General features: G+C 36.2%; 2 protein-coding genes and 1 non-coding gene across 6 annotated transcripts; 2 read left to right on the top strand and 1 right to left on the bottom strand.

Moving 5' to 3' along the window:
• The first annotated feature begins 44,043 nt into the window (after positions 1-44,043).
• LOC114088680 (U6 spliceosomal RNA) lies at positions 44,044-44,150 on the top strand. The gene has a single exon (XR_003582025.2). It is a non-coding gene; the product is annotated as a U6 spliceosomal RNA (small nuclear RNA).
• Positions 44,151-94,907: 50,757 nt separating this feature from the next.
• Zdhhc17 (zinc finger DHHC-type palmitoyltransferase 17) lies at positions 94,908-191,112 on the top strand. Of its 2 annotated transcripts, XM_071609668.1 has the most exons (17): positions 94,908-95,061; positions 133,044-133,147; positions 142,398-142,520; positions 147,125-147,202; positions 147,801-147,945; positions 152,730-152,794; positions 153,444-153,606; positions 160,144-160,269; positions 169,392-169,534; positions 171,339-171,441; positions 182,654-182,776; positions 183,584-183,646; positions 186,203-186,296; positions 187,133-187,216; positions 188,448-188,605; positions 189,536-189,630; positions 190,753-191,112. In XM_071609668.1, exons 1-17 carry the CDS (start codon positions 94,969-94,971, stop codon positions 190,889-190,891), a joined length of 1,899 nt encoding a protein of 632 aa, XP_071465769.1. In that variant the 5' UTR covers positions 94,908-94,968; the 3' UTR covers positions 190,892-191,112. The 2 variants fall into 2 exon arrangements, with proteins under 2 accessions (XP_071465769.1, XP_071465770.1); XM_071609669.1 differs by lacking the exon at positions 133,044-133,147 and having other exon boundaries at positions 94,933-95,061.
• Positions 191,113-197,691: 6,579 nt separating this feature from the next.
• Positions 197,692-216,666, bottom strand: Csrp2 (cysteine and glycine rich protein 2). 3 transcript variants are annotated; one of them, XM_027929081.2, is made up of 6 exons: positions 216,441-216,666; positions 204,569-204,681; positions 202,596-202,764; positions 199,984-200,113; positions 198,464-198,557; positions 197,692-198,001 (listed from the first exon to the last, which is right to left on the bottom strand). In XM_027929081.2, exons 2-6 carry the CDS (start codon positions 204,678-204,680, stop codon positions 197,925-197,927), a joined length of 582 nt encoding a protein of 193 aa, XP_027784882.1. In that variant the 5' UTR covers position 204,681; positions 216,441-216,666; the 3' UTR covers positions 197,692-197,924. The 3 variants fall into 3 exon arrangements, with proteins under 3 accessions (XP_027784882.1, XP_071465767.1, XP_071465768.1); XM_071609666.1 differs by lacking the exon at positions 216,441-216,666 and adding an exon at positions 216,192-216,354; XM_071609667.1 differs by lacking the exon at positions 216,441-216,666 and adding an exon at positions 212,352-212,370.
• Positions 216,667-288,358: the final 71,692 nt, after the last annotated feature.

The following is a 288,358-nucleotide window of genomic DNA, read 5'->3' as shown; positions in this document are numbered from 1 at the left end:
CTCATCATGTCTAGCAGACTATCTCCATTTATGAAGATTGGCAGATGATAATTCAGAAATGCAGTTTTGTAAATACCGAGAGAGAGGGTGGGGAATGTGAAGGATCCAGGTGACTTTTCAAAAGGAATTCCAGAAATAGACATTTTGTTTGTTTCTTTGAGCATAGCAAGTCATAAATCTCAGCTTGTGAATCACCACCTCGGAGTACCCAGTGGGATAGAGAAACCGGCTTAGCAGTCGTCAAAGTGGCAGTTTAAAAAGCCTCCTCGGGAGTGGGTGGTTCTCGTTTTTTTCCTTGGAGTACATTGTCATGACCAGCCATGAAGGAAAATTCTCAGATAAAAAAATAATAATTTAGTGGTATTTTTTAAAGGCAGCAAAAGCAGAATGAGTTGGTTCTGAACCAAACTGACAAGGATGGATGCTGAAAAATCTCATTTTATTTTGAAAATTTCGTAGTTCCTTTTAAAGAGCCTTCCTTGTTGTACCCCTCAGACGTGAGGAGACAAGGAAGAGATGGCAGCAGAAAAATAGGGGAGAAACCTCCAAGTGAAATTGTCAGCTTGTTTTAAATGACAACAGTTTTGTGGTGAGGCTTACATAAAGCAGACATATTTGTTGCTGATCTCCCTCATAGAGAGTCAGACAGGAGCAGGAGCCCTGTCTAGATCTTTTTGCTTTGGCTCAGGGTTATTTGTTTTTGACTCATCCAACAGCCGTGACAGAACCGAGATGAAGGCGTAAAAATCAAGAAGTGAGAAAATCTTTCTTGCTTAGCTACTAACCTAAATGTGGATTAGGATGACTGTCAGAGATCTTTAATACAGAACATTCATGGGCTACACAGTGATGAACAAAACAACAGGTCTAATCTGAATTTATATGGCCATCCAAACTCTGGTTTTACTACAGCAGTTCCATTTTATCTTCAAATAATGACCATCTTTTTGGAGAGAGCAACTTTTCATACACCAAAAACAAATTACTAGTACCATGCCAGAGTGCAGCATATCATGGTGCTCACTATGGTGAACTCTGGGGTCAGATCACCTGGGTTCAAGTTCAGTTTGTAGTTGTATAACCTTGGGAATGCTATATAATATCTTAGTGCCTCTGTTTTCTCATCTGTAAAATAGGAATGATAATAATAAAATAATAAAGTTTTCATGATGATGAAAATTAGGTAATACATGTAAAACACTTCGAATCATTTTTTTTATCATCTTACATATGCACTTATACACATTATCTTTAAGTTCTAATAGCAACCAGTATATATTATTAACTCAGTGTTACAGATAGGAACTTTGAGGCCAGGCAGACTTTGATTTGAATTCAACCTCTTAGATATTTGTCTCTGTCAAGATTCTATAGTATGATCCTGAACTGATAATCAGGAGAAGATGGCTGCCTCATAAGCTTAGTGTGTCCGAGTCCACGAGTGTACATCACCTTGCACTGTGGCTGGCAGGTATTACCAGGACTGATGGCTGCTTTGTCCACCTTGAGGAAGCATTGCTCCCATTGTAATTTATGTAAATGAAAATCCAATTTTCTCTCTAATACAAAGTCTCCTAATTCGGTAATATTTAGCTTCTTTTGAATACTTTCAGTGATTAAAAAAACATGACTTCACTAAGTGGGCAATTATTTTTGAGAATATTTAATTGTCAGAGAGTTCTTCATTGTGATGAGCTAAGATCTGCCTTCTTATAACCTGGACCCACTGAGATTAATTCTGTTCTTTTGAATGGCAGAGAATGAGCCTAATTTAAAGTCCTTGTACTTCTTATGAGGGTGAGGTGAGTTGGGAGTTGGTGAGGGAGAGGCATGGGCCAAGAATATCAATGGATACACTTCAAGGGTCGGTGAACTTAGATGGAAAGAAATAACATCTTTATTTTTACTTACCTCTAACTAAATTTTGTTTTCCTTCAATTATTAAATGGAGACCCAAACCACAACAGTATTAACCATTCCCATGACTTTATCAATAACGGAAATCATAGACTTTTTTGTATAGCATTGCAGTTGTCTCAGAAATCTTGAAATATCATTTATACTCAGTACAACCTTTTAATTTCAGAGGTTATTATTACACATTGTTTGCATGAATAAAAGCCACACATGTTGCTGTATCACAAACTTATTTTAAAAACATTTCAATAATTGCATTTTAATGTAATTGGTTTCTTTGTAAGCCTCTGTGTTTGTACACTATTTCAAGAAAGGGTCCATTAGCTTCACTGGACCATCAAAGCAATCCATGACATAAAAGCTTTTAGAAACCTTGGTCTAATTCCTTGTTTATGGGCCAGGACTTTGAATATTTGGAAACAGCTCTAAGTGTTCCTAAATTTTCTCTTTTCTAGACTAGAAGTTCCTGGTGTCTTATTTCAGCACATAACTTGTCATCAAGAAGCTGTGGCCTGGGAGGGTCCAGAACAAGCTATAAGATCCTCTGGCTGGAGAGATGGAGCAGGCATCACAGGCCTAGGGCCAGCCGCTCAGGAAGGTGGCAATACCACTCTGCAGTGAGGCTGCTGGAGAGAAGACCAACAAAAATGGATGGTATTTCAAAAGAGTAGTCCCTGTGTCTGGGTGAATACGGGGGTGGAGTTGACAGTAACACCAATTAGCAAAGGAGTACCAGCTCATGGACAGAGCTTCGAAGGGGAGCAGAAATCACGTGTGTCAGGCATTGTGATAGGAAATTTACAGACATCATTGATTTTACCCTCACAGCAAACCAGCGTGGTGGATTTTATTTTTCCTAGTCTCTAAGTGCCAAAGTTCAGAAAAGATTAAATTTGCTTATGCTTGTTCACCCAGATTCCCAGAAAATCAGGCTGAGAGGTGAAAGCATTTGGAAAATGCAGTAAGCCAGTGAGCAAGCTCTAGGGCATGGTGAGAGGACTCCAGCCATTTGGGCTGACTAGAGTCAAGCAAGACCTTGTTCCAAAGTGACTTAGAGAATTAGGGAAGGTACCAAAAGCACTCTGCGACAGCAAGTAAGGCAGAAACTACATATCAGAACTGATACCCAAATGGCGAATGAGTCTCTACTGAGGCAACTTTGCTCATGTGGTTCCTTCTGGCTGATTCCAAAGAGTCTTCCCCTATGATACCCAGCCCTACCTCTCCCTCCTTTTTTTCAGTATATTTATTTTGTTTATTTACTTTTTATATGTAAATTTTTAATTTATATATGACAGCAGAATGCATTACAATTCTTATTACATACATAAAGCAAAATTTTTCATATCTCTGGTTGTATACATAGTATATTGACACCAATTAGTGTATTCATACATGTACTTTGGATAGTAATGATCATCACATTCCACCATCATTAATTACCCCATGCCCCCTCCCTTCCCCTCCAACCCCTCTGCCCTATCTAGAGTTCGTCTATTCCTCTTCCTCCTTTAAACAGACCAAATACCTGTCAACTGATCACCAGTCTCTAGGAACCTCATCTGATTTGTAACATCCCTTCTTGCCTTTCAGTTACACAATTTCCGTTCTCAACCTGGTATAATTAAACAAAGGCATACCTAATCAAAGCATTCATCTTCAACTGAGATTTGGCAGCTTAACTGCAGATTCACAATTAAATGGCTTTAGCAAGAGTGTTCAATGAGTATATATCCAAAATATGTCTTTACCCATTTCAAGAAAAATACTGACTTGTAATCTAAAGTAGTTAATAAATTTTTCATCTTGTACTTTTCTTTCACATATTAGGAAGCCCATTTATGCATGTTATTGTTCTTAAAACATTTTTACTTTTATGAAAAAGATTTATTGGATGTGCATTAAAACAACTGAAATGGTAAGTAAAAGATGATGGTATATAAAGGAAGCATTTACACAACAATGCAATTAACAGAAGGTACTCCAGGAGATAAATCAGTGAACAAGATATGCTCCCTGCCTTCAAAGAACTTTTCACCTAATATAGAGACACATAATGTAGAAATGCTTGTGGAGATTTAAACAGTGTTACAATAGCAAGATTGTCTATCCAGTTAGAAGTTTTTGGAAGACAGGAATTGTCTTTTTCTTTCCTCTCCCTCTCCCTTTCCCTTCTTTCCTCCTTCCTTTTAATAGGTCTTTAAATTATTCATAGCATCTAGCATACATGCTTCCCATAAGAATTTCTTTTCTTTTTTCTTTTGGCATTGGGGGTTGAATCCAGGGACACTTTACCATTGAGCGACATCTCCAGCCCTTTTTATTTTTTATTTATGAGACAGAGTCTGACAAAATTGCCAGGCTGGTCTCAAATTTTCGGATCTCTGCCTCTGTCTCCTGAGTCATAGGGATCAGAGATGTGAGCCATGATGCCCAGCCTCATAAGAGAGATCAAAAAAATTTCAAGTGAATGTGTTGCATTCAAGTATTCGTATTAAACATTTAAAGATTGTAGCCTTTAATGAGGCAGTCTTTGGTGTCTAGGTGAACACTGTATGAGTAATTCTCTTTGCAAACCACAAATTGAGTATTTGTTTATTCAAATTAAAAGATTATCCTTTTAATAATCTCTTGGATTTACAGACAGTCTGGGTATTTTAAGTCAGGTTGGTTTCTCTGAACTTAGTGTCTTTGTTTGTAAATGGCATTGCTGGGACGGGACGGATGCTTTCCAAGGTCTCCAACACTTCTGGCATTTCTATACTTCCCAGACACCCATCAGGAGAGGCCTGCTTTGCTTATGATACATATATTCTGTCATAGTCACAAGACCTGTGGAAGGGGAATTTCAAGATATTTTCAGAAACCTATTTTAAACGGTTTAGCATTAAGAAAATTGTAGGTGTAGGGGCTGGGATTTGTGGCTCAGTGGTAGAGCGCTCGCCTACCATGCATGAAGCACTGGGTTTGATCCTCAGCACGACATAAATATAAAATAAAGATATTGTGTTCACCTAAAACTAAAAGATAAATATTTTAAAAAAGAAAATTGTAGGTATATGTATGTATCATTGGTCAGACCAAAGTCTCTGAAAAGGCCCACATGAAATAAAAGCCTTCTATATCTTTATTAGCTAATTATACTGGTAAAAATCTTTTTATATAATTATCTTGCCTTTTATTGAATCAAAATGATTCTCCTGTCTTTATTAGCATATAAACTTTCAACCCCATAAATGAAAATTGCTTCTATGTGTATTTGGAGACGGAAAGAGATCCTTAGTATTGAAACAGCCATGGCTTTTATTTTTGGAATATTTAAATAAACGTTGTTAAAATCTAAATTATGAATATTTTGAAAACGGAAGTTTCTTTCTTAAAAATTCATTTCATTGGTATCAAATGCTAAGAATAACAGAATATGCACTGCACAATTAAAGAAATTTCTTCTTGAGGTTCACAGAGCTTTGTAAGTATGAAATAATACGTCAAAAGCGTTAACTGTGGTTATTTATGATAATTCTCTAAGGGAAGGTAAAAGAATGAACTCTAAAACATTTTTTTTAATTAAAGTTCTTCAATTATTGATATTAAGAAGTTTGATTAAGTGCCATGTGTTTAAGTCTTAACCTTTCTCGTAATGCAGTTAAATCCAAGAGAAAGATATAGATAGGCAAAAGCAAGGTAGCCCAGCTGCGATGTGTAATAGTCAAAAGGGATTTATAAGAGCAAGGCCAGCTAGAGAGGAAATGCCCAAGCAGCCCAAGCCTTCCTCATCCCCACTCCCAAGCTCCTTCTGAACTTCCTCCCCAGGAGTCAGGACTATGTTGATCCATGAAAATTACTTTATATGTATTTGCAATGGAAAGAGATCCTTAGCTGTGGCTTTCATCTTCAGAATACCAGTTGCTTACCTGTGCCTGTTCAAGGAGTATTTGAAGCTGTAAAATAAATCAATCTAATGATAATAAGGAAATGAAAGTTACTGAATTGTGACTGTGTCTTAGACATTATAAAATATAATGAGCTACAACTCTGCAGTAGAACAATTTTTTAAGATGTGCCCACAAGAAAAAGAACCATAAAAAGAAACATTACTCAAATAATATTAATATTCAATCATCATAAGAAGAAATAATAACTCTAAAATATTGGTGTGACATTAGATATTCAAAAAGATGCTTGCAAAATCAATGTATCAAACTTTCTCAAAATTTGGAGTACTTGAAACAACTACATGTATCATCAATTAAAGTAGATTAAAAATAACACCAGAAACACCCCCCACCCCCCATAGGTCAGTGCTCACTGCTGAGCGTGCTATAATTATGTAACCTAAATGAGCTACAGCTTGAGCTAATAATACCATACTGAGTACTAGAAAGCTGTAATTATGCAACAACATAATGTGCACTTGGCAAGATTTTCAGTATTGGGGAATCTACTGTCAAATAGCATCTGGCAGAGTTAAAAGTCGAAGTTGGGGGTTAGAATAATTGGTCTAGACTGAACTAATTCAGAACATTGTGGTTCCTGCAAACAAATCATATGTCTGTTAGATAACCAAAACCAGTGATAATGAATATATCTAGAAATAGCTTAAAGCCTTAAATCTCTTATCACCTTACTTTAAAACACCAAGATGGAACACCTGCAACATACCTATGCACCGCACTGTGCAAAAAGATTTTTAAAAAATGAAAAATCAAAAAAGGAAAGGAAGAGAGAATACCTCACTGCCATTGTTCATAGTGGCACATGTAATTGTTACATAGAATTTTTGATATCATAGTGATACATATATTCTCTAATGAATTAACTCCATTGACAACCCTGCTGTCTTTAATGATGACCTTATGTTAAATAACTACTCTGATGTTTTGTTTAAAAATATTTTCATTGTATTTTATGTTTTCCCCATAGATTAACAGGATCACTTTCATAAAGCTATTTTTGTTTTAAATTCCTGTCTCTTTGCTAAACCATTGCATTTAAATTGTGTCCTGTCTACCCTGAGGGCAGCTAAAATTATTCCAGTGTCATGTGATAAATACAGAGAGTTCTGTTCCTTTCAATAAGGTTTAATCTTGGTGTCTTGGTTGTATAACGTGGCTCTGAATTCCATTTAGCTTATGAAAAACTTTAGGTGAAATCTGTTAGTTGTGGTTTAAATGATGCTCAAATTTTACCAAGTACCTTGCAATAATTCTGGTAGAAATTATTTTTTAACTAAGCCATTTCTTGTGCTTTTTAGGTATAAAAAAATTTCCATTCCAATTGAGTTGATCGTTTTCAGGAACTTGTTTCTAGAGGCATCTAGATTTCTTGTGAATATTTTGGGAAATTCCCAGTTTCTAAAATTATGTGTTTGCATGAAATCTTTTCCAAGTTTATTTAGATAGAATAAATTTGATTTTGTACATGTTCAATTCGGGAAGTGATGTGTATATTTGGATGCAATTAATCTCTTGAAACTCCTATTAAGCAATGAATTTGGATCATCAAGCAACAACAATTACTGTGACTTGGGCATTTTTTATACATCACCATTTAGGAAACTACTCAAGAGGGTTTTTTTTTTTTCCCTCTAAAACGTGGGCTTAAATTTTCTTCCCATTGAGAGTACTGGTGAGAATGTTGGGAAATTAAGTGTGGCTATTCAAAAAGAAGCTAAAGAATACTGGTTACTACTCTGCCTGCTGAAATAAAGCTGTACACTCTTTTGTAACATTATACATTAACAAAGCATTTATAATTATATAGCCAAAAAAGGAATAAGCATATGAATAAGGAAGCAAAAGGTAAGTGTAGGCATTTATTTGGCAGAATTGAGCAAGCTGGTCATTGAAATGCAAAGCAGAAACTACCTGTGCCATTAAATTAGACCAAATGATTTTGATCATATGCTCCATAAGGGTTCAATTCACTATAACTCTTGCTGTATGTTGGTCACTAGATTATTGGGTTTTTTCCTAATGTTTTGGAGAAAAAGAACAATTTCTTTTTCTTTTTTACTCTCTTTCCTGCCTCCCTCTCAATTACTTCCCCCTTTCTATCTTCCTTCCTCCCTTTCTCCTTCATTCTTTCTCTTATTTATTTTTTCTTTTGCAATTGAGATAATCTCGGTTAAATCAACAGAAAGATTACAGAACTGCTATGAGAATTTAGCAAGAATGTCAGATACAAGGTCCATTCACAAAAATCAATAATGTTTCTCTGCATCAGCAATAATCAACTAAAAATATAACAGATTCCATGATGTTATTTGCCATAACAATCAACTTCACAAGTAATCAGAAAATGGAATCAAGTTTAAGCTCACTGGGGAAGAAGAGACCATGGAACCAAAAGCCCGGGATATTAAGAGAATAATGTATACATTGATTTATTTAGAAATCTTCAGAAAATGAGTGAGAATAATCTAGGGTTTGTAGATGATTGCAGTGAGAAAGTGTTATCCAGTGGTCCAAGTTTCATAGACAGGGTGTTTCGGGAGGAAAGAGAAAATTATTTAGAGGTTTAAGCAACAATCCTCCAAGGGTGTCTTAGAGTTTTATACGTCTTGCAAGCAGGCTGCATTTGTTCTGGACTACCTTTTCAAGGATATCGTTTGTATGGCAAACATTTTTGGAAAATAGAAATAACAAAGGGCAAATTGTCTTGCTGTCCTATGATAAAAAATAATGTCTCCCTTTAGGGCAAAGGTCAGGCAGGCTTACTAACCATTTAAAAAGATTTGTGTTCCTTAAGTTCAGGGTTTCTCTCCTGTGATGCATCCCCATGTGTGCAAGTGTCACCTGATCTTCTTTGTGTCACACTGGAAATTAGATTTTATGGAACTAGCCCAAGAAAACTAATGATACAATGTCCACTGTTATTTCTATGAATAATGAACTGTCTCTTGTCTCTGACGTAGGAGTCTCATGTCTTATGCCAGCTTTCATGAAACTGTGGCAAATAGGGTAAAATCTCAGTCCCTTTACAATTGTTGACATGAAAATTTGTAAGCATCTCCAAGCCCAGTGGTACAAAATGGGTGGATTCAAAAAACAAAACAAAACAAAAAACACCTATAAGATGTGTGGGATTAGCTCTATTGGCCTCTATTCAGGCAAATTGTGGTGAGTGTGGTGGGAGAAAAAGGAGTGGGCATGTTTCCAGAAGCCCACAGAACTCCCTTTCATCCCAGAAGCACAGGATGCTTTCTTCATTTTGACATATTTACTATTAACAATGAAGCTACAGAATCCAGGAGGTGTGGGTCCTGCCTAAATCAGATGGAACTCGATTTAGTCTTTCCCCATAATTAAATCTCATAAATTTTGAATTTACAAATTACAAATACAGACAGTATGATACCACATATTTTACATGGATATAGACATATACAAGCACATATATGGGTTATATACTGGGATACGTCCTTGTGACAGAGGAAGGAGTAAGGGAGGGAATCAAGAATAAAGGAACAAAACAAAGCCAAGTAAGAGAGAGTCCTTGCAAAGACTTGATGGTAGCATGCCATGAGTAATTCAACTTTTTCCACCTTAGCTATGGAACAAACAAACACCACAATACAATATAGATTTATATTTCACCACATTCCAGCAAACAACCTGAAGTGGTGTGAGACATATGGACACTAATTCCAACCTAGTCCAGTGAAAGGCCTTGTTTGAGCCTGACTAACTCCAAATTGAATTCTAAATTCTGTACCATTTTCCATAGACATATCCAAGGACATATGTTGTTTGCAAATTAGAATAAATCCCTATACTGGAAAGGAGAATAGGAGTGAGGATCAAGAATGATGAAGTAAAAGAACAAAACTAGGTAAGAGGAGGTCATTGCCCAGCTTGCTGATGGAAGCATACCAGGAGTAAATCAATTCTCTCTACCTTAGGAAAAAAAATCACAAGCAACAAATAGAGATTTCATTACATTCCATCAAACAACTTGTAATGGTATGAGATGTGAATCCTGATCCAATTCCAATTTGAATAGTTTGCTTTTTCTTTTTCTTTTGTGGTGTGGGAGTTGAACCCAGGGCCTTATGCATGCAAGGCAAGCACTCTTCCAATTGAGCTACTCCCCAACCTACATTCTTTTTCTTATTCTTGAACTTTGTCACTTATTCAGTATGTCCCTTCTGCCTTTAGAACTAGGCATTTGATGTTCGCAAGGATGTGGGGGAAAAGGTTCGTTCATATATTGTTGGTAGGACTGCAAATTAGTGCAAATACTCTGGAAAGCCATATGGAGATTCTTGAGGAAACTTGGAATGGAACCACCATTTGACTGTTATCCCACTCCTTGGTTTAAATCTGAAGGACTTAAAATCAGCATACTACAGTGACATAGCCATGTCAATGTTTATAACAGCTAAATTCACAATAGCTAAACTATGAAACCAACCTAGGTGCCCTTCGACAGATGAATAGATAAAGAATATGTGGAACATATACACAATGGAATATTACTCAGCCATAAAGAAGAATAAAATTATGGCATTTACCATTAAATGGATGGAACTGGAGACTATCATGCTAAGTGAAATAAGCCAGTCCCAAAAAACCAAAAGCCAAATGTTCTTTCTGATATGTAGATGCTGACTCATAATGGCGCGGCGTAGGGAGTGGGGGGTGGGGGGGAAGCATAGAAGTTCATTGGATTAGACAAAGGGAAATGAAGGGAAGTGGGGGATGGGAATAGGAAAGACAGTAGAATGAATTGAACATAACTTTCCTGAATTCATATATGAATATACCACCAGTGAAACTCTGCATCATGTATAGCCACAGAATGGGATCCTAACTGGAATAAGTTATACTCCATGTATGTATAATATGTCAAAATACACTCTACTGTCATGTATATCTAAAAATAACAACAACAACCAAAAGAACTAGGCATTTGATTTTCTGCTTTCTCTAAAGACTTTCTACCAATTTGTCTCTCATCTTTACAAATTTCTTATTACTTCAGGATAGGATCATCTGGCTCTTTAGCACCTAACAACTTCTCTGCCTCAGGCCCTGGGTAGCCACCCTGGCTAGGCTGTACAGGACCTCTATGTGCAATGGTACAGCACGTGGAAGGAGACTTGGTGGGTGAGCATGAGTCTCAGAATTCATTAGGGATACAAAAGCCACTCAAGATACAGTGGCAGAGTGCTGGCATGAGGCACTGGGTTCGATCCTCAGCACTACATAAAAATAAACAAATAGAATAAAGGCATTTTGTCCATCTACAAGTACAAAAAAGATTAAAAAGAAAAGATATGAACTCAACACACCAGGTCACTTTGGGTAACTTAAAAAAAAAAGAATATGGTTAACGACTCTTTCTGGCACAAGACAATGAAAGCAGTAGACAGTAGGAAGTCATTGCTTTGGGGATAGAGAATTAGAAGATGAAGGGGTAGGTGGGAGAGGATAAAATAAAGTGAAAGCAGAGAGCAGAAGGTGACTATGAATGAAACTAAAATTTGTTTCTCATTATGATGTCCATGTTCAGCATATGATCTGTGAGTTTCAGAGCAAGTGTGTTGGGGTAGGGAGGTAACCACACCTGAGTGACCTAAGAGGGACAGCAGATAGAAACTATAAATTCAGCCCTCTTGGAGTTCAACCAATGGACAGCTAAATGGTGGACAAATGGACAATGTAAGTAGTGAATGCTGGAAGGGAAGGTCCTTCCCTTATTTTGCAATTATGAATAAATGAACACAACATAGTAGAAATTTGGTAGTTTATCCAAGGGAGCCTGCCAATTTCATATCAGCTACTGATTTAATGTAGTTATTTATTGTTTTGATATTAAACTTATTATTCTTTGCCAAGAGGATTTTCAAGGTGTGATAAATAAGGACAGAACACTGGTTGGTTCTGTGGAATATTTTTTGGTATATCATACACCAGTGTTTATCTTCATATATTTAGTGATCTGAATGGGATAGAAATTCATTTCTCCCTCACATGCTCAGGGATGTGTATAGAGGATGTGCATGATGCGTCTGTGGTATAAGGTCTCAGCTTCCTTTTATCTGTTTTTCCCCCTGCCAAATACAGGGAGTGGCGCTTGTCTTAAAAGGCAGAGATAGTTCGTCACTATATCCCTGATTCAAGTAGCAAGATGTAGGGTTTGGAGGAAGGAAAGTGATCTCCTTCCCTTCCTTGGCACAGACTAGAAGTTTCACTCAATATTTTGTTGGTATCCTAATGTCCAAAACTTCATTACATGACTACAGGTAAGGGAGAATGGGAAATGCGGTATTGTGAACTGAATGTTTGTGCTGCTCCGCCCCCACTGGTAATCCATATGTTAAAATCCTAACTCCAGTGTGATAGTATCAGGAAGCAAGCCTCTGTAGGTAATCAGGTCGTGAGAATGGAGCCCCCATGAATGGGATTAGTTCCTTTAGATAAAGAAACATGAGAGAACTCTCATCCTCTTCTTTCCATGTAAGGATACATGGCTGTCTTCAACCTGGAAGAGGGCCTTAACTGAAATTTGACCATACTGGCACCTTGACCTCAGATTGTTACATCCAGAATGGTGAGAAGTAAATTTCTGTTGTTTATAAGCCATCCAGTCCAAGGTATTTTGTTAGAGCAGCCTGAACTGACTCAAGATGCATAGCATCTCTATGTTGCCAAATTCCCACCTAAGATTTTTATTACTCTTGAAAAAGAAGAATATAGACATTCAGTGAGAACTTCCAATCTTAGCCATGGTTAAGACTGTCATAAATACTTGAGCTAAGATTTTTTTTTGGGGGGTGGGTGGGTAGGGCCAGTGTTAAGATGAGAGCTTATTCTTAAAATGATGAAGGCTATGAAGAATTCAGTTTAAATAATTTAAACATGTAATATTGCCATGTTCTTGAGGAACTCATAGCCTCATGGAAGGAGACAGGAATATAAACAATTATTTCAACATAAAATAAGATTCAAGATGGACACAGAATGGTATGAGAAGACAAGCATGGGAAAATGGATACAGACACGAGCTCTTTGAAGAATCCCTCACCAAACACCAATGATGAATTAAATCTCAAAAGAATAAACATATATGGGAATAAATATAAAGAGCTCCAAAATTAAGCATTAAATCCATTTTCCTATGATACCCCATAATTAATAATTGTCATTATTTCTGCCAGTATAGTGGTAAAGTTATAAGTAGTCCTGCCAATATTCTCAGTGCCATCTTCATTGGACTAGAATTACCCCCTCAAACAAAACAAAACAAAAAACTGTAACACATTCCAGTTTTGCTTACTCTTGTGCCAAAGCATTCCAGGGACTGGCATATTTCTCTCCTTTCAAAGAGAAACAGTTGAGAGTTTGTTTGCTTGCTTAGACCCTCCATGCGTAAAACCACACTTAGGGAAATAATCAATGAAATCACCTCGACTCACTGGCTCTTGAGCCCATCTAATACAGGTCTCATTTTTCTGCAGTGGCCTCCCCCAAACCCAAGTACTTATAAAGGTCCCCAGGGTGTCTCTCCCAAACAAGAGTCAGTTAACTTACACGAACAGTCATTTTGTTTCCATGCCTCTTCCTCTAAACCTTGTCCACACTGCATGTCCCCTTCCCTCTCCAGACAGATGTAGTCAGTGAGACACTAAGGCCACTTCCACTGGTGTAGCTGTCAGGCTCGCCTACTGCTCACACTTGATGTGTCCAATGCAGGGGAGCCCTCAGTGTGCCAATTGTGTGCCAACTGTCCTTTTACAAGCTTACCAATTCATTACTGCTGTCTTAAGCAAGTTTTTATGATCTTTCATAAAAGGTTTAGATTTTACTTCATGTTGGTCTTCACTAACCAACTCTGTCCCCTGTATTGAAATGTGAGTCTGTGGGGCCTGATCTAACGGCAAATCTGAGTTGAGGACCTCACGTGGCACACAGAATCACCCCTCCGCTCCTATAGATTTGACCCCTATTCCCTTTTTCTGGGGCATGTTTCTCTCCAGAGAAAAAGAAAGTTTTTTTTTTTTCCCCAAGATTTCTCCTTCACTATCCCAGTAAACTTCTTAAAGACCTACCCTTGTAGCACACAGAAGAGCACTGAAATGTCTTGGTTTCACTTGAGTTCCAAGTGGGACACCTTCCAACACCAAGTTAAGGAAGGAGAAGGTGCATATTAAACTATACTGTTTTTGGTGAAAAAAAAATTAAACTATACTTCCTGTATTTTGATATTTCCTCTGAGTCATAGCCACCCCCATTTCCAACCTGGTCATAGATGGAAAGTTTCATTTGAAATTCTGATGCTCATCTTTGTGTTATTTTGCCATGGAATAGTCATCCCAAGAAGGAACTTAGTCAATAGAACTATCTCCTTTGTCCATAATCTGGTTGCCTTTCCTGTAACTGCTTTCTATTTTAACCCCAGGAAATTGTGTGTGTGTGTGTGTGTGTGTGTGTGTATGCAGGCATTTGCACACAATTCCTGTTGGACAGGAAGAGGAAACAGAAAGCCTCTTTTGTATTGGGTGAGAAGGAGAAGAAAGGAAGCGAAGGTTACACCATCAGATGAGAGTATTCAGGCACAAGAAGAGAAAATACAATTTATTTAGGTGAGCCAGCAAAGGCAAGGGGAGGCATGAAAGAAGTGAATTTCAAAAAGCCTTTTTTTCAATTAAATTTTTTTCCTATTGATGGACCCTTTGGCGGCTGGTACTGACTTAAGTAGCTCTCCTGAGATGATCGAAGATTGGCTTTGATTTCAGCTAAAGCTGTTGCTATCCGACTTTTGACTGGAGCCTGCCCTAGTATCCCTGATGCTAATTTGAGTGGTGAGGAGTTTAGAATAAATCCACATTAGTTTAACAACATGGATTCATGACTTTTACTAGTGGCATAATTCATGCTGACAAATAAAAATGACTTCATTTGCTTAGATGATTTTAGAAGTGACTTATCAGGAGAGAGGCAACCCTGACTCCCAAGGGTAGCCATTATCATTGCGCCTGAATGGCAACAGATGCAGACAGTAAATTGCAAACAGTGACTTTGCAATTAACTGTGAGCTTTTAGAGCCTAGCATCTGCAGACACACTTGCACTTCTGCCTCACATTCTTCCCAAGGAGATATTCCATGGTTCAATTAGCTGATCAGAACAACAGAAGCCTTAGCTGAAAGGAAGTAAATAATGATTTAAATCGCCTTACTCCTGGTGAGGAAGAAAAGCACTGTTATTAATGAATTCAGCATTTAGAGCTGAATATATAATGTCCTTTCATGGCAACAAAGAACAATAAAAGCAGTTTTACCTGTTCCTGAAAGCTTTGCTTTTTTTCCTCCTCTGAGGATTATAACGGATTGTACAGGATGTTTTACCAGATGGGGGAATCTGAATCCTTCAAACAGGGAGGAGAGATAATGGTCTCTGAATTTCACCAATGATCTATATTCCCCAAATAGAATTAGAACTGCTTCCTATGTCGAAAAATGTTTACTGAACAGAAATTTTATTACCTGAGTATTGAATTCAGTGGTACCAAGGGCATTCCTTTGGAGACAAAGGTCTTCCTGCCCACCAGGTTTGGTTTCTGTTCTTTGACTAACTTAAAGTGAATTAAACTATACTTTGGAAATTCTGTTCGATTTTTTTTTATAGGTTTGATATGTTAGTCTTTTTTCTTTTTTAGTTCCAGTTGAGCCATTTCTTTTGGGGTATCAGTGCTTCAGTATGTATTTTCCCTTTTTTACCCGTTTCTAAGCAGACTTACTAAAGGTTCATCATGAGAAGGAACATGGGGTCGGGGAGCAGCATAAACACAATAAAGAAGGTTCATCCCTTAGACTCTTATTTTCACCCTGACTTTGGCAGTACTTCCTACACCACCTTTTCATTATAGTCTCAAGGTATTTTGGCACCTTAAAAAGTAAATAAAAACAAGCAACGTTTGGAGAATGAGCTCAGGAGGCACAAGTTCAGTGCTTGTTCCACCTTCTGGGGACTTCTGCCCTTTTCCTGACCCTGCTGGGCAAGCAAAACCACTGTCCATCCATCTTTTCCTTAGCATAAGTTTAGTGACTAGATAACTGGTATGATTTATGCTAATTCTGATTTTGTTTTCATAAGTAATTTCTCTCTAGAGATATCGATTTCAAACTGCTAAGGGGAAGGGAACAATTACTCAAGAAGGAATTAACATTAGATATGCATGCTGTGGATAAAATACTAACTGAATTCATACGAAACATACTGAAACATAACTGAAACTAACTGAAACATACGAAATCTGTGTTCAACCAATGACAGATTTCTGCTATTCCTTTAACTGCCTGTGACTTCTGTCCTTTGAGTCTCCATATTTGCATCCCACTCCTCGCCTTTTTTAAAAAATATTTTTTGTAGTTGTAGATGGACAGAATGTCTTTATTTTATTTGTTTATTTTTATGTGGTGCTGAGGATCGAACCCAGTGCCTCACACATGCTAGGCAAGCACTCTGCTACTGAGCTATATATAGCCCCAGCCTTACTTTGTTGTTCATCTAAGTGAACAGGATATTTTTTCTTATCGAGTTCTTACTTATGAAAACATGCTTGTTTCCAGAGTTTTTCAAAATTCCCTCCAGAGAGCAAAAGCCAGTCATCTGCACCACCCTGTGAATTTTACTGTCGCCTTTCTCTCTCTTCTGTGTTTTCCTGTTTCTTTTACTGTGCTTTGGTCCCCTTTTCTCCTGTACACTCTGTTCTCTTGTAGACTGCTGCTCCTTCCACGGCTGTCTTGCCTGCATCCTCAGCAGCTCTCCACCTAGGTGCTGTACTGCTTAGGTAATATTCTTACAATGGGGTGAGTCTTCTCAGCCATTTCAGCAGGTGGAGCTACACATTGCTTCAACATAAAACCTAACCCCAGCAATGTAGGGGGGGTGGGGGTGGGGGCCTCTGTAGTTTGGTTGGGTAAAGTATATTTTTCAAAAATTTTAAAACAAGTCTCATTCATAGAATGGGCTGCATCAAACAATTTCTGAGCTGGGGCTCACATAGATCTTTCTTTGACAACTTCTCATGTATGAAAGCCCATGCTGGGTACAAGGTCCCAAGGGAAGCTTGCATATTGGCCCCTTAAAAAAAAGAAAGAAAGAAAAAACAACAGAGACCTCTGAAGGTGACAGATGGAAGGAAAGCCTTATTTTTATAGGATCTGCAAAATCCTTCTGGTCTGAAAGCCTGAGCGTGCTATACCTAGCAGAGCCAGACTCACAGCAGGAACTCAACAAATATTGATTTCCATGCACCAAATGAGCCCAAGGGCACTTAGCTGTGACTTCCAGACACATTACACTGCTTTCCCTCTGGCAACAGAAGAGGCTGAACACAGGAACGAAGGAAATTTTGCATCCCTGTTTTCTGAGGTGAATTCTACTGTGAGCACTTTGGGAAGGAGGGAGGAGGGGTATAAAGTAGGCTCCCTTCTGGGATTTGGTGCTGAAATATATAAGCCAAAAGATAGCTACAAAATATAAAACTCTATAAGAAGAAGATAAAAAATAAACTTCAAACAAAACAAAATACGTACGACAACAGAGGTGAGGTCTGGTCCCAGAACTGGTAATGTCTGTGAGTTTCCTGGTACTGCAATATGGTTCCAGAATGGAATTTTGCCAAATCTATGCTGGAAGAGGACTCTGTAGCACCCCAGAAGCCAGGAGCGGCCTGGTGCAAATAAAACAATAAAGCAAATTGCTGTGATACTTTGGTCTTTGCAGCACAGCATACAGATTAAGAATATGGTCTTTGGAACGAGACAGCCCAAGTTCAAATTCCAGTGCTTTCATTAAGATCTGGAACCAGAATGCCCAGTTTAGAATTCTGGCTCTGCTACTTATTAACCCCGTGATCTTGGGCAAGTTCCTTCACACTTATGTGCCTCTGATTGCTCATCTGTAAAATGGGGATAATCCATGACATTTCTTTGGCTTGTTAGTGAGAATAACATGAGTTAATGCATGTGAGGCACTTAGAGGCTGCAAGATTGAGGCCACTGATAGAGAGACAGGGACTGAGATGCCCTTGGAATGCTTTTCCGTTTCCAGGTGCCATAAGTTTTTTAAAATTCTGCTCTTCACCCTTAACATTTTTAATTTGTAACTGACTTACGTGTGCAGTGTGAGCCAACATTTTTCTCCACTTGGATTATTAATTGTGTGAGCACTGCTTATTGAATATTGGATCCTTTTCCAACTGAATTACAGTATGTCTTCTATAATAGGTCTGCACATGTCCACATGTATGTCTCTGCCCAAGATTTTTTGTTTTTTCATTATTTGTTTCATTGATTATCTCTATTCCTTTACCAACATCAAATTGTCCTAATGATATGGATTTACAATAATTTTGATATCGGGAAGTACAGATTGTATAAGTTTTTTTTTTGTTCTTTTTTTCTAGAAGTGTCTTAACTATGCTTGGCTCCTTGTTCTTTGGGGTAGCTGAAAATAAGGCTGCCAACCCTTTGACATTTCTCATGTAGGGAGAGGGCCAATGTCTCTTCCCCTTGTCATGAACCATTAGTTTTGATGTATTGATTTAAATGTTCACAAACCCAATTGTTATAGACTGAATTAATCTGAAATTCATAGGTTGAATCCTTAGTCCCCACTGTGAACTACATTTGAAGATAGGGCCTTTAAGGAGATACCCAAGGCTGGTTGTTAGTGTGGGTCCTTAAACTGATAGGACTAGTGTCCTTTTAAGAAGAGAAACATCAGTGGTAACCTTGTGCATATTCTCTACCCCCACCCCCACCCCCCCACAGTCACAGAGGAAAGCCATGTGAAGACAGCCACCTGCTAGGCAGAAAGAGAAACCACACCAGAAACCAATACTGCCAGAAACTTGATCTTGGAATTCCAATTCCAAAACTGCAAAAAAAAAATTCTGTTGTTTAAGCTACCTTGTGTGTCCAATTCTGTAATGGTGGCCCATACAGATTCATAAACCACACATGCAAAGTATGATCCTGGACTACAAAAAAAGATACTTCTGGGACTACTGGTAAAATTTGGATAAGGTAAGTAAATTAATTATTAGTACTGTATTTGTTAGAGTCTGTAAACAAGACAGGATGGCGCCTGGCAAAATGCCAGAGGGAGTGGTTTGTGAAGTAATGCCAGTGAGCCATTAAGTGTGGAGATTCCTTATTGGTTGACTGATGTATCTAGTTTATGTTAATTAGATAAGCTGTGTGGAATGTATAAATACTGCTCCTGTCCTACAATAAACGGCTCCCATTCCTGCTGTATCAACGTACACAAGTTGTTTGTCACCCCCTGGTTATTTTGCTGCAGCCGGACTGCAGCATGTATTGATATTCATTTCCTGGTTTGATGATTGTACAATTATGACTATATAAAATGTTAATATTTAGGGGAGCTTAAGAACTTTCAACTCTGATCGTTTTCCTCTTGATGTTCATGGTTTTTGTCCATTATTTTGTCTTTTTCAAAATACCTTACAAATTAGATAATGTTATTATTGTCATTTGTAGACAATATTTATTTAGATTTATCTAGATAATTACCAGTTTCTTTGTTTACTATTCCTTCTTTCATCTTAAAGTTTCCTTCCAGAATCATTTTCTTCTTCCTAAAGAACATCTGATAAAAATTCATTAAGTGTAGATCACTCTTGCCCAGTTTTGATCATTGTTGTTATTATTTCATCCTCATTCTTGAAAGATAGTTTTCCTGGATCTACATTTGCACATTAGTAATTACTTTCTCTTGACACTAAAAAAATCTTCTACCATCTCCTGGTTTTGGTTTTATCGTTGAGATGTCTGCTGTCAGGTTATTTGTCTTTTTTTTTTTTTTTTTTTTGCAGATTATCTATCTTTTCTCTCAGAGTGTTTTATGATCTTTTTGTCCCTGTTGCTCTGCAGTTTCATTTCATGTGAACTTTAAGTTTATCCTGTTTAATTTAAACTGCACCTTCTGTATCTACATGCTATAGTTTGGATCTAGAATGTGCTCCAAAGGTCCATGTTTATAAAGGCTTGACCCCCAGGGTGGTGCTACTAGAAGACGGTGAAACCTTAAAAGGTAGGGCCTTAGTGGAAAGAATGTAGTTCATTGGGGGTGTGCTCTTGAAGGGGACTGTTGACCCTGGCCCTCTCCTCATTTTTTCTTTTGCTTCCTTTGCCATGAGGTGAGGGGTTTTTCTCCACCACATGTGCTGGCCATCATGTGCTGCGCCACCATAGGCAATAGGCCAACTGATCCTGGTGAACTGGAACTCCCAAAACTGTAAGCCAAAATAAATCTTTTCTTTTTATGAGTTGATTATCTCATTGTTTTATCATATTGATGAAAAAGCTGTTTAGCACACTATGCAGCCTATCATTTTCTGAAAAATTTTTCAGCCATTGTTTCTTCAAAAATCACCTTTCATTCTTTATTTTCATCTTCCGGAATTTCAAGTGGATCTCCTTCTATGTTGCATGTATCTTACCTTCTCTTTCATTTTTTCTTCTATCTCTTGTGTTGCATCTTTTCTATTTCTGATCTGTTTCAGTTTATTAATTTTTTTCTGCTGTGTGTAGTCTTCTCTTTAGCCTGTTTGTTTTGAATTTTTTAATTGCAACAATTATGGGTTTCATGTTATTTGGTTCTTCTTCAAATCACTTTTGTAGATTTAGTTCTTGTTCACATTCATTACTACTTTATTATGTCTTCAGATATTTTAATTTATGGCACTTATATTACATGTCTGATATTATTCAATATACATAGTCCTTAGGTCTAATGTGTCTGTTGCTACTGCTGACTCTGACTTTGGTTGTTTCAGGGTTTGATGAACTTTATTGTGAGATAATACATGAGAGCATGTTTGATGACGATTTCCTTCATAGAGGATTTGTGATGTTTTGCTGTGACATGGGAGATACTTGATCTGACATCATCCATATTCCCTCTAGGGGTCTTAGTTTGTTCTAAAGATCTCAGCTCACTCTCCTTAGTTATAAGCCAAGACAGCTCTGCTGCAGTACTGATAGTGGCATTTACTTCAGGGTATCTATCTTCTCTTCCTATATTAGAGCTTCATAATCCTGTTTTTGCCCCTGGTATTTCCCCCACCTCATCATCTACAAACCCTACAAGATCCATTTTTTTAATGTAGGATCTATTTGTTTCATAGAGGGAAGTTCCCTTAGAAAACAGAGTTCCTTCATTTTATTCAAAGCACTTATTACTGTTCAACCGTATATGATTAGTTGTTGTTTTATCATTATTCTCTCTTAGCAGAATGTAAACTTCCTGAGAAAAAGGACTTTGGTTTGCTCCTATATCTTCAGTGACTAGAATATAGGGCTTTGTACACAGTGGAACCTGGAATAACATTAATAAACATTTCACAAACATTAAAATGAATGAATTCATGCATAATGCATTCGTATCAACTATTACATTTGCTTCTCTAGATACAAAGATGACTCTGACATAGTTTTTTCCCTTGAAGTATTTACTAGAATTAGTGGAATAAGAAGGATACAAAATAAATAAATAAACTACTTACTATAATTTGAATGTTTGTGCCCCACCTCTCAAATTCACATGCTGAAATTGATGTATAGTATTATAGCCTTTTGGTAGATGATTATATCAGGAGGGAATAGAATTAATACTTTTATAACAGAAGCCCAAGAGAGCTTATTTACCTCTTCTATGATGTAAAGACACATAGAAGACACCACCTATGAGGAATAACCCTACCTGACACCAAATTTGAGAGCACCTTGATCTGGGGCATCCCAGACTCCAGAACTACAAGAAATATAATTCTGTCGTTTGTAAACTACACTGTCTAAGATATTTGGTTATAGAATCCCAAACAGAGGTGGGCCTGCGACCCACCTGCAGAACAGGAGCAGCGGCCTGCTGAGGGGCAGAGCCCCCCCCCCCCCCCCCGCGCCTGCAAGGTAGGCAGAACTGTGACCACCAACAGAACAGGCCAGACCTGCAACCGACAGACAGAACAGGCCCAGTGGCCTGCGGAAGGGTAGAGCCGCCCTCCCCCCCACGCCTCCAAGGTAGGCGGACCTGCGACCCACCGGCAGAACAGCCCCAGAGGCCTGCAGAGGGGCAGTGCCGCTGCCTGCGCCTGCAAAGTAGGCAGAACTGCAACCACCGACAGAACAAGCCTAGCGGCCCGCAGAGGGACAGAGCCACCGCCCGCGCCTGCAAGATAGGCGGACCTGCTACCGACCGGCAGAGCAGGCCCAGCGGCCTGCCGGCGTGGTAGGCACATTGCCCCAATTGGAGGAGGGGCAGAGCCGCCGCCCTCGCCTGCGAGGGAGACTTTGCAACTATACAAGACCAATATAAATATATAGGGGGAAAATTCAATAGCACAACAGTTTCACCAAGCAGAAAGAAACGCGAACAGTATGAAGAGACAAGGAAAGAAAGGAACACAAGCAATGCAGGTCAACTCAACGTTAGAAGAGGTAATATCTGCAGCAGATGGAATGTCAGATAAAGAATTCAGGATATACATGCTTCAGATGATCTAGAGTCTCAAGGAAGACATCAGACAGCAAAATCAGACAATGAAAGATCACTTCAACAAAGAATTACATAAACAAATCCAAGAAGCAAAAGATCAACTATACAGGGAGATAGAGGTTATAAAAAACAAACAAACAGAACTCCTTGAAATGCAGGAAGCAATAAACCAACTTACAAACTCAATTGAGAATACTACCAGCAGAGTAGAACACTTAGAAGATAGAACATCAGACAATGAAGATAAAGTATTTCAACTTGAAAAGAACATAGACAGCTCAGCAAGACTGTTAAGAAACCATGAGCAGAACATCCAAGAAATATGGGATAACATCAAGAGAACAAATGTAAGAGTCATTGGCATACAGGAAGGGACAGAGTTTCAAACCAAAGGAATGAGCAATCTATTCAATGAAATAATACGAGAAAACTTCCCAGACTTGAAGAATGAGACAGAATCCCAAATCCTAGAAGCCTACAGGACGCCGAATGTGCAAAATCATAAGAGATCCACACCTAGACACATTATAATGAAGATGCCCAACATACAGAATAAGGAGAGAATTTTAAAAGTTACAAGAGAAATTACATTTAGTGGTAAGCCAATCAGGATAACAGCTGATCTTTCAACACAGACTCTGAAAGCTAGAAGATCCTGGAATAACATATTTCAAACACTGAAAGAAAATGGGTTCCAACCAAGAATTGTGTATCAATTAAGCTTCAGGATGGAAGATGAAATTAAAACCTTCCACGATAAACAAAAGTTAAAAGAATTTGCAGCTAGAAAACCATCTCTTCAAAACATCCTCGGCAAAACATTACAGGAAGAGGAAATGGAAAATAACAATGAAAACCAACAGTGGGAGGTAGGACAGTAAAGGGGGGAAAATAATCAAAGAGGAAAACAAACCATGTTTAGTAACATAAATAAACAAATATGGCTGGAAGAACAACCCATATCTCAATAATAACCCTAAATGTTAATGGCTTAAACTCACCAATTAAGAGACACAGGCTAGTAGAATGGATCACAAAACAAGACCCAACAATATGCTGCCTACAGGAGACGCATTTGATAGGAAAAGACATACATAGGCTGAAGGTGAAAGGTTGGGAAAAATCATATCACTCATATGGACTTCGGAAACAAGCAGGAGTATCCATACTCATATCAAATAAAATAGATTTCAAGCCCAAGTTAATCAAAAGGTATAAAGAGGGACACTACATACTGCTCAAGGGAACCATACACCAACAAGACATAACAATCATAAATATATATGCCCCTAACAATGGTACAGCTATGTTCATCAAACAAACTCTTCTCAAGTTCAAGAGTCTAATAGACCACCATACAATAATCATGGGAGACTTCAACACACCTCTCTCACCAATGGACAGATCTTCCAAACAAAAGTTGAATAAGGAAACTATAGAACTCAATAACACAATTAATAACCTAGACTTAATTGACATATATAGAATATACTACCCAACATCAAGCAGTTACACTTTTTTCTCAGCAGCACATGGATCCTTCTCAAAAATAGATCATATATTATGTCACAGGGCAACTCTTAGACAATATAAAGGAGTAGAGATAATACCATGCATCTTATCTGATCATAATGGAATGAAACTGAAAATCAACGATAAAAGAAGAAAGGAAAAAGCATACATCACTTGGAGAATGAACAATAGGTTACTGAATGATCAATGGGTTATAGAAGACATCAAGGAGGAAATTAAAAAATTCTTAGAGATAAATGAAAACACAGACACAACATATTGGAATCTATGGGACACATTGAAAGCAGTTCTAAGAGGAAAATTCATTGCGTGGAGTTCATTCCTTAAAAAAAGAAAAAACCAACAAATAAATGATCTCATACTTCATCTCAAAATCCTAGAAAAAGAAGAGCAAAACAACAGCAAAAGAAGTAGAAGGCAAGAAATAATGAAAATCAGAGCTGAAATTAATGAAATCGAAACAAAAGAAACAATTGAAAAAATTGACAAAACTAAAAGTTGGTTCTTTGAAAAAATAAACAAAATCGACAGACCCTTAGCCATGCTAGCAAAGAGAAGAAGAGAGAGAACTCAAATTACTAGCATACGGGATGAAAAAGGCAATATCACAACAGACACTTCAGAAATACAGAAGATAATCAAAAATTATTTTGAATCCTTATACTCCAATAAATTAGAAGATAGTGAAGGCATCGATAAATTTCTTAAGTCATATGATCTGCCCAGATTGAGTCAGGAAGATATAGACAACCTAAACAGACCAATATCAATTGAGGAAATAGAAGAAACCATCAAAAGACTACCAACTAAGAAAAGCCCAGGACCGGATGGGTATACAGCAGAGTTTTACAAAACCTTTAAAGAGGAACTAATACCAATACTTTTCAAGCTACTTCAGGAAATAGAAAAAGAGGGAGAACTTCCAAATTCATTCTACGAGGCCAACATCACCCTGATACCTAAACTAGACAAAGACACTTCAAAGAAAGAAAACTACAGACCAATATCTCTAATGAACCTAGATGCAAAAATCCTCAATAAAATTCTGGCGAATCGGATACAAAAACATATCAAAAAAATTGTGCACCATGATCAAGTAGGATTCATCCCTGGGATGCAAGGCTGGTTCAATATACAGAAATCAATAAATGTTATTCACCACATCAATAGACTTAAAAATAAGAACCATATGATCATCTCGATAGATGCGGAAAAAGCATTCGACAAAGTACAGCATCCCTTTATGTTCAAAACTCTAGAAAAACTAGGGATAACAGGAACATACCTCAATATTGTAAAAGCAATCTGTGCTAAGCCTCAGGCTAGCATCATTCTGAATGGAGAAAAATTGAAGGCATTCCCTCTAAAATCTGGAACAAGACAGGGATGCCCTCTCTCACCATTTCTGTTCAACATAGTTCTCGAAACACTGGCCAGAGCAATTAGACAGACGAAAGAAATTAAAGGCATAAAAATAGGAAAAGAAGAACTTAAATTATCACTATTTGCTGATGACATGATTCTATACCTAGCAGACCCAAAAGGGTCTACAAAGAAACTATTAGAGCTAATAAATGAATTCAGCAAAGTAGCAGGATATAAAATCAACACGCATAAATCAAAGGCATTCCTGTATATCAGCGACAAATCCTCTGAAATGGAAATGAGGACAACCACTCCATTCACAATATCTTCAAAAAAAATAAAATACTTGGGAATCAACCTAACAAAAGAGGTGAAAGACTTATACAATGAAAACTACAGAACCCTAAAGAGAGAAATAGAAGAAGATCTTAGAAGATGGAAAAATATACCCTGTTCATGGATAGGCAGAACTAACATCATCAAAATGGCGATATTACCAAAAGTTCTCTATAGGTTTAATGCAATGCCAATCAAAATCCCAATGGCATTTCTTGTAGAAATAGAGAAAGCAATCATGAAATTCATATGGAAAAATAAAAGACCCAGAATAGCAAAAACAATGCTAAGCAGGAAGTGTGAATCAGGCGGTATAGCGATACCAGACTTCTTACTGTACTACAGAGCAATAGTAACAAAAACAGCATGGTACTGGTACCAAAACAGGCGGGTGGACCAATGGTGCAGAATAGAGGACACAGAAACCAATCCACAAAACTACAACTATCTTATATTTGATAAAGGGGCTAAAAGCATGCAATGGAGGAAGGATAGCATCTTCAACAAATGGTGCTGGGAAAACTGGAAATCCATATGCAACAAAATGAAACTGAATCCCTTTCTCTCGCCATGCACAAAAGTTAATTCAAAATGGATCAAGGAGCTTGATATCAAATCAGAGACACGGCGTCTGATAGAAGAAAAAGTTGGCTACGATCTACATACTGTGGGGTCGGGCTCCAAATTCCTCAACAGGACACCCATAGCACAAAAGTTAATAACTAGAATCAACAAATGGGACTTACTCAAACTAAAAAGTTTTTTCTCAGCAAAAGAAACAATAAGAGAGGTAAATAGGGAGCCTACATCCTAGGAACAAATCTTTACTCCTCACACTTCAGATAGAGCCCTAATATCTAGAGTATACAAAGAACTCAAAAAATTAGACAATAAAATAACAAACAACCCAATCAACAAATGGGCCAAGGACCTGAACAGACACTTCTCAGAGGAGGACATACAATCAATCAACAAGTACATGAAAAAATGCTCACCATCTCTAGCAGTCAGAGAAATGCAAATCAAAACCACCCTAAGATACCATCTCACTCCAGTAAGATTGGCAGCCATTATGAAGTCAAACAACAAGTGCTGGCGAGGATGTGGGGAAAACGGTACATTTGTATGTTGCTGGTGGGACTGCAAATCGGTGCAGCCAATTTGGAAAGCAGTATGGAGATTTCTTGGAAAGCTGGGAATGGAGCCACCATTTGACCCAGCTATTCCCCTTCTTGGTCTATTCCCTAAAGACCTAAAAAGAGCATGCTACAGGGACACTGCTACATCGATGTTCATAGCAGCACAATTCACAATAGCAAGACTGTGGAACCAACCTAGATGCCCTTCAATAGACGAATGGATAAAAAAAAATGTGGCATTTATACACAATGGAGTATTACTCTGCATTAAAAAATGACAAAATCATAGAATTTGCAGGGAAATGGATGGCATTAGAGCAGATTATGCTAAGTGAAGCTAGCCAATCCCTAAAAAACAAATGCCAAATGTCTTCTTTGATATAAGGAGAGTAACTAAGAACAGAGTAGGGTCGAAGAGCATGAGAAGAAGATTAACATTAAACAGGGATGAGAGGTGGGAGGGAAAGGGAGAGAGAAGGGAAATTGCATGGAAATGGAAGGAGACCCTCAGGGTTATACAAAAGTACATACAAGAGGAAGTGAGGGGAAAGGGAAAAATAATACAAGGGGGACAAATGAATGACAGTAGAGGGGGCAGAGAGAGAAGAGGGGAGGGGAGGGGGTATAGTAGAGGATAGGAAAGGCAGCAGAACACAACAGACACTAGTATGGCAATATGTAAATCAATGGATGTGTAACTGATGTGATTCTGCAATCTGTATATGGGGTAAAAATGGGAGTTCATAACCCGCTTGAATCAAAGTGTGAAATATGATATATCAAGAACTATGTAATGTTTTGAACAACCAACAATAAAAAATTAAAAATAAAATAAAATAAAATTGCTGAAATCATAAAAAAAAAGAATCCCAAACAGATTTAAGATAGTATACTAGAGCACACACATACAAACACACAAGAAAAATATAATATCAAGGTATATATAGTGATCTGTATCTAAAGCCTATGTGGCACACCCATTCATTTTTATCTCATCACATAAGTTATTATGAGTCATTTATAGGGGAAACAATGTGAACAATTTTATGCTTTAGATAAACCAGTGGAGTACGGTGGGTAGATAAGGGCAAATGAGACTGAAGGCAGTGAAAGAAGGTAGGAGACTACTACAGTTGATGCTTCAACTGTTCAAAAATATTTTATAAGTGCCTACAATAAACCATACATCTTTCTAGACCATAAGGAAATACCTGTGAGTACAACAATAAGGTCCTGCTATCAAGGAGCTTGTATTCTGATTGACCAAAACCAGTAAATAAGTAAACAAATTAATGTGTAAGATATTTTCAGGTAGTGGTAGATGCTAAAAAGAAAATAGAACAAGGCTGTTGGAAACAGGCCAGTGGTGTTGCATATCCAAAGAAGGCCTGTCCAAAGAGATGGTCTATGGACGGAGGAGACCTGAGTAACAAGAAGGAAACAAGTCAGAGGGAAAGAACATTGGGTAGAGAGAACAGTAAGTGCAACCTTACTGTGTATAAAGTAGAACTGTGCCCAGCACCAAATTTGTGAAAGGAGAGTATTTGTTGTGTTTGGAGAAGTAAACAGGGGCGAGACTACCTAGGCCCTTATAGACCACAGTAAGGATTTTGGATGTCTTTCAAAGTGCAATTAGAAGCTGCTGGCATTGGGATGGGAGTAAAGGGGCAATATGATGTAAGTTTTAAAAACCTCATTCGCCTGGCTGCTCTTTAAAACATGGTCAGCTGTAGTCCACAAAATGGTGGTATAAACTACTGGTTTGGGCAAGAGATCAAAACGGCTCAAGCCCAGGCAGAGGGGACTATCAATGCTGACTTATCTCCCCTTTCTAGTCTGTAAACTCTTCAACAGCTCCTCTACCTCCAAATCACAGTACAGTCTCGTGCCTGGAATGCAGAGGAGATGAAGTGCAGGTAGAGTTAATGAATGTCCACCAGTGTTCTGTTCTTAGACGGCGTGAACTGGAAAAACTCACTTAAAGGACAGTGTTAAGCTTTGGGCTCAGACACAATGTAGGTCAGTTAAACTACGCGTTATTTCATGGTCAAAAATCATGGTTATGGGCTGGGGATGTGGCTGAAGCGGTAGCGCGCTCGCCTGGCATGCGTGCGGCCCGGGTTCAATCCTCAGCACCACATACAAACAAAGATGTTGTGTCCGCCAAAAACTAAAAAATAAATTTTAAAAAAATCATGGTTACATTGTAATCATGGCAACTATGGTAATGTCATCTATTTACAGATGCCTTTTGCTATAGCCCTGTCTGAGTAATTCTTTGTATATAATCCAGTATAAATCTGTCATCACTACTAGAAATTAATTGCAAAGAAATATTTATTGTTTCTTTTAATATTTTTTAGTTGTAGTTGGACTTTATTTTATTTATTTATTTATTTTTATGTGGTGCTGAGGATCGAACACAGGGCCTCACACATGCTAAGAGAGCACTCTACCTCTGGGCCACAACCCCAGCCCTGTACTGTTTCTTTTCAGTAACATTATCCTCATATACAAAAAGATGACATGTTTAGGGAATTTCTACTAGTAGTAAGTATCAGGCTTTGGAGATGATCATATTGAGAATTATCAATGTAATATACTATTTATATTTAAAAACTAGTCTCATTATACACACACACACACACACACACACACCCAAGAAACAATCATTCCTCCAGAGAAGTGGGAATACAGAATTGTAGTTAAGAATATGGTTTTGGACAGGCTGGGGATATAGCTCAGCTGGTATAGTGCTTGCCTAGCATGCACAAGGCCCTGGGTTCAATCCCCAGCACCATAAAATAAATAAATAAAATAATATGGCTTTGGAGTCAAGCATCCCAGTGTATGAGTCCCAACATAGTCACATTAATGAATGATCTTGGGTAAGGAATAGTCTCAACTCTGGTTTTTGGAAAATATTACCCATGCCCAGACTTCTTTTGAGGATTGAATGAGATACTATAATTCCTTTAGGCTCTCAGTAGCTACATTTTTTCTATGCTATAGAATTCTCCATTTGTGAGCATTGGGTGGGAGAAAGATCGTCTTCCCCTACAAGTGTTGAAAATGCTTACTACTTCTTTTCCTGGATTTACTTGTAGCAAGAGCATAAGCATGTAACCTAGATCTTCATCAATCGGTGGTACTGAGCCCAATTTTGATACAGGATTTAATGGCACAGGAGAGAAGGGAGGGTCTGGGAGAGGCATCTGTGTAAGAAATGATGTTTGCAATGGTGCTTATCAGTCAGGTTCCTGAAGCAGGAGTGACATCAGCATGCACAGTACTGCATATAAACTGGTTCTTGGTGCCAAAGTGGCATCAGTGCAAAATGTACCACCTAGTTTTTGGTGACAGTGACAACAGTTTACTCATCACCCAGTTCTGCAGTGTTACTCCTGGAAATTCAGTTGAAAGCCTATTGCTCCAGGCTTCTCTGACAATTCTATGAGCAGCCAATAGCTTTTGGCAAAACTCTTATAGTCAGTTGAAGTTGGCTTTAATAAATGGATTCCAGTTGATTTAGATTGTACACCTATGCTCTCAGCACAGTGACTAGCAAAGGGTACTCAATTAATGTGGCTTTTAGTAGCAGTTATAACAACATGTCTTAATTTTATCAGTTAAAATAGCATCCCTTGGTATCCTAGGGAGCTGGGGTCTAGAACCCTCATAAACACCAAAATCCATGGATGCTCAGGTCCCTTATACAAAATCGAGTGGTATTTACATATAATCCACATACATCTCTCATATACTTTAAATCATCTCTAGATAACTTATAATACCTAATACAGTATAAATGCTATGTAAATAGTTGTTATAGTGTAGTGTTTAGGAAACAATAACAAGGAAAATGTCTGTACATGTTCAGTATAGATGCTATCATCGTGGATCTTACTATATACTACATATCAACAACAAAACAACATTTTTTTAAAATAAACTTTTCCACACCACAGCTGATTGACTCAGAGGATATGGAATTCATGGATACAGAGGATCATCTGGGTTCCATTTATAATGAATTTTGATGATCACACTCCATATTTAAGAGCGGTATTTAATATATATTGAGTATACCTTATCTGTATTGGGCTAGAAGTGTTTTACTATTTTTAGATTTTAGAATATTTGCATATGTGTGTGATATCTTGAAAATGGAACCAAGTATAAACTAAAATTAATTTTGTGTTCCATGTATACCTTATACATATGGTCTGAAGATAATTTTGCACATTATTTTAGTGTACCTGTGTTTTATTTTTATTTTTGGTACCAGGGATTGAACCCAGGGGTGCTTAGCCACTGAGCAACATTCCTATATTCCCAGCCCTATTTTGTATTTTATTTAGAGACAGGGTCTCACTGAGTTGCTTAGGGCCTCCTTAAATTGCTGAGGCTGGCTTTGAACATGCAATCCTCCTGCCTCAGCCTCCTTAGCCACTGCGCCCGGCTGTACCTGTGTTTTGACTGTAATCCATCACATGAGATTAGATGTGACATTTTTTAACTTGTGGCATCATGTTGGCCCTCAAATAGTTCTGAATTTTGAAATCTTTCAGATTTTGATTTTTGGATTTGGAATGCTAAACCTCTATCACGTTTATTGTCTTAACTCTTCAAAATGCTTCCATTTATTTTGAATTACAACCTGGTGAATCTAGGATTCCATCCTAGACTGTCAGCTCCTTGAAGGTAGAAGGTGTTCATGATTGAATTATTTTATCATAAAATGTCACCAGTGGACCCTTAGTAAATACTTGTGGAGACACTAGATGAAGACTGATTGATGAAATAGATGTGCCATCTCAGGAGCATGGCTGAGGGCTTGGGCAGACTTCTAGGCTCGCATTATCTCAGCAAGGTAATTTGGTCTAGGATTGATCCTTAGCTTTACACACTTAGGAAATAGATATAAGGTAGCCATTCTCTTGGAATTAGACTCAGACTAAACAAACTCATAAGAGACTGTTATATAAATTTTATTTTCACTAAGAAATATAACTTGTGGGTGGTTTAGAATGCTATCATTCACCCAATGAATATTGATTAAATGTTTACTATATATTAGCTACTCCTATATCTCTCTCTGTATACACAGTGAACAAAACACAAAATTGCTGCTCATGCAATTTGCACAATTGTGTCAACAAATATTTAATTGCAGACAGTGATAACTGCTATAAAGAAAAATACAGCAGAAGAAGGGGATGAAATTTGGTGGGCAGGGGGTGTGTGCTACTTTCAACTGAATGGTCAGAAAAGTGTCCCCCATGAGGTGAATGAAGTAAGGGAAGAATATACCGGGCAAGGGAAACAGCATGCAAAGGCTTTGAGGCAGAAACAATTTTGGCAGGTGTTTGAGGAATAAGAAGCAGACTAGTGTGGTAGACAGCCTCTAAGATCAGCTCCCATTGATCTTTGGCTACTGGTAGTCATACTCTTATGAAATTCCCTCTGCATGGCTGGGCACAGTGGCACATCCCTGTAATTCTAGTGGCTCGGGAGGCGGAGGCAGGAGGATTGCAAGTTCAAAGCCAACCTCAGCAATTTAGCGAGACACTAAGCAACTCAGTGAGACCCTCTCTCTAAATAAAATACAAAATAGGGCTGGGAATGTGGCTCAGACCTCGAGTGTCCCTGAGTTCAATCCCTGGTACCCGCCCCCCCCCAAAAAAAAAAAAAAGAAAAAGAAAGAAAGAAATTCAGTTTGCTTGAGCATAGACAGAACTTGATAATTAGCTTTGATTTCCATAGTTTTTAAAAATTTATTCTAATTTGTTATATATGACTGCAGAATGCAATTCAATTCATTTTACACATATAGAGCACAATTTTTCATGTCTCTGGTTGTACATAAAGTAGAGTCACACCATTTGTGTCTTCATACATGTACTTAGGGTAATGATGACCACCTCATTCCACTGTCTTTCCTATCCCTGTTCCCCCTTTCTTCCTCTGCCTCCACTTTGCCCTATCTAGAGTTGCCTATTCCTCTCATGCTACCCCTATCCCCATTATATATCAGTATCCTTATATCAGAGAAAACATTCGGCATTTGGGTTTTGGGGATTGGCTTACTTAGCATTATATTCTCCAGCTCCATCCATTTATCTGCAAATGCCAAGATTCTTTTCTCTTTTAATTCCCATTGGGAATATATACCACATTTTCTTTATCTATTCATCTACAGAAGGGCATCTAGATTGGTGCCACAATTTAGCTATTGTGTTGATAACTAGCTTCTAACTAATAAAATATGATAGAGATGATGGGACATTGCTGCCAATAATAGGTTGCAAAAAAGACTATGACTTTTGTCTTGGGCACTTTTTTCCCTCACACTCTTGTTTTTTGGCTGTGCACAAAGAATGAAGAGATTCTCAGAAGATTGAAGCAGGAGGCATCACTATATCATACCTTAAACTATACTACAGAAGAATAGTAACAAAAATGGCATTGTATTGGTACCAAAACAGACATGTAGACCAATGGTACAGAATAGAAGACACACAGACAAACCTACATAAATACGGTTATATTATACTAGACAAAGGAGCCTATTCAACAAATGGTGCTGGGAAAACTGGAAATCCATATGTAGCAAAATGAAATTAAACCTCTGTCACCTTGCACAAAAATCAACTGAAAGCGTATCAAAGATTTAGAACTAGAACAGAGACCCTACACCTAACAGAAGAAAAAGTAGGCCCAAATCTTCATCATGTTGTCTTAGGACCTGACTTCCTTAACAACACTCCTAAAGCGCAAGAAATAAAATAAAGAATCAGTAAATGGGATGGATTCAAACTAAAAAGCCTCTTCTTAGCAACGGAAGCAATCAATAATGTGCTGAGAGAGCCTATAGAATGGGAGAAAATATTTACCACATATACCTCAGATAGAACACTAATCTCCAGGATATATAAAGAACTCACAAAACTTAACACTATAAAAACAAATAACCCAATCAATAAATGGGCTAAGTACTGAACAGACACTTCACAGAAGAAGAAATATAATTGATCAACAAATATATGAAAAAAAGTTCATCATCTCTAGCAATTAGAAAAATGCAAATCAAAACTAAGATTTCATCTCACTCCAGTTAGAATGGCAATTATCAAGAATGCAAGCAATAATAAGTGTTGGTAAAGAGGTCAGAAAAAAGATGCACTCATACATTGCTGGTGGGACTGTAAATTGGTGCAACCACTATGGAAAGCAGTATGGAGATATCTCAGAAAACTTGGAATAGAACCATCATTTGACCCAGCTATCCCACTCCTCAGTTTATATCCAAAGGACTTAAAATCAGTATACTACAATGACATAGCCATATCCATTCATAATAGCTGAACTATAGAACCAACCTAGATGTCCTTCAATAGATGAATGGATAAAGAAATTGTGGCATATATACACAATGGAATATTACTCAGCCTTAAAGAAAAATGAAATTATGGCATTTGCAGGTAAATGGATAGAATTAGAAAATATCATGCTAAGTGAAATAAGCCAATCCCCCAAAACTGAAAATCCAATGTTTTCTTTGATAAGCAGATGTTGATCCATAGTGGGACAGGGGCGGGGGAGGGTAGGGAAAAATGAAGAAACTTTGGATTGTGTGGAGGGGAGTGAGGGAAAGGATGGGGCTCTGGGGATGGGAAGGACAGTAGAATGAGACAGACATTATTACTCTATGTACATGTATGATTACAGTACTGGAGTGACTATGCACCACGTATAGCCAGAGGAATGAGAAGTTGTACTCCATTTGTGTACAATATGTCCAAATGCATTCTACTGTCATGTATAACTAATTAGAACAAATTTTAAAAAAAGTTAAGAGGGCAGACCTGAGGCTGCTATCTCTAAAAAGGCCAGCTAGTAAGATTAGCTCTTGGCTGGCATCTGCAACTTACCTGGTAAATAGTTCCCTACACTAATACCAAACTTCCCTAAACAATAAGGGAGACTCTGTTTGTGCAAACGATAGGGCTTACGCTGAATATCTACTTTCATCCTGGAGTCTGGAATTTTGGTATGTGCTTGGCAGAGGGTTCTGTTGTAACCAGCGGGGGTGTGGATGTGGGGATCTTTTTTTTTTTTTTTGAAGAGAGAATTTTTTAATATTTATTTTTCAGTTTTCGGTGGACACAACATCTTTATTTTATTTTTATGTGGTGCTGAGGATTGAACCCAGCGCCCCGCGCATGCCAGGCGAGCGTGGTACTGCTTGAGCCACATCCCCAGCCCCAGATGTGGGAATCTTGAATGCACTTGTTCTGATGAAGCAAGCTGCCATGGGCTGTTCTATGCAGCAGTTCATGTGGCGAGGAACCAAGGGGTGCCTCTGGCCTCAGGGAGAAACTGAAGCCCATATGGAAACAAGGTCCATGCGATTGAGCTCAGGAGTGAATGTTGCCCTGCTGAGACTTTGTCTGGGATGCCAGTCAAACCAAATGTCTTGACTGCAGTCTAGTGAAAGGCCCCAAGCCCGAGTCCCCACCTAAATGGGGCTCCTGGCCTACAAAAAACTGTGAGATAATAAATGTCTGTTGTTTTTAGCCTCTAAATTTTGAGATACATTGTTATACCTCAATGGACAAAACATGGCTAGAATATAGGAAGCAAAGAGAATGTGATGGGTGATGAGTTTAAAATGGTTGGACAGGACCCAAATCATATCCAGCCTTAAAGCTTATGATAAGGATTTGGGATTCTATTTCAGTGGAAAACTTGGAGCAAGAAAATCAAATCAACACATTTTCTCCTTTAGGACAGAGGTTTTCAACATTGGCTGCATTTTAGAATCACCAAGGGAGCTTTTTAAAAATACCTATGCCAGGCCCCACATTCAGAGACTCTGGTTCAGTTGGCCCTGGGAGAGTCTCCAGTATTGTTATTTTTTAAAAGCTCCTCAGGTAATTCTGATGGGCAGCTTAGGCAGAGAACCAGATGTGCCTTGGGGCAGCAAACCTGTATGGGAAGCCAGTGGATTGCTTGCTGAATATGGAGGCAGAGCAAAGGGAGTGAGAGCTGAATATTTTTTGTCATGAATTGTTATATTGAATTAGGCAGGCCTGATATATCCAGGATGGCATCCTCTCTTCTGATCAGTGTGGAGAAATAGCTGAAATTGCTAACCTCTGGGTTTTCCCTGTCCATGACGATTCTCATTCATTTGTTCTTTTCACACATACACATCACTATGGAATAGGTGTCAATCATTGCAAATGTAAATCTTTGGCCTTAAAAATTCTTTTGATAAATTCCAATTAGTAACAAGAAGTCTTTCATCCTGCATTTCCAAAAAGGAGGACAAAATTAATTCTTTTTTTTTTAAGTGAGGAGTGAACCCAAGGGCAATTAACCATTAAGCCACGTCCCCAGCCCCCCACCCTTTTTTTTAAGGTACTAGGGATTGAACTCAGGGACACTCAACCACTGAGCCACATCCCCTGCCCTATTTTATATTTTTTATTTAGAGACAGGGTCTCATTGAGTCGCTTAGTGCATCGTCGTTGCTGAGGCTGGCTTTGAACTCATGATCCTTCTGTTTCAGCTTCCCGAGCCAGTGGGATTACAGGTGAGTGCCACTGAGTCTGGCCTTTTTAAATTTTTTTTTTTTCTATTTTGAGTCAGGGTCTCACTGAGTTGCTTAGGGCCTCACTAAGTTGTTGAGCCTGGCTTTGAACTCTCGATCCCCCTGCTTCAGCCTCCTGAGCTGCTGGGATTATAGGCCTGCACCACCACACCTGACCTTCAAAATTAATTCTTCAAGCTATTTAGCTCTGTTCTAAAAAGAGTGAATCTAATAATCTATATTACATGAATATATAATCAATACGTGAACATAGAGAGCAAATTAGAAGACGTGTCAAATGCTTCAACAAATCTCAGTTCCCCAAAACTTCATCCCTCATAATGAAAAGCACAGACATTAGAAAGCACAAAACAAAACAAAACAAAAACTTTCATGGGACTACAAAAATTTTGGATATTTATGTTTATTTTATTTCCCATTCATTATACTTTATAGTTTTAGCTAATGAATTTTTTCTGAATCTTAGATATTTTTATTATTTTTTAGTTTTTGGAGGACACAATATCTTTATTTGTTTATATGTGGTGCTGAGGATCGAACCCAGTGCCTCATTCATGCCAGGCGAGCGCTATACCACTGATCCACAACCCCAGCCCCTGAATCTTAGATTTTGTATAGCAAACTAAAAGTTTTCAGTGAAATGTAATTAAAAATTTTAATGAAATTCATTTCAGTTGAAATGTGAATTTAAGCATCTTGATTTATGATGCTTTATATTAAAAATAAAACATTTAGAGGTAAACACTAAAATGAATCTTCATTCATCCAATAAAATATTAAGTGATTCATGCCAGGTGCTGGTCTAGGTGTTAGGAATATAGCAGCAAATAATTTATACAAGATCTCTATTTATGGAGCTTTCATTGTAGTGGGGAGCAGGAGTGTCAGATAAGAAATAAATGTCAGGTAGTAATAAGTGCTATTATTATAAAGCAAGATGATGGGTTTTGAATAGATGGGGTAAAGGATGGTCACTTTCATTTGGTTAAATAGTCTGTCAGATACCAGATTTATGTCAGAAGACTGACTCACAGGATTGTAACTATTTATTAATTGCCTATTTTTAATATTTAAGAGATTTGTATAAATGTCCAGATTTTTATCTTCTCTTAAAAAATCTAATCATTACATAGGATAGATATTTCTATATGATAACAGTCGTCCTTTCAAAGGGGAAAGCCCTTCCCTTTTCTTCATAATCCCTCTTTTCCTCTCAGAGCATCTTCTGTCATTTACAATACCTTTTTGGCTTCTGAATTTAGAAGACTTCTTGATCCCTGGGCTACTAAAAATGTGGACCAAAATACAGTATGGAGTGGGATCTAAGGCATCTAGGAAGCCGTGAGCTGAGGAGCAGTGGGAACGCCTGAGTAGACATTGTGATCACTTTTGTTTTGTCCCAATATGGGCCTGAAATGGCTAACAGAGGGCCTTGTTTAAAAAGTGTGCAGAATGAACCAGAGATGTTTTTTGTTGCTGTGTTTCTTTTTGTTTGCTTGCTTACCAGAGAGTTAAGTATGACAGAGAAAAAAACTGACCTGTGGTCAGGTTCTGCGGCTACGTAGCTATATCGTTTTACATGGGCACATGTTTTTACATGATTGCATGTTTTTCTAAAATTTGCCAATGTAAGATATTTTAACCACCATTTCTTTCCACCCAGATTTCCCATCATTAGATTTGTTCACAAAGTCAGGTGACATTGGAATGGCCATGGGCATTTTTAGAATTTACCTAAGGAAAGTTGAGCTGAGAATGTCAATTTCACTGCAAATTGGAAAGTCTTTTTAATTATTTCAATAAATTATAGACTGCTAATTTGGTTACATAGAAGTTCCCTTGCTTACCTGTAAGAGATACATCCTAAGACCTCCATCCAGTGGGTGCCTGAAACTTTGGATAGTACCAAACACTGTATATAACATGGCCCTACAGTGTTGCAACATAGTACTGGAGGTGATGTGTTCTACCATCTGTTATACCTTATAGCCTCCTTTGTTGTTAGAGTCTGTAAACAAGTCTGAATGGCGCCTGGCATTTTGCCAGAGGGAGTGGTTTATGAAGTAATGCCAGCGAGCCATTAAGTGTGGAGATTCCTTATTGGTTGACTGCTGTATCTAGTTTATGTTAATTAGATAAGCTGTGTGAAATGTATAAATACCTCTGTTGTCCTACAATAAACAGCTCCCACTCCTGCTGTATCAATGTATACAAGTTGCTCGTCACCCCCCGGTTATTTTGCTGCAGCCGGACTGTGGCACTTTGTGTCACTAATTTTGTGTTTTGTGCCATTAATAAGTAAAATAAGAGTTATTTAGACACAAGCACTGCAATACCATGATAGTGGTCTGATAACTGAGAGGTCAGCTAAGTTACTTGTGGGTGGGTAGCACACACAGCATAGACAAAGGGAGAAAGGGATGACTCACATCCAGGAACGATGGAGCAGGATGGTACTACTCAGAATGGCACACAGTCTAAAGCTTATGAATTGTTTATTTCTGGAACTTTCCATTTAATATTATTTTGGACCACAATTGACTGCAGATGACTGAAACCATATGAAGCAAAACTGTGGGTAAGAGAGTACTATGAAGGGACCATGACTAGGAGAGGAATATGAAGGGCATATTCTTTGGTCAGCTTTAAATTTATTTACTAAAGAACTGAGACCACTCTGATAAAAATCAGTGGGCTTGTATACCTGATCATTTCCATTTTGACTGGAGGGAGATGAAATCTCAGTGTAGTTTTTAATTTGCATTTCTCTAACTGCTATAAGTGTTGAATATTTTTTCATTTATTTTTGTTGAAGAATTGTATTTCTTCTTCTGTGAAGTGCCTGCTCATTTCCTTTGTCCATTTATTATTTGGGCTATTTGTTTTTTTTTTTTTTTTTCATGTTACATTTTTTGAGTTCTTTATATATCCTAGAGATTGATGCTCTGTCTGAGGTGCAGGTGGCAAAGATTTTCTCCCATTCTGCAGGCTCTCTCTTCACATTCTTGATTGTTTCCTTTGCTCTAAGAAGATTTTTAATTTGATTCCATCTTATTTATTTATTTTTTATTTTACTTCTTGTGCTTTAGGAGTCTTGTTAAGGAAGTCAGTTCATAAGCCAACATGATAAAGATTTGGGCCTACTTTTTCTTCTCATAAGCACAAAGGTCCCTGGTCTAATACCTAAGTCCTTAATCTATTCTGAGTTGAGTTTTGTGCAGGGTGAGAGATAGGGGTTTAGTTTCATTTTGCTATATATGAATTTTCAGTTTTCCCAGCACCATTTGTTGAAAAGGCTATCTTTTCTCCAATATATGTTTATGGCATCTTTGTCTTGTATGAGATAACTGTATTTATGTAGGTCTACCTCTGGGTCTTATATTCTGTTCCATTGGTATTTATGTCTGTTTTGGTGCCAGATACCATTTTTGTACTATAGGTCTGTCGTATAATTTTAAGAATGGTATTGTGATGCCTCCTACTTCTCTTTCTTTACTAAGGATTGCTTTAGCTATTCTGGGTCTCTTATTTTTCCAAATGAATTTCATTACTGCTTTCCTATTTCTATGAAGAATGTCATTGGGGAAAAAGATGCACTCATACATAGCTGGTGGGACTGAAATTGGTGTAAATGCTCTCTCTGGAAAGCAATATGGAGATTCCTCAGAAAACTTGGAATAGAACCACCATTTAACCCAGTTATTCCACTCCTAGGTTTATACCCAGGGAATTTAAAATCAGCATACTACAGTGACACAGCCACATCAATGTTTATAGCAACTCAATTCACAATAGCTAATCTATAGAACCAACCTAGGGGTCCTTCAACAGATGAATGGATAAAGAAATTGTGATATATATATATATTATATATATATATATATATATATATATATATATATATATATAAAATATATATACACACACACACACACACACACACACACAATGGAATATTAATCAGTCATAAAAAAGAATGAAACTATGGCATTTGTCAGTGAGTGGATGGAACTGGACAATATCATGCTTAGTGAAGTAAGCCAATGTCAAAACACCAAAGGCTGAATGTTTTCTCTGATATATGGATGCTAACTCAGGGAGGAATAGGGAAAAATAGAAGTACTTTGGATTAGATAAAGGAGAATGAAGGGAAGAGAGGGAGAATGGGAATAGGAAAAATAGTAGAATGAATTGGACATTACTATCCTATGCGCATATATGATTACACAACCAATGTAATTCTACACTATGTACAACCAGAAGAGTGAGAACTTATACTCCATATATGTATAATATGTCAAAATACATTCTACTATCATGTATAACTAATAAGAACAAATAAAAAATATTAAAAATCAATGGACTATGAATCAAAAGGGATAAAGAACAACAATATAATTGATGGAAATAATTCTCACATCCAGAGGCAAATGGTATCAAAATGTTTTCAAAAGTATAACAAAAGGAGTAACTCAAAAAGAGGAAGAAACAAGGCTCTTGGATTGTTTGACAGTTCATCTAGTAAAGATGAGTAGATCACATGATAAAATATTTGAATTTCTCACCAATTTGACATATGTGTGGTTGATAATGTACTGCCTTTTCTATAACTGCATTTTGAAAAATGGATCAGAGCCCTGCAAATGATTTTCCTTTGCCAGTTGGTACTGAAACCTCATGATGAGAAGGTGCTGGGAAGGCACTGCAGGGGGAAAAGATGAGCTCACTGGCTCTGATGTGCTGAGACAGTTGCTGTAGCACAGAGGACTTCCACATGCAGCATCTCCAGATCAGATTCCTGCAGATATAAGGTTTCCTGGGCGTGGTCCCTGCAGTGCCAGCAGCTTCTCCAGTGCCTGGCATTTGCAATGCACAACAGCCTGCAGCTCCCTCTGGTAGGCTCCTAGGACCACTCTGCAAAGGAGTGTCTTGAATGAGACACCTCCCCAGACCAGCTTTCACCAACACTGAACAGGGCAAAGTTCCAGCAAGTTCTACCAGTGAGCAGCCCAGCAACTTCCCTGCCATTCAGCACTCACAGTCACACCCTCCAACAATGTCTGTATCTCAGTCTTGGTTGTGCAAATCTCAGCTCCGAGATAATGTAGTTTTTTTGTTTTGTTTTGTTTGTTTTGATTAAGCTTTGCCTATTGAATTACTGTGTGGTTTTATCTCCTCATTGTACCCAGGCTGATACAATATGAAATACCAATACCTATAAAAATAACACAAAAATTATTATTCAAAAGTTGTTCTACACAACTACAACGAGAACATCAATTACTATCTGGTTACTTTAAGTTAGTCTCTGTTCTAGAAAACTTAAATGCCCTGAGAAGCTTATAGCACAGATGTGAAAGAAACTCAAGAGGTTTTTCCAAATTTGACAATGATCTTAAAAATTAACATGACTTTACTAATAATAATTATAAAACTGAAAGAAGCTTTTCTAAGCCAATAAAACACTTAGCTCAACTATGCTGGAGGAAAGATCAAATTATTTTTTGATTATCTTCAATTAGAAAATAATTACAAAATTATAGTGAAGAGGTAATTAAAGAGTACAGCCAAAAAAGGTAGGAAAAATGAACAGAGGTGTGTCAAGCAATTGATTCATAATAATATTCTGATAATTTTTGAACTTTATAACATTTGTGGTATTCATGAGCTTTTAAAAATTTTGTGATTTCCTTTCTCATCTAATGTTTTATTCATCATTATGTATTCTCTTTTTAAAAGAGATCCATCAATTGTATAAGTTCCTACACAATCCTGGATCTGGCCCAAGTAGCTCTTTTGACCTGTGTTTGTACTCAGGAAGTTTGTTTGGATCACAGTTTCCACCAGGAGATGCTTGTCCCCCTCCCTTGAGAGAGAAAGAGATTTTTCTGAAAAGGCAATTTGTGCCTGTGAATGGTATAGACCAGGAGAAAAAATGTTAACCACGAGTTTTGATGAATTTCAGTCTCCAAATACTAAGATTCCAATAACTTATTCTCTGCAAATATATCCTCACAAATATGCAGGAGAGGGGAAAAGTAACCCCCCAACCCCAAGATGTTGGGGCAATTCAGCTACTGCCACAGTGTTCAGTATACAGAAAGCAGGGCTGTGGGCTGGGGTTGTGGCTCAGTGGTAGAGCATTCGCTTAGCATATGCGAGGCCCTGGGTTCGATCCTCAGCACCACATAAAACATAAATAAGATAAAGGTACTGTGTCCAACTACAACTAAAAAATAAATATTAAAAAATAAAAAAAAGAAAGAAAGCAGGGCTGTGCTGGGCTATGTGTGCCATGTGACATCATGTTGAGATAGCCTACCTCCACCCAGAGATCAGAGCCACATTAATAGTTCTCACTACACACAAAGCCTTTTCTGGTACCTCATTATCAGAGAGACAAAGCCTTTATTTTCTCAATGAATAATAAAGCTGAAGATACAGATATACCCAGAAAGTATAATTTATTAATTGAAGTTCACTCCAAAATGATTGCAATTACATCCTTTCCAGGTCAGTTTCAACTGAGGAAAGGAAAAGGAGACAAAGACTGGAGAGCAACTTTAGAGAGAGAAGACTCACTTTCCATGAAAGGAGAAATTGGAAAGGAATCATTTCTACATCCAAATGCTGCCTGAAGCCTGGTTGGAGAAGAAGACAGGAGAAAATTTTTAATAAGAAAAATATACATGAATGTATTCATAGTGGATAGAAATAGCCTTAAAATATGCAAAGAAAGAAGGAAACCCATCAGGAAACACTTACTGCCAGCCCTCCCAGAAACATGAGATGGAAAATTACAACAAGCTGACCACAAAGCTTCCCAGACTCCAAGACGTGACTTTTTTGAGTTCTTTCATATTTAACAGTACATCTGCTAATGTTCCAGGAGATCTCAATATAATCTTTAGTCCTATTTTTACTCATTGGGAGGTACGTTTGGATGCAATTTCTTTTGGGGAATGCACTTTTTTTTCATTTTTGAGAAAAGACATATTTTAACACTGCTTACATATATGACAAATATTTTTATATAGTTGATAGATCTCTCTGGGAAAATATCTCATGCTGAAATAGCAAATAAATATCTTTCATTTCTGTAATTATAGAAAGATTCTAGGTCATGTGTTTCTTCTAGCAATACTATTTTTTGAGAGAAAGTTGTATATGTGTGATAAAGACAGAAGGGCCATTACATTTATAATAAATTTTGTCTACTTGTGAATATCATTTAACAGGGAGAAAGCATTGTAGTAATCATTCAGTTGAAGCTTAAAGAAATTAAGGCCCACAAAAGTTAAAATATTTAGCAGTTGGTAACAAGGATGAAACCAGAATGTAAATTAATTGATTCCTAGTCCAAGGATTTTTTTCAGCACACCAAGTTGCATCTTATAACATAACTCTATGAGAACACTCAGCAAATACTTCTTGAATGAATGGCCAATGAGTAAACATTAAAAGTGGGTAGCTAGGCAGTTTTTATCAGCTTGGCAATGCTCATCACCCTATTTTATAATCACCAGGGAACAGCTTAAAAATACAGATTCCTGTGCCTGGAGGAGAGGATCTAAGAACCTGTATTTTAAAAAAAGATTCTCGTGATTGCTTTGGCAGCACATATACTAAAATTGGAACGATACAGAGAAGATTAGCATGGCCCCTGCACAAGGATGACATGCAAATTCGTGAAGCGTTCCATATTTTTTAAAAAGGAAAAACAAAACAAGCTTCTCAGGGGATTCTAGTACACAGCTGTGTATAAAATGCTGAGTTCCAAGAGGTTATCTTACAGAGGAAGCTGACATGGGCAGCATTTTTCACATCAAAGGGCATCTCTTAACTCAAGGTGCTCTTCCTGGCAGGGCTGGCAAAGTTGGTTCCTTGCAACTTCTTACTTCATTCCTTACTCCTTTCAAGACGTTCAGATTCCCTCTAAAATTTTTCTAGATAGCAGTGAGGTGGCAGGCTGTCATCATTTTAGGTCTCTAATAACATAAGTGGGATAAACTCCTTACTGGGGCTGGAAAGCAGGAGAGTTGGAGGGTATTCAAGGGATGTTATTTATGCTTACAGAGAGTAGTCATAGGAATTGAAGGATAGCAACAGTTTAAATTTAAAAAAAAAGAATTTCAACAATTCAGCTACAACTTCTAAAATTTTTTGGAAAGACTGTTGGGCTAGAAGGAGCATCTGTGTTTAGGATGAGTCATTATATGGAACACACTACTATTGACCATGAACATGGAAATAGCTTTGTTATTTATCAGAATGTTTTGCTAGAGTCACATTTTATTAGTTCTGAAAATACGTTGTAGAAACTGACATAATTTTCTCTGTAGGTTTTCTATTAAATTAATTGCAAAAAAAACCAGTTTGGAAGGATAAACTAACATATTTTATAATATATAAGGATGAATATTCAGAAATGTATTGAAAAATACAAACCTTTAACAAGCAGTTCATAAAAGATAACTATAAAAATAACAGTATTTCTGCTAATGCATAGACTGTTTCTTAACTGACATTGGACATATTAATAGATTATGAGAAAGGCCAAGTCCATTCCAGTTGACCATGGCCCATATAGATTAGCATATATCCCCCTGCCTGGGGATACGGTGATCCACTTGTCTTGCTGCCACCAAAGACATGCTGCTGTTCATAAGTCCCTGAAAAATTGCATTTTGTACAATCCTCGATCTGTCTCTTTCTTTGGTCCCACAGCACTTTCCATCTTTGATGACTTGTACTCAGACACTAAGACTGGGTTTTTCTGGAACCGTCGGTATTATATCCATAATAGTCAACTTTTGATTAACTTGGAAAGGGTTGAGTTTTGTGGAGTTCTTCCTCTTGAGTATGTTCAGTAATGATTTGACTGGCTACAGTAAATGGTTATGGATGAAGTTCAAGGGCTTTATTCCCCATATGCTTTCAAGCCCTGGTGGGTGAATGTACAGGTTGTGCCTTGCATAAGTGCATTGGGTCTAACATGATGCACATGAAGGCTGGCATTGAGCGTGTGCTCTGGTCATCAAGCTCTATGCCCTGAAAAGGGTTGAAATGGTTGAGAGAAAGGGAGGCAATGCCTCTTTGTAGTCCTGTATTTGTTTTCAGTTTAGTGCAGCAAGATTCTTTTAGTCTCTTGTGTAGAATTAACTAGTTTAAGGACCAGATCACCACAGTGAAAAAACAAGACATTGAAGGAACTGAGAAACATAATACCCACCCCAAAAATACCTCTTGTCATTTTTATTCTTTACTGATTCAAATTAGACATCAAAGCATTCATATTGGGTAAAACCTAAATTCACATAATGAGGTGGAAAAATAATCAAAATCCAGGTTTTAATTATGGAAATCATACAGGAGTAAAATGTTATGAAGGTGATGAGTATGGAAAAACCTTCTCTTCTATTTTTATGTGACACCAGAGTGTTCATGCTGGAAAGAAGAGAGGAGCCTGCCCTAGATGTGGTTAAGTCCTTCAGTTGCTAGCCAAATATCTTTGATCACCAGAGAATTCATGCTCAGTTAAACATGCAGCCCTGCAATAAATATGAAATATGATAATTCAGTGGAATAGAAGATTTTCATATGGGTTCAAGATTCTTTGGTAAATTTTCAATTAAGAGCAAAACTCATCTTTTTCTAATTATATTTTGATTTTACTCAGCAAAATGCCACTCAATAATGGTTTTTGCTCTAAGTGTTGAAGACAGATGGAAACCACTTGCCAACTCAAAGATTTTTGTTTTTTTGGAAATATCTGCTCCCCAAAGAAAATCCTTTACCTTTCCTTATGCTGTTTTCTATGCCTAGAAATCTTTCTTCATCTCAAGTTAACATATTTTTTTTTAAAGAGAGAGTGAGAGAGAGAGAGGGAGATAATTTTTTAATATTTATTTTTTTTAGTTTTCGGCGGACACAACATCTTTGTTTGCATTTGGTGTTGAGGATCGAACCCGGGCCGCATGCATGCCAAGCGAGCGCGCTATCGCTTGAGCCACATCCCCAGCCCTCAAGTTAACATCTTAAATGTCAATTCCATTGTCCATCTGTCTTTGACTTTTCTAAGAAAAGTTAGTCACTCTCTCTGGTTCCACCTTTATGCTTTATTCATAAATGTACTCCAAGTCTTGGCACGATAAAGGTTTGTTTATGACTTGTGAGGCCACTGGATTATGAATTTTTGTTGTTTTAGTGTTGTTGTATGAATGGATTTTTTGGCAATGCTAAAAGCAAATGAAGTTTTCATGTGGTTTGATATTTTCAGAAATATTTGTGGCTAAAATTTAAAAAAAAGGAATGTAAAGTAGTATTTTTTTATTGTGCTCATGCAATATATAAAACACCACCATGAAAGAATGAGATGTGGTTTCTTTCCCTAAAAATAGTAAGGGAGATAAAGTATATAAATAAGTAACCACAAGGTAAGGCAGGAAGTGTTTTAAGTCCACCAAGAGAAATGCAGATAAAGTGCTAGGGAAGGACAAAAGGGAAGATACTGCTTCCTGCTTTGGGGTGTAGTCAGGGCATCCAAGAGAGGATCTTGGCTTATTGTTAAGTGTGTCCATTTTTCAGCTTTTTATTATAATTAGGGGAATATAAAGTTAAATGTATGTTGCAACAGGAAAGTATTTTGGAGAAGATAAAGAGATATTCCTGAAAATTGAAGTTAAAAAAAAATCTAATGAGTTTTCTAGAAAGATATCATCATTCTTAACATTTAGCAGGGATGAGAGGTGGGAGGGAAAGGGAGAGAGAAGGGAAATTGCATGGTAATGGAAGGAGACCCTCAGGGTTATACAGTGGAGGGGGTAGAGAGAGAGGAGGGGTGGGGAGGGGGAGGGTGGAGGATGGGAAAGGCAGCGGAGCACAACAGACACTAGTATGGCAATATGTAAATCAATGGATGTGTAACTGATGTGATTCTGCAATCTGTGTATGGGGTGAAGGTGGGAGTTCATAACCCACTTGAATCAAAGTGTGGAATATGATATGTCAAGAAATTTGTAATGTTTTGAACAACCCACAATAAAAAATTAAAAATAATAAAAAAAAGATATCATCATTCCTACCTTGTTAGCACCTAATCATCTTCATTAATTTGTATATCACTGCAAGTGAAATGGCATTTTGTGTGTGTGTGTGTGTGTGTGTGTATCAGGCCAAATTGGGGTATAAACTTTCTTTTTTTCTTAGAGTGACCTCAGACTTAAGTTGAAGGGCCAGATTTACTTATGGTTAAATCCAGCAGAAGAATATGGTTCTTTCTCCGCCCCCCCAGCTGGAATTATATTTTCCCACTTTTTTATTAGCACATTATAGTTGTACATACTGATGGGATTTGTTGTTACATATTTGTACATGCACAATATACAATATAACAATATAATTTGTCCAATATCACTCCCCAACACTTTTTCCTCTCTCTCTACACCTCTCACCCTTTGATTTTTTTTTTTTTCCTCTACTGCTTTCCCTTTGATTTTTCATGAGATCTGCCATTTTTCTTTCACTTTTCCTCTCTAGCTTCTACATATGGGAGAAAGCTGTCCCTTCACCTTCTGAGTTTGACTTATTCCACATAACATAATGGTCTCTTGTTCAATTTACCTTCCTGCAAATGCCATAATCACGGTTTTCTTTATGGATGAATAAAACTACATTTGTACATATATATTTTCTTTATCCATTTATCCATGGATACCTAGGCTGGACATCTAGGCTGGTTCCATAGTTTGGCTGTTGTGCTAATATAAATATGGGTATGCATGTAACATTGTAGTGTGATGACTTTAATTCTCCAGGATAAATACTGAGGAGTGGCATAGCTGGGTTATATGGTGGCTCCTTGCCCAGCCATCCTGATTCCCACAGTGGTTGTACTAATTTACGATCCCACCAATAGTGTAAACGTGTTCCTTGTTCTCCACATCATCTCCAGCATTTATTATTAGAACAATGGCAATACTTGGAAATAGGGCATAAGATTTTAGGCATCAGTAAACTAGATAAGCGTAACAAGATGGTAAACGTTTTGTCAGCTAAGGTTTAAGTGAGGTTTAAAAAAACATAAAAGCTTTACAAATTTCTGTAAGTTATCATTCCCTATTAGAGTTAAAAATAAAAGTGATGGAAAAAAATTATGGACAATATTGTCAAAGAATACCTACTTACTTTAATTTTCAAAAGATGAACATAAAATATCTTCTTTATCAGCAAACTAAATGTGAAAGTCTATTTGACCTAAATATAAATTTTACATAGGAAAGAAAGTAATGTCAATTTCAAATTAAAGTTCCAGTTTCCTTTTGAGAATGACATTGTGGGAAATGTCATGGATGAGATCAATCGTGGCAGAGACAAAATGACTGGGCATTTAGATGGACATTTTCAAGCCTCCCTTGCAATTAAATATGCTGGGTGACTGAATTCTAGTCAAATGAGGTGATGTATGCCACTTCTAGAACTGATCCATAAAAATTTTCCTATGCACTTACCCTTTCTCTGGTTGAATGTAAGTAAACACAACAACATTCAAAATCATGTGTTAAAGATGGAAGAACCACAAGATAGGCTAGGTCCATCTTAAAGGAGAGCCAGTTGCCATTAGGAACACTCATTGTGAACTTCATGTGTGCAAGAAATAAAATTTTCTGTTATTGTACATTTGAGTGTTAGTTATAGCAGCTTATGTTGCCTTAACTAATATAACAAGGATATGCAAATCTTCTCTTGGTAATAGTTACACACTTCAAATGAAGTTAACTTCAATGCTTCTCCCCAAAACCACTGCTATGTCCCACATTTATCCAAATGTACAATATAACCCATTCCCAAGAATAATATAAGTTTTGGCTAAGAATCATATTTTATAGCGTAAAGTCTTGAATCTGTTTAGCCTGGGGTTAAATCTCAGCTCTTCAATAACCAATTGTATGGTCTTGGGCACTCTATTTAATTTCTTTATGTCTAAGCTTTCTTATCCATTAAATTAGGAAAATAACTTTAATTCACAATTTGTTGTAAAGATTAAAAGAGGAGATCTATGAAAAATTTCCTGAACAATATCCCCACAGAATATTTAATAATTCAGTATTTAATAACTTATTAAGATTTTTGTGAAAAAAAAGCAAAAGTGTCCTAGCATTTATGCATTTTTCCCTCTGGGTACTCTTTTTCTCTGTATTTCTCTTTTAGAATTCTGCCCTGTTTAGATTGCATTGTACAGTCCAATAATTGCCTTAGAACTCCATGTGGCTAGTGCCATATATTAGGCTCAAAGGAGTCCACCCTTTCCTAGTGGTCTATGGGAAACAAGACATCCCTCCAGCTTCCTCCAATCCAGGCAAAGGGAAGAATCTTGATTCCTCCCAAGTGCCAAGAACCAGTGGAGCTTAGATACACATTCTAGAGAGGAATAATGAATTGCTGTCGTATCTTTGGGTAAGCACCTTTCTGGTTCAGGATTCTAAACTTTAGGTATCTTGCTGTTGTTTTCTACTTAAGAGACATGACTACTGTTCAAAAATAAGTCAGTTTAGCATGCCTATAATCCCAGTGGTTCTGGAGGCTGAGACAGTAGGATCGCAAGTTCAAAGCCAGTCTCCACAAAGTTGAGGCACTAAGCAACTCAGTGAGACCCTGTCTTTAAATAAAATACAAAAAGGGCTAAGGATGTGCCTCAGTAGTTGAGTGCCCTGAGTTTAATCCCTAGTACCAAAAATAAATAAATAAATAAGCCAGTTTCAGTCTTGATGATCTCAAGGGAGTTAGGCAAAATATACTACTTTAATTTAAAAAACAGTATACCAATTGAATACTGTGTGTCAGATACTGCTCAAAGAACTTTGATTATTGTTTATTGGTTGAGATAAATGCAAATATTTTCTCGCATTAATCCATAGCTTTTCTACTATTCTTTGTATATGTCACTACTATTGATCCAGGTATTCAAAATCCTGGAGCTATCCTAGATTCTTTATGTTTATCCAATTCATCAGCAAATCCTTTAGGTTCTAGTACAAAACATAATTCCATATTTTCTTTCTATTGTTATGGTCACCACTTTCATTTAAGGTTCCATGGTTCTTGCATAAGCCTTGAACCTTCTCTGCTTTTCTGTTAGCCCACTAGAACATTTTTTTTTTTTTTTTACCTAGCAGGAAGAATGATCATGCTAAAATGTAAAACAAATCATATGCTATCACTCCCTTCCTCCTTTCCCTTTCAGTGACTTGCTGTGGGAGACATGGTGAATTGACATCAGGCATCCATTCTACTCTTCTAATGGGCTTTCTAATCTCGCAGGGAATAGAAAAATTTAAATTGGGAATTTAAAAGAGTCTGAAAATTTAACCAATACCACTTGGCATGGGTCTTATGTTTTACCAATTTGATGTTCATAAGACAGATTAGAAAGGTGGAAGTAGGTTGGAGACTGTATTCTGGCTGCCTTGGCTATCACTGCAGGTAAGTGTGGTTGCAGAGACATTGAGTTGGTGCAGATGTTGAGACAGTTGTGGTACCAATGAGGGCTTCCTCTTCCCTGGGTCATGGCCATGGCATCTGTTCTTTAAATCACCAGTTTATTTGTAACCTCTTTATTGCCCATCTTCCTGATTGTGGCAGAGATAGAGCATTTTTGGTAGCCTACTTGGATGGTAGTGTTCTGGTCTCATTCCTGGAGGCCTGGTTTAAAGCTTGCTCTTACAGCACTTTCAATGATTTTATAAGCACCCAAATTGTGTGTATCAAATCTCTTTCTCATTAAATAACAAGAGGATTTTTTCTGCTTTCTGTGATAGAACGTTATCTGATATACTCCAAATAACACTTAGAATTAATCTAAAGTCCTTACTAAGGTCTATAAGCCCAGTATATTCTTACCATTGGCCACTCTATTAATTCTCTCTGACTCTGCTTAAGTCAAACTATGCTTTTGCATTTTTCTTCTCTCTTGAACACACTAAACTTGACTCTATTAGGGCTTTGGTACCAGTTATTCTTATTCCCCTGGATCTATGTTATGACTCATTTACTTTTTTTCATATCTTTGCTCCAATATCACTTCTTCAAGCGGTTCTTCTCTGACCACCTATCTAGCTTATGACTCTCTGCACTCTTGTCCTTTTGCCTTCCTTTATCCTTCTTCATCACACTTTATCATAGTAGATACCATGTTTGAAATGCAAGCTCTGTTTTGTTAATTGTTTTATCCCTGGAGGGTCAAACAATTTTGTGGCACACATATGTGCTCTTTAAAAATTTGTTGTTTTTATATATATACGTGACAGTAGAGAGTATTTTGACATATTATATATACATGGAGTATAACTTATTCTAATTAGGATCCTATTCTACAGCAAGTGCTTTATAATTTTTTAAATGAATTTCTATTTTAGAGATGGGAAGCCTGAGGCAAAAAATAATTAAATGCCTCTTTTAGTTCATACAGTGGTGGTAGAGCTGGACTAGGAACCCAAGCAGTCTGATCTGGGGCCATTTGCTCTTACATAGGACACAATTCTGCCTCCCCAGCCTAGCCAATATCCAATCAAGTGCTCATGATTTCTGTCAGCAGGAATCATGGAGGTGGGTGAACAGTTGATACAGCATGAAGATTGAAAAAGAAAAGAAATAAAAATGCTTCAGCCTTTGCCTGTCCAAGAGAGGGATGTCCTGACCCATAAACACAACTGTCTGCCTGTGAAGCAGGCACATCCCTGTGGTGGAGACAGGTGGCAGAACGGAAAGAGAGATGGCTCAGTGCCCCCATCTGTGACAACATCCAAGTGGCTCCCCTGTTCTGACTGATTTTACAACCATCCATCCCTCTGCTTTCCAATCTCCAAATATGCATACTGCAATCCCTTCAAAATCACCCTCTCCCTGCCCAGAACCCTTCTCTATGTTGTTGTGGGTTTTCTTTTAATTTCATGGAGCTGGTTTTTACTATTCCCCCATTATCCTTATTTGTTTTTCCTTTTTCTTCCTTCTTTCTCTTTTTCCTTTCCATTCTCTTCTAATAGTTTAATAAGACCATTCCAGTGCTAATTTTCCACATTTAAACATATTAATTTAAATTCAGAAATAACAAAAAGTGTTGATTCATTAATATTTCCACTTTAGGTCACCAGAGAGGGAGGTTGATGAATTTGTATCATTGGCCTCTTTTGTCACCAGCTTAGGGTGGTCATCATTTTCTCTTAAGCCTTTAGTTCCCTGGGAGTCCCTATAGCCTAGGGGAATGAGCAGACCTGTGGAGTTAACCAAATCTTGGCTCAAACACTGCTCTACCTCTTCTTATTAGGGTATCTTTTGCCAAGTTTTTTTTCCCCCTATCTCTGTTTCCTTATTTGTAAAATAGGAACAATTAAAATCTTCCCTGCAGAGTTTTGTGAGGGTTAGGGATAATGTAATAGAGAATCTGGCACAAGTAATAGAACATTATAGAACTATGAAAGGAAAGCAGCATTTTCCCCTACATTAAAGCATAATAACATTAAGTGATTAGTCTCTGATTACACATGGAGTTAATTTGTACAATTCATTTTCTAAACATACTTGCTTTCTACTGGAGGTTGTATATACTATTAAGAAAAAATTTGTTCCAGTGCCTATGGCAAGATATTTTCCTTAAAATATAATGTAAATTATATTTCTATTTTAAAATTCTATTTTATCCAATTTTTGAATTTTTTAAAAAGCTAAGACATTCATAAAGATAAAATAAACTGTCTGAATTTAAATTTAATCATAGAATACTGTGCTAGTATAGTTCATTTATGTGTAGACTGATGACTTCACTGTTGTCTTCTCCCATGATGCACACAGATTTGTCAAAATACATTATATCAGGATCTATTCTGTTCTGATTTCAAAGACTTCAGTGTCTTCTATAAATAATTTATAATTGATAATATTCAATACTTATTAGGGTGCAAGGAAATAGACACTATTAGATATTTTGCTTGAAGTATCACCAATTGTCCTGAGAGCTTCTTGTCTTAAGGAAGTTCCATAGAAGTTCATACCCTTATTTTCAATAATTCCACTTATAGGAACCTCTTATAAGAAAATATTTAACGTGTGATCAAGTACTTTTGAACAAGGGCATTTATTAAGCATCATTTTAAATTAGAAAAAAATTAAAACATCCTGAATGTTTAAAAAAATTAAATAAAATAAATATTAAAAATCCATTACAATAGTTTTGCAAAAAATCATTTGATGGCATTGGAACATGTGATAAAATTATAACTTAAAAAAAGCAGAACAATATAAACTAATATATATAACACAACATTATAAAATTTTGCATGAAATATGTACTAAAATATCATATTTATTTATTTATTTAAATATTTAGGTACTAAGCATTGAACCCAGGGGTGCTTTACCACTGAGCTACATTCCCAACCCTTTTTATTTTTTGAGACAGGGTCTCCCTTAAGTTGCTTGGAGCCTTACTAAATTGTTGAAGCTGGCCTCAAACTGGTGATCCTCTGGCCTCAGTCTCCTGAGTCACTAGGATTACAGGTGTGTACACTACACCCAGAACAATCCTAATTTTATAAATAAAACACCACATAAACAAAGAATGGGAGGAAATATAGGAAAATGTTAATGGTACTTATATCTGAATGGGAAGAGTTTTATTTTCTTCTCTGTAGTTTCATGTATTTTGTAACTTCCCTATAACAAAGATGTGTGTGTGTGTATGTGTGTGTGTGTGTGTGTGTGTGTGTGTGTGTGTGTGTTTTAACCAGGGATTCAACCCAGGGGCACTTAACCATGGAACCACATACTCAGTCTTTTTTTATATTTTATTAGAGACAAGGTCTTGCCGAGTTAGTTAGGGCCTCAGTAAGTTGCTGAGGCTGGGTTTGAATTTGTGAATCCTCCTGTCTCAGCCTTCTGAGTCTCTGGGATTACAGGTGTGAGCCACTGTACCCAGCAAATATGTTATTCTGACAATAGGAAAACCTTTTTAAAACAGAATAAAATAAATTGAAGAAATTTAATTTCACTCTGAATTATAGACTTTAAAGCCTCTAGAAGAAGGTTAGCACAGCCTACAAGCAATTGGTAAGCTATGTATAATTCCTGTGCTCACTGTAGTTGCTTCTCATCGATCTTTCTGTGGCTGTGGGGAAGTAGTTGGGTCTTACTTAATGTTATCAAGTCCGAGGCCAGGTGAGCCGGGTATGGCAGAGCACACCATAATGAATCACAGCGACTTTGGAGGCTGAGGCAGCAGGATCATAAGTTCCAGGTCAGTCTTAGTAACTGAGTGAGACTCTGTTTGAAAATAAAAAGTAAAAAGGGCCAGGCACAGGAGGATTGCAAGGTCAAAGCCAACCTCAGCAAAGAGGAGGCACTAAGCAACTCAGTTGAGACTCTGTCTCTAAATAAAATACAAAATAAGGCTGGGGATATGGCTCAGCGGTTTAGTGCCTCTGAGTTCAATCCCTGTTACCCCGCCCCCCCCCAAAAAAAGTGAAAAGGGCTGGGAATGAAGCTCACTGTTGGAGCAGCTCCTGGGTTCAATACCCAGTACTAAAAAAAAAAAAAAAAAAAAAAAAAAAAAAAAATGTCTGAGGCCAGGTGAAAAAGTCAAGAGTTCCTGTGGAGTGAGTCCCAAGAGAACCTCTCCTGACCCTGCACACCCAATTGAACCATCTGCATTCATATCTTCCCCACTCCTCCCTTATGTTCTCAATTTCCCTGAAATCCACTGTTGTAAGGTGACTGTACCAGGCACTGAAAACAGGAAGACATGGTTATTGCCCTTCTAGGGCTCTGGTGGGAGAAATTTTGAGATGAACTCAAAGTTAAAAGTAGAGCTCAGTTGCTAGTTTTTCCCAGATTTTCTGACTCTTAAATGATTTATGGTTTTTAATAATGATAACACTATTATTAAGCCTGAGGCCATCATATGTCAACTATATCAACTTTTCCCCAAACTCACTACTTTTCTATATCTATGCCTGCCTTCCTTCTTCCTTCCTATACTCCAATCTCAGAGGAGTTCACTCACATTTATATGTACTGTACGTGAGCTCTGGAGGAACTTCTTGGCTTGGCCTCCTAGCCTTTCTGTAGACTTGCTTTTTTTTTTAAATAATTCTGATCTGTAGATACTGTTTCAGGCTGCCATTCTCTCTTACCTGGACATGGCCTGCTAACTGCTCTCATCACTTTTGCCCTTGCCCCCTACCATCTATTCTCAACACGGGAGCCAGAATAATTTTTATAAAACATAAGTCAAATCCTGCAACTCCTTTACTTGAAATCCTTCTCTTTCAGAATCCTTTTGTGATCTGCCCCTGACCTCCCACCAGAACCTGGACCTCAGCTTCCACTTTCTGTTCCCTTTTTACTTCAGATGAGGAGTTCAATTTTGGGCATGCTGAATTTGTTATGCCATTTGGATTTCCAACTGTCTCCTTGTTCTTTGTTGAACAGATGCATGCTCTTACCTAGAGGTTTTGTACTCCTGATCTCAACCAGGAAACTCATCACCCAGATATCAGCAAGGCTTGCTCTCTGACTTCTTTGGGGCTTTTGTTCAAATGACACCTCAGTGAAGCCTTCCTTGACTACCTTATGAAAAATTACAGCTGCACCTCCCTACAGGATTCTTGACTTTTAATTTCTCTATAGTACTTGCCATCACCTGACATTCTCTGTATTTACTTTTATTGTGTGCTTCCCCATGAAAGCCTATCTAAGCCACGGGTTAGATACCACATTCTTCTTCTTCTTCTTCTTCTTCTTCTTCTTCTTCTTTTTTAAAGAGAGAGAGAGAGAATTTTTTAATATTTATTTTTCAGTCTTCGGTGGACACAACATCTTTATTTTATTTTTATGTGGTGCTAAGGATCGAACCCTGTGCCCCACGCATGCCAGGTGAGCACGTTACCGCTTGAGCCACATCCCCAGCCCAACACATTCTTCTTGTTTAAAGAAAGCATAATGACATGTGTAGTCAGCTTTGTGCTCCTATAGTGAAATACCAGCTAACTTTATAAAGAGAAAAGGTTTATTTAGCTCATGGTTTTGGAGGTTAAAAGTCATGGTGCCTGTTTTAGTCAGCTTTTCACTGCTGTGACTATAAGATCTGACCAGAACAATATCAGAGGAGGAAAAGTTTATTTGAGGGCTTATGGTTTCAGAGGTCTTAGTCCATAGAAGCCAGCTTCATTCCTCCCAGCTCAATGTTAGGCAGCATCATGGCAGCAGAGTGTGTCATAAGGAACCAGCTAACATAATGATCAGAATGCAGAGAGAGAGAGAGATCTCCACTTGCCAGTTACAAATATATACCCCAAAGCCACGCCCCTAATTCCCACCTCCTCCAGCATAAAGGTGGGAATTATGCTAACACTTCAATTACCACTCAGTTAATCCCTATCAGGGGATTAATTCACTGATTGGGTTAAGACTCACAACCCAATCATTTCTCCTCTGAACTTCCTTTCATTGTCTCACATGTGAGATACCTCACATTCAACTATAACAGTTCCCAAGAGCACTTCATGGTGAATAGTGGCTTGTAATGATGCAAGCTCATGTTAGAGCAAGTGGTCCCACTGAAGTAGGATAGAAGAAATAAGAGTAGGTAGAACAAAGACAAACAAGGAAGGAAAGAGGGACTGGAACTTTAAATCTAAAAACTCCATGAACACTCTCACTTTTACTCCCTGGGCCTATTTTTTCTCCAGGCCTAAATTCTTAGGATGACCAATAAATCTTAGAGTACTGTTAAGTTCAGTTAATTAGTGGCTTACATGGCTATCTTACAGAATGTATTTTTAGGCTAATTAAAAGCACAAAGGAAGATATTGTTTAAAACTCATGCTACATGTATAGTCCAAGTGCTGTTAACTAGATAATGTCAACCTGAAGATTCTGAGAACCCAACCACTGTGATCCACTTGTGCTCCATGATCAAAAGAATCAAGCTCAATAAGCTCACACCACCCTACACACCTCTCACATTCACCATTTACAAATTTTCCTTTAAAAACTGATGCCTGAGATTCCCAAAATGCCTTTCATTCTCAAACACCAGCAGTTCCTCTCCCTGTGAGTGTGTATCTTGCTCTATTGCTTGTTTTCCTGAATAAATATCTACTGTGTCTCTTTTGGTGCATCTGAAATTTCTTCTTCTTCTTCCTCCTCTTCCTCTTCCTCCTCCTCCTCTTCCCTTTCCTCCTCTTCCCCCTTCCTCCCCTTCCACCCTTCCCCCCTTCTCTTCCTCCTCCTCCTCCTTTTTTTTTTTGGTGGTACTGGGGATCCCTAGCCCTTTTTGTTTTATTTTGAGATAGGGTTGACCAGGCTGACCTTGAACTTGTGATCCTCCTGCCTCAGCCCCCAAGTTGATTACAGTTGTGAGCCACTGCCCCAGTATAGTGTTAGCTATTCTTGTATGTTGTGTGTCCTGTGGTCTCCTTTCAAGATATCCTAATCAAGCATATGCACTCATCTCCCAATGCTGAGAATATCAGCTGCTATTTGCATCTCACACTGGGGATGACCAGAGAACTGCTTGCCTAAGCTCCAAGCCCTCTCAGGTAGAGGCCAATGTAAATGACTGGCTGACACAAAGGTCCTGTCCACTGCCTCAGTGTAGGTCAACTCTGAAGGGTCAAAGCTCCACAGCCCTTTTTAGAATCAGCCAAGTTTTTAGGGGTGACTGCATTAAAGTTGAGTTTCTCCCTTCGCCCAGTTCTGCCTTCCTTACAGATGAATCCTGTAAGACCAAACAACTTCCTGCATGCAATTCTCTGTCTCAGTCTGTTTCCAGGCATTCCAATTCAAAGCATTGCATAAATCGCTCAACAATCTTTATAGGGGAAACATCTAAATCTTTAGGATATTTTATGAGGCTCTTTGGGATTGAAGCCATTCTCCTCTCCACCCTCACCTCTCATGATGCTGTCTTGCATGTTTTCTTCTAAGACACCCTCAATGGCATTCCCCACCTTGCTCAAGTTTTCTGTATGTTCTACTTATAATGCAATTGTAGTTTATTCCTGGAGAATTCTTCCTCATTTCTGAAGAGTTAGTCTTGTCTTCCAGAAAGCCTAAATCCATGCTTAATCTAGTACTAAGTCCCTCCTCTATGCTTGTATAGCATTTTGTATAATAGAGATACCCCTTGACTAAGGATAGGATGGCGTTCCAAGAAATTTATCATTAAAGTTGAAAATATCATAAGCCAAAAATGAATTTAATATACCTAACCTAGAACACATCCTAGCTTAACCAAATAGTATACTGTGGTGTATCGGTTGTTTATCCTTATGACTGGCAGTTTGGTGCTGCTGCCCAGCATTGAGATTTGTACTGCATATCATTAGCCCAGGAAAAAAATAAAGATCCAAAATTTAAAGTATGGTTCCTACTAAATGTTCATCACTTTTGCGTCACCATGAAGTTGAAAAATTTGTAGTCCAACCATCATAAGTCTGGGAACATCTGTACTTTCACCAAATCACTTATTATATTAAAATTATACAGAATATTAATAGAATGACAATTATTTAGTTATTATAAAGAGGATTACTAATTCAGCACATAGAGAATTTATAGATGGACACGATATCTTTATTTTGTTTATTTAGCTTTTTTATGTTTATTTAGTTTTTTATGTGGTCCTGGTGATTGAACCCAGTGCCTCATGCATGCTAGACAAGTGCTCTACCACTGAGCCACAACCCCAGCACTGGAGAATTTATTTTTAATTTAGTTTTATAGGGAGGAAGAAAGAAGAAGAAATCGTGAATTTGTTTATGATCTACAAGTCTTTCTGCTTTTTAGTGAAAAATAAGTCTCATACTATTCTAAAGCACAGGAATGCTTTGGTTCTTAGTATTACCAAATACTGTTTCCAAAACAAAAGGAAACACGTTCCAGTAAGCAGATCTTAGAAGTAAATCTGGTCTTTGCTTCTGGTGGTGGTTAGTTGGGTGGGGAGAGTGTTGGATGATCAGGAGCAGAGAGAGCCCTGCTTTCCATGACAGGAATAAGGTGAGTAAATGAGTATAGAGTCCTGATCACTGGAGGAAATGGGGGAACTTGTGGTGGATGTGCCACATTCTTTCTTTTCTGCTGATGTCCTAAAAGAGTCCCACCTCTGTGTCCTGTACCCCATACCCTGCTTTGGTGTAGTTCAAGGAAGAGGATCCTGATATTACTTCCAATACCAGATCATTCATCATGACAAAATATGGACAAGTGATACTTTACTGCATTGGTTCCAGGGGACAGGGTCTAGGACAGGTTCCAAAGTGGCAATTCTTTTCCTTTTCCTTACTCCTTCCCCCATTCTTCTATTTTATTTTTTTAAATGTTTGGTATTAATTTGGTAATTATGGTAGAAAAGGGAGGATTGGCTTAAATAGCCTCACTCACACTTGATCCTCCTGCTTGGAGGTACTATAGAATATTAAGCAAAATTTGGCTTTCTTTGATTCTTACTGTCATTGGCAGACCTATCTAACAGCCACTCCTACATTGTATATATTTATAATCCGGCCACAAACTAACTCTTTGTCCCCAGTGCATTGGCCCATTGGCCCAACATGAGCCAGACCCCCACCTGTGGTCCAGGCAACTATAGCAGGGCACTGACTCATGGCATGTTTAAGGAGTACCTCCCACAATCATAATATGGATAAAGTTGGCTTAGCTGATTCCTGAAATAAAGGGAGAATGACAGGTGTCTACTGCCTCATTACTAGAGTTCTTGCAAAAAATGTTTAAGATTATTTCCCAATACTTACTAAATCTGAGTTAAAATTAGAAGCTGTATCCCTAACAGATGTAGACATGGCATTGCTCAGTTTCCTTGAAGAGGCTCTGTATCTGGAATATTCAAAATCTTGCCCAATCCCAATCTCTTCCCCACCTTAAAACACCCGCCTTTCCTTATACCTCTTAAAGTAAATTCTAACTTCTTGAATATTTTGCATGGTACATCTTACTTCCTGAGAAACAGTACACAAGTTGGTGAGTTGGTGGGGATTTTTTGTTTTTGTTCCTTTATTCTATAATTAGAATAGGAGAAAACTAGAACTACATCAGGAATTGTGCAGTTTGGCAGCTGGCATTTCTTTTTCTATCTGCTGATTAATAAAATTTCAATGATTGGATTTTTGGTAAATGTAAATTAAAATTTACTAATATCTTCATGAACACATATGCTTAGTGCTTAAATCAGCCTGGCAAGTAGTATAAGAGAATCATAACCACAAACAAAAACAGCCAGATTGTTCTCTCCCCTGCTAAGAATCTTATAGTTAAAAGAACAAAAATAATTTATTTCATCTTGCTCAACATGAGTTTGTACATTCTACCATAGAGAGAGCCAAACTAAGAGTTGTTTTGTGATCTACTAGCTATTAGCTATGACCCTAGATGAGTCACAATTGCTTTGAATTCAGTTTTCATATTTGTAAAATAAACTGGTTAGAATAGATAGCTTAAGATCCTATAACTTCAAAAATCTCATTTTGTGGGCTGGGGCTATAGTTCAGTGGCAGAGTGCTTGCCTAGCATTTATGAGGCACTGGGTTCAATCCTTAGTACCACATATAAATGAACAAATAAATGAACAAAAAGGCATTTTGTCCATCTACAACTAAAAAACATTTTTTTTTTTAAATCTCATTTTTCTAATTATGAGTTTAAGAGCTGGAGGCTAAATAGTTATTTATGGGACAAATGCTCATTATAAGAGCAGGTAAGAAAAATATAGTAAAGAATATTTAACTCCCCAAAATATAGGCAAACGTAGAGCAAAACTTAGCTTATTAGAAGTCACTGCAGTCAGGATGAACAGAACCTTGACAGAATAAAGAGGGAGGGGCCAGGTAATTTTTGTATGGGATTTGGGAGCTTTGTGTGCAAGGGGTTTAAAGCAGGTGTTTTAAGGTGGGGAAGAGATTGGGATTGGGCAAGATTTTGAATTAATTATTTAAGGTTGATTGGCATACTGAGGAAAGAGTCTTAAAGTAAGTCCTGATAAGTAAACCATGGTTTGATAAGGAAACTTTATACAAGTAAGAAGACTGTTGTCTCAGATAATCTGATTTGCAGGGATTTCCTGAAGCAAATAGAGAAGTTATTTATGGCTTATGGTCTTATCTTTCTGGGCAAATTTTCCTGGAACAGATAACTAAGTCATATTGACACAGGTGGTCTCGGTTCTTATTTGACTACATGCAGGTGGCCGTGGTTCATTCTCATCAGCTCTGAGTTAATGCAGAACAAAGTAGACTGCAGCAGAGAAAGCTCCTTTCCTGGCTTGCCTTGAGTTTCATACTCAAAATACTCTTCTTCCTACTTGACTTCTCCTCTTGAATATATTATATACTTTCCAGATTCCAAGTAGAACAAATAGATTCCAAAGAGAACTTCCCTTTATATTCTCCATTCCAGTAAATGGTAGTACCACCCATATGCCCAGTTATTTAAGTAAAAAAAACTTACGAGTCTCTCTTTCCTTATACCTCTACGTGCGCTGATAAGTTCAGCTGGTTGGACCTCCAAAATATATACTAAATTCAACTACTTAACATCTTCATTGGTAAAACTCTAGCTCAAGTCATTCTTTTATCTTGCCTTGGGCACAAAATCACTATGTGATAAGATGCCACACTGGACTTTTACCTTTTTCTAGAATATGAATGTTTATTTCCATATCATATTTCTTCTACTTATCTGCCTTGCTAAACCAGCTTTCCCTGTGGCTCCTTCTCATTGTTGAAACCTCATCACGGATATCCTTTATTTCCTCAGAGAGGACTTTCCTGAATCACCCTAAATTGGCCTCTCTCCCCCATCACTGTATACCATTGCTATATTTATCAGAGTTAGCAATTTCTGAAGCTATACTATTCTATACTTTGTTTCATGTCTATCTGTGCCAAGTGAATAAAAACCCTATCAAAATAGAAATCTCATCTACTACATAGCAGGCCCTATATTACCACTGCCTTGACCAGAACTTGGCATATAGCAGATTCTCAAGAAATAATTGTGAAATGTTTCATAAAGAAATTGGGCAAAGAATAACTGGATGAATGGAAGTATGGATTAATATATGAATTATTTAGTAATCATTCAATTGTAATATAGTTAAAGATGCTAAATATATAATCTCTGTATCCTCATTCATGGCTTAACATTCGTCTCATCATTTAGACTATGTTAAATGTCACCTTTCACACAAGTCCCAATGTTAAGAAATAAGATTCTTTTTACAATAAATCGAGTACTATCAAATTTGTAGTAGGTATTTTTATTGAGCCACTTAAAGAGGCATGAACAGAAGGATAGTTAGTCACATCCCCAGCCCCAGCCAGGCAATGAGAATAGAAAAGATTAAAAGTAAAAGACATAGCCTTTGCCCTCCTGGTTGATATTTAGTGACCATACCATCTGAGCCCTAAACAGGGTCCAAATATTTCAGGATCTCACATCCTAACATTTGGGGGTTGAACTTTATTCTGAAAGCCATGAGAAGCTGATGAAGGATTGAAACAGCAAGCAGACTGGCATGATTTCATTTTCATTTTACAAAGAACAGTTGGTCTGTTGGAATTTTACAGCATGACAGAGATGGGAGGTTGGTAATGGAGGTTAGAGGCAAAGAAACTGAGAAGTCATTTATGAGATGCTGGCCATAAACCTAAGCCAGAGATGATGGTGACTAAAGAGAGCTTCAAGAGATAGAGCGTGCTGATGGAACTACTAAGGACACACAATTGGCAGGACCCAGTGAATGAATGACTTTAAAAAAACAAAAAATAATGTATGACTTTATCTTTCTTACTGATAGGTATAGAAAATGCTATTCTTGTGTCAAATACTTTCACATCAGGACATACTTAACACAAAATAAACCAATGGTTACATCTCTTACGTTTTGAGCAGAGTTTTACAATGGTTTGAAAGCAGGAATCCATAATCAGGGAATAGGTGGAGTGAGATTGAAAACTGATTTGGCAGAGAGAAAATGAAAGTTCAACAAAAGAATTTTGGCTTTTATTTATTTATTTATTATTCTGTAGTTTTTGGATGTCCAAACAAGCATTTAAAAGAAATCTTTATTTTCTTCAAAAAAATTTTGCTGCTGTAAATTACAATTTTGTGTGTAGATGACTTTTAATTAATTTATTTCATCATTTCATTGGTGATTTATAATTATACATAATAATGGGGTTCATGGTTTCATATATAAATTACATTTGTGATTAGAAATCAGCAAATTATAAGAGGGGAAATGTTGATTACAAATTTCCTTGTTGTTCTTAGGATCTTGAAGTAAGTTAATATATCTAACAAAAAAGACTGGTAAAAATACCTGCTCTGTTCTTTATATGTATAAACAAAGGCAACTCCACGGGGATGGCAATGGTACTGCTCTCACATTAAAAGAATGCCTTGAGTATGCATTCATGATTGATGATAAGAACACTCACATTTTTTTGTTGTTGTTGTTGTTCCAGGGATTGAACCCAGGAGTTTTCTAACCCTCTGAGCCACATCCCCAGCCCTTTTTATTTTTTATTTAGAGACAGGGTCTCACTAAGTTGCTTAGGGCCTTGCTAAATTGCTGAGGTTGGCTTTGAACTCCTGATCCTCCTGCCTAAGTCTCCCTAGCCACTGGGATTACAGGCATGTTGCCATCACACCTGGCCCACATCAGTTTTATACAAACTCTAAAATATCCATATCAGAAATGTTCTAGCCACAATTCTTTCTCATATTCTATTAAAAAGTACCCCTCAAGGGGCTGGGATTTGGCTCAAGTGGTAACGCGCTTGTCTGACATGCGTGGGGCGCTGGGTTCTCCTTAGTACCACATAAAATAAAATAAAGATGTTGTGTCCGCTGAAAACTGAAAAATAAATATTAAAAAATTCTCTCTCCTCTCTCTCTCTCTCTCTCTCTCTTTTAAAAAAAAGTACCCCTCCATTAGACAAATAATTACATTCAGCTAATTCTTTCAAATGTCAGCCATGCAGAAGTTTAAATAGTCTCTAAAATTAAAAAAAAGTCTTTAAACAAGCAAACAAAAAATGTATGACTTTAAAGAAAAAGCAAAGAAAGGAACTTTATCTTTCTGTCTTACTGATAGAAAATATATTTTTTATACATAAAAATATTATATATAATATTTTTATATATATATAGTATAGAAAATATTATTCTTGTGTTAAATACTTTCACACCAGGACATATTTAACACAAAATAAACCAATTGTTCCATCTCTTATGTTTTGAGCAGAGTTTTACTATTTATGGATTATTTCAATGGATATTTTATGATGTAATTACTTTATAAATAGCTGCTCATTAAAAAGATTTTTCTAAGTAAATGTTCACATGTTTTATGTAATCAGTGTGCAGGCAATACATTAGAGCAGTAACAAAGTGAAGCTCATAAATTTGGGAATAAGGTTGTCAGTTAATTATAAATTTATAAAATCTGTAAGAAATGGATGCACTTATGATTATGCAGAATCATCTTTAAAAGACTGGCTATATCCTGAGAAAACTAAAATTAGTTAGGGTCTAATTTATAACACTAATATTTTCAAAACATAGGAATTAATAAACATATAAAAACAAGACAATAAAGGCTAGCCCAATTCCCAGTACTTAGTTTGTCTCAGACCATGGAAAATGAGAGCTCATGCCTAAGAGCTCAATCTGTGGGATCCCATTGAGAAGCTCTAGAATTCAGTATGGAAGGGATTTATGGTAAGCAAGCCCCACATCAACAGAAGCTAGGAGCCTATCTTGAAACGGCATTCGAAAATAAGCACACTGTCTTTACTGTTTTCTAGATTATTTTGCAGAGAAGCTGATGAAGGATTGAAACAGCAAGCAGACTGGCAGGTTGGAAGAGGCTACAATGTTCTCAAGCCATGTTTTGGTACCATTGGCTATTCCTCTATTATAAAGCTGTGTGTCTTAGAATATTTGGGGGACATCAGTATTTAGAAGAATGTACCTTCTAAAAGCTATAGCATTTCTTGATGTGATACTTTCATAAATTACGTAATCTTTTTTAATTTGCTCATCTGTAATGGGTATAATAATAACTTGATTGAAAGTTTTGGTTGTAATAGCTTAATTTATTAAATTCTCTTCGTTAACCAATAAATATTCCTCAAATACTGTGGTAGTTTCCTATTGCTCCTTTAACAAATTACCACAAATTTACTAGTTTAAAGCAACATATATTTACCATCTAATAGGTCTAAAAATCAGAAGTCCAAAATGAGTCTTACTGAAGTACAATCTAGATGTTAACAGGGCTACATTTTTTTCTGGCGGCTCTGTTCTCTTGCATTTTCCAGCTTCAAAATACTACCCTTGTTTGGTAGCCCACAACCAGCAATCACTTGGACCTCTGCTTCATCTTCTTTGACTCTGAAACTTCTGCTTCCCTTTTATAAAGATCCTTATAATTTACACTGAATCTACTGGATCATCCCTGGTAATCCTCCCATCTCAATATCCTTAATTTAACCATAATTGCAAATTCAGTTTAGTCACCTATTATATTTGCAGGTTTATTAGGCTTTTCCAGAGAAACAGAGCCAATAAGACATATAAATTCAGATACAAGATTAAGGTGTGTGTGTGGGGGGGGGCGTATTATGAATAAGGAATTGGCTAATGCGATTATGGTGGCAAGCAAGTCCGAAATCTACCACATGGCAGGCAGGTTTAGTCCCAGGAAATTGATGGTGCAGTTCCAGCCCAGAGGCCAGTAGGAGGAGAGTCAGAAAAGCCAATAGTACAGATGAAGTCCAAAGGCAGCCTGCTGAAGAATTTTTTTTCCTGGGGAAGCCAAACTTCTTGTTCTATTTTAGTCTTCAACTGATTGGACGAGGTCCACTCACATTACGGAGGGCAGTCTGCTTTACTCAGTGTTCAGGGGTTTAAGTGTTAATTTCATTCAAAGTCATCCTCCAATTTGACACATAATCTCACCACAAGTTTCAAAATCTATACCCTCTTCCCCACCACTTCCCCCTCCCCAGTACTGGGAAATGAACTCAAGGGTGCTCTACCACTGAACTATATCTCCTGGTCTTTTTTATTTTTTGAGATGGAGGTCTCACTAAATTGCTCACTCTAGTCTCATACTTTCAATCCTCCTGCCTCAGGCTTCTGGAGAGCTGGGATTATAGGCGTGCACCAGTGCTGCAAATATCTATCCCTTGATATCCATACTTGGAGTCTCATGCTCACCACTTAACATGGTATCTCAGTTTCTGCAAGCAAAGCATCCACATTTAGTGGAGAGGACGCCTAACTGATAATGGCAACACAATAGAAGAGGTGTAATGATACATTTTGCACAGTAGCCACGGAATACAGAGGAAAAGCAAGTAATTCTATGTGGAGGTGGGAGATTCAGACGGGGAAGGAGGGAATGACAAAGCTTTCTGTAATGGATAATGCTTAAGCTAAATTTTCAAGGATATGTGGGAGTTAAGAAAGGGAAAGTCACTGCAGGCAAAGGAGACAACCTAAGTACATAGAAATAATTACTCCTCTAGTTCTGATTCTGCATGCTCCTACCAGCTTTCTCATTATAATTTAACTTCCCTTTTATTTTCTGTAAGGAAAAATAATGTTGACCAGAGAACTCAAGTGTCCGTTCTTTTGCAAGTAATATTTCTTAATGTAAATGAATAAACGGACATTGATACACGTGTGCACATGCACACGCGTGTGCGCACACACACACATCTTTGTGGTATAGTAGGCATTATTGGTTACCGACCAAACATATATCCTGCTAACAAAAATCCAATTTCATTCAAAGATTTAGTAACAATTTATCAGAAAAAGTGGGTTCTTTCTTTAGTACAAGGAGATAAGATACAATATTCTAATTCAATGAAAATATCTATCCTCTTTTGTTGTGATTGGCTCAGGAGAGTTGGGTGACTTAGTTGTGACCATTGAGGCAAAAGAGAAAAGAAAAGTCAGTTGGGGAACTTCTGGAAAATATTTTGCTTCCTGATAAAAAAAGAGATAACATGAGGAGAAGTCTCCATTCTTCTTTCTTGCTTGCTTTTTTACTTTGTTCATGAGGGTGTGATATTTGGAGGTGAGACAACTATTGTTTATCTATTTTATGTGATGCTGAGGATAGAACCCAGTGCCTCACACATGAGGGGCAAGCGCTCTACCGCTGAGCCCCAAGGTAGCTATTTGTTATCATGAGGGGAAATATCATGACCCAATAATATGAGAATAGAAAAGAGATAGAAACTGACATCATTGAGAAGCTGGGCCAGAGACGCCCAGTGGAAGGCCACTGAAGATTCCATTTTGGGTCCCTTCAGAGATTATCTACAAAATAATTAAGACTTTTTGTTATATATATATTAAACACACACACACACACACACACACACACACACACACTTTACATTATTTATGCTACAAAAAAATCTCTATCTGACCACAGTCTGTTATACAGGACTCCAGCAGGATGACAGATGAAAGAAAAGTCCATCCTAAGAAAACATGTATTTATTTAAAACTTTTTTCTAAACTTTGTAAACTACGACTAATATTTGGACCTAGAAATTAAGGAAAAATCACCTCATCTATCACTTTATTCTGTTTGTCCCACCAATTTTTGGAACATTCTTTTTCTAATCCGTTCTCAGGTACAAAGAAAATACTTTTACTTGTAGTATTTTAGCATTTGCCCATTACATTTGAAAGAATTCAGCTGTGCACAAAATTGTTGTTTTTAAAGACAGGCAGAGATTCTTAAATTTAGAAACCATATGGTTTAGTTTTCCTTTAAATTCTGGTTCATACTTATACAAATGAAATTATGTCTTCCCTGAGATTCTCTAAAAGTAAGTTTGAGGTTTATACAGATATATCTTTAAAATTATGAATTTTATTAAAAATATGGATTTTATTCACATTAATGAATATATAACCAGAGAATATATCTAAAATAAATATTCCATTCAGCAACTTTTTGTTTTAAAATGATTTTTAATAACTATTAAGGTACAGTAATTGCTCTGGGCCATTGTTATGCATTCTTGCATTATATATTGACTTATAGCACATTTAAGTAGCAATTATTTTCACTGTTGTGAAGTGCTTGTGCTCTGCTCACTCAACATGCAAAAATTTCAAATTACAGTACATTAAGATGTCAACTACAAAAGGGAACATTCTAAAAATAAAGTGATTTTTAAAAACACTTTATAAAATGACTAATTCCTCCTCCTTTACCAATGAGCACATACTCTAAATTCCCTCAAATTCTTCTTAGAAACCCTTAGGAAAGGAAAAGGAATACTCTCCCACCCACTACCAGTACTGTGATTTAACCCTGGGCCTCACACATGCTAGGCAAGTACTCTACCAACAAGTTATAACCCCAGCCTTATTTATTCTATTTTTTAATTTTGAGACAAGGTGTTCCTAAGTTGCCCAGGCTGACCTTGAACTTGGGATCCTTTTATCTTAGTCTCCTGAGTCACTGGGATAACAGTGTGCACCACTGTACCTGGATGAAAAGATGTGCTTCTAATTGTTTTATATTGGTGGGATCAAGAATAGTGTCTCCTGATTCTTTAGCATTTGCTATCATAGAAATAGACTTTTCAGACAAGATGAACCTTGCTATATCCAAAATTAAACTAATGTACACTTTTTTGGACCTCTCTGATAACCTTATGTTCATTTAATAGCTAAAACAGTACATCAATATGACACCTTCTGGCAAGGCTCACAGTGATTCTCAGTGCTCACTCATAATGAAGGAAATGTCCAAAAAGTACTGCTACTATGTGTTCATTACCATTTTAGAGACTTCTGAAGGTAATGGGATTGATAAAACTCTCGCTTTTCTGGACAGCTTATGAAAATGTTAAGGGAAGATTGATCCTTGGAGAGCCAACCTTTTGGATTACTTTACTCAGAGAAAAGCTTTATTTATTCTTTTACCAAAGTGTTTATTGAGTGCTTGTGATGGGACAGGTGCTAGAGCTCTATCAAGGTCCAAGACAGCACTGGCTCTCTGTTGGTCTGAGTTTCAGTCTGGAGGGAAGAGGATGGGGTGAAGGAGAGTACAATGGGAAGAAAATGGCAATAACTGAGTGGCCACTCAGTGCCAGGTACTATATTGAGGATTTTCTGTGAGCGATCACATTTAAACCTCACAGAAATCCCATGGAGGAGGCATTTTTATAATTATCTACATTTTACAGAGAAGAAGCTGAAACTCAGAAGAACATATAACTTGCTTAATACTGCAGAGTTTCTAAGTGGCAGAGCCAGGAATTCAGATTCTACCCAGGTAAATACTATGTCAAAATGCCTACTATCTCATGGTGAAAACTACCAATATTTATTTATTTTTGTTACTTGAAAACAAAATGTTTTCCTCTACAGTTGAGTCTAAGCACTTTCTCCATGCATATGGCAATCCAACTGTCTTTGGGCCAGTGCTGCCCTTTCTCACAGGCAGTCATCTTCCTGGCCTGGCACATGGCCCTTGCCTGTAATCTCAGCAATTCAAGAGCCCAGGCTAGATCACAAGTTTGAGGCCAGCCTTGGCAAGTTAGTGAGACTCTGTTTTAGTCATCTTTTTTTGCTGCTGCGACCAAAAGTTCTGAAAAGAACAATTAGAGGAGGGAAAGTTTATTTGGGGGCTCACAGTTTCAGAGTTCTCAGTCTAAAGACAGTGGATTCCATTGCTCTGAACCCAAGGTGAGGGAGAATATCATGGCGGAGGAAAGCAGCTGGGGACATGGCACCAGGAAGGAGATAGAGGAAGAGAGATAGACGTAGAGAGGTACAGAGAGAGGGAAAGAGGGAGAGAAGAAGAGAGGGTAAGAGGGAGAGAGGGAGAGAGGGAGAGAGTGCACTCTGCTTGCCATAGACAAAATATATATCCCAAAGACATGTCCCTAGTGACCCTCCTCCTCCAGCACAATCTACCTACCTACAGTCACCATCCAGTTAATCACTATCAGATGATTAATGCACTGATTAGGTTAAGGATTTCATAACCCAATCATTTCATCTCTAAGCTTTCTTGCAGTGTTTCACATATGAGCTTTTGAGGGACACCTCATATCAAAACTGTAACAGAAACTGTCTAAAAATTAAAAAATTTAAAAATACTAGAGATGCAGTTCAGTGGCAGAGCACTCCTATGTTCAATCCCCAGTACTAAACACAAAACAAAACAAATGTCAAACAATAAAACCCCCAAATATCATGGGCAGCCATCTTCAAATAAGCCAACAGAGAGGTCTCTTCTGCCCAGATTAGATACACACATGCATACATACATACGAGACATGTGTATGTTCACATGTGCAAATTTCTATTATTATATGGAAAGTGGAGAAATTTGACATGTGTGAAGTAGAGAATTTCAGTGTGAGAAAAAACTAAATAAATAAAGTGCTAGAAATGAAAAAATATATCAAAGAAAAAATTCATTTCTCAGGCTTAACAGCAGTCTTGCACTGTAGTGTTAAGGGATCACAGAAAAGGACCAAGGGAAGGCTCATTCAATTTGAAGACATTTGGGTCAGTAAGATATTAGATATTACCAAACTAAAATGCAAAGAGAAAAGAGAGATTAAAAACACTACACCATCCATTGTCCTTAGGAACAATACCAGTATTCCATATACCAGTATATAACTGAAGCCTAAGAAGGAGAGGTGATAAAAGGAGGAGAGTTTTCAATAATTTTTCCAAAAATTGTATAAGACATCAACTCACAGAGCCAAGAAGTTCAGCCAACTGCAAGTAAGATAAATATGAAGAAAGCACACATACGAATTTTATAATCAAACAACAACATCTTTAAAGTGCAGAAAGAAAAAAAATGTCAACTTAGAATACACCAAAAGGATTCTTTAGAAAGAAATATAAAATGAAGACCTTTACAAGTAGATAAAAGGTGAGAAAATATGTTTATAGCTGACTTAAACTACAAGGAATGGTCAAAGAAATTCTTTAGTCTAAAGGGAAATGATACCAGATAAAAGCCATATCATTAGGAAGGATTAGAAAGAATAAAAAGGCAGGAGCTGGGTGTAATGCATACACCTATAATCCCAGTGACTTGGGAGGCTGAGGCCAGCCTCAGCAATTTAGTGAGGCCCTCAGCAACTTAGTGGGACTCTTTCTCAAATAAAAAAAATAAAATAAAAGGCTAGGGATGTGGTTCAGTAGTGAAGTTCCTCTGGGTTCAATCCCCAGTAACTCCCCCACAAAAGATAAAGAACCCAAAGGCCTAAGATATCCATTTCATAGTCATTTCATGTAAACATACATATATATTTCATATGCTTATATCATATAATATAAATATGATATATAATATAGACATATGTACATACATATCTCATATATGTGTATGGGTCTAGATGGGTATGCATGTGTGTGTGTGACATGAGAGATCTGTAATTTGCAAAAACTAGTAGGAAAATATTATTGAAAATAGAGTGCCATTTATGAGGGCAAGAAAAATCTACCATGTAATTTACAGACTGCTCCCAAGGCTGTATGTAGTTTATAAATTCAGTTTATGTGCCTGCAGGAGTCTCTTCTTTCTAGAATTCTGAGTTCCAGATATGATTGGCTCAAACCACTTCCACATCCGGAATTTTCTCCTCATGTTTGTGTCTATTCATTTTTGCTGCAACTTTGACACAAGCTGGGTCATAGCCCATGCTTTCTATTCCCTTTCTCAACCCAAATTAACCTTGAATAAAAAGAACTTTTAGTAGCAGAAATTTTACTGAAGATAGGAGACTGCATATCTGGTTCCAAATAACTGAAAATTGTTTGTAGAACATTCCTGTTCTAAAAAGTCCCTGGTCCATTCCAGCAAGGTTTTCTCACTGGCCATTTCCCCCATGTACCCATTTATCCTTACACCACCACACAAGATTTTCTCTTTGCCCTGCTATCAATCTAATACCTTTTTTCTTCTGCTCTGTTCTTCTGCAGAGCAACTTAGTCACCTGCTTTCATTGCTTTGGCTCCTGTGAACAGTCTCACTTTCTTCTCCAAATAACTTCATTACCTATCTCCAGGGGATTTACTTATATTATAATCCCTGTAAATGATGCTCCTTGGAGTCGTGCAGTGCACAGACTGAACAGCACTATGTGGAGGTTCTTCCTCTATTTATTAAGTTATTTTCCTAATCAAAGACTGTTTGGGTGCTAGCTATTATGTTAAAAATTTCTCATCTATATTACATAAAAGACCTACAAAAACTTTTTCACAAGATTTAACAATTGAGTAAGTGGAAAAGCTATGCTATGTACTTGGATGGGAAGTCTAATATTGTAAAAATGTCTAGTTTTGTAAATTACTTTGGGGTATTAAAAGTTCTAATTAAGATGCCAATAGGTTTTTCTATTCCTTTGGTATATGACAACAATTTTATATTTGAACTAATGAACAGGAGAGAAAAGCAAAAATAAATCTTTAGGAAAAATAAGAATGAGAACAAATATAACAACACATCTCTCTATCCCATTTGTAGTTATCTAACTGGCCATTTATCTATGTATCTTACCTATTTATCTATCATCTTCAACCTCTCTTTTGTGAACATCAGAGCATTCTCCCTGCCCCAATAATATCTCTTCCTTCCTCCAGGAAAAGGGCATCACTCCCACTTCTGCATCCCACATGGGTTTTGTGGAGCTGCCAATCCCAGGACCCCAATGATCCAAGGATGGACATGCAACACAGGCGGGGTGAAACAAAGTAAAACCATCCTCTTGGCCATATTCATTGGTTGAGGGATAAGTAAGTAACAAGTGACTCAAAATTCTCTGGAAATTTTTGAAATGAAGTTGAGAAATACCTCCTCTTCTAGAAAAGGTAATTGGGATGACATAAACCTAAGCCTGCTGGCCTATAGGTTTTTTTTGTCAGTGGGAAAAGCCCATCTCATCTGTTTTTGGAGAAAGTGAAACCTAGCAGAAGAATTCATAAGAGGTGAAATGAGTGAGAGCTAAAACCCTGGTGGTGTTTAGTCCAAGACTGAATTTCTAAAAACCAAGAATCTTTCTGGTTCCCCAAATCTTCTCTCAATTCTGTACATTTTTCTAATAATATAGAAATAATAGAAACAAATGGATATAATTAAAGGGATAATTCTGTTTCCCTTTTGCCCATCTTCTCCTAATAATTCAAAGCGGGAAGGAAAGAGGTCAACTTGATCAGCCAGAATCCAAGACATGTTTTAGGGTAAAGATGATCACGGTTGTGGTGGTGATACTAATGGTGACAAGCTCTCTGCTCCTGGGTGTGCCAGATGGTGCTTAGAGGAAAGTTTTTTGTTTTGTTTTGTTTTTTTGTTTGAAGTGCTGGGGATTGAACTCAGAGCCTTGTGCATGCTAGACAAGCACTCTGCCATTGAGCTACATCCCTAGCCTTATTAGATGAAAGCCTCTTGGGGTATTACATGCTCTGGAATTGAAGTGGGACTCAGTGGCTCAGGAAAATGATAATGTGGAAGTCATAACTGGTATGCAATAATAGATTCTCAGAAGATAAATTCACTGGTTATTTTATGCAAACTCAAGAGACCCTCCACAGTTCTCCATTACTAGAAATAATTGGATTCCTTCTTGTTTAGGGAAAATCAAACCATACCCATTGTGTATTTCTCTGGATTATCCTAGGTTACCCAATGATAAAATAAGACCTCCTAAATGTACTGTGTCATTGAGAAAACTCTAGTACTTCAGGCACATTTTTCTGTAATTCCCATTCATTCATGTTATCTGGATATGGTTGCCCCCGCATTTAGGGAGCTTGTGCAAATCTCTAATCTTCTCTCATTATTTGTCCACCCATTCATCCAAATCTATATTTAATGAATGCCTACTTCCATGATTTAGATACGAAGTGTATTCCAAAAGCTCATGTGATACAATGCAGAAATGAAATAATTAGAGGGAACTTTAACCTAATAAGTGGATGAATCCACTGATGTGGGTTAACTGGGTGATAACTGAAGGAAGGTAGGGTGTGGCTGAAGGAAGTAGGTTACTGGGGGTGTGCCTTTGGGGTTTATATTTTGTCCCTGGTGAATGTTGCTCTCTGTTTCCTGGCTGTCACATGATAAATGTCTGTCTTCTGTCATGCCCTTCTGCCCTGATTTTCTGCCTCATTGGAGTGGAGAACAATGGAGTCAGCTGACCATGGATGGGACCTCTGAAACCATGAGCCAAAATAAACTTTTCCTCCATATTGTTCTTGTCAGGTCATTTGCCCACAGCAGTGAAAAATCTAACTAATACACCTACTATATAGTAGTTATGCCCCAAGCCCAGTAGGAAGATAGACATGGAAAAAAAAAATTTGCAAAACCCAGCCCCATTTAGCAGAGCCATGGTACATTTGGCTTATTGATCTTTTCCCCATTTCCCAGTATTTTCTGCCCCCAATTTCCTATATTACATATGTAATCCCCTTCTATAGGTATAGCAGGGGACACTTAGCTCAACTTTCCAATCATAAGGAAAATCTAGCATCTCATATCCTCCTTATTTTCCTATTTACCAAGAGGGGAAATTCATTTGCCCACCACTTTAACATATGATGTTTTCCTCTGAAGGTTCAGCACACATATTATCAAGGTCTCTGTCCATTACCCCAATGACCCTATAAGCTTCCTATAGAAAAGGGATAGGAAGTGGAGAAAATTCTATATTAAATTCTATATTCCTGATCCTGCAAAATAGCTCCTACTGCCTTACCAAGATGGCAAAGAAAGGACTATAAGAGGAAAAAGATGGACAAGATACAGAAGGAGCTTCACTAAAATATAAAAAGTATAATTCCATACAATAAACTCGATCTTTTTTTTTTTTTTCTGGTGCTGGGGATTGAACCCAGGGCCTTGTGCATGCAAGGCAAGCACTATACCTACTGAGCTATATCCCCAGCCCTAAATTGATCTCATAATATAAAATAAAATATAGCAGTTCATTTACACTAGCACTCATAGTATCTACATAGATAAAAAATGACTAACCTCTAAATTTCACTTTTACATACTTTGTGTTGATCTTATACTTCAATTTATTAACATCTTAAAATACCACCCACTATGAGAGTAGCTTATAAGTTTTAATTACTAATTTTATAGCAAAGTTTTATTGCATTTTGTTGTCTTATAGGTTGTATAGCAATGCAAAAGTGTGACTGAAATAAAAATATACTTTATCATAAAAGTAGTATATGTTTAAGTATAAATAGTTGAGAAATAAGACATTATCTTCATCTTCCTTCTCATTTAAATTCTACTTCCCAGATATTACCATTTCATATGTGCCATTCCAGATGTTTAAGTATATACAGTGCATTTTCCCCATAAACGCACTTATGCTACACATACACATATACATAACTTTGTAACCAGCTTTCTCCATTTAGCAATCTGTCCATGCCACACAGATATGTCATAGTATGCTTTTACTATAACATATTTGTTTCTCTATTTAAACACAATTAGAATGATTTTAGATTTTTCACTATGACAAACATTGCTATAATACATAACTCTGTAATATATGTTCTTGCATGCTTATATGATAAATCTGTTGGGTGAATTTCTAGAAATGGAATGCTGGGTCAAAGAGTAGGTGTACTTGAAATCTAGATAAATACCATGTGAACAGCTTGTGCCAAGCTGTGCTCCTACCAGCAGCATGTGTTTGAGAGGATCTGTTTTTAATCCCCAGCCTGGTAGTAAAAAATGGTACAGCATTGTTATTTTAATATGCATTTCTTTTATCATGAATGAGATCTAGCACTTTATCATAAATTTATTAATCACTTATATTTCTTGTTCTCTGAACTGTATTCTGTGGGGGGGATGGAATCTTTTTTATAGTACAGATAATTTCTAAGAAATACATGTTTTTGAATTTCACATTAAACTCCTGAAATTTTAAAAGTATACAATTGAACTTAGAATTAGATTGGCACTATGGTTATATATAATGGATTTTTGATATAAGATAACAGTTTGCATGGGTCCCAGTGGAGACTCCCTTTTCCCATAATGCAAAGCTGCAGTCTACTTGCATCTGCACTGTCATTCTTAATACACGGGAACTACAGTCTCAGAGATTCTCATCTTTTTAAAATTCACATCCTCTCAAAACTGCACAACAGTATAGTTTATTGTAGTTTAAAGGCTCAAAAATATAAAAATCATAGAGGATGTGCTGGCTCGACGCCAACAATACAGAAAGCAGCTTATGAGAGGTTATATAAGAAAGAGTAAGACAAAAATGATTATGCCACATGTAAAACTGAAAAGCTGGGATTGGCCCAGATGGAAAGTGCAGCTGTGAAAGGAACAAAAGGCAATAGTCAAATGCAAAGAGAAAATCGCTAGTAGTAGGAAGAGTATAAATACTAGAATGCCACACAAAGATTAAGCAAAGGTCCTATTTAACTTCTGATGATATCCAAAATAAATACTTCAACATACAGAAGCTACTGAGCATGACAAACCAACTGTTACAGTTTTTGTTTGTGTTGTTGGTGATGTTTTTTGTTGCAAGTACAGGAGCCTGACTCAAACTAGTTCAGGCTAAGAAAGAATTCACTGGTTTATATAAAAGGAAGTATAGGGATCAACAATTTTCAAGTATCAATGAGTATAAGGCTGACTCTTCAGAGTTCTGTCTTATACACCAGTTCTCACCTGCTTTTCCCTGAGCGTGAGCTTCCTCCTCAATGGGTTTTTCCTATATGGCAGAAGAGATGGCCACTTGCAGCATTTAGGTTTTACTACAGAGCAACTAACAGATGCCAGGTAACCTCTCATGTGCTGGGAATACATACATAAATAATACTTCATTTGTATTCTTTTCTTTATTTAATAAAAATTTATTTTCAAGTCCATTTCCAGAGAATTCTGTATTACCTTTACCTAAACAACTTTATCTTTTCTTGGCCTATTTTCATTCTTTTTTCACATGTGAATATTGTAGTAAATTCCAAAAGTATACAGCTTTGTGCCTTTTACTTGCCATTTGCACTCACCCAAGAATGTAATCTTTATATTTTTATTAATGGTTGCCTAATTGTCTATTGATCAATGTACATTTTCAAAGCATAGTTAAATTTTTTTTTTTAGTTGTAGATGGACAAATGCCTTTATTTGTTTTTTTTAAAGAGAGAGAGAGAGAGAGAGAGAGAGAGAGAGAGAGAGAGAATTTTTTTTTTTTTTTTAGTTTTCAGCGGACACAACATCTTTGTTTGTATGTGGTGCTGAGGATCGAACCTGGGCTGCACGCATGCCAGGCGAGCGCTACCACTTAAGCCACATCTCCAGCCCCACCTTTATTTGTTTCTATGTGGTGCTGAGGATGGAACCCAGTGTCTCACATGTGCTAGGCAAGTCCTCTACCACTGAGCCACAACCCCACCCGCTAAAGCACAGTTTTCATTTGGAAAATTTATAATGGATCAGGGTGAATTCAAATTATAAGCAGGGTGTCCTGGATTATCATCAAAGGAAAAGAAAGTGCTAGATTTCCTAGAAACCTGCCCTTCGTTTGTTTTAGAGCTCTTCTCTCCTGTCTTCTTGGAATATTTACTGGAAATATACTATATGACAACAGGCATTGTGCTAAGTGCTTGAGATAGATAAATCCATACATGCATATATCTATGTATATGAATAAATATATATATTCCTTTCATTTAAAATTAAAAATGTTCATTTTGACAGTTTCAGATCTCTGTTGCAATAACTTAAGAACTGCTATATATCCTTCACATCTTCATATTTCTTCAGTTTTCCTCAAATATTCAAATTTTATTATTATTTTCTCTTTCAGAATTTCAGACATGATGTTCCATTATCCTTAATATATTCCAGCATGTATTTTCTACCTGAAACACAGCAAATGATCAAAACCAGGCAATTAATATCAATGCAAACAATATTGTTTAACTAACAATCATATTTAGACTTTATCAATTGTCCCAATAATATCTATTTCAACAAAACAAAATTCTGGCTCAAATGCTGTTGGAACAATTACTTGGTCTTTGTCTTTCATGACTTTTTTTTTTTCAGATTATAGGCTATACATTTTATAGAATACCCCTTAATTTGGGTTTGTCAGATGTTTTCTCACAACTACATTCAGGATAAGGCTTTTGGCAGGAATATCTTATTCCCAGTTCGTCACTTCAGTAAGTCAAGCATTTTCTTGGAATAGGGATGACCTGTGAACAGTTAAAGGACAATGATAATTATAAGACCTGTGGACGGTTCACTTTTGTTAAGGGTGCGTCAGACTTAAAAAAAAAAAAAAGGCTCAAGTAATCAACTTGCAATTCAAGGCAGCCTATGAAAAACCGAAAATTTATTTTATGGTTTGATATGAAGTGTCCCCCTAAAACCTGTGTAAGATAATGCAAGAATTTTCTTTTTTTTTTTTAAAGAGAGAGAGGGAGGGAGAGAGAAAGAGAGAGAGAGAGAGAATTTTTTTAATATTTATTTTTCAGTTTTCGGTGGACACAACATCTTTTGTTTTATCGTGGTGCTGAGGATCGAACCCGGGCCGCACGCATGCCAGGCGAGCGCGCTACCGCTTGAGCCACATCCCCAGCCCTAAATGCAAGAATTTTCAGAGGTAAAATAGATTATGGTAGGTATAACATAGTCAGTGAATTAATCTACGGATATAAATTAACTGGGAGATAACCACAGGCAGTTAGGGTGTAGCTGAAGGAAGTAGGTCACTGGGGATGTACCTTTGGGGTTTATATTTTGTCCTTGATGTGCCAAGCTCTCTTGCACTCTGCTTCCTGGCTTAATAACCTGAGCTGCTTTCTTCTTCCATGCCCATGATGTTTTGCCTTATCTTGGGCCCAGAGCTATGGAGTCGGCCAACCATGGACTGAATCTCTGAAACTGTGAGTCAAAATAAACTTCCTCCTCTCTGTGGTTATTGTCAGGTATTTTGGCCACAGTGATGAAAAGCTGACTAAAACAGTCTCCAAGGCAGTAATTAAAGAGGTATTTGTCTTCTATATACATACAGCAAACCACTAGTAATCAGACTCAAGGTTGAACTGTGAGGTAACAGAGATACAAAGGAGACTGAATGCAGTGCCTTGACAAGTCTTCTGTTGGGAGGGAATGAATGGAATCCTGAGACCTGTCATGGTATCATTTAGGTGGACAAGACTAAGAGATTTCCACTCCAATATCCTAAACTTTGATGGCAAGGACAGCTCCCTCTGCTTTGTCTGAGGAAAATAGCCTCCTCTTGCCTGTAGACTTCAGGAGGTGATAGCATATATATAAACAAAGAATGTTAAGACCAGAACTGGTTAATATTCACCTGAAGGAACAGAGAATACAGTGGATCTTGAAAACATTATAACAGAAAAGGCAGAATATAAAGGTGGACAAGAATCTACATTGGAAAACACTTGTAGTTTCATGATATGGCAAGGAGCCATAAAACTCTAGAAGGGATACAGGCATACAGCAGACTAGAGAGATTCTAGAAGTACCTTGATATAAGGAAGGTGTCAGAAGGCTAAGGGAGGTTAGAATGTCAGAAAATTTATAATAGGAGACCTGAGAATCTACTATCTATGTTCCTTGTATGAGCCCAAAACACATACTCATCTCTAATGAGTATGCAGAATTCCACTGGTGGGGGCACCATTGGCATACCTGGGAAACTCAATGATGGCTATCTACTGTAGTTGACAATAAGAAGTGCTGCTATGGAACTGAACTTCTTGATGCAACTGAACTGATAAAAATTCAAAGTAGCAGAGACTATATGGTAGCACCTGATGGACAGGAGAATGTATCTAATTATAGTAATGGGCTGCAAGGCCAGAGTGGCAATCAGAATGCCTTTACCCACAGGGCTCTATGATAATGGCCCATAGTGTTCCTTGGAGCAAGTTAAATGAGCCCTCATTAGGGTGTTACTTGACTTATATGTATGTATACTAGAAAGAATGTACTACTGGTGAGCAAAAGGCTGATGCCAGCTGTCTCAATGGACAATTATAACCTGTCACCCAGTTTACAGATCTAAGCAGGTTCTCAGACCTAAAGCTCATTATCTGAAGGGGAAACTGAATAATAAGCACTAGCCTACTACTATATATTCCCTTAATAATTCCCCAAAGGATATATACCTATTATTGGGAAACTGTAAACTGAGGAAAGAGGAACATCAGTCATTTAAAGGCCTGGTGGATATGGGGTCGAGATGACACTAATACCAGGAGGCTGGAAGCATTATCACAGCCTCCAGAAAGAGTGGGAGTTCATATATGGGTTTGTCTCATGGTGATCCAATGGAGTCACAGACTCACTCTCTGCTTATATGTCTAGTTGTCAAGTCAACAATTGAAATGTGTATATATAATAACTGGCAGAACCCTCACAAAGGATTCCTGAATTGTGTAGTAATGGAAGAACCAGATAGGAAGAACCAGTGGAAACTACTGAAACTACACATCTTCACTGGCTAAGAGAGTAGAGCAAGAGGAATTTACAACATAATAAGAGGAAATACAAATATCAGTGTCACCATCAAAGACTCACAGAATGTAGATATGTTGGTACCCATCATATGCTTGTTTAAGTCACTTATTCAGCCGGTTTGGCCACTGCAAAAACCAGACTCATCATAGCAAGTGATGGGGAACTATTGTAAACTTAATGTAAGCAATCTCAGCTGCTATACCAGTGAGGCACGTCTACTATAAAATAACAACATAGCTTTTGGTGCTTGGTATACTGCTCAAGTGAATAGGTTCTTCTCGATCCCCACTAATAAAGAGGAGCAAAAGCAGTTACCTTTTATGTGGGAGGGACAACAGTACATATCATTCTCTTGCCATAGGTAGAACTATGTTAACTTTTCTGCTCTCTGTCACAATATAAATAGTCCACAGGACATTGGTCAACTTGATATTCTGTAGATTATCATTTGACACAAATGACATCATGCCAATTGGACTTTTTCAGTGCAATCACTACCAAGGATAACCACACATGGGCAAATGAAACAATCATTACAAATAAGGATAAAGCAATATAATTCTCCATTCCCTCCAGGATGAAGACTTGGATGACCAACCAAGCAAACAACCTAGATGGGATAGTAATAGAAGAGATAGGGGATGAATATCAATTTTGGCCTTGAGTCCCGTTACAATATCAAAGACTATTTGCTCCTCTAACACTCCTGTATTGATTCTTTTGTAGGCACTGGGGGAAACTACCATCTTGAAGGCCCTGTGATAGACTACATATAATGGAAACTATTAGCAGATCTGAGTAATATACACTGTAAATAAATCAGACATCTCTGGGGTAGTGCACACCTATAATCCCTGTGGCTCCGGAGGCTGAGGCAGGAGGATTAAAAGTTCAAAACCAGCCTCAGCAACTTAGTGAGGCCCTAAGCAACTCAGTGAGACCCTGTTTCTAAATAAAATACAAAGACAGGCTGGGGATGTGGCTCAGTGGTTAAGTACCCTTGGGTTTAATCTCCGGTACAAAAAAAAAAAAAGAATACATATAATTTTTATCTACGAACATCAAACTTTGAATTTTATGGAAAAATTCTGTCACAAAATATTACAAGGGTACCTCAGTACCAGAACTCCCACAGATACAAAAATCCATGGAAAAAATCCCTTATAAAATGGCATAGCAACTAACTTGCATATATCATCCCATATACTTTACATCATCTCTAGGTTACTTAAAATACCCAAAACTGTATAAATGCTTTGTAAATAGTTATTATGCTGTATCATTTAGGGGAAAATGACAAGAAAAAAGCCTGTATGTGCTCAGTACAGAACCAATTGTTCTTTTTCAAATCTTTTCAATCTGAGGTTAAGTGAACCCACAGATCCAGGACCTGTAGATACAGAGGGTTGACTACACTCAGGATTTTTTTCAAACACTTAAGAATGTAAAACACATAGCTATGGACCATGAAAAAGCAGACAATTGGTCAGATTTAATCCATAAGGCATAGTTTGGCAATCTATATTGTATGCTATTTAGGGTGATCTTATTTCCTTGGTCAAAGATTGGTTTAGTATGCACAGGTATTTAAATCCTGATCAATGAGACCTGCAAGTTTTCCTTGAATCAAACAAGAACACGAGGAGGAATATCCTTTAACTGCCTGTGGAGGCTGCTTGTGTGATGAATAATGCCTATAGCTGCTGAAGTCACATGGAGAACATGAAGTTTCTCATCTTTATCTGAGAATAACAAAGCCGAGAAAGGAATCTGAGAGAATCTTCATGACATTAACTGAGTGGTTCAATTAACTTACATAATACTTGGATCTTCATATTACTGAACTGTTGAATTAAAGTGACTCCAGACTTCTTGTTGCAAGAAATAATAAAGGTTCTTATATGTAAGTCACTTTAGTCAAATTTTTCTGTTAAACTGAAAGCCAAAAATATTCTAAATAAAATAAAGGACTCAGAAGAATAATATATGTTATTATAAATGCTGCCTTAGAAAGATATCTAAGTTATTCTAAGATAAAGTGAAAAAAGCAAGATGTGTAGCATTTTGTAAAGTTAAGATGGCATGTTTTAAGGATATATGTACAAATAGATACATATTTCTCAGACGGAGAAATGTGTTGTAGAGCAGTTTTGTCATTGTGTGAACATCATAGACTTAGACAAACCTAAATGGTTTGGCCTATTAAAAATCTAAGCTATATGGTATAGTTTATTGTTCCGAAGAGTACAATGAACAAAACAACATGAAATTAAAAATGCACAAGAAAAAATTATGCAATCAAGAAATGCAGTAAACACGAGATGCATGAGGCTGCTGCTGGTGAAACTTGACATACTGTTTCACAGTGACATTTGTTTTTTCTTCAGTACTGGGGATTGAACCCAGGGATACATCCCCAGACCTTTTTTTTTTATTATTATTTTTGAGGAGTCTTGCTAAATTGTTGAGGCTGGTGTATCATCTTCCCTGGTAGATGGGATTACAGGTATGTGCTACTTCACTCATATTCACAGTAACCCTTTTTTCAATAAGTACTAGAACACTCTAAAATAACAATAAAAAGAGTGTGGCAAATTCTAAACACTGTGTCACAGTTATTATCATAATTGTGTATTAAATACTATACAAAATTATATATGCTATACTTCTAAAAATATTTTTAGTAGCTGAGTGTAGTGGTGCACACATATAATACCAACAACTAGGGAGGCTGAGGCAGGGGGATTATAAGTTCAAAGCCAGCCTCAGTAACTTAGTAAGGCCCTCAGCAAAACCCTTCCTCAAAATAAAAAAATAAAAAAGGTTGGGGCTATGGTTCAATAATTAAGTGTTCCTGGGTTCAATCCGTGGTACAAAACAAACTAACAAACAAACAAAAACCCCTGCCTTTTTTTTAGATAAATTATTTCACTTTTATTTTATTATTTTAATGCAGTACCTCTGGCCATGTCACCTTCTTCCTGAGTGAAGTTTAGAAGGGTATTATAATCTAGAAGAGTAGGGAATACCATATACTGTAGCTACAACCATTTGGCTCCTCTTACTTCCCAGAAATATCCAATGGACTGCCTTTGGGTGTTGGTACTGTCTCTTGTCTCATTTACCATGTATAGTAATGATTTAGAAGTGGGAAGACGTGCTTTTACTGTTGGCAGTTCTTCTTAGTTTTTACTAATAAGACTTAACCAGTCTGGGAATTATTTAGGTAAGAAAGATAAAGAAAATATTAAGAGGATTGGAAAAAAGTAGACCTAAAAATGAAGGATTTAGGACAGAAATCAGGAAAATTTTCTGATAGTAAAAACTTCATAGACAAAACAGAGCAGAGGTTGACTGCAGAGACTGTGGACTTTCAATTATGATAGTTTAAAAGAAAATTATTATATAAAATGGTATTATTATTATTAGAATTAAAGAGATGAAAGACATTTTGAAGAGCACCTATTCCAAACTCTTTATTTTACAGAAGACAAAACTAAGGCTGAGAAATTAGATGAAATGACAAAAATTATACCATTAATTAGCTGTAAATCCAGAAAAAATATTTAGTTTCTTTTAATATTTTTTCTTTGACATCACATTTGTTAAGAATTATTTTGTCTAAAGACAACAGTATAAACTACATGGCTTCTTAAAGTCCTAAACAAATTAAGAACATTAGTCAAGAACTAAAGCTATAATTTATCATGATCAGAGATTGTTTTCATTGGGGCCCATGGATAATGCTCAGTTGCTGAACCTCTTTGATATTTATGCAAATTTGTGTGTATATATATTTGGAAATCTGTAAGTTCCCAGTACGTTCCCACTAACAGCAAATATCCCCAAAGTGAAATTTATTACCACCCTCGGGAAATAAAATTAGGTAAGAGCATTCAAATCCAAAGCTGATTTGGTGTGGAGGAAAATGCATGTTTGGGAGATTCACAAGATGTTCATCTACAGCACAGACTTTCTCTACTTAATATCTGTTTTAAAAAAAAGGCCTAGAAAATTTACCAATTCATCAACCAAGAAATGAAGGTATTGTATCCTAAAATTAAAAAGAAGAATAAAAAAATTGGCATATATACAAAGATGTAACTTGAAATAGCAGAGAAGAATGAATGGGCATACTCCCTAATTTTGCCATCTTATTCACCCAACCTATCTCAAGCTACATGGATAAATATTCTAAATTCTGAAAGTCATATGAATATTCCCAAATTTGTGGAGAAGTCAACCTCATTCTACTTACATTTTTTATTTTCTCACTATACATTACTAGAAATAACTACAAGAAAAGCTGGTGAAATGGGGACTATAAACTATGGGTTTGACTTTCTGGTAAAAGCAAAGGCTTTTAAGGATACAACTGAGACAGGAAAACTACTTAATGCCTGAGGATGTCTCCCTATGGGATGCGATATAATTCCCACCTAAATGGATGGACAAAACTTAGGATTCAGGTTTTCTAATATAGCCTGTATCTTGGTGTCCTCGACCAAGCTTCTCTCTCCCACATAGTTTCCCAGAGGTACAGAAAAGTAAACAGAAGATTAAATATTTAGTCCTCAAGCAGAAACTCAGAGTAGAAACCAAATAGGTCTCAGATATGCAGGATAGAACATAAAAAGATCACCCATGCTGTATCACAGAATGTCCATCAGGACTGTCAAATCTGAGCAAAATGGAAAGAAACAGCATGGAAACTATGCAAACATATTACAGCCAGAAAACTTTTTTTTTTTTTTTTAATATGATAAAGTACAAAAATCACCCAGTTTGTTTCTAGCCTTGGTTTGGGTCAGTAAAGATGTATGCAAGTTAGTCCTACAGTCATGCTGAAAAACATAAATGATTTTAACTGCTTAATAAACATAAATGGCAGTATACAAGGGACAACCAGGACTGGGCAGAGGTGTGGAAAGGATGTGGGAAGTCACTGGGAACACGTCTTGACTTTTCCACATTTTACACTAATTCATACAAAGGGCTATGTCATACAGTTTCTCTCAACTGCTTTCATTGCCTAATGGTAACAGTTTAAAAGGTTTATTTTTAATAAGAATTAATTTTATTTCCTCTTAAAGTTGTACATTAATTATAAGTACTATATAGGTAGCCAACAATTTTCTGGGATTAAATTGTCACAAAAAAGCTATTAAGTACTATATTCGACATTGGATCAGAAAATCTAATCTTGGTTTGTGTGTGTGTGTGTGGTGTTGGGTGTCAGACCTAGGGCTGTGTGTGCTATGCAAGCCCTCTACACTGAGCTACATCCCTAGCCCCAGAAATGTAATCTTAGCTCAACAACAGTACTTTCTGTCTACTCATGATACATAATTGTTTTAGTTAGTTTTTTTTTTCTGCTGTAACCAAAATACCTGACAAGAACAATTTTTGAGGAAAAAAAATGTATTTAGCAATCAGTTTCTGAGGTCTCAGTCCACAGACAGCCAAGTCCACTACACTACTCTGGGGTAATCTGAGGTAGAACATCATGGCAGAGGAAAGCAGTTTAGGACATGGCAATCAGGAAGCAGAGAGGGCTTTGCTAACTAGGAACAAAATGTTCCCCAAAGGCACACCCTTATGACCTACTTCCTTCAGCCACACCCTACCTGCCTATAGTTACCACCCAATTAATCCATGCAAGGGGATTGATGCACTGATTAGGTTAAGGCTGTCATAACCCAATAATTTCACCTCTAAACCTTTTTGCATTATTTTGCACATGGGCTTTTGGGGGACCCTTTATGTCAAAACCATATAGCATGTACCAAATTCATGGCCTATTAGCTGTTGTCTACATGTATGATTTCAGTAATTGTTAATGCATTATTAGTCAGTTGCAAACCACCTAATGTGCAGATGTCTAAAGACTCCCTGGTGCAATTCTATATAGCCATCATGTTAATTCTTAGGTTTCATATGAAGATTAAATAATGCACATGAAGAACTTGACTAGCACACAAAATATGTATGAGTCAGGACCCCTACAGGAAACAGAATTCCTTCCACTTGGTCCAGATGAAGAAGAGTTAGTGAAAGTACTACTTAGAGTGATATGGGAGGACTAATGGGATAAATGAGGGGTGGTAGTCATCCATAACTAGAAGTACCCTTCAGGCTGAAGGGGCATAGCATGGGAAAGAAAGTCTTACAGAAGTTGAATGAGAGCTGGAAGCTTAAAAAAAGCACCATCAGGTAAGCACTGTAGACTAAGGGATGAGGCTGTCAACAAAGATGCTTTGTTGGGAGCTGGGGTTGTGGCTCATTGGTAGAGTGCCTGCCTGGCATGTGTGAGGCACCAGGTTTGATCCTCGGCACCACATAAAAATAAATAAATACAATAAAGATATTGTGTTAAAAAAAAGAATACTTTGTTAAAGCAGGGTGTGACTGGGAGGAAGTATTCTGACCTTCCTCCTGCCTTCCTGCCTCCTTCTAGAGCTAGAGACTCCCATTGGCTAAACCCAAACAATGGCCAACTGCTAGACTCCAGTTTTGTTAGAATCAGAGGCAGACAAGAGAAAAGAATAGATTTGAGATGGAGAAAGGAAGGAAGAATGCTGGTTAACCAATATACTTTGATTCATTTTATTTATTGATTGGTACCAGGGATTGAGCCCAGGGGTGCTTAATCACCAAGTCACATCCCCAGCCCTTTTAAAAAATATATTTAATTAGAGACAAGGTCTCACTGAGTTGCTCAGGGCCTTGCTAAGTTGCTCAGGCTGGGTTTGAACTTTTGATCCTCCTGCCTCAGCCTCCCGAGTGCCTAGGATTACAGGCTGGGATTATAGGTATGTACCACCACATCAGCCTGTGACTCATTTTAAACCAAAATATACTATCTCAATCTTAACAAAGTGGATAGAATATTGTTTTTCCTCCTGCCATGGAAATAAATTATATGGAATTTTGTTCATATATAGACTCACACATGCCTTCCTTTTTTTCTTAACTTTTTCATTTATAATTCATTCATTTAATAAATGATTATGGAATAGCTACTTTATCCTGCTTCCCTTTTAGAATAGCTACTTTGAGAAATATGTTGGTATCAAGTATAGTATTGTTATTCTTTCCTAACGAAGACTATCATTTATAAACCACTCATATCAATTAATATGCATTAAAATAATATCATATTATAAAAATTCTCAGTATGAAATTTTCATTTATAAAAGGAAACAGTACTTGTTAAAATGTGTATTTCACATTTTAAATATTCCTATATTTGAGCAATCTTTTTGGGATTGTATGCCCATTTTAAAATCTGATGAAAGCTATTGATCTCTAGAAAAAATGTGCAGAAGGGCTTTCATTGGTACTATCTCTGGAGGGAGCAGGGCAGGGTCTTAAGCTTACTCAGTGAACTTTCTTAGATACTCCTCCTCTCTCTTCATGTGCGGGTCCTCAGGGGTTTTGTTTAGATTTACTGGTGCCCTGGAACATTGCACAGAAATGGTCAAAAGGCAAAGAATAAAACTTAGTGGCACTTCCTACCATGGCCACAACTTGAGTTATTCCTAAAGAGTAGTAAAATGATGGATCATTGGCGCATAACAAGAGAAATCTGCCCTGACATATAGAATGAGGAAGGTGTTAAGAGGTTTGAAAAGTCTGTAAGGAATCTTGCCCTTTCTAGGGATCCCTTCTTTCCTGAGTGAAATCAACCTATAGGTCTGGAAGCAGGATATTTGTAGACAAGTTCAGATTTAACAATTCATCTTCTCTCTCTATGCCTTCAATACATACATTGCTTCAAATCCTCATTTTTTGGGCTGGGGATGTGGCTCAAGCGGTAGTGCGCTTGCCTGGCATGCGTGCGGCCCGAGTTCGATCCTCACCACAACATACAAAGATGTTGTGTCTGCCGAAAACTAAATAATAAATATTTAAAAAAATTCAAATCCTCATTTTTCTCAACACAAATTTTCTATCCTCTTTTTTGCAAAAGATATTGATAACCCTTGAAGGCTGACTCCCAGTTATTAGCACTAATTCCACTCTCTTAAGGACAAAATAAAAAGTTTTGTCTTTAAACATTCTCTGGAAAGGAGAGATGTGCATATCACACTGTTTTGCTTTGTTTCCCAAAGTTTCATGTGCTAGAAGCTTGGTCCCCAATGTACAGGTATTAAAAAGTGGTGGGCCTTTAAGAAGTGGGGCCTAAGGGAGGTGATTAGGTCAGAACTGCACTCATGAAGGAATTAACATTGATCTCAAGGGGTGTTTTAGGTCTTGCAAGAATGGGTTAGTTTGAGAATGAGGCCTTCATCAGATGCTAATGCTAGTGTCATGCTCTTGCAACTTCAAAACTGTGACCTAAATAAATCTCTTTTTATATAAAGTACCTAGCCCACATATAAAAAATGTTCATCATCTATAAAGTACCCAGCCTCAGGTATTTTGTTATAGCAACACAAAACAAATTAAGATACACACCTACCCCTCCCCTAATAAAAGCAATGAGTAATAATAAAACATGTATATATTCCTTCTAAGGAAGCAAGTTTAGGGGAAAAATAACCTGTTCTGATAAGTGATTAAATGTTTTCATCCTGCTGGATTCTTATAACTACACAATTTGTAGACGATTTTGGGAGTTTCGGGCTTTACACACTGAATTATCTACTGTTACATAATAAATTATGCCCAAATTTAGCAGCTTAAGAAAATAAATAATTGCATTTTACACAAATTTGTGGATCAGAAATCCAGGGGAAACTTAAGTAGGGGGCTCTGGCTCAGGGTCTCTAAAGAGCTTGTGGTTGGGGTATCAGCAGGGCTAGAAACCATCTGAAGGCTTGATTGGAACTGGCGGATCCACTTTTAAGATTACTTACTCACAGGCCTGGTAAGTCAGCAGGGGTTGTTAGCAGTAGGCAATAGCTTTGTGCCAGATGGACAGCACCACAGGACTCCTTGGGTGTCTTCATGATATGGCTACTGGCTCCCCCAAGTTAGGGATATAACAATGAACAAGGCAGAAGCCATGATGCATTGTATTACCTGGCCTCCAAAGTCATACCCCTTTTTCGTACAATATCTTATTGGTTATACAGGTCAACCCTACTCGGTGTTAGTGAGGGCAAAGGTGAGAATGCCAGGAAGCAAGAATCAATGGTAGCCTCCTTGGGAGCTGGCCATTACCAATGCCAAATTTCACACATTTCCTTTAATGTTCCAGTTTGATTTCTTCTACATCAATGATTCACATTGAATATGACTGTAAAAAAAAAATTGTCTCTACTTTGCTTAAAATAGGAGTACTGTTATATGTACTTGCTTTCTTTTCAACTCCTGTTTCATCCCAGTTCTAAGTAGTCAGTATTCTATTTAGTTCTAGAGTCCACAATTCCAATGAGACATAGAAATCTGTGAAATGGCTTATAAGAACATTTTATCATTAATATACTTAATGAATTCATATGATTACATAATAGTATTTAGCTGGGCTAAATAATCTGACTGGCATCTTAAAAATATCTCTGACTACATTATGGTTATTGTTTCCAATATTCATGCAGAACAAATGTTTAATAAGTAGTTGCCAAATGTTAGAATGAACGAATATAGTAAAGTTGCAGTCAGCAAAATCATCATATAAAAATCAATTGTTTTTCTATACACTAACAATGAACTACTTAAAAAGAAAACAATACCATTACAACAGCATCAAAAAGAACAAAATAAAAATAAACTTAACCAAAGAAGTAAGATACTTGTACAATGGAAACCACAATTTATTGATGAGAGAAATTAAAATAATACAAATAAATGTAAAGACTTCTCATGTTAATAGATTTGATTAACATTCAGAAATTAAATTAATATTGTTTATAATGTTCATAGTACTGAAAATGATCTATAGATTCTAAGCAATCCCTTTCAAAATCCCCATGGCATTTTTTTATAGAAGTTGAAAAAAATCCTAAAATTCATACAGAACCACAGAAAATTGAATAGCCAAAAATGATCTGGAGAAAGAATAAAGAGGCATGACATATCCTGATTTTTAAATATATTAGAGTGCTACAGTAATTTAAAAAGTATGGGACTAGCATAAAAATAGATAAAGAGAGAGCTCACTAATAAACTACACATACGTGGTCAACTGATCTTTGACAATGGTACTTAGAATACACAATGTGGAAAGGACATTCTCTTCGACATATGGTGCTGGAGAAAGTGGATATCCATACGCAAAAAGGGAAATTGGACCCTTATCTTGTAGCACACATAAAAATCAAATTAAATGGGTTAAAGAATGAAATGTAAGACCTGGAACTGTAAAAATTCCTAGAAAGAAAACATATGCGAAAAGCTTTACGACATTGGGCTTGGCAAAGATTTCTTGAATATGACATAAAAAGCACAAGCTATAAAGGCAAAATTAGAGAAGCAGGATTACATTGAGCTAAAATGTTTTTGTAGCACAAAGGAACCAACCAACAAAGTAAACTCAACCTATGGAATGGGAGAAAATATTTGCACATCACATATCCAATAAGGGATTAATATCCAAAATATGCAACAAACTCTTACAACTTAATAGTAAAAACAAAACAAAAAAAACCCACCCAGATAACCCAATTAAAAGTGGGTAAAGGATTTAAGGACAAATGGACAAAAGGTATGTGAAAAGATGCTCAACATTACTAATTATTAGGGAAATTCTAATCTATACCACAATGAGATATCACACCTGTTAGTATGGCTACTAGAAAAACAAACAAAAAACCAAAAGATAACAAATTTTGGCAAGGATATGGTGAAACTGGAACCATTGCACAATGTTGATAGGAATGCAATGTGGTTTATCATGCTATAGAAAATAGCATGATAGTGTCTCAAAAAAATAAATAAATAAAAATGTTGAACTACCATAGCTTTCAGCAATCCCACTTCTGAGTATATAAAATTGAAACCAGGATTTCAAAAGGGATTCATATGAACTCCTGTGTTCCTTGCAGCATTATTCACAATAGCTAAGATACGGAGCCAACCTGAATGCCCATTGGTGGGTGAATGGATAAAGCAAATGTGTTGTATAAATGTAATGCAATATTATTCAACCTTTAAAAAGAAGGAAATCCTGTTATATGCAACAACATGGATAAACCTGGGGGCATTATGATAAGTGAAATAAGCCAGTCAGAGAAGGATGAATTCTGCATGATTCCATTTATGTAAGGTATCTAAAATAGTCAAGCTGATAGAAACAAAGACTAGAATGGTGGTTTGCAGGGTTGAAGTGGGGGAAAAACAGGGAGTTTCTGTTCAATGGATATGAAGTTTTAGTTATGTAAGATGGGCATGTTCAAAATATGTGTACAACATTGTGCCTATGGTTAACAATGCTTACCACGCACTTAAAGATTTGAGAGGGTAGTTCTTACCACAATTTAAAAAAAAGTATTAAATGAAGCAAGTAAATCATTGGAGATAATTGAGAAGAAATACGTGGTAGTGGCAAGAGTAGTAGATGGGGGGGGGGGGGATTCAAAAGGCTTCTAGATGTGATCCTGCTACTAGAACCAGGGATTCTGTAACTTTAAGAGGGTTTCTACATTTCTCAACCATCATTTATTCATTTGTGAAATGATAGAATTGTACTAGACCTGAATGATTGCTAATGCCATCTTCAACTCCAGTAGTCTCCTGATGTTACATATGAAACCTTATTTCTATAATACCCCATTCCCTGTCTTTAAATCCATTTCACAATTCTTCTCTAACAAGGTCTAGTCTTTTCTTGGAATTTTTATATATTTTTAGCTACTATTCTGTATTCCTCCATAATTTTATGCCATTCTTTTGTCAGCCTATCCAAGCAGTATACTTTTTGGCTGTGCTTACACTCCAGTGAATATATTGTCTCAAATTTGGGGTATGCTGTTAAGAGCTCTATAATTACCAAATGGACTCCAATTATATCTAATGAATTCATTTGATCCATACTGAACACAGCCCAATTCAACATGTTTCTGAAGAATATCTGCTTTTTTTTTTTAGTTCAGTTGTTCATTTAAAAACTATTTGTCTTCTTACAGTGAGCAAGGCAGTCACAGACCTAAGCTAAATTGTTTCAACTTTTCAGTTTTTAGTATTTTCTCTATGTTAAAGTTATATAATTCTCAGAAGTCACAAATAAAAACGTCTACAGTAGCATTAGTGAAATATTCTCTAGTGTTCTCCATGCCTAGTTTCTTCACTCCTTCAATTCATTCAATACTTTATTAATGACACCTCTCAATCTCTTCAATTTCTTTTCCTTACTCCCATCTTCTATTCCAAGTAAATGCATGGCATAAGGAAGGGTATGGAAGAGCAAGAAGAAAACTGAAATGTTGAAGTAAAAATGATTTCTGAACACATAAATAGGTTCTTAAAGCAATTTGATGCTGGAAAGACAGACCCCTCATTCCATCTAGCTTTGCATGAAGATTCTTGATTTGGGGCAGGACTAAAAGAATGAAAATCAGCTGTGCTGGGAGGGCACACATGTATAAAGCCAGCTGCAAAGTTAAGAGAATGTTCTTTTTCTCATAGCCAACAAGCAGCTATAGAATGCCACATCCTCTTTACCAAGGAGCTATTTTCATTTACTACTGCGGGTACCCAGTTACTAAGTTGCCCTAGCTCAAGACAACATCCAATCGCTTGTTATTTCCTGCTTTTCTACACCCCGCCTTAGAAACAATGTCCAATCCTGAACTGATCCCCAGTCTCCCCAGACCCTCCTCAGGATCCTTTGGCGGGAACCTAAATCCTGTCATATTCTTCAGTTCCTCTGGCGTGCCTTTTCTCCTGATTTACAAATAAACCTAATTTTGTAGGACCGCAGGCTTCTTTCTGGTGGTCTTTGGCTGATTTGACTTTAATATTAGACAGGCTGGTAGCACGAACATTTCCCGATCTCAGCTAAATCTTCCTCTGAGCTATTTTGATGTACAATCTTTAATAGCTAAAAACAAAGACAAATGTTTTCTAAAACTGCCACCAGCCCATTTCTAGGAAGCAATCTCCCCTTCACGTTCCAATATCCTTTATAGTCCTAATATCCTTTTAAGAATGGCTTTAGTCATTTTATCGGGGTCGCGCTTCAGTGAATTCAGTTTAACAAGACTTCGATTCGGAATTCCTGGGTTTTACTAAAATGCAGGCTTTAAGCTCCTAAGTATTTTTTAATGTGGTACTAACGCAAGGCCAAGGAGGGCAAGCCGGGGTCATTTAAAAAAGGTTTATCCAGAAGGAAGTCCCACGAGTTCTTCCACACCCCCCGCCCCACTCCCGCAGGATAGGTTGGGAGGTGACCTTTTTTGACTGTGGAGGAAAGGGATGCTTCTTTCATCTTCAGGAACGATGCGCGCCTGGACTCGAGCCTCAGCGCCCCAGAGCCTCTCCCTGGGTCCGGGTGCTGGCTCCGCCCGGGTCTGAGGAGGGCGCCCGGGATGGGAGAGCGGGGCGCAGGGCGTGGGCCGCCTGGAGCTCGGGAGCTCCGTTTTGGCTCCCCTGTCGCCGCTAGTTCCCGCAAGCGAACCTATCCGTGGCCGCGCCGCCCCCGCGGGGTGGCCGGAGGCACACTTCTGCCTGCGGCCGGGGACCCGCCTCCCGGCCGCTGCGCCCACGCCCCGAGCGGTCCTCTGGCCCCAGCGCAGTGCAGCAGAGCGCGTTCCCGCCCGGGCCGGCCGTGCTTGCGCGCACGCGCGCAGGGACCCGCACCCTCCGCGCGGGGAGGGGGCAGAGGGGGCGTCACGGGGGCTGGGGAGGGAGGAGGCGGCGGCCGCGTCGCCTCCGGCGGGGCTCGCGCTTGCCTTGGCGCTCGCCCTCCGCTTTGCCCGAGCCCCGCGAGGGTGAAACGCTTTCTCCCGGCATGCAGCGGGAGGAGGGATTTAACACCAAGATGGCGGACGGCCCGGATGAGTACGATACCGAAGCGGGCTGCGTGCCCCTTCTCCATCCAGAGGTGAGGGACCGCGTCGAGAATATTCCTCCCCTGCCTCCCCGACCTTTCTTCCCAAGACTCGCCGAGGGCGGTGGCCGACGTGTGTAGGGTAGTGGGACATGCCGAACTTGGAGAGGGTGGGGAGGCAAATCCAGGCCCGAGCGCGGCTGCGAGCGGATAACGGGGGAGGAGATAGCGGGGCGGGCCCGACCGGGGCGGGCTCTGGGACGCAGTCCCTGGCTGTGTCTAGAGGACCGAGGTGGGGCTGTGCATGGTTCTGCTCTGCCATCGCACTCCTTGCGGGTGCACAGGTGACCCGGGCCCAGAACCGCGGTTTGAGCCCCGGGTGTTCCTCCAAGCCTAGGAGGGCGAGGGGGCGAGGAGGAAGCGCGTCTGTTTTGGATACGTTCTTGTCCTTCGCGGGCCGGCCGAGTGGCACTGTTCCTTCCGTTTAGCTCACTGTTTCTTGGCCATAATGATGTCCTTCCACGTTATGCCATAATAGTACCTCGGGCACCTTGTGCCAGGTGCCCTTATTTGAGCATTTGTCCTTAAGTGATGAAAAAGAGCGGCCAGAACTTTGGGGAATAGACCCACGCTCACATTAGCTTGTCAAAGTACCGCTTTTTTTTTAGGAGCTAGGGGAGAAGAGTGCAACACGTTTCCCATCACAATCTGAGTATCTTCCCGTGTAAGTAAACAGTTCTCTGCTCTAGGATCAGTCACATTCTGTACTTGTTTACTTCTTAGTTTGTAGCTGAGCTAGGGCTAGTTAAGGCCTGGAAGCAATTCTTGATGCATTCTGGGTTTTAATGATCTACATTGACCTGGGGCTGGTGGAGGGCCGTGGCTTCCTGAAGAAGTCAGGTATTTTTTTTGAGGTTCAAGAATGAAAACAAATCAGTGTTATGGGGTGAACAAACATGGAAATCTTCTAATCTGGTTACTTTGCATTAGAATGATTCTATTTCTGGGTTTGTAGCCAGCTCCTCTTTTTAAAATAAAATGTAAATAACAATCACCTTCTCTTATATTAATATTCAGCCACCCGCACATTCATCCTTTTGGCTTACCAGAAATAGTTGGGTCACTTCCTTAGGAATATATCCCTGGGTTATATTTTTTAATGTGGTACTAACGCAATAGAAAAGGCTACTTTGGATTTCTGACAGAACTAAACATTTTTTTTTTTTTTTTTAACTATAGTGGAAATATTTCAGAACTGGCATTGGAGATATTTCTTTTGGTTTATATACTTAGGCCCTAAAAATATGTCAAGAAACGAAGTAGTTTTCAGATGATGCCTTGAAAATGTTGCTAAACACTTATCTGTTTCTGTGGATGTATTTCATATACTTAAATGTTTGTTTATTTTCATGTACATTCTTCATAAACCTTTGTGTTGTATGTTGTCACTTTAAGAATAATGTTAACTGGTAACAAATTCAGAGATTGCTCTGAATTGGGAGGCTTAAAGTTTAGAGAAAGTGTTCAGGTTGCCATTTAATAGGATAATCATATTGGAAGTGAGAATTGGTGTAAATGATATGTGTGTGTTTGTGTGTGTACATATATTGTTCCCTCTTACCTAACAAGCACAAGATATAATTCGTTTAATTCATTTGGACTTTAAGCTCATAATGGTGCACTGGGGTCTTTCTGTATTTTTTTTCTGTGGTTAGTGTCTTATATCTGGTACAGACCTGGTATTCTACTGCTTCCTAGTAGTGTGTTCTTGGTCATACTATTACATTTCTAATTTTATCATTTATAATAATGGGGTGATAGTAATATTTAACTAATGGGCCACTGAGAAGATTAAATGAGATAATGTATTTTTGTTAAAAAATGTTTTCCGTCTCCCTTGGAAAGAAAGCCATTCTTTGTCTTGGTGATCAGTGATAGTTCTTTTAACTACGTTTTAGAGAACACAGCATTGGGTCAGACAGACTTGGATTCTAATTATGAATCTTCCCTAGGGTAGCTAAGTGGTCTGAATCAAGCACATAATTTCTTTAAACATCACTTTGTTTATTAGAAAATAGAGATGTTTCCTAATTTGCTTGCTGTTAAGGGATTAGGTGAGACTATGTTGAGATTTAAGAACTGTCACATTGTAGGTACTCAGTTAATGTTACTTCTTTTTCCTCTCTTCAGAAGGAGGGAAGTGTTACCATATTTATTTTGGTTTTGGTGAGTGATTTTGAAGCTTATGTGGGTTTTAATTTAGTGGAATAGGATCTTGCAGTAATGTTTTTATTTTACTTTTTATCTTCAGATTTAGTGTTATCACAAAAAGTTTTTCACTAAATATGTTGAACAAGTGAATTTTTGTGGAATAAAGAAATCAGCCATTTCTTAAATCTCCAGTTAATATGCAAACTGTCCACTGTTGAAACCTTCCGTAGAGGATTATGCAATTAGATGAGCAATGAAAGTCTCTTTTTTGAGGCATTTGGGGGTATGAGAACCTTACTTTTTTAATGAATTAAATCATCCATTTAGTTTATCCTGTTTGAGTCGGGCATTGTTCTGGACTGCGTAAGACTTCAACATTTTTGTGGTAAATTCAGTGAGAGGCAATGTAGAATATTGGTAAAGAGCTGAGTTTTTCTGTTGTCAAATTGAAAATCTGGGTTTTGCCACTTATTACCATGATGGTAAGTTGCATTTTCCTCATTTATAAAATTGACTTTAATGTTACCTTTCTTTTAGAGTTATCATATTAGGTAGGGTAATGTTTGTAAAACAGCCTTCAAAGACCTAGGCTGCCAAGCCAATGGAACCTTCTAAAAGCCATGGCATATAGTAAATCCTGAAAGGGAAGTTGCTATTACTTTGTTTTCTGTTGAAATAGATGATTATTCGTTTATCATAATAGAAGAATTAAAGGCTTTTTGCAAAAGATGAACTGATTATCAGGGGATTAGGGTGAAAGTCCTAGCTCTGTGACCTTGAGCTATTGAGCTAGTAAGCTTTTAACTGCAAATAGTTTCTTTGCTTTTAAGGTAAAGGGGCCAGACTAGATGATCCCTAAGATTTGTTTGAACTCCGATGTTCTGATTATAAATTGTGATTTTCTAAGAGAATCAACTTGGAACATCTAACTATTAGGTACATAGCACTGTATTTGGTTTTATAGGTTACCATTATGGTTTGGATGTGATATATACCCCAGAAGCTCATGTGTGAAATGGTGGAAGAAGGGTTAGAGGAGAAATAATTGGGTTTTGAAAGCCTTAACCCAATCAGTGAATTATCCCCTAATAGTGATCAACTGAGTGGTAACTGATGGCAGGTAGGGAATGGCTGGAGGAAGTGGGCATTGAGGGTAAGGGTTGGCAGGTAGGGAATGGCTGGAGGAAGTGGGCATTGAGGGTAAGGGTTTGAGTATATATTTTGTATCTGGTGAGTGAAGTCTCTTTCTGCTTCCTGATCATCATGTGAGCCACTTCCCTCTGCCATATTTTTCCACCCTAATGTTCAGCCTCACCTTGAGCCTTGAGGAATGGAACTGGCTGTTAGTAGACTGAGCCCTCTGAAACTATAAGCCCCCCAAAAAACTTTTCCTCCTCTGCAGTTGTTCTGGTCAGATCTTTTAGTTATAACAGTGAAAAGGCTGATTAAGATAGTTATAATAAAAAGAATAGTGTATATTTTTCCGGAAGGTGTTGCTCTAGTTAGGAACATATATGCACTTAAAACACTTGACAGAATCCAAGTAAGTCTGGAATTGAGTACTGTAGCCTAAGTAGTGTCAGGTTTCTGTCTCTAGAATGGTTAGAAGAAAGACTTTGAGGGACAGATAACCATATGCTGGCCTGCAGACTAGCAGACTTGCTATCACTCGTCTTCTGTTTTACCTACTAATACATCTTCTGTAAATTACCTCATCTCTTCATACACCAAAATACCCTCTCCTGCCAGAGTGTCTTAAGAGCTCTCTATTTCAGAAAGCTCTGACTTGTATGTGAAACAGTGGAAGAAGGTTTAGAGGAGAAATAATTGGGTTATGAGAGCCTTAACCCAATCAGTGAATTATCCCCTAATAGTGATCCACTTGAGTGGTAACTGAAGGCAGATAGGGAATGGCTGGAGGAGATGGGCATTGGGGGAGAGGGTTGAGTATATATTTTGTATACAACTGGATTGCCTAGATCACCTGTGACTTCCATTCTTGCTTTCTTTCTTTTTTTCTCTCAATTTCAAAACTTGCTACTATCATTTTTCCTAGTTCTCCTGTTTTAAGTGGTAACACTTTTTATTTTACATTCATTTATCCCCTTTCTTGTCTCATCATTTTTATTGTTTGAATATTAAACTGAAGTATCACAACATCTACTCTTCATAGATTTAATAAAATTTACTTTTTGAGGCTTATCTTCAGTGATACTGATTTTTGTTTCTATTTCTAGTCTTACTATGTATTTAGAGAAATATATTTGCATACGTATGTAAGTTAACTCATTTGCTTTCAGAAAGCAGAAAATGTATTTGGAAGTTGATTTTCTTCTGGTAGGTTATGGCATCTGTTCTTGTTCAAACAAATCTTCCTGCAATCTTTAGGATCTGATGCTTCTTTTTTTCCAGCAAAAAATGCTATAAGTCATATAGTTGTAATTTAGATTTAAAAATACTCAGTAACTACTGAGTCAATACATGTAAAATTAAAATGTACTAACTAGTGACCTCAAGGATTGTGGCAAATCCTCTTAAAGCGTCATCTCATTGTAGTATTTTACTGTTCAATTTTATTACAGACGGACAATTCTTGAATAAAAGCAAAATGTCATATATTTTAACTTTAGAGTTTGAAAAATAATGATTCAGGACAATATTTTATTTATAAAATACACAAATAAAAAATTAATCCCATGGAATATTTATTCAATCCTAGAATAATAACTTCATTTAGTTTTTTTTTAAAGAATTGTAAGCCACTAATTCAAGAATTGTATAAAACTTCAACTTTCTGTGTAGTAGATACTCTGAAGAACGTATATTCTGTTGTAAAGGCTTAAACAATATTTTTTTTTTCATGTTGAAAATGTACCAGACAAATCACTGTTGTTGTTTTTTTTTTGGTAGTAGTGATTGAACTCAGGGGCACTGGGCCACCACTGAGCCACATCCCCAGCCCTATTTTGTATTTTATTTAGAAACAGGGTCTCACTAAGTTGCTTAGTGCCTTGCTGTTGCTCAGGCTGGCTTTGAAGTCGGGATCCTCATGTCTCAGCCTTCCTAGCCGCTGGGATTATAGGTGTGTAACCACAGGGCTCGGCTCAACTCACTATTTTTGAGAATTAATATATACTAAATATAATAGAATCTTTCTTTGATAAATCAAAATATGACAGTGTCTAAGTGTTGTCTTTTTTGATTTTCAGTGCTATTGTTGAGGATATGGAGATGATAGGGCCAAATGTACCTGAAACAATTTTTGTATATGTCAGATGGCTTGTAATTTTTATCATGTGTTTTTTTCAGCCAGGTATGGTAGTGCTTGCCTGTGCAGCTAGGAAGGCTGAGGCAGGAGGATTGTGAGTTCAAAGCCAGCCCTTAGTAACTTAGTGAGGCCTAAGCAACTGAGCCAGACCCTGTCTCTATATAAAATATAAAAAGGGCTGGGGATGTGGCTCAGTGGTTAAGCACCCTAGGTTTAATCCCTGATACCAAAAAAAAAAAAAAAAAAAAAAAAAAGAAGAAGAAGAAGAAAGAAATTCTTATTGAGATGTTACTATTCTATACCCTTGTTTAGCTTTGAAGAATAATTTTCTATTATGAACACTTACTTTATTAAGAATTTAATGAATGATGAATAAAACTAGTGACTACCCCTATTTTCATGAGGGGAAAAAATGTCCTTTGAGCTGAATACAGAAGTTCCTCATTTTGTTAATGAGAATCCTCTGGTTGCAAATGTCAGCAACCCTGTTGAAACTTAACATGGGTTAAAAAAAAAAAAAAAGAATTTACTGTCTCAACTCCAAAACTCAGGTGGCAAGAGTGCAGTTGGACTCAAAGAACTTTGGAACCTGAGATGAGAATTCCCTAAAACTCTGTGTCTTATCTCTGTCTTCCTTTCAGCTTTATTTTCTTCAAATGGAAAGCAGCTTCTTTCCTACATGTAGTGTGGACATGGATTCCAGCTTTATTTATTTTTATTTTTTGACCATGTATCTCAAATATAGCTGCATATTCTCCCTTTTTCCACACTGAAAAGTGCCATTTTTGGTTCTGATATGGTTTATATGTATACTCTATGACTGTGGCACTGTAATTGGCCAAGATCACTTGGTTGGAGTTGGGGGAAAAACAGCTGGGTAGTCAAAACTATTTCTGTCTTTTATACTCTTATGAGAACTCTATATTTGGTTTGTTTCCAGCCTTCTAGTTTTTAACATACTTTAAGAGATGTTGTAATTACATTGAACTTATTCATCACAGTAAATGTTCTAGATGAGCTACTGAATAGCATTCTTTATGAATTAAATCTAGACTAGGAATTGCTAAATGTTTTTTGTACAAGGCCATATAGTAAATATTTTCAAGTTTGTGGGCCACATGAGTTCTGTAGCAATCACTCAACAGTGTGGATGTATGAAAGCAGCAATGAGCAAAGTGGAAATGAATAAGCATGCTGTGGTCCAATAAAACCATATAAAATTAGGTGATTGGCCAGATTTGGGCCATGGGCCACTGTTTACTAACTTTGGTGTACACAATGCATAGACACTCTTAAGATATTTATGTTAAAATATATCTTAACACAGAATTCTATTGATCTCTGATATGTAATAACTTCATTATAAATGGATATATATGGGGGAGATGGTTGGATGAAGTAAGAGTATGTGTGTGTACATTAGAATCTCATGGGGAGCTTTGTCAGAATATACGTTTCTATATATAACCCCTCAAAATTTCTAATTCATTATGTGGGTTTGTGATGTGTATTTTGAAAAAAGTTCCCAGATGATTTTGATAAACATTTTATTTTTATCTCCAATATCACTTTGATATGTGGGAAACATTTATTATAGGAGGGGGAAGGAAGCTCTTTCGACATTTAATATATGAGACTTTGTATTGAGAACTTCTAATGTTATCTCCTTACTCTTCTAGACAAAAATAATGGTAATAATTGGTAACACCAAATTATAGCTATGAACTAGGCATTATCCTAAACATATTTGTATATATATTCATTTAATTCTCCCACCTTTGTGTATCTGTTTTACCACTGAGGAAATTCGGGCAGAGGAAAGTCAATTATCTTGCTGATCAGTGGCAGAATTGCATTTAAATTCAGGTTGCTTTTGTTTTTATAGCACAGTACAATGTGATAGAGATGATACAGTTGTAGAATTGATTATTGTTTGATAGGATTAGTTATCTATGATAGCAAAAGTATTCATTTATGTTTTGTTTTAGAATATTTTATACTTAATTTTATAGACTTAATTTTTTAGAGCCATGTTAAATTCATAGCAAAAATTAGTAGAAAGTACAGGAAGTTCCCATAAGTTTCCTGCCTGTAAAACTACATAATCTTACCCACTACCGACATACACCAACAGAGTGGTGCATTTATTGTAATAGGTCAGTCTACATTGACGCATCATTATCATTCAAGGTCCATCCTTTACATTAGAGCTCACTCCTGGTGTTTTACATTTTATGGATTCTAACAAATATATGTGTGTGTATCATTACAGAAGGTCCTCTACTTAAAATTTTTAACATGGCGTCAGAGCCATATGCATTCAGTAGAAACCATACTTCAGATACCGAGTTTTGATCTTTTTCTTGGACAACAGTATAGGAATACTCTCATGATACTGTAGGTTAGGTTTATTTAAAGCTTTTTTAGCTTATGGTGAATTCATTGGGGCCTAATCCCTTTGTAAATTGAGGAACAAATGTACACTGTCATACAAAATAATTTCATTGGCCTAAAAATCCTGTGCTCTGCCTATTCACTTGTCTCTCTTCTTTGAGGTAACCATTGATATTTTTAATGTCTTCATAGTTTTCTCTTTTCCAAAATGTCATATAGTTGGAATCATAGAGTATGTTGCTTTTCAGATTTCCTTCTTTGACTTAATAATATTTATTTCAGGTTTTTCCATGTCCTTATCAGACTTGAGAGCTTATTTCTTTTTTAGCACTGAGTAGTATTTCATTGTTTGGGTCTATACAAGGATATCTTGGGTTCTTCCAAGCTTTGCTCAAATACTTTTTGCTGTAGTTCTGCAAAGTACATGATGAACTGTTCAAAACCCTATTTTTGTTATTAATAATAATACAGTATAAAAACAGTTTTTTTTTTTTTGTGGTGCTGGGGATCGAACCCAAGGGTCTTGTGTTTGCAAGGCAAGCATTCTACCAACTGAGCTATATCCCCAGTCAGTTCTTCCTTGATGTTGAAGGTTAGGGAAGATTCATTTTTTTGGCACTTGTTCTAAGGCACATTCAGCAACCCTTTGACCCTTTCTTTAAACATCATTCCCCGTTAAAATTCCCTTCTTTAAATTGGGGCATTATAGTTACATCTCTAATAATGGGATTCATTGCAATATGTTTGTACATGCATATAACATAATTAAATCAATTTCATTTCCCATTACCTCTCCTTTTCCTCCCCTGATCTCCTTCTACTCTACTGATTTCCTTCTATTTTCGTGTGATTCTCTCCCCGCCCCCCATTTTTCTCTAGCTTCCATATGCGAGAGAAAAGATAGAACCCTTGACTTTCTGAGTATGGCTTATTTCACTTAACATGTTGTTCTTCAATTCTGCCCATTTTCCTGCAAATGACATAATTTCATCCTTCTTTATGGCTGAATAAAACTGTTGTGTAAATATACTATGTGACTATATTTTCTTCATTCATTCATCTGTTGACAGACATGTAGGCTGGTTCCATTTTGTGGCTATGTGAATTGCACTGCTATAAACATGGGTGTGCATGTATCACTATAGTATGCTGACTTTAATTCTTTCGGATAAATACTAAGAGTAGTGTTATGGCTCCATTCATAGTCTTTTGAGGAACTTTTATACTGATTTTCGTAGTGGTTATACTAATTTAGAATCCCACCAACAGTGTATAAGTATTCCTTTCTCAACATCAAAATTTCTCAACATCACTAACATCAAAATTTTCTTTTTTCAGCCTATTATTTCTCCTGCTTAGTGGAAATTAATAATAAGGTAAAATATATTTCATTAACTTCGAAAGAAGGTGATTTTCTTTGGAATAACCCTAAATGTTAATGGGATTGGAAATAGATATTCTCAGTGTTAAATCTGTGACAAAAGTTGATGAGAGAACAGGTGGTACTGATTTATTTATAGGTGTCTCAGGTTTAATCCTTTTTGAAGAGTCCTGGGATCATTTGTATTATTTGTAAATCAGTCTAAAGATTTGTTGGTGGTCTGCATTCTTGTGTTTTGGATATATTCCTGGGAGAATGATGTATAACATCCGGCAGTTAGTAACTGCATCATCTTGGGTAAATTAATTCACCGTTGGTACCTTAGTCTTCTTGCCTGAAAAATAGAGATAGCAGCATCTACCTTAGAGTTCTTGTGAGATTGAGTTAATGTACTGTGTGTTATAGATTTTAACATGTATATATTTTCTCAATCTCTGAAAAATATTTGTGTTTTACAGTTAATACTCTTCTTACTTCGGTTAAGAAGCACTAGTGATTAGTTATCATTGCCTGTGAAGGGAATTGTGGTTATTCCTGATGGCATAATTGCATACCTGCAGCTTCCATTTCAGTCAGCAGTCTGTTTGAGAAACATTTGACAAAATATGATTTCCTGATGATATGAAATGCTATCATCAAAACTTGTAGAATGTATATTAGCTTAGAAAAAAAATCCCAGAGATAATAGCAATATTATTTTAGGAAATACTGTATTCTAGTGTTCCTGGTAGCTCATAATCAGTATTGTAATGAATAACTTGGGGATTGGTAACTCTAGCATGAACAGTGATTCAAAAAAGGTCAATCTTGAAGTTTTACCAATATAGTAATTTTATTTTTCTCCTTTTGATAGGTCCCAAACAGTGATAAATGCTTAAAATCGTTCTAAACAAGTTTATAAAAGATCTGTTAATTAGTGTAAAAAATCTTCCAGTTAGTAAATAAAAATTCTAAGTGATACAGCATAGTATTGTAGTCCAGTTGGCAGTGTTTTTTTTTTTTTTTTTTCTTTGTAATACCTACAGTAATGGTACATCTTAGTCAACAGCATCTTTAGTTCTATGAAATTCTTGGCCTAAATATTTGAAGTTTAGAACAGTACCTGGGAAATAGAATTATGTATTATTGATCTTAAAATCACTACTTTTTCCTGTAGTTCAAGATTCTGAGAGAAGATGAACGCTATTGTTAATCTTATTTGTATCTTGAAGATTTTATTTGTCCTGTACCTTCACTGAAATTGTAATTTATTCATTAGTCTTTGTTCATATTTGATAAGTCTAATCATTAATAAATTGTAGACATTGATTTCAAAGGAAATTTTGTTTTCTTTTTGAGCACTCATAAATATTAAGGATTTTCCAGTTATTTATGTAAGAAGTTAATTAATTTGATTCCAAAAGCTCCTATTATTTAAACTTATTTTTTATTTGTGTCCATTTTCTTGTAATTGAATGTAATCACATCCAAAAAATGGACATTCTTAGAAAAAAATTTTGATACACTAGAATCTAGCATTATTACATACAGATCCATGTAAACTTACTTTCTGTACTGCTAAACTTAATACTTAATTTATTTCATATCATTGAATAATGTTTTGAATTTTCAAGGTACCAAAAGTTTAAGCCCTCACACTATTTTTTTTGTCTTAAGAATCAATGACACGTGATTATTTTTATACATTTAAATAGTCCCAGAGGTCCTTGCCTCCAGTAAATACATACTTCTCTTATTCCTTAGAGGTAACAACTAATTTTTGTTGCAAGTGTAAATATTTTATATAATTTGTTTTGTTTCTATTATATAAATAGTACATTATAAAATTTTTCTAAATATGTTTGGACACATTCTGTGTAGCACATAATAGTCTTTTCTATTCTTTTTTACTGTTAAGACTTTCATTATCCAGTATGATAACAAACAACATATGGCTGTTTAAATTCAAATCAAAATGAGTAACATAAAAATTTAGTTTTCGGTCATGGTACATTTGGCTGTGTGTGGCTACTAACTAATGTTATTGACCACACAGGGTTATAAAACATGTCTCCATAATTGCAGAAAGTTCTGTTTGACAACATATGTCTGCACAGTGTTTTAAAAAATTGTATATCTTTTAAAAATGTTTTTTTTACTGCACAATTATTTTTATTGAAGTGTATTTTAAGTTATAAATGGAACAAGTTTTAAATGTTTAGGTTGATAACTTTAAACATTTTAAGATAATTACAGATTCATGTGTGTTTGTGTAAAAAAACAAAACAAAAAAACAACAAACCAGGACCCCTGGACCTGTTACTCAGGTTCCCTGAGTTGTAACAGTATGCAAAATTATAGTATATTACAACCAGGAGGCTGATGCTGATATGGTTAAGGTCCAGAACATTTCTGTAACTATAAGGATGCTTTCTATTGTCCTTTTATGATCATATAGTCTTTCCCTCCAGCTCTCAACCTCTCATTAACCCTTGGCAACCACTAATCTACTCTCATTTCTATAGTTTTGTAATTTTATGAATGTTACATAATTGGAATTGTATAATATGTAACCATATGGGATTGGCTCCCCCCCATCGCCATTCAGCCTAGTTCTCTCAAGATTTATCAGGTTGTATGTGTATCAGTAGATCATTCCTTTTCATTACTGAATGATAGCATGATATGCGTGTACAACAGTTTTAACTACTTACCCAAGGTAAGTTATCTGAGTTGTTTACAGGTTGGTTATTAAACATTTGTGTACAGATGTTGATGTAGATATAAGTTTTTATTTCTGTGGGATTAAACACCCAGGAGTACGAATCATACGGTGGTTGTTTCCTTTATTTCTCCCTCCCTCTCTTCCTTTTTTGGTGCTGAGGATGGAACTCAGGGCCTAGAATGTGCTAAACAAGTACTCTGTGGCAGAGCTATATCCCAATCTCTCCCATGATAGTTGTATATTAATGTTTTTAAGAAATTGAAAAGCTGTTTTCCAGAGTGGCTATACATTTATGTTGCAACCAGTAGTGTGTAGTGATTGATCCTATTTCTCTGCATCCTCACTGGCATTTGGTGTTGTCACTTTATTATTTCTGTCATTATGGCTTCTTTCTAATTTGGTTTTCCTTGTAACTAATCTCTGGGAGAGTCCTGGTAGGGGGCGGTGATAGGGAGGGGGATTAAGGTCAGGTATGTGTGACAGGTTAGACATGAGGTAGTGAAACCAGAATTCATGCAACAAATTTATTACATATCCCAGAGGTAAAGGGTGCCAATAGAAAGTGGGAAGAGGGTGAAGGATGGAGAGGGGATATCTTTGGGTCAATGGCAGTATACTGTTTGTTGACTTTCCTGTGGGGTGTTTTGGATTAGCTAGTGTAAACCATATTGGCTAATTAAACGGAGGAAATCAGGGAGCTTACTTACAGTATAATGGTGTTGCCCATTAGGTTTTTTTATCATGGTCAGATGCTGTGTGGTGTGATTGGTTTTGGGTCAGTGAGGTAAAGAACAAACGGACTTTGTTGCAAACAATCACATAAGAAGGAGAGTTTTAACTAGGCCAGTGGTGACAGGGTTCTACCATATTTCAGATAAAGTTGGGCCTAAAAATGGATGGCAAAGTAACAACTATATTAAGCAAATTTGTACTTTTTAATTTTAGCCCATTTCAATAGGTATGTGATGATAAGCCATTGCCATATTTGAATTTCTTTAGTGGCTAATGAAGTTAATTTTCTTTTAGTGTACTTATTTGCATTTGTGTATCCTCTTTGGTGAAGTCTATTCTTGTATTATTAGTTTACTAGGGCCACTATTACAAAATACCATAGACTGAATAGCCAAAACTATAGGAATAGGGAATAGTTTTTTCCCTACACTTTTGGAAACTAGACACCCATGGTGTTGTCAGGTTTTCTTAAGTCTTGCTGCTTGGCTTGCAGGTGGCTACCTTCTCAAAATATCCTCACATAGTCACTTTTGTGTATACATGTTTCTTCTTAAAAGGACAATAGGTTGGATTAGGGCTACTCTAATGACCTCATTTTAATTTATTTGCCTCTTTTAAGGCTTTACCTCAAAATGTAGTCATCTTTGAGGTTTTGGGGGGTTAGCGTTGGTAAATATATGAATGTTGGAGTATACAGTTCAACCCATAAGAGGCTCTTTTGCTTATTTGCTAGTTGATTATTTTACTGTTGAGTCTTGACGAGTTTTTTTTTTTTTTTAAATGCATGTTCTTTAGGTACTATTCTTTTGTTGTGGTTTGCAATTATTTCTGTGTAATTTGCATTATTTTAATTTTTTTGGTCTTTATAACTAACAGTGTCTTAGAGCAAAAGAAAAATTGTTTTTTTGGTACTAAAGATTGAATTGAGGGACTCTTAAACACTGAGCCCTATTCCCAGCCTTTTTTTTAAATTGAGAGGCAGGGGCTCGCTGAGTTGCTTAGGGTCTCGCGAAGTTGCTGAGGCTGGCTTTGAACTTGTGATCCTCCTGCCTCAGCCTCCTGCACCACTGGAATTATAGGTGTCTGCTACCATGCCTGGAATCAGAGCAAAATTGTTGATGTAGCTTATACATTTTTTTCTGTTTATGGATTGTACTTTTTTTTTTTTTTTGTCAAATCTGAGATCTCCTGGGCTGGCCTTAGAGAGGTTTTCTTCTGTTTTTTTTTTTTTTTTCTTTAAGTTTATAATTTTATTTTTCGGTATTAGGGATTGAACCCAGGGACACTTAATCACTGAGCCACATCCCCCTTTTTATATTTTATTTTGAGCAAGGTCTCACTAAGTTGCTTAAGGCCTTGCTAAATCGCTGAGGCTGTGAACTCCTGATACTTCTTCCTCAGCCTCCTGAGCTGCTGGGGTTACAGACATGTACCACCATATTCAGCCTTATAATTTTATTTATTTAGTTTTGGGGGGGCTGGGGATTGAACTCAGGGGCACTTGACCACTGAGCCACATCCACAGCCCTATTTTGTATTTTATTTAGAGACAGGGTCTCACTGAGTTGCTTAGCACCTCACTATTGCTGAGGATGGCTTTGAACTCCTGATTCTCCTGCCTCAGCCTCCCAAGCCACTGGGATTACAGGCATGAGCCACCACTCCTGGGATAATTTTATCTTTATTTTATTATTATTTTTTTTTGGTGGTGGTGCTGGGGATTGAACCCAGGGCCTTGTGCTTGCGAGGCAAGCACTCCAGCTCCTGGGAGGATTTTATTTTTAACATTTAAGTTTATAATTAATTTTGAGTTAACTTGTATGAAGTATAAAAATTAGAGTGGGGTTAAATTTCTTTCTTTTTTTTTTTTTTTGTTTTTGTCCAATGCTTCAGCACCATTTCCTCCATTGAATTGCTTTTACAGTGTGGTAAAAACTCAGTTGAGCATATTTGTGTGTTTTTATTTCTGGGTTTTGTGTTCTGTTTCATTGATATATGTCTGCCCTTCAGTCAGTACTACACAGTATTGATTACTGTAGCTACATAGTAGGTGTTAAAATTGAGTAGACTATTTCTTCCTCCTTTATTCATCTTTTTCAAGATTATTTTAGCTGTTTATTTTTTTGTATTCCTATATAAATTTTAGAATGTCCTTGTCTGTATCTACCAAAAAAAAAAAAAAAAAAGTCTTGTTAGAATTTTGAAAGAAATTACATTATCCTTGTTTGGGTGAGAATTGACATCTTTGCCATGTTTAGTCTTCCAGTTCATAAATATGATATATCTGTTTATTTAGATCTTGAAATCCTTTCCTCAGTATTTTTGTAGTTTTTAAGCACAAAGGCACTGTAGATATTTGGTTGCACTAATTTCTGTCCCTTCATGTTCCCTCTGGCATTTCTCTTCTCTTATATCTGTTTTTGTTCAGCATTTCTCCTGTCCTTCAAACAAAACTAATACCATATTTTCTCTTTGATCCCATTTCCCTTCTAGCTGCTGCCTCATATGTCTGCTCTTATTTGTAACAGAATTCCCTCAATGAGTTGTCAGAATTGTCTTTACTTCTTTCCACCCACCCTTTCCTAAATGATCTCCAATCTGACATATACCCCTGCCTTCTCAAAGTATTGTGACTTCTTTATTGCTTAATCTAGTGGTCATCTTGCAGTCCTCATTCTTTTCTGACTTTCAGCAGCATTGATACAGTTGGTCTCTCCTTGGTCAACTTTCTTCACTTTGCTGCAGAGGAATACAGATCAAAACAAGATAAATATGATATCTCCCCAAGTTAAGAAGTCAGATAAATCTAAATATAGTGAAAGAAAAACTCATATTTAAAAAAATATTTTTTTTAGTTGTAGATGGACACAATATATTTATTTATTTATTTGTTTTTATGTGGTGCTGAGTGATAGACCCAACCTGATCTTTTCTTAAAATTGGGAGCAATCTCGCCACAAAGCCATGAAAAAGATAATTTCGGCTTTACTATAAATTACTGCAAATTCTGAACCTGCTTGGAATGCCTGCCCGTGCCTTGAACTCACCCATGCCTGGCTCTCTGACCAGATAGCAGCCCTCTCTGAAACTTAGTGACACCTCATAAATATTGGCCTTCCCTGGCCAGACAACGACCCTCTCTGAGACTCTAATGGTCCTCATAAATTCTGATGTTGGGACCAGCAAAAAATGTAAACTACCATTAGTGTGATGCTTGTCAGAGTTCTGTTATCTGTAACCCCCCTTTGTGTAACTTTTTGGGCTATAAAGCTGGGCTGAAGGAAAGCTGGGGGGCTGTCTTGTTCCCGCCGTTTTGGGAGGGAAAGGCAGCCTGGCCGGTCGAAATAATAAACTTGCTTTAATTTGATTTTAATTGGAGTCAGTGGTCTTTTCTTGCGTCCTGGTCTAACATTGAGGACGAAACCCAGTGCCTCACCCGTGTGAGCAAGCGCTGTACCACTGAGCCCCAGCCCCAGCCCAAGGAAAACTTGTATTGCTGGTAAAGAGTCTAAATTAATTCTACTATATTGGAAAGCAGTTTAATGATAGTAAAGCTGGAGATACTCAGTCTTTTTAGTCATAAAATTTATTCATAAATTCTAATAGGTGCCCTCTTAAAGAAACCTTTTTTTCTTTTTTACACTGGGGATTTAATCCAGGGGTGCTTTCCAGGTAGCTACATCTTCAGCCCTTTTTATTTAAAGACCTTGCTAAGTTGCTTAGGGCCTCCCTAAGTTGCTGAGGCTGGCCTCAAACTTGGAGTCCTTCTGCCTCAGCCTCCCAAGTTGCCAGGATTACAGGTGTGTGCCAGCACACCCAGCTTAGAGAAACTGTTAATAGATGAAATTTGTGTAAGATTGTACATTGTATTATGACTTAACAGTAGTATAAAGTATAAGCTATCTAATTGTCTCGGTAAGGGAATGTATGTGGTTTATTCATGCAGTGAAATACTATTTAGTCAATGCATTGAATAAATTAGAGCAATGTGTATCAGCATAGATAAATCTGAAAAACAATGTTAAAAGAAAAATACTAGATGAGAAAGCATTAGCCACCACATTTGTGTATATGAGGTTATTAAATGAATACCCTGTCATCTCAACTTTTTTCCTGGAGCCCAAAGCTAGGAACACTAGTTGACAAAGGTTCCTTGCATTGTAAACAGAGGTCTCAAACTTTCTGGAAAGTGGTCATGATTGGCCTAGAACTCCATCGCCTCTGGCCTGTCCAAGAGAAAGAGAATTTAATGTGAGGGCAATTCTTTGAAGAGTTAACCAGGGTAGGGGATTCTTCCTAAACAGGATGCTTAGCATGATTCTTGCTAAAATTGAGCTGTGAAGGCCTAACAAAGGTTGAGGTGGAGTTCTAGTTAAGATGAGGGCACACAGGAACTTGGTTAAGGAGAGGGTCTTTTGTTAGTACCCATAGGGTGAATTTCAGAACTCTCAAAATGTCCCACTAAACAGCCAGTAGTTGTACTTGTCCCATGATATTCTGAAGGTTGTAACTTGGACTTTGTTTCTTGTCACTTCTCTATACATATTCTTATCCTTTGGTAGGCAGAATAATTCCATCCATCCACTGTGCCCCCCCCCCCCCACCATGGTAGGTTCTTGTACCTGGAACATATAAATGTTACCTTGTAAGGAAAAAGAATACAGAGAAGTTAAGGAATCTCAAGAAATAGATGGTTAAGGATCTCAAGATGGGAAGATTATCCTGACTTTAGCTCAGTGATAATGATTTTGGATTTCTGACGTTCAGAACAATAAGATAATAAATTGTGTTGCTTTAAGCCACTAAGTTTGTGACAGTTTATTTCATGGCAGTGATAAATTAATTATAATGATTTGTTTGCATAGCAGAGGGAGAACAGATAATAGGGCAGTTAACTGCTTAAGGTAAACAAGGAAGGCTATGGTGAAGTTTGAATTGTAAATTGAAGGGTTTGTAAAAGTTTGCCCAAGGGGCTGGGTTTGTGGCTCAGCTGTAGAGCATTCACCTAACATGTTTGAGGACCTGGCATGTTTGAGGCCCTGGGTTCGATCCTTAGCACCACATTAAAATACATACATACATACATACATACAAAGGTATTGTTGTAACTAACTCCATTTAATTAGCCCCATCTTTCCAACCCAATAATTTATTATCTATGCTGACAATCTGTCCTTTGCTCCTGTCTCATTCCCCCTCTCTAATTAAGGGAACCCTTACTGCTGTAAGGGGAAATGGGCCTTAACTCTGGCTGCTTCAGGCTGAGAGGGGGCGATGTAAGGCAAGCAGTTTGGGTTTCCCTTTTAGGGATGTTTTTGGTTGGTTGAGGGGTCTGTGGTAAAAGTTTGGTTTGGAAAAAACAGCTTGTAAAATTATCTGGGAGATGAGTGCTTCTCTGAGAGAAACAAGTCATGAGTACTAGAATGATATTAATACAAAATAAATGCTGTAGCATCTGGAAATTGTCAGTGAGTATCATGATGATAGAGACCAGACCTCGTCATAAGGTGCAAGAGCTAAGAAGTTGTTCCCATGACATGGCCTCTATTTGGGAATGTAAATTTTTAAGGATATTAGTTACATTGCCAGATTTATCAGGAATGTAAACACAACACTTAGTTTTTATAATATCACAGCCATCCCTTTATTTCAGTCTCTTAGGGCTAGATAATTATACTAGCAAATACAAATCAAGTCTGCCTATGTAGGAGGTTAGGAAGATTTGTAGGTATTAAATTGATTTTAAAAGCTTTTTGGGGCTGGGGATGTGGCCCAAGTGGTAGCGTGCTCGTCTGGCATGCGCAGAGTGCTGGGTTTGATCCTTAGCACTACATAAAAATAAAATAAAGATGTTGTGTCAACTGAAAACTAAAAAAGAAATATTAAAAAAATTCTCTCTCTCTCTAAAAAAAAAAAAAAAGCTTTTAACTCTTGACAGTCTCTTCTGATAGTTATTAGGCACTCCTGTCTAAGAATCCTTTCATAGCCTCCAGTCTTACTTTTGGTAGGGCTGACACAGTGTACATCTTAAGTTACATTAAAAGAATTATTGTTTTTCCTTTTAAATGCCCAGGTATGGCTCTGCTTTGGTTATAACTTTCTTGCCAGGTATTTAAGACCATGGTAGTCAAATTGACCTTGTTTCTATTATTAGGAGACAGCTGAGTTTCCTTAGGGGATCACTTTTAGGAACTTAGCTTCTCTAGTGCCATCTTCCAGTATAGGTCAGGGTCTTACTGACCACTTGGGGCTTTCTTTGAAAGCATCAGGGATGTTTCCTCTCTAGTAACCCTCCTCTGTAACATGTACACTGGTTGATGTTTTGCTCTCCAGTATCTCATTGATTCCCCCTTATCTGGAGGTCATGTGGCCCAGAGTTGCAAAGCTGTTAGAGAAGTCCCCTCATTTCCTGATTTGAGCTGATCTCAGAGGACAATAACCAAATATTGGCTATTTTCTTCTTGTCCCTTTTACTTACTTTAGTCTCCAAGTTTTAATTTTCAACATTTAGCAAGTCAGTTTCACCAGTCTTAAAAATTGGAGTATTGGGTTTTAACTTAATGTCTATCTATAACAGTTATTTATCTCTTCCATTTAATTGGGGTCAGTATTACTACTGGAAGTTAGTGTTATGTTCTGTACTATGGGTGATGGCCTATTATCTCAAATTAATTCAGGTTGTTATAGTGGATGTTGTACTTCTGTAAGGCACTAACAGAACAGTTATAAAGTTTACAAGGAAAGTACAAGAATGGAATTAAGGAGCAATCAGTAACCAGTGAATCAGTGAAAACCCACATCCAAGTCTTGTAGAATGGCAGCTTGCACTAACTGCATTTAATTAGCCGACAGGTGCCGGTTATTGTCCTCCAGAAAGAAAGAAAGTCAGAAAGATGTGAGGTACAGAGGAGCTTAACCTTGGTGATGACACCCATCCCCACGGAGTTCTTATCTAATACCAGGCTTGAAAATCAGGATTGGGTCCTCCTCCCCATCCTTGTGTACCCCCCCCCCCCCACACACACACACTGTGTTGAAGGTTAAACACCCAAGAAGTGCTAAGGCAAGCGTGGAAAGTAAGTTTTCTTTAAGGGATAGAACAGAAATAGTAGACTCCTGGAGAGGAGGGGACCTAGAACTGGGATCCATGGGAGTGGGGGTTTCTTGCCCCTTGATAGATCTTAGGTTTCCTTTCCTCTCACTGTGTCCCCCCTCCTTGTCTGTGTGACCAATAGGCAGGAAAAGAGCTGCATGGGACACTTATTTACTGCTCCTTGTGTTGGGAGGAGCTATTCCCTGAAGGTGTCAATAACCTTGAGATAGGGGAAGTGCTCTGGAGGTGTTAGCATTTTATTTCCTTTCTTTAAACTAGAATGGCTCCCTTCACACAATCATTTACTATCTAGGCTTGTTATGGAAAACCACTCCTCCAGTTGGGTGTGCTCAGGTTTGTTTAGGCCATTGGACCCAGATGACCTAGTGCTCTAAAAGTTCTGGGCTCCAAGCTGAGGTTGCATGAGCTTTTAAGGAAATTTGACATCATTTCTTAACCATTACAACATTGATGGGTTTGAATTCTTGGCCCTTCACAGAGAATTTACGATAAGTAATTCACAGGTGTAGAACAAAGTCAGTAAAACACTTGCTAGTGTTATCACTAAGTGGCCTTCACCACAGGCAACAGAGACTCTAAATGACTTGAGTTTATTTCCCTAAGAACTATATTTTTAAGAACTAAGCCTAGGAGGTTATAGTTTAGATAGCATTTAATTAACATAGCAATTAAGTGATGTAGCTACATTCCTACAGAATTCAGAAAATTTCAGAGTATAAGTAAAATTTCTTCAGCCATACCTGTTGAATTTCTGGCCTTGCATGTTTACATTTTAAGAGAGGGAGACTCCTAGAGAAAGCCATTTACAATCCAGTAGATAGGTACCCATGGTTAATTAGGTTCCCTGAAGAGAAGCCTGAGGGTGGTGGTTTAACCCCTTCCCTAGGCATTGATTCTTCATCATAGTGTTCTTATAATTTCATTTCATAATCAGGTCTGGTTCCTCCATCACACACTGACTATCTCTCCTTTACCCCATCTCACATAGACATGCCTTTTAATAAATGGTTACAAGGACCAGGCCCAGTGGTACATGCCTCATCAGTCTGGATTGAGGCAGAAGATTCATGAGTTCAAAGCCAGCCATAGCAAGTTAGTGGGGCCACAAGCAATTTAGAGTCTGTCTCTAAATAACATTTTTTTAAAAAAAGTTCTGGTGATGTGTGTGGCTAAATTGTTGAGCTCCCTGGGTTCAATCCCAGGTACCAAAAAAGAAACAAATAAAACGGACAATGGTTTCTGGATTTAGCTTAGTGGTAGAGTTCTTGTGTAGCTTGCTGGAGGTCCTGGTTTTGAATGTCAATGATCAGTTTTATTCAGACACAGAAACCATACCTGGAGGCTAACCTGTAGACATATTAATGAGCACCATCAAGGCCTATTTCAAGTGTAAAAGGCCTTGAGGCTCACCTGTGGGAACACCTCCAGTCAACTCCTTTGACCCAGAGGTGGAAAAAGGAAGGGGGGGTGGGATGAACCCAGATGGAAGTTTTAAGAAGAAAGGTGAATCCAGAGGTAAAGGAAGACAGTAGCCTTGATACTTTTTAATGCCTTTTTAACATATATTTTGCTCCTTGATCTACCTAGAACCATACTTAAACTCCTAAGCTGGCACACCAAAATGGGTTTTTCTGCTATCAGGCCCCCTCCCACATGGCGGGAGTTCTGTCTCTTCTTGCTTAAGTAAATCCTGCTGTGTTTACTCTTCCCTTCTGTGATTTCCTGGACTTCAAAACTCCTTTATTGATCTCTATTGCTTACTCAACTGGATACCTAAACGCCTTTGTTTATTCTCATTGAAGATGAAATTTTTGCATTTTATCTAAGAAATTGTTCAAAACAGACTTCAGGATTTTCAGTTTCCTTACCATTCAAATTACATTTTGGTAATTAAATAATTTACATGTGTAGGTGACTCATAAACTTAAACAAAAATATTTTATAGTGCTTAAAAGATGTTTCCTCCAAATTTTTGAGAATCTGTGTCTTGCCAGATTTTTAGAGTCTAATTGGAAATGAGTTCAGGTCTTAAGTTTGGGCTGCTGGTAAGAGCAGTTGGCCTGTGGTAGAAGAAGCGAACAAGAGGGAGAGAAGGTGATTTCCACAAGATTATCAGTCTAACTAGATTATGCATTAGAAAGATTCTATTCAGAATCCTAGAATTGGAGGATAAAATTGAGAATAACTGTCAACTGAAGTAAAAAATTGAATATATTCCAAAATGCAAGGGTGTGGTGCTCCAAAGGACATTTCTGTCCAAATACAATGTTATTTATTCTCTGAAATATGTTTGGATAAGGATTGTTTAACAGCTTTGTACATGAAAGCACATGGAAGGTAATAAAAAAATAAAAATAAAAATGGAGGCAGACCTATGGACCAGCAATGTTTTATTCAGTCCAGAGGGGCACATCTTCAGGGGCAAAATGGCATTGGCAGGGGGCAGGGCCAGGTCATGGGAAAAGTTTTGGTGGTGGGATCATTTAGGGCAGGGTGGGAAGGCAGGTAGGGAAACAGGAATATAAATTCCTTTTGGGTTTATTGTTCATATCCTTCATTCCAGACTGTGAAAGGGGAATATTGAATTGGGGCATCAATATCTTTTCTGGATGCTTCCTGCTGTAAAGGAGCAAAGTAGGGGAACCCCCTTTCAGAATACTGGGAGAGGACAAAGGGATTCTGGTGGTTGGAGCAGAAGAGGGGTATATGTGGAAGGAGCTTCAGGGTAACCACAGGCAGTTGTGGTGTGCATGTGTGTGTGGTGTGTTACATGTGTAGGTGACTCATAAATTAAAAAAAAAAAAAATTGTAATGCTTATTGTGGTTTCAGGAACTCAGATTGTGATGGAGGAGGAGAATGGCTTTGAGATGTTCCTGGGAGCTGGTTTGGGCTAACTGGGTCACCTTACTAAGAAGCTATTTCTGCATAAAGTTAAGAATACAAGGAAGAAAAGCTATTATGAAAAGGCTAAATATTAAGGTGAATAAAAGGGAGAATAACCAGGAGGATCACCAGGAATCAGCCAGTTCTTGCTTCTGTTGTTTCAGGTCTGGTGTGGCTGTTAAATATGATATGTAGAAAACATGGAGAAGAAAGAAATTTGGGTGGGGGTCAGGTCAGTGAATGTCTCTTGAAGCCAGAGATCCCAGATGAGATGTAGTGTTTGAGGAGGAGAAAGGTGAAGGGAGAGTAAATATGATAATTAATTTGTCTCTGAGTATTGTTAAGAAAAGATAGATGATCATCTGAGAAAGTGACATTAGGAATTTTGGGCAAGAGAGTCAGCAGCTTCAATTATATGTGAAAAGAGGTTCATTAAGAAATCAAGGGTGTCAGGACAAGAATGAGAAATCACAGGGGCAGAGGGGTTTTTTGTTGGGAGAAGAGTGGCAGGGTTTAATGGGAGGGGGATTGTCTTGCTGGAAGATAGTTACGGGATCCATGAGTAGTGCAAGCAGTAATTGGACTCTGGTTGGGGGAAAGGAGAAAAATGAATGAGGACTGAGAAGATCTGGGAGAGAATGTATGTATGGTAAGAACAGTGATGGGCTGATATAATGTAAATTTTCTGGCCTCAGGGATTGGGAGGGCTGCTGTTGTTGAAACCTTGAGGCATTGGGGCCAGCCTTGATAACCTAAGTCTAATTATTTCCCCCTGACTTCTGGTAAAGAACTCCCAAGGCTTGTCTGAGTTCTGAGTGAAATGATAGGAAAAAAAAAAGTTTATTAGGCTTTAGTAAATAAAGAGTTGAGGATATGAGAAGAGAATTCTGTAGAGTAGAAATGGTAGATGAAAACGAGGAGATGGAAAATTCCCCTTGGAGACCTTGTAGAAAGGTTTGGCTATGAGGGAGAATTTTGGTATTCAGATGTGAAAATAGTTTAAAAAGACCTAGGAGGGAAAGTATGTCACTTTTTGTGGAGGGCAGGGGAATATCATTTAAGGCTTGGAGTCTCTCTTGGTATGGTGTGGGATGTGGGGATTAGTAGGATGCCTAATTATTGTACCTGAGGTGAGCAGAGCTGGGCCTTAAATTGAGAAACCTGATACCTGCAGGAGGCTAAGGAGTTGAGGGTGGTAGTGTGATGTGTGGAATGTTCTAGGAGATCATCTATTAACTGTATGAGATGGCTAGGGGATAGATTTAGTGTGACCAGGTCATGTTGGAGAGCCTGACCAAAATAGTGGGGGCTATCTTGGAAATCTTATGGGAAAACGGTCCAGGTGAGTAATTAGTATCTGGGTCAGTCCAGTAAAGGCAAAAAAGTGGGTGTGAGGCAGGATGAAGGGGAACAGTAAAAAAACTATCTTTCAGGTCTAACACTGAGAAATGTGTGGTGGAGGCTGGGATATAACAGTGTAGGGATTTCCCACAAGACTTCCAAGATAGCCCCTACTATAGGATATGTGGGAACAACTGCCTCATTGATTTTCCTGAGGTCTTGTACTAGCCAGAATTAGCCATTGGATTTCTTTACACTGAGGATGGGGGACTTGTAAGAAGAGTGGGTTGATACGAGGAGATGGACTTGTAACACATGGGAGATGATAGGCTTTAAACCTTTGAGGATTAAGGGAGTTAAAGGATATTGGGGAAGGATAACATAGCGAGTGGGATCTTTTAGTTGGTATGAACAAGGGAATGGTGTTTAACTATTTTAGATTGAGAAGTATCCCAGACTGTGGATTAACCCCACCAAACAAAGGACAATCAGGAGGCTTAGGGGAAGCAGGGACCAGGTCTGGGCCAGAAAGTATTAAAAATATGGTAATGGACTTTGAAGGGGGTAATGATAGTGGAGGCCTTTAATTTGTGGAGGAGAGTCTGACCCAGTAGGGGGATGTGGCAGCTTGGCACAACTATTAAAGAATGGGATAATGAGAGGGATCCAAATGTGCAAAAAAGGGGACGTGTCTCTAGTGTATATATAGGAGTCCCTGAGACTCCCATAATTGTGGTATCTGCCATAAGAGTGGGTCCATGCCACTGAGAAGGCTCGCCCCAGTGTCAACCACAAACGAAATAGCCTCAGGGGGCTACAGGTTAGGGCAGACTTTTGCCCAATGTCCAGTCTGCACACATCAGAAGCAGAGATCGGGAGGTGTATTAGAGGGTCCATTGGGGCTAAGAGTAGGGAATTTTTTAGGGCTCTTGCTGAGGCCAGGTGGTATTTAGTTTAAGCTGTTTGTATATCTCCTTTTTGGTCTCATCTTCCCTATTATTAAAAACTTTGAAAGCAGTGTCTAGAAGCTGCTACTGGGGAGTCTTGGGGCCCTTTTCTAACTGTCTAGTTTTTTACAGATATCAGGTGCTGACCCATTGATAAAGTTAAAATGGAGAGAGAATGCCACCAGTACGATTAAGGCCTAGGTTGGTATATTTGGTAACAGCCTCAGTAAGTCAGGCCAATAAGAAGGTGGGGTTTTCATCAGGTCCCTGGGTAATTTCCTTTTACCTTATCCCAGTTAACCTGGGTATGAGAATTTTTTGCCATGCCTTCAAGGAGACAAGTAATCCTGTGCTGGAGTCTGGTAACTCCAGCATCTTGAGGCTTATATGTCCGATCAGGTTCAGCTGTAGGAATGGCAGGAGTCTCTGCTGCAGGATAGATAAGAGGTTTTTGACCATTAGGAGGTCAGCATGTTCTCTAGGTACTTGCTGAATACAGAAATGTTCATCAGGAGTCACGGATGGAAGTTAATATTGTAGTACACATCTGCCCAAGTAAGGTGGTAAGCCTGAGTCAGATGGGTGAACTCCTTCCTTTACTTAGGTTTTTCAGAAAATGAGCCTGATCTGACATCTATTTGGGACATATCTCCCATGGAGAAAGGGACATGTACCCACACTGTCCCTTCAGTCCCTGCTACCTCCCAAAGGGGGACGGGTGTTTTGCTGGGAGAGTTTTAAAGTCATGTTTGGGGAGGGGATAGCAAAGGAGATGGGAAATGGGAGTTTGGGGTTTGAGAAGGAGTATCAATGGGGCTTTGATGGGGAGGCTGTGGGACTCTGGGGATGGGGCCCAACAAGGAAGCTGTGGGACCCCCTGGATCTGTAAGGAGGGGGTTTATTCGCTATTTCTATAGCTGTGAATGAGGAAAAGAGCTGTGAATCTATGAGGATTAATTGTAAAAAAGGGCAGGGCTAACATAATGAGGGCTTGAGCTGTGGATAAAGAAGGTCTGGAGATAAGTTATCTCAGATCACTTGCCATTCTGTAATAGATAATTTTTAAAAATTTGGAGAATTTCTTGATCAGAGGTCCTGTACCTGGGTCATTGGTGCAAATAGTTTAATTTATATTGTGGCCAAATCTGAGTGCTGAGCCTAAGAGGCATTTGACTTTGAGGTCAGTTTGGGAGTAAAGGGCCTTAAAATTGCTAATGAGACAACCCAAAGGGAAGTCCCTTGGAATGGACTGAGAAATTCTCATATTGGAGAGGTTTGACTAGAATGTCAAATAGTTTGAGATTAGAGCGTCCTTCAAAATCTTCCCAACACTAGACTGAATGGTTCTACCAGAGAATGAGAGAATGTCTTCACTCTATTCTCAATGGTGGGGGGACCCCTGGGGTCCCAGTGTGTCAAAGGGTGAGGTTTCAGGGCAGGGTACCTATCTACTGGAGACTGAATAGAAGTCTTACCTCTCTGGATAATGGGAAGGGCTGTGTTGGATGTAGGAACAATATGACAAAGAGGTCTCTGAACCAGAGGTCTGCAGGGTGTTATGGAGGGAGGGATTGGGAAGAGGGTGGCAAGAGTGAGGGGAGGGGGTTTGAAAGAGGATGCCTTCAGCACCAGTAAAGGGTTAGATATAAACCCTTGTACTGTCTACATAGCATAAAGCTGTGAAAACCTAGCCCAGAGTTGGGGTCAGTTATGGGTCGTGTACTGGCAGCTGGGAGCCAAAGTGGACTTAGAGGGTGTGAAGGGTCTCTCACTGTAGGGAGGGTGAACACTGTCAATTTGGGGATTCAGCCTTAGCTGCATGGGTGATCTCTGGATGTGCCCCCACCCAGAGATAACCATGGCGGTGGTGGACACTCAATGGTCACTTCCCAGGTCTCATGAGCAATTTATTGTGATTGTTGGGGAAGGGTAACTTTGTAAATTAATCAGATATCTCTAACAAATACATTTATGATTAATCCTTTTCTCAGATGAGTGTATTGAACAGCATTAACCATCTCTTCCTTGTTGAAGAAAAATCCTAGAAACAATGGGTATGTACTTAGATATTTTATAGACATCAACATTTTATTAGTAGTTTGACCACCTTGAAAAACTTGTAATTTTAAAGACATCTTTACTCTCATTTGTTTACCTAATTTAAATGGAACTTTTTAAATCACAGAAATTAAAGGTATTTGGATCCATTTATGAGCACTCATTTATCTCTGTCAATTTTGATACCATGTACATTATGTATGAACACAAGCACATATGTAAACAAAACAGTACACAAATGTGCATATACAAGACAGGAAATGGAGATCCTGCAGTTGTTTGTAGGCACATCTCCACTGTAATGCTACAGATGTTCATACATTAAAGCCTCTATTGGATTGAGAGCTAACCCTTGAAAAATTTGGCCTCTGAACAAAAAGTGTGAAAACCTCTATAATAAAGGACTGATCAGAAAAATGTATTAATTTAGGCATGCAGGATCAAATGTGAATTCACTATAAAGTGAGGTAAAAAATATAGAATTAAAAAAAATAAAAAACGAGTCCTAGAAGAAAGAAAAAATAACATGGCCGTAATTAAAATAACCTTCTATTTATTACTTTTGAGGATGAGGTTTTCCTCTGAACAACAACAACAAAAAGAGCAGAAATATGGGGGCCTGTGCTGAGAAAACTGTTTCTTTGGCTAGGGGACAGCTCCCCGATCCTGGATCCTCTAGGGGTCAGCAGTTTCTGTCTTTCCTTCCATGACCTCTGGCTGAGGGTGGGGGGCTTCACTCAAAATAGAGGTTACTAACTAACTTCTTGATAACTATTTTAATTTAAAGGAGGATGTATGCCAGCTAGTTGTACCCTTAAAATTTTTTTTTTTCATATTATTCACAAATCATGATTTTGTATTATGCTCCTCAATTTGAAATAGGAGGCAAGACTCCTAGTACTCTGGATGATATCTCCACTAGAGAAAATAAATAATATGGATTCCTGAACTAGGACAGATGAGGGGTAGTTTTGGTCTTTTTCCTGCCAGATGAGGATCTGGTCATAAAAGATTCCTCCTTCGTGGGCTGGGGCTGTAGCTCAGCAGCATAGTGCTTGCCTAGCATGCATAAGGCACTGGATTCGATCCTCAGCACCACATAAAAATAAACAAATAAAATAAAAGCATTCTGTCCATCTACAACTACAAAAAAAAAATCTAAAAAAAAGATTCCTCCTTTAGGGAAACCGAGTTCTTCTTATCAACATTATAATGTTTTGGGACCTGTATTTTTCCTTCAGTGAACAGGTAATTTGCTAAGAAAGGGACATATGTTGTCCTTAGAAGCCAGGCAGGGCTGCAGGTAAATTGCTTCTTGGAAGAGAAAACATGTGAGTTCAGCATTCAGCATGTTCTGTCGTCCCCCATCCTTATATAACTAGTGATAAAAGATGGGCTAAAGGTGGAATGAACCAAGGGCAGTAACCATTCCGCCCAAGGGCCATTCATTCATTAAGGGCTCCTTCTAGGGAGGCAGGTTCTCTTAATAACAGGTGGAGGAGGGGGAAGTGTCCGAAGATATTAACATGTTCTCCTGAATTAGCCCCTAATCATTTATTACCTGCCGATGGGGAAGCAGTTTTCCCTTTAAGAACCCCAGGTCAGTCAGGAGTCTGTGGCAAAAGCCTGGGGGGGACACTGTAAAATTGTGAAGTCATCTGGAATGAGATTAATACAAAATAAATTGCCAGAGTTGTCAGGAATGTGGATCAGATTCAGGACATGAGAGCTTCAAGCAGTATTGGGGGGTGACTCTGGCCAGATGGCTTCCGTTATTTCAAGCCTTCCTCTGTCCTACCCACCAATTTTCTCCCACAGAAAAGAAACTGAATCAAGTCAGGGCAGACATTCCCAACACTTGGGTTAAGGGGAATCTAATCCACCTTTTTTGATGCAAGATGGTGGAGAACTTGTGGCTCCCCATAGGTAGCCTCTGGGCACACATCCCTAGGGTGTGGCCCCTGTGCTTCCTCCTTGAAGCTGACCTTGGCGCCAGTGGTGACTATGGGAGCACCCCCTCCCATGCTATAGCGACAACTGGGCTTCCTGGAAGGTGGGGTGAGGGTCTAGGGAAGTGGGACCATCCTGCGCAGACCTCCATTAGAGACAGTGACCTGAATGCAGACAAGCGCTCTACCCAACACAAACCTCACCTCGCCAGGTGCACTGGTGACCTTTCCAGGGAATGAGAAGGCCCCTGGGGTATGCGGGAACAAAATGGCAGAAAGTGGCATCTGATCCTGAGGTCTCATGGAGAGAGAGAAAACTTGAGGTTCCTTTGAAAGCGGAGGGGTAAAAAGAACCCCAAAGCATTTAGTTTGCTGTTCAGGGAACCAAATGAAAGCACATGGAAGGGAAAACAAAGAGAAAAATAAAAATGGAGGCCAACCTCCTGGATCAGTGATATTTTATTTAGCACAGGAGGGACACATCTGGGGGGTGTGGCGTGCCACCACTAGGATCTGGGTTTTATAGCCTAGTCAGGTCATTGGAGGAGTTAGTCAGTTTGGCAGGCCCTTTTGAAGGTATGGGGTAGGGCCAGGTCCTGGGAGGAGTTTTGGTGGCGGGTAGGGGTGGGAGGACAGGTAGGGGAATAGGAGTGTAAGTTTCTTTTGGTTTATTGTCTATATCCTTCAGTATATAACAGAGAAATGCTAAAGACATTACCTATTAAAATTGGGAGGAAATATATTCTCATTTTCCCCCCAACATTTAATTTGATCTTTTTTTGCCAGTGCCATAGACCATGGAAATGGAAAACAACAACACTTATGGACAGGAGATTTGATTTTTCTTTTTTTTTTATTGGTTGTTCAAAACATTACAAAGCTCTTGACATATCATATTTTATACATTAGATTCAAGTGGGTTATGAACTCCCATTTTTACCCCAAATACAGATTGCAGAATCACATTGGTTACACATCCACATTTTTACATAATGCCATATTAGTAACTGTTGTATTCTGCTACCTTTCCTATCCTCTACTATCCCCCCTCCCCTCCCCTCCCCTCCCATCTTCTCTCTCTACCCTACTACTGTAATTCATTTCTCTCCTTGTTTTTTTCCCCTTTCCCCTCACAACCTCTTATATGTAATTTTGTATAACAATGAGGGTCTCCTTCCATTTCCATGCAATCAGAGGTTGTGTTTTAATATTGTGACCAGATATAAGAAATCTGTTAACAGTAGTAGTCAAACCTTATACAAGTTGTAACCAGCTCCAAAATTCAATGAAAATGATATATGGAGATATGTTTGCATTCTACTTAACAAAATAAGTAACTCTTAAAATTATGTTAGGGGCTGGAGATGTGGCTTGGTGGTAGAGTGCTTGCCTAACACATATGGGTTCAATTCTCAGCACCACATAAAAATGGGTAAATAAAATAAAGGTATTGTGTCCATCTACAACTAAAAAAAAATTAAAAAAAATATGTTAGGATAAGCTAGCTAGTTTTTGCTTCAGTAGCAACCCTAAAATTTTAATGGCTTAAATGTTGGTGGTTCATGCTACATATACATTGTGCGTTATATAGTGGCTACTCTGGGACCTGGAATGATCATACTTGTCAAAGATTGTCAGTCTCCATGACAGAAAGAGAGAGGGAGAAACATGTTGCTTTTACTTTTATGTCATTGGTTAAAAATAAAGCTAATCTCACATACACTCCATTTTTCAAGGGGCAAAAGATTTACAGTCCTATTGTGTGCTTAGGAGGAAACTGGAAATATTTGATGACAAACGCCGATGATTACAGTAGTTTTCAGTATAAAAATCAAGACAAAAAAAAAACCTGAAGAAAAATTTATTTATGTGACTATAAAGGAATATAATCTGCTGGGAGCAGTGGCGCACGCCTGTAATCCCAGAGGCTAGGGGAGGCTGAGGCAGGAGGATACCAAGTTCAAAGCCAGCCTCAGTAACTTAGTGAGACCCTATCTCAATAAAATAAAAGGGCCAGGGATATGGCTCAGTAGTTAAGCATCCCTGGGATTATTCCCTGGTTGGGACACACACACATACATACACTCATTCATAATCTCTGAAATACATTGAAGTCATAAGTCAGCTACTCTGAAAATGGGATAGAAGTCTATATCAGTATGGAAATGGTTAATATCTAATCTTGTTTATAAATAAGGGTATAATTCAAATTGTTAAACAAATTTTAGAACTCAAGTAGAATAAAATGGCCTAAGGATAACAACAGAAAATTCTTAATAGATGAAATAGAATAGGAAAGTATTTAAGTTTGAAATTTCAAATATTACTCTAAATGGGAGAGAATATAAGAATAACACTCAGTGCAAGTGAGTTAAATATTGTTAAATATTACTGTTGGGATTACAAATATTCTTTTCAAAACAATTTATGGTTTGTCTAAGCCCTGAAAATATTCATACCTTCTCCAGGAAGTTTATACGAGTTGGAAAGAAGAAATGTTAATGAGTTAAAGGAAGTATTTATTTCATAACGGTGCCAATACTATGCCAGCCTCTGCCCTAAGCACGGGAGTATACAAGAGATTATGATAGTTTCTGTCCTGTTACAGCTTTAGATTAAGGTGAATAGAATGTTAGAAGACGTAGAAGAGGAATGATTAAGAATTTTAACATTTGAGTTTATTTAGGACATGTAAGAATGACCTAAATGTTCAGTGATTATAAGTAGTTAATAATATCACTGCATTTCAGTGTATCAATATAAGCATTGGCTAAATACTGTACTTAAAAAAACTATATATAATAGTATGAGGACATATAAAGCAGAAAAACATAAAATGTGAGTACTATGATTACAGACTACATGAACCATTTGGGTAAATAAAGATTGTATAGCAATGTTGAAAGAAATCTGCAAGTTTAAGATGAAAATTTTTTTCCGCAGACATTTGATGAACATTCAAGCTTGCCAAATTTACATGTATTGTTACAAGAACATGCATACATATGGACTAATACTAGAAGGAAATGAAGCGGAAAACCAGTTTTTTTTTTTTGTGACAGGCGTTGAACTCAGGGACTTGCACATGGTAGGCTGAAACCAGTTTTTAAAGAAGTTAGAGGTTGATGAACATTTTTCTAGTTAAAAAATTCCTTTATTGTCATATCATGTCAAACTTTCTTGTTGGAAGCAAGAAGGTTAATTTGATATTTTGGATTGAGACAGTGGTGGTACATGAAGAAGATCGTTGCTGCAAGTTGGAGTCATTTTACTTATTAGAACCAACAGTGGAAACACAGTCGAATACATATTATATAAAGAACTTGTTATTGACTGAAAAAATTGGTTTGAAATCTTTCCATTAAAATATTCTCAACCAAATTATTTTTGTCCAGTCTTCCCTTAAGATGGTGCATTAAGTTCTTTAATAAAGGGTTCTGCCTTGAGAGTAGTGCCATCTGCTGGCACTGTTAATTAATTACATTTTAAAAGAAAGTTTCTTTATAATGTAGCGGCAAATGGTTTCTTTGCCATTCACCTTTCTCTTGGTTTTATGTTTTGTTTATGCTGTCTTCTCATTGTAAACAATATTTCCCTTTAAAAATTCATATGGCATATTGAGAATTCAGTATACTACCTCAAGTTTTCCTTCTTTGCCAAAATTTTTTTTTGTGTGTGTGTTTCTTTGTGACAGTATGCCTTTATTTCACAATAAAAGAATAAAGAATCAAAGTTCTGGTCCCCTCCCCCCAGTGAACTCCATCTGTGTGCTATTTGTTTCATTCTGTCCTAAGGACACATCATTTGGTTCATCAATATTAAATAGGACTTAGAAGTGAATCAAGTACCCATAGAATTCTTTTTTCTTCTCTGTCTTCTTGTCAGACATGTTTTATAATAATTAAACTAATTTAGTTTCTTGATGACACCTGGCATCAGTCATTTGTACAGTGACAGTACTTCACAAACCTTTGGTTAAGCCCTTTTGATATGCTAATACATTTGTGAACTGTGCACCAAAGCAGGCAGATTACATATGTCTTGTGGTTAACTATGTGCCTAGAGTTGTGTTGGATTAGTTTCTTTTCCTTTGGTTTGAGAATGCATTTATTTAATTATTTGATAATTTCAGCATCTATTCATGAATCTATGTGCCATCATATTTTGCCCTGTTTGAATTACCTTTTCTCTTCCAGAAGTAAACAATTCATATATTTAAATTGTGTGCAATTCTGAGTAGCATGATGAAATCACAACATTCAGTGTCATCCTGCCTGGGACTGAATCATCTTTTTTGTCTACTGTACTCACACTATATATACTACCTGACCTTTGGTTACTTAGTTGCTATCTCCTATACCAGATCAACTGTCTCAGGTTTCAAAGTGTTTGTGTTCAAATCAACCCTATTTTACTTAATAATGGCCTCAAAACAAAAGAGTAGTACTGTTGGCAATTTGGATATGCCAAAGAGAAGTAAAAATGTGCTTCCTTTAAGTGAAAAGATAAAATTTTTTGACTTAATATGGACAGAAAAAAGATGCTGAGGTTGCTAAGACCTACAATAAGAACAAATCTCCTGTGTGAAGTTGTGAAGAAGGAAAAAGAAATTGGTGCTAGTTTTGCTGTTGCACCTCAGTCTGCAATAGCCACAGTGTGATAAGTGCTTAGTTATGATGGAAAAGACATTAAATTTGTATGTATAGGAAATATTATATTAAATATATATCACTATATCATATATATATATATGTATATATATAATTTATATGTATAGGAAAAGACTTAGTATATATAGGGTTCAGTACTGTTCTGATTTTATGTATCCACTTCTTGGATTGTATCCCTATGGAATAAGGGAGACTATATCCCAAGAGGGAATATGAATAATTACGAATTCTGATATCTATTGTCTTTATACATGAGCCAGCATTTACCTGTACTTGCTGTATAAGTTTGAGTTACGTTATATTATGTTGATTTCTCTTGTAGTAGTATATATAGCAGTTATACCTATCTCAAATCTTCTCCTTCCTCTCTGCTTGTTTAGTGGCAGATCTGAAGGTAATCTCTCTTCTTCTGAATTGTCTCAAATAGCTGCCAATGCCAGGGCTGCGAAAACCTTTGACAACTAGATACATTTAGAATTTTTCAATTAGTTATTATTTATATCAATATATTAAGTTGTTATATGTTAGTTTTAGAAAGGACTTGGAGGACTTCCAATCCAGAAATGTCTGAATAGTTTTGAAAAGCAGCTGAACCTTTTTTTAATTGAAAAAAATATTTTCTAAAGCCTAAAACTAAAAAAGATTTAATTGTGAGGTCATTAGGCTCCTGCAGATAGCTCCTGCAGCACCTTAGGTTCCTACATAAGCAAACCAAAACCTAATTTAACAAAACAAAAAAAGAAAAGAAAAGAAAAATTTCAACTCTTTCTAATGTAAAATTGCTTGTCAGCATCTAACAGACTTTACCAATCAGAAACCACCAACTAACTTCTAACTTGGAACTTTTTCACCACATTTATACCCAAATAGGACCAATGATTAATTGTAGCCAACCAAGTAATATATTTTGCTTCAGAGTTGAACTTTTAAAAGCCCTCAGCTCATGATGTAAAGCTTAGCTCTCAGAACCTCTTATGATTGTTAGTACTGCCCAATTTTTCAATTGTGCTTTGTGCAAATAAACTGCTAAGTTTAATTCAAAAAAAAATTTTTTTTTTTTAAAAAACAGACTCTCAAAGCACATAAATAACAAAGTACTTTGTTTAGGAAGGGAATAAATGAGTGCAACTTTCTATCTGTGTATACTTGTTGGTCAGCGAACAATGTGAGCACATTAAAAAACAATTTTAAGAGCTAGGGATTTTGGTGAAAACCTATAATTCCAGCTGCTGGGTGGGGCAGTGACAGTGATAGCTAAGGCAGGAGGATCACTTGAACCTAGGAGTTCAAGGCCATCCTAGGCAATATAGCAAAATCCTCTCTTCTGAAAAAAAATTAATTTTAAAGTTTTAAAATTACAGTTAAGTCTAGTAATAATTACATTTATCTTCATGGAGTGTGTTGTCCTTTGTCACATTTGAGGTATTAGAGATAAACCAATATTGAGTCTGTAGGAAATGAGAAAAATAAGTTCCATATTGCAAAATTTGGTAAAAAAGAAGGTTGAGATTTACTTAGACACCTACCTTTCTTCTACTGCTTAAGGGTTAGGTTGAAAGACATCCTTAAAAAAAAATCAGTTATCTTTTACTGGAAAGTAAAAACAACCTAATAGATAGGGCAAAACAGATTTTGGTATTGGTTAATTTTAAAGTATTACTGAGGAAAAAGACTGATTTCCAGTAACATTTGCAAGATCGCATTTGGTAATATTGATTATGACAAAATGGCTGGTAGAGAAACTGAGAATACAGTTTAATCATCTTGAGTAAGTGAGGTCTCTAGGAATGAAAATGAAAGCCTTTAAATAGTAATCCTCAAAAATAAATTTATTTTTATGGTTGTTCATTATTTACATGTACAAGCAATATATTTATTCCTAGTAACAAAGAATAGCAGCTGGTCTTAGCGGATTTTCAAGTTAGAATGCTTTCAGAAGTTATATTTTTTTGACATTGTGTTGTCTATTTCTGTGTTTTAACTTATTGGGAGACTCTTGCTCATAATCCTTGCATTCTGCATTGCAAAGTTCTTGAGGGCTAGATACAATGTTTTGTATATTTGTAGTACTGATTTGAGAGATAATAGAGTCTGATGTGAAAGAAAAAAATCTGTGATTCTGAAGGTCTATATTTAAAAGGTTGATGTTTGAGTTCATCGTGGATTCTTTTTTCTTGGCATTGGTTTTCATTTTTAGAACATTCAGTTTTTTATCTTGATTACCTACTTTTTATGTACTCTGAAACTTTGCATTTGCTTTACCCTGTCATAGTTCTGGGTTCAAGTATTTTGTTGAGCTTTATGTATAGCAGTTTCTTATATTTTGTTGGATACATTATTCTGTTCTGCTTGAAAGCTATCACCAGTTTATTACTGTCTCAGGGGATTTACAGTCCTATAAAAGTCAGAATTGGAGATTTAAAAATTATTTTTCCTGTAGAGGAGAATAGAATCAGAAAAGAGAACCCAGAAATAAGGAAGTGTTACTTGCCTGAGAAGTATCTTTTCCCTGATTATATAGAACACAGAGACGTTGAAAAGTGGAATTCAGTGGAGAAAGTAAATGCAGAAATTTAAAAAAAGATGATGGATAAATCTTAAATATTTTATCACTTATTTAGAATGTTGAATATACCCATAATACTTAACCTGTTCATGTTCTAATTTTCATGGAATTTGAAATAGTTTCTTTAAAAATTATTTAGTAAACGTGCATATATTGTGAAATTTGGTTTAATTATGAGATCTGTTTCCATTCTTATGCTATATGGATATATAATTATTAGTGGTATTTTAATATTGGCTAAAACATTTTCATAAAGAACTGGGTAAGCATTAACTTGTTGGAAGATTGTAAATAAGCTAAATTTGCTTTTGTGAAACTTTTGGAATCCCTATTCTTAGAAAATACTTGTATTTATAATTCTATATCAATTTTTAGAAATTTCAGATTAGTAGTCTAATTTATGGCTTACTTAGACTTTATCCAGTAAAATTCTCTTAATTTTGTATTGTTACATATCAGTGGTACGTGGTATATGATCAGAGGCAAGAGAATATAATTTGTTACAAGAAGTTATTTCCAGGGGCTGAGGATGTGGCTCAAGCGGTAGCGCGCTTGCCTGGCATGCAGTGGGCGCTGGGTTCGATCCTCAGCACCACATAAACGGTGTTTTGTCCACCAAAAACTAAAAAAAAAAAAAAAATAAAATAAAAATAAAAAAAATTTTCTCTCTTAAAAAAAAAAAAAGAAGTTCTTTCCAGATGTTTTGTTAGGATTTATCCTGTTATTTATTTTTAAACATGTCAAATGTTGCAATTTGAACAAACTATATTAGAGCTGGACATTCTCAATTTTTCTGTTTTCATAGAAAAACAATTGTGTCTTAGTGCTGTATTATCTTGAGGAAGCTGATTAGAGCAAATTTTGTATTTTAAATAAAAATTGCGTGCAACATATGAGATTTGAATACTGTCATACCCTGGTGTTGTTATTTAATTAAATTTTTATACAAAAAGTTATTTAAAGGATATGGATATGCTTAGAAATACTGTCATGCTTTTCTTAACGAATAGGACACATTCTGAGAAATGTGTTGTTAGGTAATTTCATCATCCTGTGGACTTCAAAGAGTGTACTTACACAGTCCTGAATGGATAGGTTACTACATACCTGGGCTGCAAGAGGTAGCCTATTGCTCCTAGTCTACAAATCTGAATAGCTTGTTACTGAGTTGAATATAGTAGGTAGTTGTAATATAATCACAAGTATTTGTATAGAAAAGGTACAGTAAAAATACTAGGTGATGGGAAATTTTCAGTTACATTATATTCTTATGGGATCACCATCATATGTGGTCTGTCGACTGAAATGTTATATGGCATATGACTGTATTTAAGCAGATGTACATTCTATTGGAGCTGTACCATTGTTCTTTATTTACCTAGTGGTAGAATAGTAAGTCTTCAGCATGAAGGTGTTTGAGAAAAGTAGTAGCTGGGAATAACAGAATAAAATATTTTTTATATTCTTCTATGAGAATACAGAAGTTCTTTCCTTTGGGGACCTTAGAGTTTATTTGGGAAATAGGTAACTGTGTTGGAGCTAGGGATTATGTTAGAGTAATAGAAAAGCTCCCAAGAATGAGGGTTGACTTCATGAAGAGGTCAGAGTGTTCCATGGAACTAAAAATGGATTTCAGTTACTGATTGATCACTGGTCTTACAGTTTTTAAATTTTGAGGATGTGAACAGTGAACAAAGTAAAACTTAATCATTTCAACAATGAAGATTCTTCAAACATCACAAAGCAAAAATTTTCGATTATTTTTTTACACCCTTTTTTTCCCTCATCTTTTGCTTCTATGATTTTGTCTTTAACAGGAAATCAAACCCCAAAGCCATTATAACCATGGATATGGTGAACCTCTTGGACGGAAAACTCATATTGATGATTATAGCACATGGGACATAGTCAAGGCTACTCAGTAAGTTTGTTGTTGTAGTTTTTTTCTTCTTTGACATATTTTGAGTGAAATATGAATCTGAATAACTCTTATGCTGGAAAAATTCCAGTATCTTAATTAGTTTATTTCCCGTCAATTTATTGAATTTGTCTATTTGCTTTCGGATTTGATAATCTTCAGAGAAGTTTATTATTATGCCATAAAGAATATTAAGATTGATTATGGAGAATTGGAAAAAGTTGGTTAAAAGCATTATAAATGAAAAACATTAGTGCATATCCCATATTGCCCTCCTCCTTAGCCAGGTACACAAATTAGAAATAAAACATAGTAAAAATCATGTTTGTTTATTTATTTAACTTATATTGAGAGAGATACTATAGTTACCTAAAATATTTTCAAAATACCAAATTAGATCAAACTTTGAGAATAGGACAAGGAAAATGACAAATCTAAGACTATTATAATGCAAATCGTGTGGAGGTTGAAATATAGCACGTATTTTCACCTGATGATAGAAGAGAACATATGTATTTTTTCATAGGTGCTTCAGCATTTTAGAGTTGTCTGAAGTTTGTTGCATCTATAAGAGTTAATACTTACTGGATAATTACCTCGGGTATATATGATTTTTCTAGTCTTTCTGATCATTTGCATATCTTCTTCAGTTACAAAGGATTTAGTGATGTCTGTGATCAGTAAGTAGATCAAGTAAAGCTTAAATATTTGAAAATTTCTTTAGACATGCTTTCCTGTACTTTTAAATATTTTTCTTCATTTCCAGGTTGCTGAAAGCCTTTGGTTAATTTCCAGAGTACTGAAAGAGTTGATTTTGACCATATTTGCCAAGTTTTTATTGCTTTTATGAACAACTTTTCTAGGGCTTTAGTCTGCTGATGTTGCCTTTCATTCTTGAATGTTATTTATAGTCAAAGATCAAAGCACCTTTGTGCCAGCTGTGTTTAATTTATGAAACAAATTACATTCTTTTCAGTGAATATTAGAAATGAAAGTTTGTGGTTATTCTTTATTAATTATATATATGTAACATTAAAAATTTAAAATCTTTTTCTTTCATTCATATCGTTTGTAATTTAATAGGTAGAGGTCACTAGTTTTATGTTAGTTAGGAGATATTTAGACATTAAGTAACTTTATATTTTCACTAACTTCTCATGCTAGTTATAAATATGTTTTTTCTTTGTTGGTAGATAAGGACTGGCTTTGTTCTGTTTAACTGCTTTAACCTAATTTATTTTGTTGTTCGTTGTTTTCTGTCATTGAGTAGTTTTATGGGACTTCACATGTAGTTCATCCTGTTTAATTGTGTTTTGTTTTTGCTTTTTGAAAGCTTAGCCCATTTTTTTCCTTCAGTTTTATTACATATTTGCTTACGTGGACATTTAGTGCTTCATATCACAGATTCTAAAGACCTTACCTTTTCATCCCCCATTCTGCGCACGTACCTACCATGTATGTTTTTAATTCTTCTCAGTCTAATTTCTCTTTTTGGAACTTTGCTCCTTTTGGTATCTTTCTCTTCTTTGACATTGATATGTCCCACCCTAATGTATCATTCCTCTTCAACAAATGAGTATACAACTTTAGGAAATAAAATACCTCTCTTTATCCCACATATACCATTCTAACTATCTTGTTTCTTAAAAAGTATCTATGGGTCGGTTAGCAATTTTTTAAAAAACATTTATGTAAATTATGAAGCATTTCAGTCCTATAGAAAAATATTAGAAGTATAACTGTCAGATTAAGCAGACGCTAACATTTTGCTGTCATTGCTACAGGTTCCTCACTGGTGTACCCTTTCTCTAATCTCCTGGACAGAAACCTTCCTTGAAATTGCTAGGAATCATTGTCATTCACATCCATTATGTAAACAAAATATGCTACTGTAATATATGTTTAAAATTTAAATAAATCATATTATGTAATACCCTTGCAGGTTACTTTTTACATTTTTTGAGAACTGTAAGGCTATTGTGATTTTTTTTCCTTTGCTGAAAGATAAGGACCTCCTTTGTTCTGTTTAACTACTTTAACCTGATTTATTCTCTTTACTTGTTTGTTGTTTTCTGTCACTGAGTGGTTTTTATTTAATGTGAGTTCTTTTAAAATTTAGTCTTTTTGGAAGTATCTTAAATTCTTCTCTACTCAGGATCATAAAGATAATTATATGGAAGGGCAAGTGACAGTGACAGTTTTAGAGTGTTTCAGTTGTTTTATTACTTGGTTTGACTGGCGATTATGTAGATATTTATTTTAGTTGTTTAAAATTCTATGTTTTTAAGTGCTTCATGTTTTAAAATGGAAACATCTATTTCTTCAAATAATTTTATGATTTTTGTCTTTTTACATTTGCATGCTTACATGGAATTTTAATTAGGTATATTTTAGTATGATAACATGATTCTAGCTTCATCTTTTCAATATAGATAACCAATTATATCTCAGACATTTTTTTTAAAGAGAGAGAGAGAGAGAGAATTTTAATATTTATTTATTTTTTTTAGTTTTCGACGGACACAACATCTTTGTTTGTATGTGGTGCTGAGGATCGAACCCGGGCGGTACTCATGCCAGGCGAGCGCGCTACTGCTTGAGCCACATCCCCAGCCCTCTTAGACACTTTTTTTTTATTGAACAGTTAATTCTTTCTCCACAGATTTTTTTTTTTAATACATCTCTTTTATGCCACCTCTTATATCATTCATTTCTAGATACTTTTTTTTTGTTCCATTTGTTGAGATTTTTGTTAACACCACATGGTTTTACTAAAGCTTTCTTCTTACTCTTCAAAATGAGTTTGGGTATTATTGACCTTTCACTTTTCCAAAGTAAATGTTAGTGTTTTACTTGGAAATTTATGAAATACACATTTGAGATTTTAATTAGAAATGCATTTAATTTGTAGATCAGTTTGGGAAAAATGTTTCTGTAGGTCTTATTCTTAATGTTTTTCATCAGTCTCATTTACAGTAAGTAGCATAATTAAATATGCTTTATCATTTGATGTTTTGCTACAGTAATAAGGACATCTGATCCTGTTTTATTTGGATTTTTCATTTTAGTGATTATCTTGCTTGAAAAAAGATACCTCACAAAGATATGTAATACCCAGATGGAAGAATTAGAATGTGGGTTATATTTTCTAAGTCACAGTAATTACTTTCAGTATTATTCACTAGTCAAGCAAGAATTTACTGAACTTTACCTAGTAAATGTATATTTTCTGATGATAATCACTCTTGAGCACTAATCAGGTTTTGGTATTTTCATAACAAGAACAAGTGGTTTCAAATGTTAGAAAATTGTTTCAGGTTTTTTAGTGTGTGCACATAAGGTTTTTATTGGTGACATTTTTAGATCTTTTCGAAAATGTGAATAATGATAGAAATATTTCCAAACATGAATTTGAGAAGTATAATTTTATAGCAGTAGTTTTTCTTAAATAAAAATAGTTACTTTCTCACTTGTCTTTACCTCCAAGGGGAACAGGTTAAAATCATTACCCTTTTTAAGAAAATATGACTGGTAGCATACTACATAGGCTCATCACTGCCCTTCTTACCAAAAAGAAAAGTCAGTAAATTTTGAAACACTTTTATAGCTTTTTTTGTTTTTGTTTTTGTAATAGGGATTGAACCCATGGGTGCTTACCACTGAGCGACATCCCTAGCCCTTTTAATATTTTATTTTGAGATAGGGTCTGGCTAAGTTGCTTAGGGCCTCATTAAGTTGCTGAGGCTGGCTTTGAACTCACGATCTTTCTGCCTCAGCCTCCCCAGCCACTGTGATTACAGGCAAGCGCCACCATGCCAGCTTCATTTGTCTGTTTTGTTAAAGGAAAAATACATATTCTCAGAGCTGGGGCTGTAGCTCGGTGGCAGAGTGTGTGCCTCGCACATGTGAGGCACTGAGTTTGATCCTCAGCACCACATCAAAATAAATAAATAAATATATTGTGTCCATCTACAACTAAAAAATTATTTTAAAAAATACATATCCTTTTTAAAATTTTTTTTAATTTTTTTTTCCATTTCTTATTGTGGTAAGATACAAATATTAAATTTACCATATAAACCATTCTTAAGTGTACAGTTCAGTTATATTCTTTCATAATATTGTGCACCTCCGTAACTCTTCTTCATCTGATAAAACTGAAACTATATACTCATTAAACAATAGCATTTCTCTCTCAGCCTCCCTGTTTCTATGATTTTGACTTCTTTAAAAACCACATATTAATGAAATCATACAAGTATTTCTCTTTTTTTTGGGTTTATTTCACTTAGCATAATATTGTCAAGATTTATTCATTTAGCACACATTAAGTTTCCTTTTTAAGGCTGAATAACATTCCATTACATGTCTGTAACAAATTTTTATAGCAGTAGTTTTTTATAGCAGTAGTCCATCTGTTGATGGACGTGGATTGCTTCCACTCTTTATTGTGAAAAATGGTGTCATAAGCAGAGGTGTCCAAATATCTCTTTGAGGCTATGCTTTCAGTTCTTTTCAGTATATACCAAAGAATTGCAGAATCATATAATTCCATTTTCAGTGTTTTGAGGGACCATCATATTGTTTTCCACAGTGGCTGTCTGTTGTTGAGTGTTGTGAATTTGTTTGATCTAGTGATTTATTGGGTTGAGCCCTGTATTTCCTTCCTTATGTCTGGTGGTTGTAGCTATTTTTGAGAGTTGAATGATGAAGTCTTCAGCTATTATGGTAGGGCTGTCTCAATTTTGTTTTTGCTTGAGATATTGTGGTGGTCTGTTATTAGGTGCATTAGTAACATAGTTTTATCTTCTTGTTGTGTTGAATCTTTTATTAGTATATAATGTCTTTCTTTGTCTCTTGTCATCTTTCTTGATGTAAAGTTTATTGAGCTGGGAGCTCAGTGGTACACATCTGTAATCACAGCTACTGAGGAGGCCGAGGCAGGAGGATCATGAATTTGAGGCCAGCCTTAGTACCTTAGTAAGACCTCTTCTCAAAATAAAAAGGGTTAGGGATGTAGCTCAGTGGAAGAGTGCCCCTGGGTTTAATCCCCAGTACCAGGAAGAACAAAATGGTTTTTTGGTCTGATTAGTATAGTCACCACTGCTGTCTTCTGGTTACTATTTATTTACATGGAATGTTTTTTTTTCATACTCTTCACTTTTCTGCCTTTCACTTTCCTTTTCTTTGGATCTGAAGTGTGCCTTGTAGACAGCACACAGTTGCATAATTTGTGTTTTGTTGTTGTTGTTTGTTTCATCCATTATGAATCTTTGTATTGGAGAGTTTAATCCATCTATATTGAAAGCAATTACTAATAAAGAGGAACAGCCATTTTACCATTTGTTTTCTGTATGCTTTATAGCTTTTTAGTCCCTTATTTAGTGCGTTATGTCTTTATTGTGTTCTATCAATTTTTTTAAATAGGGAAATGTTTAAATTCTTATTCCTGTAGCTATTTTTCTTTGATTGCTGTAGGTGTTACTTTTAACATCCTAAAATTATAGCTCTAAATTAGAATTTGGTTTTGAATGTATATATACTACTTTTTTTTTTTTTTTTGGTACTGGGGATTGAGCTCAGGGCACTTGACCCCTGAGCCACATCCCCAGCTTTATTTATTTATTTATTTGTATTTTATTTAGAGGCAGGGTCTCACTGAATTGCTTAGCGACTTGCTTTTGCCGAGGCTGGCTTTGAGCTCGCAATCCTCCTGCCTGAGCCTCAGGAGCCCCTGGGGTCACAGGCTTGTGCCACCGTGCCCGGCTTATATACTACTTTAAATTTTTTTTTTTTTTTTTAGTTGTAGATGGATACAATGCCTTTATTTTATTTTTATGTAGTGCTGAGGTTTGAACCCAGTGCCTTCCTCATGAGAAGGTACAACCCAGCCCCAAATACTACTTTTAATAATACACAAACTGTGTTTATTTATATTTTTTTCATATCCCTTTCAATTGTTAATTTCACAGATTTACCTATTTATACATTGTGTTCTCCAAAACCTAAACAAATAATTATTTTAAATGCATTAGTCCCTTAAATGATGATAAAAACAATATGTGGATTTAAAAGTCAAAATTGCATTAACATTAGCTTTTTAACTAGTAGTTTCTTTAAAGATATATTAATCTCCTAAATCATGTAGAAAGTAGAGTTACAAATCATTGTTAAATACTAACTTTTGTAATCAGTTATGTACTGACTTTTATTGAAATCTTTATATGGCTTTAAGCTACAATCTAGTGTCCTTCCATTTTACCCTACAGGATGTCCTTGAGTGTTTCTTGCATGGCAGGTTTAGTGGTAATGAACTTCCTCTCATTCAGAGATTTCACTCTTTTTAAAGGGAGAGGAATGTCTTAATTTCTCTCTTTTGAAAGGCAGTTTTGCTGGATACAGAATTTGTGGTTGACATTGATTTCTTTTTAATACTTTAAATACATTGGCCTGCTGACCTCTGACTACCAAAGTTTCTGATGAGAAATATGTTAAAAAGATTTCCTTCACTTTATTTAAAAAATTTTTTTGTACACAATACCTTTATTTATTGTTTTATGTGCTGCTGAGGATTGAACCCAGTGCCTCATACACACTAGACAAGTTCTCTATCACTGAGCTACCACCCCAGCCCCTCCCTTCACTTTAATTCAGTCTTTTTTTTTCTCTTTCTACTTCTTACATTTGATAACTTCTCCTGTTCTAGGTTCATTTGCCTACTCTTTTTTTGCCTCCTCAAATCCATCTGGTGAATTTTTCATTGTCTTTTCAGTTCCAGACTTTCTTTTTAGGTATTCCTTTTATTTATATTTTCATTTTGTTCACACATCATTATCTTTGTCCACATCTTCCTCTGGTTCTTAGAGTATCTTTAATTCAGTTGTTTTAAAGTAGTTCTCTAATACATAAGCCATCATGTCTTTTACAGGGACAGTTTGTATGGATTTTTTTCCCCTTGAAAGGTTTATACTTTATGTTTTTTTTTTTAATATGCCATCTAGTTGTTCTGTTGAAAACTGGACATTTGAATGTAATGATGTGGTGACTAGTAAATCAGGTACTACTACTTCCCCAGGGTTTATTTATTTATTTATTTTCCTTTTTGATTATTAAAGATAGTCTCTGTGCCAAGACAGCTTGAGGGTATAAACTTCAGGCTCTCGCAGGACTTTCTGAATCTGCGCCCTTCTCTGGGCATGCATAGTTATTCTGATTTTCCCTATGTATGAGTTACCATTGAATAACCTACTCTTTATTGTTTATTCTCAAAGGAGGAAAAAGAAAAACGAAAGAGAGGAAGAAAAGGGATAAATAAGTAATTTCACCCAGAAGGGGAGAGGTTTGCAACAGTTGAGGGTATGTGCTACAATAATGGCCACCTCTTTTTGTCTGTACCTATGTGATCTGAAGAAGCAATTAGAGCATGGGTCTCTAATATGTGGATGACAGGGTCCACCCTGATTAGCTGTATGCTAATTACTCTAGGAACAGGTGAAACAGGTGCATTCCTGCCTGCCAGGGAATGGAGGGTAGGGATTGGTAGTTGTGAGTGGGCCAAGCACTGAAATTAACTGCAATTTACCATCCAGGCATTCACCTGGAAACTGCAAGCCTTCAAAAGACTCCAGAGTTCCAAAATAGATACATCACACATACTCTGCCAGTGCACTTTTTGTCTAGGTAGAGAAACAGATTTGTAATGCTTCCTATTCTGCCAAACTCCAAGAATCCTCCTCAGGAACTTTTAAATGTGAGAAAATAACCAGTGTTTCTGTGTAAGGTTCAGAAGATTTCCTTGCTCACTTAACATCTCATTCATAGATTTCACTCTTTAATATGCCGAGTTTAATTATCAGTTAGGTGTTTCTGAAAGAAAACAAACAACTGAAGGTATCATTGTCATCCTCTCCTGCTATTTCTTACCTTAGGTTGATGCCTCTGGGTCTGTCTGTCTGTTTCTCTATGTTGCATACATGCAAATCAGAACCAGGGACAGCAGCAGTTTGAGGGCTGTGCTAAATATTGGTAGATCTAATTTATTAAATAAGAGATGAATATAGGTAGAAGTTCCATTGTTTGTTTCTAGCAGCTCCTTATTGTGCTTCCTCTCTCCTACCCTCACCTTGAGGTGCACCTTTTTGGATATCACTGTGCTTAAGAAATTAGAAATATTGTAGATGTACTTAAATTTGTTTTTGTGTTACTTATTTCCAGGGATCCAGTGAAGATAATTGTTGTGGCTTGATGATGGAATCTTAGTGGTTTATTGTATTGTTCTTTTTACTTTTGTGTATATTTAAAAATTTCCATACTTAAGCTCTTCGTTTGCCACAGAGTGATGGGAAATAGCAAGTGCAAATTAGATTGTCTGTGTGTGCCTCTCTTTTATTAGATATGAATGTCTTTCATAGAGCTCTTCCAGTGGACTTTCTCTTAAGTCTCATTTGGATCGACTTGAATTACAGGACTGTTCTTCACCTACTTCCCACCCTTGCACACCCATTTTTATTTGCTTTCAGGAATATCAACGGTAGATTTATAAATAGAGAATGCTGGGGCTTTTAAACATTCTTTCCTTTTGATGTTCTGCTAATTATTACATGTTCATTGCTATTTATTTTTATGTATTTTATATTTTTTAAGCTTGATTGTATATATTTTTACAATCTGCCTCAGTGTTTCATGAATAAGTAGTGCTGTAAAGAAAAATGAGAAACTGATTTTCTCTTCCAGCGAATGAGATTCTGTGGTTTCATAAATGAGATATTTTAGAACTGTGAAATGGATTAAAGCTGTTGAAATATTGGTATTTTAAAATCTGGGGGGCTCAGGATGTGACTCTGCAGTTGAACACTTGCCTATATGAATGAGGCCCAGGGTTCAATCCCTGGCAACATGTGTGCAGGCGCGCGCACACACACACACACACACACACAATGAGTTTAGAAAGTCAGATGGGGAGAAGGAAAAGAAATGTGATATTTTGTGTTTAAATACATTTTAATTTCTTTTTAAAATACACACTCACATTTTAGTTGTTGCTGGACTTTTATTTATTTATATGCAGTTCTGAGAACCAAACCCAGTGCCTCACACAGACTGTACAAGCATTCTACCACTGAGCTATAACCCCAGCCCATATTTTAATTTCTGAGTCTGAAAATGGAGCAATATTGTCTTCTTAAAATGTTATTTTCATCTTTGAATTTGTTGTTAAATAGTAGTAACAATCCATATTTTCTTTTTTTTCAAGATATGGAATATATGAACGCTGCCGAGAATTGGTGGAAGCTGGTTATGATGTACGGCAACCAGACAAGGAAAACGTTACCCTCCTCCACTGGGCTGCCATCAATAACAGAATAGATTTAGTCAAGTATGTATTTTATGCTTTGATTAATTATTAGTTGGCTTTATTTTTAAATCATTGGGGGTAATGATCATAAAATGAATAATTTCCAAAATTCATGACTTAAGTGTGTATCTGTATATCTTTTTTCTTGAAAAAAATTACTTTTAACATACATCAACAATATGAGCCAAGCACTTTTCTGAGTGCTTTTCCATGTGTGTTTTCTTTCATTTTAATTCTTGAAATAACCCTAAATGAAATGTAACAGTTACTACCATCTCAGTGATGAGAAACAGAAGCACAACTTTTAAATATACTACACACAGCTATTAATGGCATGCAAATAATAAGTTGGAATTGGGATCTGAATTTAAGCAGTCTCCCATAGCAGTCACATTCTTACTACGGATTCTATGGGGAAAAGCAGCAAAAAGAAAGAGGGTTTGAAACAGTAATAGGCAATAGTCTTATTTAACTGTTCATATCAGCTTAACTGATAAGTGTTTCATGTATGAAGTATAAAATGATTTTTATTCTTCACTATTAATCTGTTGTTTTAATATTAGAAAGAAATAGTCACAGAGGCAGAGGATACAACTCAGAGAAAGAGCCCTACCCTAGCATGAGTAAGGCCCTGTATTTGCTCCTGAGCACTGGAAAAAGAAAAAGAAAAAGAAAAAAGTTAGTGCAGCAAGAATTGAACTGATAGGAAGTCTTTCTTAGTAATCTTATTTGGTAGTCTTTGATACTTTGAACATTTTAGAAAAGACAATCTAAAATGAGCTGGTTGGAGATATATAGTTAAGTGTAGCATACAGAGTCTAGAGGCAAATAGAATATTAATGCCAGATAAAAGAATTTGTCCTTAAAAGTCTTAAGCAAAGATTAAACAAACAATAACTCATTGAACACCATGAGTCACTTTCTTCTAGAGAGTGTATTTCCATTTTCTTTGTTCCTTTTTTCTCTTGTTACATCTCTTTAATTTTCCCTGTGTCTTCAGTATGGATCGCCTTATATCTAGTTGTTTTTGTCAAAAAATGTATTTGTTTCATCTTTGTGAAAGAAATTTTCACATTGGATGAAAAATTTTGCCTTTTATACACTGAGAAGATCATTTCAGTTTCTTGGCTTTTGTTACTGTTAAGCAATTATACTAAGCATTTAAGATTTTCTCTGTTTTTTGGTTTTCCTGAGTTTTACAATGATATATCTAGGTGTCAATTTCTTTTTATTTTGAATGAGATGACAAGGAATTTTGATTCTGTGAATTGATGTTTTCCTCAGTTTTGAAGAGTTCAGCCATTGTTGCTTCAAATAGTGCTCCTACTCCATTCTCTTTTAACTTCCCTGCTGGAACTCCAGTTGAATATATGTTAGTTGTGTTTTTTTTTTTTTCTTACTGTACCCTCTTTCTTTTCATTCTGTATGTTCTCTTCTTTTGTCTCTGCTTCACTTGGGAAACTTTTTCCAACCTGTAGTTCATTACTCTCTGTGTTATCTCCAGTGTTCCTAATTTTGGGGTTCCTAATTTTTAAAATCTTATCATTCTGTTTTTGAATTTTTGTTGTTGTTACTGTTTTAAATCTGTATTACTCAAATCATTAGTTGTTGAAATTTTTAATCTTGTCTCATATACTCAAACATAGCAAATACCATTATTTTATAATCTATCTATAAAATTAGAGCTTCTGTAGCTCTCTGTGGGTCTGTTTCTATTCTGTTTTTCTTTGACATGCCTGATTGTCCTTGGAGATATATATACACACACACACACACACACACACACACACACACACACACACACACATATATACATACTAGACATTGTGTTGGAAAAATTATATGTTGATTAATTTGAGACTTACGTTGCAAAGATTTGTTTTTTGCCTGGCCCAACCTAATTTCAAAACTTTAGATTTCCCAGATTTTGGTAGCTGAAGACTATGCTGTATTAGGTTTACTTCTATTTCTTCCTTACTTTAAGTCAAAATGCTGGGTATTCTTGTAACTTCTTCAGGTTTTAACTCTTTCCTGAATCTTGACTAAGTAAATGCTGTTAATTTTATTAGGCTTTGCTTTTTAGGAAATGTTTCTTATATTTCATTGAGCTTTCTTTGTTCTTCTTAAATGAGAGGGTTAGGGTTAGTTCAAGTCACATAGGCTTCCCTGATCTCTATTTTCTCATTAAAAAATTATTTTAATCAAAATAATACATAAACAATTTTAAAAATCAGGTATTGTTCAAAGACTTACAATGAGAAACATCAGCCTTTCTCTACCCTTTAGTTCCATATTTAAGAAGTAACATTTTCAATACTTAAGTTGTTCCATCCAGTATTTACTCCCCACCCCCCCACACCCCCAGTAGGGGTGGGTAATGGGTATTGAACTCAGGGGCGTTCAACAACTGAGCCACATCCCCAGCCCTTTTTTGTATTTTATTTAGAGGCAGGGTCTCACTGAATTACTTGGCACCTCCCTTTTGCTTAGCCCTGGCTTTGAACTCAAGATCCTCCTGCCTCAGCCTCCAGAGCCTCTGGTGTTACAGGTGTGTGCCACAGCACCTGGCCAGTATTTACTCTTAAACTTGATATGTTTATGTTGCTACTTTTATATGTTTTTTTTTTAATGCAAATGATAGCAAACAATTTTGTTTTTTCATTTAATCCATGTCTTCCAGGTTTTTTATTATCACTACAAATAGAGCTGCATTATTCTTAAAATCTGTATAACTGGTGATATGAAGTATTTATTTACTGATTTCCTTATTGATGGACAGATAAATGGATTGATTCTAGTGTCTTTGCTGTCACAAACAACACTTCAGTTGATATCTTATACACATATCATTTTGAATATGTTTATATCTGGAATTCATTGGAGTAAGAAAAATGCCAGTTTTTAATTTGAATAAATATTGATAACTTTATATTATTTCTTGATTTATTAATTTTTAACATTATATTTTGTCTTTTTTAATATTTAAAAAAATTTTTTTAGATGTGTAGACCTTTATTTTATTCATTTACTTATATGTGGTGCTGAGAATCGAACCCAGTACTTCACACATGCTAGGCAAGCGCTCTATCACTGGGCCATAGCCTCAGCCTATATTTTGTCTTTTTAAATAGATGTTCTAGACTGCCTTTCCACTAATTCTTTTTCTGTTACTCTTTCATGGTTTAGTTACATCATTATGCAATGTTTAAATTGTTAGGTGTATGTAACTATGCACTGCTAAGCACAAAAGCTATTCTGTGATTAACTGTTCTTGTAGAACTTTGGATTTTGTCTGAGTTGTCAAGTTGCTTCATGTGTTTTTCATTTTTTTTTAACTGTCACTAATTCTTCCCATACACTTAGAACTGGAAAAATCCCCCTTATGCCAACAGTATTAGTTAATTTATCAGTTTTGTTTTGGTGGAGGAGGGAAGATGATATAATTCTTAGACTTCTCCACTTTGCTATGTCAGCCCAGACTTTTTGCTGTGTAGGACTACCATACAACCATTCCTTGAGATTTTTGTTTGCCATAATTTCGGTAAGTCCCTTTGCTTCAATGTTTGTATCTGTTTTCTAGATATTAGGGGGTTTTTTGGAGGTAGTTTTTCGCCCCCTCTAAAGAAGGGAATGGAATTGCTTTAAAAAAATTCCAATTGGTATTTTAAAGAAAATATTTCCTATGAAAATAGTTTTTTGAGCTATAATTCTTTGAGTTCTAGTCTAACCACTCTCAAGAAACATCTTCAACATTGTATAATGTCTAACAGGTACCTTAAGAACCAATTCAAAGATACCTAAATGTTCGTGTTCTTTATTAATTAATTCTGGAAATACTTTGTTAAGTTACTTTGAAATATATTTTACATGACAGTGGAGTTGGTCCCTTAATTACATAATGTTTTAAAATCACAAATTTAACAGAAATTTAAATGAAGCAGAAAATGTGTGAATTATATATGTAAGTAAGAATGATTATACTGTGTACTTTAAAAGTAAGTGCATTAGTGATCTAAAACAGTAATCACTTAGAACAGTTTGAGAGCCTCAGTGAAATATATGGATTTCACAGGATGTCAAGATGGTATGACATTAATACATTAAACATTGAGGTTGCTTTTTCTTTTAAAGCAACATGGCTTTAAATTAGGCATAACAAACAACAAGGCATAATAAAAGACCTTCTGTTACAGTTTATAGTTCATAAAATTCTTGCATGTTTATTGTTTGATTTAATCTTACAATAATCTTATAAGGAAAGTAAGGTTAAAAATTTGAGCTATCCAAGGTAGAACACATCTTGCCTGTGGTACCACTATTCTGATTTTAATATTTTACATGCTGCTACTCAAATCTTTGTGATTCTCTAACTACCTTCTTTTTTCATATGATTAATTTGGCATTTCTATTCTTTTTTGTAATTAAATTTTTTTTCCTATAACAAAAAAGTGATGTGTTTGTATAATAAACTTCTAATTATGTTTCTTAAACTATCAAAAAAGATTGCTTATTTTCAGAGGCACAAAGCAGCATAAGATACAAAATGAGAACTTTCCTTATTTTTCGCATAATTTCTTAACATTGAAGATGCACGTTTCTAAATGACTACAAATTTTGTCTTATAGATACTATATTTCGAAAGGTGCTATTGTGGATCAACTTGGAGGAGACCTGAATTCAACTCCATTGCACTGGGCCACAAGGTGTCAATTTGCTTCTATATTATTTTTCCTTTGGATCCTTCATTAATATAAAACAATACAACTTCTTTTTTAAATGATATTCCAAAATTAGTGGGAGAGTTTATTATGCTAATAGTTAATATCACTAATATGCCAATGTATTCTTGTCCAGTTTTACCTGCATTAGAAGCTGAGTTTGTTGTTCAAGGTGTCTTAAGGGAGTTAGCCATGCTGATGATAATGTAGTTAGTTATAAGATTGCATTAAAGTTTGGATTTGTAAGTTTATCATTTTGCATCCTGTATATATATTCAGTTAATGAACTAGCTCAGTTCATGGAATGAATGAGATATTGGAATAAAAACAATACACTTATAGTAATTATATATTATATTTAAAGAAGTTATGACTATTTCCATAAATTATCAAGTACTATTACTCTAGTTAAGATTTTAAAGAACCAAAAAATCCTAAATGTATTTTGACATATATCTATTTTAAAATAACTTCATAAAATGTGTAATCTTTCTACCATTGCCTTGTTTTAAAACATTCTTTCAAGAAGATACTGTTTGAAATAACTTTGTATATATTAAGTGTTTATTCTTTTGTGTTTTAGACAAGGCCATTTATCCATGGTTGTGCAACTAATGAAATATGGTGCAGATCCTTCATTAATTGATGGGGAAGGATGTAGCTGTATTCATCTGGCTGCTCAGTTTGGACATACCTCAATTGTTGCTTATCTCATAGCAAAAGGACAGGTAAAAAAAAAAAATTGCAGTGGTGTAGATTTTAATCTGATGTTCTTCATGGCTTAAATGCCTAACATGTATAACAACCTGGTGATATTTAAGTAGTAGTTCCTAAAGAATAAAGAAAATAAATAAGTATGTAGTTAATTTGATATTGAATTTTTAATGCTCTTAACATAAAAATAAGAAATATAATCATGAGCCAAATAATGTTTACTAAGTTGGGTCTTTTATTTCTGAGATAGATGGATATAAGTACTGGAAAGTAAAGGAGAAAATTTGGATATTAATTCTCCCCCCCCCCCCCCCCCCAATTATGGTGTTTGAATATATCCTCTGAATTAATCCAAACATTTTGAAGTTATTTATTGGTTATCTTCTATTTTAATTCCTCCTCAGGGCGATAATTTCTTCAAGATTGGTTTCTCATTTTCTGCTCTATAAAATGCTGCTGCTTGTCAGAAAGTTCCTCATGATTTAAGTGGTTCCTGATTTTTCCTGAATGTGCAGCAGTGACCATAATCATATTAAATATCACTGGTTCATGCTACTATGTTTTTATAGTAAATGTATTTTGTTAAAAGTAATGTAACCTGTTTTTTGTCCATGCATTTTTTTCTGGTTGTATTAAAACATTAGTTTTAAAATAAGGATCTCATCACACAAGAGTAAGAAAAATTAATTTAATCCATTTCTGTCAACACATATTTATTGTCATTTAATTTAAAAATTTACACTGATTTAGAATTTAAATACTATATTTTTTAATAAATTCTTTGATTTTTTTTTGTTGTTGACAGTATTAAGCAGTAGCATTTGTATATTGTACATTGAAGCTTACGAAAAGAGGCATAGGCTGATTAAGTTAATTGTTAGAAGAGGAAGTTTATTCTATTATTGTTAACAAACCACCCTCAAATTTGATAGCTAAGATCAACAACTATTTATTGTGTCTCACAGTTCTCTGAGGTGACAGTTTTGTTTTCCTTGTGAAAATGGCTGGGTGCTGTAGTCATCTGGGGACTTGACTGGGCTGGAGAGTTAGCTCACTTATACACATCTTGTGTCTATTTGGATAGAAATGGCTAGAAAACTGTTCTTGGCTGGGATAGCAAGGTCTCTGTCTTTGTCCATGTCAGAACTTCTCCACACCACTACTTTATGTGGTTTCTCCAGCAGGCAACTGGAGTTACTACATGATGGCTTAGAGCTCCTAAAAGAAAGACAAAAGCTATTTTATCTTTTGTTTTAAGTCTTAGGTCTCATGGCACAGCAGCATTTCTGCTCCTTTCTATCAGTTAAGGTGAGGTTAGGTCTAGCCCCTTTTCAGTGCAGGGAAGGGTCAATGTGGATGTGAATTCCAGGGGGCAAGGTCTATTAGGATCTTCTTTGAAGACCAACCACTGAAGGGGATAATTCTTTTTCTCTCAGCTTCTCCTGGGAATTGAAGAATTAACAATACAAATTCACCTTTTTTTCCTTGCAGTTTTTAACTGGGAAAAAAAAAGAGGTGTAAATTTTTGAGCCATCTTTTTTTTGTTGTTGTTGTTGTTAATTGATTGTGGAGTTTGGATGATTTTGTATTTTTAAATCCATCAAAATTATGTAAGCTATAAAATTCTCAAAGGGTAGATTTTCTACCTATCATAGTATCTTTTTTTTTTTTCATTTAGTTGTAGATGGACACATACCTTTATTTTGTTCATCTTTATGTAGTGCTGAGGATTGAACCCAGGGCTTTACACATGTGAGACGAGTGCTCTACCGCTGAAACACAGCCCCAGTCCTCATAGTATTTTTTGTATGAAAAATGCATGATGGTTGTGATAAGTGTCTGACAAATGATTAGTTTTTTCCTATGAGCAGTATTTTCTGTGTACAAAAATTACACATGCTTATTATAAAATAGTTAAATAAAATACAAGAGTCTGGCTTAGAAAATGAAATCCCATTTCTTCCTTTGCCTACCCTAGACTGAGGTTACTTCAACAGTTTAGAATGTAAAAGATTTTTTTCCGTGTATGTGCTAAATAATTACAGAAAACACCCTTCAATGTATGTTTGCATTATACTTTGAATATAGTCCAAAGTTCTCTGCCTTACAGAACCATCTTTTGAGTTTTCTTCTGTCACCTCTTATTTCTTGTTCTGCTTCAGCTATACCATTCTTGGTATTCCTTGAGCAACTCAGACTTCTGTTGTCTCAGGATCTTTGTGCTTGCTGTTCCTACTGCTGCTGTGTGGTGGCCTTTCCTTACTTAGTCATTCCCCCCACCACCTCTGTTTAGTCAGGTAGTTGCCCAAATTTTATCAGTTCCCATTTATGAGCAACAAAATTAATGTATTTTTATTTCTTCTTTCACTGCTCTAGGTCAATAATATTATTTTTCTTAGTGTTAACTTTGTTGTGAAAAATATAAAACTGTATTTATATTACTTTGATTTAGATAATACTCTTTAAGTCTTAGCTATTACAGACGAGGCTTTCAGCATACTCTCTCTTCAGTTTTGTTTTTTTTTTCATTTTTTTCTCCATTTTTTGTAACCAACTTTACATTGTTAAGATAAATAACATTTCCATTCAGTTTGCCATTCTATTCTTTATAATTGTTTTAGTAATCTGTTAAATATATTCAGTGCTTACTGTCAATTCTTTTGGATGATTTTTAAGAGAAAGAGGGGAAAAATACTAGTTTTTGGAGCCCTTTTGATCATGGGATTCCTGTAAGCTTTTGTTCAGAGATTGTTATTTCTTCCTTCTTCCTAATAGAGAATACACATGTGTCCAGACTAAACTTGAAAAAGAAGTACCAAATTAAAAATTCCAACCCAAAGAGAGAAAAGATTGAATTTCATTTTTTCTTTTTCTTTTTTTTGGAGCTGTGACATAGTTACATTCTCTAAAAAAATTTTTTTCTGTATTTTTGATACTATCACTTTTTAAAAAGGATATGAAAAGACTTGTTACTACTAAGAAATTTAAGCATAAGAAGTCACATGTTTAAAGGCTGGGAATATAGTTCAGTGTTTAGATAGATTGTCTGGCATATATGAGGCCCTGGGTTTGATTCTTGGCATATGATGGATAAGGCAAAACACTGTATTATAGTATTTGTGGTGAGGGACTAACTATTGCCAACAAGGATGTATTCTAGTTCTCTAATATAGTAATTCTTACCTATTTTGTCTTCCTCAGTTCACTTGGATAATATTAACATTTGAGACATGGTCCCATCAGTAACAGTGGCTCACAGAGAATTGCTACATGGAGATATGCAGTGTTTTATAGGATACTTTTCTAACTGTTCTCTTCTCACTGATTGGTAAATTAAGGAAGACAACTTGGATTAGAAGTGCTTATTTGATATAACCTGGAAATGGGAGATGAGGAAAGGAAGCAGAAAAACTTAATATTTACTGAATATGTTACATTCCAGACTATGGGACTTAGTATTCACATTACTCTATTTAATAATCATTAAATTCTACTTAAGGGTCTTATGAAATTGTTTTTTGAGGTCACTTTTTTTTTTGTTAAATGAAGAAGCTGAAGTTTAGAGGCTTGATCCCCACCCCACTCTTTAGTATAAAAGTGATTAAATAATGGTACAGCTAGGAATTCTAAACCATGTTTATCTTATTCTAAAGCCTATCCCTTTCTCAATCCCAGAAGAGTCAATGAATATGTCTTTTCACTTAACATTTTGATCATTTACTCTGTTATGTACTGAGAACACAAAGATAGATTAAATATTGATTCTTAGAGATTCCTATTCTGATTGAGAGACAGATTCCTCAGGTATATAGAGGATAATCAGACCAGATTGGGGTGGATCAGAGAGGGTTATTTCAGAGCAGTGAAACTGATACACTTCCTGATACATCAGAATATCTTCAAAGGAGATTTAGAGTTAGGGTAGAATTTTTATTTAGGAGGTGGTAGTTTTATTTCAGATTTGCCAAAAACTAAGCAAAAGGGAGAAGAAGACAGTTCCAGAAAAAGTAAAAGTTAAGTAGAAGAGGGAAAATAATTATAGTTTACTACATTGTTTGGCCAGGGAGAGAATACATATTTATGATAAAAGTAGTGAAAACATGAATAACATAAGTCACAGTAGATATCTTGATAAAAAACAATAGAAAAGATGTGTTTTTGTGATGAAGCAGAAGGAGGAAAGTTCTCATTTTTCATACTGAAGAGTCCCAGAAGATAATGCCTGAAGCTGAAAAATCAAGATATAGTAATTAGAGAGTCTATTTTGAAGATATGAAGTTAAAAAAGTTGAAAGTGGTGGAAAGTAAGGTAGAGGATTGCTTTATCACTTTTTCCTCACAAGCTTTGCAGATTTATTTAACTCTAAAAATGTACATCTATAACATAATAAAAAATAAACGTTTGAGTTTATTAAAAAAATTACATCTTTTATTCTGTTTTGAAATACTTAGGGCTAAATAGGGTTGTTTTTCCTTCCTATCAGACATTAGCATAAACAAGTTTTTCAGAGATTTGAATCACTTTATCTGTCCTTTGTGGCTGAAAGGCAGAATAGGTAAAGATTCTTAAATACATGGCATCTTAAAAGGGAAAACTGAAAGGATAACATGCTGATCAATTAAAGTATTAGTGGCAATACTTATTTTTATTTTAAAGATAATAAAGATTTTGAAAGTTTTATAAGCTATCCTTGATTGAGTAGTAATGTATTGGCTTCCACAATGTGTCAGTTAGCTTTTTCCAAGTAATTTTGGTTAGAAACTTATAAAATTTTTACTGTTTTATTTTACTCTTTCAGGATGTAGATATGATGGATCAGAATGGAATGACACCTTTAATGTGGGCAGCTTATAGAACACATAGGTATGTAACCATTATAACATACATATTCAGATCATTTTTAGGATAATACATTGTGAAGCAAGTAATGAGAAAAAGCAATAAATGTTATATTACTAATGTTTACAAGTTTTATGTGACATAGTATATAACATAAATTACCTCTTTGGATATTTTGATGTCTATGTTTACCTCTACCTCAGTAATTGTATTTTCTTAATCTATTCCTCCTTTTAACAATTTCTAAGAATTGACAGAGAGATTATCTTCTTTGAAAAGTAATTAATTTTTCATATGATTTACATTGGCAAGTTTATGTATTAATTTGTAAGATGTTTTAAATCATTTTTGGAAAAGTCCAGATTGAACTTTTAAAAAATTAAATTTTTTAATTACATAGGAGTTAATGATATCAGTTCCTACATTAAAATAGAAGATGTTAGGACCAAGTATGCTGTGCTATCTCTTGGAACTATATTACTTTATATGGGTTGCACATGCGTCATACATCATACTAGAATATTGTCTCATTATTGATATAAAGTTGTTGAGTAGATTAGAAGTGTTCCAAGATGGAATGCCAATGCAACCACAGTCAGTTTAGTATCTGTAATGATTTCGATAATTGAAATTAGGGTTGTTGTTGTTGTTTTTTTTTTTTTTTCCTTTTCAGTGTGGATCCAACTAGATTGCTTTTAACATTCAATGTTTCAGTTAACCTTGGTGACAAGTATCACAAAAACACTGCCCTGCACTGGGCAGTACTAGCAGGGAATACCACAGTCATTAGTCTTCTTCTGGAAGCTGGAGCTAATGTTGATGCCCAGAACATCAAGGTAAAATTATCTTGTGTTTATTATGCTGTATAAAATGTGGCTCTTAATATATGAATTCCTCAATAAAAAAAATTTTCATAGACTGTGAAAATTGGAAGAAACTTCTTATTTAGTTGAACCCATTGCTTCCATGCAATAATTTGTTTTGAAAACTTGGATCATTTACTGTCATCTTTTGGTATTGAAATAATTTTTATAGTTTATTGGTCTTTTCATTAGTGAGTGAATTTATGTTGGTTTTTGGAAATTACATTGTTTGTATTTTTGTAGATGAAAGGGAATAGTTTTCTAGATTCTTTTAGATCATTACAGAGAAGATAAATTTGTATGTAGTTAGACCATATTATTCATAATAAATTTTAGTAATTCTTTGAATTGTTCATTTAATTGTCTTATTTTTTTTAAAGGTCAAGACTGCTAAACTTGATAAATATCTTTATGATATTTATAGGAGAACCTCCTCCCCACCCTAAATGGTGAACTAACCCAGGAAAAGTATAATAAAATTAGCTAAGCGCCACGCACTGTTAACATTTACATTTAGAGATTTGTATACATTTTATGAATATATTCAAGAGAATTCTATTGGTAGTCTCAAATTTTGGTTGATGCTTCTCATTTCTAAAACTTCAGGATCCACTATGTCTTTAAGGAACAGGGTCTTCTTGTGAAATGACTGTCAGAAATAACTGTGCCCTTTGACAAATGTTCTTTAATTTTGGCTATAAGTCATAGTATTTTCTGAGTCATGTTTCATAAATGTCTAAAGGATATGTGCTAATTAAGTATGAAGGTAGTTCAGGCCACATACTAACCTGAAATGGCCAATCAAAAAGTAGGTATCTCTTGCTGGATCAGGGCATTTCTTTATGTTCCAATGTGTAATTTTTTTCTAGATTTGGTTACTTTAAGAAGAGAAGGTTAAACTATTATGATAAAATAGCTTAGACTGGTTTTTCATTATGATTTATTTAAGATTATAACCAATTTTCAGAAATGAGTCTAGTTACAAATATTAATTTTAGTTAAAAGTAAATAATGAAAAATAAGAAATGATAGAATCACATATTTTCTTTATTTTTTAAAACTTTCAAATTTTCTTGTCCTTACCCAAAGTTATCAGAAAAGTTCATTATCTGCCACTAAACAGGGCAAGAGGAAAATTAGCATACCATAGTGCCTGAGACATGATGTGCACTTTTAGTATTGGCTGAACAAATGAAGATATGCGTAGTCTTGAATTTTACCTAAGCTGGCATTCAAAATGATTCTTCCAGGATCCTTTCTGTCACTTCAGAAATTATAGAGAGATTTTTGCTTTTCCAAAAAGTTTTAAATAGTATCCTTTAAAAAGTTCACGGCACTGGGACTAGTAAATTAGGCTGACCCCAGGCCAAAAGGATAAGGAAGAAGTTTGACTAAGTCTTATTAATATTCCTATAAGAAAAATTTAGTGAGGTTTTCTCATATTTTACTATCTGAATTGCTTTCTAATATTACTTGTCTTTGCTACTAGACAGACATTACTAAAATGATCGTGCACTAGAAAAAACATTTCAGTGTATTTAGTATTATCTTCTTGAAGAAACTGAACTGTTTCAGAATGGCAGATAGTAAGAGTCTGCATACCTTCTGCCAATAACCATAGTATGTTGAATACATAACAGTATATTGAAATTATGGTGATACTAAAGAATTATAATTGTAAAATGACACAGTTGTAGAATTTGAAACCAGTAGTTTATTTTTGAGCTTTATTTTTTTTCTATTTATATAAAATTTTAGGAAACCTCTTCAATCGTGATCTTTAAGTATTTGAGGAATTGTTTATAATTTAACATATCTTCAAATAAATAATGGAAAGTTGTTATTCCCATTAACCATTGCATAAATCTTTAATCTTAATAAAAGAAATATTATATAATGAATTTCAACAGAGAAGTAATGGTAACAGTAGAGAAATTATTTAAGTACTTTTGTACCTTTTCTTTTTATTGTCCTTTAAGTTCAGGCACATTAGCTATTTGATACCAGGATCAGATAAAATGAAATGTAGTTTCCTTGGCTGGTAGTGCAATTTCATGTGAATACTTTGTAGAGTCTAGTGACAAATAGTGGAGCTAATTATTATGCCTGTGGGCATTTTATTCATGTAATTTTTTCCTGCACAATTTTATTAGTGTTTTAGTTTTTTTGACATACGTTCAAAGTTGGCTATTTTACAAGGTTATTTTAAATGTAATTGTCTAGTGGCTTCTAGGTGACATTATTTCTAAAAAGAATAAAAAATAAAGTTTAGGGAGGAATTCCATTTGCTCAAAGCAACATATATACTTTTAGCAAAAAAAAATTGTCTTTTTATCCACTTTGCTTAAAAAGTAGACTTTTAATTAGATTGTGTGCATGTATAAATATGTATCAACAAAGCCCTCCATTATGTACAACCATAAGGTACCAAAAAAAAAAAAAAAAAAAGAATGTGGGATAAAAAAGTAGATTTTTGTTTTAAACTCCACTTTTTATGTAATTAAAAGGATGAAATAAGTATCAAATGCCTTTTCTTCTGGGATCTGACATTCCCATTATGCATAAGTATAGTTACCACCTTTTAATAAAACCATTTTCATTCATTTACAAATATTTGTTTGTTCAGTTATAGGTAGGCACAGTGTTTAAGATAGATATGATCCCTCTTTTCCTTTTTCTTTTTTTTTTTTTTTTAGTTGTAGATGGACACAATACCTCTATTTAATATTTTTAATGTGATACTGGGGAGCAAACCTAGTGCCTCACGCGTGCTAGGCAAGCACTACCGCTGAGCCACAACCCCAGCCCGATCCTGTTTTCTTAGAACTTATGGTTTTTTTCTTTTTTTTAATATTTATTTTTTAGTTATAGGTAGACACAATACCTTTATTTTATTTTTATCTGGTGCTGAGGATCAAACCCAGTGTCCCACACATGCTAGGCGAGTGCTCTATTGCTGAGCCACAACCCCAGTCCAGAACTTATGTTTTAATGCGGAAATAGACAATAAGTAAATTTTTAAAAAGACAAATGTAATTGAGTGATAGTACTGAGAGGGCCACATCAGTTGTGACTTGAAAACACTTCTGAGAAGATGATGTGTACTTTGAGAATCACATGATAAGAAAGAGTTGTGCAGAGATGTGGGAAAAAAACTTCCTTGTAGAGGACCATGCAAGCATGCAGGATGAGGTTGCTGTGTTTGAGGTGTAGAAATACAGACAGTTTGGCCTCTGAACAAGGAACTGAAGTCTCTTGGGAGGCAGGTGTCAGATTGTGCAGTGCCATGATGAGAATCTTCAAGTCATGGGAGGCAGTTAGAATGATTTATGTAGACTGCCTGTGGGATGTGCTTTTTGTTTTAAATATCTTTAAAATTTTACTTTGATTGGGGAAGAATGCATTGAAGAATTAAAAGAATGGAAAGAATAGAGGTCAGTTAGCCATTGTAGTGAATCAGGAAAGTAACTGATGTTAGCTTAGCATACCATCTGAGGAGTAGGGATGGAAAGAAATGAATGGAGTTGGAGATAATATTTTAGAGCAGAAATGAAAAGGTATATTATATAAGGGAATGAAAGAAAATATTATCAGTCACTTAGGTTTTCTTTTAATTGTCTTGTGATACATGTTGAGGTTGTATAGATTGAAGAGGAAATACTTTTTTGGCAGTGAAGTTAATAGGAATTAGTTCTGTTTGGATTATATTCAGTTTGCAGTGATGTGGACTGTATTTAACTAATTGAATATAGATTGCTGCAAATTTTGAAAGGGAAAAAATTTAAAAATTGTTTTTTTTTCCTTTGTCTAGAAATTTGACAAAGTTTATACCAATACTTTTTTTTCATTTTAAAAGTCTTAGGAAAGAGAATCTTATTGATAAAAATGAATTGCAACAGTAGGATGTAGCCTACAAATCTGGATTTAACTCTAAAGTTATTCTTCAAAGAAAGTGAAAAAGTATACTTTGTGTAATAACTGCTAGTTGATCCTATTTCTTCTAAAATCCTAGTCAAATTAAGCTTAAATTTCTTAGAAATCTGCCTAAAGATTTGCTCTTGTAAATAAGTTGAGTAAGGAATTTACTTCTTTTAACATAAAAATGATTCTTCTATCAGTATAAGATAGAACTTAACTTTGAAAACAATTGATATTAAATGTCAGGCAATTTTTTGATCCTTGGAAGGATCAGGAATAGCTGTATACTCTATTAGAGGGTCTCATTTTGGGGTCCACCAATGGACTTCCTAAAATTGTTAGAAAAAAGTTAATGTGAATCAGTATTTTATGAGGAAAGAATCATTGGCTTTCATCAGATGTGACTCCTTGAATTTAAGAACTCCAGCTAAAGATAATAGTTACATAGAATAAGGTTGAACCTTTCCATTTAAGTAGCAACAGTGTGTGTATGTGTATGTGGGGTGATTTGGTGTAAGAAGAATAAAAAACAAAACAAAACAAAAAATTATGGCCTATGCCATAGCTCTTTTTTTATGGTAGTATCTCATTTGTGAAGTTTTTAAAGATAATATTTTATCCCCTAGTGTATGTTTTTGGTTAAGTAGGTTAATTTAGATGAATTGAGTTTGGGGAGAAAAATTAATCACTGAGTGCTGCGCAAGCATTTATGATCTCTTCTAAAATTATCAAAGAATAATTTTAGCTTTATGGAATGTAAAATTACTGAACTCTCATAATTAATTAATATATTTGAAAGATTTCTGGGTTCTTGAAAAGAGGTAAGAAACTTTTCAGAAAATAGTTGTTCATTACCTCTTCAACGCCTGACCTAGATGGTCTCTAATGAATTTTTCCTTAGTTTTTACAGTAAAATTCATTCTCATTTAAGGCAAAACTGAGTGATCTTCCACCTTAGACATAACGTTTATCTGACCAAAACCCTTAAAGAATTTCTTAGCAGTTACATAGTCTATAAATACTCCATGTGAATTCTTGCTGAGGTCACTATTGTTAGTATTATTTTATTATTTTGGCTGAGACATGGAGTGATCAAAATATAGACTTGATTCAGAACCCTGCCTGGTTTTAATATGATCCTTTAAATTAATTGCTTGTTTATTTTGCCAGCTGAATAAAATAACTATACAAAAACAGTCAGATGACTAGAGGAGTTGAAAGATTTTTTTAAAGCTCCCTCAATCTTTTTGTCTAGGCAATCCTTAGGTGTCACATGGCCCTCTAGTGGAAGGGATGCTCAGCTGGACCGAGGCAACTGCAGGATATTCTCTGGGAGTTGTTACCCAAGGGATTGCTATTATTCAGGTAATATTTATAGTTTGGATTAATTAGCTGGTTCTGACAACTTAGGTGATGGAATTCTGGAATAAGCAAGGAGATATTTAAAATAAATATCCCTATTTGTGGAAGAGACACCTAGATTAGCCCATTCCTTATTAAATACCATTGATTTTGATATTAAAAGATTGGTTGGGCTTTTTGTTGTTATTGTTGTTTTGTAATAGTTGTTGCTGTTGGTGGTAGTGGTATATTTTATTTTTTGTTTATTTTTAATTTTAGTGTTTTGTTTTTTTTAATCACATTTCAAACTTGATAAGTAATCATCTTTCATGAGTAAGGTACCCTAAGGCTTCTTATTCCTTTATTCTTTTTCACATGGTATTTTGAAAATTTTTTTTATATTTTTCTGAAGTAATTTGAATATCTGTCTATACATTCATCAAATTTTGACAAACAATTTTCATTTCAGTTTTCTATTTGACATAGTAGAAAAATAAAGGAGGACATTAAATAAAGTGGAAATGTAGGTATCGATTTTGCCAAAGTAGAAATTCTATTTTAAATTAGTAAAAGCAAAAAGAAACCTATAGAATTGGGAATGTTTATTTCTTAGCTTGTTTAGTGCATTTTAGTTATACTTGCTTATACTCCCTGGCATTCTTTTTCTTAGCATTAAACCTGCTAGTTTATACCTTGTACTACACTATTTTTATCATTTCTATTCTCTTTGGAAATTTCTGGTTGGGTGAATGAATTTAAGATAGGTCAAGAATGCCAGTACAGTAGTAGCAGAATAGAACTTGACATTTCTTTTTCTTCCCTATTCTCTTCCTTTGACTCTTACCATTTTACTGAGATTTCTGGCAACTTGGTACTGTATATAGCAGAACGTTTTATATCAATAAGTATTACTAATCCATACAGAATATGAAATAACTGATAAATTAAGTGATAGCCTCTGATCCAGCAGGTACTAAAATACCTACTTTTTGATTTGCTCTCTAATATGTCAAAATGCAAGCAAAAATAGAATCTATAGAATAAGATGAGACAACACATTTTTTTTATTGTACTTTGGAAAATTGTTAACAGATATGTAATGGTTTACATACATAATTTTGACTTTAACTGATAGCAAAATGATGTAAATGAATTAATAATATGGTTGATTTATTTTTGTGGAAATTTAGTTATTAACTAAAGTATTCTGCTTTTTCTTTTATTTTAAATATAAAATTCTTATATTATCAGGGTGAATCAGCACTTGATCTGGCAAAACAGAGGAAAAACGTGTGGATGATCAACCATTTGCAAGAGGCAAGGCAAGCAAAAGGATATGACAATCCATCTTTCCTTAGAAAGCTAAAAGCTGACAAGGTAAACTCATGACTAAAGAGTTTTATTCTATAATCTTTTAAGTAAGATTCGTGGCCACGCTTACTTAGCATGAGTATTCAGACTTTAATTTTGGCTTTCCCAGAGCAATTTTTACAATATTGCTTTAACTAGGATAAAGTGGAAGATAAATAGCAAAGTTTCTTAGAGCTCTACTTACTTGGTTTATGTCAATGTTGGTTTCCTGATAATTAAGAAGGATGGGATATGAAATTGCTTAAATTTCCATAGGCTAATAACATAATTTTTAGCTTATTGATTCAACTAGCCTTATGTTCATTTGTTAGTATAGTAATAAATCATGAAACATCATAGTCATAATATATATATTTTTAAAAACAACTGTAGCTCTAATTAATTTGAAATTTTTATTCTTTTGTGATATGTTGTAACTTCTATAGAGAGAAAATTTATGTTCTTGACTACTCCATGGAAAGTCCATTTTTAGATCTTTCATATACCTTTAATTTCCCCCAAAAGGGGGGGTCTAGATTTAAAATTTTTTGTGTGTTCCTCCAAAAAAGGAAAATTGGTTGACTGACAGTTTTTTTTTAGTATACTTAAATAATTTACAGTGTATCTTCTAACTTAGCAATAATCACAACTTGAGTGATATTAAGTTTTGACTACCGTCTTTATGTATGTCTTACTCAGGCTATTCTAGTGGTGATAGTAATTGTTTAAATTTAACATTGATATGTTATCAAGATGGAAAGATAAGTTTTGAATAAAGGGAAAGCAGTGTCTCAATTACTTAACAGGTATTCAGACTCCTTGATGAGCTGAAAAGTTCACTAGTTTATTACATAAACATCAGAAGAATTAGATTTATAGTTTTTGAACTCTTTTCAAACTTCATAGCTAAAAATAATGAACATTTTCCACATCATGTTATTGTTTCCAGTTAATTATTAAATATGGTACAGAAAGTGATTTATTTATTTATTTTGATGTTGCTTTGTCTTCTAAACTTGGAGCCATTTTGCTCAACAGGGAAAAATAGCTAATGTCTCATGATAATTTTGCTAGTAATAAAAATATCTTAAATTACTCTGTAAATATTGTAATCTTAACTTTTTTTGTTGTTGATTTTAAATATTTTGAAGTCTTATTTTGACATACAGTCAGATGAAAATAACATTTAAATACTAGATGTGTAACAATTTGCAAAGTTACTTATTATAGCATTAAGAAACTATGAGGTTTATGAGTTTGGCAATTATTTCTTTTTAAAAAGAGAACTTCTTAAAAATTTAGTAGAATTTTTAACATTTGTATGTTATTGTGAACAGTTCAGAAGTTGAATTTCTTTCCTGTTTTTCTTTCCATTAAGGACTTTAAAAATGCTAAGTTTTGTTTAAAAGATTACTGAGGCTGGAGCATAGCTCTGTGATAGAATGCTTGCCTGGCATGTGTGGAGCCAGGGTTAGATTCCCCAGCACTACCCCCAACCCCCAAGAAGTTACTAGTTAAAAATATATGATGATTGAAATCTCTGATATGTGAGATTAAACATCAGTAGTTAAGTAGACTCTTCATTTTCTTTACATTTCATATTAGAAAAATTTAAATCATGAACATGATTTTTTTTGCTAGCCTGTGAAAGTATGTTCTATATTTAGAATTAACCATGGGGGTGAAAAACTAAATAAGAAAATAGTGACACTTAGGACTCAATATTATTAGAAAAATCATCCTTTGAAGCAAGAAGTGGAAGGGGTGGATATTTTAGGACAGTGCTAATAAATAGACATGGAAAGAATCTTGATTTTAGAAAATGATTTTAAAAGCTCTTAGGATTTTAAACAGATTTATAGGTAATTGTGAACTGCTTAACAAGTTAGAGGAAAATCTTTAAATTAGTACTCTCAACATTTAAAAATATATCATCCCATTGTTAGTTAAATTTCACATATCCTTTTAGAAATGTTTATTGATTATGTAAAAATAAATCTTGGAAGATTGAATACATACTCCTGTTAAATACTACTAAAATCCCTGAACATTATATACAAAACAAGTGTAATAAGATTCTTGAAGATGGAGAGAACAAAGGCTAAGTGTCTTGGAATTCAGGACCTGAAGAAGGACATGGTGGTGAATTCTATGGGTTTTCTGTTTTGACCCATGTACCCTAGACTAGGGGCTGGCAAAGCTGGCCACTCAATACTATCCAAATGTATGCAGACAAAAATAGCCAGAACAAAAGCACACTCTAGTCAGAGAGCCAAAAAAGAGGCACCCCAGCGAGACAGAAATCTTCTAAAAAATAACTGCTGTCCCATAGCCAAACACTAGAGAAAAACGTGTGGCTCTACCTTGCCTCAGAGCAGCAAAGTCCCACTGCTTAGCCTAGATTTCTACACTTACCAGGTTGTAATGAAATGCCCCTCCTTCTCTCCCAAGGTGGGACTTTTATTGTCATTGGCTGTTAATGAAGTCCTATCTCTACCCCTAGCAATCCTACCTCTTCCAGCCAGAGAGATATCAGAGGTATACTGAAGGGTGGAACTTCTAGCCCTTGCCCAGCATTAATGAGGAACCTTCTCCTCAGGTGGCAGTGTAAGCTAAAGTTGGGGTCCTGGACTTTTATCCCACCTGAAGAGGAGAGATTCCTCCCTACTATCTCTTTGAAACTGTTTCAGAAGAATCCATCAAAAAGAGAAAGTTCAATAAGATCCCTAATCTCAAAGTACCCAAAATATCCAGGTTTCAATTGAAATTTTCTTGTCATATCAAGAACTAGGAAGATTTGAAACCGCATGAAATAATTGCCAACACTATGATGATGGAGGTTGAAATTGTCTGACTAAAGATTCTAAAGCAGCCATCATAAAGATTTCAACAAGTAATTATGATCATGATTGTTATGAACATAAACAAATAATTATGAACATGATTGTGAAACAAATAAATAGCAAAGAAATAGAATGTAGAATATAAAGAAGAATCCAATGGAAAATTGAAAATTACAGGAACCAAAATAACAACAACAAAAGACCCCTTAATGGATAGGTTCAACAATAGAATAGAGAGGACAAAGGAGAAATTCAATGATCTTGAAAATAGAACAATAAAATTTACCCATTTTGAATAGTGAAAGGAAATTGGAGGTTGAGAGGAGAGGAACAAAACCTCAGGGGCCTGAATATGATCCCACATTGTTATGATTAGAGTCCTAGTAAAAAGGAGAAAGAGGATGAGGCTGAAAAAATAAAGATAAAATGACGAAAAATCCCCAAATTTGTCAACATACAAATTTACAGATTTAGAAGTTGATCAAACTTTCAAGAAATCCTCACTAAATACATCATAGTCTAACTTCTGGAAACTAGAGAAACAAAAAGAAAATCTTAAAATCCTCTTACCAACAAGGGAAAAATAATTCAAATGACAGATTTTTTAAAAGTCAGAAACCATAAATGCCACAAGCAACTTGTACAGTTTTCAAATGTTGAAAGAAAACTTAATTCAAAATCCTGTGTCTGGTGAAAGCGTCATTTAGGAATGAAGGGGAAATCAAAACATTTTCAAAACTAAAGAGAACTTAACACCAGCAAGTACCCTGGAAGATTGGCAAACAAAGTTTTTTAAATAGAAAGGAAATAATAAAAAGAAGGAATCTTAATGTTAGAATCTGGTAAGCAAAATTATGGGTACATAGAATCTTCTTGTGTCTTCTAAATTATGCTTAAGAATTGAAGCAAAAATTATAATAGTTTGATGTGGTTCAACAATACTATACATAAATTAAAACAGAATTCTAAAATATGTTATAGTAACCCCCAGGTAGGCAGGAAAGGGGGAAAAAAAAAAACAATGGGGAAAACAACAAAACAAAAAATAAAATTGCATACTTATTTAACCCGGGATTGAATTCAGGGGCACTCGACCACATCCCCAGCCCTCTTTTGTATTTTTTTAGATTTAGAGACAGTGTCTCACTGAGTTGCTTAGCACTTCACCATTGCTGAGGCTGAACTCACGATCCTCCTGCCCCACCATCCTGAGCTGCTGTGATAACAGGCTTGCGCCACTGTACCCGGCAAAATTGCATACTTTGACATATCAATAATTATGCTGAGTGTAAAATGGTCTAAGTTTACAAATAGAAGACCACTGTTGACAATGTGGATTATAAATTGTTTTCCAACTGTATGCTTTTTACAGAAACTCATTTGACATATAATGATACAGGCCAATTGAAAGTAACAATGGAAAATAATGTTACCATGATCCCAAAGTCAGATAAAAACAGTCCAGAAAAGAAAACTATGTAGATCATTATCCCTTATGAATGTGGACTTAACAATTCTTAACAAAATATTAGCAAATAGAATTAAGCAATATATAAAAGGAGTTACCATGACCAAGTGAGAGTTTTTCCCTCCAGAGATGCAAGACTGATGCAATATTCAAAAAATTAGTCAATGGAGTCTACTCTATTAACAAAGAATAAGTTCATGACCATGTTAATTAATGCAGAAAAAAACATTTCATAGTTGAATGTCCATTTATGATAAAAACTCAAGAGAAGTTCTTCAGTTTTATAAAGAATTGTTATTTATATAACTCAAGTCTGTCATTATACTTAATGTTGAAAAACTGAATGCTTTCCCTTCAAGATTAAGAACAAGGCGAGGACATCCCTCTTATTCTACACAGTGTTGGAAATTCTAGCTAGTGCATTAAGTCAGGAAAAGGAAATTAGAACAAACAGGAACAAATAAAAATATCCCTATTTATAACTAAGCAAGGTCACAAGATGTAAGTTATTTTTAAAAAAACCTACTTTCTTCATATTTGCCATAAGAATGTAGAAACTACGATTAAGAAATTAAGAGTTAGAATGTCTCAAAAAATTATTGAAACATTTAAACATAAATCTAACCAACCGAAAATGTAACTGTATGCTGAAAATCAAAGATGCTGATGAAAGAAATCAAAGATGATCTGAGTAAATGGAAAGATGTATTGTGTTTATGAACTGAAAGACTCAACAGTTAATATTTCAGTTGCTCTAAGTCGATATACAAATTAATGAATTCATCAAGATTCCAGCAAGAGATTTTGTTGTATATAACAAAGATTATTCTAAGATTAGTATGAAAAGGTAGTGGATCTAGAAGAGCTGAAACACTTTTGAAAATGAGGAATCACTACAAATTTTCCTGTTACATTTTGATCTATTATGTACCTAAAATATTTAATTACTCTCTGATATTGCTGGAGGGGATAAACTCATAAATAAATGGAACAGGCTCTAGCTTAGCAATAGAACCACACAGAAATGCTCACTGACTTTTGAAAGAAGTGCAAAATCAATTCATCAAAAACAACCTTTTCACCTAATAGTTTTAAAGCATTTGGATACTCAGAGGCAAATAGATGAGTAAGTCAGTCAATCTATCTTTCTTGACTCATACCTTACACCTTATACAAAAATTAACTCAAAATGATTGAGATTTTACTGTACGATGTAAAGCACTTTTAATTATATGTTAGAAAAAAATGAAAAAAAAAAACAATTATAGCGCTAGGTAAAATGTTACTAGATTTGATACAAAAAGCATTATCTATAAAAGGGAAAAAGAAAGAAAAAAATGATATCATGCAAATATAAAACATTTGTTCTATTCAAGACCCTATTAAAATTCCAAGAAAGTCTGTAGTTTACTTAATAATATTGTACCAGTTTTTTAGCTTCCAGGCTTTCATGATTATACTATGGTTCTTTAAGTTGTTAACATTAAGGGAAAAATATATCATCCAATTAATGAGTGCAGAATTCTATTTAAGTCTATTAGATCAAGATGAATGTGATATTCAGGTCTTCTGTGTCCTCACTAATGTATCTGCTTGATCTACCTAATATTAAGTATATTTAAAATGCCTTACTGTGATAAGGGGATTTGTCAGTTGCTTCCTATTGTTGTCAGTTTTTACTTAATATGTTCTGAAGCCTCATTTAAGATGCATTAAATTTAAAATACTTTATCTTCCTGCTAAATTATAACTCTAATACTATAAGGTAAACTTTTCAATTTCTAGTAAAGTTTACCAACAGATTTATTTTGAACAGCATGAAAATTAATGCATCTTTTTCCATCTTTCTTATTTTCACCTTTCCGAGTCCTTTTAGGTATGTCATTTGTAAACAGTATATTGCTGAATTTTATTTCTTGATCCAGTCTTTACAAGAATAATAAATGTTTTAGATAGAAAAATAAAGACCCTATTAAGAGAATGGGAAGACAAGCTATAAGCTGTAGACAGATAATATTGGCAAAACAGATATCCAACAAAAGACTGGTATCCAAAATATGTAAAGGAACTCTCAAAACTCAGAAGTAAAAAATCAAAGAATCCAATTTAAAAATAGTTTAAAGACCTGAAGACATATTTCCTTAAAGAAGATATACAGTTAAGCAGATAAGCACATGAAGAGATGTTCAACATTATCAGCCAGCAGGAAAATGCAAATTAAAACCATAGTGATTTACCTATTGGAATGACTAAAATAGTGGAGATGTAAAATAAAATAAAATAATACCTAGATAACAGCTTGGAAAAAAAAAAAAAACAGACATGCAATTACCATATAACTTAGTCATCTCTCTTGCAGACATATCATCCTTGTATATGAAAACTTACTTTTACACTAAAACCTATACACTAATGTTCATAGTAACTTTTGTTTATATTAGCTCCAAACTATAAAAATTGTGCTGTCCTTTATTGGGTGAATGGCTAAATAAACTGTGGTGCATCTATACCATTAAATCAAAGCAAGAAAAAAGAATGAATTAATAATGCAATAAATTGGATGAATCTCCAGAGAATTATTATATAAAAAAATATTATGGGTTATATACTATGTGACTCCATTTATATAAAACTCTTGGAATTATACAAATGAAGAACAGATAAATTATTGGTTGCCAGGGGTAAGGAGTCGTTGGAGGTAGAAGGAAACTTGGCAAAGTGATGGAATATTCTGTGACTTGACTGAGTTGAGGTTAAATTCTGGTTGTGATAATATCTTACCACTAGGAGAACTTACTCACAGGGTACCCATATCTGTCTATATTACTGAAGATACAAAGTTTATTTAGAAACAGTTTGTCCAATAGTAGAATCTAGGTAGTGGTTATGAAGGTATTCATTGTAAAATTCTTTCAGATTTCTTATGTAATTTAAAGTTTCCATAAAGGTAGGGCAAAGTCGATTTATCATATCAATATAGCAGCACATCATCAATTCATCTTTATAATGTCATCTCACACATATTAAATGATAGTTTGAAAATTTTTTTGAAAGAAAATATGTCTTAGAGATCCTACACAGATATTTATCCAATGAAATAAAAAAATCATTTATGAAAATGATTGTAATGACAAAACTGGAAACAATTCTGATTTGTTAAGTGGGGAATGGATAAACCTAGCAGAGGTACAGAATAGAATACTACTCACCATTGAAAAATGAACAAACTGAGATATACCACACAGCAATATGGAAAAATGCTAGATACATTCTCTAAATGAAGAAACCTGACTTAAAAGGTTACATTCGTTATGATTCCTGCAAAGAACAATTTACAGGGATAGAAATCAGATTTGTAGTTAAACTGAGCTGATACTGGAGGTCGGGGGGTAGATTCGGGGATTGATAGAACTGTTAATGTTACCTTGGCTTTGGTGCAAGTTATACCATTCTAAGTGTTAGTCAAAAAATTAGGGATGGGGTTGTGGCTCAACAGTAGAGCACTCGCCTAGTACATGTGAGGCCCTGGGTTTGATCCTCAGCACCACATATAAATAAATGAAATAAAAATATTAAAATAAAAACTTAAAGAATTGTACTCAAAAGTAAATTTTTACTATGTGTAAAAAAAGTATCTCTATTTTTAATGTGACTAGTAATTGAGGGAGAACAAGTGTTTTAACTAAAAACAAATGAAATTGAAGATAATTTTAATCTATCTTCTCTCCTGCTAGTACCCACATAATCCTCCAAGTTGAAAAACTCTGATATCTTCATAAAAGTTCACATAAATGTAGAAAAAATTTAGATTAAAAATTAGATTAATTATTGGACTACAATATTAACTGATGTTGATATTTATTAATCTGTTACAATTACATTCATATTAGAAAAAGTGAGTTATAATGGTTTAATTAGGGAAAATATGGTCATTTATATAAAGAAATATTTTATTTCACTAGAAACCATAGTATGAAAACAGTGCTAAAAGGTATAACATAATCTTAGCCTTCAGAAAGATAAATCAAAGAGGAAAATAGTATTTATATTTTCAGCTTTGTTGGGTCACAGCTGAGTATCTCATATAGTTTTGTCACGTAAGGTAACTCAAGAAAGACTTGATTAGCTGCCCATAAGGTTGTGAGGGCTGTTACGTTGAAGAGATAACAGTTTGTGTTTCTCTGAAGACAAAATTGTGATAGATGTTATAAGGAAGTATATAGGGTTTATACTTGGCAAGTGTGGACTTTCTAACAACCAGCCTCAAACAGAAATGAAATGGAACTCCTTGTGGAGTTTGGCACACTCTGTCTTGATTTGTGTTCAGAGGCACTTGTCTCCATTCTGTGGGTTCCGGGAGCCTGAAGATTATTTGATTTTATTCTCATCTCATTTTAAGGTTTTGATATACTGTTACTTTATGTCATTTAGAATGTCTTCTCTGGGTTAGGTTTCCTTGTTCTGATGGAGTACTTAGACCATAGTCATTTTGATTGTCCTCTATCTAGTTATCAATGTCTTTGTTAAAATGGGATGGTTTTTGTCGTGAACTATTTTCTAGTCTCCATGATAGCCTGTGGTTCTGCAGCCTTCTGTATCTGACCATGTAGAGACTACTTCTATAACTTCTATTTTCCTTTTCCACAATCTTAACAAAGTCCTTTTGAATTGTTTAGTATTTGTCTCCAGAAGACCACTACCTTGAATAATACCTGCACATAACAGGCTGTTTTGAATGAATTTCACTCTGTCTTGCATACTTTCACAACAATTACAATGATTCAGATTGAGGTTACTTCAAACTTGCAAAAACTTTCTAATTATTTGTTTCTGTACAGGAATTTCGGCAGAAAGTAATGTTAGGAACTCCCTTCCTAGTTATTTGGCTGGTTGGGTTTATAGCAGACCTAAATATTGATTCTTGGCTCATTAAAGGACTAATGTATGGTGGCGTTTGGGCTACAGTACAGTTTCTTTCAAAGTAAGTATGTTGTTTTTAAACTATGTTTTTAACTGTACATGAATTTTATTTATTTATTTATTTGTTTGTTTGGTACTGGGGATTGAACTAGGGTGCTCAACCACTGAGCCACATTCCCAGCCCTTTTTTTGTATTTTTTATTTAGAGACAGAGTCTCACTGAGTTACTTAGGGCCTTGCTAATTTGCTGAGGCTGCCTTTGAACTCACAATCCTCCTGCCTCAGCCTCCCAAGCTGCTGGGATTATAAGCATGTGCCACCATGTCTGGCTCATTGATTAAATTTGTACCCTGTTACATAAAATTAATGTTTTCTATGTTTAGAATACTATCTGTATGTGGTATGTTTGATCTTAGTTCATTTTAAAGAATTTTGATAATGTGAAAATCTTTTAGATTGTCAAAAAATTGTTACTAAAATGATTTAAAAGGTGCTTTAAATACAAAAAATGTAACATGCAATTTTAAAGACTAAACATATTTTTGGCAATATTTAAATTATTTTAGTAGTGAACTTGAGTGTGAAGAACTGTAAATGTAACATACATACTGTTTATTTCTAAGTAATTATAATACTTAAACTCACCTTTTCATTGGTATTATATTTTCTTTGTTCATAGGCATTAAATAGGCAAGAGGTTTGATTTTTGAAGCAAGGTAGAGTTTAAGCATAATTTTGAATTAGCCTGTGTTTTTAAAAATTCTTTCCTTTTTTTTTTTTTTTAAACATTATGACCATTTTCTTTTTCTATTATCCATAGGTCTCACTGTTCTAAAAGTTGCCCCCATTCAGCAAACCTTGGAAGCTGTCTATGATCTAAAATTTACCATTTAATTTCCATTCTTTTCATATCTTGTTTTTTTTTTTTAATTTTTGTGTTAGTTGTAGATGGACACCATATTTTTATTTTTTTCTTTATTTTTATGTGGTGCTGAGGATCGAACCCAGGGCCTCATGTGTGTGAGGCAAGCGCTCTATCACTGAGCTACAAACCCTAGCCCTCATATCTTATTTTTGTCTTAATTTTGGAAAGGAGTTGTGAAAATAATTAACACAGGAATAAAAATAACTAGTAATAAGCAAAGATGTCAACTGTCAAGAAAAGGCTGAATTCTAGTTAATTAATTTTAGTATTTCTAGGCGATCCAACAGAGATTACAAATAGGAAGTTACCAAGGCTTCCTACTTAACATGCATGGATAGTTAATACTGTTTATGTTAAATGAAATTTATTAATACTTATTTTCCCCTAATTCTTAATATTAGAAACACACACCTTCAATTTCACAAAATTAGCTTTATTTGAAAAGATGTGTCCTAACCTTAACTGAAATGTGTAGGTAAGGAAAAAAGTTGGTGAAACAAAGAAAAACTTGAGCACTGTTTTTTACTCCTTTGTTGAAATTACAACATCTCTTCAGTGAACAATGTACTGGATTATAGAGTTGCTCTATATCCTACTGGCGACTAATTAGAGGAAATTATATTACATACTTTTATGATTATGGCAAAAGGAATCCTAATGTTATGTATAACTTTAAAAAAACAAAAATTACAAAAGAAAAAAAGTACATGGAATATAATTTTAATTCTTCATAAATTAAAAGAAACTTCATAATCTTGCTGACTCTTCTGTGAACTCATTTATTTTTACTGTGAAAATAGTCTCAGTATTTAAGCATCTTGGACTTCTAGATTTTGTTTAAATCAGTTCTTTCTACATAGAAATTGCAATTTTCATCTGAATGCTCTTTGTTTTTTAATGAATTATAGAATTCATCTTATCTATAACTTATGTCTTACAGGTCCTTTTTTGATCATTCAATGCATAGTGCATTGCCCCTTGGAATATATTTGGCAACCAAATTTTGGATGTATGTGACGTGGTTCTTCTGGTTTTGGAATGATATCCTTTGATTAAAAAGAGCATATCTAACACAAATTTTGTTTGTTAACATGGTTTTTTTTTTTTTGTTGTTGTTGTTTTTATGGTACTTAGTATTGAACACAGGGCCTCTTTAAAACTGCGTTACATCCCAGCTCTTTTTACTTTTTATTTTGAGACAGGGTCTCAGTAAGTTGCTGAGACTGGCCTTGAGCTTGTGATCCTCCACCCTCAACCTCTTGAGTTGTGGAAATTACAGGCACACTGTGCCATCACACCCAGCTTAACATATGTTTAATAATAGTTTGATCTGAGGAGTGAACTACTCATGATTTACTACAGTAAACCAGTATTCCTAGAAAGTGTGAACATATGTTTTTAAATGTTTCATATTTAATAGGTTGCTTTTGAAAGCTGCTTTTAACAACTATAATTAATAACAATAGCTTTTGTTTAGTGAGTTTTAAAAAAGCATTTTTTTAAGTGTACATTTAACTCATGTTCCATAAGTTAGTATTGTTTTTCCATTTTATAGATGATAAAATTTAGACTAGTGGAGTCCAAGGCCACATAGCAGGTCTCTGATAAATCTGGCATTGAAACAAGTATTTGTCTAACTGTAAATATATTCTAGACCTTTCATAAAACTGATTTTCATATCTTAGTGTCAAATTTTCTCTAATTTTCTTTTTTAATAAGTTCTACAGAATTTCTTTGTTACTTCATTAGCCACTCACTGATTACAGAATGCTCTACGATCAAAGAGAAATTCTAACTTTCTATCAGTTTTTGTTGTGTTTTTTAAAAAATTTTTAATTGATGCTTTATTGATATAAAGGTGGAATTCACTATGGTATAATCATATATGTTTATAACATAATCTAGTCAGTTTCACTCTGTAGTTCCTCCCTTATCCAGTCCCTCCTCTCTCTCCTCAACTCCTTCTCTACTCCATTAATCTCTTAAGTATTTTCTTAATATCATTATTTTGCTGTGATAGGTAGTAGATAATTTTCTTTTTTTTAATATTTATTTCTTTAGTTTTAGGTGGACACAGTATCTTTATTTCACATTTATGTGGTGCTGAGAATCGAACCCAGTGCCTCATGCACGCTAGGCAAGCGCACTATCATTTGAGCCACATCCCCAGCCGAGTAGTAGATAATTTTCTATTAAAATCCTTCATCACTTTTGCTTTGTTAAAAGCATGTAGTGCTGTATTCCTGAACATTTGCTCAAACTTCAGCAAATCATCAGTGTAATACACTTTTTAAAAGCAATATAATTTGAAATTGTGTTTGTGTGTGTTTGTATGCACACACATGTGCCTTATCAAAGAAATAAAACCACAGTCAATTTTTTATATTTTTACATAGAAAAAGTTAATTTGCTAAGACTCATTGTATAATAAGGACCCATGTTTCATAAATATCTACTAAGTCTTTTTTTTTTTAAAACTTTACTATGAAAAATATGTTTTAAATGACATGCAATTTTGGTGACTTGTTCCAAATAATTTTAGTAAATACTATTTTCACTCATAGTTTTGCATGTTATAATATTGTATTCTTTTTACTAAGAGGCCTTGTATTTTAGTTGAAAAATAAAAAGTGTTTATTTTTAAATAAAAAAAGTATTTATTTAGGTTTATTGAGACCTAAGTCCCAGATTTGTTGCCACACTTATAATTCTTATATTCTTACCGCATTTTGTGATTATTTTCAGAGTATACAGTACTTTGTACTTTTAAAATACATTCATAGTGTATCTGTTTAAATTCTTCCATGTAGCAATTTGTGCTAATTCTGGCCTTGTATTATAAGTTAACATAAAAATTACTCTTTAAGGATTTATTAAACATTGGACTATCTCATTGAAATATTTAATATGAGTAAAACAGATCTGCTTGTTTTTGTTACCTCATCTAGTTTAAATTTAAGAAATGCACTGACCTCTATAATATCTTTAGTATTCCAGACATATTTTCTAATTTTGTGTTTCCTAAACTGAACATTAAAATTTATGTTCCAGGAGAAATGCCTCAGATTCATATCTCAAAATAATTTTAAACTTTGTCTACTTTTAATCTGTTAAGCAAAAGTGGAGAAAAGCAGTAAAAATAGTAAATTATTAAATAATGAGAACTTAATGTTTGAATACCCCCCTTTTTTCATGTGGAGATATCATAAAATAACTATAGACGTTTGCATAGCTTGGGAGTTGAGAATATAAGAGGTAGAGTTTGAAGGGAAATCCAGAAGAATCAAGTCTGTTTGAATTATCCAATTTGAATAATTCTGTCTTTAAAGATACATTAAGTAAATGTTACTTGTTCATTTAATTTTTCAAATAAAAATTGTAGTATGAGAACACTGTTTTATAGTTGCTTATTTGTATTGTCTTAGAGAGTTCTTGAGAAGCTGAATACCTTGAGACACACCTGACATGTAAATAGTATTAAATAAGTACATGTTGTATGCATGACTGAAAATCTGAAGTTTATATCCAAATAGGCTTTAAATGTACATTTAAGATTTTTATTTGAAAGTTTATATGTGTGTATGATACTCATGAAATATGGAGTGAAGTCATAAAAAAAACTTTTTAAGTTCTGATAATCTTGCCTGAAAACCTTGTGTTTTTCTTGTTATAAAATAACTGTATTTCTAGATCCTATATGATATTGGAGCATCTTTATTTCCAGTATTAACTTCTGAGGCTGGGAGGGGCAGACTAAGAACCATGTAGGAAGAGGACAGAAAAAGGCACAGAATAAGTTATAATGGAAGCTCAAGAATAGAAAAGAAGGAGCCTGAGGCTTATGATACAGGTACTGATTAAGGTTCAGAGACAAATATGGTAGCAGCTGTCAGGAACTATCTTTCTCTATGACTTCAGCCTCTTTTCTGTTGCTTCTACCATTTTATTCCTACAGCTCATGATTGTGTAATTTAAACTGGTTAAGACTATTATTGAAAAATAGAATTATAACTTATTTTCACCATCCACAGTATGTTTTGTAGTAACTGCAAGCATTGCAAGTTGAAAATGCTGAAACATTATGCATAAGGAAAATAAAAATTGTAGTATGAGGATTAGGTTCCTGAGAGACTGGTCATAATTTTTCAATAACTGATGAGTACATTATTTTACATATTTTTCTATTTTATAAAACCTAACAATATGTAATAGTGACTCATTAACATTGAACTCAACAGCTAAGAGCTTTGTAACTCATGACTGAATGAACCATACCTAACATATTTTCTGTGTTTAAGGCACATGGCAGCCTCTTTGTGCTTAAGAACCTTAGGTAGCACTTTAGCACTTTGCTTGGGCACTCTTAAAAGTAAACAAATGGCACAAAAAATAGACCCTGAAAGCATACTTGTTTGTGGCACAGGAGCCAGAACAAGGATGCACATTTTTCTATTTCTAGGAATGTGCACATTGGCTAATAACCAGTTTTTTACCATTTTGTGCATGTTTATTGAGTGACTGAGAAAGTACTATAGAGATTGATTTGGGGGTTACATATAAATTTTAGAGTATGCATGAGGATCAACTGTATAAACTTTATTTTGGTTTCTCATAATACCTACCTTAATAAATTATACTTTTATAGTGATAATAAATATATTTATATCAGTATAAACCATTTTAGTAAATAAATGTTGATGCATTTTAAGGCCCTTAAAAACAAGAACAAACCAATTCCAAAACCAGTAGAAGGAAGGAAATAATTAAAATCAGTCAAAATCAGTGCAATAGAGAATTAAAAAAATAATACAAAGGATCAGTGAAATGAAGAGGTGGATCTTTGAAATAAAACAGATAAACCCTTACCCAAACTAACAAAAAAAAGGGGAGAAGACCCAAATTAATAAAATTAGATGGAGAGAAATCACCACAGACTTCAAAGAAATCCAGAAGATTTCTTAGGGACTATTTTGAAAAATTATACTACAGTAAATTGGAAAACTCAGAAGAAATGGATACATTTCTAGACACATGTGACCAGCCAAAATTAAATCGGTAAGATAAAAGAAAACCTAAACGGTCCAGTAACAATGAGATAAAAGCAGCATTAAAAAGCCTTGCAACAAAGAAAAGCCTAGGACCAGATGCATTCTCAAATGAATTCTTCCAGACCTTTAGAGGAACTAATGCCAATGTTCCTCAAAGTTTATTTCATGAAATAGAACAGGGTTTGTAATTCCAAATACACACTGTGAAGCTGGTATCTCTCTGATGCCAAAACCAGATAAGGACACATCAACGAAAGACAAGTATAAATCTACGTCCCTGATGAACTTAGATGCAAAAATCTTAATATTATCAAATTGTATTCAACATTTTAAGATTATCCAACATGACCAAGTTGGTTTCATTCCAGAGTGGCAAGGATGGTTTAACAGACAAACCAATAAATGTAATTCATCACATAAATAGAATTAAGGACAAAAATCACGTTATCTCCATCGTTGTAGAGAGAGCTTTAGACAGAATTCAATACCCATTTGTGATAAAAGCACCGAAGAAACTAGGGATAGAAGAAACTTACCTCAACATCATAAAGGCTGTATTTATGACAAAGGCCAACATTATTGCAAAGGGGGGAAAGATGGAAGCATTTTCTTTAAAATTCAGAACAAGATAAGGATATCCTGTCACCATTCCTATTTAATATAGTACTAGAAATTCTAGCTAGAGCAGTTAGGCAAGAGAAGGAAATAAAAGGGAAAAAAATTGAAAAGGAAGAAGTTAAGACTATCACTGTTTGCAGATGATATGATCTTATACTTAGAAGATCTAGAAACTGCCACTAGAAGACTGCTAGAGCTAATAAATTCAGCAAAGTAGCAGGTTACAAAATCAATATGCGAAAATCAGTAGTTTTTCTATATGCCAATAATGAATCTGCTGAGAAAGAAAATAGGAAACAATCCCATTTACAATAGTCTGAAAGGGAGAGAAAACAACAACAAAAGGCAAAAAAAACCTAGGAATAAATCTGACCAAGGAGGTGAAAGACCTCTAGGTGAAAACTAGAACACAAGAAAGAAATTGAAGAAAACACAAGAAAATGGAAAGACCTCCCATTTTCATTTTCATGGACAGGCAGAATTAATAGTGTTAAAATAGCCACATTACCAAAAGCAATATACAGTTTAGCGCAATCCCTACCAAAATACCAATGACGTTCTGCACAGAACTAGAAAAAACAGTCCTAAAATTCATTGGGAAGGGGGGAAAAAGGAATAGCTAAAGTACTTCTAAGCCAAAAAAGTAATATTGGAGGCATCACAAATTATATTTCAGAGCTATGGTAATAAAAAATTGCACGTCAGTGGAACAGAACAAAAGATACAGAGACAAACCCTCACCAATATAGTCATCTGATCCTTGACAAAAGCATGCATTGCAGAACAGATAGTCTTTATAATTGTGCTGGGAAAACTGGTTATCCATATGTAGAAGAATGAGATTAGATCCTATCTCTTACCCTGAATAAAAGTCAACTCAAAATGGGTCAAAGACCTAGGAATTAGACCAGAAGTCTTGTATCTCCTACAATAAAATATAGGGTCAACACACCAATATATAGGTACAGGCGATGACTTTCTTATTAGGATTCCAAAAGCTCAGGAAATAAAATCAAGAATTAATGAATAGGGTGACATCAAAAGCTTCTGCACAGCAAAGAAAACAGAGATCCTACAGAATGTAAGAAAAATCTTTGCTAGCTACTCTTGTGAGAAGATTAATATCCAGAATATATAAATAATTCAAAAAACTTACCACCAAACAACCTAGTTAAGTATATGGGCAAATGAACTAAACAGATACTTCTCAAAGGAAGAAATACAAGTGGCCAATAAATTATGAAAAAAAGTTCAACATTTTCAGTAATTAGGAAAATGCAAATTAAAACTACACTGAGATTTCATCTTACTCTTGTTAGAATGACAGCCATCAGGAATATGAACAATAATAAATGCTGGATTAAATATGGGGGGGAAAGGAATAGTTTTACATTGCTTGTAGGGTTGTAAGATAGTATAACTACTCTAGAAATCAATAGAGATTCCTCAAAAGACTAGGAATGGGACCACCATATAACCCAGATATACCACTCCTCGATATTTATCCTTAAGAATTAGTCATCCTACTATAGTGATACAGGCATACCCATTTTGATAGCAGCATGATTCACAGTAGCCTAGCTGTCTTGTCAGTTGATGAATGGACAAAATTTGTTATATATACGCAATAGAGTTTTTTTCAACCATAAAGAAGATTTACATGTCATTTGCAAGGTAATGGATGAAACTTGAAAACATTATGTTAAGTGAAATAAGCCAAACTTAGAAAGTCGAGGATCAGAGATTTTCTCTAGTGTGTAAGCTAGAGAGAGTAAAAGAAGAGAAAGGCGAAGGGGAATCTCATGAAAAGTGAAAGGAGACCAATACAGTGGAGGAAGGGGATCAGTTGGAGGGAAAGGGAAAATACTGGGGAGTGATACTGGCCAAATTATATTGTTATATTATGTGCATGTATAGATATATAACAATCCCAATATTATGTCTAATTATAATGCACCAATAAAAATATGGAAAAAATAAGTAACTGTTCTTTTCATTAAATAATTATCTCCCTGTATATGAACTTTTATGTTTATTCAGTGCTCTTTGGTTTATAGTTCTTTCAGATATATTATTTTACTTGGTTTTCAGAATAACAGTTCTTTGAGAGAAAACACATAGATCTTAATGCTGTTTTCTAATTGGTGGAAATATTGGGACTCAGAGAAGATGTATGTTTTGCTCAAAGTTATATAGACAGCTAATTATAAAGAAAGGTGTAGAATCCAGGTTTTTTACTTGATTCAGTGTATCTTCAAATGTCCTCATGTTACATTGTGAACATAATTTGTAAACTTTTCTGGAAAATTTGACAATGTAGAAAGAGCTTTAAATATACCCTCTGATCTCTAATCACATGCAAGTAGTACAAGGCATAATATAAAAAATTATTTATAAGAGTGTTTCTCAAGCATATTTTGTAATGGGGAAGAATTGGGAACAACTGAATATCCAACCTGAATAAAGGGATAATTTTATCAGTTATACTACATATTGAGTGGATTAAATACCATTAAAATGCTTTTCTAAGATTTAATGATATGGGCTCATTAGAATATAATAAAAATACTAAGTTTTATATACAAAGTAATTCTGATTTTAAAATGTACCAAGGGAAAGAACTGGAAGTGAGTGAATATATAGAATTTTCAAAGTGATTATCACTGGATGTTGTACTCATGATTTTTTTTGTTGTTGTTCTTTATTTGCAAAGAAACAGCTTTGGGTTTTATTCATCTTTTTCATCTTTTAAAATTTTTCATTTTTTTCTTTAACTTCTTAATTCTTTCCTTTTCCTTATTTTTTCATAGAAGCATTTAGAGTTAAAATGTTCTTCTTTATGTACTATTTCAAAATGTTTCATTCTGCATTTAAAAATCAAGCTTATTAATTGAGTTGCTCAAGGGAATATATATCCTTACTAAATTTTTATCTTCCTCAGTATCACTTATAGAGCATATTGTGTCAAATCTTTCCACTGTATTTATGAATGTGGAGGTTTTCTCTTTGAGTTTGGTTTTAGCTTGACATTTTATTGTTAAATCATTAAATGCCTACAGGTTTAGAATTATTTCATTCAAAACTGTTGAACCTTTTATCTGTATGTAGTAACTCAAAGTAAAAAGCATTAACAGTGAATGACTTATTAATATTTGCTCTTAACCAATGATCTTGAATTTTGTAAATGTCTCTAGCAAACTTTTACAGTGTCTCCAGTAGCATATAGGTATAAGCAAATACCCCAAAAGTAGACATTTCAATTTTAGAACAATGTGCCTCTAGATTTGTACTTGTTTATCATGTCTACTCTTCAGGGGATCCTCTTATAACTGCTCAGCAACATGTTTTAAAAAGATCTTTAAAAAGAATCCTATGACATTATCATTATGATTGAAGAACAACCAGTAGGTTTTAGAGGATGTTAATCTTTGTCCTTCACATTTCCTTAATATATAGTACAGTATGGCTTTTCAGTACGATATATTAAAATGGAGGTCATAATGTACATTACATATATAATATACAAAAATGAACATTTTTCCTTTTTTCTGAAAAATTTCTGTAATATCTCTGAATTCTTTTCTTTTTATTGTATTTCCTTCTTTGTGCATAAAATCATCCTTACATTGAATTATCTTTGGCTGCCATTTGTGTTCATGCTCTTATTTCTAATTATTTTGTCTTAGTTTCTTGATGCTCCATGTATTTATATTTACAGATTTTTTTTTAGTTCACTTATATAATAGGTTCTGTTTGGTCTCAGTCTGTTTTGTTATATCTAGAATGACCCTTTTTGTGGATTCTGGTTAGGGCTCTCTTCCTAGTTTTTAGGAATTTTCTTGGTGTCTTCAGAAATCTCTCATTCTTCTTAGTTATTATACTGCTATTGGATTAGGGCCCTACCCTTATGATTTCATTTAACATTAATTGTCTCCTAAATACCTTCTCTGTAGATGTGGTCACATTGAGGGTTAGGGCTTTAACATATGGTTCTCGGTGAGGCAGATACAAGTAAACTGCAGAATTAGTGTGAAATTGATCACATTTCTTAGACTTGGCCTTTTTATCTAGTTTTTCAATCTACTTGTATAGGTGGAGGCAGGCCCGAGGCCTCTACTAGGCAGCTTGCCTCACCAGAATGGTCTGTTTTCCTTGGCCTTCAGTTTTAAGATTTATGGTATAGTAGAGCTTGTCCCTTTGCCAAAGTTGTTACTAGTATTTTGGGGAGTAGTTGGTTTGATTTACTGTTTGGGTTTGTTTTGTTGGGTACAGTGATAAAGAAATTTAGTGCAGGGATTTCAGTTGATTAACTTAGAAAATCTAGTTAGATATGTTTCTTTTAAAATAATCAAGTGAGAGCTGCAGCCATCAAAATAATATCCAAATTGATTAATTACATGTAATGATTTCATAAACATTGAAATGAAATTGATAACATCTATCTCTAAGTGACGGACTATTTCTGCATAAAATCATAAGTTAAAAGGATAAAATAACACTATTTTGCCTCTAAAACTAGCAGCATTTGTCCCTTAGTGCTAATCAAACAGCCATTACTAGTGGGGTTATAAATTGATGATATCTTTCTGGAAAATAATTTGACATTATGAAAATATATAACAAGGCTCAAAAATGTTCATAGATTTTTTTCGTAATATTTGTTGACCCAGGAAATTCTGAGCACTATATAGAGCTAGAATAGCATAGGTAATAAATGCCAGGCTTTTAATACTTGCTCTCCTTCTAACTCATTCTGCAGTCTTGAATTTAGCCTCTGCCCACATTTCTCATCTATAAAATGGGCATAGCAGCGGGATTTATCATAGGGTTCTTGGTTTGACTTCAGTGGCACATTGATGGTGACTAATCAGTGTTATTTATTAGGTTAATCTTAAATATATTATGATCCTAATTATAACGAAACATGGAGATCACCAAAAATAAAGCAGTTATTTTTGGATTGTAGAATTACTGGTGGTTTTTGGTTTTGTGGTTTTTTTTTTTGGCTTTATGGTTTTTAAATGTGCTCTTATTTTGTTTAAGAATCACATTAATAATAAAAACAACCATTCTATTTGTAGAGAATGTACAATTTTAAAAATATAATGAAAATTAAATTTTAAAAATTAACCTGTTTAATCTATTATTAAAACTGAGTTCAGATCATTTGAAGATATATAATTTGCTTGCCTTTGAAAGCAAGTGAAGAAATTTTTAAGTTCATCTGATATTTGATTCCTGAATGATCCTGTCAAATATGTGGTCATATATAGGGCTGCTAGTGACCCTCTGCAAATTTAATTCAGACTGTAAGAGCCTGATCTGTTTATTGAGATGGAAACTGTTGTAATCAGTAAAGGTGCTGTATAGAGTAATGCCAGTATTTAGCATTCTTTTTACATAATATTTACCCAGCTATTCTCAAGAAGATTCTGAATGTAGGAATAGCTGAAAGTTTGATTTCTTACTTGTTTTTTGTTGGCTCGGCCAGTATATTTTGTGGAATAAAGGCATAAAAGTTGGGGGAAAGACAGGACTGGAGGAAAAAAGGAAAGGTAAATCACTCTTGAGTATAGCAAGTAATAATAATTGGTCTTTCTTTTTCACTTTTCCTGCATTTTGAGTGGTTATTGGTATTTGCCAAACAAATGTAGGATGATTTCATTCCAGAAGTTGTTTTCTGTGTATGTGAGAAATATAAACAGTGTGTATATGCATGATAATGTAAAAAAAAAAAGTCTTGTAAAATTCTTTCATAATTCTTGTATCCAAATGATATCTTAAAAATGGCTTATTTCAGTATACCAGATGTTTTGTTTTCTAGAAATGCATTGTTGCTCTAGCCACATTAGTTTATTTTTTATATATTTATAAATATCTAGCACATTTCTTCTGTTTTCATTAGGTAGAAAAATGTGAACTGAGAAACTATTGTGTTCTAAGCAACTTTATAAATACATTTTCTAAGATCAACTGAATGTGTTCAAAAAAGGCATAGGAGAGAATTTTTTCTTTTGGCTTACCTTTAGTTAAAGGCAATCTTTAAAATACATAGGTCTATATCTGAAGTGTTTGGTAAAAATACAAATATATCTTAATACATGTAGATAAAGTATATATGTAATAACTTTGAACATGAAAAAAATCCCTGAATTTTTGTCAGACAAAATGTTGATTGCTTAATCTGTTTATCTAATTTTTATTCATATTCATATTCACTGACTTAATCCCATCAGCTTGAGGCAGGAGGATCACAAGTCTAGCCTCAGCAATTTAACAAGATCCTGTCTCCAATAAATACCTACCTACACACATACATAAAATAGGGCTGGGTATGTAGCTCAGTGGTATACTGTCCCTGGATTCAAGCCCCAGTACCAAAAAATAAATAAAGTGTCAGATATTCTACATCGTTTAAAATTTATAAGGAAGTCACATTTTAATTTTTTAAATTTAATTATGAACATAGTGGGAAAATACCTATTTTGTTTAAAATTTATAATATTTTCATTGGTAATATTGTAAAAGTTTATGGATTATAAATTTATATATAATAACATTGCTTTAGATTCCTTAACTTGAGGAACATCTCAACTTTTTATTTATTCATCTTCCATTCCTTGCCAATAGTGTTGCACTTTTCTACAATTTTGGAAAATCTTGGAAATCAGATCCAGGGATTATTAAAGCTACAGAAGAGCAAAAGAAAAAGGTAGGAAATACAGCTTACATGTTTAACTGTCCAGTGTATCAGTATTTATAGCTGATATTTAGAGTACAAAGAAAAAAGCTTTTGGCATATAAAGGAATTTTATACTAAATTGGGATTATGTATATTTTATTTGGTGCTCACCTATGGCAGTTTTGTGATGTCTGTCATTAACATTTCTATGACATCGTATAATTTCATGTTTCTTTTCCTTACAAGACAATAAATAAATAAAACGTGATTGCTTTGAGAGGCAAAGACATTATCTTGCATACCTCTGTAAATCCATAGCAAATAACATGCATTCAGTAAATATTTGTTGAATAACTATAAATAGAAGACCAGTAAACTGATGATAGTTCAGTTAAAATATTTGTATATATGATCCAGGGTATATCTCTCCTATAATATAACCTGGGTACTTGAAAGTAAGTTCACAAAAGCTGTTATGTAGAGAATTGCACTAGAGGCATTTTAGATTGTTTTAAGGGCTGTTTTATCCATTCTCTATTCACAAAACAAATCTTGATGATTTATTCCTGCCCACAGTAGATTAAGACAGTGGCAAATTCTTATGGTCCAATACCCTTTTGTCTGGGCTGCATAGAAATTGCTCCCATGATGTTCTTCGGAATTCATATTGTAGTTAAATAGAAGTAAGTGAGCAAAACATTTCATTTCTTATTTTGAACTTAAAACTTTGGAACATTAAAGATGAGCTTCATATTCATTGACTCATAGTAATGACAAAAGAATTGGGGAGCCTTATTCATTTCTGAAAAAGTAATTTTTTGTTTGTTTGATTCATAGACAATAGTTGAACTTGCAGAAACGGGAAGCCTGGACCTCAGTATATTCTGCAGTACCTGTTTGGTAGTATTTGTTTGTTCTTTCCTCTTCTTCCTTCCTTCTGAAAGCAGCATAGCATTATAGGATTGGGGGTGGGGATTAAGGAGAATTTGTTTTGCTGGGCACGTTTTTAACCCTCACCTCACAAAGTACCATTTAGTCCATGATACAAAAGGAAAGATGATTAAAGTATTTCACCTTCCCTGGTGCTTATTTCCCTATAGTAGATCTAGACTATACTTCTGACTCAGAAGTGCTATTTATTCTCCTTCTCTTTTTACATCTTAAAATGTAATTCAATAAAAGTATAATTGTAAAATATTTAAAAAGTTTACTGTAAATCCCTAATAGATTTCTTCACTGAGCTTTAAGAAAATTTGTTTTTGAACTTAAAAGTCACAGTGGGAAATTCATTACATAAATTTTCAGACAACATGGCCACATAGCATCTTCAGTTGGAGTATTACTTGTCTGTAGCAAAGTTGTTTTATGCAGCTTTGAACATTATTATTGATTTTTAAAGTTGTCTGATTTATGTCATATAATCAGATATGTGCAAAATTAAATAGTATTTGCTTATGAAGTCAAATATAGTAATACAGTTTTTAGTTTATTGTAGGCATTAAATCTTAATGTCTTAATTTGTTCTTTGTAAGTATTTTGGAAAATTTTGCTACAGTGGTTAAACCATATTTTTCTACATTTGAATATTTGCAAATTATACAATGAGATGAGGTGTTCTTTTATACCTTTAAATTAAATGCTGCAGGTAAACTAATGCCTTATCATTTGATTAATAGTGGAATTGTTGGCTTAATTTAGGATTATAGAATGTTTTTGAAACAGCTTTCATTCTACAGAGTTCTTTGTTTCACTGAATTTTTTGACTAGTTATAATTTTGAATATTTATATGCTTTTTTACTTTGGGGAGCAACTTTAAGGTACTACATAGATTCTTTCAGTAAGGCATTCTTTGAAAAGGTTTCTGTGTTTCATTAACAGTCTTTTTATAAAATTGGTATTCTTTTCTTAATGTTTAGAATCTTTCCATGTACTGCTATTCTGTGGAAATACTATTCTGTTCCACAAAGTCAAGGATGCAATGTGGTTCTTGCTGTATGACTATTTAGTGACTCAGTACAGACAGCAGTTTTGTTGTTAAGTAATCTGACAAGAACGATATTATTTTTGTCATTATATCATAGACATTTAATTATGTTAAGAGCCATGTACTTTGGAATAGATAATTCCTTATTGTAAAGAGCATTTTCTGTATAAAATCATTGAAATCTAAGGGGTAATCTTCACTCTAGGTATGCTTCACTTTGATTAATAGTTCCCTAAGAAGGCACATGTACAAAAGAGTTTTTTTTAAAGAAGGATTTACTTGGTAATGAGCTAAGGATGTGTTATGTTTAGGGAGCTTGAGACCAAGTTACCCCTTAACTCCTCATCCTGTTGTTCAAATTTTTGACTATTGTTGAGCCAAGGGGAATTATAGCTGGGGGTTTTGAGTGTAGTAGCACTTTGATATATCCTGCTTTTCTCTTGAATAGATTTAGTCTCACATCAGTGATGAAGAACTGTTTATCCTTTTCTTTGGTCCACAGATAATTTTTAGTAGATACAAGAACTGCACATCCACCTATACCTTTTCCTGGGTATCTCAAATCAAACTAGTGTCTACCCTTATACAAAGTAATAGGGAATGTAGGCTATTGTAAATTTTATTTCTGTCATGGATTAATAACTCTAGCTTTTGTTATATATCCATTATTGGAACTGCTAGCCCTTTGAAGATTATTCCTTTGGCTAATTTAGTATAATATAAAGTGAAAAGCATTTTTAAAACACTTAAAACAGATATCACAAACATAAATTTTTTTATTGCCTGTGAAGGGTTGAATAATGGAGTTTGCTTTTTGACTCTCTAAACTTGATATGCATGTTCTGCTTTCTCAGATGTGTTCATAAATTCCTGCAAGGAAAATGTTGAACTTTAATTTGAAATCTCAGGAGGCACTTAAATAGAAGTGTGCACTTAATATTTTTGGCTGAAATTGTTAGTATCAGAAAGGCACTTTTATTACTGATTTCAAATTATAAAAGCTTCTTTTATTTACTTCTAACCTGATCTTTCTTTTATTATTAAAGAAAAATTTAATTTGATTTATTAGAGTAACTAGTATTAAGACCATTAATCAAATGGATCTCAGAAGCCTAGAGAATGATACACACACATGCATGCACACACGTACATACGTACATATACACATACATATGTACGTGTGTGTATATATATATATATACACATATACATACGTACATACATGTAGGAGTATGTGTGTATGCATGCATGTATTTATTTATTTATCTTTTTAGTCTTTGTAGTTGCAGTTTCATTAAATAATAAAGAATAGTACTTTTTTTTTGGTTTTATTGATTTGGAAACCTTGATATAATCGTATTCAAAAAACATAGTTTTGATTTTACATATTTGTATTTTGAGAAAATAAATGTTCAGCTCTTCTCTATAAAGTACGTTGTCTTTCATAATCTTTTAACATGCTTATTAACAGATACGGAAACCAGTGAGGTCCAAACATTGTGGCGTGTGCAACCGTTGTATAGCGAAATTTGATCATCATTGTCCTTGGGTGGGTAACTGTGTAGGTAAGTTACATTAGTAGTTTCTAAATGTATTGTTCATAGGTTACTTAGGTAACTAATGAAGTACAGTCTTAAAATAGGTAGCAGAAAGTTTACTCCTGTATCCTTGATCCTTCTAGTTATCTTTTGGTTAACAAATCAACCAAGAGAAAGAGATAGTGGGAAAAACTTATAGAATCACTGTCTAGAAAAGATTGATTTCATATCTCTGTCCATTTTCTGTACGTCTGCTTGTTCCTGCTCTCTGTTGGGTAACAGTGAAATTGCAAAGGAGATAAATAATACTGGTTTTTAAATTAAGCTAGAAAAAAAAAAAAACAATAACCTTGCTTGAAATGATGTTATGTACAAAGATAGGAATAATGCATAGCTGAACACACCTCAGTGTTGAAGAATGGTATTATCTGAGGAGATGAAGTAAGTGATCTAAGAGATGATCTTGGAGATTTTGAAGAGACAGAAGAGAAACATTACAAAGATTGTGTGACTGTCATAGAGAAACCTTTGAAAAGCTGGATTATAAGATTTATAAAATAGGTTTATTTTCAACCTCACAAAACAAAGAAAAGAGCAAAGGTCAGAATTGTGATTTATTTCATTCTTTGGGACTCCCTTGCCTTCAGAGTGAATATCATTGCAGTCATCACATCTTTGTGTAACTATAAGCATTCTTATTTTAAGATTTTTATTAAAACATTTGTTTTCTTGAAAGCCGTTTTATAAATAACGTATGTTATTATTGTCCAAGTTAATCACACCTTTCATAGCACACCCCTCAAAGGTGTATTACCAGTCGTTTTTTCTTAGCTGAAAAACATTGCTTCTGTGTTGTTCTTCAGGTGCAGGCAACCATAGATACTTTATGGGCTACCTATTCTTCTTGCTTTTTATGATCTGCTGGATGATTTATGGTTGTATTTCTTGTGAGTACAATTAGTTTTTTGCCTTATTAAAACATAAATGTTGCATAATCAGATTATAATTAACATTACTTATGTAATGAAAAAAGTCTTTTAACATAAAAAATATATGGTTTGGGGAACACCTTATGAAGGATAAAGAAAAAATTAAAACAGTTCTATCAGATATCTTCAACATATAGTATAAGCAGTTATCAGTTAGCCACCTTTTAATATGTGTGTCCCCTGGAAAACATGGTTTAACAAGCTTTGAAAAGCTTCTGGGTAAAATACACCAACATTTCACATCACACGCTTGCTTTATTCTGGTGGTCTGTAGATGCAGCCTTTGTGCCAGTTCCTCTTTCTTACCAAACAGTTGGGAAAATATATGTAGAATTAAGGTTGCACAAAACTTGGAATCTTATTATTTATTATTGTCTATTAAGGAATGTTGGGTATCAGAAATTACCTTTTTAAGATATGTTGTCATTTATTTGACTACATGGTTTTAATACTTTAGAGGAAGTGGTAGTTTTTATTACATTGAGAACCCAATCTGTAAAAGTTTAAATGAAAACGTAAGTTCAGGGCTTAATGAGGCTTGGCATAAACCATTAGATTCTGGTTTAAAAATAAGTCCTATAAGGATGGTTTATTAGTCTTCCTACCCTTGGAGATAATAAAAATGATCAGTGCTGTTCCCTTGATGAACAAAAAGAAGCTACTTCCTCAAATAGAGATTAAGAGAACTATTTGGTCAAAGAGCTTGACCTACTTTCTGGCCCAGCATACCTGAGAGAGAACAGTTTCCTGCTGACAAAAGTAGTTTTTGATTGCAGCAGCTCTCCAGCCAGAGATTTGTGTTAGAAAAGCTTACCTTACCAATGTGATTCTATTAAATTCCCCTCCCCTTCCCCAATATTTCACTTCTCAAGTTTGTTTAAAGAAAAGATTCTTTTAAAGTTTTGTGTATATGCAGTACCAGTCAAATAAATCTGCCACAAGATATAGAGTAATTATTTGAAGATTGGCTGCTGCTTTCCCCTTTCTGTCTTGGGTGTGCTTTTTTCACTAAAATATAATGGGTTTATTTAAAAATGTAAAAACATTTGCCATTGTGTGTCATCAATTAAATCTGGACCATCAGACCTTTTTTAAGTTGTAAAAAAGCATAACTCTTTAGCATTAATGGCTGCATAAGATGCTTAGATGATAAATGAATGAATGTGAGACCCTCATGTTCTGATTTTAGACTGGGGACTTCACTGTGAGACCACTTACACCAAGGATGGATTTTGGACATATATTACTCAGATCGCCACATGTTCACCTTGGATGTTTTGGATGTTTCTGAACAGTGTTTTTCATTTCATGTGGGTGGCTGTACTACTCATGTGTCAGATGTACCAGGTAGGTACAAGTGCATTATTTGTTCCTGAGTGTGCTGTTTTAAAAATTTTCTCCTTTCTTTTTTTAAAAAATAGTTTTATTAGTTGTTGATGGATCTTTATTTTATTTACTTATTTATTTATATGCCGTGCTGAGGATCGAACCCAGTGCCTCACACATACTAGGCAAGAGCGCTACCACTGAGCCACAACTCCAGCCCCTCTTTCCTTTCTTAAAAGATAGTATTCTCTTCCTAACCACTGTGACTTTTCAAGGATAAATTTTATTGTTGATTTACTTTTCATCTTCATCTCCTTTTCTCCTTTCTTTTTTCATACTATGAAAAAACAGAAAATTCTCAATAGAAAATTTTATTTCTCTTATTCCTGAATAAGTTGGGTATGTGTGAGTTTAGATTGATTATGCCATTAGTTTTGTGTTCATTTATAGTACTCTTATTACATGCAAATATCAGTTTTTCCAAAGTCAAGGGTTTTTATTTTGGCAGGGGGGGCAGCAGGTAACAGGGATTGAACTCAGGGGAATTTAACCACTGAGCCACATCCCCAGCCCTTTTTTCTGGGTTGCTTAGTGCCTTGCTGTTGCTGAGGCTGATGCTGGGATTACAGGTGTGCGCCACAATGCTTAGCATTAAAATTAAAGATTTTTTGAAAGCTCATTCTGAAAGAGGCTGATGGAGGGGTGGCATATGTAGTATCTGCGTGTCTCCAGTGCACAAAGCCAACTGACCTGTTATTAAATATCTTTCCTATTTAACTGGCTACTTTTCAGAGTTAAAATGATATGATGTAAACTAGCTCAATAAGCTCCTAGTGGGAAACTAAAAACAGTTCGTGTTCCTCTCCATCTTAGTCCTCTTGAGAATTAACTTTTTCTTTTTGTATATTAAATAATCAAGAGAATAATAGGTTGCTTTCTCTTTCCTTTTAGATATCATGTTTAGGTATTACTACAAATGAAAGAATGAATGCCAGAAGATATAAGCACTTTAAAGTCACGACAACATCTATTGAAAGCCCATTCAAGTATGTACATTTTTATAAATTGCATATTTTCCTTTGTTATATAAATTCCTTAGTGAGCAAACAGTAATAATCTAGTGAATATGTTGAAGAGAGGTGTTTTTGGTATGGCAAGAAGATGTGAAATAGGAAATATTTATTTTACTTAGCAATATAAAAACTAGTTTTTAATTACTACTGAATTTATGATTTCTGCAGAAGTAGCATTGGTTAGTGTATCAACACACCATAACATAACATAGAATTCATCACATTAACTGTGTATAAATTTGTGGTATCTCTTTTAATATATATATATATATATATATTTAATTTGATTACATGAAATATTTAAAACTGAGTTTTGTGTAAGCTGATACCTACCCTTGAGTATTTGTAATATTATTAATTATTGCATATGTCTAGAAGAAAGTAAGTGTGCTTTTATATAAAAAAGAGAGGATTCTCTTATTGGTACAGTAATTATACAAGATGTACAACTGACTGTTTTTTCAATAACAAAGATGTTATTGAAGTTCTAAAATTCCCTGAACTTAACTCTTGACATTTCTTTTTTAATTGTTACTAGTAGTTCTATTGCCAAATTCATGTCATATACAATTATTTTGTCTTTTGCTTCCTTTCTCAATTTGGAGAGGAATTGTTTCCTTGCCAAATAAAAAATTATTTGGACCACTGGGTGCATTGGCACATCCTACTTATTCTGGAGACTGAGACAGGAGGATTGCAAGTTTGAGGCGAGCCTCAGCAACTTAGTGATATTCTGTCTTCAAATAAAACATTGAAAAAAAAAAAAAAAGGACTGGAGATGCAACTCAGTCTTAAAGTGCCCCTGGGTTCAATCCCCATTACCACTCCTCTCCCTCTGCAAAAAACTGTGTGTGGCACAGGAATGAAATAAATGCAACCTTTTAAATTAGCAAAAGAATAAAATCAGTTGTATCAGAGTTGTGGAAAACATAATTCACTTTTAAAAAAAATAATGATAAATTGGTTCTTTTTTTTCAAGTAACCTGAGTTTTTATGTTTGAGGAAAAAATGGATTTAACACCAAAATTATGTTGAACTCACATTAAATCATTTGTATTAATTAATTTTTTTTTCTTTTTTGGTGGCCATTTATAGCCATGGATGTGTAAGGAATATTATAGACTTCTTTGAATTTCGATGCTGTGGCCTCTTTCGTCCTGTTATCGTGGACTGGACCAGACAATATACAATAGAATATGACCAAATATCAGGATCTGGGTACCAGCTTGTGTAGCAACATCTTTATCTTATGAAGCATATTGCTGAGTGGTGCCTGAAAATTGTGTCTGTCCGTGTCTCTCTCTCACTCGAATCCACATCCTTGAACAATAGCATGCTATATGTAGGGCTAACAGTGAATTTTACAGTCTTTTTTTTTCAACATTTTTATTAATAAAAGTCAACATGGACAGAACACACTGCCACTTCTGGGAAGAATAAAGACCATAAAAAGAATCTTAATGGTTGTTAATGTGGGGATTCACAACATACTCAACGTCTGGTTTTGTTCTCATTACATTTTTCATGAAAAAAAGGTGAACTTATTCTTTTGACAGACCTGGTATACTGATCAGAAATATTCATTTCTAACTAAAACTAAATTTATGTTACATGGTTACATTTTATGATGCATTCTATCGAGTATTGTGCATCTAATTCCAGGAGAATTGTCTAAAATTGATTGACTAGTATTATGTACATTTTAGAATGTACATGTAAATACTGTGATGAAAATCATGTGGTTTTATTAGGGATCTACTGTGTAATGTGTCTCCAAAGGCACAAGAAAATAATGTTCACAAGAAATGTGCTAATATTTTGTTTCTATCAGCCATTGCAATGCTGGTATGTTTCTAGTTCAGTGAAATAATTTGTAGTAACCTTGCTCTGAGGTTTTATGGTCTGATAATAAAGCACTTGCATGAGTATAGTAAGTCATACTATTTTGTTCAAATTTCAAAGCCCTACTATGTGCATGATACACTGCATAGAATGTATACTAGCAGATATTATCCAGTGAAGCATAAATTAGAATTTAATTTGATGTGCAAACAGTCCAATTTTTAAAAGAGTTGAGGTGAGATTTTCAAGAAAAGGCAAAATAAATAAGCTAATGCAAAAATTCTTAGTAATAGAGGTAAGTGGATATACTTTTTTAAAATTCTGAGCTGCAAAATATAGACAAAATAACCGAGTTTAAGCTATAGATGGAGCATGATCTCTGTACATAGCACATGGGAATAAAGAAAAGCTAATGGTATTATTTCTGGTTTTTAAAAATGACCTATCAGAAAGTAGGATTTAATTTCCAAGATGATTTCAATTTTCTCAATATTGAATATGTTTTAGAGTTTGTTAATGCTGTCTGAAACAAGTTCAGAAATATTTCCTTATTGTTAAATGTGATGCACTGATCAATTTTTGTTGCAGCATTTCCATACCTTCATGGTGAACTACTTACTAGTCACTGCTTCCATGAATATTGTTTACAAAGTGAGACTTGGTTTAGTCCTCTTAAATGCTGTAGCAAACTGTGGTTCAAGCAACCCGTGGGAAACCTGTGAGAGGGAATGGGGTGGGCTAGGAGGGAGGAAGGATAGTCAGACTGACGACAGATCCTAGACCAGTGTAAAGAATGTGTATCTGTATATAAATAATTTATCAAATAGTTTTCTCTTTATGTCAATATGTGTTAGTGTTTTTAAAGCTGCTGATTTCATTTTATCCAACCAAAAAGAAAAGGGAGATAATTAATGAGCTTCTAGTGATGTTCAATATTGCTGTTAATAGGCATTATACCCTGCAAGTTCACTGCATGTCTGATGCTTGGTAAAATTAGTATTCCCTGTAAAATGCAGATTACAGGCATTAAAGCAATCTAGTGGTATACCCGCCCCTTGCCTTAGTAAGAGGAGCAGTGAAAATGTATATAGTTGATGTTCAGTATTTCCAACTACTACCATTTTTATATAGTAGTTTCTTTGACCATAGTCACACATCAAAAAAGATTATCCTTACTGTATCTGGGTGTTTTAATATTAGAAAATTGGCCTATGTCTTTTATTTTTGAAAAGGGAAGAGATGGGTGTGTGGTGGCAATAGCATTGTGCCATTTTGTCATAGAATGTTAAAAAGAAAAATGGTTAACTTTACAAATGTGTCTGCTAGTTTTAACTAATTGGGGGAAATTTCTGAAAATTTTTAAATTCAAAGTTATTTATAAAATGCTATTATTTGTTGAATTTTATTGTTATGGGCCACTTCACCTGAAGACTCAGTTGCAATTTTTATCAAATACATTTTAATCAACTTAATGACTGGTGGTTTTCTGAGTTTGAATAAGAATGTTGTTACCATGTTCTTTCTTTGTGGTACAGTATTCTTTTCAATGCAAAAGAGATGTTTCTCAGTTGAACAGGCAAAAATCTCTAAATGTGTAATTACATAGAAAATATTTGCAATGAAAATGCTTTAGTACTAAACTATTTCATAGTACCAGTGATATCTGTAATTCAGAAATGGTCAGATGGTCAGGAGCCAACTATGCAGCAGTGAACTTACTGTTTAATTATTTTGTAGGTCCTGTGTGTAGAACCAGTTTAACTCAGCTCTAAAGTTATGTATGAAGGTGAACCTTTTGGGAATAGTTCATATCAGCCTCGTTGAATACTTTTAGCAAATAGGAACTTAATTCTCAGCTCTGAACATGAATTACTTCTTTGGCATTTTTTCATTCATAGTTTTTTTCTTTGTAGGAATTTATTTGAAATATTAATAGACGTAAAATGACATCATTATACTTAAGCCATGGGTATTTTTATTTTATATTTTCTTTATTTATAACTGTGCCAAGTATTATTTTGCTACTTACTGTGTTACTCCATGGAAAGAAAAACCTGTAAAGTGTTTAATAAATTAGTTCTCCTTACATAAATTAAATGTCAAAATTTTGTAAAATATTAATCAGAATAAATATTGACTCGTAAGTGTGTGCTTGTCTTTAATTTTACTCAGTTAACTTATATTGAAGAAACTATGGTGGTACCTACAAGATGAAAACATTGTTCTGCATATTTATTATCCTAGTACTGGGATTCAAGTGGCAAAAGATTATAGGAATTTGCTTAAATAAAAGGTGAAGTCGGTATTCTAGTAATTTCTAATTCTCTGTGTATTGTGTGTATCATTTTTTAATATAAATAATACATTTTTTCTAGGAATTTTGGGTTTCATGGGATTAGGATCCTCAGAAAAAAATCTCAAGTTTAAATAAATAAATAAAATATTGCAGAATGAAACATTCCAAACACTGATCACACCCTAATGGCAAGGAATCTTTGAGAATTTAAAAAGGAGAAAATTATGGAGGGAGCTTATCCTTTTGTTCACATTAATTGTTTATGGTTTGAGAACTCACAGGTATTAAATGAAAATGTTTTCAATTCATAATTATTTTGCGATACTGAAAGAAATGCCTCTAGAGCTCAAGCAACAGTATTTTGAACAGTATACAAAATAAAGCAAGCCATCAGTGTTCCTTCCAGTCAGGTTATTTAATCCTCTTCATTATCTGCTTATCCATGTGCATGGCAGTCCTTGCCAGACTGGTGGACTGAACCCGGGATGAGGATATGTGGTTCTCATTTATAGATGTATTTGGGAATAAGTTGTACACAACCAGGACAAGAAATCTTCGCTTCTTGTTACAAAGTAAACCTTCAGTTTTGTCAAGTGCTTAATGTAAGAGTTTTTTTTAATTTAATGTATTTATGTGACATTTAAAATAGAAAATCCACAATTCCAAGTCAAACATTCATAATGCCCCTTGACTAGGTCAGCAAGTCATAGCTCAAGGAAACCAGATGTGGCTCTTTGAAAATTCTTTTGCCTTTGAATTGAATGTAAATGTTGTGCTCAGGTAAATTTCTGTCGCCATTTATTAGCATTGACAAGTATTTTTTTTTAATATTTTTTTTAGTTGTCAATGGACTTTTACTTTTGTTTATTTATATGTGGTGCTGAGAATCAAACCCATGGTAGAGTGCCTTACTCATGCTAGGCAGGCACTTTACCACTGAGCTACAATCCCAGCCCATGACAAGTATTTTTAATAGGAGGTAGTATTTTTAGTACTCAGATTGTTTCCGTTTCTGGCATCAGAAGGGCTTGTTGCTTATGCTGCTGGCATCTGTTGGTTTAGTTTTCATCAGATTCGGAAATCTTCCAGTCCTTATTTCAAATATTTTTCCTTCCTCACTTTCAGGAGACTTCAGTTACACATATATTCCATCATTTGACATTGTCGTATAGCTTACTGATCTTTATCTTCTAAATTCTTTTTCCTTCATGCTTGGAGTTTCTGTGTCCTTTAGTTCATTAATGTTTCTTTCCACATTGTCTAGACATTTCATTTATACCAGTGTATTTTCATCTCATTTTATAATTTTTACCTGCAATGTTTAGACTTTAATATCTTCCATAGTTTGACTTCCTGAAAATATGTAATGTCCTCATGTGCTAATTTTTACATCTATGCCAGTTCTGGTTGGTTTAGGCATTTTTCACCTTCATTATGGTTTTTTCTTTGCCTCTTTGCATGCCTGGTAATTTTTGGTTGAATGCCAAACAATTTGGTACTGGATATTTTTATATTCTTCTTTATCATTGGGTTTTTTTTTTTTTTTTGGTACTTGCGTTTGAACCCAGGGACGCTTCATCACTGAGCCATATCTCCAGCCCTTATTTGTCTTTTGTTTAGAGGCAAGGTCTTACTGGAGTTGCTTAGGGCCTTGCTAAATTGCTAAAGCTGGCTTTGAATTCACGATTCTCCTGTCTTGGCCTCCCAAGCTGCTGGGATTACAGGTGTGCACTACTGTGCCTGGCTTATTTTTATGTTCTTGACCAATTTTTAAGCTTTGTTTTGGGATGCAGTTTCTTGGCAAATTTGATCCTTTCAGGTCTCACTTTTCAGATTTGTTAGGCAAGACCAGAGCAGTGCTCAGTTTAGAGCTAATTATTCCCCATTACTGAGGCTTAGGTCTTTTGTGTACTCTCTGAAGTCCTGGGAATCTTCTTTCCCCATCTTGTTGGTGGGACCAAGCACTTTGCTGCTCCATGTAAGCAGCAGACTTTTTTCTGAGAACAGTGGGTCCCCCCCGCCCCTCCCGGCATCACGGGTATCTAACATGCATTTTTCAGAACTAAGCTGAAGACTTGCAAGTTGGGGTGGTGGTGTCTACATGTCTCAGGTTCTCTCTGCACAGCTCTCCAGTCCTGCAAACTAGCAACCTTGATTCTTTGGCACTCTCAGCTCTGTTTCAACTCAAGGTGGCTTCCAGTTCCACTTACACTTTTCCTTCTTGCAGTCTATCCTAACAATTCTCTAAGGAGTAAGCTTTGGTTATTTGTAGGTTAATCTCCACCCCAGAAACTATCCTTTGTTGCCTTATGTCTCGTGTCCTGAAGTTTTTTGTGTAATTTGCCTTTGTTGCTAGTAAAAGGATAAATCTGCCCGTTATTTAATCTTGGCGATAGATGAAGTTTGAAGTTTAAAAAATTTAATTTCTAATGTGGAAAATATTGAGATAACAAGAGTCCAAAAAAAAAAAAAAACACCTCCTTGGATTCTTCAGTACCTCACCAATGTAAAGGGATTCTGAGAGCAAACATTTTGAGAACTGAATGTTCACCCCAACATTTCCCTAGATGATAGTGGTACCGTGGACAGTTCAGTACTCTCAGGGCTTTCAGTATGTTAGTGGGCACTGTAAATGTATAGGGATAAACACATCCACAACACTCTCAAGTGGGAATGTCAAGGAAATTTGTGGACTTACACAGAATCAGTCTGATCCATAACTCTTCAATTCCACTTCTGATATTGCCAATTAACTATTTTCCAGCTTTAACTAAAAGGCCCTCCCGTCCCCTCCCACATTGATATTGGTATGCTGTATAAAATACCTGAAGCTGCTCAAGGATATGATGTAGAGAATGCATGAATTGTTTTGCCAAGTATACCCTCAAACAACCTCCAAAGTTTCTTTTTAAAATGTTTTCTCTCTATCCATCCATCCATTCTCCCCATTAGCTTTTCTGAATAAGCAGTTTTGGATATAAATGTGGGCTTGGGAAAGACTACGTTCACAAATCAAGCTGGTGCAGTTTTATAACATACATTACAGACCAACTTCACACCTGAAATTGAATCAGAAATCTTCTTGGGGGGGGGGTGAGTAATGAAAATTCCTTGTTTAGTCTAATACCCTTTTCTACCTGAGGCAGATGAATATGTTCAGACAATGCAGTATTCTTTGTTACTTATGCAGAATTGAAATGTGAAAAAAGCACCTCAGTTTCTAGAATTTAGTTAACATCTAAATTTACTTAACATCCTGTTCAAGTGGAGCTAAGCCCCAGATTCTTGTTAGCTATCATGACTTTTTAAAAAATTTTATTTTTATGCAGTATTAAGGATTGAACCCAGTGCCAGCTCCAGCAATGACTTTTAAGTACAGATAGCAAAAGGTTGTTTTTTGTTGTTGTTTTGTTTTTTTAATAGTGTGCCCACTACTCTGGGTCTGTTTGTGCCTTTTGGAGGAACTTGTTAGAAGGACTTTTGTGCCTCACCTACTTCTAGAGATTCTGCTTTGGTGGGGCTGAAGCAGGGCTTTCAGATCTGCCTTTCAATTCTCCCAGGAAGTTTTAATGCAGGTTCTCCAGAAGCCACACTTGGGGAAATTGCTCCAAAAGAGAAGTTCTAGGCTCTGAAGAGGCACAAAGAAAAGATCTGTACTCCTCAATGCCAGCTCTGAGGAGCTGAAATGGTGAAACCACCTGCCTGACAACACTCCTAAGGCACATCCTCCAGATTAAAAGAAACGCTTTTCAACACCTGTGTCTCAAACATGAGCCTAGTGAGTCAGCTAGATAGGTTGTCTTTAACAAAATAGATGTAGGGTCCCAAATGATTTAAAATTAACAGAAATCAAAACAGCTCCTCCAAAAGATTAATTAAAAGACAAGGAACACATATGAAACTGAAGTTTTATTTAAAATATAAAAGAATTGGTTCCTGAAAATGCTGGTGAATTAAAGTAAAATGATATAGTGCTCTCTTCCTACAAGTTAGCTAGCCTATACAAGTACAGGGTAATATACAGCACTTCATGCTGGCAGAATTTCACAGTAGTGGAGTGTTACAAGATTATATGTGTAGATTATGAAGAGATTCTCAGTGTGTGATGCTTAGTTCTGGGTTAACACTTTTACTGAGCATGAACAAGGGCTCCTGCTCCTTGGCCATAGCCAAATCCCTTGGGGCCAAAGTTCTTGGCATAACATCCTACAAAAGAAAATGGAGAATTAGTGCCAAGTCCATTGTGTTTTGCTAGCATTACTTAAGAAACTCCCGTAAGTTAAAAAAAACCCAAACTGTTGACTATACCAAAATCAATTTATTTCAGATGCAAAATGTGCCTTGTAGTAATTATCTTCAAGCTGTGAAGTTATATCCAACATTCTGGTTCCTTTGAGTTCAGCTCATGTTGACTTAACAAGCATGGCAGTCAGATCAGCTAAGTTGTCTGTTACCCTCATATACTTGCACACTTTGAACAGGAACTTGATATTGTGGTTCTCTCATCATCTGTAAACATCTCTGGATGTTGTATTTTCAAATAGCTAGCAACACTGCCTTTCTGTTTTCAGAGTACTTTGGCTTTTTTAATACTGGTGATACTTCATGAAATAATAGCTATGGAATACTGGAATACTCATATTGATAACAGTAGGACATTAGTTTTACCTTTGCAATAGATTTCACCTTCTTTCTCGGTCAGAGTTGTGGATTCAAGACTCTTCCCACATTTGGCACATCGGAAACAGTTTTTGTGCCAGGGCTGGAAGAGACAGATGTGTTAGCATGTTTGAGAGCCCTGGTTCCTGCAATATAATTTAGATGTGGCAAGAAGTGTCTCAGGAAGATAAACCCAAAGCAAGCCCCTGGCTGCTGTGGCTCAGCTCAACTAGAAGGCTACACTGGCCCTCCTCTGTATCTGCATTCTTGGCCACCCACAAGAGGGCTGTCTTCAAACTTCATTCAGAGGAGACTGGGAGCTATATTATGGAAGGCTGTTTTAAGGGAAATCTTAGGTCTTGCTACAAACCTAGTGTGCTCTTTTTGTTACTTTTTGGTTAAGAACTGGGCATCTTAATGAGGCTAAAATGATAACTTTTAAATCTACACACCTAATTAGCATCCGATGTCCTGACCCTGATTACATGGACTAACCCGAAGATCCCAGGTTGTTTGACAGTCTTGCCCTTTTCATTCATGACCTTTGGGAGTATTCCCTATGAAAACAAGTTTTAAACATAGAAGTGACATGTCAATCTGTAACTCACCTTGATGTTGGGTTTCCAGACCCTGCTGGTGTCCCTCAGTTATGCAAACAACAATAAGTGTTGGTGAGGATGTGGGGAAAAAGGTACACTCATACACTGCTGGTGGGACTGCAAATTGGTGCAGCCAATATAGAAAGCAGTATGGAGATTTCTTGGAAAATTGGGAATGGAACCACCATTTGAACCAGCTATCCCTCTCCTCAGTCTATACCCAAAGGATTAAAAACAGCGTACTACAGGGACACTGCCACATTAATGTTTATAGCAGCACAATAAACAATAGCTAAACTGTGGATCCAACCTAGATGCCCTTCAATAGATGAATGGATAAAAAAAAGAAGCATATATACACAATGGAATATTACTCAGCAATAAAAGAATAAAATCATGGCATCTGCAGATAAATGGACGGAGTTAGAGAAGATAATGCTAAGTGTTAAGTTAGCCAATCCAAACAAAAACAAACGCCAAATGTTTTCTTTGATATAAGGAGGCTGATTCATAGTGGGATAGGGAGCGGGAGCATGGGAGAAATAGATGAACTCTATAGATAGGGCAGAGGGATTGAAGGGAGGGGGCATGGGGTAATTAAAGATGGTGGAATGTGATGATCATTACTATCCAAAGTACATGTATGAAGACATGAATTGGTGTGAATATACTATGTATACAACCAGAGATATGAAAAATTGTGCTCTATATGTGTAATAAGAATTGTAATGCATTCCACTGTCATATATAAATTTTTAAAATTTACATAAAAAAGAAGTGATATGTCAAAAAATTGATTCTGATGGAAATTTGGTTTAGAAAAAGTTTACTTCAAAGCAGAAGACACAAAACTGAGACATGAAGAGGTTTGGGGCATCAAGTGAGCGGAGAGGAGTCATTTATTGTTAATAATTCAAATTGGCACTTTACCTTTCCAGCTCCAATTATCTTTTCGGCAGCATATACAGAATCCCCACATCTGGAACACTTCTCAGCACCTCCATATTTCTGAGCAAATTTTGAAGTGTTTGGATTTGTTGTAGGCCTGTGAGGTTGAACACTTGTAGAAGGGGGGAAAAATGAGGCAAGGTTTCAAAAAAGGCCCTTATAAGTCCAGAAGACAGGAACTATGGAACTGCGGAACTTAATTGCTATCCTGTCTCAAGGCTGGAGCCTTTGCAGCCAGCATAGGGGAAAGAATAAAGAAATTACTCTCAGGTGCTGGCTGGAGTTGTTTAACCTGTTTATAGACTCATTACTACAAAAAGACAGCCAAACTCCCATACTCAAATATCTTGTTCCTGAGTCTCAACAATTCATAAGCCCTGTGCTAGACTCTTCACTAAGTAATTATTTTTATCCCAGGTTCACAGTATCAGAATCACTGGAATCATATCTAGTTTTGTACTTCATATGAGACTGAAAAATCAATGTTAAACAATTCTTCAGTTAAATTCTGCAAACTAGCTGGTCTCCGATAAGCAGCTCAAGAAGCTGAGGCAGGAGAATCACTAGTTCAAAGCCAGCCTCAGCAATTTAGTGAGGCCCTAAGCAACTCAGTGAGACCCTGACTCTAAATAAAATATTTTTAAAAGTCTAGAGATATGGCTTAATTATTAAGTGCCCCTGGGTTCAATCCCCAATACCAAAAAAAATTATTTTCTACAAACTGATCAACTGACTTAAGTAGTTACTAATAAAGTTAAGCATGTTTTACAGATCAGTTTCCCAGTACATCTTGAGCAAGGTAAAGTATGACTAAACTATTTTCTTCATAGGAAAATATTTTAGAAAATTTGGCTATTTCAGTTTAGCTTTATTTTTTTTCTCTAGACAGAATAGTATTTTGTCCCTATTTCCAGGTCACCAGGGTAGAACATATCTCAGCAGAAATTGTTTTTCATTGAGTTAAGTAGATATACTAACATGTGCAGAATAGCATCTGGGCTTTGAGGCCCTCCTTGTAGAACCTTGTATGTTAAGCAGATAAAATAGATGACACCACTGAATAAGCAGTGGCTTAAGTGTCAATACTTTCTACTTGGAAAAAAAATGTTTTCTAGGTTATCTTATTAAGTTACATACATAAAAAAATCAAAATCTTAATTTAGAATATTGCTTTTTCATAAAATAATTTTATTCAAATACTTCCTGTGCATCTTCAATATCTTCATCTTCACTATTTCCATTTTTGGGAATTGTTCATACACTTCTATCCAAGTTGTTTAATATACAACATCCTTTGTGGGTGGCCAACGGAAATATTCTAAGCAACAAATACCAATTCAAAGTACTAATTCACTGTATTGGTTTCTCCAGTTGACCCTAATGTAGGTGTATTTTTAAAAAAATCTCCATAATCTACTTTTTAGAGTGTTCTTTAAAAACTTGTTAACAATGATATCCATCACTTGTAGTTATGAGAGTCCAAGAAAAATTTCCAAATCTGTCAATTGTGTCAACTTCAGATGGAGTCTTCCATCTGCCTTTTAACAACTTCATAGTGTATGGAATTATTAACTGTATTACAGATGAAGAACTTGGGGCTCAGATATTAAATAACTTAGTGAAGGTCTACAGAATTAGTAAGTTGTGAGCCTGAACTGAAAATGCAGGTTGACCTCCATGAACGTGTTCTTCCCACTTGATGCTGCCCCTAGAGACCAACTCTGTGAAGATGTTCAATCTCCACAAGTATTCCAATTACCACATGACACAAGGATTTCAGAGTCATTAAGAAGGCTTAGGAACCTTGAGTGTGGAAAGAAAGTGTTCTGAAAAAAACAGAGGTGAGACATAATGTAATACACATTATTATTTAGCCTGAATATAACATATTAAGTGAATGTTAACAGATTTAGCACCCTGATACTATGGTACTATAACCTTCAAAGTTTCACATTTGTCTCTCAAAGGATTAAAAACAAAATTATTTCATTTTTTTTTAAGTTAGAGAAAAGTAATTTCTTGATGAGAACATTATGACATGGAAGGAGTGACTGAGGGATTTGCACTGACTGCTTAATTGCATGTAAGGAAAGCCTGTCATGGTTAAGTACCATGTTTCTCTGATTTCACTTCATGATATATGGTCTCTAAAGTGCTATGAAATCACTTGCTTTTTAGAACACCATGACCCTTTTATACACCATGAAATGCTATAAAACCAATATTAGAAATCACTGGAGGAGTGGGTTGTGGCTCAGTGGCAAAGCACTTGCCTGGCATGTGTGAGGAACTGGGTTCGATTCTCAGCACTCCATATCAATCAATAAATAAAGGTCCATTGACAACAATAATAAATAAACATTTATTTATTATTGTTTATATATATAAAATCACTGGAATAGTAAGAACTTCATTAGGTACAAAACACAATATTTTGAAATTAAAGAATAGTTAGTAGTTTACATTAGAAAATCTGAGTCACATTTTGTTCACTTTTTAAAGTAAAAATCCAGAAACTTCCAGATTCCTGACCATTAAGCAATGTTAACTATTGTAACTCACTTCTGAAGATAACAAATATCCTCCTATCTCACCTCTCTGGCTTGATGCCCAGCCTCTCGCCGCGGTCCATGTTGAGCGTGCCCGCGCCCTGGCCATAACCATAGCCTTTTGGCCCATACTTTTTTCCATAGCAGGATTTGCAATAGATCTCCTCATCATGAATTGCCACTGTTGTGCTGTCTAAATTTTTCCTGCAAACCACTAAGGGGGAAAAAGTTATGATTTTAAACATGTTCCAACAAATACCCTTTTCCTTAGAACCATGAGGTCCACAAATGGTAATGGCAGAGGCTCTCATTCATAACCTCTCCTGTGGTTCCCAAAGTCACAAGATAGCAGCTAGACTGGTCAAGTTACAGATGAGAATTATTGGCCTTCCTCCATGATATGCTTTAGAAAGTATTGGAATTTTAACGTCTAGAAGCTTCAAACTTTTTCAAAGGATCTGCCTTTCTGACAGGAGGGAAACAAGTTTCAGAGATGGCTCCGATCATATGCACAAAAGGAATAAAACTAACAATGCCTAAAATCTTAAAACCTTTGCTACCAACTTTTAAGACTTAACCCTTCTTGGCTTTTTCATACCAAGTGTTGGCACATCACAATCTGACAAAAAGGGTAGTGAGTGCCTTATGGGGCTGCCTTTGTAGGTCTCTCCTCTAAAAACACCCTCAGGGATAAAAAAGTTTTAAATCCACAATTCTAGCTGTGTTCCCTAGAACAGGAGAAAGTGCCCTCCTTTCTTCCTTACTCCTAGCTTCTCCAGCAGTGAATGTGTGTCTGAAAACTAGCAAGTGGTTTAAAGCCTGAATTTGTTTTCTCTTGTGTCTCAAAGGAGAATACATTCTTTCTTGATGGATTTCTTGCCACAAATCATTTCCACATATCCCACTTCATAAAATTGCCACATGTCATCATGTTTTACCCAGACATTATTTCACTTTCTAAAACTTCAATTAAGCTTGAGAAAAAGTATATTGTGAGAGAACTCACTGATAGCACAATTGGGCAGCTGGAAATCAAACAGTGCAGCAGAAAAGGGGAAAGAGGACAAAAATAAGGACAGGAGGAAAGATGACTAAGCTGGCTGGTTGAAAGTTATATTGTGAAGTTTCTATTATTTTACACTGAAGACTTTCTAGTGGAATAAAGTGACATCTATTCTGGCAACAAACTACCAAGAACTTGATGTTTTCTCAATGCTGACTTTATTATGGTGTAGACATTATGGCTTAACCTTAGATGAAATTGTGAACAATTTCTAAAGTATTTGCATTTCTCTTTGTCTCTATGCTTTCTTGCTTACAAATTTGATGAAAACTTGATTACTTAAAAGAAACAAGAAAGTCACTAACTTCCTCCCCAAAATGGTTAAACCAAATCTTCTGAGAAACAGTAGCTATTATACAGATGTACACAGCAAACACTGATCTGGAGAACTTTTTTTTTTAATAACCGCAACTCTTTGTTATTTCTCGTCATCTGCAAAGCACTCTCACTATAAAGAAGTCCAGGTACCTTGAATGTTGCTTTCTATGGAAATCGGACAATTCAAATTTCAAATATATTTTTCCTGAAGATTATTTCTTATAGTAAGCAAATTTATTTTCAACAAATGGTTTCTTACCGTAAGTTTCACTATATATATAATATATAAGGCAAATATCTATATGGGTGGGATCCTTAGATGTGATAAATCCATCACTGAAGAAAATTTATTTGACTCACATGATCAATGAATGGCTTTCTTAAACTGATATTCAACTATTTTAAAACTGAAGACAGTTGTCATTAGAGGGGATTTGTGTGGGGGGTTCTCTTTAGCTCTATTTCTCTCATTATCAAGTATTTGCTATCTCACAATGTCTTTGACAACAGGCAGATAAAACCCACCAGTGCTTCTAAAATCATCTTCCTTAGCAAAACCAATTTTCTTCTTAAGAAGATAAATGAAAGCATTTTGCATGTAAACTTTGTCAAAGGTGGGGCATAGGGGGATACTTACTACACAGAAAGCAGCAGCGGTGGAAGCTCCTCCCATCACACTGCACCTCTTCAGCATGGTACACGGTCCTCCCGCAGGCCCCACACTTGTTTCCACCTCCCCAGACAGGCATTCTGTAGGAACAAAGGATTCATCAGAATGTCCCCTGTGCTTGTCTTACATGCTCCCTAGAGGGCTGTTTAAACCCAGGAGACAGCTGCAGATCTTGTTGCTTTATGAACCACTCAAACCACATCTTTGAAAGGCCTGCGTTCCTCCAAAATAACCTCATCTCTTCTCCCAAATTGCAGCTCTTTCATTAGGAAACTCTGGCTTGTCATGCAATTTTTTTTTTTTTTCCTACAAGACAAAGGACCTGTATTCAATAGAATGGTACAGGTCACCAGGCACAAAACAAACTATGCAGTAGAATCCACAGGAGTTAAGAAAGAAGCTGGGGAGTGGAAATGCAAACATGCCCTGAGAGAACACCCCAGTCTTTAAAGAGCTTTAAAAAAAACCCAGCTGAACAGCTAACACTTGGGTGGAGGTTTTTACTACATGTTTAATTCACTGTAATAGCACTAAATTCTTAATATTCAACATATATAAGCCATAAACAATTTCTAGGGAGGAAGAAAGTGTGCTGCTTTGCAAGAAAAACTTTTATATTTGTCTGCTAAAGTTAGGCACAATTATTTTTTTTTAATGTTTTTTTTTAAATATTTATTTATTTATTTTTTAGTTTTTCGGCAGACACAACATCTTTGTTTGTATGTGGTGCTGAGGATCGAACCCGGGCCGCACGCATGCCAGGCAAGCGTGCTACCGCTTGAGCCACATCCCCAGCCCAAGTTAGGCACAATTATAGCACAAATAGCTGTGTTTGTGACCAGTACAACTGTGTGCATGCAGCTCTGCTGTAACCACAACAAACACCCACCCAGATGGCTGTGATTTCAGTTTCTATGCACAACTACACCCAACATCCACTAGTCCAGCCAACAGTTGGTTTTCCGTGACAGATCTGTCAGACCATACAGAAAAAGCTACCAACTTCTCTTCCCAGAAACATGAACTGTTTGTGTGTCAGAATAACCTCTGAACAATGTGGACTAATGTGATGTAGAGCTGGAAGGTTAAATCCTAGGCTAGCTTACTAGGACATGGAATCAAAAATCCTCTCAATTCCCTCTCAAATTGGTCTATTGGGACAGAGTTTTAAATGCCTGGTTCTGAATGACCAGCATCCTCAACCGCCTTAGCCAGAAATAAAGTCATTCTGCTAGAAGACACATTTTGTCTGCCGGTTCCTGAGTGGTATCTAAAAAACACAGTAATTACCTACCCCCCCCCCACCCCCATGTGGATGTGGCTTAAGCGGTAGCGCGCTCGCCTGGTATGCGTGTGGCCTGGGTTCGATCCTCAGCACCACATACAAACAAAAATAAACATTAGAAATTCTCTCTCTCTCAAAAAAAAAAGAGTGGGTTATCACACTAGAGAGTTGTGATAAGATCTTCTCTCATCCTGTCTTTGGATGCACCTGCTTGCCCTTCCACTTTTCCACCATGCATGCAATAGCACATGGCCTTACCAGAAGCCAGGGAGATAGATGCTGGTGCCCAATCTTGGACTTCCCAGCCTCCTGAACTATAAGCCAAATAAGTAGTAACAGAATACCTGAGACTGGATTATATATAATCCTGTTACTACAAAAGAAAAGGAACTAACAAAAATTTTTATGTATTATGCCACAATGACCAAGAGCATGATATCCGGATGGACTTGTACTTGGAAATTTTAAAAACATTTTTTTTTTTTTTTGAAAAATCTGTTCCTGTTCTATGAGAAACAGTCACCAAAGGTGAAAGGGGTCAAAAGACCAAAGAAGAGGCACACAGATCCAGGACTGTACAAAGCGTAATTTGTAGGGAGACTTACTGATAGAAACCTGTCTTGGGCAGCAGAAAGGAGGATCCCCATACCTCAAGGGAGGTAGTAAGGATTTATATGCTACACTGAGACAAAGGTGGACTATGGCCAACTGGAATGTACCTGGCCTTTCTCAAAATTGATTAACATGTCCAATGTTTGTTAAGAAACATTCCAGGCATCAACAGCTGGCTCAGCTAACTATCTTAATGACTTGGTCCTATAGGGCTTTGGGTGTATGCCAGGGCCATCTGGTAGACAAAAGTGAGGTCATGTCCAGCATGGCTATAGTTAAGTCGAGATGGATTCCTACACAGTCCTTTACCACAAATAGTTTGGTTTAGATAATATTGACTCTATCCCGGTCTCAGCCTGTTTAATGCTACCATAAAAGAATACTTGAGACTGGGTAATTTATAAAGAACAGATATTTATTTCTCAGTTTTGGGGGCAGGGAACTCTAATATCAAGACACCAGGTTTTGTGTCTGGGCAAGCCCTGGTCTCCATTTCCAAGATGGCACCTCCAGAGGAGAAAGGCTTTGTCCTCACGTAACAGAAGCGCAGAGAACCCCACCTACCCAGCCCCATAAGCCTTATTTATAGTGGTATTAATCCTTTCATTCCTAAATTCCTTTTTTTAGGCCCTACCTCTGGATCCTGTTATTAGAGATTAAATTTCAACAAGTTCTGGAAGGGATAAAACCACTCAAACCATAGCAACCTCAAACTCCAGGGCTGGGTATGTGACTCAGTCATTGCCAGTCAGATCAATGCACTCCCCCTTCTTGTTGTAGTTACTAGTTTAGGAATGGGTACATAACCAATTCCAATTTACTGAAAGTTAAACCCAGAGCTTTGATTTAGAGCTTTGTGAATAAGAGGTAAAGGTGCTTGCAGCAGCCTAGCCACTATAGAAGTACCGATGAATGAATCTAGCATAGAGGAAACAAGAGCCCTTCAGTCCCAATTCAGCTGTGCCTCATCTTACCCTGCACTCAGTTATGTGAGCCAATAAATTCCCTTTTAGGCACTTTGGAATTAGAATTTCTGCTCCTAGAATCAAACAACATCTACACATAGCTCCCCCCCCCCCCGCCCACACACACACACTCACACACAATTGATAAAATAAAATCACTGAACTGTCAAAATCAGTTTGCAGATAGGAACAAGGAATTCCAAGGATCCACAGTGTTACCATCCTTACTCTGAAGGAATCCACATAGGATCAATATGTTGCCACAACACAGTATACTTGCAAGCTTTCCTTTGTGTAGCTGCATAAATCTTTTATTCTCTTTCCTGATGAAAGGTGCTCTATTATTTAAACCTAGAATGAAACTTGAGCCTGACTGCCAAACCTAAGACACAGAGCTTTGGCCCCACCAGCCTCTGCTGGCTTCAGTTTAGAGTGCAATCAGTGACACTGACTTGGCACCTTGACTCCTAAGTTTTTTGTGTTCTATAATACTCATGGACACAACAGACACCCAACAGGTTCCCTCATGAGTCCTAAGACTACAAAAGATGGGAGTCTGGGCTGTACATGTAGACACTACAATTATTTGAACTGGATCCCAGCATCAGCTGGCTCTTAAAATACTTTGCTATTGTTGAGGCATTTCTTTTATTAGAAGGTGAAGAAGTGTTTAATATCTGGTACCTTTCATTTTCACACACACTTACTTTGCAGCAATCACCATTAAGGAGTCAGATTTCTATTAGGATCAAGGTTAAAATAAGATAGTCTTTGAATAATATTTGAAAATAAAATTTTAAAAACCCAACTAATCACTTTATGTTCTTCTCTTGCTAGTGAAGAGCCGCCTAGATTTTTTTAAAAGGAGGAAACAGCATTCCTTTTTCTTATGTAACTCTGAATTACTGTAAATTTCCTTGTTGTAAGTTGTCTTTAATTTCTACTGTACGTGCCACACTAGCCAAATGTGGAAGTGTCAGCTTTCAGGAAATGCCTACCATGTTTCAAAGCATTCAATGTACCATGTTAGAAACTTCTGTCCATTGAGGTGAGGACCACATCTCTGTATTTCCCACACCACCTACCAGACAATTGGCATATATCAAAACACTGTTCCATCCAGTTTAAGGGCTTTCCTAAGTTCTAAAATAACCTTTTCTGGCACACAGACAAATAATGTACTAGAGCATTTTCAGAAAGCCTCAGCTGAATTGATGTTTTCTTTTTTAGGATGGATAGTGGGTAGTTACCTTTGGGTTTTCTTTTAAATTATTCTCTATTTTGTATATCTGAAATATTTCATAATGGAAAGAAGGAAGAATAGGTAGGCTGATTGGTTTAGACAGACTTGGGTTAACTCAACTACTATAATATTGTTCAACTTGAGGTTAGTTTTCTTATCTTATATATGGGGAAACAGAGTATTGTGAAGATAAAAATCAGTACTCCAATAGGAAAACCCACTGAACCACCCCTAAAGAGCACAGCTGCAGAGCTGCAAAGAGGGTAGGGAAAAATCAGTAGGTTAATCACTCAAACCTTTTTGTCTGGGACATTAAAATACACTGAAGTGTAATAACAACAGCTCCACCTACAGTGGTGATTAAGAAATGAAGTTCAAATTTACACTTTTAGGCTGAACCCCTAAGGACGTTTCCTGAATTTGGCAGGAGGATGTGTGATGATCTTCCAATTCTGTCACTCTTGGCATTGCTGTACATATTGAAAAAAATGTGAGGCCTCATTTTTCTTGTAAGCCTTTGGTGGCAGTACTCCACAACAGCTGTCATTAATCACAGCAAACTGGATCTGCACTGAGCTATGTGGACTGCATGCTTTTCCCAAATCTTATGTATTAATTTCTAGAATGGCAAGAGCAGAAATAAAATCCCACTTTACACATATCTCAGAAAATAGGCCAAACATAGGTTTAAATAAATGGTTTGTCTAGTAACAATATTTAGTCTTGTTCTTTGGTTTTCAGAGTCTGACAGAGTTCCAGCACTAGGATTTACCCACTGCATTACAGTAAAACACTTGATTTACAATTGAACACCTATGTGCAATCACTCCTTCCTGCCTCTCCCCAATCTAAGGCACCACCCAAAATTCCCAAGACTTACCCTTCAAGGAAATTACTATCATCTAAATCTGACTCACCTTGTGGTAAAGTTAACTATTCTCTAGGTAACCAACTGAGTGCTACAAAGTGACCATACGAGTCATTCTTATACTATAGGCGCTGCATTTACTTTAATCTGAGTGACCTGCCTGAATTCATACATTTCAAGTCTATTTGTGACTACTTAGTTTGTTACTTGATCTAGTACTGAAGGTCTGGAGTGAGTCTCTCCATAAACCCAGATTTTAAATGCTTCCAGAAGCTCTGACACTGTGTTACTACATAGAAGGTTTTGTTATTACACTAGAACCTGGCTATGATTCAATTCCTCAAAAGTGAAAATTTTTATAAATCAGTTTTATCATGAGCCAAGAAAGAGTGTCATGTAAAGAACATAAATTTGTAGCAGTGTCCCTAATTACAATGATTTTTAAAAGGCTAGTATTTGAGAGCTGCAGTTAATTAGAAAATAAGCTTTACTTGATGCCTGTCCTAAAACGTTTTTATTCTGCTACCCAAACTCCCTTCTCAGTCTACTTCCTTTAGCTAATGAACATGCTGAGCCAAGGACGGCCTCTCCATGTCTTGGTGATCCACTACATGGTCCATGTCTCTTCTCCTACTGAAGCCAAATCCTTAACCTGGCTTTTAAGACAGTTTTGCCTAAAAGCAAATTAAGAGCATGAGTTCTGCAGCCAACATAGTGTCATTTCCCTTTTATGTAAAATGAAGATAAGTGTACCTTCTTTATAGTTACAAGAATTTACTGAGACAGGCACTCAATAAATGATTAGTCTATTACCAATATTTCACAATGTTCAACATTCATTATCAATACTCACTTCCCCTCCCCATCCCATACAGTACATATCTAGTCTCTCATTATGCCCCAACCCCTTCCCATCAAGGCAACTGCCTTCCTTCCCTCCCTCATCCAGCTAACTTCTGACTTCATTTCTGTATCTCAAGTAACTGTTAGGGGCAGCTTATAAACACTGCACAGTGCTTTACTGTTTGGGAAGCTCTCCTATAAATGTAATACAGCATTTTAAAAGCCATACACTGGGACTGGAGATGTTCCTCAATGATAGAGTGCTTCCCTAATGTGCAAAGCCCTGGGTTCAATCCCCAGTACCACAAAAAAAAAAAAAAAAAAAAAAAAAAAGTGTCATGAGCCATATACTGAGATAGAAGCTGAGGATAAAATGGTTATGAGGAAGGATGTCTGATTCTCAGGGTGTTTACACTGGTGGGAAAAACATGTAAATAAATGATGGCAATACAACATAACCAATGACAAAGAGGCACATAGAAAAGGCCTTTAGAAGTCTACATGGTTTCCATACATGTTAGATAACCTCTCCTGGGCTCAAGCTACAGTGCTCATGGCTGTGGAGTCATTATTGCTAATGAACAAACAACACAGTCCATCTAGAAAAGGGAAAGGGAAATTCACCAATCTCTATGTGAGGCTTCTTCAGAAAATGCTAAAGTAACATCTATGCATGAAGATATGGAAAGGCAGCTGATTGTGTGGAGTCATGAAATGATGACCAAATTAAAAGGCATAGAGTACAGCATTGTTATAAGACTTTTTAGAGCCAAAGAAATTTATAGGCACATTATGTAGGGCCAAGAAAATGTTAAGCCTTTCTTAGGTAAGGTAATTATAAAGAAATACTGTGTTAAATTAATTATTTGCAAGAAAATGTATGTTAAAACAAATTATATTGTCATACTGTGTATTGTGTGAATGGACAAATATGTAACAAATTCCATCAGTATGTACAATAATGTACCAATCCAAAAATGTGGAGAAAAAAATAAAAATATTTTAAAAAGGTTTCTTTAAACAGAAACACACATAAAAATAAGGGTATTTATTGATAAGTTGTTGAAAATGTAACCAGAGGCCCACAGTAACCTACCCCTTTGTTTCTCCTAAGAGCAATGGCTCAGTATTTGTAAATTCAATGTTCATTACAACCTTATAGAATATAACTACCCTGAATTATTACAGTATATTTCTAACTGGTCATATTCTTAATACCATTATGAGACTGCTGTTTCTTCACTCTCAACTGAATGTTATTTCAAGCCTTTCAGTATGTGAAAACTAATACTTGAAAAATGATATCTAGTGATTATAATTTATTTTTATTTATTATGAGTAGTGTAGAACATATTTTCATATGTTTTAGAGTTATTCATTATATCCTTTTTGTTTTTTCTTTGGATATTTATCTTTTTCTTATTGATTTGGGGTAGATCTTTTAGTACTCAAAAGAATTAGCCCTATGTGCTATGAATTGCCAATATTTCCCTAGATTTGTCATTCATCTCTTGACTTTTCTTCCATATGGTAAAATGCTATATATACATATGTATTTTTAAAATGCAATTAAATTTATTGATCTTTAAAAAAAAAGAAGTATGCATGGTTTTCATTTTGTAGGAATGGCAAAACAGTTTCATCTTGCAGATCCTCTGACAGTGGATTCCTGTGACTATGCTGAAGACGACTGTGAAGTTCAGTCATTGACCTGCATTAAAAATTACTGTGATTAGTAATGTCTGCCATGGAAACCACAGCAAGAAAGAATATGGAACTCAAGAATTAGGCAGACTTAAATATGAAAGTCAGTTAGCAGCTGGCCAAGTTCTTTAAACTCTGAGCCTCAACTTCTTTAGCTGAAATGTGAAAATGAATGAGAAGTATCTCACAGGTGGTTGTAAAGATTTAATGAGATAGCATTTGCAAAGTACCTGGAAAAATGCCAGTATGCCACACGTGTTGGCTTCCTTTTCCTTCAGAAGCACTCCTTGACCTGAATATGGCTACCAGGTTCCATTGTTAGGTGACTTGCTGAGGTCACTGATCTCCAAAGTAACTTCCAAAGCATCAAATCAGGCTCATGTTTTGTCTCCAGAATTACAAGCTGTCCCCAAACTCCTACATCCGATTTTCTGCAAAGAACAGTGAGTACTGAGGCCATCTGAATCCCTGTGAATTATAAGTACTTGATTTACCAAACAACAAACAGAGGAATGTACCTCTCTCCATTAAATCTTCATTCACCCAGCTAAGTGGCTAGTGGCTTCTGCATGTCAATCTCACATCCAAACTACTTCTTTCTACCAAAAAGCTGTTAACCTCACCAAGAGGAAAACCTTCCTTCTACCTAATAAACCCTTCTGTGTTTACTTCAGCTTTACCATTCTAACTAATTCTATATGCTATTAACCACTTATGTCTTCAGCTTGGAGTACAGCAAAATTCTTGACACAAATCTGGATTACTACAGTATGCCAAATCACATACTGTAATTAAAATGCAACTATGCTATAAACTTGGTAATCCTGACCCCTGGCATCTGCCATAGCAATCCATAATCTGTGCAAACTACAAGATAGTTAACTATGCCAATAATTTATCATTTACATGATTTTCACATGGAGCTAGACCTAGAATTAAATGCTAAGACCCCTATCTATTTGCCAAATAATCACAAGTTGGTTATTTGATCTGCTACTTTCCTTTTTTAAAAAATGGAAACAATACTTATTTATATCATAAGGCAATTCTGTGAATAAGCAATATACGTAGAACACTTGGAATAGCGTCTGCCATGTGACAGGTAGTAATAATTAAAAGTACTTTATAAAGTTTACTGTATCCTTTAATCATGTTAAATAGTTTGCTTATTAATTTAATCCTAGGCATTAATTACCATTATTCCCACTTTATATAGAGCAAACCTGAGACAGAGAGATATTAAGTGATTCATAACTATGAATCCAAAAAAAATTACTAATTCAACTTAAAAACAAATACCAATAAAATCCCAATTCCAAATTGCTAGTTTTATTTATTTATTTATTTGTAGTTGTAGATGGACAGATGCCTTTACTTTGTTTATTTTTATGTGGTACTGAGGATCAAACCTAGTACCTCACGCATGCTAGGCAAGCGCTCTGCCACTGAGCTACAGCCCCAGCCCTAGCCCCAGCCCCAAATTAATAGTGTTTGTTAAAACTAAGCCACTGCTAGCAATAGAAATATAGTAGTACTGTCCTCCTTCTATGGCACAGGTTCTTTTTAAGCTGGGTATTTCCTGCACTTCTATGTACTAAATAAGGTCTCAATTTTCTATTTTTCTCCTTTGTGAAGCCACCATGAAAGTTTCTTTACTAGAGTGAACTTTGAGGTCCTTCCGGGTGTCTGTCTTTTTTTCATTAATCATAGACAATTAGCAGTGTTGGCACAATGAGATCTTAAACAAAAATGCAAGGAATCTGATATCATTTGCAAGTGATTCATAATATAGGTGGGATACTGGTTGGTTCTTCCTCTGTGATTTAACAATAAAATTTTTACAAATTGAAGCTGGCCTCTCTCAAATTCAGACTGATAAACACTCCCCTAAATCCGGACTCTTAACCGAGTCCACAGATTCCTTTAAAGTCTGGGTTGGCATCAGTAAATTCAGTACCATGTACTTTATCTTAAGAACTTAAAAGAATTTTGAGAAGGGACCCAGAGGCTTCACAGGGCTGTCAAGAGGTCTGTGACTCAGAAACAGTTAGAAATCCACACCTAGATAATTGAGGCCCCAAGGGAGTATGAAGATCCCAGTCCAAAAGAACTCAAGAGACAGCTGTAAAATATCAGCCCAGGAAATAATATGGTGCCTTGAGGAAAACCTGTGAATATTCACAAAGGGAGAAAAGCTGGCCCCTTGGCAAGGCTTAGGAGATACTGAGACAAGTCTGAGTCAGCTTTCTCCCAGAAGACACTTTCACTGCTATTCATTTCCCACATATACTTAGAAAAGTGCAGAATGTTATCTAATCCCAAGAAATTTCTCCCATGCTGGAAATTTGTTCACACATTTATATTCCTTACAACAACCCTTTAAGGTATGTGCTATTATACCCATCTTACAGGACAAGTAATCAAGACCAGAGAATAAAGTTAACTTGCTTGAGGGCACTAAGCCAATGGGTGCTGCTGCTGGAATGTGAATTCTGGCCAGAGTGGTTCATTTCTGCCCTTCCTGCCTTGTCATGCCTCCTTTCCCTTAGAGGGCTCTCTCTCACCATCTCATTTGATGCATGTCATTTTTAACATAGACAAAAAAAACTAGATACCCAGATCTCTACAGCTGTTTAGGAACAGGGTTGCATCTAGACCCAGATTTTGAAAGCTCCTCATTTCTTGATTTTTTTTTTCTATATTAACATTCTGTTTAAGGATAAAATACAATTTCACCCAAATCTGGGTGACTCTGCAATTTCACGAGGAGAGGCCTCCAATCAGTACTGCTTTCAACATAGTACTTAGCATAGAACGGTACTGATCAAAATTCACTGAATACATTGGAAAGAATCCATTAAAAATTCATGATAAAAACTTTATATCAAATCTAAAATATCTATTGCTGAGTCAAATTAAATCTTTGCTCCCAACAATTGCACCTTATTCTCTCATTCCTTCACTTAACCAGTAGAGGTTCCAATCCAACCAAGGCACACAAGCAAACACAGTTTCACAGATTCATGATGTAGATTTTGCCTCTGCAGTGCTCTAAACCGAATGCTGAGGATGAAGGACCCTGAGAACTAGTGATAAAAGAGTCAGTGACAATCAACTTAAGAATAGTGAAGACCGGATAGTACTTCATAAAATCACTAATACTTTGCTATGTAGTTTTGAAGTTATGTGAGATTTCCCCCTTTTAAAAATCTATCACCAATTCTTTCCTGAAAATTTTGGGTCAAAGTATAGCCAATTTCATGGTTGTCCTATTTGAATGAAGTCTTGGGTTTTGTTTTGTTTTAAACAGAGCTTTAAAACAGGTCCATTAGGAAGGTCAATAACTAAAGAGATTTTTCACAGTCCAAGTTTTAAAACTGCCACCTCAAAGAGATTTTCTTTATAACGATAAAATGTGTTCCAACTGCAAATAAAACAGGCTAAAATTTCCAGTAACCATTTAAACCACTATCTTTCAACATACATCCCAGCTTCGAAGGGGGAGGGGAAACCGCTGGTTTAGAGAGCCTTCCCCTCCCCCCAGGGGGTGGGGGGTGACTACGTGGAGCTCTTGAATCCAGCTTGGAACCCAGTAGGGGACTTTCAGGACCTGTTGCAGAATTTCACAACCAAACGTTCTGGCATCTTAATTTATACCTGACTGGTAGAAAGTTCTGGAAAAATATGAGATCGAGTGACATTTCCTTACCGTCCGTTAAACATTTAAGGTTTGGTACTTGGTGGGCAGAGACCACCAAACAATGGGGATGCCAGGAGCTCTGTTCGGAATAAGGGGACAAATGAGGGCCCGGGGGAACTGCAGAAGCCCCCACCTAACTCGACCAGCCCCTTGAAGGTCGGGCTCGGCTTGCACCCTGGAGACCCAGGAGACCCAGAGATCAGACCCCTTTCCCAACGGCGGAGAGAGGACCCGCTCCAGGTGAGGGGGTGGGGGTGGGGGGGCCCAGGCTGCTAAAAGGTGGATTAAATAGCGACGCTAAATTCCCGACGCCGCCTCTCCTCTAGAGGCACCAGTATTGAGAAATTAAAGGTTACTCAGAGCTATTTACCTGCCCCGCGGGCTGGGATCCAAAGGCAGGGCCTGGGCGGCCGCGGGGAATACAGCAGGTGTGTTGGGGGTCGGGGGGTGGCTGGGAGAAACTGAGGCGTAAGGTAGGAGGACGCGTGGGAGCGCAAACGCGGGCCAGGCTGGGGACGTGAGACTACAGGAAGGGTGGCCGCAGGACCCAGGTGGCAGTGGGAGCCCCCTCCCCCAGGGTGGACTGCTGGGAGGAGACGCCCCCACCGCCCCTACTCACTCGAGTCAGAGGCGGGCACACGCACTGCGGGCGGAGCTAGAGAGGCCGGACCGGAGAGAGCGCGCAAGGAGCCAGGAGCCGCGGCTGGCGCGCGCGGACCGCCTTTTAAAGAAGCCCCCGGAGGGCGTGGCCTCTCTCCGGCCCGCCCCGCCGCGCCCGGCGGATTCCCGGACCCGCTCCCGCTCCCGCGGGCTGAGGCGTCTGGCGGGAGGGCTTCTCGTGGCTGACTCCGGGCTGAGAACCAGGAGACAAAAGGCAGGAGTCCCGCCTCTTCCTGCCGCTTCCCGCCTGCCCAGCATCTTCCCACGTCCCGGGACCGCTCCCGCCGACCTCGCCCCCCCTTCCTCCCAACGGGACCGGCGGTTTCCAGAAGCCATAAGGACTTGGAAAAGGGGACTTCCTTACTTACTGGGGAGGCCCGGCGACCGGACGGCCCCGTGGGGAAGCCGCCCCCGCCGCCTTGCGCGGACCTTCCTACTGGGGACGCCCGTTCCCCTTCCTCGGGAGGGAGCAGTTCAAGGTTCGGCAGGCTCCAGCCATAGAAAGCCGGCCAAACGGGGGTTTCCGCCACCTCTCTCCCTCGGGGTACCCTTATAAATAAACTCAACGCGCTTTACGTCTTCGGTGGATGTTCTCTAGGCCGGTTTCCAGCCCCTGGGAATCCGCCACTTTCCTGTAGTTAAAGAGCAAAATTCCTCACCTAGACTAAATAAATGACGTCACGAAAAGTCCTCATTCCTGAAGTATTTTCCCTTTCCCACCACGCATTGCTATGGGGGAAGAAACCAATACCCAGGTAGAAACCCCAGCGCCAAAGGGCCCTGGGTTTTCAGTTGATGTCAGAAAAGGCCAAGGTTGCTCATTCGGATGAGAACCAAAGGAACCTGAAACCTGAGCTTCAGGATGATTCATTGTTTTAGATAAAAAGGAAAATGATTCTCTTTTTCAAGTTCACCTTCTAGTCCTTTTGGTGACCTACTTCTCTGCCACCAGTAATGATTCCTGAAAATTGATATTTGGGGAGCCTCCAAGCAACAATGACGAAACCTACCCCTCGTGCCACAAATTAGTGGCCTCCTCTGGTTCAAGGCTGGATAATTGTTTGGGGAGGAGGGCGTTGGGAATGGGATTTCCTGTGTATTGTAGGATGCCTCTACACAGTAGATGCCAGTAGCACCCCTCCCTCACGTTTTGACAATCAAAAATGTCTCCAGATATTGCCAAATGCCCTTTTGAGGGAAGAACAGGTCACGGGGTTGAGAACCCACGCTCTGGTACATATCTGTATGACAAAGCACAGAATTGGCTTATAATATCACTATTGTTTTATTTTATATTCTGGGGCCAATCCAGGGTAGACTCATTATAATAGCAGCCTTATTCTCTGTCCACCAAGTACTGTGTAAAAACACAGAGTGGTGATTGACATCTCCTGATATTGTGTCAGGAGTCTGGAAGTATTCCTGCCTGCTGTGAGCTTTTCTAAATATGGGCAATCCTTATTTTAATGATTTCAGTGAACCTAGATGACTTGAATCCTGGGGCCAATGTGTCCCACAGATTCTACATTTGCTTTGGCTCAGCTGCTAGCAGTATTTATTTTTTCTTGCATAGGTCTATGTAGTGTTTCTACTGACTGAAACTGTTTACTTCACTGCAACGCTGTTTTTCAACAAACCATCGTCCTTTCTTTCCTATGCTTGAGGAGTTCCCAGCATCTTTATGTAGAAGGGACCCCCACCTGACCTTTTTGCTTTCTATCAGGCTCAGGTTGTCCCTAGATTCCACAGCGGCATCCTGTCATTTGAGGATGGGTTTGTTTCTGACCAAAAAGGTACTTTTACTGTCTCTGTACATTTTTGTCTCAATATCTTTTACAATGAGTCTGGGAACAATAGATAACATAATAAATCTGTATTTGCATTAAATTATCAAAGTTTTAAAATATTTTATTTCCTTTTAATTTAAACATGGAAACCAGAGTCAGTTATAAAGATTAGCAAACTCTTATAAATTTTTTAAGACAGAGTAGTGTTAAGAAAGAGTGTGGCTTTGGAATCAAACATGGTTTTAACATGCAGTTTTGCAGCTGCCATCACTTGGGTCTGGAATGTCACCTAGATGCCCATGTATTAAAGGCTTGGTCCCTAGCCCTTAGCACATTGGGAGGTGGTGGAGTCTTTAAGAGGTGGGGCTTCATGAAAGGTCTCAGGTCATTGGGGGAGTGTCCTCAATGGGGATTGTAAGAACCTGGTCTCCTCTTTCTTTGCTTCCCAGCCTCTCTGAGGTGAATGAGCTTCCTGTGCCACATGCTTCCGCCATGGTGTACTGTGCTGCTTCACCAAAGACCCAAAGCAGTAGGACCAACCTGTCATGGACCAAAACCTCCAACACTGTGAGTCAAAATAAATCTTTCCTCTTTAAAAGTAGTAGTCTCGATATTCCATTACAATAAGGGAAGCCAACTAACAGTCACCTACCACCTCTATGGGCTTGGGCTAAGTACTTAACCTCTTTGCACCTGTTTCTTTATCAGTAAAAGGACGATACTACACCTTCTAGGGTTGTTACAGAATCAAAACAAATGATATGTGTAAAACGCCAAGTATAGAACCTGGCAAGAGAGTACATACTCAAGAATTATGGTTGTTTTGTTAGGCAAGTCTATCCCTGTGTCCTTTTCTGCCTCTTAAGAAAGAAATAGAAATTGTACTTTGCTAAGCACTCATCTTATGTTGCCCTCCTCAAGACTTTGGTAGCAAGGAGATAGGAGTGTTTTCCAAAACAATTGAGACTTTAGTAGAAAGCAATTCATGTGCCTGGGAAAGGGCCAATAGGAGAAAGTTGCCTTCTTGGAGAATAAGCCCTTCTTAATCTCACATGGTTTTGACCCCTTCAACATCATAAAGGCAAAATTGAAGGTTAAACAAGTCTTGGCAGGATGTTTCCCTTTCCCACTCAAAATGCACATTATACTTGTAATAACTCCTTCTTTCTCTGGAACCTATCAACCAATTTTGAATCAAAGGCTTCTGTTAAGGTCACTGTCCTAAGGCAAATTGAAGCAAGGATTGCTTTTTTTCATGACCTTGTGCTTCAAGCTTAGATTCTTCAAATATTTTTATTTCATGCCCCTTTTTCTTAACAAAACTCTGAAACAGATGAGTGTGAATATAAACACAAGACCTTTTTATTTTATTTTAGGTCAAGGATTTCTTCCTAGAGTCCAGCTAGGCTATGGTAGAGAGGAATTTTTTAGTATATATTAAATAAAGGGGAAAAATCTCACTTTGCTAATCTACAACACAAAAAGAAACAGCTGTTCTACTTTCTTTGTCAAGATTTAGCAGCAGTGGTGGCAATTAAGAATTGCTCCTATTTGATCCTGATACTCTGATGCATTTTCTGACAGAGAAAACAATTTTACATTTTGAGAGATAAAGTACTTTGTTCTTGATATTTGTCATTTTTTTTTCTTTTTTAATCTGCCATAGACTCCTACTTTCTTCATTTACTAATCCTTTTCTCACAGTAGGTACTGTTTTCCTTCAGTACAGTTATCTTCTATTACAGTGTTATTTATGTTTTCTTTTGCCCAGAACTTTCTAGCTTTTCTACCTCTGATTATGTTTTTTATTGTAGAGGAGTTTTTCTAGCTCTACCATATGAAAATCACCATTAATGTCAATCTCTAGGACAGCTTATTGCATCCTTTTCATCTTAACCCCTAATTTTCAGTTGGTGACATCACCTTCTCCTTCATTCACATTCACAACCACCAGGCAAAATTTCCTTAGTCTTTCTCTACTTTGCCACCAAAAGTCCATGTTTTCTTCCACATTGATACTTGCTGACCATGATCTAAGAGGGGCACATGCTACTCCCACTTCTTACCCACGATATCCACTCTGCCTGAATTTTGTTCCATTTCTTTGGCTTTTTTCTTCTTTCTTTATATTCCCACCCCTTGCAACAGATTCTTGGTATATTATCCAAGCTGGTCTGGAACTCCTGGACTGAATAGATCCTCCTGCTTAAGTCTCCCAAGTGTTGGGACTACAGGTGCATGTCACCATATCTGGCTTACTTTGACATCCTTTAACCGTACACTCTCTTGATTTTCAATTTCTGTATCTACTGCTTCTTTTTCTTTCAGATGATAAAATGCTGTCTGTCCCATATTCTGAAAAGCTGACAGAAACTTCCCTGACTCTTCTACTAGGTGTTTGTGCTTGCCTCTCAATCATTTATTCCTCTTTTTCCCAGGGGCCTGAGTTTCCCTTTGGGGGTCCTTCTGGTCCTAAGGAAGTGATTCCACGGTCCCGGTCCTGGTTAAGGGGTGGAACATTGGAACCACTGGCTTGGATGGAGATTGGTGAACATGTGACCTAAGTCCAACCAATCAGAGTGAATCTCAGAGCTCTGCTGACATGCTGACATGCTCACCTGTTCTGGAAGGTGCTGTTTGTATATATGAGGTTAGAGTTGTTACTAGTAAGAAGTGTACCTGGGGATGAGGAGGTCCTAAATGATGAGGAGAGAGAAATGGAGCAAGACTTCTGAACCTGCTGCTCTTAAAGTTTTCCTACCTACAGGACCTTCTTATTAAGGGAACAAATGAACTCCCATTGTTTAATCCATTTTGAGGTGGATTTTCTGATACTTAACATTTAGGACTCCCCAGTAATCGTGGTGGTTTAAAACTATTTTCACAATTGTTTTTAATATTCCTCCTTTCAATATGTGGTATTTAATTCATTCCTCTACCCTTGTGACTTTCTTCTAGAAAGTAAAGTGTTTGGTTCTAAGTTAGAAAAGGCTTTGGGCTGGAGATGATGTAGCTCAGTGAAAGAATACTTGCCTAGCTTACTTGAGGCTCTAGGTTCTAACCCCAGTGTGGGAGAAAAAGAAAAGGCTATGACTTCCCCTACCTTCTTCTCCACCCTCCTCCCCATATCCTTTCTCTCTTCCTATACACACTTGCCACTTTCTCTAGGGGGAAGATAGTTGCCATGCCAGGAGGACTCTCGAGGAGCCTATAGAGGGTTCAAATGTGAGAAAAAGAAGCCTCTGGATAACAGGCACAGAGAAGTTGAAGCATTTTTCCAAAAACATAAAAGTGAGCTTGAAAGGAAACTTTCTGGCCCAGTCAAACCATGAAATAATTCTAACCCCGGCTGATGCTTGAATGCAGTCTGGTAAGAAACCCTGAAACACTTACTGTGGTCATCAAAGGGTTCCTAATTGCCAAACCAATTGCCATTTTTTAGTCTTTACCCTTCCTTACTTTCTGGTTATTGGACAACATTGAATATTTACATGATTTTATGTACATGCACATAATAAAATCTTCTAAGAGGTCACACTTACGAAGTTTTGTACAAATGTTAACTTTCATATTTAAATACTGTTCTAATGAGAAATGGGAATGAATTCTAAAAGCCACAAACAATAGGAAACATTTCTTTCCATAAAAATAATTCTAAGGTGAGGAACAGAGGATACTGGGGGATGCATTAAATAATGTTTTATTATCTTAGTTATGATTAGAAACACCAAATATTTCAAGAAAATAGTCTATTTAATTTCTAACTTTTAGATAATATTTTTAATTCTTGCTAAAGACTATATAAAAATAAATTGTATTTATTCACCAAACTTCCAAGAAAGTTTTTAGAATTTGCAGTAGGGCTTATCAAAATATTTTGGTTTTTCCTACATTCAGGAAAATACTGTGTAGAAAATCACTCTAATTTAGGATTTAAAAATTAACATTTAGGTTTATATTTCATTTTAAATGTAGTTAATGAGATTTCCATGTGTGTCTTGTTCACTGCAGCAAAGCTCCAGAGAAAACCTCATAAAAATTTCCACTTAAAACAGTGTATGAATGTGTATGTGTGTATTTTTCTGGGAAATTATGTAAGGAAAGTTAACTAGATTTTGGAAACAATACACGATGCTGTAATTGATAGGCATTTAATTGTTTATGGCATATGCCTGCAAGGATTTTTGTATAATCCTCATACAAGAGATTAAAAGTCATTTGTAAAATGAACCCTTTCTTGTAAAAGAAAATAAAACCTGTCATGTTCCTGTAGCTCTCACCTCATAAGAAAAGTGTTGAGTTTTGGATAAAAGGTCAATTTTTTTTTAGAAAAGCTTCTATAAATTCTGTAATCATGCTTATAATGAAGGCAGGCTTAGATTTTAGTTTAAACATTACTCACCTACACTGTTCCAAAAAGTTTGTGGGAATATCTAATATCCATTCCAGTTCTTAAATAATGTCATGTGTTAAAAGGCTTACGTTTTTCATTTACTTGTCTCTATGTTCACTTTAGTTACGTGGCTTGGAGTTCTGTAGCAGAACCAAACTCTACTGAACTTTTAAGGGGTGGACCTATGTTTGTATGTTAGGTATGCATTATATACATACATTGCCTTTGTCCATTTGTGCTGCTATGCCAGAATATCTGAGACTGGGTAATTTATAAAGAAAACAGACTTATTTCTTATAGTTCTGGAGGCTGACAGGTCCAAGGTCAAGGGGGCTATGTTGCAAGGGCCTTCTTGCTGTGTCATCTCATGACAGAAAGACAAGAGAACACTTATGGGAGACGGAAGGGTTGGGGCCTAATTGACTTGACTTTTTCTAAGGAACCCTTTACTACAATAACTAACCCACTCCTGAGTATTGGCATTAATTCATTCATGAGGGCAGAACCCTTGTGACCTAATTAGCTTTAACAGTCCTACCTCTTAACACTTGCATTGGGAAGTAAATGTCCAACACAAGAACTTTGGGGGATACATTCAAATCATAGCAAAATTGACTTGCAAAACCATCTGGATCCTCTGTGAAAGGGCTCTGGGATATCTTGGAGTCATCTTCTAACCAAATTTAGCTGTAAAATCATAAGTGAGGAAGAGCCAAAGTATATACCATGTATGTTTTAGCCAAATAACAATATTTATTGAATGTTCTTTTTATGTGAAATAGTATAGGGATATTTTTTCTGTTCCACACAACAACCTTTACATTTATTAACTTTCTTTCCATTTTACATGTGAGAAAAATTAGAATCATAGAAATTGAACAACTTGACCATAGCTAGTAAGTGGCAGAACAAGGATTTGTATTTATCATGTAAACATCATATTCTTTCAACTACTAAATGAGGACTTTCAACAATGATTCTTTCCTGTCATACCAGAAGAGTAAAAAACCTTTGCTTGAGGACTCTAAAGACTGTTAGCTTCATGGGAGCAAATGCTTGGGAAACCCAAATATAAAACTTCGTAATGCAAGGAGACCTCCACATCATGGGCTGATGGTAATGGAGGCTAAGATAAGTAGTGGTACCAAATAATAGCCTATCTGGTCTTCAGATAGGGGAGCGGGTCTAGAAATAGGGTCTCTGCTGGGGAGGGGGAGGTGGAGGTGGAGGTGGAGGATGAGGTGGAAGAAAACTCATCTAAAAAGCATCACACTGTGACTATCCTCTTTGAGCTATAGCCTGCCAATGATGGATGATTATGTTATGTTAACATACTCTCTGGGGCAGTGAATAGTGTCTTATGAATACACCCAATGCCAGTAAATGGTGCTGAATTCTTCTCACCTAGAAAATGTTAAAATATATCCAACCTGTTCCTTAAACTTAAAGCTTCATTTTGAACTTGGGTTTATGAACTTTCTATATCAACATATAATTACAATTCACAAAACCTTGCTTAAATAATATGATTTCTTTAATGCCACAGAGAATGCAGTGAACTATTTATTTGGATTTTGGATTTCTGTAGTGTCTTTCTTTTAAAAAATTCTCAATTTTATGAAATCTAATTTTTTTATAGGTACCTCCTATATACAAAGAACATTGTTAGGCTTTTTGAGACATAGCCATTAAATGTGTCTGTTCTCAAAGAGTTTAGACTTTAGTTAAAGAGCCAACACATTCACAGGACCTGCAATACAGAGTATAACATGAGACATACTAGGAGAACATGGGAGCCTAAATGGAGAGAAAGTTTGGTTTGGAAGGTATAGGAAAGTAGGGGTGCAAGAAAGTGAGACAGTAAGAGAAGGTGCCTAGGAGAGGAGCCATTAACTAACCGGTCACCCCCGGTGACTGTGCATTTAATACCCTAAGGAAACTCAGAAACCATGTGGCCACAACAAGAGTTATTATACTCAAGGGCAAAGGAGCTTATTTGTTTGTTCAACAACTCCATCAGTTTTGGATCAGGGGCTTTGCTGAAGGGAGTTTGTTATCAGCGCTTCGGTCCTGCCAAGCAAGTGGGCAGAGTGGTCTTCCTGGCTTTGGAGAAGGTCCTTAGCCAAAGATATGCTGCTGTTAGCAGTTGGAAGTCCACCTGTGAAACCTGAAGGTAAAGTTGGAGGCATATAAATGGGAGTTTCCTGTGTATGCTACAGAAGAAGATTAATTCTGAAGCTCAGGGATGTTAAAGTCTTAGTACTTCCACTGTGTCTTACAGTTAAGACATCAATATATACAGGAAGGGAAAAGCCAATCCAAATACAGAGAATTGTTGGAGCAATGATCTAGAGGACGTAGAGTTCAGGATACTTTAGATGACTAACATAATTGTTATAACTCTGTCTTGTTTGTTTTTCCCACTTACTATTATTTAATTCTTAATTTTACTGTTTCCTAGTATTTCATTGTGTCATCTCAATCTGTGTGTAGCAATTGCCCTGTATTTAGACATCTAGGTTGTTTTCAGACTTATTATACAGAATGTTCATTAATCAATATGTATGCATTTCACAAATACAGAGGTGAGCAAAACAGATCATATTTCTTGCCCTATGGTGTAGACATTTAACTGGGGACACTGTTGAAATACAGCTATGGCAGACCAGTCAGGTTGTAGCAGTTTAGTGTTCTCCCTTGGGAGAGTAGGTAGGTGAATAATGTGGCTGACTGTGAGCTTCTTGAGGGCAGGGCACTGGCTCCTTTACACTTAAAACCTCTGCATCTACATCATCTGGCACATAGTAAGATGCTATATAAAATTAATTATGGGGGAAACTCCTTGAGTGTGAAAGGGGTAATAGGAGAACTTGAATTGGTCCTTGTATAAGAATCGTTATGATTCACAGCACTTTCTCTATACCTTTATTATACCTTTCTGCATGTCCTGAGACATGAAATTTAATTCTCATACATATGTATGTGTGTGTGTATGTATGTGTATACACGATCTCACCAAGTCGCTTGGGGCCTCACTAAATGGCTGAGGCTGGCTTTGAACTTGTGATCCTCCTGCCTCAGCTTTCAGAGCCACTGAGATTACAGTTGTGCACTACCATGCCTAGTTATTTCTCAGATATTTTCTTTTGTGAAGCATTAAATTCAGGAGGAAATGTTTCCTTGGAATGTGGTCAGCTAATACCACACTTCTGCTGTTATTATCAGAATATGTAGAGTAAGCTCTTTAAATTCTAGAAGCAAACATTATTTACTGCATGAGTGTCTTCAACACCTGTAACCTTGCAGAAACACCTGCCCAGGCTTCTGGATTTCTCCTGATTATATTTCAGTCAGCAGTTGCATATATAATGTTTTATCTTGTTAAGCTTTATTGCAACAGTTCATGAATCATTTTATATGGTTTTCCTGTGAGCTATGGTATGAGCTTGTTCACATATATATTCAAATTCCTGCCAAATTTGCAAGGCTTTAAAATTTATCTTCAAACTTGTATTTTCTTTCTGCCAGCATCCATTTTTTAAGATCCTCTCCTCCTCCTCTTCCTCCTCCTTATTTTTCCTTTCTCTTCTTCTTTCTCCCTCTTTTCCCTTTTCATAACCAAAATCAATAGCTGGCATTTTTAGGGTCATTTTTACAAATCAAATATTTTTATTATTTATATGGCAACCAACTAGAAAGTCACATTGAGATATGTCATTGGCTACAGACTGATCTCATTCTTCATCAGCTGAATGACTCATGCTCCAACCATGATACCTTGTTCAGCAGAATTACAAATTGCTACAGCAGTGGAGCATCTTCTGATAAATAGTTAATGCTGAAAATGTAAGCTTGCAAATGCCCAGGGTCTGCTCTGGAATTTCTCAAACTGCCTGCAGAGGGGCATTAGAGTCCCTCAAATTACTAACAGGTGATTTGCACAATAAAATTATTTTATTATTAAATAAGTTTGGGAAACACTTCATATCCTTGTTGCCTTTTAGAAAGTTCATAAAATAGATTAGCATATTGTGGCTTCCTAACCCTATTGGACTATGAAAACCTTTCACAAAACAGGTATTTTCATAGTAGTAAAAGCAGTAGGCACTTTGTTAAAGTACTTGTTAACAACTCACAGAGTGCTAATGTTCTAAAGAATATCATTTGAAAACGTTGATCTACAAACTTTCTAAAGAGTTGATTTCCTGGATTTATCAGATAAGAGTGCATTAGCAGCTTGTTCTATGTGTCGGCCAATGAATTAGAAAAACACTATATAAGTACTTATGATTTTTTCTACCACTGACAAGTTTTGTCTTGATCACGAGTGTTCAGACTATTGCTAATTCGTAGATGAATATCATCTTAGTTGAGTAGTTTAACACAGTGGTGTTCAAAGTATGATCCTGGACCAGAGGCTTCTGAATCACCTGAGAACTTATTAGAAATATACATTTTCAGGCCAACACTTACCTAATTAGAAAACAGAGGTTGGGGGAATACTCTGTTTTTTAACAAACCTGCCAGTTAATTCTGATACATGCTAAAATTTGAGAACCACCAGTTTAACATAGTCAAGATTTCTGCTTTCTGCTCAGAAGGGATAACAGGCAAGAGCTGCAGAGAAGGAAAAAGTGCAGAATTGCAGAGGGTTCCTCTCAAGTTTTTAGTTGAGTACTGAATAATGCATTAATATAAGGAAACTAGCTAAGGCTGGGAAAAGATCTACACAAATGGAGCAGAGGAGGGGGAAATCCCTCCTAAAGGACAGGGAATAGTTTCTGTTCCCACCAGCTAGAGAGTATGCTCTTCTAGTACTTGGAGCAAAAGTAGTCTTTATATAGAGTGCTCAGAAGTAATTGCCATAGTAGTGGGGCAGTTAGCTCTTGAATAAATGCTTTTCTGATCCTAATAAAAATCCAAAATAAATCCCAAAGGATCAAACCATTTCCAAATAGTATAGCTGCATCCCAGAACAAAACTCAAGATTATTGATAGGAAAAATCACAATTATTAGTATAAAATAAAAATTTACCAGGCATGCAAAGAAACAAGAAAATATAGTCTATAGTGAGGTGAAAAATCAATAAATAGAAACATATCCAGAAATGATACAGATGATAGAATTAGCAAACGAGGACATTAAAACAGTTATAACTATATTCCACATGTTCACATGATAAAGTACAGAAATACTTAACCATGTTAGATAGACATATGGGAAATATTAAAAAAGCATAACAAAAAAAGAAGTACAAAAAAATTGACTTCTAGAAATGAGAATACAGTGTCTAAGATGAAAAACACAATCTATTAAGACCTGCAGGATAAAAGATTAAATAAAGATAATAACAAGTGAAATTATCCAAAATGAAACAGAGAAGAAAAGAATAGAGCATTAGTGAGCTGTGGGACAATTTTAAATGACCTAATACACATACTTAGAATCCTCATAAAAGGAGAGCAGAAAGAATATTTGGAGAAATAATGACTAGAAATTTTCCAAATGGCAATGAAAACCATGAATCAATGAACACCAAAAACCAAAAGAGGTTGGGAGTGTAGCTCAGTGGTACAGCATTTGCCTAGCATGTGCAAAGCCCTGACTTCAATCCCTAGCATGACATATAGAAAACAAAAACAAACCAAACAAGAAACATGAAAACTACACCAGGGCATTTCATAATCAAATTGTTTAAAACTAGTGAAAACAAAAAATTCTTCAAAGCAGCAGAGGGAAAAACACCACAATATATACAAAGGGAGGAAAAAATGACAGACTTCTTGTTGGAAACAATGTAAGCTACCAGAGAGTGGAGCAATATCTGTATAAAGGACTGAGAGAAGAAAATTTGTCAACTTAGAATTTTTTAAAAACAGCAAAAAGTACCTCATAAAAATGAAGGTGAAATAAAGTTGCATACATATGAAGGCTGAAAGAATTCATCACGGCAGACTTGAACTAATGGGAATGTTAAAAATAAGTCTTTCAACAAAAGGAAAATGATACTAAAAGGAAATGTGTGTCTACAAAAGGACTGAAGAGAGCTATTCATAGTCAAAAGGCAGAAAAGACAATTTTTTTAATTTTAAAAATCTAAAAGATATTTGACTAACAAGAAAACATTAGCAATGTACATGATATAGATTTTATAATGCATGTGGATGCATGACACCAATGACACAAAGGCTTGGGAGTGGAAAAAGAACACTATTGTGTTATATATTATATGTTATGTTATATATGGAGTGGTATAGTATCACTTGAAGGTAGATTATAATAAGTTAGGGATGTGTATGACAAAGCCTAAAGCAACCACTAAAATAAAACAAAACAAATTGTTATAGCAAAAATAAAAACCATCAAAAGAAGTAAATGTGATCATAAAAATACTCAATTAATCCCCAAAAGGGCAGAAAATATGAAAAAGGGAACAAAGAACAGATGGGTCAAATGAGAAGCAGATAGCAGGATGGGGGATTTAAACCCAACCATACGGATGAACACTTAGCCTAAACTCTTAGGCAAGTAAACAAGTTAACTTTGATCTCCTGTCTGCATTAAATTTCCCTTGCAAAGTTGTACAGTGGAAGATTAGAAACTTGAACTAATCATAGTTACGACAGCAAAGTGATCTTGGCAGTGATTCCTTTTCTGACTTAAGCACATCACAGATATCTAATGAGTTCAGCCAAGAGACACTGTGCTGAAGGCACTTTTCATTTTCTTTGCAAAGCACTTACATAATTCAGATTGCTGTAGCATAACAATCTAGGCACAGTGTTCAAAAGAGATTTGTGCAATAACTGTTCTGTGTCTCACAAGGCTGAGGCTTAGGAGCAGTATTAAGAGGACTTCCCTTTGACCTTTGGACATTTGAAAAGTTCTGGAGAACTTGTGGGCCAAACTCTCTTGTTTGGCTGGATTGTGTGTGCAATTTTGCAGTCTACTGCATGAGGATTACTTAGCCTTGTTTCATCTGTGTCATGCTCCCCTCACTGAACACACTTGCATTTCTTCAGTTCCCATCTTCTTCCAGGCTCGGGGTTCTTCTCTAAGGAGAATGCTTTCTTACCTACCAATCCTGCTCACTTAGTTAATTCCTGTTAATCCTTTCATGCGAATTCAAACATCTGTCACTGCCTACCTCCCACTTTCACCCTCACCCTTGATTCAAATTATGTTTTGCAATTATGTACTGTGGAATATGATTGGATGGCAGGGAAAGAATCAAAGACATTCTAAATGCATTTATCATCTTCTTAGATTAAAATAGTCCAATCTTCTGCCACTAAGTCGTCCTCACTATCACCTTCTAAGGGCATTTCTGAACTTTATTATGCAAGTTGGGGAAATCGGTGAAGGGAAATCTGAGACATAGGTAAGACTGGAAAAATGAGAAAGAAAAGTATTAAAAGTGAGGAAAGTGAACCTATGCAAAGGGATTTGAGGCACAATGAATGAAGGCTGGGCAGCAGGGATGTGAACTACAGTTGAATTTTGGTAGGACTCAGATAATACGATGTTCAGAGAGGCAATGGGACACAATGGGATATGAGGAACATTGAGGGTGAGAAGGAGAAGATAATATTTAAATGTAATTCTGTAGGTCGTAAATTGGATCCTCTCTGGCAATCTTCTACAGGCATGAGGAAGGATAGAAATTTCATTAATGAAATTTTGGTTGCAGTGTTTTTCTCCAGGAATAGGTGGGCTCAGAGAGGCTATTCCACAGGGGCACGATAGCAGGCAGTACTAATGTGTTTGGCTGCCAATGTCCATTCCCTCCTTTTGTAAGGCATCCTGATTTCTTCTAGTGATCCTCTTGCCCAAGCCTCTCCTGGAATTGGCTCACCTGCTCCCAGCCTTTCTAAGGAAGAACATGTGACTTAGGCCTGGCCAATCTGAGCACCACGTTCCTCTGACCAGAAATACAGAAATGAATATGTGATTTCTTTCAGATTAATCAGGGTTATGCCCAGAATATTTTCTGGGAAGAGAGAAATACTGCATATTCATCACTGGATTTGAACATAGGAATGAATCCCAAACATAGGCAAGCCAGGCTCAACAAAGAAGAGGCACCAGATCCTGGTGACATTGTGTCCCTCACCAATCCATGCTGCAATTAGCCCTCAGTTTTTTAACTGAGTTTTTTAAAATGCAGGAGTCAATAAACAGACACCTTGTATTTTGGTGTATGCCAGTGAGGTGGGTGTTGGCCATTTGGAACTGAAAGGTTCTAAATGGTACAGCATTCAACTTACATCTGTATCACATATGATAAAAACTGTTTTGTGATTACACTTCATGAGAACAGGGACTGTGCCTTTTTTTGTTCTGTCCTGGATCCCTACCATCACGTACAGCATTGGATAAGTGGTTAATTGCAGCCTTTATAAATAAACACATTGTGTTTATCTGTTTTGTTTCCCTATTATGCTTTCTGCTCCCTGAGGCCAGAGTTTTTTCTCACGCGAGTATAGACTATAGTATAAGGTTTAGTATACTAAGTACTTTATAAATGTTGGTAGAATGAATGAACAAATACAGGGAAAACAGGAAATCAAACCAGAGTTTTTATAAATTAATTTCCCAAGTGTATATATTTAATGCTTGTACAGTAAAACATTAGTTTTTAAAATGAACCAGACATTTTTTAGCTACTTTTGTTTTCCACTATTTTATATCAATCTACTGGATTCTTATGTTTCTCTGATCTAAGAAGGCCTAGAACTAGGTGTATAAGACTTAACAACAACAACAAAAAGAGTAGTGGTTAACATATCATTTTACATGCAGTATCTGAAGAAAAACAATTGAAATGCTATGATATTTCCAATGTCAAAAGTTGAAGCAGAAATCAAGCTACATTTCTAATTCAAAATTTTGACATTAAAAACATAAAAATAAGGACCCCAACGCACCCACAGGCCATTCTGATCCCCATTGTGACCTATGCATGCAGTGAGACTATTTTGAGAATGGGAAAAGGAAACTTTTTATCATCATTTTCTCTCCCTGTTCAAATATTGTATATGATTCAGTAAAAGAAGGTAGAATTTTCTGGAAAAGCCTTGAATGATGTGAGTTCCCTAAAACATCTTTAGTGGTTAGAGAGAAAAAGCTGTAACTAGAGGAAAATGAGATCTTTCCAGACCATCTTTTTCTGTCAGGGCAGCTTGACACAAGATAAAGGCTTCCTCTTCAACAAGATCAATCAAAAGCTGAGGAAAAAAAGCAAATGGGGACAAAATAAGACTTCCTTTTGCCAGTGTGTGATGGCCCCCCTTCTTTTTTTTCAAGTGAATTGATCCATTGAATTTCCAAAGATGAGTATGTCATGCATAGCTATCTCAGATTTCTCAGGCTGATTTTATCAATTAATTAATGTATGACGTTGCTGGAAACTGTGGTAGTCAATTCCCATTATAATGAGCTCTAGAGAATATAAAAAAAAAATAGAACAAGAAATTTCTTTTTAATGGACTTGTGATTAGAAACAGGCCTTAAAGAAATAATTAGCATTCATTCCTTTTGTAGTGAATCAACAGGGAGAAAGGATTGAACTAAGAAACAAGAAAATGCTTTCTTTTTTCTGTTACTGAGGATTTGAGAATTTATACAACATTGAAAGAAGTGAGCATTTCTTTGACATCAGAAAAGAAGAAATATAAGGCTTTCAGTTACATCCAGTTTAACTTTCCCCAATTACAAGAAATCCTTATGAACCTGTAGAGTAATTCTGTCTTTTTTTTTTCCCTTCAATTCCGTAAGTAGGCTTTTGTGGTTTACAGTTAGTCACAGCATTCTCTATTTTGGGGGAGAAGGTTTTCTTTTGTTCACATAGCAACAAACTGTCAAGAGAGAAGTCAGATTGGACTGATAGGTAGCAATTGAGATCATTTTCTTAGTTCAGCAAGACTACTGGGAAGACTATAGAAGGCTGACAGAATTAGGGGTATACTTCAAAAACTAGGACATGGAAAAAGCCAACTACAAACTATATACTAGATATGGTATCATATTTGATTTTTAAATGTCTTTTTTGTAAATAATTGAGCTCATTGTGGGCACAGTTTCTCAATAAAAATATGCTGAATGGATGAATTTTTAACACATCCAGCAGAAAAAGCACCAAAATTTATTTCTGGCAGGTAGGATTATGTTTTTTTTCTTTTTTTCTCTTGATTTCTGTACTATGAACATGGATTACTTGTGTAAAATACTTGTAAGTCCATAGTGTTTTATTTTAGAATAAATAACAAAAGCTTTAAAATATCTACATGTACATACCTATCCAAGTCTCTTCTAAACAGAATATCCTCCTAGAAACAAAAGGTGCATGATAATAGGTCTCAAAAGAAGACTTGGTGTTGTGTGGACAGGGCTAGTGGTAAATGCAGATTTTCTTGGCTACCTTGTGATTTCTCTACAATGCACTATGGGAACACAGATTTCTGTCAAGGGTTGAATTAATGATTTTACTTATCTTATAGTCATACAATGATCTCTTAATTGAGCCCACTTAGGATTCCTTTTGTCTGCTGATTTTAAAACATCAGATCATCATCTTATTTTAGAAAAAGGTCCAAGAAAATCTCTTACCACTGCAATTGTTCATATTTAGGAAGGAAAATAGATTTCCGTTTGCATGCCTGTTCTGATTGACTGTACCCACTGACATGCTGGACCTAGCATGCTCTGTGGAGGATTTTAAGGATATGGTTATGCCTGGTTGATTAGCAATATCTGCTATGGATCAGGTATGGTGGAAAGGAGGTATAATTGCCTTGTGAGTACATGATGTGGTCCATTAATATCTTATATTTAGACTCAACCTATTGATCATAATTAGCTTTTCAGGGTGAGTTCAAAATATGATATGCAGAATAATGAGAAACTTTTAAAATCTCAATTTATGTCTACACTGTATGTCATTTTAATCCAAATTTTTGGAGTAGGTTTAGACACTGTCATTTTTTAAAGCTCCTAAATTGATTCAAGTTTGAAAATTCCAAGTTTGAAATTCCATGTTTGATCTACAACAAAGACTGTTTGGTGGCTATCTCCCTAGCATTTAACTGGTTCATTACTTGGTAATATATTTAGTTACATGAGTGTATGTATGTGTGTGTATACATATATATGTATATATGTGTGTATGTGTGTATATATCTATATATATATAGAGAGAGAGACATATACACACATACACATTTAGTTACATAAGTGTATTGTGTATACATATATATGTATATGTGTGTATAAATATATATAAATATAAATAAATATATATATATATATATATATATATATATATATATGCCTTATTTTGAGAGTTCTCAAGAAAGTTAGTTTCTAAAGTTTAGAAGTTTAATGACTTTCAGGTTTTCTTAAACCATAGATTAATTTTTAATGGGTTTTGAATTTCTTGAATCTGCTGGCAATATTTCCTTTTCTTTTTAATTTGTGTATGTTTTAAAAATAATAATTGTTCTAATGCCCACAAACTCTTTATTCATAGCACTATTATATATTTAAAGAATGCCTATCTTTCTAGTTTGTTACTGTTAAGTTGGTCATATTATACTGAAACTAAGACAAAAACTCAGAAGCCGGAAAACCTTTTAAACTGCACTGTAAATAAAGGAAATACAAACAAAGACATTTCCAGTCTTGTGATGTGAGTTCTTATGAAGGGATAGAAAACTAAGATCCCAAGGGACCAAGCAGGAAATCTAAATAAATGAAATGGACCAGTATGTTTAAGGAGAGAATGAAAGGGGGAAAGAGAGAGAGAATGGGAATACACAGTGTCCATTATTGTCAGATCTTCTAATTTTTAAAGAAAGCCAGTTGAACATTAACAATGTCTGCCCTCTTAATTTTTTTTAAAACATCATGTCATTCCAATAAACCATATCCATGTTTGGGATGTCATCCATTGACTTATTGCAACATATTAAGCACAAACAATGGTGTGTATACAAGGGTGAGCATCCTTCAGTGAGCCTCCTTGCAATATAGCTATGATTAGAATGACAGCAGATGATGTAATTCTGATTTATATTTTTACTTAAGAGATAAGATCATTGGTTCCTTGACATCAGTAATAAAATAAGTACTGTTTTATTGGTTATTTATCATGCACTATTTACATTAAAACATAATTAGAGTACATTTTCTGAAACATAACATTTATTTTGTAACTAGGCATATTTTCATATGACTGAACAATTCTGCTGTAATTAATGCATTTGTCTAAAGTACTGTTTTTGTATGTTCTGCATGGTTAATATTAATTTTTTAAACAAACCGTAAGTATAAAATTAGAGGATTAAGTCTAATCAATGGTGATCTCATGAAATCGTGATAACAGTGGCTTTTGAGATAGAACAATTGCTGAGAGAAGGGTTTAAGAGTAAACAGAAGGATAGGCTTACAAACCCAGGAAAACCAAGATCATGTCTATTTGTGGGAAACTAGTGAAAATATTTACTTCAAAGAGGTTTTGACCTGCATGGAGAAAGTCAGAATTCCATTTTAATGAATACTTTTATCTCTTGCTTTATTCTAGTCATTATTTATCAAACTCAAAACAGGCATTTCTTTTTTTGTTGTTGTTTGTTGCCTCATTTGCAGAACACATGTAGAACAAATTCATTGTTTCTCTGATATTTTTCCCCCTACCATCTTTTGGCTTTCATTTCCTTTGTGCTAGATGCTTTGAATGGCATGCGATAACACACACTGGCTACAGTTGATTGGTTCTGAAGTTCTAAGCAGTGTTAAGATGAGTCACCTATAACCCCAAGTGGCTAGAAGCATAAAGAATCTTTTTTAAACCTGCATACCCACTGAGTTGTAAAATGCTATTTTTAAATGAACTTACTGCTGCTTGCCTTTCAATTCTACCTTATAGTTCCCTGAAGTTTATGCAAACTCTTAATTCCACTAAATACAATAATGTTCAAAAACACTAGCTTTACCCCCTTTTATTATAGACATGGTAGTAGCTACCAAAGATGAAAATGAAATGATGATAATAATAATTTCTCCTTTTCTGACATCATAGAATTTGATAGCTGGCAGGGATTAAAAATTCATCTGGGGGCGCTCTTCTCGTCACAGTGTGTGATTTGGCCAAGGCCACACAGCTGGAGGTGCTCTTGTCCACATGTCTTGACTTTTACCTCACTGTGAAGCTCCTAACAGTTTTCAAGGCATTTCTGTATTTGGCCCTTTAACAGCGCCATATACTAGGAAGGGTGGGAATTATTATCCCATTGTAGAAATTATTAAACTGGGTTTCTAAGAAAGTTATTCAAGGTTAAATAGCTAGAAGCCAGTGTTCTCCATGAAGTTTAGGACCCCTTAGAGATTGAGAAAACCCAAGCCAATTCTATTTCTTAAAAAGATCACATTTATTTTAAATTTTTACATTTAAAATTTGCTGTAGGGGCTGGGGTTGTGGCTCAGTGGTACAGTGCTTGCCTACAATGTGTGAGGCACTGGGTTCAATTGTCAACACCACATATAAATAAATAAAGGTCCATCAATAACTAAAAAATAAAATAAGATAAAAAACCTGCTCTAATTTGGATCTTGAATGTCTCCCAAACCATGTGTTGAAAGCTTTGTCACTAGCCTGTGGTACTATCGGGAGGTGGCAGAAGATTTAGGAAATAGGGCCACTGTTAGTTCATGGGGTATGTCCTTGAAGGGGATATTGAGATCCCTCACCTGTTTCTGTTTCTCTCTCTTTGATTCCCAGTTTCTTTTCTTTCTTTTTATTTTTTAAAATATTTTTAGTTGTAGATGGACACAATATATTTATTTATTTATTTTATGTGGTGGTGAGGATTGAACCCAGTGCTTACATGTGCTAGGCAAGTGCTCTACCACTGAGCCACAACCCTAGCCCCTGATTCCCAGTTTCTTGGTCTTTATAATTTCTGTACAGAAGAGGCAACAGTGTGCGGAATCTGTGGCTAGAAGCTGGAGTTATATAGTTCTTTAAGATTGAGGACATTTATCACAAAATGTAGGTGTAACTGGTAGAAATTATGGAGTGTAGGTGGAGGGGTGTGGTACAATGAGAAATAGACATTTGGTAGTTGTCACTGGTTCCTGGCACACAGCTCCAAAAACCCTTAGAATCTCTGGAATGTTAAGGGTATTTTTGTTTACTAGTGAGGTGGCTGGGGAGCTTCTAGACAGCTTTAGGGTGGGTGGTTATCAGAGAGACCAAGGCATGAATTTGGGGAGGTGAGAGGTTTGGGGTTGAGTTCAGTTATTAGTGACCAATGATTTAATTGATCATTCTGCATAGTGAAGCCTCCATAAAAATTCCAAAACAAAAGGGACCAAGAGTCTCTCCCATAACTTGTCTTATTCATTTCTCTTACTTAACTGCTTCTGAGTTTTATAATAATAAATATAAGCAAACTACTTTCCTGATTTATGTGAGCTGTTTTAGCAGGTTATTGAACATGAGGAGGAGATGATAGGAACCCCTGATTGTTAGCCCATCAATCAGAAGTATAAGGGTCAACCTGGGACTTTTCAACTGGCAGCTGAAGTAGGGGTAGTCTTGTAGGACTGAGCCTTAATCTACTGGGGTCTGCCAAGGTGTTGGGTAGTTAGTGTCAGAATTCAATAGAATTGAATCATGGGACACTCAGTTGATGTCTGGTGAGTTGGAGAATGTGTGGATATTATGTTTTAGAAGTGTTGTGAATTAAAACAGTTCATGGTGGGAAGGAGCATCTAAATAACTCTTGAATCCCTCCTCTGTTTTGGATTCAGACAGACTCAAAACACCAGCTGACTTCTTTTACAGAAAAGGGAGTAATACCTAAGACCAGACGTGGAACCCTTCTTTCCTTCTTCCTTCCTCCCTTTTTTCCTTTTAAAAATATTTATCAAGAACTTACATTTCCAGGCCTTGGACTATGGAATTGAACAGGACTCACAAGGTCCTATTCATATAGGGCTTGGAGTCTAGTAGGGAGAAAAAGAAAACAAATAAACAAGACAATATGAGATAAGTAGTGAGTGGTATAATGAAAACAAAAGCAGGGTAGTGAGATAAGGAAACACTAGGATTGCCTAATTCTCCCTCCCCTACACATACATTTCCTAGTTTCCTGGGGTACTTCTCTTATCCTTTCTACTCTACTGAAGCATTTGTCAGAGGCAATCAAATTTTTATGCACCACTCCAGGCAAGCAGTGCATGTCATGATACACACACACACACACACCAGCTGAACACATAAACTCAAATGCATGGAACAAACTGGAGCCCATTTAGAGATGGTCTCTTCAAGGCAGTTAACTTGGGACTTTACACAAATATTGCCTTGAAGCTATCATTGCAAACAGTTTAAAAATTCTCTTTCCTAATTGCCCATAATTGAGAAATTGTAGCACTTTCTTTTGATTAAAGACACATTTTTTAAAGATTGAGATTAAGATAGATTTGAATTTTGGCAACAACCAAAAATGTTTTGGGTCCCTGTCAGTCAGATTTCCATTACTATTCCTATAACTAATACCTAAGGCAATCAACTTAGAAAAGGTTTATTTTGGCTCTCAGTTTTAGCAGTTTTTGTCCATGGTCAATTGACCCCTTTGTTTGGGCCTGTGTGGGGCATTATGGTGAGTGCATGTGTAGAGCAAAACCACTCACCTCACAGCGGCAGGAAAGTGGAGAAAAAGAAGGTGGTACTGGGGTCCCACAATCCTCTTGGAAGCCATGCCTCCAGTGACCTGAAAACTTTCCTCTGGTTCCACCTCTGAAAGTTTACAGCACCTTCCCATAGGGCCCTGGGCTAGGAACCAAGCCTTTAACACATGGACCTTGGGGAATATTCCAGATCTGAATGATAGCAGTGGCCATTTCTGAATATCATCTTTTTTGGCTTAAAAAGTGTGAAATAAATTCAAAAGTGTTTTAAATGAGGAGGAGGAGAGGATAGGGTGGTAGTTGGAAAGAATATATCTGTTTTGAAGACAAATGTAATAATTTTGAGGGAGGCAACATTCTATTTGAATAAATAAATTCAGATATTTATTATAAATCTTTTTCATTTATGTGAAGTAATACTTCTTAATTTTTGGTTAGACAGATGTATATTTATTAGAGAACAGAAGTTATTCACTTAGAGATCACCAGTTTACTATTTTTGGTTCATTTTTGTCTTATATCCAGCAAAGTCCATTAAAGGAATTTTACTTTTTTATTGGTTGTGGCCTTATGTAAAGAATTGTTTAAATTCCTTCCTGCTTACCATCCCTGGCTCTTTCCAGACCACGCTGCTGATCCTAGGAACATGGTGAAATTGGTAGAAATATGTATCTCACTGTATATATTATCAACATTTTTGAGGCATTTTTCAGGTTTGATCATTTTAAAGTACCATGTAATAGGTAGGGAAGAAATTATTGTCCCATTTACAGATGATCAAACTGGATCTCTGAAGGTACAGAAATAAATGCAAGGTTATGTAACTATGACCATTTCCATTTATAGATGCTCTAGAAGGATATGCTAAAGGCTCAGAAAACTTAGGAAAACTCATGTCTGATTTTCAAATTCAGGATATTTTTATCATGTTTATCACCAGTTATCCAAAGAACTTCCAGAGTTTTGTTTGTTTGTGTTTTAGTCTTTACGAAATCATGCAACTATTTTTAAATAGCTCAATATTTATTTTGGACTCTGTTACAGATTTTGTTCACTTCTGCAGTTTTCCATTGGTGTGCTGCTTCCACCACGTTGTTAACTGTTTATCATGATTATGATCACTTTATGAGAGATTTGAGGAAGACTGCTCAATAATTATTGGTGTTTTTGCCATTTATAGTTTGATAGATGGTTCTTCAGAAATACTTAAGGAGTTACAGCTTGCTACTGATGAATCCTCCACCAAAATTATCATCTTTCCTAAATCAAAGGAAAACTATTCTTTTTGATAGGAAACAGTTCTTCTAAATGCTGAAATGTATAATTTCAGGCTCAGACTACTACTTTTTATTTTTTTTTAGACAACTTTCCTATGTTACCTCTGCCAATTCCTGTGAGTGGGAAGATGATGTAAATTCCTCTAGTTTTCAGATTGGGAAACAGCAAGACTGTTTACCTAGTATTATATGAATAATTAGTGGACACCTTAGTCTGTTTTGTATAGCTATAACAGAATACCCAGAGACTGGGAAATTTATGAAGTCCAGAAATTTATTGCATCGATTCTGAAGGCTAGGAGGTCTAAGATCCCGGGACCACATCTGGTGAGGGCCTTCATACTGCAATCTAACTGGCAGAAAGCATCATATGGGTTAGAGCAAGAAAGTGCCCAGCTTATTTTTATAATAAAACCAATGTTTCTAAAGCAAACCAGCCCCTGTGATAGAGATGTTAATCCATTCCTGAGGGCAGAGCCCTATGACCTAATCAGCTCTTTAATGTTCCACCTCTCAACACAGTTGCATTGGGGATTAAGTTTCCAACATAAAAACTTTGGGTGTCACCAAACCATAGCAGTGGTAGAACAAGAACCTTAACTCCATTTTGCCTTTTGATCGTGCTTTCTGCATGTTGGTATAACACAAGAGCAATGACAGCTAGTTTTTTTGGGGGTGGGGGTTACTAGGGATTTAGCCCAAGGGTGCCCAATCTCTGAGCCACATCCCTAGTCCTTTTTAAAATTTTTTTTTTATTTTGAGAGAGTGTTCTCAATAAGTTGCTGAGGCTGGTCTTAAACTTGGAATATTCCTGCCTCAGCCTCCTGAGTTGCTGGGATTACAGGTGTATGCCACCACACCCGGCTTAGTTTTTTAATATTTGAGAAAAATGACAGATGTATCCCTTCTTTCTGTGCCAGGCCAGTTACCAGCTCCTTTCTATCTTTATCCACATTAAAAAGAAATATCTTAATCTTAAGTCTTATTAACTCATTTAAAAAAATTATATATTTAATATGTACAACATGATGTTTTAATATACTTATGGAGAGATGGTTACTATAGTCAACCAAATTAACATATTCATCATCTCATGTAGTTACTTTTTTCTTTGTAATAATACCACCTAAAATCTAAACTCTTAGCAATTATTCTAAGTACAATATAATATCATTAACTATGGTACTTGTGTGACACTACACTCTAGGGTTGTTCATCCTATACTTATGAGCTCCTTTTGATTTAAAACATTAGCAACTCACTTGTGAGAGTCCTCATTATCAGTAATATGTCTTCTGTCACTTGGTTATTATTTAACTCTCTGATATCCTATTTAATCTGATTTAGAATTTTTCATGTTTTGAACCCTAGTCTTGCCAATATAATGGAGTTTCTATAGATAGGGGCAGAACAAATTTTTCTATGTTGAATTCCAACTATTTGAATTTTCCCTCCAGGTTTATTGATTTTTGGTTTTTTAAAATCTATATTGAAAGCAAGATTTTTTTCCTTCTTATTTCTTATCAATTAGTAATCTTCTCCCAAAGTAAAGACAATCAGAAAGGACCACTCTGAGGTGCTGATTTCTTTTTACACTTCCCGTTTTTTGTTTCCTTCCTGGTCAAATTGAAGTTCAAACTCCAATGGTGAAATTTCAAATGGCCATTTTTAGGGCCAGCTGCCTAATTTGTGGGGCCCAGTGTAAAGTGAAAATATAGAGCCCTTTGTTCAAAAAAGAGGGGGACAGTGACACTATAGTTACTAATATATGAGACTTTCTTATTTTATATTTTATTGTTTATAAAATATAAGGGTGACTGTGACACATGAGTAACCACATAAACTTACAAATTAAAAAAAGGAGAATAATTTTGGTATAATTTTCATTTCTAAGCCTGTAGATATTTGCTTTGCTATACTTGCAGCAGTTTTCAAGTCCAGAGATTCTAAACTCTTGAGAATTCTCATACTTCCTTCTATTCCCTTTTTTTTTTAAGAGAGAAAGAGAGAATTTTAATATTTATTTTTTAGTTTTCAGCGGACACAACATCTTTGTTTGTATGTAGTGCTGAGGATCGAACTCGGGCCGCACGCATGCCAGGCAAGCGTGCTTGAGCCACATCCCCAGCCCTCCTTTCTATACTCTTAAGTCCACATTTTTACTTTGTGAAAATTTACCGACAAAGTTTAGTACCCGAGTGCCAGTAACGATAGTCCCAGTGCTCTCACCAGAGGGAAGGTGTTATAGTTTGAATGTGAGGTGTTCCCCAAAAGCTCATGTGTGAGACAATGTGAGAGAGTTTACAGGAGAAATGCTTGGGTAACAAGACCCTTAACTCAATTGTGAGTCAATCACCTGATGGAATTGAGTGGTAACTGGAGGTAGTTGGGGTATGGCTGGATGAGGTGGGAATTGGGGGTGTGGCTTTGGGGTATATATTTGTATCTGGTGAGTGGAGTACCTCTCGCTTTGCTTTCTGATCATCATGTGAGCTGTTTCCCTCCACCACACTATTCTGCCATGTTGTTCTGCTTCACCTTGAGCCCCACAGAATGGACATACTGCCTATTGATTGAGACCTCTGAAACTGTGTGCCCCCATATTAATTTTTCCTCCTCTACAGTTGTTCTGGTCAGGTCTTAATCAGTCACAGCAGCAAAAAAGCCAACTAAAACAGAGGGTTAATGTTAGTGCAGACATAGCAAGGGCAGGTTCTGGGGACAGATAGGCAAGCTGGCCTTCTGCTGCAAGTCTTGGTGCTGCTGCCTTACAAAACCCTCTTTCCCCAGTGTCCATTGCCATAGCTACTGCTGTTGCTACTTCTTCTGCTGTCACTGTTCCTATTGCCAGTCTAGGTCCAGTTCCTAGTCCAGCTGTCCCCAAGGGTCCTATGGCATCCTGTATTCCAAGGCTGCTTGCTGTGCATGCCCATTGCCAGTCATAACTGGATTTGAGTCCTCGGTGCATGGGCTGCTGCTAGGCCATAGTCTCTTGTATCCTTTGCCACATGTCATCTCTATTTTCACGCTTATGCTCCATTGTGACATTAGATTCGACTATAAAACAAAAGTTCAAGAAAAAATATCAAGAATTTTAAGACAAAGCAGAGTGTTAAACCAAGTGCAAGCCCCATGCAAATGCAGATGACGTTCCCATGAAACCAGCCCTGATTATTTTGCCTTTCTGAGTATGTGTTCCACCCAGAAATCCAAGGTGACACAACAAAGTTAGAACTTGTCAGTCTTCATCACTCTTTCTGGCTTTGTGACACTATCCAGCATCAACACCACCTACTTTCTTCTGACCTGCCCCACAAGGTTCATTGTCCTTATTCCTGGATACCCACCCTTGGTTATGTACTAATACTGTTTAAGGGTATTGTAATCCTTTGTCCTGAGTCCCTTTATCAGTTAGTCTTGCTTATTGACCTTCTTCCCTGGTCTATATCACTCTTGATTAATTTCACTTCTGTTTGTCTTTCATTCCTGATGCTTGGGTACCGTCCATGTCCTCCACGGGCAATAGAATGGGGTTCCCCTCCAGTGGAATGGGCTGGCTAAGTAGTAGAAGCTAGGAAAACTACAACAGCGAAATAACCACAGAACACAGAAAGTAGTTTCAAAACAAGGGCAGGACAGGCAAGCTGTCCAGACAGGTCGGCTTCTACCAAAGAAAAGAGCCTGCATTTGCTTTATTTATATTGGAAAACATCAAAGACCTTGGATAGAAAGTTCTTCACCAAAATAGGATAAAGGTGGGGGCAGGTAGGCTGCTCAGTTCCTAATGGGTTACGCCCATCTTCAGTACTGCTGCACAGAACCTTTCTAGCAGAGTGGAGGGGAAGGCCACATGCATTGGGCAGTCTGTCTCAGTGGGAGTGCTACAGGCCATTCCCAGTGCCAGACCTATCCTTTCCCTGGCTGTAATGCCAAAAAAAAAAAGTCCTCATGCATTTCACATTTCACGGATGGCTTCCCTCACTTGGGGTCACTTTGTAAATAAACTACCTGAATGCATACTTTTGTCTCAGGATCTGCTTTCAGGAGAACTCAAATTCTAACAGTCATTACAGTGCTTTGAGATGTGATTTCATGGGGCACTAATGTTACCCACAAGATGATTAGCTAGACCACAAACTATGTCTGCAGCTCCATTTTCAGATACCAATATTCATTCATTCATTCAACAAACATTCATTTAGCATTTACTCTGTGCTAGGCACAAGATAGTAGAAAACAGAACCCCTTCCCCCCCCAAAAAAAAAAAAATCCCTGATTTTGCAGAGCTCACATCATTAAGTGATACTGAGAGAAAGCAGGGAAGGAGAGTGATGAAGACTGAAAAATTCTAACTTGTCAGGAACAGCCTCCCTGAATTAGATTGAAGTAGAGGAGGTACCATATATAATAGCCTCAGAGAAGAGAGTTCCAATCAGACAAATGCTGAGGGCTTGGTATGATAGAGCAATTGGCTATACTCTAGAAACAGCATGAAGGCCAGTTAAGACTGGATGGCTGTGATTGAGGGTAGAACTGTATTCCAAAGAAGCAAAGCCTCGTGGAGAAGGACTTGAAGGATACTATCAGGAAAACATCGACAGATTTTGTGGAAAAAGGGGACATGATGTTCTTTACAATTCAGGGGCTGCAGAATATTCGCATGTGGAAAGCCATCCCAACGGAGTACCACAAACTCAACTGCTTTCCAACTTCTTTTTTTGTGTCTTTCAAAGAAAAATTTCAAGCAGACCTCTCTAAATTTTTTCTCTGGTCAGATGTTCAAATTTTACTTCTGATGTTGATGTGACATTCTTTGATTTCTTAATTAAAAATAATTTTAGAAACATTATGTTTATATGTCTTCAACAAGAAGTATAAATTATATGTACTTTTGTCTCTATTCTAAAAAGATCTTTTGTTTATTGTTAGAAATACTTTACATCAATCACTGCCTGAATTCTTTGAAGGCTAGCTTATGATGTTGTACATATAATTATTCTCTTTGTTTGAAATGCATAGTTTCCACCCATTTGGATTCGCATTTTTATGTTCTTTTTGTTGTTGTTGTTTTGCAATCAAACATCATTTTCTTGTTAGCCAAGTATGTAAGAGAAATCTAAACTGAACTATTTTAGTTAGGAGGTATGACATGAATATAACATGAAATTTTATATAGAGTCAATTATTCTTTGCCATAATTAAGTCACAATGGCATAAAATTAGTTTTCTGGGTCTTTAGTAAATAGACTTTTTTTTGTTCTAAGTTTTGAAGATCATTTGAAACACACTGGCATCTTTCCCAGAACTCTAGATGACAGCTGACAGTGAGCATAGATGAATGCTTATTAATGCCCCACAAGGCACAATTTAACCTGTGTCACCTACTGTCTTATTTTTTTCTATCTAGTGTTCCCTAACTTTCTGTGCCCCTTTTTATGCTTCTGGTCCTGTGTTCTTTCTTTTTATACTCTGTTCTCTTTCTCCCAGCCACCCACCCTTCAAAGTCCACCAAACTGAAGTTGGGAGGGGGCTGGGGTCTAGATTACAGGCAGGACAAATTGTTCCAGTTCCACTTGTTCTTCCCCAAAAGCTGTCTAAATGCTAAAGACATTTCCCATTGACCAGAGAACTTTCCCACAAGAACAAAATGTTCTACTCGCTTAGCTAGATTAATGATCTGTGAAATCTGTAGTGCAAAATACTTTTAAAAGGGTGTAGAAGTAACCCATGCACTTGGAAGGCTGAGAATTTATTTTACTCTGAGTTTCACTACTGTCAACTCCATGAGGGCAGGGGTCAAGGTCTTTGTTATTTGATTTTTGTTTGCTCAGTGGTAAATTAAATGCCTGAAATAGTCAGCATTCAATGAATAGTTCTTGAATAAATGAACAAAGATCAAACTTTGTGTAGAGACTATTATGTTTTTTAAAAAAATATTTATTTTTTACTTGTAGTTGGACACAATACCTTTATTTTATTTATTTATTTTTATGTGGTGCTGAGGATAGAACCCAGGGCCTCACATATGCCAGGTGAGCACTTTATTGCTGAGCCACAACCCCAGCCCCTATTATGCTATTTTAAGCAAAATATTTTTTCTATTAAAGTCATACCTGAAAAGAGAAAAGTGATTTATAAATTTGCATTGAGAAGTTGTTCAGTGGGTTAGCAAATACTTATTTAAAGAAAAAAAAAAGTATCAAATTTAACCAACTCATCACTTCTGGCAAATAACTCGTCATATTTAGGTCTACTAGATAGTATTGAATCACAGCATGCAGCAGACCAAATTTATTTTGTTATGTAGGGTGACATTTGGAAATTAATTCATCTTGGTGAGCTTATAGAGTTGGAACCCTATTTAAAATAAGACTTTTGACTCGGGTGGCAATGAAATACATGTAAGTCATTTTTGCCTTAGAGCAGCCATTCATTGTTCTCTAAGTGTACCTTGATTTTGGTTAATGTGCTACCAAAAGTGTTATCTATATTTGCTGCTCTAGCAGAGATATGTGATTGCAGCTCAACCAATCAGAGCATCACAGTCACTGAGTGTGGATGGGTTCATGAGCCAATCAGAACCAAAAACCCAGACAATGCATCTATGGAGACAATGGGAAGGCAATGCTTTCCTTTTGCCCCAGGTTGTAGGTATGAAGATACTGGCCTTAGCTGTGTTTCCCCGTGAAGGAATAGTTTGTTTGATATTAGGAGAGTAGACTTGGGAGATTGAGAGAAATAGGATCAAACTCAGATTATGGTAATACAATTTAAACTTTTGATTATTCTATGCCTAGAGCCATACTACTCTCTAGACTTTTCTGTAATGTACACCACTAAATTCAGAATATATTTAAACCAGTTTTTGATCCTTTATGACCAAAGTCTATCAATTTCCTTTCTTTCTTCTTAATAAGATATATATGTGTGTGTGTGTGTGTGTGTGTGTGTGTGTGTGTGTGTATTATTAGCTTTACATAAATTATCAATTTTGGTTCTTATCATCCTCTAGTGTTTCTCAATAATTTCTGTTCTATCTTTATTATTTCCTTCCTTTTTTTCTTTCTTATTTTCTTCTTTTAGTTATACCATTTTGTGGAGTTTTTTACTTCCTATGTTGAAATTTTTAGCTATTTATCTTTTTAAAGCTTTGTGTTTAGAGTTCTGATAGCTAAGTCCCTACTTCAGCTGTATTCAATAGGTTTTAATATATAATTTTTATGTTGTTTGGCTTTAAAGTATTTTTCAGTTTCCAGTTTGATTTATTCCTTGATCCCCAAATTTCTTACATTTATATTTTTAAATTTCCAAATATGGGCATCTGAGGAAATCATCTTTTTGTTAATTTATTCTATTTTAATAAATTGTGAATAGGCAATGTGGTATAGGCAATGTGGTATTATGTTGATTTTGAGTAGTGCTAAGATTTGCTTTATGACTTAGGATAAGGTCAGGTATTATAAATATTTCCTGTATTTGAAAAATTGTTGTGCTTGGGATTCATAGAGTACAGTTGGCACTCTGTGTCCATGGGTTCTTCATCTGTGATTCATCCAACTGCAGTTAGAAAATATTTTTTAAAAGTTTATCTGTACTAATCATAGACTCTTTTTCTTGTCCCTGTTCTCAAAACAATATTGGATAACAATTGTTTACACAGCATTTACGTTGCATTAAGTATTATAAGTAATCTAGAGAAGATTTAAATTATTTGGGAGCATGTTCATGGGTTATATGCAAATATTATACTGTTATTGAAGGAACTTAAACATTCACAGATTGCGCTGTCCTTGGGGATCCTAGAACCAGTCCCTACAGATATTGAAGGATAACTTCTTATATTTCCATGAAATAAAGATTTATCATTATTTTTTGGGGGGGCTATTTTTTAATAGCTTTATTGAGTTAAAATTGAAGTACAATAAAATGCAAATATTTGAAGTACTCAAATAGATCAGTTTTGACATGTATGTAACCAATACATTTAATATAAAAAGCATTTCCATTACTTTTTTAAAAAAATTGAAATCATGCAGACTGTTTCCTGCATGATTTATTACATTAGAAATCAATTACCTTTAGATATATAAAACCCCACCCCCATGTCACCTGTTTGAAAATTAAATGGCACATGTATCTCTGAGGTTAAGGAAGAAAGCACAAGAAAAGTTAATAAAAAGTGCTTTGACTAAGTGGTAATAAAAAAACTTAAAATAGCAGGGTGTCTGGGATAAAACAGTACTCAAATGAACATTTATAACTGAAAGTGCTTGTATCAGAAAGAAGCTAGAATAACAAGCAAATAATTTTATTTTATTTTTTATTTATTTATTTTTTTAAAATTTTTAATATTTATTTTTTAGTTATCGGCGGGCACAACATCTTTGTTTGTATGTGGTGCTGAGGATCGAACCCGGGCTGCACGCATGCCAGGCGAGCGCGCTACCGCTTGAGCCACATCCCCAGCCCGCAAATAATTTTAAATTAAGTAGTAGGAAGAAAAATAAGAGTAGGAGCAGAATATATGAAATAGAGATGAAATAATACACCAAAAATTTGATAAAAATCAAACAAGTCTAATCAAGAAAAAAGGAAAAACAAAAATTAATATCAATGCAAAGGGAGCTATCAAATAACCCTACAGATGCTAAAAATATATTAAGGTAATATTATAATTGTGTACCAACATATGTGATAGCTTATATAACATGGTCTATATTAGAGAAGGATCCATGTGATGCTTGAGGAAAAAGTGTATTCAGTCATTGATGGATGAGATATTATTTTTATATATATATATATATATATATATATATATATATATAAACTAAATAATATAATCAATAATTTAGACTTAACATATATATATATATAAGTCTAAATTATTGATTATATTATTTAGTTCTATAGTTTCTTTGTTTAGTTTTTGTTTTGAAAGATCTATCCAGTAGTGAGAGAGGTATATTAAAGTCACTCAATAGTATTGTGTTGTGGTCTGATTCTTGTCAAGCTTCATCATTATTTTAAAAACATAATATTCTTATTGTTGATGTTTTCTTTATCTCTAATCATTGAAAGAGTCATATTAAAATCATCCATTTTGATTATTGGATTTATAAATTTCTTATTATAAGTTTGCTAATTTTAATTTTACATTTTAGTCATGTAGTTAACTATTTACAAAGTTTTTATACTTTTAGACAAATTGTTTCTTCATCATTATACTTTTGTCTTAAATTACATTTATATGATATTAATATAGTACAGCAGCTTTATTTTAGTTAATATGTATTTATTATGTCTTCCCCATCCTTTTTTTCCTGAAATTTCCTATACCATTATATTTAAATAATTTTTGATCAATAACATGTATTTTAAAACAATTTCTAAATTTTACTAATAGGAAAATCACTGAAAGAAAGATGATACAATATATTACTAAAAAGCTATTGGAGGAGGAAAATAGAATAATAAAATGATTGATTAATCCAAGAGAATAAATTAATTGAGGAATAAAGGAAAAATAACAATAATAAACAGGCTAAATAGCAGTGTGAAGAGAGATTTGAACTCAACATTATCAATAATTTTAATAAATATAAATAGAATTCACATTCCAGCTAAAAGACAAAGATTATCATATTGAATTTTTAAAAAATATAACTATATCCTTCTGATTCCTTTTCTTTATCAAGTGAGATCACCAGAAAGTTCAGATTGGACTGTTATTCTGATGTATAAAATGCTTGCTTTGAGCTGTGCTATAATATTATGTTGTCTGCTTGTAGTGTTGGTTGATATAAGAAATTGCCATATATGGAATACTTCTGTATTATCTTTAGACCTCTGATTAAAGACCTGATGTACTATGTGGTTCAGTGTCTCATATGAGGTTTCGTATGATAAATCCCTCCTAGAGTTAGTGCTAGGGAAAAGTCTGGGCTTTTGACAAACCAAAAGCTTTCTTTTATTACAGCTATAAATATAAAATGATATTTTCCTTTCCTTTCTTATATGCAATAAGCTTATGGGTAAATTATGCAATTATTTTTAGTGATTATCATGTCTTGGTTTTAAATAGAACTATTTAATCGTCCCAGTTTGCATACATACACAAATCCAGCCTATTGGGAAGATTAAGGAATCAAAGGATGCAAAGATACCAAAAAAAAAGTAAAGACAGTATAAACAATGATGACATTGTAGTAAGGCAAGTGCTGTGAAAGAGGTATGTACATAAAGTTCTCTGAGGACATGGACAGAAATGATTGATTAATTATACCTTGCGTAGGGGAGCCAGAAAGGTTTCACAGAGGAGATGACATCTCAAACAGGGATTTAAGGGCAAGTCAGATTTTATCAGGTGAAAAACAGATTATAGCACTGTTGTGTGATAGAAATATAATGTGAGCTACACAGGAATTTTGAGATTTCCTAGTAGCCAAATTAAGATAGTAAAAAGAAAACAGATGAAATCAATTTTAATATTTTTAACCCACAAATCCATGACATTATCATTGTAATATGCAATATTTTTAAATAAAATATCATTAATGAGATATTTGACATTAACATTTGGTACAAAGTATTTGAAATCCAGAGTCCAGTTCATCTTTATATTACATTGCAATTTGGACTAGCCATGTTTCAAGTGCTTAATAGCCACATGTGGTTAGTGACTACCATATAAGACAGTGCAGGATGAAAGCATTTTCAAAGAAAGAAACAAAATAATATATCTGGGAAACCACAAATAAACCTATGTGATTAGAGCATGGGGAAGTGTGTGTTTGTGTGTGTGTGTGTGTGTGTGTGTGTGTTTGGGGGAGAGTGTACTAAATGGAAGTAAAAGGGACCAAAATTGTAGATGGAGCAGAAATATGAACGATGTTTCAACTTTATCATGTTGGAACTATTAAAGATTATCAGCAGAGGAATGACAGTTTCATATTTGTATTTTCAAACTCAAATTCTGGAAGCAAAAAATTGAGATTCATTAAGGGATGTAAATGATAGTGTGTTCAAGAGATGTTAACATGGTTCTGCAGTTCTGAAAGGGTGAGGAAAGAATCTAATAAGATATTTTTCTGTTAATATTAGCAGAAATTGGCAACAATTTGGATGTTGCCCAATGGGAGTGACAAAAAGTAATTTAAAATGACAGGAGGTTTTAAGCATTGGCAACTATGAATACAAGTAAGTGTGAGGTAATTAAAAAGTAAACACAGATTTTGAAAGGGCAATAATCAGTTTGATCTGTTTTGTGCATTGAGTTGAAGTTTGTAGTAGGCTTTCAAAAATAGTTATCAGTCACATGTTTAATAAGGGGAATACCTAAAAATGATAATCTCTACCAAATTGACATCTAAATTTAGTACAGCATTAACCATAATTTCAGTTTGTTTTAGCTGCTCAGGGTACTTTAATTAAAAAGACCATATACTGTGATCAAGTTGGTTTTATTCCAGAGATACAAGGATGGTTCAACATAGCAATAAATGTAATACAGCAAATGAATAGAGTCAAAGGTAAAAAAATCACATGATTATCTCAGTAGATGCAAAAAAAAAAAAAACACCTTTCAATAAAATTCAACATTGCTTCATGATACAAGCCTTGCTGGAGGAACATACCTCAACATAATAAATGCTATATATGACAAACCTAGGAAAGGAAGAAGTTTAATTATCCCTGTTTGAAGATGATATGATTCTATAGATAGAAAATTCTCAAGACTCTACCAAAAGACTCTTAAAGCAGATAAAAAAAATTCAGTAAAAGAGCAGGATACAAAATCAAGCTCTAAAAAGCAGTTACTGTTTTATAGATTAATAAAGAACTGAGAAAGAAATCAGGAAACACACATGTACACACACACACACACACACACACACTTAGGAATAGACCTAAGAATGTGAAAGACCTTTATAATGAAAATTACAAAACACTGAAGAAAGAAATTGAAGAATACACTAGAGTGTGGAAAGACCTCTCATGTGCCTGGATTGAGAGAATTAATATTTCTTAAAAGATCATACTATCCAAAGCAATGTACGGATTCAGTGCAATAACTGTCAAAATACTAATGATATCCTTCACAAAACTAGGGGGAAATACTAAAATTCATATGGAAGCACAAAGGACTCCAAATCCTTAGCAAAAAGAGCAAATAGCATCACAATACCTGATTTCAAAACATGCTGTAAGCCATGGTAACAAAAACAGCATGATATTTGCATAACAACAGGCTTATTGAACAATGAAATAGAACAGAGGACCAGAAATAAATTCATGCATCTTCAGCCAGCTAATTCTCAATAAAGCTGCCACAAATACACACTGAAGAAAGGACAGCTTCTTCAACAAATGGTGCTTGAAAAACTGGATATCCACATGTAGAAAATTGAAACTAGATCCTCTCTGACCTGTACAAAAAACAAATAAAAATGGATCAAAGCTCTTCATGTAAGATATGAAACTTTGAAACTCCTAGAAGAAAACACAGGAGATACTTCAAGATATTAGTACAGGCAATAATTTTCTGGGTAAAACTCAAGCAGCCCAGGAAACAAAAGTAAGAATTGACAAATGAGATTACATCAAATTAGAAAAGTTTCTTCATAGCAAAGAAAATAACCAATTGACAAAGCAATCCTGAGGAGACAATCTGCAAAAGGGGGAGAAAAATCTTTGCCAGTTATTCAATTGACAGAGGATTAATATCTAGAATATATAAAGAATGGCAAAAAGAAATCTTAACAAACAAACCCTCAAGTAGTCCAATCAATAAATAGGCTAGTAAGCTGAACAGAGGCCTCTCAAAAGTACAAATGGTCAATAAATGTAAGAAAAATGCTCAATAATTTTAGCCATAAGGGAAATACAAAAAAACTACATTGAAATTCTATCTCACCCCAGTCATAATGGTCTCTATCAAAAAAAAAAAAAAAACCAAAATAAACAACAACAACAACAAAATGTTGGTTAGGATATAGATAAAAAGGAACCTCTTCTACCCTGTTGGTGGGAATTTAAATTTGTGCAGTCACTATGGAAAACATAGTATGAAGGTTCCTCAAAAAACTAAAAATAAAATTACCACATGATCCAGCTATACAATTCCTGGGTATATATCTGAAAGGAATGAAGTCAGCATACAAAAGACATACATGAACACCCATGTTTATTGCAGCACTATTCACAATGAGGATATGGAATTGGCCCATGTTATGGAGGTATGGAATTAGCCGTTAGCAGAGGAACAGACAAAAAATTATGGCATATATACATTACGGAGTATTATTCATCCATAAAGAACGAAATCGTATCATTTATAGAAAACCAAATGAAACTAAAAGACAGCATGCTAAGCAAATAAGCCAGGCACAAAAAGACAAATATTACATGTATTCTCTCACATGTGGAAACCTTAAAAAAAATAATAAAAAAGATCTGAATGTTGAAGGACTGTTAGGAGCTGGGAAGTAGGAGAGTGGGGAGGGGGACCATAAGCAAAACATGCATTATGGAAGTACTACAGTGAAACCCGTTAATATGTACAATGAACATATGTCAAGAATTATAATAGAAAATTGGTTATGTATTAAAATATATTTAAACTGCCATAATCACTGTTTTAGTCAGCTTTTTGTTGTCATAACCCAAAGACTTGACAAGAACAACATAGAGGAAGAAAAATTTATTTTGGCTCATGTTTCAGAGGTTCAGTCCACGGTCAGCCAACTCCATGGCTCTAGGATTGAGGTGAGGCAGAACATTATGGTGGAAAGCATGGCACAAGAAAGCAGCTCAGGACATGGCAGCCAGGAAGAAGAGATCTCTGCTCGTCAGGGATAAAACATAAACCCAAAGTCACACCGCTAATAGTCTATTTCTTCCTACCTGCCTACAGTTACCACCCAGTTAATCCATATCAGTGGATTAATCTACTGATAAGGTTAAGGCTCTTATAACCCAGTCGTTCATCTCAACTTTCTTGCAGTATCACATCTGGGGGATACCTCATATCTAAACCATATCAATCACAAATGTGTAAGAGAAAAGACAGTCTTAAAAGGTACATTCAAATGAGACTTAATATTTATAGGATTAATTGTGTAGTTGTAGGTAGGGTTAAGGGAACCAACAGGGAGGTTGAGGAACTTCAGTTACTAAGGAAGGAAGGAGTCTCCTGACTATTGATTTTTTGCTTGTACCTTCAGCTGGCCAAGGCCAAGTTTAAGCAAGCAGGCCGGAGCGTTGTACATCCTGGGGTCAGTTCCCTAGGATCCAAGGCTGGGTAGAAAAATGCGTCTGAGAGAGCAAAGTAAGGCTAATGTGCATACATGGAAAGTTCATATACAACAGTTAAAATTTCAGTTCACTGGGCTAGTGGAAGTCTTTGAAAAACTGGCACTAGCTATACACTTGAAGAAAATCGTTGAATTACATACCTTAAAAAATCAAATCTGGAGAAATTAAAAATCTAAATGTTAAAAATATATTTATAATTTTTTCTTGAAAAAAGACTTTTTAAACAAGAAAGAAATTAAAAACAAAAATATGGAATGATTTATCTATATGGAATTTTTAAAAACTTCCAAATGACAGAAATAATTATTAGCAATATAAAAAGAAAAATAATAGACTAGGAAACATATTTGCAATATATTTTATAGCTAAGGGTTAATAGTTCTTATATGCAAAGAGCTACAAAAAGCTAATAATGAAGATAACTCAATTTTTAAAAACAGGCAAAGGATGTGAGTTGGCATTTTCAAATTGAAGGAATACAAATGATCATGAAACATATGAAAAAAGTATTCAATATAATTTTTAGTCAGAAAACTGTAAAGCTAAAAATTGAATATGATTTTCATTCATCAGATTGGCAAAATTTATCTGTTATTGAAGAAAAGACCACATCTATAAAAGACAAATGCTAGCCAAGGGCAGATAATTAAGCTAGTCCCTTCCTTATCCTAAATCACCAGTCCCCCAGAGTCATCTCCAGGTCAGCCACAAGAAAGAGTTTTCAATGTGTTTTTCTAGAAATGGGCTCTGCATATCAATTGTGCCGTAAAAAAGCGTATATAATAAAAAATTATTAACAGGAACATGCTGTACCTGTAGTTTTGGACTTGTTTTTTTAAATTACTTATTAGTCTACATCATTAAATTTTAGAGCTGTGGGCTGGGGCTGGGGCTCAGTGGTAGAGTACTTGCCTCGCATGTGTGAGGCACTGGGTTGGATCCTCAGCACCACATAAAAATAAATTAAAAAATAAAGATATGGTGTCCATCTACAATTAAAAAAATATTTAAAAAAAAATTTAGAGCTGTATAGTATTCTATACTTAATAGGCACTATAATTTAAATCAGACTTTTATGGTGTTCCTAAACTGTTGCTACTATAAACAGTACTAGGAGGATACCTTGTGTGTTCATTTATACTATGGATCAAAGAGTTAGTGCAGTTCAGATTTTATGGCTATTACCTATTGCCTTCCAAAGTGGCTATACCAGTTTCACTACCAGTAACGTAACTGTAGGTGTTGAAGTGTTGAGAGCCACAGCCGAAGGGGCCCCAGCAAACTTCCAGCTGCCGGCTGATGATTGGCTCACAGCGGCCCCAGCAACATCTAGCTGATTGGCTCCTCTGCGGTGATGCTCATTGGACTGTTTCCCTGCCCTTTCAGACCACGGAGCTGCTCATTGGGGGACTTTTTTGGCTCCGCCCACGTGACCCAGCCAATCGGCCTCAAGAGCACGAGGATTGTGGGAGGTGGAGAGAAGCTTGGGGGGGAGAGAGAGGCTTGTCGAAAGCCGGTGGTGGCAGTTGAGGCTCTGAGGGTTTTTCCTGAGAGGCTGTTTTGTTTGGCGTGTGTGGTTCTAAAAATAAAGTTAGTTTCTTTTGACAAGTGGCTCCTGATTGTGCCCAGCCAGACTGCGGCATTTGGTGGACCACACGGGGAGCGACTGAGAGTAAGTGAAACTGCTCGCCCCTGAGGGCAGGGCGAGAGGATGGGTAGCCATTTTAAGATTCCTCTTTTGTTATTTTGTTTCACTTTTGTTTTAAGTTGCCTGTCCCTGGAGATGTGAAAGATGGAAGAAAAACCGCTCACATCTGAGGAACAGATAGGGAGAAAGGACAGATGGACATTTCAGGAGGCTATTATAATGATTTTGTGTTGTTCCAATTTTGTTTCACTCTGTTTCAGTTTTGTTAGGCGTTATCTTGTTGGGTTGTATTATAGTAGAAATACGGGATCAGAAATTAGTAAAAAACAAACTGAAAGAGTGTTAAGTAAATTGTTAGAGGAAGGAGGCATCTCAGTAAAATCAAGAACAATCAGGGCATACGTTGATACAATACAAAAATGTAGCCCATGGCTTTTTAAGGAGGAGTTGTTAAATATATCACAATGGAACCATCATGGTGAAGATTTAAAAAGAATAGAAAAGAAAAGCCCAGGGACTCTGCCAGTTGGCACATTGCCATTGTGGACGTTCATATCTTGTTTGCTTAGTCCAAAGCCTTCAGTTCAGACAATGGTAGAGGAAGGAGAAGACATAATGATTCAAGTAAAAGAGAAGGCCTCTCAAGCTAGTCAGACAGAGGAAAAGATTCAAGTAAAAGAGAAGGCCTCTCAAGCTAGTCAGACAGAGAAAGAAAGTGTAAAACAGAAAAAGCCATCAGGGGGAAAGTTACAACAGGAGACTGCTACTAACACCTTTCTATCACCAGAGGGTGTAAGTGTCCAACCAACAGCACCACCTCTACAGGAGACTGCTACTAACACCTTTCTATCACCAGAGGACGTAAGTGTCCAACTAACAAGGCCACCTCCATATGCTGGGAGGTCCCCAACCCCCGCAGTTGATAGTTGGGATCCTGAGACAAGATCTCAAATATTAACATGCCCTGTATTTGAGGCAGGAGGGCAGCGATTTTACCAAGTTTTAAATTTCAAAACAGTGAAGCAGCTAAAAGAGGCTGTAACAACCTATGGTCCTCAAGCACCCTTCACTGTAAGCATGGTCGAATCCATTAACAACTTGAACATGACGCCAGCAGATTGGGCTAATATGTGTAAAGCTGTGCTAAATGGAAGACAATACCTGTTATGGAAGGTTGCCAATGAGGAATTTTGCAAGGAGACGGCTAGGCGAAATGCAGCAGCTGGTTATCCTCAGAGAAATCTAGATATGTTGTTAGGAAAGGGACCTTATGAGGATCAGCAGCAACAAATTGCATATGATCCTGGTGTATATGCACAAATTGCTGTAGATGCAATTAAGGCATGGAAGACTTTACAAGGACATGGAGGTTTACAAGGTCAATTATCTAAGGTAATACCAGGAGCTAATGAACCTTATGCTGAATTTGTAGATAGGCTTATTCAAACAGCTACCAGAGTTTTTGGGAATACAGAACAAGCAATGCCATTACTAAAACACCTGGCTTATGAGCAAGCGAATCGTTGGTGCAGAGATATCATTAGACCATGGAAACATGAAGATTTAAACACATATATTAAATTATGTAGAGACATTAATGAACAAGAGCAAGTCGTGGCAGCTGCAGTAAAACAGGCTTTAGATGCCAGAGACATTAATGAACAAGGGCAAATTGTGGCAGCTGCAGTAAAACAGGCTTTAGATGCCAGGCCAAGAACATGCTACAATTGTGAACAAACAGGACATTTTAAAAGGAATTGCCCCATTGGAGGAGGGTTTAACAAAACTAGGTATCAAAGGAGTAGAATACCAGGTATTTGCCCACGATGCCATAGAGGGAGACATTGGGCTAATGAATGCCGTTCTCAAACCACCATAGAGGGTACTCCATTATCAAAAAACGAACAAGGACCAGGTGTTTATCCACGATATCGTGGAGAAAGGCATCGGGCTCCATTGCCAAAAAATGGACAGGGGGGCCCAATGCTCTGGGGCCCAAAACCACAAATATACAGAGCACTGGAGGAACCCAGCAACCCCATCAGGGTAGTGCCCAGGACACATTGTCCATCAGATCCCTCATCAGACAAACCAGAGGGAGCGCAGGGTTGGACATCTGCGCCTCCGCCAGAGCAGTACTAACTCCAGAGATGGGAGTTCAAATCATTCCCACAGGGGTGAAAGGACCTCTTCCCAAAGGAACAGTAGGCTTATTATTGGGACGCAGCTCTTCTACTCTAAAAGGACTTATGATAAGTCCTGGGGTAATTGATCCCGATTATGAAGGTGAAATAAAAATTATAGCCAGTTCTCCAAAGGGTATATCAGTAATTTCACCAGGAGATAGAATAGCACAGTTACTAATAATACCCAGCCTACATGATAAATTTTCCAGTCGTACTGTAGAAAGAGGTTCCAAGGGATTAGGCTCCACAGGTGTAGATTGGGCTATGCTTTCTTTAAATTTAGATTCTTGCCCCATGCTAAAACTAAATATTCAAGGACATGAATTTAATGGGCTACTGGATACAGGTGCAGACCTTAGCATCATCTCTCGTCAAGAATGGCCAAAACATTGGCCATTACAACAAGCCACTCAAACGCTTCGAGGCCTAGGAGTGGCGACTAATCCCCATAGAAGTGCAATGGTATTAGATTGGAAGGATCCTGAAGGATGTGAAGGAACTATACAGCCATATGTATTGGATCATCTTCCCGTAAATTTATGGGGACGAGATGTCCTAGATCAATTAGGTTTGACATTAACAAATAACATCAACCAAAATGCACCCACTATTATGACTAGACAAGGTTTTAGGAAAGGAAAAAGATTAGAAAAACAAGAACAAGGTATAGCAGCACCAATACAAATAGATCAAGGAACAGAAAGACATGGGTTGGATTTTCAGAAAGGGCCACTGAGACAATAAAAATTACTTGGAAATCAGAAAGACCAGTATGGGTTCCTCAGTGGCCCCTGACTAAAGAAAAGATACAAGCAGCCCATGACCTGGTCAAACAACAATTAGCAGAAGGACATATACAACCTTCTGTATCTCCCCATAATACTCCCATTTTTGTCATCAAAAAGAAATCTGGTAAATGGAGATTATTGCAAGATTTAAGAGCCATTAATAATGAGATGGTTATTATGGGACCTGCTCAATCAGGGATTCCTCAGTTGTCTGCTTTGCCAAAAACCTGGTATGTTTTAGTTATAGATATTAAAGATTGTTTTTTTTTCAATTCCAATTCATCCTGAGGATAGTCCACGTTTTGCATTTACTATCCCTGCACTGAATCATGAAGGTCCTGATCAGAGATATGAATGGAAAGTACTCCCTCAAGGGATGGCTAACAGCCCAACTATGTGTCAAATTTATGTTAACAAAGTAATCCAGCCACTTAGAAATCAAAATCCTGAACTACAAATATTTCACTATATGGATGATGTATTATTAGCACACAAAGATAAAAACACATTGCTAGAATGTTATGCCACACTTACAAACTTATTAAAAAATTATAATCTAGAGATAGCAATAGATAAAGTACAATTAAATTTTCCAATTAATTATTTAGGAGTTCTATTATCCTCAACCATGGTCCGTCCACCAAAAATTCAAATACGAGTAGATCAACTCAAATCACTTAATGACTTTCAAAATTTATTAGGAGACATAAATTGGATAAGGCCTTATTTAGGTATACCAACAGGAGAGTTGGGACCTTTATTTGATATCCTAAAAGGTCCATCAGATCCAAATTCACCCCGAATGTTAACGCCTGAAGCAAGAAAGGCATTAAAAATCATTGAAACATATATGGAAAATATGCATTTAGATAGAATTGATATAAGTTTACCTTTATTATTTATTGTACTACCAACAAAAAATATTCCTACAGGAGTATTTTGGCAAGAAGGTCCATTATTATGGATACATTTATCTTATTCTCCTAACACTATTCTTACTAGGTATCCTGAGGCTGTAGGACAATTAATACTCAAAGGAATAAAAGCAGCAAAGGGAGTGTTTGGAATTTCTCCCAATAAAATTATTACTCCATATACTATGAATCAAATTGATGAGTTAGCTAATGAGTTAAATACTTGGGCAATAATCATGTGCAAATCTAATGTTTCATTTGATAACCACTTACCATCTAATCCTTTATTGTCTTTTTGGTCATTGCATCCTGTAATTTTTCCAAAAATGACAAGAAAAACACCTATCATGAATGCTCCAAATATATTCACTGATGGGTCAAATAATGGTACAGCAGCAGTAGTTACCCCTGATCAAACTTTTACATTTTTAGTACCCAAACAATCAGCTCAAAAGGTAGAGCTTAATGCAGTTTTACAAGCTTTTGTGATGTTTAAAGATTCTGTATTTAATTTATTTTCTGATAGTCAGTATGTAGTTAATGCTATAGTATCTCTTGAAGATGCTGGTAGGATTTCCCCTTCTTCTACTGTTTTCTCTTTGCTTTCCACTATACAAAGTCTAATCTGGGACAGAAAAGATCCATTCTTTATAGGACATATCAGGGCACATACAGGATTGCCTGGAGCCCTTAGTTTGGGCAATGATTTAGCAGATAAAACTACACATGACATACATATTTTCTCTACACTAGAAGAAGCTATAAATTTTCATAAAAAGTTCCATGTCAATGCTAATACTTTACAAAAGCGTTTTAAAATAACTAAGGAACAAGCTAGACAAATAATAAAACAATGTCAAAATTGTGTGACCTTTTTACCACAAGTTAATCTTGGAGTCAATCCTAGAGGATTGATACCTAACCATATTTGGCAGATGGACGTCACACACTTGCCAGAATTTGGAAAATTAAAATATTTGCATGTTACAGTTGATACTTCTTCTGGATTTTTGATGGGCTCCCTTCATGCCAGAGAAAAAACTAAAGATGTTATAGCTCATTGCTTACAAAATTTTGCCACTGTGGGTGTTCCAAAACAGTTAAAAACAGATAATGCCCCTGGTTATACTTCTACCTCTTTTAAACAATTTTGCTCAACATTTGGCATTACTCATATAACAGGAATCCCATACAATCCACAGGGACAAGGCATAGTTGAAAGAGCTCATCAAACTATTAAAATGTACTTATTAAAGCAAAAAGAAGGAATTGGGAAGGGGTATATATTCCCCAAAGATAAACTTAAAATAACCCTTTTTACTCTAAACTTTTTAAATTTGGATTCATCAGGACTTAGTGCTGCGGAAAGGCATATGTGTCCAAAAAATGTACATAAGCCCAAGGTACTTTGGAAGGATATTCTAACAGGACAATGGAAAGGTCCTGACCCAGTAATTGTCTGGAGTCGGGGGTCTGTTTGTGTGTTTCCACAGGGAGAACAGCAGCCGATTTGGATTCCAGAGAGATTAACCAAGGTCCTGACCCAGTGATTGTCTGGAGTCGGGGGTCTGTTTATGTGTTTCCACAGGGAGAACAGCAGCCGATTTGGATTCCAGAAAGATTAACTAAAGCGATTTCTACAGACCAAAAAGAAGATGATTTGGCTCAAATCCATAACAACTTATATCCAAAACTCCAGTTTGGCTATTCTTACATCTGAAACAGAACCAGGATGCTTTTTTCAATATCTATTTTATTATTGCCCTTTGCCATATCATGAAGTTCTATTTTGTTTTTTGAGCTCATACAGACCTAGGTTAATGTTTTGCTGATCAGTTCTATTTTTTGACTATAGAGTTTTTAAACATTGCAATGGAGATTTCACCTGTAAAAAGTTATAAGGCCTTTACTATAATGTTATGTGTTGTATGTATTATATTATGTGTGCACACTTGTGTTTTGTGTTATATGTTTGAATGTACGTATGTCCATATATCATATATGATGAGCGCTCATGATAAAATGGATCCAAATATTTTTTTTTTCACGTGATTTATATGGTTTAATTTAAATTGGGTAAACAACTGTTGAGGATTGTTTTAATATGTAAACAAAAAAGAAGGTTAACAGATCTGTTTGTTTACTTTCACCTTTCCTTTTCATTATATTTAATAATTCTCTTAAAGATAATGTAAATTGTTAAGAAAATTGTTTTCTTTTAGTGCCTTCTGTAATGTTACATAATTTTTTCTTTAGCCATTATTGCCAGAATTCCTATCTTCATCCCAGTGCCGGTGAAGACAATGTAAATTGTTAAGAAAATTGTTTTCTTTTAGTGCCTTCTGTAATATTACATAATTTTTTCTTTAGCCATTATTGCCAGAATTCCTATCTTCATCCCAGTGCTGGTGAAGTCAAAGATAAAACCAATCTACAGCTTCTACAATAGCCATCACTGAACTGCTTGCAGAACTTGCCTGGACACATTGTGAGCTCACCTGTATGCATTGTGAACTATCTGTTGGTGCAGCGACTTGTGGTAGTGTTGGGGTATTTTTGCTGATGATGTCACCGGTGGTACAATTTTTCAAAGGAGCCCTCAATTGGCTTAATGTCATGGCATTTTGCATCCTCCTCTACTAGTGATGGTCTAAAATTTGGGGGCCAACAGAGGTGAGGCAAAGAACCTCACCCCCCCACTGGTGCAAAGGCCTATCCACAAGTATAGCTGTATGCTGGACCGGTAGTCAGTGACGGGTATGATCCAATTGCAGTGGTACCAACCTAAGACAGGAGGCTGACGCCTAGAGGTCAGTTCATCCGATGACGGGTAAGGACCATATGTTGAATTGGACTGCCTAACAGACACGGTCCTATGCCTATATGCCTCAGTGCATTGAACGGTTAACACCCGTTACCTCTGGTGGGGGTGGCATGGATGAAAGGCTGACTTTAACTTTTTCTGATTTGTTGCACTTGTGTTGGCGTGCATGAATTACTTTCTAACTGTAATATTTTAAAAATAGGTACCAGTTTGGAATTCAGGGGATGTAAATTAGAAAAAGTCACAAACTAGGTAGCTAGGCATGTGAAAATAGTTTATTTAATGGTATTTTTTAGTAAAGCTTTTTGAGAGTAGGAGTCCTTAAAAATGGACGTTAAATGTGAAGTACATCACCGCCTGGCTGAAATGGAAACTCCAGAGTTATCTTGGCTTAGATGAATCCCAAGGGAGGCAAAGCCCATTATCTCTATCATTTACCTGTCTAATTTTTCTGTCCTTTTTTTCCCCCCCTGCATACTACTGAAAGATTGAAAAATGTTAGTGCCTCTTTCTAACATGCACACATGGAAAAAAAATGCATGTGAACTCCTTTCCAAGGTGATTTATCTGGGCCATTAACATCAGTGCACCTCTGACTCCTTCTCATTAAATGCAAATTATTTTAAAGATTTTTTCAAATGTTTGCCTACACTTTCAAAACTGCCAGTAGCCCCTTTTCTTTATAGTGCTACAGGCTTTTTGAGGACCAAGGCCCTGAAAGGGTACAGCACAGAAAAAGGTTTATCAGTGATTTGTCCACAGATGTCTGCTGTGCATTCCTGTTCCTGAGGACGAGTGCTCTGTGCTAAGCCCCAAACAGGAAGCTGTAAGACAAAAAATTCATTCTAAAATGCAAATTTATATTCATGTAGATTTTAAAGTCTTTTAAAATAATTCATTGAATACTTTTTTAATGTTTTGAAAGTAAACCTATTATGTGACACTTTTCTGAAGTCTTGCATTTCAATCTTTATTTCTCTTCTCTTCTGAGCCCCACTCAGTTTCATCATTAGCTCCTACCATCTTCTCTCAAAAACCCAAGTACTGCTGCTTTCTCCCTCCCAAGAAATTAATAGGGGCCTCCCTGTTTTCCTTAGAGTCAGAGCTGCAGGATGAGGCTTACCTGAGGCAGTGACAGAAGGAATGGAGAGGAGAAAACAAATTTAAGAGGTCCCCCCCCCCACACCCAGATAGGCAGAGGCTTCGAAACTTGGTGATTGCTGACTTGCGGAGGGGTGGAGAATGAGAGTTCATGGGGTTTCATGTGCCATCTGCTACCAGGTCTCCATATTTACCCTGTTGCTTTAATGAGGCCAAACTAGTTATGGTTCTCCTAGGACCTCACTTCCCCACAGGCCTTCAATGCTGTGGTTTTGCTTCATTTATCCATAGGACTCTCCCTCTTCCTCTAGTGCACCGCTAACCATCCTACAAGATGCTGGTCAAAGGTCACCTCTTCTTCGAATTCTTTACTATCTATTGTGTATGCCCTCAATTAGCATAAATTTCATCTATTTGTGTAGCAAGGTCTCCATCCATCTGTACTCTGAGAGTCAGACAAAGGTTTGATAATCCTACAGGGCAGGAAGATCTTCCAGAAATGTGTTTGTATAGGTGGTTAAGGATCATTCTGGGCGAAAACTCAACTTGAGGGAAGAAAAATCAAAATTAACAAGTATGTATTATAACAAAACAAGACAATTTGAGGACCACGTTATGTCCACATGGCAGCTATTAAGCTCTTATCCCTCAACTCCAAAATGATACCTTCTGTAGTCTTTGTGCTGCTGCCACTGGGATTCTGCTCTATAGTAGAGGGAGAGGAAAAGGTAGTTGAAGAGAGAAGGGACTTGTTCCTTCCTGTTCGCTCTGTTTTGTTCCTAAGTGATAGCACTTCACCCAGTGGTTACCAGTCCTCAGAAGTCCACTGGCAGCTGGCTGGCACTCCTCACCAGAGGTTGAATCCTAGCGTTGTAGATCTCCTACTCCAAGTTCCTAGGCTCCCTTTGTTCCTCAGCTCTCTGGACAGTGGTTTCACTCTGCTGTTACCATCTCTGTGTACTTTGGGTGTCCTTTTTGCTTTTTTGTCCCTTCAGTTCCTGCTATCTCAATACTGACTATCTCATTCATCCACACAGATGTGTATGTGTAAGTGTGTATGTGTGTGTGTGTATGTGTGTGTGTGTGTGTGTGTGTGTGTGTGTGTGTGTATATATATATATATATATATATATATATATATATATATATATATATATATCTCATATATATGGTATATGTAGGGAATATACCAATTCCCTTTATTAAATTCTTTCCATTGATAATAACAAGTATGGCTTCTATTTCAAGACTGGACCCTGACTGACATAATTCTTCTCAGTTTTCCATGGACTTATATTTGAATCCTATGAAATGTAAAGGGAAAATGTAAAAAATTTGAGAAAAATTTTCTGCAAATCCAGTACTGTTTTGTACCTTTCCTACAAAGCATGGCACAAAAATGAACACAGTCTCTCTTTTTGACCACAGAATGTTTTAAATATTCTTCAGCAGAAAAATTCTTCTGTGGGACTCACTAGAATCACTTGGAGTTTATAGTACTCAATATATGGTAACCAATTGAGAAGGTCAGAGTTGGAGAGGAAAATTTGGCTGACACCAGACAGGTAAAGCAAATGAGTAAAGTAGATTAAATCAGAGAAACAGGTGAGTCATGGGTACACTGGTTACCATGTGCCTTGTGTACAAGGGATACCCACTAATCATTCCAACCTATTACTGCCAAGTGGGAATGTGGGTTCAGAATCTACTATGTTTTTAAGGAATCTCAAAATCTAAGTTAGCAACTAATTTCAATTTAAAAAATATTACTGTACAAGTCCAAAGCATCCAAGTCAAACAATATCTTTTAATATTATAGCATAGCCACTGTTTCTTAAATCTACAAACTCGTGGGAACCTCATAGGATACTTGATGATTAAGGTGATATCTTTTGCAGTGTGCTTTGCTCCTGAAATTATAGCTGTTGTAAGAACCAGCAACACAAGGTTTACATTTATTTATATGTCTTCTACTTTGTTAAACTCTGAGCTCCCTAGGAGCAAAGATTATGTCATATATTTTTGTCCCTCAAGTCCTTAACCTAATGCCTGGAATAATATAGTAGGTGTTAAATAATCTTTAATGAGTGATTGAGTGGGTGAGTAGGTAATTTAGAAAATGTGATAGGTAAAACAACAGCTTGCAAATTGACTTGCATCCTAGTCCTGCCTTTGACAGAAGCTGTGTGACTTTGAGGAACTGCTTACCTTATCTGAAATTAATTTTCTAATCAGTAAAACAGAGATACTAAAACCTGCCCTCCAAGGTTTTTGTTTTTATTGTGTATTAAAAGCCTAACACAAGGTTTTAATTTTGTTACTTACTCTCGGCTTATTAATATAATAAATGTGAAAGTATCTTTTGGGGGATTTAGCTGATAAAGGGTTTTAGAGAGGTCTGCACATTGTTTTGTCCTTCAGTAACTTGCTCTGTATCTCAGAACTAGGACTAAATCCTGGATCCAAAGTACCTTGGTCCAGGGGCATTTGGCCTGCACATGCTGACAGTCAGTAGGCAAGGGCACTGAATTGTGTTTCCTTCAGAATAACTCTACATTCAACACTGATCCACCATTGGATGAGAAAAACCCTTCCCTGTTCTCTGCATTTGTGTGGCTCAAATCTTGTAAAGTGTTTTAAAAGGGTGTGTCTTTGATTAGTTTTCCATTTCTGCAATATCTAAGGTTATGACTTGAGCAAATAGAACCTCTTTTGAAATGTACTTCTTGGATTTCATCCCAGAAGTCACTTTTCCTATTTTCGAGATATTTGAAGTTACAAAGCTCACGCTTTCATGTACAGCCAGTACTTAAAGTGCTTGAGGTGTTTATGTGATGTGATCTGGATGCCACCAGAGAGAAAATTCCTCCTCACTCCTGTTGCCTCTAAAGCATCTCTATTGAATGCTGCAGCCTGAGGTCCCTCTCTTTTATTTCTCCATTGTTCCTCTCCTTGGCTGTCACTCTTTAGCCAAATGTGATTGGTTAGTGAGTAAGGGAGCAAAGACTAATTTACTTCATGTGTGTTGAAGACAAATTGCCTAGAGTTAGACTGATGAGAAATACATGTGTTTGTTATCCCAATACTTCATTTTGACCTAAGTTTGTGAAGGCATTAAGCTTTTGGAGATGGCTCCTATTTTACTACTAAGCCACCTTCTTTTTTTCTACCTTCTATTCCTACTCTTATATCTAAACTGGAATTCTAGAATGTTTGCTCTCTTAATTGTTCTAGTTATAGGGAAAAAGACCTTGATAACATCCTATGTACTATAATACGGGTTTAACATGAAAACGGCAGTTCTTGTAGCCACCTCACATCTCTTATGGACTAGGAACATTTTCTGGGAAATTTTGCTTCATATGTCTTAATAGTTCATTCTCTTCACTCAGCTGAGAAAATTAATTTATAAGTCTAGAGAAATTTTCTCCTGGCCCCAAGGTTATCCTAGTCTAGCTTGATTGATTGAAGTTCAACAAACATTTGTTGTATAGATTTGGCCAGAGTCTGTGCTAGGTACTTGGTGAGACAGAGTTCATTCACAGGTTTGTCATCAGCAGTAAGTAGCTCAGTAGGGTGACAACCAAGAATATGGATTTTAACAATTCAGTGTAGAAGATGCTAAAAAAAAGGATAATTATTCCTGTTTAGGGCAGAAAAAAATGGAAGTTGTGGAACTTTTTTAAAATACTCAACTTTAAAGGATGAGTGTTACATAGCAGAAGGAAGGAAGGTAGGGAAGGTAGCATTTTTTCCCCTTAAAATCTAACATAATTCTCAAAATTATACAAAAATACACAGGATCTAGAAGCACCAATATTATTAGGAATAGTAAGAACCAAAATAGATAATTTCTATTATCTAATTTTAAGAATCATTTCATAGCTACAGAAATCAGGATAGTGACTCTTGTCAAAAAATACAAGCATAGTCCAAATGGAAAGAATAGACCTATTCGTTATAGCAAATTCACTTTTGGCAACGGCATAAAGAGAAATCAGGAGAGCTAAGGGTAGTATTTTAAAACAACTAGTACCGAAAACTGGTTATCTACATAAAATCAAATACATTTAAGCACTTTTCTTTCAAAATATGTTGCCTGGAATTATCTTGAAGGTTTAAATTTAAAAGCCAAAAATTTAACACTTTTAGAATACAAAGGAGAAAATCTTATGATGTTGGGATAGGGAAAGATGTATTGGGGTACATGAAGTCCAAACCCATGCTGATTAATTTTAGGTGTTTGATTGACTAGGCCGTGGTACCCACATATTCAGTCACAGAGTACTCTGGATGTTCCTGTGAATGTGTTTTATTTATATTTATTTTAAAATGAGATTAAATCAGTGGACCTCAAATTAACTTAGGATGGTAGGTAGGCCTCATCCAATCAAGTGAAGGACAGAATAGAACAAAAGACTGGCAAGGGGGATATCTGTCACCAGATGGTGACAGACTTGAATTGCAACTCTTCCTTGAATCTTTAGCCTGACAGCCTACCCTGTCAAATATTGGACTCATCAAGCCTCCACAATCATGTGAATCAATTCTTCAGTACTTCTTTCTCTACCTACCTACCACATGCACTCACATTTATGCATACACACACACACACATCTTGGTGGTTTTATTTTTCTAGAGAACTCTGACTCATACAAAACCATAAGAGAAAAATGTATAAATTAAATTTCATCAGAATTAAAACTTTTACTCCTGGAGGAAATAAAGGTATATCACAAACTCAAAAGAAATTATTGGATATGTGTGTATGTGTCTATATTTAGATACACATATGTATACATATAGATTCATTAAAAAGGACTTGTATTCAGAAAACATGAAGAATTTTACAATCCTACAAGCCAATAATAACAAAGGGTCAAGATCAAAACGGGCACTTCACAAAGATACGTGGATATCATATAAACACAAAAAAAGTCAACTTGTGCAGAGATGACTGGACATTTTCTAGAGTGAAAGAATAGGAAGGGGGGACAGTGGAGGTTTGAGCAGAGCCAGGGAAATGGATGTTTACACAAAGCAGGAAGAGGGTAGGATAGTTCCTGTGACCAAGCCAACTGGTTTGCTTATTGGGGTCTATCGAGAAGAGAGAAATTCATTGCATCTTTAAAATAGGAGGCAGCGATTTAAGTTAGAGCAAGGTGTCCCCCAAAGTTAAGCCCTCCTCCTCCCATAGGGACTAAGAAAAAAAACAAAAGTTATTTCTAGGAATGTTTGCATTTCAGAGATGGCCCTCAGTCCTTGAAAAAATAGTTTTGGGTGGTGATTTACATCTCAAAGGTCAGAGAAAGGATTTATAACTGCATGGTGATGAAGGATCTTATTTGCTTACCACTAGGTTTTGGCTGGAACCAGTAGTAAGAATTGAGCTTTCTCAGGCAAGCACTTTTGGGAGGCTGGGTTATCCTAGGGTTGTGGCTTTGAGCTGTTGGAAACTATACTAGTGTTTGTTCAAGTCTTTCAGTGTGGGGAGTTGAACGAAATCATTCTTGATGACAGTCTGTAATTTGTATAGGCCAAGCTTGAGACCTTGTCAAGAAGAAGCTTGTCAAAAGACCTTGTCAAAAGAGCTTGACTAGAGTTGGGTTAGGGAAAGAATCTTCATCACTGATCATAAGGAAAATGCAAATTAGCACTACAATAAAATGTCATTACTCATGCAGAATTACAAAAAGAATGATAGTAATGAGGGTTAACCATGTAGAGATGTGGAACAAGGATTGCTGAAGGAATGTGAAGTGGTAGAAACTTTTGGAGAATAGTTTGTTGGTTTCCTGTAAAAAAATGGTTACTATATTACTGAGAAATTTTGTATCTGTGTATGTACACAAGAAAATTGTTCATCAAAAGTGAATGGCAGAGAGCCGCCCCCTCCCCCCCGCGCCGGCAAGGTAGACGGAACTGTGACCACCCACAGAACAGGCCCAGCGGCCTCCTGAGGAGCAGAGCCGCCCCCCACCCCCCGCGCCTGCCAGGTAGGCAGAACTGTGACCACCGACAGAAAAGGCCCAGTGGCCCGCGGAGGGGCAGAGCTGCCATCCACTCCTGCAAGGTAGGCGGGCCTGCGACCCACCGGCAGAACAGGAGCAGCGGCCTGCTGAGAGGCAGAGCCGCCCCCTCCCCCCGCGCCAGCAAGGTAGACGGAACTGTGACCACCCACAGAACAGGCCCAGCAGCCTGCTGAGGGGCAGAGCCACCCCCTACCCCACCCCACCCCCGCGCCTGCCAGGTAGGCAGAACTGTGACCACCGACAGAAAAGGCCCAGTGGCCCGCGGAGGGGCAGAGCTGCCAACCACTCCTGCAAGGTAGGCGGGCCTGTGACCCACCGGCAGAACAGGAGCAGCGGCCTGCTGAGAGGCAGAGCCAGCCCGCCCCCCCCCCCGCGCCTGCAAGGTAGGCGGAACTGTGACCACCAACAGAACAGGCCAGACCTGCAACCGATAAACAGAACAGGCCCAGTGGCCTGCGGAAGGGTAGAGCCGCCCCCCCCCCCGCGCCTGCAAGGTAGGCGGACCTGCGACCCACCGGCAGAACAGCCCCAGAGGCCTGCAGAGGGGCAGTGCCGCTGCCTGCGCCTGCAAAGTAGGCAGAACTGCGACCACCGACAGAACAAGCCTAGCGGCCCGCAGAGGGACAGAGCCGCCACCCGCGCCTGCAAGGTAGGCGGACCTGCTACCGACCGGCAGAACAGGCCCAGCGGCCTGCCGGCGTGGTAGACACATTGCCCCAATTGGAGGAGGGGCAGAGCCGCCGCCCGCGCCTGTGAGGGAGACTTTGCAACTATACAAGACCAATATAAATATATAGGGGGAAAATTCAATAGCACAAAGTTTCACCAAGCAGAAAGAAACGCGAACAGTATGAAGAGACAAGGAAAGAAAGGACCACAAGCAATGCAGGTCAACTCAACATTAGAAGAGGTAATATCTGCAGCAGATGGAATGTCAGATAAAGAATTCAGGATATACATGCTTCAGATGATCTGGAGTCTCAAGGAAGACATCAGACAGCAAAATCAGACAATGAAAGATCACTTCAACAATGAATTACATAAACAAATCCAAGAAGCAAAAGATCAACTATACAGGGAGATAGAGGTTATAAAAAACAAACAAACAGAAATCCTAGAAATGCAGGAAGCAATAAACCAACTTAAAAACTCAATTGAGAATACCACCAGCAGAGTAGAACACTTAGAAGATAGAACATCAGACAATGAAGATAAAGTATTTCAACTTGAAAAGAACATAGACAGCTCAGCAAGACTGTTAAGAAACCATGAGCAGAACATCCAAGAAATATGGGATAACATCAAGAGACCAAATTTAAGAGTCATTGGGATACAGGAAGGGACAGAGTTTCAAACCAAAGGAATGAGCAATCTATTCAATGAAATAATACGAGAAAACTTCCCAGACTTGAAGAATGAGACAGAATCCCAAATACTAGAAGCCTACAGGACGCCGAATGTGCAAAATCATAAGAGATCCACACCTAGACACATTATAATGAAGATGCCCAACATACAGAATAAGGAGAGAATTTTAAAAGCTACAAGAGAAAGGAAGCAGATTACATTTAGTGGTAAGCCAATCAGGATAACAGCTGATCTTTCAACACAGACTCTGAAAGCTAGAAGATCCTGGAATAACATATTTCAAACACTGAAAGAAAATGGGTTCCAACCAAGAATTGTGTATCCAGCGAAATTAAGCTTCAGGATGGAAGATGAAATTAAAACCGTCCACGATAAACAAAAGTTAAAAGAATTTGCAGCTAGAAAACCATCTCTTCAAAACATCCTCGGCAAAACATTAGAGGAGGAGGAAATGGAAAATAACAATGAAAACCAACAGTGGGAGGTAGGTCAGTAAAGGGGGGAAAATAATCAAAGAGGAAAACAAACCATGTTAGTAACATAAATATACAAATATGGCTGGAAGAACAACCGATATCTCAATAATAACCCTAAATGTTAATGGCTTAAACTCACCAATTAAGAGACAGGCTAGTAGAATGGATCACAAAACAAGACCCAACAATATGCTGCCTACAGGAGACGCATTTGATAGGAAAAGACATACATAGGCTGAAGGTGAAAGGTTGGGAAAAATCATATCACTCATATGGACTTTGGAAACAAGCAGGTGTGTCCATACTCATATCAAATAAAATAGATTTCAAGCCCAAGTTAATCAAAAGGGATAAAGAGGGACACTACATACTGCTCAAGGGAACCATACACCAACAAGACATAACAATCATAAATATATATGCCCCTAACAATGGTGCAGCTATGTTCATCAAACTCTTCTCAAGTTCAAGAGTCTAATAGACCACCATACAATAATTATGGGAGACTTCAACACACCTCTCTCACCAATGGACAGATCTTCCAAACAAAAGTTGAATAAGGAAACTATAGAACTCAATAACACAATTAATAACCTAGACTTAATTGACATATATAGAATATACTACCCAACATCAAGCAGTTACACTTTTTTCTCAGCAGCACATGGATCCTTCTCAAAAATAGACCACATATTATGTCACAGGGCAACTCTTAGACAATATAAAGGAGTAGAGATAATACCATGCATCTTATCTGATCATAATGGAATGAAACTGAAAATCAACGATAAAAGAAGGAAGGAAAAAGCATACATCACTTGGAGAATGAACAATAGGTTACTGAATGATCAATGGGTTATAGAAGACATCAAGGAGGAAATTAAAAAATTCTTAGAGATAAATGAAAACACAGACACAACATATCAGAATCTATGGGACACATTGAAAGCAGTTCTAAGAGGAAAATTCATTGCGTGGAGTTCATTCCTTAAAAAAAGAAAAAACCAACAAATAAATGATCTCATACTTCATCTCAAAATCCTAGAAAAAGAAGAGCAAAACAATAGCTAATGAAGTAGAAGGCAAGAAATAATGAAAATCAGAGCTGAAATTAATGAAATCGAAACAAAAGAAACAATTGAAAAAATTGACAAAACTAAAAGTTGGTTCTTTGAAAAAATAAACAAAATTGACAGACCCTTAGCCATGCTAGCAAAGAGAAGAAGAGAGAGAACTCAAATTACTAGCATACGGGATGAAAAAGGCAATATCACAACAGACACTTCAGAAATACAGAAGATAATCAAAAATTATTTTGAATCCTTATACTCCAATAAATTAGAAGATAGTGAAGGCATAGATAAATTTCTTAAGTCATATGATCTGCCCAGATTGAGTCAGGAAGATATAGACAACCTAAACAGACCAATATCAATTGAGGAAATAGAAGAAACCATCAAAAGACTACCAACTAAGAAAAGCCCAGGACCGGATGGGTATACAGCAGAGTTTTACAAAACCTTTAAAGAGGAACTAATACCAATACTTTTCAAGCTACTTCAGGAAATAGAAAAAGAGGGAGAACTTCCAAATTCATTCTATGAGGCCAACATCACCCTGATACCTAAACCAGACAAAGACACTTCAAAGAAAGAAAACTACAGACCAATATCTCTAATGAACCTAGATGCAAAAATCCTCAATAAAATTCTGGCGAATCGGATACAAAAACATATCAAAAAAATTGTGCACCATGATCAAGTAGGATTCATCCCTGGGATGCAAGGCTGGTTCAATATAAGGAAATCAATAAATGTTATTCACCACATCAATAGACTTAAAAATAAGAACCATATGATCATCTCGATAGATGCGGAAAAAGCATTCGACAAAGTACAGCATCCCTTTATGTTCAAAACTCTAGAAAAACTAGGAATAACAGGAACATGCCTCAATATTGTAAAAGCAATCTATGCTAAGCCTCAGGCTAGCATCATTCTGAGTGGAGAAAAATTGAAGGCATTCCCTCTAAAATCTGGAACAAGACAGGGATGCCCTCTCTCACCACTTCTGTTCAACATAGTTCTCGAAACACTGGCCAGAGCAATTAGACGAAAGAAATTAAAGGCATCAAAATAGGAAAAGAAGAACTTAAATTATCACTATTTGCAGATGACATGATTCTATACCTAGCAGACCCAAAAGGGTCTACAAAGAAACTATTAGAGCTAATAAATGAATTCAGCAAAGAGGCAGGATATAAAATCAACACGCATAAATCAAAGGCATTCCTGTATATCAGCGACAAATCCTCTGAAATGGAAATGAGGACAACCACTCCATTCACAATATCTTCAAAAAAAATAAAATACTTGGGAATCAACCTAACAAAAGAGGTGAAAGACTTATACAATGAAAACTACAGAACCCTAAGGAGAGAAATAGAAGAAGATCTTAGAAGATGGAAAAATATACCCTGTTCATGGATAGGCAGAACTAACATCATCAAAATGGCGATATTACCAAAAGTTCTCTATAGGTTTAATGCAATGCCAATCAAAATCCCAACGGCATTTCTTGTAGAAATAGAGAAAGCAATCATGAAATTCATATGGAAAAATAAAAGACCCAGAATAGCAAAATCAATGCTAAGCAGGAAGTGTGAATCAGGCGGTATAGCGATACCAGACTTCAAACTATACTACAGAGCAATAGTAACAAAAACAGCATGGTACTGGTACCAAAACAGGCGGGTGGACCAATGGTACAGAGTAGAGGACACAGAAACCAATCCACAAAACTACAACTATCTTATATTTGATAAAGGGGCTAAAAGCATGCAATGGAGGAAGGATAGCATCTTCAACAAATGGTGCTGGGAAAACTGGAAATCCATATGCAACAAAATGAAACTGAATCCCTTTCTCTCGCCATGCACAAAAGTTAATTCAAAATGGATCAAGGAGCTTGATATCAAATCAGAGACACGGCGTCTGATAGAAGAAAAAGTTGGCTACGATCTACATACTGTGGGGTCGGGCTCCAAATTCCTCAACAGGACACCCATAGGACAAAAGTTAATAACTAGAATCAACAAATGGGACTTACTCAAACTAAAAAGTTTTTTCTCAGCAAAAGAAACAATAAGAGAGGTAAATAGGGAGCCTACATCCTGGGAACAAATCTTTACTCCTCACACTTCAGATAGAGCCCTAATATCCAGAGTATACAAAGAACTCAAAAAATTAGACAATAAAATAACAAACAACCCAATCAACAAATGGGCCAAGGACCTGAACAGACACTTCTTAGAGGAGGACATACAATCAATCAACAAGTACATGAAAAAATGCTCACCATCTCTAGCAGTCAGAGAAATGCAAATCAAAACCACCCTAAGATACCATCTCACTCCAGTAAGATTGGCAGCCATTATGAAGTCAAACAACAACAAGTGCTGGCGAGGATGTGGGGAAAAGGGTACACTTGTACATTGCTGGTGGGACTGCAAATTGGTGCAGCCAATTTGGAAAGCAGTATGGAGATTTCTTGGAAAGCTGGGAATGGAGCCACCATTTGACCCAGCTATTCCCCTTCTCGGTCTATTCCCTAAAGACCTAAAAAGAGCATGCTACAGGGACACTGCTACATCGATGTTCACAGCAGCACAATTCACAATAGCAAGACTGTGGAACCAACCTAGATGCCCTTCAATAGACGAATGGATAAAAAAATGTGGCATTTATACACAATGGAGTATTACTCTGCATTAAAAAATGACAAAATCATAGAATTTGCAGGGAAATGGATGGCATTAGAGCAGATTTTGCTAAGTGAAGCTAGCCAATCCCTAAAAAACAAATGCCCAATGTCTTCTTTGATATAAGGAGAGTAACTAAGAACAGAGTAGGGTTGAAGAGCATGAGAAGAAGATTAATATTAAACAGGGATGAGAGGTGGGAGGGAAAGGGAGAGAGAAGGGAAATTGCATGGAAATGGAAGGAGACCCTCAGGGTTATACAAAAGTACATACAAGAGGAAGTGAGGGGAAAGGGAAAAATAATACAAGGGGGACAAATGAATGACAGTAGAGGGGGCAGAGAGAGAAGAGGGGAGGGGAGGGGAGGGGAGGGGGGATAGTAGAGGATAGGAAAGGCAGCAGAACACAACAGACACTAGTATGGCAATATGTAAATCAATGGATGTGTAACTGATGTGATTCTGCAATCTGTATATGGGCTAAAAATGGGAGCTCATAACCCACTTGAATCAAAGGGTGAAATATGATATATCAAGAACTATGTAATGTTTTGAATAACCAACAATAAAAAATTAAAAAAAAAAAAAAAGTGAATGGCAAACTGGGCTGGGATTGTGGCTCAGTGGTAGAGTGCTCCCCTAGCAGGAGTGGGACCCAGATTTGATTCTCAGCACCACATAAAAATAAAGGCATTGTGTTGTGTCTATCTACACCTAAAAATAAATAAATAAATATTTTTTAAAAGTGAATGGCAAAATGGGAAATCCATATGCAGCAAAATGAAACTAGACCTCTGTCTCTCACCATGTACAAAACTCAACTCAAAGTGAATCAATGACCTAGGAATTAGTCCAGAGACCCTATGCCTAATAGAAGAAAAAGTAGGCCCTAATCCTCATCATGTCGGAATAGGCCCTGGCTTCCTTAACAAGACCCTAAAGCAAAAGAAATAAAATCAAGATTCAATAAATGGGATGGATTTAAACTAAAAGCTTCTTCTCAGCAAAAGAAACAATCAATGAGGTGAACAGAGAGTCTACAAATTTTTGCCACATGCACATCAATTAGAGCACTAATCTTCAAGATATACAAAAACTCAAAAAACTGTACACCAAAAAAATAAACAATCCAATCAATAAATGGGCGAAGGAGCTTAACAGACACTTCTCAGAAGAAGATATACAATTGATCAAAAAATATATGAAAAAATGTTCAACATCTCTAGTAATTAGAGAAATGCAAATCAAAACTACTCTATGATTTCATTTCACTCCAGTCAGAATGGCAGTTATCAAGAATGCAAACAGTAAGTGTTGGTAAGGATGTGGGGAAAAGGCACACTCATATTGCTGGTGAGACTGCAAATTGGTGCAACAAGTCTGGAAAGCAGTATGGAGATTCCTTAGCAAACTTGGAATGGAACCACCAAATTAATCCAGCTATCCCACTCCTTGGTCTATACCCAGAGGACTTAAAAACAGCATACTATAGTGACACAGCCACATCAGTGTTCATGTAGCAGTACAATTCACAATAGCCAAACCTGTGGAACCAACCTAGATGCCCTTCAATAGATGAATGGATAAAGAAACTGTGGTATATATACACAATGGAATATTACTCAGCACTAAAAGAGAATTAAATCATGGCATTTGCAGGTAAATGGATGGAGTTGGAGAATATCATGCTAAGCGAAGTAAGCCAGTCCCCAAAAACAAAAGGTCAAACGTTTTCTCTAATGCTAATCCATAATGGTGGGGGGGGAATAGGATGAGTGGAGGAACTTTGAATGGGGCAAAGCTGGAGGGGGAAGGGACATAGGGGGAGGAAAGATGGTAGAATCATTACCCTAGGTGCATGTATAATTGCATGAATGGTGTGACCCTACTTTGGGTATAACCAGAGAAATGAAAAATTCTGCTCCATTTGTGTACAATGAATTGAAGAGCATTCTGCTATCATATATAACTGATTAGAATTAATTAATTTAATTTATTAATTTAAAAAAGTGAATGGCTTATTAAGCACACTCTGGTACATCTATATTGTATAAATTCTATTCTGCAATAAAATGGAAGGAAACTATAAATACATGCCATACATAGATGGATCTTAAAATCATGCTGGGAGGAAGAAGCCAGACAAAAAAGTATATATACTATGATTTCATTCAGATAAAATTCTATAAGATGCAAACAAATATATGATGGCAGAAAGCAGATCAATAGTTGAGGACAAGGGTGGAGTGAGGGATAGATTTCAAAAAAACATAAAGAAACTTTTGGATGTAGTAGAAATATTCAGTGTCTTTACTGAGATTATAGCTGCATGGGAAAACTCACTAAATCTTGTACTTTAAATATGTTCAATAAATGGCACATAAATAAAGTAGTAAAGATTAAAATTTCAAGTCACCATTAATACAAGCATTTATTTAACACCTTTATCTAAATCGAGGAAGTAGGAAACCCATTCTGAAATTGACCTTGATTTTGCTTACAGTTGTGGTATCTAGATTAGGAACTGCAAACCTTTTTTGTAAAGAGCAAGATAGTATATATTTTAGTCAGGTCAAATGCAATTGCTGTCACATTTTATTCTTTCTTTAAAAATGCCTCTGGAAAAAGACTATTCATAGCTTATGGGTCATCCAAACCAGGTTATGGGCCAGATTTATATCAATCTAAGAGGACAGCTCAATCATTATGTATTAATAATCCATTTGATTTTTACACTGCTTTTTCATAATGGACCCACCTCAGCAATCTCATTTGATGAGTGACACTACATTTTTCAGGTTGGTAGGGCAGATGGTTCTTCATACCACTCTGAAGCAGGACTGACTACCAGGGAGTATAAGTGGATTGCAACACAGTTAGGACCACAAAATGGAACAGTCTATGTTTAGAAGGATCTAATAATATGAGAAGGAAATTTAAAAAATAGGACCACAACGTAGTCTTGGTATGCTTAGAAATCCAATTTTTACTCTAAACTTATTCATATCTTTAAATAATCTATGCTTTCCTTATCTATGAAATACATTTTAATAATTGGATGAATTTATAGTTAAGAAAAACTTTATTGACTTTTTTTATATTGAATCCAGATTATATTTGAACTATAGGAAGCAGTATTATAGCACAGCTTTAGAACATCTGTGTCACCACAACAATGTTTTCAATATGAAATTCCATAGCACACAAATAGCATAAGCAATGTGCTTCATTGGCATGGTATAAAACTTTTGTGTTGGCATTTATCAATTTTTTTTATAAAAGAAAAAAGCAAATCATTTGAAATATCTGTAATTTCTCCTGCAAGAATTTAGGTATCATCTTTAATATGTTTTAAAACAATTCTTTAGGTGATAGATATCTCTGTTACCTTGATTGTAGTGATGCACATGTCCAAACTCATCAAATTTATGCATTAACTATGTAGCTTTGGGCATTGATTATACCTCAATAAAATTGTTTTAAAATAAAGAATAGATCTTTTCAAAATCAGAAAGAAGGAGGTATACATTTATGTGGTAGAGTTCTATTTAGTATAAAATATGAAGAAAATAAACTCAACTAAAGGTTTTTAATAATCCATAAGGCAATAAAATTAGTAATAGTATCAAGTGTTTTAAAACTATATATAGTGATATATATAATATATATTGTATTTATATGATATATAATGAATATGTGTGTGTATATATATATATTTTTTTACATAGATACCAAGTATTTATATCTCACACATCACAAGGTAATAATGTTTTGAACTTTCCCTTAGAAATAAGAATACAAAACAAAAAATTGCTAAAAATTCTCCAGTTCTTTACAATTAGTAAACAGTAGAATCAGACTTCATCTTCTTATTTAGAATATTAAGAAAAAGAAAAATCTTTGAGTAAAAGGCTATTTTTCTCTCTGGAAAATTTTATTCATAAACAATGAAGAATATGTTTGGAAAGTTATATGAGAACCTACATATCTTCAATAAGATGACTTATTAGATATCTTTGCATGAAAACCCAGTGTAATTTTCTAAATATTTCTTGTTGATTATTTCCCTTAGGTTAAAATATAAAAATTAAAACCACATGTTTGAAGAGCAATGAGTTACATTATTTTCTTTGTTGCTTTGTTGGTGTAATTCACTTGGGTATGTACATAAATGGGATAATTTATCTAGTTTATAAAGAATAGTAATTTCCCATGTAATTTCATCTAGTTTCTGCAGGAACTTATTTTGGGCTAACTGCTGTGGTTAATAAATCATTTGAATGAATTCACTTTAAGATATATGTAATTAATAATCAATTCTTCCAGATCCATTCCTTCAAATCCTTCTGTATTAGTCAAATTACTTACGTTTCTAAAGGCAGCCAATAGGCACCTTATTTTTTTGCAGGATGTATAAATTTCATTAAAGAGAAACATCTTGGAAACATAATGTTATTTTTACATTTTTTTTTTTTTGCATTTTTCTCTACATATTGGGTAATTTACTGTAGAAATTGTGTTTTAAAAAATCGTGGACTTTTGAGGCAATTTAATTCTCAAAAGAACAAAATGAGGGAAATGGCAAATCCTGGGGAAATGTGAAAGAAGTTTCCGAGTTTCAATATACTGGGGAAAGACAAAAAGGGAAAATGCATTGTAGAATATTTGAGGCTGCTTTGAAGAATCTCATGTTTAATAATTCTTTCTTTTAAAACATAATTTTTAGGGTCTCCTCAGGGAACTGTCCTTCGAAGTGCATTAAAGAAATCAGTGGAGAGCATGCAAGGTGTCCCTTTCTTGGAAATAATTAATTTATGCTTCTTTCAGGCCTTGATTAGTCCTAGGAAATTTTATAACAAATACATTCTGGTGGTAATTCTGATACCTCTTGTGTTGGATCACACAAGACCAATCTGCTAGTAAAATCATAGTTCTAATTGGGCAGACCACATTGTATGAATGAACACATGTCTGAAGACATCTTCCTAGCACATGGAAAACCACTGCAGATGCCTGGTATTCCAGGTCTCTGAATGGACTCAGTCCCAGCTCAGGTTGCTTCACTAGGGAGCTGCAGCCTCTGGTGGCAGCCAGATGAGTTTAGAGACCTCACAGTAGTGTACATGAGGTGGCTGGTCTGTGCTGCTGGATTTTCTTTCTGAAGCAAAGGCTACCAAGATTGCTAGGGCAGTCCTTGGCACAAAGAGAAGCTGTCTCTTCTGCCAGCAAGGTCTGACATCACCATGGCTTGGTGACTCTGGGAAAGAGATTTATGAGGAAACATGTGTTAGTGGTTATTTTTCAAAATACTTAAATGTCCACATATCTTAGTAGAGTACACCACATGTGCACACTGACACACATTCTCTCACACATACACATTAACATACACACACCCCCTCATAGCTCTGTAAGCACACATTCACACACTCATATGCAAACTCATAACCACATGCACACACACACACCCATACACTCCCTCACATGCTAATATCTGCACATATATTCTCTCATATCACACACACACACACAGAGAGAGAGAGAGAGAGAGAGAAATCTTATTATTTCCTAATGACAGGAACTTATTGGATACTAAACAAATATTAAACTATGAAAGCAGAGTTGACTATTCATCATAGTTTTAATTAGCAGAGAAATAGCTGTTGATTCAATTTTTATGATTGTGTGTATGTGTGTGTGTGTATGTATGTGTGTGTGTGTGTGTTGTTGGGGATTGAATCCAGGGTCTCTTGCATGCCAGGCAGGTGCTCTACCACTGAATTATATCCCCAGTCCTGATTCAGATTTGAATACAAGCATTATGTGTACAAGTGTTAAAAACAAAGGTAAGAACATAGAATTTTGAACCTCATATCTCAATGCTCAATTGACAAATAAATAATATGAAAACTAATTCCAGTGAATGTACTCATAATTCAGGATCCTAAGTCAGCACATCAATTCTGACATCACAATTTTTCTTGTGCAGGAAGGCATCCCACAGACAGTTTACTTGAATAGCAGATAGAAGGAAGCTTATGACCTTGGCATTCAAGCTCATCAGGCTGGTCAGAAGGGAGGGCGGCACTGACATACTTATCCTTTTGACTCAACTATTTTATTTCATTACTTTAGATTTAAAATATTGCTATGGTATTTCATATCCTTCCACAGAAATGTCAGGGCTTCTGAATTATTTTTAAAATAATACTCCAAAAGAAAGAATAATGTTATGAAACAAATTGTAAGATGGCCTTGATTAAAGCAGGGAACAAATTCCTCTTCTGCACACTTTCCAATGCCAGACTAATGTTGTGTGTGTGTGTGTGTGTGTGTGTGTGTGTGTTTTAAATAACACAGAACAATCAAGACACTGACAATTTGATAAATATTTTTAAAGGCTACTATGTGGTCAATATGGTCTGAGCTGATTTTGCTCCATACTTCTGGTAAGAAATCTGTAGAGGTTTGTTTCTTTCTTTACCTTATACCCATTAGTTCTCCATCTTTCTATGCACCAACTGTTGTCCCATAATTCTATTCAAGTCTGACCCTCATTGCCTGGGGTTAGTATAGACTCCACAGTTAAAAGCTAGGCCCATGGAAACTTCCCCATTTTATGAAAATCTTAAGTCCTCAGTCTCCCATACAAATTGTGGTTTCCCATAGCCCCCCATCATGGGCTCAATAATTTGCTAGAATGACCCACAGAACTGAGAAAAACAGTTCACTTGCTATTGTCATTTTATTATAAAGACTACAACCCTGGAACAGCCAAAGGGAAGAGATTCCCAGTGCAAGTTATGGGAACACGGCAAAGCTCTTCCATGTTCTTTTTTTTTGGCATAGCACCTTCTCAGCGCCTCAATGTGTCCACCCATCCAGAAGCTTCCAGAACCCCACTGTTGAGTTTTTATGCAGGTTTCATTTCATAGACATGATTGACTAAAGCATTGGCTTTTGAAGATTAACTCCATCTGCAGCCCTCCCTGGGGTCGTGGGTGGGCTGAAGGTTTGAGCTTTAAGTACTCAATTGATTCCTTTGGTGATCCATCTCCTTCTGAAACTATCATAGGCCCACTAGATCACCTCATCAACATAAACTCAGATGAGATTGAGAGAGTTTTATTATGGACAAGAAGACACGCTCCTCTCACCACATCAGGAAACTCCAAGGGTTTAGGAGCTCTGTGTCAGTGATGCCCCACAAAGACAGAATGTGTATTTCTTATTACACGCTATCTAGGTGCCATCTGTTGGAGATGTCAGCTTCAATAAATTGCTGCCACCACCCAAGATAAAATCATATGGGAGTGTTCACTAAGGATTTCCATCTTGACTTTATTTTTTTCTTAAAACCAGGAATATTTCTTTGTCTCTATCTACTCATCCAATTCAAAGTACAATTAAACTTTCCTATAGGGTAGGAGACATTTAATATGTATAATTATATACAGTTAAACTAAGTCCCATTATACTGAATATAAAATTCAAAACATTAAAGCATCTCTAGTAAGTTTTAGAAGGAAACCTCAACTTCAGCCTGCCTTCCGAGGGTCCCCATGGCCCATTCTTCTCTATAGCAGTATGGTATGGGCTTGCTTTCTGTCCACAGAAATCAAGAAGCTTGTCCTTACCTCAGGCCTTTTGTTTGTGCTGTTTCCTCTTTGCCCTCATCTTTATGTGACTGGCTTCTTTTTCATCATTCACTTCCCAGCTCAAAATTTACTATCCAGGGACACCTTCCTGGCCACCATTGTTGAAGTAGTTCCATCACCTTCTATCAAATTATCCAATTTTATTTTCTTTAGAACACTTTTCATTATGTGAAATTATTAATTAAATATCTTTTATATTAAAAAGCCTTACTAATACATATCTCCAACTCCCCTGACTGAACTTCTTGAAAAGAAATCCCATGAGGTCAAGGACTTTTCCATCTTGTCTCTCTTTACCCAAACAAAATGTTCGGGTAAAGAGACACTTTGATCACTCTTTCCTCAGTCTGCACATTCTTCTCAGTCCTAATCCTAAGTAATTTGTAGCAGCCTGGGTTACATAGAGTAATACTACCACCTGTACCATTGTATAGCTCAATGGAAGATGAGCCTGTTTCTTCTCATGTCATTGGTGCAAGGTATATTTCCTTGGTTGGCTTCCCTGTGGTCACAGGGACCTTGGCTTCTATCTATGGCTCTCCCTCCCTCAAGGGATGTGATGTTGTCTTCATTGAGTCCACAGATGGCAAAGGAGATTGGGAAGACCTAGGTATATTTTAGCCATTTCATCCAAGAAGTGGTACCTATGGCCTCCCTCTCATTCCCTTCGCCACTATTAGCAATACAGCCCATTTATAACAGTCAGACTGGGGAACGCAGTCCACCTGTAAACCCAGGGGGAAAGGAAATGGGATTTGGTGAACACAGCAGACTCCTCCAGGAATGACTATTCTCTTCTTCCACTTGAGTGATGACCCAAACTTTCCTTAAAGAATCAGAACCTTTATTTTAGAATCACTTATAGTTGTAGGTCCTGATTTGATCAGCTGGTGCTCCTCTGGAATGCTCCTCCCCTCGCCCCCATTCTCTCTGAAATTCTGTTTTCCTTTCATTTTCTTTTGGCCAAGCACTGCTCTTGGTATACTTATGAAATACCAAATTTAGAACTTCTGATTTGATTTCTTTCATATTAGTCTACTTCTCCTTCTTATAGATTTGTCTAATAGCCTGTGCTTTTGATCTGCCTGTTCCATCCACATCTGCATTAGCTTTGCATGTCTCTATCACCCTCTGTTCCTTTGTATCATGCCATTTACATTCAGCTCACTCTCTCTTCTTTGCTCTTTGAAGTATGTCCATTGGGGAATGTTTTATATACTTCTTATGGCCATCACCATTTTCCTGGGAAGTCTAGAAAATACTTTAAAACTCTTTTTTACATTGCACATCATCTATGACAGTTGGTCATCATACTTTGGGAAGTACCCCATAGACAGTTATCAGCTTCTGCTCTCACAATATCAGCCTAGTAAATTGTAGAGAATGTTTGGGATTAAATAGATCTGGATTTAAATTCATATTCTAATTTTTTAACTGCACCATCTCATGGAGATAGTGGTAATGCTTTTGTGTAGGTTTACTGTGAGAATCAATTAAAATAACAGAGGGCTTAACATAAACTAGTTTCTCAGTAATTACTAATAGGTCACCCATGTATCCTCATGTTTCTATTTATATTCATAGATGGGAATAGATAATATGATGTTTGGCAAAATGTAACAAATTACTTATTTGAATTTATAATGGTGAACAGTTACTGAGTGAAAGATTTGCTCTGCAGAATGTGTAGCAGACACTCAGGAATTGGTCTATGAAGCCTGCATTCTGACAGTAGTAGGCTAGGAAATTACAAGCCACCAGGTAAGACTGCTCTGGCTGTGCACTGCACAATTTGATGGGTACCATTTTAGACTAATGACATGATCATCACCTCCAGGAACTGCTCAGGGGAATATCCATGGAGACAATTGATTGGACTTCATTGAAATAACATTCTTGCTTGCTTTCATTATAATTTGAAGAAATAAGATTTTTTGACTATATGCTTTACATTATTCAAGCTCCATTTCGATTATTTTTGTTCTAGTCTTTTAAGTAAAAATATTAAAATAATAAAAGATCAAAAAGTCAACCATTAAATGTGAAGATAATTGTGAACATTGACTGAATTTGATTATTTTTCAAATTTGGTGGAATAGGCTCTCTAGTTAGTAGAAGTTAGTTAAGAAAAAGAAAACAAGAGGATTTTTTCTTGGTAATTCATAGACACTTGATGTTCTTTGAAAACAATGCACTGAATGTTTGATAGGCATTGTCTGGTTTAATAAACAAAATATATTTTTTTCTCTTACCTTCCCATTCTTTCTTACTCAAATTTAGGCTCCCCTATAGCATGAATATGATTTCCCTGAACTGTTTAGACAGTGACCGGTAGGGAATGTGCCTTTCAGATTTACAGATATTAGCATACTGTAAACATGAAGGAAAAGGCAGTCTGTTGCTTGAAATCACAACTTCTCACCAGAAGAACTGGCTAGGATTTATATAGCTGCTGTCCCTGACACCACACGGTTATGAATGTTTTATAGATTTTTGATGTAGTCCAAAAAAACAAATTACAGCAATTCCCTCCTGTACTGTCAATTAGGTGAGCAGATGTGACTGCTAAGAGGCAAGGTCTTTGGGGAGCCATTGCTGTGTTACTAAAATTAAAATTGGGCTGGATATTAGGGGCTCTCAGCTCAAATCCCCTAATTACATTTACCAAAGCAAATCATTTTTTAAAAAACATGACTGCTGTTTTATTGGCAAAGATTTGGAAGATATTATCTAACAATTCATTATGGACAGAGGCAAAATGATTAAATGTCAGATATTATGAATTTTACACTCCTTTAAGTGTCAAGGTTCTTTGGAGATGTTCCTATTTTAATTTTCTCCGTCCAACAAAAAGGAACTTGCCCCCACCAATACTGACTTTGCTGTTTAGTTTATCCACTGACATTTTTACAACCCCCGTGTGACTGACACTATCTTTCAAATTCAATTCAACTGGAAAAGAAATGAAATAATTTGAAAATGGCCTTGTTAGTTCATATTCTGTTAAATTAATAAAGGTCTTGTCCCTGTGTGCAGCCCTTGTTTTCCCCACATTTTTATTAGGATTGGGCGTTTCTTTGTCTGGCCTGGGTTTGCATGTATTTTGGCCTTGGCCAAGCTCTCTTCATTTTCTAAATAGAAACTTATTGCACATAAAATTAATGACAAATCTGATTATGGCGATTTGCACAAATTAGAAGACATTTTTACTAATTTCTGAGGGCTTATCTCTACAAGAGAGGACACATAAATTTGGACGCTAATTAAGGCAAGATTACCTTTGTTAATGAACATAAGCATACATTAGGCTTTCTAATGAAGAGGAGGGAGTGCAGGGTGGGTGCAGGTACCACACTGAATGCGCAGGCAGAATAATGCAGTTGCATCGTGAGGTGTGAGGTTTCTCCACAGAATAGTGGCTCATCTATATAAGAATTTTGTGTTAGTCTACATGTTTTTTTAATAACAAATCAAAAAAATTGCAACTTTTTTTTTAATTTTAAAGAAGGATTTGAAAGGAAAGGAATCTCTCCCTGGTGTGTGTGTGTGTGTGTGTGTGTGTGTGTGTGTAATAACTTGTACCAAAGATAAATCAGTCTGCATTCTTAATTGGCTCTTGATTACAATAATCATGCTCTTCAGGCCTTAATTTTAGGCCTACTTCCTTCCCTGCTTCTTCTGCCCCCGTAATGGTTTCTCAATGTTATTGGTTGTCTGCATTTTATTGATGCTAAAGAGAGATGTGGAGAACTTGGAGCAGGTCAAAAGTAAGTCATCCAAGAAAATTATAGAGTTTAGAAGAGAAGGCAGGGCCAGCCTTGTACAGGATTTTGAAGAAGATAAAATTTGCTTCTAGAATTTAATCTCCCTATTCTTTTCTTTTTCATCTTTTGCTTCATCCACATACCCATTATCTTGTTTTCTTTCTACTTTTTCTTTACCTTTTTCTGTTTCTCCTTTATCTTAAGTTCTCAGTGTGAGCTTGCCCAAGCAAAAAGTCATCCTATGCTCCAAACCTCTCCCTGTCTTTCCTCATCTATCACACCTTTTTGTTTTGTAGCTCAGGGTTTGCTAAGGTCTTTGCTGGGTGACTGTTTAAACTGATAGAGCAAATGTCAGTGGTTAGAATGAAGTGGAATGAATTAATCATTTGAAAGGAGAGGCAACTGGTCACACTGGGAATCACAGACTCAGGTTTGAGTCCTGCTGGTAGCACTTTCAAGATATTGTGACTTCAGACAATAAGTTTTCTAAGCTTCAGTTTCTATATCCCTAAGGTGGAACTAATTGAGAGATTTGAACGATAGCTTTTATTTGGGTATTTGCTATATGCCAGGCAATGTTCTAAGGGGTTTACATCTATTAATGCAACATTGCACTGCTACCCAGAACAATGAGCATTATTATGCCTATTTTATAGATGAGGAAATAAACCGAGATGTTAGTCAATATACCCATCCTATTTCTTGCCTGGATTATTGCAATGGATCCCTGACTATTCTGTTTTTGTCCTTCTGTTGAAAACTGAATCAAATTTTGCTGCACCTCTGCTCTAAAGCTTCCTATCTTATTAAAAGAGAGAAAGACAAGTCCACCATGTACTCTACAAGATCCTCCTGATTCAGTTGCCCTGTTCCACTCTCTCCCTCTCTGCTCCCATCAGTTGTGCTGGTCTCCTTGAATACCACCTTTCTCCTTTCCTAGGGTTTTCTTCCTAAGTGCTCATCCCCCAATTATCCACATGATTCTTTCCTTTGATACCCTTTCTCAAAAATCACCTTCTTAGTAAGACTTCTCTGGTCACCTTATCTGAAGTTGCAGCCCCGCACCTTCATTATTTTATAGCTCTCTGTTCTGCTTTATAGCTTTTCTCCTTAGCACCTACTCTGGTTTAACATCCATGCATTTCCTTATTTGCCTACCATCTATCTCCTCCACTAGCATATAAGCTCCATGATACAGAGAGATTATTTTGTCTATTTATATACCCTTAGTGCCTGGTGCATTATGGGTTTATAAGTATTTACTGAATGAATGAATTCACTTGTTCCATGCCATATATCCAGTAAAAGTTAAGATTTTATTTTGGCCTGATTCCAAAACCTTAATCATGAAGCGTCATTGCTCTGAAGCTGAAAATATTAAAGAATAATTGTTATGCATTATTTAGGGAGATGATGATGGCATGTGGGAAGAGTCCCACTTGCCTCAACTGGGGCTGTAGGATTCACAAAGGAACAGGCCACCATTTTCTTTTCTTTATCTAATATCAGGTCATATATTGTCTGGCTTAGTAAGTTCTGTCCTGGGAGTAGACCTGACTTTGACTTAAAGACTCTATCAGATAGTCTTTTGGTGATTTTAGCTACTACTACCCACAGCATTTCTTTCCCATGGTTCTTCTGCACCTTGCTCCCCTCTGAATTTCCTTTGCACTTGGTTTTCCCAGCTATCCTCCAGCTCTAGGATAGCAGTGCTGGTCTTTGGCTCACTGTACTTGTGGTATCCAAGTGAAGAAACAGCTGACTGGTCTAGTTTGGGTCAGATCCTGATTCTCCAGGCCCTCCCCAGCTCTGACACAATGTATTTGAAATCTAAAGTACCTCTATATGGATAAACTGCTGTGCTCACACTATGTTGGGTTTCAAGTCTCAGACTC

The sequence above is a fragment of the Marmota flaviventris genome, chromosome 3 (assembly GCF_047511675.1).
Source record: "Marmota flaviventris isolate mMarFla1 chromosome 3, mMarFla1.hap1, whole genome shotgun sequence".
In the NCBI taxonomy this organism is placed as follows: Eukaryota; Metazoa; Chordata; class Mammalia; order Rodentia; family Sciuridae; genus Marmota; species Marmota flaviventris.
The sequence above is the reverse complement of the archived record's forward strand: the minus strand, read 5'-3'. Positions and strand labels throughout refer to the sequence as shown.

Excerpts from the sequence above, each read along its gene's own strand:
- Csrp2 (XM_027929081.2), bottom strand. The coding sequence starts at position 204,680 with ATGCCTGTCTGGGGAGGTGGAAACAAGTGTGGGGCCTGCGGGAGGACC. Across the intron at positions 200,114-202,595 it reads CTGGGCATCAAGCCAGAGAG|TGTTCAACCTCACAGGCCTA; the intron begins GTGAGATAGGAG and ends CCCTTCTACAAG. Across the intron at positions 198,558-199,983 it reads AGATAATTGGAGCTGGAAAG|CCCTGGCACAAAAACTGTTT; the intron begins GTAAAGTGCCAA and ends TGTCTCTTCCAG.
- Zdhhc17 (XM_071609668.1), top strand. The coding sequence starts at position 94,969 with ATGCAGCGGGAGGAGGGATTTAACACCAAGATGGCGGACGGCCCGGAT. Across the intron at positions 147,203-147,800 it reads CCATTGCACTGGGCCACAAG|ACAAGGCCATTTATCCATGG; the intron begins GTGTCAATTTGC and ends TTTGTGTTTTAG. Across the intron at positions 183,647-186,202 it reads TATTCTGCAGTACCTGTTTG|ATACGGAAACCAGTGAGGTC; the intron begins GTAGTATTTGTT and ends GCTTATTAACAG.